The sequence below is a fragment of the Drosophila pseudoobscura genome, chromosome 2 (assembly GCF_009870125.1).
Source record: "Drosophila pseudoobscura strain MV-25-SWS-2005 chromosome 2, UCI_Dpse_MV25, whole genome shotgun sequence".
Lineage (NCBI taxonomy): Eukaryota > Metazoa > Arthropoda > Insecta > Diptera > Drosophilidae > Drosophila > Drosophila pseudoobscura.
The window spans coordinates 13,416,712-13,649,088 of NC_046679.1; the positions used below are offsets into that span (position 1 = coordinate 13,416,712).

The 232,377-nt window shown below is 45.6% G+C and overlaps 20 protein-coding genes, 1 long non-coding RNA gene and 1 other non-coding gene across 28 annotated transcripts; 9 read left to right on the plus strand and 13 right to left on the minus strand.

Moving 5' to 3' along the window:
- Positions 1-5,796: 5,796 nt before the first annotated feature.
- grn (GATA binding protein grain) lies at positions 5,797-41,710 on the plus strand. 2 transcript variants are annotated; one of them, XM_001358620.4, is made up of 9 exons: positions 5,797-6,337; positions 7,872-8,402; positions 19,875-20,161; positions 20,223-21,009; positions 27,462-27,607; positions 36,101-36,244; positions 39,498-39,684; positions 39,792-39,979; positions 40,118-41,710. In XM_001358620.4, exons 2-9 carry the CDS (start codon positions 8,066-8,068, stop codon positions 40,142-40,144), a joined length of 2,103 nt encoding a protein of 700 aa, XP_001358657.4. In that variant the 5' UTR covers positions 5,797-6,337; positions 7,872-8,065; the 3' UTR covers positions 40,145-41,710. The 2 variants fall into 2 exon arrangements, with proteins under 2 accessions (XP_001358657.4, XP_033240274.1); XM_033384383.1 differs by having other exon boundaries at positions 5,815-6,337; positions 20,223-20,373.
- Positions 41,711-49,267: 7,557 nt separating this feature from the next.
- Positions 49,268-49,341, plus strand: TRNAN-GUU (transfer RNA asparagine (anticodon GUU)). Its single transcript has one exon. It is a non-coding gene; the product is annotated as a tRNA-Asn (tRNA).
- Positions 49,342-61,984: 12,643 nt separating this feature from the next.
- Positions 61,985-63,914, minus strand: Arl8 (ADP-ribosylation factor-like protein 8). Its single transcript, XM_001358621.4, has 4 exons — positions 63,695-63,914; positions 62,597-62,751; positions 62,366-62,527; positions 61,985-62,297 (listed from the first exon to the last, which is right to left on the minus strand). Exons 1-4 carry the CDS (start codon positions 63,815-63,817, stop codon positions 62,177-62,179), a joined length of 561 nt encoding a protein of 186 aa, XP_001358658.1. The 5' UTR covers positions 63,818-63,914; the 3' UTR covers positions 61,985-62,176.
- Positions 63,915-64,236: 322 nt separating this feature from the next.
- Positions 64,237-65,369, plus strand: LOC4801590 (pre-mRNA-splicing factor ISY1 homolog). The gene is made up of 4 exons (XM_001358622.5): positions 64,237-64,322; positions 64,385-64,407; positions 64,471-64,631; positions 64,699-65,369. The coding sequence occupies exons 1-4, from the start codon at positions 64,320-64,322 to the stop codon at positions 65,334-65,336; spliced, it is 825 nt and encodes a 274-aa protein (XP_001358659.4). The 5' UTR covers positions 64,237-64,319; the 3' UTR covers positions 65,337-65,369.
- Positions 65,365-68,541, minus strand: LOC4801591 (ATP-dependent RNA helicase dbp2). Its single transcript, XM_001358623.5, has 5 exons — positions 68,419-68,541; positions 67,454-68,363; positions 66,889-67,397; positions 66,194-66,829; positions 65,365-66,137 (listed from the first exon to the last, which is right to left on the minus strand). The coding sequence occupies exons 2-5, from the start codon at positions 68,180-68,182 to the stop codon at positions 65,780-65,782; spliced, it is 2,232 nt and encodes a 743-aa protein (XP_001358660.5). The 5' UTR covers positions 68,183-68,363; positions 68,419-68,541; the 3' UTR covers positions 65,365-65,779.
- A 661-nt stretch (positions 68,542-69,202) lies between these two features.
- On the minus strand, positions 69,203-85,082 carry puc (dual specificity phosphatase puckered). Its single transcript, XM_001358624.4, has 4 exons — positions 84,296-85,082; positions 82,671-82,832; positions 80,057-80,281; positions 69,203-70,987 (listed from the first exon to the last, which is right to left on the minus strand). The coding sequence occupies exons 1-4, from the start codon at positions 84,516-84,518 to the stop codon at positions 70,128-70,130; spliced, it is 1,470 nt and encodes a 489-aa protein (XP_001358661.2). The 5' UTR covers positions 84,519-85,082; the 3' UTR covers positions 69,203-70,127.
- A 1,612-nt stretch (positions 85,083-86,694) lies between these two features.
- Positions 86,695-90,670, plus strand: Cul5 (cullin 5). The gene is made up of 8 exons (XM_001358625.4): positions 86,695-86,826; positions 86,909-88,267; positions 88,363-88,595; positions 88,672-88,792; positions 88,857-89,214; positions 89,287-89,465; positions 89,539-89,688; positions 89,773-90,670. The coding sequence occupies exons 1-8, from the start codon at positions 86,818-86,820 to the stop codon at positions 89,908-89,910; spliced, it is 2,547 nt and encodes an 848-aa protein (XP_001358662.2). The 5' UTR covers positions 86,695-86,817; the 3' UTR covers positions 89,911-90,670.
- Positions 90,671-91,204: 534 nt separating this feature from the next.
- LOC6897269 (attacin-A-like) lies at positions 91,205-92,050 on the plus strand. Its single transcript, XM_002137393.3, has 2 exons — positions 91,205-91,556; positions 91,628-92,050. Exons 1-2 carry the CDS (start codon positions 91,258-91,260, stop codon positions 92,031-92,033), a joined length of 705 nt encoding a protein of 234 aa, XP_002137429.2. The 5' UTR covers positions 91,205-91,257; the 3' UTR covers positions 92,034-92,050.
- Positions 92,051-92,400: 350 nt separating this feature from the next.
- On the minus strand, positions 92,401-95,668 carry Sirt7 (sirtuin 7). The gene is made up of 2 exons (XM_001358626.4): positions 95,245-95,668; positions 92,401-95,135 (listed from the first exon to the last, which is right to left on the minus strand). The coding sequence occupies exons 1-2, from the start codon at positions 95,368-95,370 to the stop codon at positions 92,868-92,870; spliced, it is 2,394 nt and encodes a 797-aa protein (XP_001358663.3). The 5' UTR covers positions 95,371-95,668; the 3' UTR covers positions 92,401-92,867.
- Positions 95,503-97,108, minus strand: LOC4801595 (serine protease snake). Of its 2 annotated transcripts, XM_033385987.1 has the most exons (5): positions 97,032-97,108; positions 96,886-96,972; positions 96,557-96,830; positions 96,174-96,489; positions 95,503-96,117 (listed from the first exon to the last, which is right to left on the minus strand). In XM_033385987.1, exons 2-5 carry the CDS (start codon positions 96,965-96,967, stop codon positions 95,842-95,844), a joined length of 948 nt encoding a protein of 315 aa, XP_033241878.1. In that variant the 5' UTR covers positions 96,968-96,972; positions 97,032-97,108; the 3' UTR covers positions 95,503-95,841. The 2 variants fall into 2 exon arrangements, with proteins under 2 accessions (XP_033241878.1, XP_001358664.3); XM_001358627.4 differs by lacking the exon at positions 97,032-97,108 and having other exon boundaries at positions 96,886-96,991.
- A 51-nt stretch (positions 97,109-97,159) lies between these two features.
- On the minus strand, positions 97,160-98,371 carry LOC4801597 (serine protease snake). The gene is given in 4 exon segments (XM_001358629.4): positions 97,160-97,579; positions 97,581-97,823; positions 97,886-98,156; positions 98,216-98,371. Coding segments are annotated over 4 exon segments (939 nt in total). The 5' UTR covers positions 98,316-98,371; the 3' UTR covers positions 97,160-97,254.
- A 323-nt stretch (positions 98,372-98,694) lies between these two features.
- LOC4801596 (serine protease snake) lies at positions 98,695-99,929 on the minus strand. The gene is made up of 3 exons (XM_001358628.4): positions 99,774-99,929; positions 99,447-99,717; positions 98,695-99,387 (listed from the first exon to the last, which is right to left on the minus strand). The coding sequence occupies exons 1-3, from the start codon at positions 99,865-99,867 to the stop codon at positions 98,799-98,801; spliced, it is 954 nt and encodes a 317-aa protein (XP_001358665.3). The 5' UTR covers positions 99,868-99,929; the 3' UTR covers positions 98,695-98,798.
- A 149-nt stretch (positions 99,930-100,078) lies between these two features.
- LOC4801598 (probable dimethyladenosine transferase) lies at positions 100,079-101,294 on the minus strand. The gene is made up of 3 exons (XM_001358630.4): positions 101,142-101,294; positions 100,374-101,086; positions 100,079-100,308 (listed from the first exon to the last, which is right to left on the minus strand). Exons 1-3 carry the CDS (start codon positions 101,197-101,199, stop codon positions 100,159-100,161), a joined length of 921 nt encoding a protein of 306 aa, XP_001358667.2. The 5' UTR covers positions 101,200-101,294; the 3' UTR covers positions 100,079-100,158.
- A 518-nt stretch (positions 101,295-101,812) lies between these two features.
- On the minus strand, positions 101,813-111,872 carry Pkc98E (Protein kinase C). 4 transcript variants are annotated; one of them, XM_003736504.3, is made up of 11 exons: positions 111,659-111,872; positions 109,946-110,345; positions 109,687-109,880; positions 109,572-109,629; positions 109,388-109,500; positions 109,244-109,317; positions 108,581-108,612; positions 106,928-106,998; positions 105,638-106,850; positions 105,430-105,569; positions 101,813-105,373 (listed from the first exon to the last, which is right to left on the minus strand). In XM_003736504.3, exons 2-11 carry the CDS (start codon positions 110,103-110,105, stop codon positions 105,212-105,214), a joined length of 2,217 nt encoding a protein of 738 aa, XP_003736552.3. In that variant the 5' UTR covers positions 110,106-110,345; positions 111,659-111,872; the 3' UTR covers positions 101,813-105,211. The 4 variants fall into 4 exon arrangements, with proteins under 4 accessions (XP_003736552.3, XP_033241876.1, XP_033241875.1 ...); XM_033385985.1 differs by having other exon boundaries at positions 105,638-106,847; positions 111,463-111,872; XM_033385984.1 differs by having other exon boundaries at positions 111,463-111,872.
- A 339-nt stretch (positions 111,873-112,211) lies between these two features.
- On the plus strand, positions 112,212-114,337 carry Slu7 (Pre-mRNA-splicing factor Slu7). The gene is made up of 4 exons (XM_001358632.4): positions 112,212-112,921; positions 112,983-113,211; positions 113,276-113,459; positions 113,535-114,337. Exons 1-4 carry the CDS (start codon positions 112,321-112,323, stop codon positions 114,252-114,254), a joined length of 1,734 nt encoding a protein of 577 aa, XP_001358669.3. The 5' UTR covers positions 112,212-112,320; the 3' UTR covers positions 114,255-114,337.
- Cpsf100 (cleavage and polyadenylation specificity factor subunit 2) lies at positions 114,227-116,761 on the minus strand. The gene is made up of 2 exons (XM_033385983.1): positions 116,518-116,761; positions 114,227-116,453 (listed from the first exon to the last, which is right to left on the minus strand). The coding sequence occupies exons 1-2, from the start codon at positions 116,664-116,666 to the stop codon at positions 114,329-114,331; spliced, it is 2,274 nt and encodes a 757-aa protein (XP_033241874.1). The 5' UTR covers positions 116,667-116,761; the 3' UTR covers positions 114,227-114,328.
- A 906-nt stretch (positions 116,762-117,667) lies between these two features.
- Ssl2 (Strictosidine synthase-like 2) lies at positions 117,668-121,176 on the plus strand. 2 transcript variants are annotated; one of them, XM_015181841.2, is made up of 5 exons: positions 117,668-117,686; positions 119,608-119,726; positions 119,790-120,010; positions 120,066-120,354; positions 120,417-121,176. In XM_015181841.2, exons 2-5 carry the CDS (start codon positions 119,617-119,619, stop codon positions 121,054-121,056), a joined length of 1,260 nt encoding a protein of 419 aa, XP_015037327.2. In that variant the 5' UTR covers positions 117,668-117,686; positions 119,608-119,616; the 3' UTR covers positions 121,057-121,176. The 2 variants fall into 2 exon arrangements, with proteins under 2 accessions (XP_015037327.2, XP_002137431.2); XM_002137395.3 differs by lacking the exon at positions 117,668-117,686 and having other exon boundaries at positions 119,482-119,726.
- Positions 117,876-119,340, plus strand: beta4GalNAcTB (beta1,4-N-acetylgalactosaminyltransferase B). The gene has a single exon (XM_001358633.4). The coding sequence runs from the start codon at positions 118,002-118,004 to the stop codon at positions 118,968-118,970; it is 969 nt and encodes a 322-aa protein (XP_001358670.1). The 5' UTR covers positions 117,876-118,001; the 3' UTR covers positions 118,971-119,340.
- On the minus strand, positions 121,118-124,470 carry LOC4801604 (SCY1-like protein 2). Its single transcript, XM_001358634.4, has 6 exons — positions 124,250-124,470; positions 123,568-124,167; positions 122,636-123,511; positions 122,353-122,572; positions 122,109-122,285; positions 121,118-122,047 (listed from the first exon to the last, which is right to left on the minus strand). Exons 1-6 carry the CDS (start codon positions 124,374-124,376, stop codon positions 121,492-121,494), a joined length of 2,556 nt encoding a protein of 851 aa, XP_001358671.2. The 5' UTR covers positions 124,377-124,470; the 3' UTR covers positions 121,118-121,491.
- Positions 124,471-125,558: 1,088 nt separating this feature from the next.
- Positions 125,559-126,300, minus strand: LOC4801605 (uncharacterized). Its single transcript, XM_001358635.4, has 3 exons — positions 126,201-126,300; positions 125,823-126,140; positions 125,559-125,766 (listed from the first exon to the last, which is right to left on the minus strand). Exons 1-3 carry the CDS (start codon positions 126,255-126,257, stop codon positions 125,614-125,616), a joined length of 528 nt encoding a protein of 175 aa, XP_001358672.2. The 5' UTR covers positions 126,258-126,300; the 3' UTR covers positions 125,559-125,613.
- A 2,294-nt stretch (positions 126,301-128,594) lies between these two features.
- On the minus strand, positions 128,595-130,036 carry LOC117185067 (uncharacterized). The gene is made up of 3 exons (XR_004470572.1): positions 129,198-130,036; positions 128,946-129,125; positions 128,595-128,881 (listed from the first exon to the last, which is right to left on the minus strand). It is a non-coding gene; the product is annotated as an uncharacterized lncRNA (long non-coding RNA).
- A 55-nt stretch (positions 130,037-130,091) lies between these two features.
- Positions 130,092-160,675, plus strand: wat (waterproof). Its single transcript, XM_001358636.3, has 10 exons — positions 130,092-130,646; positions 155,720-155,829; positions 158,411-158,485; positions 158,565-158,677; positions 158,741-158,989; positions 159,058-159,313; positions 159,374-159,566; positions 159,624-159,863; positions 159,923-160,180; positions 160,243-160,675. Exons 2-10 carry the CDS (start codon positions 155,748-155,750, stop codon positions 160,331-160,333), a joined length of 1,557 nt encoding a protein of 518 aa, XP_001358673.2. The 5' UTR covers positions 130,092-130,646; positions 155,720-155,747; the 3' UTR covers positions 160,334-160,675.
- Positions 160,676-232,377: the final 71,702 nt, after the last annotated feature.

A 232,377-nucleotide genomic window follows, 5' to 3' on the forward strand; every position in this document is an offset into this window, starting at 1 on the left:
TACATGCTCCTGCTCCAGGACAACTAGCATACAAATGCAGTCGGGACACACACACACACACACACAGATACACTCGTGTGCGAGTGGAGGACATTTGCATAATTGACCCATGCAGGATTCGCGCACCAACTGATTTCATTTACGATGCAAGTGCTGACCAGGCCCGGGCCCACTCCACCCCACCCCAGTCTCGCCGCCTGTTTTCCCCCCCATCCTGGCGGTATCCATGTCCTGGCCAACGTATGCTCGAGCTTTTGCCCATTTAGGCAATTTACATTTATAGCCTGGCGCATGAGGTGCTTACGAGCTGCACAGGAAGTGCCGCCATTGGCGGTGCACTGCCACAGCAGTTGCTGCTCCTGTTGCAGGGGCAAGGGACAAGGGCCACTGGTGTGGCGGAGTGGGGCAACATGAAATTTACACCCGTTGCGGTTTTGGATACAGCCAATTTTAGTTGCCGTCGCTCGAATCGCTGCGGTTCGGTTCGGGATGGAGTTCAGGCCTGGGTCTATGGCTGGGGCTGGCAGCCAAGTTTATTATGAAATTAGAACGCATGGCCAGGATTGGCTGAGGGGAGGGATAAAGATAGGGGTGAGAGAGAGAGAGACGGCTGTGGGGACCCAGGGACATGGACATGGCAGAGCAACGGGCGCTGCATTGCAGTCGAAAAACTGGCACATGACATATGAACTGTGCCCCGGCTGCAACATCGTTGCTGTTCCTGTGGCGGCAGTTGCCGTTGTGTTGTCGCTTTGTTGTTATAGTTATTAAATTATATACTCAGCCTATAACAAAATCAACAGCAACATGGAAGACCAAGGAGCAGCCATATCTGAGGGGGGAAACAGGGAGCTATGTACCCAGGAGAGGGGCAAATGTTTGCCGATTATTGCCAAGGGTGATACATAAATAGAGAATGTTGATGACAGACGCGTAGCCAGGGATTTGGAATCAGCGAAAAGACCTTTAGGGCGGAACTATCATCCAGATGGAGATGTATACAGATCTGTATATAAATCTTCAATTATGTAGCCGTCGATAATTATACTTCGATGTTAATAGATAGATACAAATGGGGAACCAATGAGGAACATATAAAGTAGTATAAAGTTGACCCAGGAAACCATTCGCCACAGTATTCAGAGCTATTTCTGTTTCCTCCGAACGATGTCATTTGGAAGCATCTGGAATCTGGAGCATGCCTTTCAATGGTTCTAGTGGTGTCTCAATTTCTGGTAGTTGCACTTTTCCTGATGGGCAACACATATCATTTGACTCAAGAGCACACAATTAACACCAATCAGCACTTTCGGATGAGCGTAATATTCAATATTCGGCTCGTACTCGAATGGGAGACGTAAAAACGAAGCCGTTTGGGTGGAAAAGAACCATAAAAACCGTGACACGAGTATCTAGACAACATATTAAGTCATGTACCGAAAAATATGGATACCAAACAGGGAAAGATCCAAATCCAAACGTTAATAGAAATATGATTACCCCGATTTATAATCTTCAATCAATCCGTACAGTCAATCATGAAAATGTTCTAGTTAATGGGAGCAGAACTCATTCGCGGTTTCATGAATTTACCGCCTCTATAATATATAGTACGTATACTAGTAAAACGGGGGGGTTTCCAATTACAAGTGGCAATTTAAATAGAATTTTTATTGTATTTATAAACTGTTGTGCCAGCCACTGATGCTGCTGTTCTATTTTACCATGTTTATGCAATATATAAGCACTCCATGCCCAACTCACAGACTCGTACATGGCATATAGGAAAAGGCAGGCGAGGAGCGAAACTTTTGGAACTAAATCAGAATTTATGCTTTGTTTAAATGCTGAAAAAATGTCGCTGATTTCTATCGCATGACAATAATTATAAAAGAGGCAAGCAGCAATAAAGTGAGCTCAGTAATAATAACTGTCTATATGCATAGAAGACCAAGGGGGCACACAGATACAGATACATCTACCATATAGTGTACTAGTGCTCGGATACAGATACACCAGATACCCACGTATAAGCACATAGATAGACAAACTGAACGCGTATTTAAACCAATTTTATGGAGCATTTAATTGTTGCTGCTTATGGACTACAGCCACAAACAAGTACACGGTGAACACCGCCGCTGAACAAATTAAAAATGGTAACAAAAGGTTAACGTAAATTGTTAAAACTAAATTATACATATAAACAAAACATTTTTATGCGATTAAAATCGAAATTACACGCAACGTGCGTCAGCTTTTTAGGGGGGATGGGGATGGGGATGGGGACGGGGTGGGGGGGGGGGCAGACACTGAAACAGACACAGACGGTGCACACATGGTCTATGGCTTGGGCATGACGATAGGCCATGTCTGGTCTCCAGCTCCACGTCACTCCTCGTGCGGTGCGTCTCTGCTTGACGGCTTTCCACTTGAGGCTTCACTTTGCCGGAAAAGCTGCGCACGTGCTGGAAAAATATGCATTCATTCGAAGTAAAAGTCACAAGAATCGTGCATATGTGTGCGTGCATGGGTGCTCCCAAGCCGAAAAGAAAGTTGGGAAATAATCCAAAATAAAGTTCTGACTTTTCGCAAAGATTTTCGCAAACTTTAAAGAATGAAATGTATAATGGAACTCTGACCTCAGAACACTGATTCATAGAGAGTTTTCACTACAAGTTTATTTCAGAAATTTAAGGAATCCATCAAACGTATTTGGTCACAAATTATACGAAATTCAATTAAAATTTCAGATATCTTTGGGTGGCACTCATTTGCCTTATCAATTCCTCATAATTTCAGATAATTCACTTGGGAAATACCAAGACCTTATTTATAGTCTTGTATTCATTCACATTTCACTGGCAGACTTGAACCATTGAGACACCCCAATATATTTGATAAACTCGTAGTAGCAAACCATATATTGTCCATTGATCTGCACTCTATAATTCTTGGGTGCACTATAGACACATATATAGTGTGGAATTCCAGTTCCATTTTGGGCTGCTATCTGTGGAAATGTATTTCGGGGCTGCTACAACTTCCTAGACCAATTGAAGATGACGAGGGGTTATCAGCCAAGTGTTTAGTGCTTGACACAGAGACGTGCCAATTCATCAATTCTGATACCTCTAAGTAGACATGACTAGGCCCAATCTTAAGGCACCCGAGCAGACGCGACTGGCCCAATCTTATCGCTGGCTTACAACCCATTGAGATTTTTATGGGTGGCAGGAGTGTTTTGCCAGATCTCCGATGATACACATACAGAGTGCAGGCGTTTATCTAATCTGTGGACAGCGATGGAACAGATGCCTTATTTCCATCCCATCGAAGATCTGCGATGGCTTACTCCCTGTGGGAATGGAATCCTTTCGTAGATCGTCTGCCAGATTGCTTCGAGCTCTTGTTTGCCTTGTTGTTCTGCCTGACACCGACACCACTCAACACTGTTTGTGGTTGTTGTTTGTTGTTTCTGGTTGTTGTTTCTGGTTGTTGTTTCTAGTTGTTGCTGTTTGTGATTCGTCGCTCGTGTTTGGTGTTCGCACCGTTTGTTGATCTGATTTTGGTTACAGGTTTTTCTTTTTCACTCTTTTTCGCTTTTGGCAGCCACTTTTTTGGTGTGTATCTTTATCTCAAAATATGTATCTGTAACTATCGGGCGCGCTATCTGCGGCTGTAAGTATTTACATATATAAACTGCTGCTGCTGCTGCTGCCTAGGTAGTCTCCCCAGAGGCTTTGACAAACGGTTCATTTTAGCCATAAAAACCCAGCCAGTTCTCGTTAGATACATATCTCTTAGCTACGAGCATATGAACTTATGAAATGCCTTCAAAAAAGAGAGCTTAAGCCCCCGAAATACATTCAAAAATATTCATGTAAAATTAAGTCAGCCTGGGAAAGTTTTCAGTTTGCAGCTGTCTTCCTGTACCTGTCGCCCAGTCGCCGTGCCCCCGCAAGAAGCCAGCATCCTTGTGCTACTTCACAGGTGCAGCGGCAGCGGCAGCACTTAGCCCTTTTTTGCCCCAAAACTTTCCTGCTTTGAAGCCAAAATCAATGCCACAAATGAGGCAACAACAAGTTTCTCACCTACACTTGAGAAAAAAAAGAGAAATATCATCATGAATTCTACAATGATGACAAATATTTCATGGTGCAGGCTATACTGATGGATAACATTATGTCATTAAAATTATATTGGAAAATGTTATACAGGCATGAAAAAAATATAATAGAAAAGGTAGATTTTATTGGCATTTTTCAAAATTTATACAGTTATGTATGTATCAAAATATATTTAAAAAAATAAGGTTCAATAAACTTTTTGTACCAAACAATTATTTTTTATTTTTGGGCTTGAAAACCAATAGAAACGCACTCAAACATTTGTTCTTAACTTGTTTTTAAACAGTTAAAATCGTATTATATTTATAAACTTAAGACATAAGAAAATATTAAATAACTATTCCTGCGGATCCGCTTCTGTTTGTATTTTATATTCGTTTCAGAGTGATTTTAAAATTATATATTAGGAAATCTAGTAATGATACTCGTAAGCAAACTTAAAGATATTGAAAATACTTTATCAATAAAAAATTAAACTACGTACACTTTCAGGGAAAAGGGTTCCCCCCAATTCAAATCAAGGACCAGTTTCGACGCTTTAGGACCGAAGCTTTCGCCTCCAAAATATGTCTGTGTATGTGTGTGTGTGTGTGTGAGAGAGCTGTTTATGTGCAGCAGATGTGGCATGTACCAGAGGCAGCCCGGAGGAGCCAACTTGCCAGCAAAATAAACGAGCTCAATATTAATAATTTGTATCTAGATACGCGGAAACTATCTTTTGAGTGTTTTGTTTTGTTTTCGCCAACCGAAAGATGCTACTCGACGGGTGGAGGTGAAGACTGTGCAGGGGGGTTGGTTGGGAGCATACAGAAATAACGCATGGGCATAATTCTGTAGTTTGCTTAATTTCCAGCTGCTAATTTATGCAAATTTTGTTTTATGTGCCAGCTATCTCACTCTACATCTCTCTCACTCTCTCTGTATGTGTGTCTCCCTCTCAAAAAGAGCGAGGGAGAGAAAGAGAGACACACACACTCACGCATGAATATAACTCAAAAATCGTCAGACAAATCTGCACACATGTTAAAGCCCATAAATAAACCACATAATCACAAACGGAACGATCGATGATTGTTGTCACTGTTTGACAGCCGGGCAAAGGCGGCAGCAGAGCAGCCGAACATCCGAATAGCAGAGGCAGCAGGCAGAAGGAGAGCAGAGGAGCCGAGGAGCAGAGCAGGAGCAGAGCGTCGAGCGTCGAGCGGCGAACAGACAACCAAAACGCAGCCGAGGCACCATGCCAAGTGCAGAGAGGCGTGCCGCAAAGAGATTATTGAACGATGCACTCGAGCATGACGAACAGCAACAACAGCAACAACAACACACGAACAACAAATACACCATGGAGCTGCACAAACAAACAAACCAACGCAACGGACAACTGCAACTGCAGCCCGAACGAACCAAACCGAACCGAACCGGTTACCTGCTGGCTGGCTGCTCTCACACACGGCCAAAAAAACACGCCCCGCTCTCCAGGCGAAAGAGTGACAAGCATATTGCCGAGTCGGACGGCTATAGCCATCCCGCTTGCACCGCACACAGCACTGCTTGACGGTGCGACCATCTTGTATGTGCCAACCGCGCACACCGCCACACGCACCGAAGGCCGGCCCTCGTCAGACGAGTTGTTTCTCCCTCAAACACCACGAACGAGCGTATCGGTGTGCCTCGGCGGGCATCTGTGTGAGTGGCTGAACGCGAACGCGCTTGTCTTTCCTGTTTCGCGCTCGTGCCTGTTCAGTTGGACGAGAACCGTTGACGTGTTCGATGCAACCCACAGCACAGCAAATATAACTGAAGCGCTATCGTGTACGCCGTTTGTTGGCTCGTTCGCCGTTCGTTCCGTTCGTATACCGTTTACCGTACCGTACCCTACCGTACCGTGCCGTGCCGTGCCGTTTTCCGTTCGCGTTGGTTTTACGTCGGCGACGGTGTTTTCCGTAAAACTAACAGAGAAACAAACGCAAAGCCCGGGAGAAAGCTCAAAACGCGTCGGCAAAATACAACCCATTTGAGCCAGGGCCAAGAAAGTGTTGCACTAGCAAAAGCCAAACAAAACAGAGATACAAATCAAAGATCCCCCCACAACAAAGATACAACTAAGAGATCCCCACAACGGAGATACAACTAAGAGAGCCCCCAAAACATAGAAACAAATCAAATCAAATCGCCCGAAAACAGTGTACTAATAAATGTGCTAAAATGTAAGATTAAACAAAAGGAAAAACCCAAAATAATTCTATCAAAAAACCAAAAATAAAACAAAACGTTTCCCCAACAAATTGATGAGATTTTAACGGTTCAGCGCAGCGCTTTATCGAGCAATCAACAGTGCCTCAAGGGACCCAAACAGCCCCGAATACTGGCTGACACAGGCATCGAAAAATCTGGCAACTGGCTTATCAATTTATTGCTATCACAAACAACAACAGCAACAGCCAGCGGCAGCAGCAACAACAATCGAATACTATATTTTTGAAGACATTTAATGAAAAGTGTTTGCTTCTTTTGCCCCGTATCGCTGGTACTGGTACTGGCACTGGTGCTGCTGTTGCTTCTACTGATAGATAGATAAATTGATTGAGAACGCTGCCACGCAGAAAGCAAATCAAAAATTGTTGGATAGGAGGAGGCGAGCTGTTTGTCTTTGTGCCTCCCCAGAGTGGCCCAGAGCGGTAACAAATTATGTTGCCTTATCATATTTCTGTAGCGCAATTGTCAATCGCGCGATAGGCATCTGGAATACCTACCTTAAAGATAGAAGAAGTCGGGTCCAAACCATGGGTTGTATTATTAATTTTTCGAAGCCAAAGCAAACAAAGAAAGCAAATAGCACGACTCCTGTTGATAGTAATCATTTTTTAAAAAAGTATTCAACGAGTGCAGTGCACACAGACACTCGTACGAGGCACTATCTATGCCTGATAAGACCCCCGAAAAATTCCCCCCAAAAATGTTGTCTCACCTCTGGGGCTACCTGTCTAAATCAATAGAACTTGTCTGTCCGATTGTCCGATTGTCTGATTGTCCGATTGTCTGATAGTCTCCGATAGTGCGGATGCCCGTACTAATTCAAGCCAGAAGATAAACCTCAGATGAAACTCTAATTGGGCCCACACACACATTCGCGCGCACACACCTGCCTCGGTCCCTGCACTCCCACGCACAGTCCCGGGCGCCGTCTTTGACATCCCACGGATACGGGTACTTGTACATCCTTTTGTGCGCCAGAGACACGATTGTCTCGGCTTTATGACAGTGTAAACATTGTGACAGGAGAGAGCGGGGAACAATCCCAGAACGTTGTGCCAGGGACATGTTTATTAGGTCGGTCCCCTGGGATGCAGGCAAGATCATCAATCAATGCGAGGGCTGCAACTGCAATTGCAACTGCCAAAAAAAATGCGCACTTCCCACCATGGCCAAGGCGGTGGCGGTTAAGGTCTGGTCTCGGATCTGTAGAGCAGCCGTAAATCAACCTGCGGTTATCCTAGCCAAACTGCCACCACAACTGTACCGTTACCGTGCCCGTAAAGTACATAGCTATAAAAACAATTGAACAAAAAGAATGTAAGGCTTGAAGTGCGTTCGGGTGCGATAAGGAGTGCAGAGTGTTGGGGCAGCTGATAAGGCCAGCTACCGCTACAGCTACCGTTAGAATCTTATCAAGCGCAGACACCTCGCAAGGAAAGCCACCAAATTTCAGCTTCTAAAGTACAAAAATTTCTGAAATTGCAGCGCGTTCTGTGTGGTTAGGCGCGTGAACAGGAAAATGTGTGGTTGCTGAGAAGCCAGCGCTACTTGCCACTGCAACGCACACACACACACACATCCACACACCCACCCATCCCCCAGCCGCAGAGAGAAGGAGCGAGAGCCGATTCACATACACCCCACGGTAACAGAGAAAAGCATTCAAGATTATACTCGAAATGGATATGACCTCAACAGCGGAGGCTGCCGCGCGCAGCTGGTACGACAGTCCGCGCTTAGGCGGCGGCGGCGGCGGCTCAGGATCCGGCAGCAATGGCGGCGGCGTCTCCCCACACACCAACGGCCTGGGCAGCGCAGGCAGCAGCCTGGCCCACAGCCACCACAGCCTGTCCAGCGGCGCCTCCTCGGCGGGCAGCAGCGTCGGAGCGGCCCTCGGCGGCGGAGCGGGCGGTGCCGGTTCCGGCCTCGGCCTGGACACCAGCGACATGAGCGCGTTCTATGCGCTCGAGAGCAATGGACACCATCGGCGGTACTATCCGAGCTATCATCAGCACAGTAAGTACCCATTGGGGGCGAGGCATGGGCAAAGGTTCCACCTAAAATGGATTTATGTTTTATTTAATAGTAATTTCTTCCATCTTTTTTTTTGTTTTTTTTTTGTTTTTGTGGTTGTTGTTTGTGCCCCGGACATTTGTTCTAATGTCATTTCTAATGCGTTTTTAATGAATGTATTTTGTGGGGGGGAGGTTGTATAGTTGGCGGTGGTGGGTCTGCCCCGCTGTGGCCGCCCAACGCCCACAAATCGATTGCTTCGCGCCTTTTTTGTGTTGCTGAGTGAACGTTTCCGGTTGGCCGCCATAAATAATGAGGGGGAGGGGCCCCACAGAAATCGCTGGGCTCTAGATACTTGCGGCCAGATTGTATCCTAGATATCCTCCAAAGCATTGAATTAAAGTTCTGCAGATAGCAGGGAAACTAGCTGGGCATTTCCTCAACCCACAATCATTTATTCTTTTTCCGTAAATTTCTGCACATAAAAACGCAAAACGAAAGTTTCCTCATCATGGTCTATGTCTCTATTACAGCCTTCTGTTTTGTAGCCCCACCTGAGAATATCATCTCGTGAAAATGGAAATTTTCCTAATTGCCTGAAATTTGTTCGTTGGGCCAAAAAGAAAATGATCTGGGCTCATTAGTGCGGCGCGCGAGGGGCCCCCAAATGGCAGACGACATTATTTTCAGAGGGGTATGTGTGGTTCACACGCCTCCAAAAAAATTTCCAGTTCCGCTAAGTTAATTTTCAATTTGAGGAGCCACCGTGCAGCGCTCTGCTGCTGCTGTGGCCGAGAGTGGCTCTGTGGCTCAGACTGTGACTCTGCTGTCAGTTTTGACAGCTGATGGCCCAAACCCAAAAAGCCCAAAGCCCCAAACCATTTTCACTTGGCACTTAGCATTGCAGGGCCCCATTGTTGTTGCAGCAGTGTCTCTGACTCTGGGGTTTGGCTTTTCGCTTTGGGGGTTTGGGGCTCGGGCTTTGGCTTTGGCTTTGGTTTGCATTTTGACAGTTCCACGTAAAACGCAACGAACACCCAAACGTGACATGCATCAATGCTCCGTCGCCCGGTCTCTTGGTCGCTGAATTTATTTCCTGCTCTTTGAGTGTGCAAAATTTTAATTTAAAATTTCTGTACACCAGGAATGTGTCGGCAGAGGCGGGAGGGGGGGAGCGATCCCTGCCAAACAGAGAGGCTGCAACTGCAAAGTGATCAATCAGCTTTGGGGGGCTCCTTAGCCTATTTCCTCTGCCTCTGCCATCTCTCTCTCTCTCTCTCTCCATCGATTCCTTTTGCATTTATGTTTAATTCATGTTATTCATATGCCGACTTTATTGATGCTTGATTTGATTCCATTCGAGCCGAGCTCTCCTCCACCTCTGTAATTCATTCATGCACTCAAAACTTCTCGGATTCAAATCCCGCGCTCTGTTCGTTCAACATTTGACTGACAGTTTGTCTGACTGTCTGCCGCACCGCAGAGCGGGGACTCTGGGGCATCGATGGCTGTGGCAGTGGCACTCGCATCCATAACGAGCTCCGCACCGGGGCACCTGTGGTGAGCGTTGATTTTAAAATTCATTAGTCTGCATATGTCACATCTCGTGAGGGCTGAGGAGGTCTGAGGAGGGCTGGGGGCTGCCCTGGTGGGGGCTTCCAGTTGTCAAAATCCCAATTTAGTTGTCAATTATGAGGGGACGACTTTAGTGGCTGTCATTAGTGGGCAAATTAAGCAACTAGGGCTCGTCCCGCCCCTCGAATTTAGACGCCCGCCGACACTCCTCCCACACACACACACACACACACATACACTGTGTACTGGTTCGGTTTTTATGTTAGCCAAAGTCATAAAAACCAACAACGAGACAGCAACAGCCGGAGACCACAGCAAATGTGAAATTTAAATTTCAAAAGCAAACATGCCGAACATTTTGGCAATAACTTTTGTCGGCCGCGTGACTCTGTGTATCTGTATCTGTATCTTTGTGTGTCCCCTGTATCTGCATCTTTTTCAGTATATACTATATTATAGTATGTGTGTGTGTGTGTTTTTTTTTTATATTTTCTAACATTTTGTTACCTCTTTTTTCCCAAACATTTTCGATGAAAAATATATACATATGCCCCACGTTTTATTTTTTTTGTTGCTGTTTGTGTTGGGGCTCAGCTGTGGCTGTTTTTGCTATTCGCCCCAGACATGAGGGGCTTTTTGGGCGGGCTTCTTAGGCAGGTTTTCGGGCACTGAATTATATAATTAAATATACAATTTTTGGCAATTTATTGACAAGGTATGGCTTTGAAATTGCATCTATGGGAAAGGAAATCAAGTCTAAGATTTAAGGAATTTTTAGTTTCGAAATAACATAATTTACTCGATTTTTATAGAGTACATTTTCATATTCCCAGAAACCTTTGAAACTCTTTTTCCCTTGCAGTTTTCTCTGAGAAAACACCTTTAAAATCCAACGATTTTTCCCACTCTGTTAACCTTTTGATCGTCCAATTAGTTAGCCTTAATCTGTTGGCCACGTCGGCAGCGCGGGGGCATAAAATACATTGTTAATTGCCAAAACATTTGAAAACCTATTCTTGGCCGAGAACGAGTGAAAGAGAGGCAGCCATTGCACTCTAACTGAAAGATAGAGATAGATATAGATATAGCCATTAATAAATTCGAATGGCAGAATGGCAGAACTGACCAGTGGCCAAGGCGGGGTCCAATATTGTGTGTCGTGCTTTTTTTGTGGCCTTATCGGCCAAGCAGAATCGGGCAAATGAAAAGTTTGTTTTTGCTGGCTAGAATGTTCCCACAATCCGGCCGAGGGGACCGAGCACTTAACGCAAATGTCACGCACAGTGGCACCGACACACAAAAGGATATCAAATGAGATGCGGGCCCATTGAAAAAGTCTCTTGGAGCTCGGAACTCGGAACTCCTTCTGCAACTCTCAGAGTCTCTAGGTCTAGATCCGAGCTGGCAATTGGTGCTCCTGGCCAGCGGTTGCCAGTTACCAGCTACCAGCTACCAGGTGTTGCACTTGAAGCGCTCGCCACTCATAAATTTTCGTGTGGCCAGGCATAAAACTGCACAAAATTTCCAAGAAATTACAACACGGCCAAAAGCGCAAAAAGCACACAGGAGGGGGGATTCCTGGTTGGTTGCTGGGTTTCTGGGTTGCTTGTGTGTGTAATAGTTGTTGTAATTTACCGACTGCAACCACGAGGCCGGGACGGTCTGGGGCTGGGTCTGGGGCTGGGCAGGAGTCATAGCGTGCCTGCTGCCTTGTGCCTGAACCTCGGGACAGAATCTCGACTGCAAATCTTAATCCCGGTGCGCAAGTTTTCAACGAATTGCGGGCATGTTGGAGAGTGTGTGTGTGCTTTTGAGTGGATGGCCTATAAAAATGAGTTATGGTATTGCAATTGAACAGCTGGGCCACCGCTGCGTATGATTGATGTGGCCTCTAAGCCCATGAAATTCCCTTGGGCTTCCCTTTTCGCTAGGCGAGCCACCTCCCCTAGTTTTTGGGTGGCTTTGGGCAGCATTCAATTCGCGTTTGATTAAAACGTCTGCCAAATCATGCCACATTAATTATGACCCAAATTCCAGGAAACATTCCTCGTACATCGTACGATGCAAAGCGGCAAAGTTGAAGCGCTGTTTTGTGTGATTGTTGAATGCATTGACAGTGGCCGGTCATTCATTCACTCGAGATGAAGATGGGGCATGGGGCATGAAGCATGGAGGCTTGCTTGCCACCGCCCGCGTTGCACATGTTCGATGCTGCTGCTGGCGCGATGTTTTAATTAGTCGTGGCAGCAAGAACTGTCTCTGCTTAATTAAATGACATAATTATAAGAATGCGATGCCAGAGCCAGAACCAAACCCTCTGCCTACGCCAAAATGCAACATGCAACACGTGATGTTGCCACTGTCGTTGACATTGCTGCGATGCTTCAATTAATTTGCACTCCAGCAACATTTCCTTCTCCGACTGACTGTTGGCTGGACTCGGCTGCAGTGTTGCTGCTGCCGTTGCAGTGTTGCACTGTTACTGCTGCTTTGCATGCCACATAGCCAAAGGTGTTGCCGGCAAACCATCAGAGGTGCAAAAGGTGCCGCCACAGCCATTGTCCGCCACTGCCAGAGTACTCGTATCTGCAGCCACACATTCCCACTGGCGACACGTTTCGCATTCTAATTTGACATTCTCCCTGGCCCAGGCCCAGGCCCAGGCCCGGACCCGGGCCCAGTCCAGTCCAGTCCAGGCTAGGTCTCGCCTAGTGTGAACAGCTGTCCTTCAATCACTATCAATGTCGCTGATGCCTGTGCCTGTGCCTGTGCCTGTGTTGCCTGTTGCTGCCTGTTGCTGCATCAATCTGGCCAAGATGGCGAATGCCACAGGCTCCTTCAAAGCTTGCCGCCTGCTTCTGGGGAAACGGGGCCGGAAGTCTTTGCGGGCTAGATGTGGTCCCGGGCGCTGTCATTTGTCAGTTTGAGATTTCCAGGAACTTGTTCACTCATAAATACATACCACTCGTATTGCACAGATCTATGTATAGTATTTGCAGTGCCCCCCGACTATGCTGTGGCATCATCAATAAGGCAGCCAGGCAGCCAGGCAGCCAGGCAGCCAGGCACCGGCTACCGTTCTCTTTTCATTATTAATTTGTTAAATCAAAATGCGACTCGAAGGCGATTTATATCGACAACAATCAAGACAAAAGCTTACGCATCTTGAGCGGCAGCAGCAGCAGCAGCACGGCAGTGGCAGCCACATGTTGCTGCTGTTGCTGCTGTTGTTGTGATTTGTCTAACACAGCGAGCGGTCGATATGCCCCATACAATGAGCCAGGCAGGACGGCTGGCCGGCAGGCTGGAGGCCAGCATTCATTAATTTTCCAGCCAGCCAGCAACAGGAGAAAAGGAGGCAAAGAAGCCGTCGCATGTTGCCAGAGAGTCTCGGGGACCACGATTTGTGCATGCAATTACAATATTGAATATTAGCGCATTGTTGGCAGCTGCCAGCTGCCCCCGCTGTCAATGGTGCAACAGCGGCAGCAGCATCCGATGGCAACGGCAGCAAACATTTGTGTGCCTCTGATAAATTGTTGCTAATACATTTGTGCAGCCGTGTTTGGCATTGTGTGGCACTGGCTGTAACTCCGACGTGCCCCCGGTAGGCATCCACAGCCTGCTGCCGAGTCCGTGGTCCCATTGCAGTGTCAAGTTTACAAATGACTTTTGCGACATTTGCCTTAACTGATCAAGCGCCCAGGAATGGCTTATTAATCAGAGGAGGAGGCCCCCGAAAGAGTCATTGTACCCCCAGTCAAATTGCTTCCTAGGAAAAGCCCCCCCCGCCCCCCGCCACATTAGCTATCAAACTAGAACAATCTTACCAGGAATTGGAATCGAAATCACAAGAAGACGAAGACCTGTGCCAGGGGCCCCTCTCTAATTAACATTTGTCAATGCCAAATTTGTTTAGATCGTTTTGGGCCAGCCAACCAGTTTTAGCCAAAATCAAAAAAAAACACTCGAAGAGTCGCCACAGAACAGAGCATAACAATGCAGCAATAATACGAAAATATGTGGACAATTCATGGGTTCTTTTGGGGCCGCGTTCGGGGCTTCGATCACTGGAAATATGTGTCGCCAGAGACGCCGCCAAAAATTTGTTGCAAGCAAGCAGGAAGGGGGGGGGGGGGGCAGGAAGGGAGGCAACGGCAGACTCACGATTTTTCGTTTGTGGCCTTTTTGGGAGGGCGCGCAGAGCAAAACTGTTTAGCATAATTTTTCGCAGCGGATCCTCTCATCGCATCTCATCTTTTGGCTGTTCGGATGTTCGGTTGTTGGCGACGGCGGCGCGTGTGTTTAATAAAATATTTTATTAATATGCGAATATGCCACAAGAGTGGACACAGCCGCCGCGGTCCGCCGGGCACCGAGAGAGGGCCCCAAAGTCGAGGTCGCATCAATTGAATTTCTCAAGCTCGCAGCCGCTTATGAATTTATGCAACGTTTTCTTTGGCCAGTTGTTGTTTTTTTTCGGAGGCAGCAGGCCAGCCTTTTGTCTTTTGGCCCTTTGTTGTGATAAATGTCAACGCGTTCTTATTTATGACATGTGAAGCAGCGCCCGCCGGTGGTCCCAACAGCAAAAACCAAACAGCAATCCGCAACAGCAACTTGTCGGTGGAGCAGATGAGTCCGCGGCTGGCTGGCTGGCTGAAACACTTTTAGCGATCACTTCAAACGTTGACCAAATTTGGTTTGTGGCATATAAAAACTTGTCAATTTTAATGATTTCGCTGACGCTTCGAACTGTCATAAGTGCGAGCGCAGGACACACTCCGGCATCCCTTTTGGGGTGTTTGCTCATTAGCCGGCCAAAGAGACCACCAGCGGGTAGGAGCACGATGGAGAGAGGGAGAGAGGGGTAGAGGGAAACGAACGCCAAACGAACTGAAAACTGTCAAAGCGTTTGACTGACTGACGGACTGACGGACTGACTGACAGCCGAGGCGGCATTTGCATAAATTTCCTCTTCTTGGCTTTCGCCATTGCGTGGCAAGGATTCCAGTTGCCCCACTCTCCCCGTGCCACCGAATGGCAACTGCAGCCGCATTATTAACATTTCTGCACTGCCGCACTCCCCACCCCTACACCCCTCCGCTGCTTCGCTGCAAAACAAATGGCCACAAAAATGGCGCACTTCAGAGCCAAAACCCAACCCAAAACCCGACTCCCCCTCACCCCGCCTTACCCCCCGTGTTGCACTGCTTGTTGTCAACATGTTTCTCCTTTTGGCTTAGTTTTTTGTGGCAGCATTGTGGCACGTATGTAGTATGCAAAAGCTGCTGGGGCCCAGGCCACGTAATTCACACGTTGGCCCAAACAACCTGGTTACGGCCATTACCCAGAGCCGATCCCAGCCGAAAACTATCTCTCCTCTTGAGAGCCGGCCACAGAGAAATTCTCCACAGAAATGCTCTTGTAATACGACAATTATAAAGCAATTAATAACCCAGAGAATTCCTCAAAAGAGATACTCGTACTGGCAGTTGTGCAACATTGCCCAGCCTGCCACAATGGCAGCAGCAGCGGCAGCGGCAGCATAACTTACAGGCTGCCGTTGCCTTTGCCTTTGCCGTTGCTGCTACTTGAGTTATTAAACGCATTATCATAAATACAATTGACAACTTATGACTAATGATAAGCTGGCATGCAACTTGAGGCAGGGCCGGGCCGGGCCGGGCCGAGGCTGTGTGCAAGGGGGAGGAGAGGGTGGGGGCTGTGCGGCATGCCGCAAATAAAGTGTTAATAATATAGATGGCAGAGGCAGCGCAGTTTGCGCTTAATAATGCAGCCTGCCTCTGACTGCCTCTGTTTCTGTCAGTCACTCATTCGGCCCCCAGCACGTCAGTCAGTCAGTCAGTCAGTCGGTCAGTCAGTCCGTCATTCCGTCAGTCGGAGTCACGCAAATGCCATAATGCCAGGCAGGGAAAAGCAAAGAAATAATTAAAACAAACAAGCGCGCAAAATGCTAAGCAGCCCCAGAGACCAACCAACCGACCAACCGATCGACCTCTCCTCTTAGCCACTATTTCAGGCTTCAGCTTCAGTTTTCTGCCTCGACTTCAGCTTCGAGTTCGGGGGTTTGAGCTCCAACTAAAACTACTATCAAGGTGTCTTTGAGGCGGCCAAAACTGACCTACCTGCTGAGCAGAGAGTACCACTGTGCCACTGGTGGTGGCTAAAACTGGAATCCGTTATAGTTTATGGCCCGCTGCGGCCGCCGCTGCTGCATGTTTAAACAATTTCCAATTTTGGAGCAGGTGTAAGTGTCTCAAGAGAGAGGCAAAGACGCAGAGCTACAGAGAGAGAGGGAGGGAGAGAGGGAGAGAGAGACACTTGACCGCATTTTGGAGCCGCCACGCGCCTACAACAGCTACAACATCTACATCGGAGCAGGTGAAAAGTCCTTGTTATATGTCTTGAGGGTAGCTCTGGCCATAAATTAAGCCACCGCCTGCAGACACACACTCACACGTGTGTGAATGTCTGTATGTGTGTACAAGGGGTCAAACCAGAGGATTCCCTGGCTCCGGCGCGAGTCCTTTGCATGATTGATTGTTGGCCAGAACAGGAAGCAGCTGAATCCACTAATCGACTCCGGAATCCCCCCGCAACAAACTGGGGCGCAGGGGAAACATCACAGAGAGAGAGAGAGTGTCCTAGAGTCTCGTTTTACTCATTTGCGGATTTGATTTGTCTCGATTGATAACGCGGAAAATCTCTCAACCCCTAATCCCATATCTGGCCCAGCTTTTGGTGTGAATTTAATTTACCAAAGAGCTGGCAATCCTTTTTTTTCCCGCCCCGTGTCCTATCAAGATGGCAGCGCTCTTTGAGCGGTACCCATCCGTGCCCTTTGTTGTCCAATTCAAATGTGTTGATGATGGTAAAAAGGGTATGGGGATGGGCATGGGGATGGGGATGAGAGGGGATGCTGTGCTGATGAGATGGCCGAAATGATAGGATCCAGCTGCTGGCTGCATTTTACTAATTGAAATTGTTGCAACAGTGCCACGCCAATCGGGCCATCACCTGTTTTCTCTCTGTCATGGTCTGTCATCTTCAAATGTCCAACACGTCCGGCTAAGTGCATCGCATACATCACACATAGACATACGTACGTACGTACATTAATTATGTCATTCACGTCGTCGTCAAGCAAAGTCGATTGCAATTAAAAGGCGCTTTCGGCGCACAAAACCAAACGGATCCATCCCCGGGCTTTGGCTTTGGCTCTCGACGCGACGCGGGCTTTCGGCCTAGATGGACAGGCGCTGAGAGCGTTGAGCGCTGTCAAACGCTTTTAAAATGCCATAGAAATGTCCGAAAAGAGAGACAGAGAGACAGGGAGAGAGAGAGCGAGAGAGTCGGCTTTTGTGGCTTTGATCTGTCACTTTGAAGAAATCAAGCGCAGGCCAAAAACTTCAAAACAAAACAAAAGTAACACAAAAAAAACTTGCTTTTGTTGTACAGGTTGTTTTTGTTGTTATTGTTGTTGTGTAGAACGTGTCAGCCGGGATTTTTTTTTGGCTTTGGGGACGACCAAGGGCAACCCCTGCCCCCGGCCACTGCCACAACACATGCGAGTCATACAACAACAACAAAAGAGCTTTCCACCAGCACGAGCTTTGCATACCGACAACAACAATCAAAAAAAAAATGTCGTTGTTTCTTGCTGTTTTCTTCCAACTTTTTGCAACTTTAATTGCTGTGTACTCCGGGTCTTGATTTATTAGCGAATTGTTTTATGCACACACACACACACACACACAAAAAGATGCCAACAGCCGCAGGTCGGTCTGAGCGAGGGCCTCAATCCGATCCGAACCGAGCTTCCATCCGAGCTTCAGCTAACAGTGAGTCACAGGGCCGGCGATTAACAGCCGGGCAGCAGTTAACAGCGCTCTGTTATCGCCAACACCATCGGCGGACTCGGCTCCAAACAAATTGAAAGTTTCCAATTAAAGAAGAGCCGGCATTGATTTGCCCGAGCCGGAGTCCAGCCCCTCTCCCCTGCCCGCAAAGCTGCACTCTATAATTTAGCATGTCCAATGTGATTATTTCCCCGAGTCTGGCCAAATTATACAAGTACAAGTCCGATGCGATGATGACGACTTCATACGAGTATCCATATGGTGCGGTGGGAGGGTGGGGGGGTGCGGGGGATATATTCATTCAAAGATGAGGTGGCACGTAGCTGGTAATCGGGTTTTGTCGTTGTCGGCGCAAAAGTGTGAAGTCTCGGGAGAAGCAGTAACAACATTTGATTGAGGCATTGGCCAGGGAAATACTATACATACATACATACATATGTATGTGTCTTCCGCGGAACTCGAAGAAACCACAACTGTCCAACTGTCCGACTGTCGGACTGTGCAACTATGTTGTGGTTGCTGGTTGCAACTGCAACTGCCTCTGCCCTGGCTAATTTCTATAATCAGACACACGTACATATAATATCGCCACTAAAGCACTGTTATTAGGATAATCAAATGGATATTATCGGAGGCATCGATCCAGCCAAACCACCAGCCCATCGGTCGATCGATCGATCGATCGAAGTGAACCCAAACCATCCATCGAACGATCATGTTCTTCTCTTTTTTGCAACCGCTGATTGCTGCCGATGAAGGAATACCCTTTATCGGGGGCTGGGGAATTATGGCTTTGTTTTGCGGCTTGTTTGGGGAACAGAATCTGGCAATGATTGGGTGCCATCAGGAGGCCCCCCCTCCTTTGTTTGTGAAAAAGTTTCCCATGATTTTCGAGGAAAGATTCAATTTGTAGAGCATTCCTGTTTCTCCATTACCCAAACCTCTGTGGTGGCTCTTGCCTGGTCTTGATTTGGCCTAATCCATCTTGGCGTGCATTGAACTGACCTACTGTTGGCCAGCCGGCTCTGAGTGTTGCTCCTGCTGGTGCTCCTGCTGCTGCTGTGGCTGCTGCATAATCAAAAATAATTTCGCATACAAACAAGCCCCAAAGGCCTGCGACTCTTTGGGGAGCTGAAGCCAGCAATATTAATGATAATAATAAGAATAAGTGCGCCTCAAACAATTGCAACATGCCTCCATGGCACCCCGACTGGCACCCGCTCCGAGGATACTCATACACTCGGAACAGACGGACCAGACATGGGGGATATAGGCCCAGCCTATGCCGATATACTGGCGATCGCTGGGGCCAACCGGCAGGCAGCACTGGCGCACATAAATCTCACTTGGTGTCTGCTAAATTATACACTGCCAGACATTTAGGCTACACTTTTAGCCGATCCCTGGCCATAGGTGAGGCGGCGGCAACGGCAACGGGGCCCCCGATCCGCAGATCCAGGCAGAGCAGAGCCGTTGATCGATCTTTTTAGCTCTGGGACAAAAGTTTAACGCGATTGTTTATGATACAAATTAAACAATTTATGACAATGCAGAAGTCCCAGCACCAGCACCAGTCGCAGTCGCAGTCGCAGTCTCTCTGTGGCGTGGCTCTCTTTGGTCTTGGCCATATGCAAAGTCGGCCCGAAGGCCGCAAGCGTTGAATCGATGGTGGATCGATCGCTTGATCTGTGGTACGGTGTGGTCAGAGGTTCTGAGGCGGCTCAGCTCTCTCTCTCTGTCTCTTTCTATCTGTGGTGTTTCATAAATTATAACACAGCTTTTCCGCCTTGGATCTGGCTGGCTGGCTTTTGCTTAGCAAATTTGCGCGGCAGCCACAGAGGAAAACACGAGCGGAGGAGAACAACCGCGTCGTTTATTATGAATTTTTATCGCTTCTGGTCGCGGCTTAGTCGGTTTATCTTCGTTATAAATTCGGGCCATAATTGATTTAATGCAGCATTTAAGTTGATTTCTTCAGCCGCAGATTTTTATTAAGCTCGCTTTTGATTTTTTGTTGCAGCATCCCGCATGCCCTCCACACATGCCACGCCTCAAGTGTGCCGGCCGCACTTCCACACCCCGCTGAGTCCCTGGCTGACCAGCGAGCACAAGTCGTTCGCCCCCGCCAGCGCCTGGAGCATGGGACAGTTCGCCTGCCCCCAGGAGCCGCAGGTGGAGCACAAGCTGGGCCAGATGGGCCAGAGCCACCAGACGACGGCCGCCGGCCAGCACTCGTTTCCATTCCCACCGACACCGCCAAAGGATTCGACGCCCGACTCAGTACAAACCGGTCCATCCGAGTACCAGGTAAGCTGCTGGCCAATCGAACATCGATCGATAACTTATCGATGACTGGTCTCATTTGCAGGCCGTTATGAACGCCTTCATGCACCAACAGGCCACGGGCTCTACCTCACTGACGGACGCCAGCTGTGCGCTGGACATCAAGCCCTCCATCCAGAATGGCAGTGCCAGCTCGAGCGGACCCGCCCCCACAGCAGCGCCCAAGCAGCGCGAAGGTACTAACAGCAATAACAATAGCTCCAACTCCAGCAGCAGCCAGCAGCAGCAGCAGCAGCAACAGCAGCAGCAGCAGCAGCAGGGCGGCAGCAGCAATCCCAACAACAGCAATGCCTCCTCCTCCGCCTCCGCCTCAGCCTCTGCGGCCACCTCCTCGAACGGGCTGTTCGACGGCACCGCGCAGGCGCACTACGCGGCCTCCAACAATGCCAGCGGCAGCGCGAACGGCGGCAGCGGGGGCAGCTACGACAGCAGCAGCTACGCGTCGTACCACCACGCCGCACAGGCGGCCCACCACCAGGCAGCGGCCGTGGCAGCGGCCAACATGTTCCAAAGTTCCTCCGTGGCGGCGGCCGCCGTGCGGCATAGTATGGGTGCAGCGGCGGCGGCGGCGGCGCACCACCATCACCACCACCACAGCGGACACCACCACCACTCCGCCTCCTCCGCGGCCAGTGCGGCCATGCACGGCATGGGCAGCAGCATGGGCGGCGGCATGGGTGGCGGCAGTGGGGCGGGCGGCAGCTCCGGATCCCTGGGCGGACACAGTGGGTCCGGGGTGGGTGGCGGCGGTGGTGGCGTCGGCGGAGGACTGGACGTGAAGCCGGTGCGGACGAAGCCGAGGACGAGTGCTGGTAAGCAAGACAAAAGTTTTTCCGACATTATGCGATCTTGGTGTGGGTGAATAATCATTGTTGCTTGTTATCGATAGTTATCGATTGTACAACAATTCAATTATGTTTACCTATGTGTTGTGTCCAATCGAGGAGCGGTTTACATTGCTGTGTTATCGAATGATGGCTCATATGTTATCGAAACATATCGATTTGTTATCGAAGCAACGATAACAAATTTATTTTTGTTAAATTTATCGATCGATAACCAATGTAAACCGTCTCCAGTTGAAACACTTAATGTTTAATTTTCATTATTTTAGTTTGTAGTTTTCATTTTGTCACCCGCCCCCGCCTTCGCCCCCTGCTGTGATTGACGAACCCTTTGGCCATTTTCTGTTTCACACGCTCACGTGGGAAGCTACCAGAACTCTTCCTCACTTAACTCCTGCACCACACAGAAATCTTTGCCCCTGCCACAGACCATGCCCAATCCAAAAAAAGAAGAAGCGACACAAACTCACACAGAAACAAGTTGCACTTGACATGTGCTCTGGAGCAGCATGCTGGCCACATTCCCGCCACTTGAGCATGTTTCCTGCTTTTGCGGGCCGCCTAAAAAATATGCAGAAAGATCCCAGCCCCAGAGCATGTCCCGCTCCCCCATTGCGTATACGCGGCGTAGCCGCTTGCCATGAAATCAGCACATTACAATGACAACAACGGCAGCAACAATAGGAGAGGAGCAGCGGCAAGTGGCAAGTGGCAAGCGGCAACTGCTGCAACTGCAACTTCAATGCTATTGTCAACGCTTTGCTTGGCTCCACTGCCTTCTCATCAATGTGGTTGTTGTTGCAGCCTGATGTGTTGTTGTTGTTGTTGTTGTTGTTGCTGTTGTGGTTGTTAATTACTTCATGTTGCTGCTGCTGCTGCCGTGGCTGATGTTTGAAAAGACCCACCACACACACACTCGTACACTCGTACGCGTACAGAAGCAGCCGCATTCATTCGCATTCGCTGCGGAAGTTGGACGCCGCTGCTGCACCTGCTTTGCCGTTGCGTTTTTGCATGGGCCCGACAACAACTCAACAACATCAGCAGCAACAACAGAAACAACGACAACGACATCTTTATAGCTGCCTGCCACTTGGGCTATGCTATGCGTGAGGGTCGGAGTCGCAGTCGGAGTCGGAGTTTGAGTGCCACGGCCTACCCCCAAAAACGAGTCGAGAGGCCAGCTGGCCCTGGCTAAGAGCAGCTCTGTTAGTTAGTTTTAGGGGTAAATTCCAGTTAGTTAGATGGACCTTATTAGCATCACCGATAGGTCACTCTGTGACCCCTGTGGAGGGCAGCACCACCACCAATGCTTCCTGCATTCACCTGCAATTGTTACTGTTACAACACCGAGCGCACCCTGCTTCCAAGCTGCACCCACAAATGCAAATAGACACGTACCACCGCATCCCCTCCCCCCGCCCATATGAGCCCCAAATACTCGTAATCATGACTGTATAACAGCGACCCCAAATGAGGAAGCGGCACCGAGCGAACACAATACTCGTACGAGGGAGAAGCTGCATCTCCGCTGACAAAATGTTTTCAGATTTCATTTTATTTCATTTTCTTAGCCAGGCGACAGTTTGCTTGCTTTAACTAACCCAGCAACAAAAGCAAAATAAAAAATAAATACAAAAAGGTAGAGAGAGATGAGAAAAAATTGTCTGCAGCCGCATTGTTGGGTTACCTTCGTTAGGCCCAGGTCCTCCAACTCCAACTCCAACTCCGACTCCATCTCCGAGTCATCCTCCTCAGAGCCAGGTCGAGCTTCGCTGCCTGTTGCCGTGGCTGTTCCCGTATTTATTTATCCTTTATCGCATCGCTTGCGATAAGTTTTTCGGGCGCAAGAACATGTGTTGCGAGTTTGTGGCTCGTTGCCACTGCCACTGGCAACAGCCACTGGGGATGCGACTGGAACTGGGGGGCTGGGGGGGGGGGACTGGGAGACTGCCACACTGCCACGAATGTGCATTGAATTGATTGGATGCCATTTGGGCTTTTGTCAGGTGAAAATAAAAAATGTTGTGAATGAGCTTTAAGTAATTGATATGGGTATGGGCACTGGGCATTCCTTCGACTTCGTTCCCTGCCTCTCACTTCACTCAATCAGGGCTCTTGGGCTTAAACAGCAGGGATGTGGATGAGGATGAGCCACGGGTATAGGGTCCATTGTTCCTTTGTCCGGGCCCTGACAGCTCTGGCCTCAAAATGAGGCGCTTGCCACTTATGTGTGGCATGCGCAGGATACTCGTACCCTCTTAGGATCCCATGCCCCTTGGTCTCTCGCAGCGTGTCAATTATTCATACTAGGCGCATACTTTTCATTTTGCCTTTTCGCTTACCGCTTACGTTTATCTCTCGTTCTCGTTCTCATTCTTGTTCTTGTGTTTTGTTTCGAGTATTTTAAGCATTTTCATTTCTGAAATTTCAACAACTTTGAAACAACTATGAAACTATTTACTCACACATCCATGTGTCTTTTGTCTTTTGTCTTGCTCACCAGTAATTGTCTCTCTATTCAAGCAAAGCAATCTAAAACCTAAGCCATCCAAAGACCCAGCCATAAATCTGTATATTAATCCAAACAACTAATTAAAACCTGTGTAGACCAGAGATACCAGAGACCAGAGACCAGACCAGAGACCAGAGAGATGTGGTTTGTGTCTCAGGATCTCTGTCTACGTCTACCCACATGCAACAAATTAACGAGAAAAAGGTACAACACATAAATTCTAGACAATTATGGCCCACTGACGCCAAATGTCAAATCAAGGCAGCAACAGTTAGTTAGACCTCTAGACCCGGGGACAACCTACAACCAACAACCAACAACTACAACAAGAAGCAGCAGCAGCCAGAGCCAGAGCGAAGATACAGCAAAGACGATGCCAAATCAGGCCCTAAAAACAGGTTCAGTTTCGGTTTCAGTTTCAGTTTTTGGGTTTTTGGTTTTCGGTTTTCAGTTTTCAGTTTTCGGTTATGGGTTTCGTTGGGACCCCAGACAATGTCACACCGTAAAACACAACAACAGAGACCCGAAAACGGAGAAGCAGATGAGGAAGAAATACATACCAAAGTGTGCACAAATTTCCAAGAAATTACAAGGCAATGATGATGATGATTGTCCCTGGACCACAGTCCACGAAGCAGATCAGAAGTGGGGGGTAGAAATAACAGTTATAAGCAGGCTACTAAATCATAGACCAACCTGCTACGTGTGTCTGGAAAACACACAAATAAATAAAAAACCAGAAAGGAAAAACTGTCATGGGGTCAGAGAGTGGAAAGAGGAGTGTATAGAGTGGGGGTGAGACAGGCCACAGGACAGGCAAATTGATACCAAAAACAAACAAGACGATTGGATAAAACAAAGGAGAAAAGTGAATAAAACAAACGAGAGGAGTGGATAAAACAAAGGCTTAATGGCCATAAAACAGAGGGAGGCCCAAAGCCAGAGCAAAGGATGCCCTACCTTGCTTAAATATACCTTGTTTTTAAAGAGAGTCCAGCGGCTCTCCGACTCCTGCATTTTTCTATGCAGACTCCGGATCCCTCCCCGCTCTCCGCTCTCCGCCACTGCAGTGGCTGCTGTGGTTTGCTCTTTTTGTGTTGTCACAGTGGGCACATGGGGTAAAAACATCATTAACACATTTGATTTATTAACTGCCGAGTGTGGATATTCATTCCAAAGGAGGATTGGACCCAAAACACATACAACTTACCGGGAACTGCGCTAGAGAAAATCCCTAACCATAGAAAGCAGAACACAAGAGTCGAGGGTAGGGAAGAACAAACAGTCAGAAGAGCAACAATAGCGGGCCACACTTTATGGCTTAATATGCTGCAAGCTAAGAGGAGGAGCAGGGGGGAGGAGGCAGATCTGTAAGAGGCCAGCCCTTTTATGCTAAATGTTAAAGACCAACAAACACTCGACGATGGCCTTCCGTTGTTCTGTTTCTGTTCTGTTTCTGTTTCTGTACGGTTCTGCTTTATGACAAACTAATAAATGCATAAAGTTTTCAATTTTCAACGGCTTCTGTTGGAGGTGCCAAGCGTGTGATGTGAGAGGCGTGCGAGAGGGAGCAGAGACAGAGACAGACATGCATATGCATGAGCCTGTAGACAGTGCCAGGCAGAGAGAGAATTATAGCTAGTCAGAAAATTGCAGTTACTTTTGCCAGGGAGAGAGAGCGAGCTTTTGTGTGCGCACAGTGGAGGGACATAAAAATGGCAGAGCAGAAATTCAATTGGAAATTTCTCAAGAAAGCACAAAACAAACACACATCTATTTTCAGACTTCAACAGTTTCGCGAAACGAAACGAAACTTTTTTTCCCTCGCATAATTTATGCAGTTTTAATTCAGGGGGTGTTGCCTGTTTGATTGGCGGCAATTTCGGCCGGGGGCCCTCTTCCTTTCCTTCGTTTGTTACGCAGTTTGCCAAACGCAAAGACAAAAGCAACAGCAGAGAGGGAATAAAAGCTTAGAAGATCGACAATTGGGATACCCTCGATTGCTGGATCAACCAGAAAGACTCCATAGCTGGACGATAGAAAATGGCAAGCGAAAAATCATTATACCCCCTCCAAGGGTAGAGCACACCCAACGGCACCCAAATGTGAGGCAATTAAAAAAGTCAAGCCGCCGCAAGTACTCAGAGAACGATAAAAGAGAGTGAAGAGAGGAAAGCAAACACAAAAAAAAACCAAAGCAGAGCAAACTTGCGATTAAATGAAAACAAATGAACTGTTTATTTAACGCGCCTCTGGCTGTGCGCACAGGAGGGAGACAGATGGACAAAGATTACTTGACCACACGCTGTGAGGGACAGGGGGGGGGGGGGGGTGTAGAGTGTGGGAGTGTGAGTGAGACACGCAGAGCGTTTAATTTAATTTCTTTGAAAGCTCAAGAACAAAATGTTTGGCATGCCAGAGGACAGGACGAACCAGGACGGACCAGGACAGTGCGGGACGGGACAGGACACGTGTGACAACAGCGGCAGCTAAATCACGTGAGGCCAAACCAAACCAAAAAATGAAAGGAATAACCGTTAAAGTTCTGTCATCAAAACGCAACTGGAATTCCCCTAATGGCATTTGGGCAGGCGACGCACTTAATGAGAGCCGAACACCCGCTCCACACTCCTCCAAGACCCACCACCCCCTTTTTGGGTGCGGCCGGCCAGTGGGCTAATATTCAATAAAAAGTTATGCTCATGTGGCCATGTAAAAAGCCCACCGTTAATTAATTACGCCCCTGGGTTAAGCTCCAAAAAGTAGCGTTAAATCTTTCAGTTTTCTCTTTAGCATAGCTAATGGTAGCTGCTGCTTGGGGGGGTGTGGAACGTGGGTTGGGGGCACCACTTTTATGACTAAATTTCAATTTCAAAGCAAACAGAACAGAGACAAAGGCAAAAAAAAAGGAAAAGCATAAGCATTAAACACAAAAACCGAAATAATGAAGCCCATTTAGTGGCGTCATTAAATGAGTTGAGCAAAAGAGTAGAGCAGTGGGGAAGAAGAGCAGACGGAAGAGCAAAGACAACTGTAATATGGAACGTTAATAACGCGTTACATTTGCAGCTTCATCTCTCTCCCACCCACACCCTTTCTGTATGTGTGTGTGTGTGTGTGTTGGAGAGACAAATCAACTTTGCTTACAAATTATGACTAAACTTATTCAAATGAGGCTGACTTACAGTTAGCCTAAAGAGAGGGAGAGCCGCCCAAGAGAGCGCGTAACTGCAGTCACTAGAACGAAACGACAGCGCTGCCGCTGCCGCTGCCACTGCCGCTGCCCAGGCCTCTGCCACAGTCGCTGCTTAATTAAAATGTGTAAAGTCAGCAAAAGGCAATGTCGAAGCCCAGTGATGGAAAGGGATAGCGAGAGAGATGGAGAGCAATGTGAAGGAACGGGACAGAGCGAGGGAGTTTAGCGGGGGAGACAGCGAGAGCGACAGAGGGAGACAGAGCCCGACCCCAGCGAATCCATCATTTCCGCTTCCATGCGTTTGCCCAGCAACCAAAAAAAAAAAAGGAAAGAAAAAAACACGAGAGAGAGAAAAAAACATAAAAATGACTGAGAAACAGCTGAAAAATGTGGCCCTTTGTTGTTGGTGTTGCTGCAACATTGGCAAACACAGTGCCACAGGAAAGTCTGACCACAGAATGTACCAGAACTACAGAACGGCAAAAAGAGCTTAGGATCATCACATAACAATGCAATATTCGTTTCCCATTCAAAATAATAATAATAAACCTTGAACTAACATTTTAAATAAATTAAGATCAACTAACATCAACTTTTTCCAGTGTATAAGAAATAGCAGATAAGAACAGCAAACTTTTCCAACCATCGCTCCATTAATTTTGATTAATTTCTCATAATCTTCATGTTTTGTGCATTAATTTTTTGCAGAGGGTCGCGAGTGCGTGAACTGTGGCGCCACATCGACGCCACTGTGGCGACGCGATGGAACGGGACACTATCTATGCAATGCCTGTGGCCTATACTACAAGATGAACGGCCAGAATCGACCCCTGATCAAGCCAAAGCGAAGACTGGTAAGTCCCTAACCTAGCCATAACTTTTGGCCAAACCGCGGGGCTCCGTCATCAAATTAACTAATAAATTCAGCAACTGCAGAGAGAGAGAGAAAGAGAGAGAGAGAGAGATTCCTGGGAAATCGCTGCACATGAGCATCCATCTTGGGGCACGTTTCTGTCGCCAAGGGTCATAAAAAGCAGCGTGAAAGTTCTCAAATGTCATAATACTCGTACGATTCCGGGAACCAGATCCAGAGACAGAGACAACCAGCGACCCTCACCATTCCACAGACGCACACTGATTGCATTTAGCATGGGAAAAATGGAAAAAATGGTTTTGATTTGGAGGCTGACTTGATAACGATCGAGGTGCATCATCATTATCACTTAGCGCACTAAAAACATAATCAGACAGCAGCCAGCCAGCCAGCCAGCCGCAGAGTCGAGTCGAGTCCCGGTCGAGTGTGTGTAAGTGTGTGGGTCTAAAGAGCAGCAGCAACAAACTATTGGAAATATACGAGCATATGGTAACCCCGTGTGTGTCGCAGGCGCCAGTCAACGAAAGACTTAGGCAACGAACGTCGAGCGGGGGAGCGACAGAGACGGGGAACGTTCAGCCGCACAAAAAATTGGTCTATTAAAGATGCGTAAAAAGGCAGGCAACAGCCTTAACAACCACAAACAACAACCTGAACAACCACATGAACAACCAAACTGTTAAACGCTGGCTTGGCGTTGATTTTTTATTGGCATTTAAATCGTATGCATTTTGATTGCATAACATTAACATAAATAAACCATTATTGCGCCCCGCTCTGCCTCCCTGCCACTCTGTTAAGCAGCTCCTCTGTGACGTGGCTCGAGAGGGAATTCCCAAGAAATTCACAGCTGGAGAGCAGCTCCATCCTCTGGTGGGGCACTGCCTCTCTCTCTCTCTCTCTCTCTCTCTTTCTCTGATCGAAAAGTGTTTGTTTGTTGATTTTTTCGTTGACAAAATATGCAACAAATTAAAATTTATGTGGCACTCAGCTGACTTATGGCTCTGGCCAAGGGGGTCTCTGCCACACAGCCAGCTCCTCACCCCACACCCCTCACCACTGCCTGCTCTTTGCCCTCTCCTTGGCTCAGTTTTGCAGCACAGGATGCGGCCCATCAACATCAAATGTCCTTTAGCTGCTTGAAATGCAATTCAATTGTTTAGCTGGGCTCCACTGTTGGCCCTTCTGCTCCCCCCCGAGGCTGGAGGCTGACCATTGATTTTGTTGGCCAAAACTCTTTGGGTGGCAATTGTATTGATTCTGTATTCGTCCGCCAGTCGCCGCAGCGATCAGAGAGGGTCAAGTTTTGTTTGAGTTTTGCATACAAAGTTGAGTGGATGCTGGCTGCACCTGCCCCTCACTGCCAGAAGGGTCCAAGGGGCTTTCGGGGGTCCAAGGATAGTCCAAGGGTAGGGGATCTCATTGTCTGCTTTGGGGCCGCCTTTAATTAACTTTCCGAATTGTATGAAAACAGTCAACAAGTCGTTACTCTTTTGCCAGCAAAATTCTTTCGGTTTGCCTCTTTGGGGATCCAGCGTGGTGGCGGCTGTTGTTGCTGAAACAGAAACAGAACAATGCAAATTTTTAATTTATGTATTTTAGCCTGCAACTCAGTTTCGGTTTCAGTTTCGGTTTCAGAGTTTCTGAGTTTCTGAGTTTCTGGGCCCCGTTCGCTTACATATGTTTTCCAGTTGTTTCGCTGTTGTTCTGCTTTTGTGTTGGCCCGGCCCGGGCCCGGGCCCAAGCCCGAGCCAAACCGAACTGGCTAAGCAGCCCGCTGGCAACGCAATTATTGCATTTAATTATAAGGCCCAAAAAAAACGCTTTTATAAGCGTTAAAGTTTCGCTTTGTTTTCGCTTTTTCTGTACTGCTGCCCCCTGGCTCTAAGGGGGAGGCGGGGAGGGGAGCCTAGCCTTTGGTTCCAGCCTTGATGGGGATTTGTCACATTTGGCAGGGCGTATGCGGGTGACCTTATAGACAGTGCAGTTCAGCACTAACAGACCTCCATTCTTCTCGATTATCTTATTGATTTGCCAACATTTGTCTTACAATCTCGAGACGCACTGTCCAGATAAACGTGTTTTGTTTTCAAGCTATGGCTAATTGCCGATCCATGTTAAATCCGCCAGTCGTCAAAGAACACAAATGTGGCTGGGGTCAGGCGAGGCAGCTGCTCATCTCAGAGATCGTGACTTATAAACCAGCACATGTGTGTGTGTGTGTGAGGGGAAAGGGGCTTGGCGCTTGCATTTTGCATAATATTTATGCCTCAGTTGCTGCTGCTGCTGCTGCCGCTGTTGCACTTAATTTATGCGAATTTTCACACAGTAAATTGAACAAAACGACGGCCACGTCAGGCAATACAACAAAAGAAGCAAAGGATGAATGTACAAAACATTTATTTGTATGCTTATTACATTGTCTTATGTCACAGGCAAATAAAAAACAAAACCACAAAAGCCGCCATATCCATTTAGAAATAGTTAAACAATAAACCCATCAACACTTGACACAATCGATTAAATATGCATTTAGCTAGAAAGAAAAACAAATCAAGCTCAGAGCTTAATTAATTATTAATCCGAAGGCGTATTTCAACGCTAACAACTCAACATCCATAAACAAATGCAAAATGATTAAATGCAGCGCAGCGGGAAAGATAAATAAAATCCGAATGAAAGTCAAAATGAAGCTCATGGAATTCCACCAAGAGTTACCAAGATATACAGGCTCTTACCATATCGTAGACTATGTTGATCAACGACCTCTTAGCGGGCTGTAAAAGGCTGACCTTTAAGAAAGAAAGCGATCAAGCTAGAAGCTCAGAAGGACAGGCAGTGGCTGTACAAATAGGTAGAGGGAGAAAACTAATTAACACATTTTTTTTGGGGCCAGCTGTGGCATCCCCTCCAACCGAACCCATTCCATACCATCCCATCCCATCCCATCCTTGTTGGCGTGGGAAAAATCGCTCTTTCTGACGCTCCCAAATCGAATGCCGAGGATCCCGGAGACGAGGACGATCGATAAACGAACGACAGCCAAATCAAAACTAAAGCAGAAAAGACAGAGAAGGGCTCGAAGTAAAAGTTCAATGCACGTGGCTGCTTCTTCATCAACTGCCCCAAAACGGGGCGTATACGCAATCGAGAGCATTAAGATTTTGTTTCTTTCTTTTTGCCTGGGCTTTTTGTTTATTGGGGCGCTAGGATCTTGTTAAGCGGGAGGCTAATGTTATTAAAATGCACTTGAAAAAACACAGAAGGCCCTGGGCTCAGAGACCTGATCAGAGGTACTGGGTCTGAGGCTGGGGCTGGGGCTGTGGCTGGGGCTGGGGCTGGGGCTGCTGCAACAGTTTGTTGCTGTTGTTGCTGTTGTGGCTGCTGTGGCAGCCTCGCAGATCAATTAAAAATTAACGATATGAAGCGCAACGCAGCAAAAACGGGGCGTGCCCATAATAATAATGAAAGAGGCTCAAACGCAGGCTCAAAGGCAGGTCCAGCGAAAGGGTTGCCAGGCACTCCGCAGATGATTAAGGCCCAAAGAGTTAGGGACCTTTTCTTCCCTTTTTTTGTTTCGCTGCCTTGTTAAGTGGGAATTCAGCCAGTGCTTTCGCTTTTTGGCCAGCGCGGTGCCCCCTTTCTGTAGGCCACCCCCTAAAGAAATTTATGGTGACTGTTTAATATGCAAATGCATAATTTTGCACAGGTTTCCCCCCACCCGAGGGACAGGGTTGAGGGTTGCCAGTGCACTTTCTAACCCTTTTTCCATTTACAGACAACGAACACGCAGTCCCAGGGGTCGCGGTCGGGGGCTGGGGCTGTGCGCGTGTCTGGGAAACATTCATTTTGGTGGGCAGTGGCCAGCGCCCAGTGGCCAGTGACTAGGCTCCACCTTGCCTCGTGGCTGGTTCCATAATTTATTTGGACTGTGCCCGGACTGTGTTCCCGGGCCCCCCATTCAATGGCCGGTGACAAATATTAATGACGATTCTTATGCCCTCCAATGGGACCAGCTAGGCGTAGTCGACAGTCTGTTGCAAGTCTAGTCTGTTACCTTTGTCAGGCACTCCACGAAATTGATGAGATTTCCATTTTTATTGCTGGAAGTGAGTGTTTGAGGTGTTTCTACGGCAATTTCCTCACATGTTCAATGGTTTTTTTCCTTGCCAATCACTCTTCCTTTCTCTCAGTGTAGCTGGACCTGCACTGGCGCCTCCTGCGAATACCAATGTGGGATTTTAGACATTTCCAAACGACAAGCTCGACTCAAAGAGCCTTCACCTTTTGGCTTTCCGCAGGTATTCCCCCCTCCGTCCCCCTGCAAGCTCGTAAAATTCATTGAGCCGCATTAATGAGCGACATTAATGGCTTGTTTCTGTTTGCTGGCCATAAACCATTTTATTGATTTTTTACCTCCACTCCGGCGGGGCAGGTGTGATTTTTAGCAACAGTTTCGTGCCGCGGCTGTGTGGCTGCGGCTGCGACTGCGTCCCGAGCATGGAAATGAGCTAAGCTGATGTTTTAATTAGTCAAATTAGCCGGATAGCAAGGAGAGACCCGAGTAGCAGAAACTTCACACAAATACCCTAACCTGAACCGAGAGACGCCTCCTTTTGGGAACCGCCTTCAAGGAACAGCTGCAGAGCCAGAGAATAGGGATAAGGAAATGAAACGGAATGTTACGAAAATACCAAATGAAACGTTAGGAATACTGTTTAAAGATGAGATCATAAAGAGATGTGGGGAATGGGCACATATTAGAGCTCTGCATGAGTCCACAGTATTCATAGAGTCACAGCTATATTCACGCTTCTTTAATGGTCAGAATCAGGCAGGTCCTTCGCTCAAATTCGATGGAAAGTGAGCGTGAAAACAAAACCGAAATTTTCGGATCTATCAGACATTTTTGTGCGACCTTCCGAATCAATTCGGTAGCCTATTCATACAAGTCCCTAAAACATATGTATAGTATACCAGAAAAAATACCAAAATATCAGTAGAATTTTAAGGAAAAAGAAATGAAGAGGCATAGTTGATAGGCCTTAAGGAAAATAATGATACGAAGAATACGAAAGAAATGTCAAAAATACTCTAGAAGGAGAAAAGCAGAAAGTGGGCAGATCTAATCGGACAGAATTATACAAAAAAATACCACACGAAAAACTCAGAGCGAAGAAGAAGAGAAGGACAGAGAGAGCTAGGATGAGGCCCACAAGGAAACATTTTCCTCTGGGCCAATAAAATTTGAATTTTTAAATTAAATTTCACAGTCAGACAAACACACACAGAAAGAGACCCGCACACACACACACACACACACAAAGCGGTACACATTTCCCGTTGTAAATGTAACTGTTATGTGCCAGACACAGGCCTCCAGCCTCCATCCTCCAGCCAGCCCCTTCCGGCCCGCATCAGCCCCATTTTGTTGGGTCCTTCTGCCCCTTTGTACAGCATCAGATATAGAAATTTTCTGCCCGCTATCTTTTTGCCATCTTCCCTGGGGAGGGGAGGCTCCAAAACAACCCCCAGAAAGGGGGCGGCCATGCGCTCTAAGCCCTGGCTGAGGGTTGCCACCAGCAGAAGCAGAAGCAGCAGCAGAAGCGACTGCGAAAAATTTAATGAATGTTTTGTTAGATAACGAAAGAAGTAGAAAAGCGAACAAAAAAAAAAATGAGTTGATAAAATGTCCCCAACAGAGATAGAGAGAGAGAGAGAGAGAGAGAGATAGCCTCACTCTCTGCCCGCAAGTGAAAGATGTTACACTGAGATAAGACTGTTACATCTACTCACTCTCTGCCTCCCTCCCACTCTATCCCGCTCTGTCCATCCCTCCTTCTCGCTCTTGGCTTGCCATCTTGACTGTGTCCCGTTGCGTATCTGAGATGGCAAAGGGCATTGCCATTGCCCTGCTCAAAAGAGAGCGCACAAAAGCTGCGCAATAAATAGAAAAGCAGAAGAAGAGACGCCAGTGGAGGCGGTGGGTGGAGTTGGAGGTGGAAATATATTTACTTTGTACATATTTACTCTGCCACCCACACACCCACTCGTAATGCTGCTGCCCTTCTGCTCTGGGGCCACTCTATGTTTTACTTACAATTAAATATTTAAATGTTTTTGTGCGAGTGTTCCTGAAAATGAAAACGAAATTTGCATAAAACAACAAAAGCTTCAGAGAAATATGAGACAGAAAAAAACAACAGCAACTGAAAAAGAGGCGACCATTTTGTGGGAATGGTCAAAAAATATAAATCAAAGTGTCCGCTGGAGTGCCCAACAACAACAGTAGCCAAGGGAGAGAACAATGACGGATTTGGATACCCTGGGAGGGGCATATAATCCATAATCCATGTGGCAGCCAAAGTGTTACTTCTGGTTCTTCAAAACAGTCAAAGATACGTTCCTTTCTGCATTTCAAAATCGTCAGACCCTCGTCAAGGGTATGAGAGCAGCAGCAGCAGCAGCAGAAACAGTGAGAGCAAAAAGTCACAGCCCCAACAATGCAAACGCATTTTGTCATGCATTGATAAATCACAATTTATGGGCAACATCTCGTGCAACAAAAGCAACTACAAGCGCACTCATACTCACGTAGGAGAGCACACACACACACACACACACACACACACACGGCACTTATGTGCCGTGCTTTTGTTATTAATCGCAAGCGCCATCTTGTTTTGTGCGATTGTTGCTTTTGTTGCTTTTGTTGTTTTGGCGCTTGCGCTTTTTGCATTTCAATTAAACCCCAAACGCCTGTCAATGTCTGACAGTTTGTCAATTTTCCCATCATCTACCGCTCCCCACCATTCTCTCGCGCTCTCGCTCTGGCTCACTCTCACTCTGTTTGCATTGACATTGATTTATGTGATTTGCTTTGTGATTCTTGTTGAGGTTATGTTGCCTTTGTGAGGTTATGTTTGCTGAAATTGAGGTTATGTTTGCTGCTCTTTAGGTTAGGGCGGACAAGCCTGATTGAATTGACACTGTTGGCCAACAGAAGTTGTCACACCCACTCCGGATCCCAGATCCCAGATCCCAGATCGAAACCAGTTGGAATGGGAATGGAATGCGAACTGGCGATCCTGTTTGTCACCCTATCTCCCGCCCTCTCGCTTTCTGTGGTGTTTTGTTGCATTGTCATGTTAACAACTTAATTTATATACGCTTAAGCATTTTGGCCATGTCCTCGCTAAAGTCTGGTCCAAGAGTCTCCACATAATTACCACAAAACTTCCAGTTTGGATCTCTGTGTGTCTCTCTGTGTCTCTCTCTGGCTATACCTCTCTTTCCCGTCTTGTAGGCGTTGAAATTAATTTTGAATTTCTCACTTTTTCGCATTTGGTTGAAAATGTTACAAGCTCGTTAACACACGACAGTGCCACCAACAAAAAAAAGAGAAGAAAAATGCAGACACCCAAAGCAAAACCAAACCAAAGCAAAGATAAAGATATAGTGGGGCAGGGCGGGGGTAGGGGTAGGGGTAGATAGAGGGGCCCTTGCCATATGACCTCTGATTTATGTTAATCGCCAAATCGAGAACAGGTGAGACACAGACCTAAACAGATCGAGATCGAGATCGGCCCAGAGCTGAAGCTGAAGCTGTAGCTGGAACTGGGGCTTGGGTTGGAGCTGAGGCAGAGGCAACAATTAAAAATCAAAGTCAAACATGATCAACGCCAGTTTAAGGCCTCGTAGCCATGTGTTGTACCAGCAGCAGCCCGAACAAGACCCACAACTGGATGGCTGGAAGGGTATACACACGTACGTACTCGCAGCACAGCAGGCTGTGGAGTTACCAGGTCCGGCCGGGGGGCAGGGTACGCTATAACGAAGACCAAAACGCAGACAAAGTTTGTGCCACAGAGTGTGCTGCTGCTGCTGCTGCTGCTGCTGCTGGGGCACTCTGGAGTGGGGGGCGATCCAAGAGGGATCTGGGTTTTTGGGCTCTTCGTTCTTCGTTCTCCTCTCGTGGGTTCTTTGGTTCTGAGTTCTTGTAGCCAATTCGTGGAAATTTAAGCGTGGCACAGATATGATCCCTCCTTGTTGCTGTTGCTGTTGTTGTTGCTGTTGTTGTTGCTGCTGTTGTTTTTGGGCAGTTTTGTAAAAATTGTCATTTTAATGAATTGATGCTGCTGTTAACCCAAGTCGAAGGCCCCAGCCTTGGGCCCAGCCTGGAGTTGGAGTTGGAGTTGGAGCCGAGGAGCCTCTGGAGTGAGGGCTTGGGCATGGGTTTGCTTTTGGTATGCCATTTAAAAAATGCTGTTGCCCGGCGTGTTGAGCAACTTTGTTTGGGACCTGGTCAGAGCCAGAGTGGTTATACGGGCACTGTATGGGCGCTGTGCGTTAGTTTTGGCGCTGTTCAATTAGCTGATCGAACTTTGGCATTAGCATAATCAATTTGGAGGAAGTAGTCTAACCAGAGGATATCCTTAAGTAACCCTTTACTTTGTTTCCTTCTATTTTGCAGACCCTGCAGTCGCTGCAGAGTGCGGCCAAGCGGGCGGGCACATCCTGCGCCAATTGCAAGACCACAACCACAACCCTTTGGCGGCGGAACGCCAGCGGCGAGCCCGTCTGCAACGCCTGCGGATTGTACTACAAGCTGCACAATGTAAGTACATTTTTAAAGATATTCCAACCCATCCATAGATCACTGGTCATCGGAAACATTAGCCATTCCCACCACCCCCCATACAACCAGTCATCGATTTACGATTTAAGCGATTTCATGCCACATTTAACCCTCCCCCCGTGTGGATCACACCATTCCATAAGTGTCGGACGGGAACACAGATTAAATGTGACAAAAATGAAGTGTCCTCCCACCCGGGGGGTGGTGGCCCTTCCGTTTAGCTTCTTCATTTGTTGCCCCAGCAGGTTGCACCCCTCGTGATGAATGGCTGATGATTATGTAAAGATGCCAGTTAGCCAGCCAGCCACCAACCACCCTCAACCACTCAATGGGCAGCACCCCGGCACCCCTGCGACGGCGATAAGCGTCTGCTCTGGTGTTTGGCTGTGAAAATGCGATAAGCTTTTCCCAGATTTCGGTTATGGCCAACGCGTGGCAGGATGCAGGGACCATCTCCCCCTTTTCGCTACGAATCAGGGTAATTTATGTAATCGAGCACCAGCTAAACTGCAGTGGATTGAATAATGTTATTTCCCCCCATTCCCCCATTCCTGCATTCTTATTAAATATTCATTAGCCACGCTTTTCAGGGGATAAGCCCAAGTTTTTCTTTCCTTTTTGGCCCTTTTTCTTTACGTCGTCCTCCATCTTCGTTTTTCTAAAACTTTGTGCTTTCCCGAGGCGAGTTTTTAATGAGTTTTGCGGCTGAACTTTTGGCACATTTACATGTCAGTGGCCCCTAAGTGATGGGCCACCTGTCCCTGTCTGGCCCCACTGTCTCTCCGATACTCGGCTGGGAAAACTAATTAAGTTGCGGCCTGCCGCCTGCCACTTGCCACATGGGGGAAAACTGCACTTCGATGGCTATCGGCAAAGGCGAAATATTTTTAATTGAGCCCGGCCATAAAAGGCAAATATCAAAGAGTGCTCCATTTTCGCTAATCTGATTTGAGACTGCGGGAAGAGAAGAAAAAACAAACTTTGCATGTATGTATGTGCACTTTGGGTGGCTTTTCTTACAGCGAAATGTATTTTTGCGAGCATTTTCCCGTCAATTGGACAGTGGCCCATCGCGATAAGATGCCAATCAGCGCACATTTTTGTAGCTATTTCCATCTCTCTCGATCTCTCGCTCGGTCTCCCCGTATCTATTGCTGCCCCTTTCTGCCTCGCAGTTCATTTCAATTCAATTCGTTTGCTATTCGGCCCGGTCGCCTGTGTGGGCCTCTCTGCGAGCCCAAGTGATTGGCACATTTTATGGAAATGTTGCCGTACAGTAAAGTCTGGCTAGGAGCACTTTCCCCTCCCCGCCCCGGATTTATTCCCCTATGGGGAGTGCGAGTGCGAGTGCTCGCTCTTCTTCGTTCGCCTTTCCGCACACTTGCTAAATCTTCTGTCCGTTATCTGCCATCTGCTGGCAGTTCCCTGGAACTGTGAGCCTCATCATGTTAATTAACAGCAAATGAGACAATTGCTGAGCATCGCCCGATACTCGTAATCTTTATCTCTGCTTATCGCGAGGAGCAAGAGAGAGATGCGATGCGATGCGATGCCCGCTGTGTACCGTCTGGGAGAGTGTGTGTCCTGGACAATAACTCATAAAGGTGACCTAACGGTGCCCGGCGGCCGGCGGCCGGGCTGCAGTCTGGCGCCGTCTCGCTCTGACCCCCTCCAACACACACGTCTCACACAATTTGCCGACAACAGGGCAGTGTCTCTGTCTCGCTTCGGGCTTGCATTCTGTGTGCAAGAGTGTGCGAGTGGACTGTGTGGTGTGGATGGTATGGATGGTGTGGATGGTGGATGTGATGTGGGTGGGCTGCTGTCACATTGCAAGTCAACTGCAGCGGCGCGTGTGTGCGCTCCACGCTCGATTTAGATTTTATGCATAAAAAAGTTAATCTGCAGATGCTGCTGCTCCCCGGGCGAGAGTGCATTTTCCTGCGAATTCCCTAATGATCAGGGCCTGTGTGCATTAACAACTTTATGCTTTGTTGCTGCATATCAATTAAAGCTTAAGCGCAGCTGCCGACTTGCTAATTGCCACAATTTGCGCTAAACGCTAGAGAGACTATCAATTACGTGGGCTGTGCCGCCGCTGCCGATCTCGCTAAGTGATCTTGATACAGTTTTTGTTCAACGTACACTCCCCTTTCCCCATCCTCATCCTCATCCGACCTTGTAAGTGATACGTTTGTTGGGACGGGACAATCATGATCAACCCTCCGAAATGCACTCAAATCTCGGCTCTTCAGAACTCCTCTCTTTCTATGTCCCAACAATTTAACAATTTCTCTGTGTTTGCTTTTGCAAGGGCAAAAAAAAAGGCACAAACAATGTCGTATAATTCACGCCCAGGTACGGGAGAGCCCAAGAGCCCTATTCTGGCTCTCTTTGTCGCTCGCTCTTTGTAATGTAACATTTCTTTCTTTCCTTTTGTCATTGCTGCTGCTGCTGCTGCGGCGGCGCCGCTCCTCCTTCTGCTCTGCTTCTGTTGCTATACCCTTGCAGGGGATATGAGGCCTATAATTTTGGTGTCCCACTGGGGTTTATATCTAAAACTGAGCCCAGAACCTTGTTTTCGCTGCACTGTAATATACAAGTAAAGCTGCCATAGGAACAATGAATCTGCTAGGGTATCTAAAGCTTCGGCTCCTGCCTCTTCCACTGGTGTTGTTGCTGGGAATAGGGTAACTCAATATTGTAATTGTAGCGCAATGAAGCGCATGCTGCCGCTTAGATGTTCGCAAGTGATAAGGCATTGCATATGAAGAGAGCCCAGCAGCAGCAGCACAAGCAGCAGCAGAAGCAGCAACAATGGCATTGGCCAAGGGAAGACTACACTACGACAACAGCAGCGCTGTAGCGAAAGAGAGAACCGAAAGGGGGAGGGCACAAAAAAGTTGCCCGGGTGCCGTTGGCAGCGCTATCAGCGCCAACTAATCGCATTCGCAAATGTCGCTTATCTGATCGTGTAGAAATGCTTGTAATACTTCATTTTCACTTCCCGGTTGCACTCTCACAGGCGCACAGACACTCACTCACATACACATGGCACCCCCAACTCCTGGTAGTTGCAACTGCAACAGACAGCGTGTGCAGCTAGCGGCATTTCCGGTCCATGAATTTGCATAAATTTGACCCATTTTAGTGGTCAGACGCCGAGTTTTTTCCTTTATTGATTTTCCCGCACAAAAGTTTTCACCTCTATTTTTTCCCCTACTTTTTGCAGGTCAATCGTCCGCTCACCATGAAGAAGGAGGGCATACAGACGCGTAACCGCAAGCTGAGCTCCAAGTCCAAGAAGAAGAAGGGTCTGGGCGGCGGCTGTCTGCCGATGGGCGGCCATCTGGGCATGGGCGATTTCAAGCCTCTGGACCCATCGAAGGGCTTCGGCGGCGGCTTCTCTGCCTCCATGGGTAAGCATCTTCTCTGCAGCTACAACTGCAGCTACAGCGCCAATTAAACGGTTGTCACTCATACTAACGCCTTCTCTCTTTATTTGTTTCTCTCTCTCTCTCTTTAGCGCAACATGGACACCTTTCGAGTGGATTGCATCCGGCGCATGCGCATATGCATGGCAGCTGGTATACCGGCGGCATGGGCGCCTTGGGGGCATCTAGTGGGCTGCAGGGAGGCTTCTCCACCGCCGGTTCTCTGGGCGGCGGTGTTGTGCCGCACTCGCAGCCCTATCACTTGGGACTCAGCTCAATGGTGAGTACTCCCACGAAGGAGCAGCTTAACACACTCAAGGCTTCGGCAAAGCTCTGCCTTGCGAGTGGATTCCATTGAGAGCTTTCTTACTAATGTTTTACTATCTCTCTGCTCTCTCTCTCGCTCACTCTCTTGTAGGGCACCTGGCGCACAGACTATACGTGATGGAGCGGTAATAACTTGAACAATAATCTGTTCAGTTAATGCCACAAATGAGAAGCAAACCAGATGCAACAAATACAACAAACACAATGCCAAACTGAGGACTCCTTGACAGCCAGCCCTGGACAGCCCGTCCGCTCTTAGCACTTGAGATCCACACATATGTGTGGATGGTATGTGCGGGTGTCCGGGTGTGCCAATGCCAATGATGCCCAGGCGCTGGTTTTTCCTAATTGTAAACATTGCGTGCAATTTTTAATTATTTAAGCTTTCGTTTTGTTGCTGTCGAACCGGACCGGACTCCGAGCCGAGCCGAGCAAAGCCGGCAATAATAACAAAAACAAAAAAAAAACACCCATTAAAATTAATTAAAGGGCTGCACATTTATTTGTATTTTATTTTCGCCTTTATGGCTTCTCTGTTTCATATTTCGCTTAATTAATTTAATTTCTCTCAGCGTATTCAATTGTCCTTTATGAACTGCCATAAAAAACAAAACGAAACAGAAACAGAAACGAGAGGGAGATGGATATGGAGAGGGAAAGAGGGAAGGAAGTTGCATAAATATTTATTGTGTATATATAAAAGTGAGAAAAATCAAGCACATAGAGAACTAAAAATTACTGCTAAAAAAAAAAGCAGACAAACACCGTTACAACGCACGTCCAAAAGAAGAGAATAGAGTTTTGTATGAAAGTTGAAAACAAAACGAAAGACGATTGTCCTAATTCGCGGAATGCAATTGAAAATTGCACGAAATACTTTATAGCGTATGCCTACTGTAAACTAGTTAAATTCTTAGACTCTAAACAAAACAGACGTGATAAACAAAAAATTAAAATCTATATATACATAAATATAAATATTCACTAGGGAGCGGCGCCCTTAGCCATTGTAAAATAAATTTAAAAAATAACTAAATCGAAAATCAGAAAATATATAAATATTTCAAAGAGCCAGGGCCGGGGCAGCACCCAACTTTTAACTAACAAGAAACACACACACACTTAAATGTTCAATGTTTAAACCTAAGTCTTAAAAATATATACACAAAACACACACATTAATGCATAGAGATAAACATAAAGTACTAAATTTAATTAAATTAAATTAAATTAAATGTTAATGGCAATTTGTAAAATACATTTGTTAGCAATTTTTGTATAATTTTAGCAAAAGCCAGAAAAAGCGAAAACCTAAAAAAAGAGAGCAAATCCTAACCATGTATACCCCTAAGTTCTGTGTATAAAGCCGGTTTAGTCGTAACCCTAATTTATGTCCCCCACTACGATATACATAACTATACATATATAGTATATAGAGCTATAAATATGTATGATAAGCGATAAATGTATTGTAATTTGGCCATATTGATAGTTGAATATACACAAAAACCAAGCAAGATAATGTTTATTTAAAATCGAAAAAGAAAACAAAACAAAAACAAACAAAAATCAAATGGAAAATTGTACTAAACTTAATGGCAATCACCAGAAAAATCCAACAAACAAAAAAAAAAATCATAAAAATAAATAAAAGTAATTTATGAAGAAACAAATATACATAAAATACGAAAAATACAAAGCAAACGATTCTAATTGAGAACGGTAACTGAAGATGATTAATTGCCGCCGGATGAGTGGACACAAAATCGAAACTCGAAACTCGAAAGTCGAAAATCGAAATTGGTTTGGTTTGGTAATAAATCCCCCTGAGCCAGAGCTGGCCCCACAATGATGTCTTCATAATGGCCATTTATGCTCATGAATCGGTCTTTAAATTTCGATGCGTCTTTCGGTACACCAGAAACGTGCTTCAATTGGGGGTTCTTCTGGGTTCGGTTCTGTTCTGTGTTGGTCATTTGTTATGCAGCATTCGTTGCCTGGCCATTGAACGCTTGAATTATGAGTTGTTTGGAGGCGTGAAATGGCATGTTCTGCCACAAGAACAGCGCCGCAGAGCACCAGAGCTACTCAGCAGCGGCCAAGTTTGTTGCCTAAGTCTTTTGTACTTGAATCTGAATGCGCAGGCTACGAAACCTCAACCGAGTTATGTTCTAGGTCTCAAAAAGCAGATCGTCACAGACTCGAGCTATGGGAACTCCACTCAGATCTCAGATTAATGATGGCCAACGCGTGTCTGCTACCCATTACAGACCCCTAACCAGCCGAGCAATATGCAATGATGACCCCATTAGGCTTTTGTCGCCCCGGCATCCGTTTCCGCTGCACCTTGCCAAAGGTTTTTTATTTGTTTGTTCGCGATTATCAATTTTCCCAATTGCAAACAATAATATAAATACGCAGCTATCGGCCGGATATATCTCATATATCTCATGGCAATGCAGTAATTGGGACAACAATTAAGTGCACGGCACGCTGCGAAGCAGAAAGGCAGCCAAGCAAGTCCGTATTGTTCAGTTATTGAGGCATATATCTCTGGCTGGACAGTGCAGGGCGTTAATGGAAGTGTTGTATGAAAAAAATAATCAAAGGAAGGGAAAGATCAGTGAAACGAATGGAATGTTTGGTGGTCGAGATACCCTTGACTCAATGTAAGTATTTTAACCATTTTTTCGTTTACAGCTAGAAAGATTTTATGATATTTCGAAGATGAATTCATTCCTAGACTGCCAAAGTTCGAAAAGTAAAGAAATTTATTAAAATTGAACGATGTGGACAGACAATTACAAAAGAATCCAATGATCTAATCGAATACATAATGCCAATAATTCAATCTTCTTTCGAGATGCATTCTCCAGACTATCTTCTATAATACAATCCCTGGAAGCGATACATCTCTTCCGCTTGGTACTTCCTCATTTCGAAATAGGCATCAAAATCAGTCCCTCAATTTCCCTACAATACTGAAACGGTGTGTTTCGTCTGTTTCGTGAGCATCACATGACCACGTCGTGCTAGGTACAGCCCTCGGATTGGCCATTAGGGCCCGACAAAGTTGCTGCCCAAAAACAAAAACTATTCGTATGTATAATTGCTATATAATTACTAAATAATTGAAACAAAATAAGTCATTCGAGTCAGAGCCATGGCAATTACCCCCCGCACACGAAAACACAGCAGACAGACAGAGAGACATATGTCACGGGCCAATTGTAACAGTTATACGTACTAACTGTAATAGTAACTCCTGCCCAGTCCATCGCTTGGCCAAGTGCGGTGATCAATGCATAGGCAATGACCAGCCATATAAATCAGTTAATCAGCATCGCAGATAAGCCCGGAACCATGCCCAGCCAATGGGAAACCATTCACACAGAAGGACAGTGGGAGAGAGAGAGGGAGGAGGGGCACACACATGGGATGATAATGGGGCACGCCATCTGAAACCAGTTGGAGAACATGCCACCAACGACATAAATAAACCACACAAAATATGAGCATAAATCAATGGGTCCGGTTCGGTGCTGGGATCGGTGGCAGGGCTTCGGGGTGGATAGATGAGTATTAGGGAAAACTCTTGTCTCTGATGGTCCCATCGATTGCTATTCAGAGCCCCATGCATTAACTAATTAGTGGGGCTGCGACAGCCACAAGAACAACAAAAATGACAGGAATGGAAAAATTATGCAGCCCTAACTCTATTTTGTTTGTCTAAATAAAGAGTTAGCCGAGTTAAATGAGTTTAACAGCTTCAGAGAGGTCTAGGGAAGACCTGGAGAAGGTTTATTTTAAGCAGAAGAAAATATATTTTAAAGAAATGAAATGCAAAACGATGAATCCTGATCGATTCTGAAAGTGCAGTCCTAAATTTCTATATTAGAAGACCAAAAAAAACCCACTTTAAGGACCCTCAAGAAGAACTAGTCATTTCTGTCAAAATTCAGATTCAATCTGCAGAGTTCCTCTCTAATCCCCGAATAATTGATGGAGAACTCATCCCGGAATGTCCTCGAATCGTCTCTGCTCCAAGAATTTCTCGAACATAAAACGATAAACAAATAAATTTGAATTAATTTAATTGAGTAAATCTATGATTGAATATTTCTATGGGGTCTAAGAGCCTAAGCCGACTTCTCTCTGCGTGGTCAAAGACCAAGACAGCAGCAAATATTTGGTCATGCATTAACTAATTAGTGGCAACAGCGATAGGGAGCCGGATTGGGGATGGGGATGGACAGAGTGGAGGAGTCCCCATACCTCGCTTTGACCATGTCCATTTCCCCATTGTATCCTGGCCCTGCTCTCTCCCTGGCCCTTTCTCTGCTTTTGTATCCGTAGTTGTGCTTCTGTTTCTGTTTCTGTTTCAGTTCGTGCGTTTTGGTCTGCGTGTTTATCAGATTGGGAAATGTGCACCCAACAATGGCGACACACACAGATACGCACGCACACACAGGGACACTTCTTTAGATGATTAGCAGCGATAGTCCCAGCCAATAGCTTTTACCATTCGGAATGTGAGTGCGAGTAGTCGATTTAAATGAATTTTAATACGAACAGGAGCGTGGGGGGAGGACGAGGGCGAGTGCCGGAGCCTCGATTGCAATTCAATTTAGATGGAAACAAACATTATAATCTGTGGGCCAATTTCCATTAGCCGTATTTATCATTGGCCGACCGAGAGCTCATCAATGCCCGGCCAACTGGCAAATGTAATTGCTTCTCCATTCAATATTTTCTACAATAGCCTGCCGCAATTTCAATTAAATTTCAGTTATCACACAGATACACCGCACGCATACAGATGCAGCGCCAGCGCTGGCCTGGAGCTTAGTCCAACGATGGTTCGGCTCTGATAGCAGCTACAACTCATTGCTCTAATTAGAATTATTCTAATGAAATTAAATTGCACAAATTGCATTTGCACTTGGACAAACAGATACTCGCCCAGAGGGGGGGGCCTGCTAATTAATTATAGAAATTGCCAGATCTCCATATGCTCCACATTTGCCACAGCAACTTTGTCATAATTTGCTCTGGGGGCCCTCCCCCCCCACCACAACACACAATCCACTGATTAACCAAATGAGCCTCTGCTGCTGCCAAACAATCTCATTCCATTAGAGTTCTCAGCTAATTTGATTAAATTAGGCATGCATCGGCCACTGCCACTGCCACTGCCACTTCCAATGGGCCTGTAACTGCATCTGCATCTGGCTCTGACTCTGGCTCTGGCTCTGGCTCTGGCCAATGCAATGTCATCACATGTCCAACTCCCAGCTCCAAACATGGCCCTGCCCGGGTCCGGTCTGGTCCTGGGCCTGGGCCTGGTCATATCAAATGCTTAATGGCAACGGCCCATGTCAATTCGTGGCATATTAAATAGGAAAATTGGCATTGGCAATTGCAACAGATATTAGTTACCTCTCGTTGGCCTGGCCGAATCATGGCGGAGGGAGCTGGAGACCTGGCCAAGAGGGAGTGTGTAGGTAGGCCTACGACCATAACATTGCCGGCCACAAAATGCAGACACAGTGGGGCTTAGAACTAAAAGGCAGGGGATTCTTGAGGGGTTTTTTATACCAGTTTGGAATATCGGAATATTTGAAAATATTATAGCTAACATTGGGAAGGCTGTTGCCCACTGTGGCCAGCCGGCGCTATCTGGGAGTGCGATCAATTTGTCGCTTGATTGTGTGCGTTTTTGCATGGCACATGCAATGAGCTTGCCTTTTAAGCCCCACTCCGGCCTCGGACCTGAAGCCGGACCTGTACTTGGTCCTGAAGATGGAGATGACTGGAGAGATGGCTGTGGCTGTGGCGGTGGCTGTGGCTGTGGCTGGGGCTCTGGCTCTGCCTCTGACTGTGCCTGTGGAAAGGTTAACTGGCCTTTGGGTTAGTTGTTGACAACCAGGCACTGGCCATATTTGTGTATTATTGTTAAAAAAAAAAAAACGAACGAAACAAAACAAAAAACAGAAAAGAAAGAAATAACACAAGCAAGAAGTGCCTGGCAAATATGACAAAGGCACATAAATTCGGTAGCCCCCGAGTGGTACGGATTCTATAAACAAGCACATGCAACATGCAGCAGGCAGCCACAAAATGTTGCCTGTCTGTCTGGCCCAGCTCACGCTGCAGAATTGTGTGTGTCGTCATCTCTTTGGCCGAAAGTGTCAAATTTCACGCAACATGAAGCGCTAAATGTTGCCAGCAACTGTGCTGAAGTCCGGGACGGTCCCGGGCCGGACAGCTTCCTTTGAATCCTCACCCTGCAGCAACTACACTGAGAAAAATCAGGAATAAAAACTTCTGCAACAATCAATGTGGTTTTTATCTTCTTGTATGATCTATTTCTCAGGACTCTACAGCCCCTTTCCGGGCGTTTCTCCCAGTGTAGCTCTGCACCACACAGTTGCATGTTTATTGTAAATATTATGAAATGTTGAGAGACCTGCGATTGCTGTTCGGATCCGATCTGTTCTGGGTTGTTCTGTTCTGTTTGCCGGGGCTTCTGCTTGGGCTGCGAGAATTTATTGATGCTGCCCGATAAATGCGCCCTGAGCATGGGTTCTCGAGGGAGCACACAGGACACTCTCCACAGAGAGAGGGAGAGAGGCATAAATTTCAGTTTCCCAGAATTGTGCCAAAACGAATTATTGTTCCCAACATCATTTCTTGTGTAATTACCAGAGTCAAGGTGATAAGCAGCCAACACTTCTGATCCCTGGCTCGGTCTGGGGCTAATTGAACATTCAATTGCGGCCCAAATCCGCATTCCAGCAGCGAAACTCTACTTTCGTCATCATCATCATCATTAGCTGGGGGATTGGACAGTAGACAGTAGACAGTGGACCAGGGACCGGGGACAGGGGACAACAACATCATCGATGGCATTTGACAGGCGATAAGTGGTTCGATCTGGTCACGGCGTTGCAGTCCCGGCCACAGGCCCGTGAGGCATGTGAAACAATGGCAGTGCATAGTTTTATACGATATAGTTTTTTTTTTTTTTTGCTTTTGGTTTTGGTTTGGACCGTGGACAACATTAACCTGTTAACCCAAACTGACGGCGACGGCGACGGCGACTGTTAAGTCCCCAAGCTCCGCTCGGGTCCGGTGTCGCCTACTTTTGGGACCTTGCCTGGAAACGCTCTGGCTTTCTGGCTCTGCCTCGATGCAGTGCATGAATAATGCGCGCCCACAGCTCAATAAATTTTCACTCTTTTCGCCACAGCCGGAGCCGGAGCCGGAGCTGGGGCTGGGGCCGTCCCTGTTTGGCCAGAAACAAAAAATTCACACATCTTGTGCCTCCTCCTCTCTTTATCTCTGTGTGGGGACTCGACTGGCCAGGACTGGGACCGGGACTGGGACTCGACGCCACAGCAGGGAGGAGGCGAGCAAGCACCTCCATGCTCAGCTGGTATGATTCATTTGCTGGCCTCCACGGTAAAAAGGCACAAAACTAAAGGAACTCGCCAGAAATTGTTGCCAAAACCATTTAAAGGAATTCTCTGGAGTTAGAAGTGCCAGAGACACGATCAGGGACCACGGGACCACGGGGCCAGGGGCTTAGGACATGGTCATGGCCAAAAAGACAAAAAAAAACGAAGAAATCGGAAAGGAAACAGAACCCAGACAGTCACAGTCAGACATTGGGTGCATTAAGAGACCTTAGCAGACTGCTTGGGGTCTGCAACCACCTACCTGTCCCGCCCGCCCCCGATGCAACTCCTTCTGATCACTCCCCGCCCCCCTCTGTGGCAGCTCCTACTGCTGCAGAAGTTGCAGTTGCATCTCGCGATTCCATTTCCTCTTCGCATGATTTCGCGCTGCGCTCTCGGTGTGCGCGCCCACAATTGTCGAGAGATTAGAGATGCTGTAATTCCATGGCCTGCGATGCCGATTGGCCTGGGTGAGGAGTCGAGGTTTAAGCCAACTGCCACAACAAGGGGGACAACAACAGCAACAGCAACAACAACAGGAACGACAACGGCAGCCACCACGACGACGACGACGACGGCGATGATGATGATGATGATGCGGTTGATTTGGGCTTATCACGTTCACGGGAGACTGCCAGACGCTCAAAATGTTTACACGGGACTGGAAGATTGTGATGTCTCAGAGAAATCCTTTCCTCGAGAGAAATCACAGAGAAAACGAGTATCGAATAGATGTCAACTCTACATGTTTATATTCCAATAAAAATCTCTAGATTTACATAATCTCGTATTTTACCTACAGAAACCTGATGTTCCATACATCACAAATAATCATACTTAATGTTTGAACGTTGAAATTCAATCTCCTGCTAGCTTTCGGTCTGCGTGGAAAATACTTCAATATAATCATCATAATGATATGCAAATATCCAAAGAAGACGAGCAAGCCACAACCAAAACATGAATCTTCCAGTTATATTTGTTGAAAAAACAAATCGATTATAACTAGTTTTGCTTTGATATTAAAATTAGAGTGAAGTTCCAGAGTTTCGATTTCTGGCAGGATCGTGACTAATACTTTTATTTTCACTTGGATTTATTTTTAAAGCTTTTTGTGAATATTACTATACAGAAATTTGCATTATTAATATGGTATTAATACACATTTGGTGACAACTATTTAAGCATTCTTTATGAGGGTTTCAAAAAATACAATATTCTAAAAGAGTTTGTTTTATATGACATAAATATGAATTGATGTATTTATTGAAATAATAGTAATAATAATAATACAAAAGAAAGAAAGGAGAAAAAAAGCGAAAAAAGTTCGTTAAGTCTAGGTTCTTGTAAATATTACATGCTATTAGCTTAAGGGATAGTTCAGGGAATAAGGGATAACAAACGGAGGTATAGTTGTGGCATATAATCCTAAAAGGTTCATGACTTATGAGGCCGAAAAGTACGGGAAGGTCTAGATGGAATCAATACATGCACATATAAAACCTAAAGAATTATTTCTATAATTTGTAATATTAATATCAATGCACTAATTAGGTAAGTTTTAATTTATTGTCATCTAAAATGTTAGCTTTCAAATGTTAGCTTTAGAGCCCTATAAAAAATGCCTAATCATGCAAATTTCCTTATCTTGATCGACAAGCACTATAAATAATATCTAGTATTTATTGCATGCTATATTTAATACTACGGGTAGTATTTATAATCTATCAAGCAAATCTTATCTGGCTTCAAATTTGTATTTAGGCAGACGCTCCATATCGGCCTCCGTGGCGCAATTGGTTAGCGCGTTCGGCTGTTAACCGAAAGGTTGGTGGTTCGAGTCCACCCGGGGGCGGCTCAAGTCTTTTGCCGAAAAATATTCTCTTTTGTGAGACTTTTCAACGTGTAAACCAGAAAATTGCTGAGGCTGCTCCATGGCGACCATCTCGGGCCGGCTGTGTGGTGTCTCTGTGTCTGCGCCTGCATCTGCGTCTGCGTCTAACAATGGCCACCATTGGCCCAGTCGAGGCTGAGCCGAGACTAAGGCTTAGTTACTTAGTTAGTGCTCCAGCTGGGGGATCTGCCGCTCTGTTCTCCTAGCCGCCGCCGCCGCCTTCTCCACGCTCCCCATCGCTGCCCCGAGATCCCCCTGGTGCATTGCATAAGAGAAATATTTGTGCAATTTGATTTCGCAGAATTGCGAATTCGTTGGAATGAATTCCCGGACCCATCCCCCCTCGCCCAGGCAGGCAGGCGGCTTATGCGCATTATGATTATGATGATACCTTTGCCGCTCTTTGTTTGTTTGTTGCAAGTTGTTGTTGCTGTTGCTGTTGCAAGTTGCAGTGTGGTGTTGTTTTCGCCTTGTTTGCTGGTTTGTTAGTCGCTCGCTCACTCGCTGCGATTATGCTTGAAATTCTATGCAGTTTCGCAGTCCGCGGGCCCCACCAGTCATGATCTGGGGGAAATTCTCTGGAAAAGCATTTTCCTTTTGCCCCAGCCAAACAGAGGAGGGGCAGCAGGGGCAGGGAGAGGCACAAAGACAGAGATCAACATGGCCAGATAGTGTTTGCAATCATTACAAACGACCACGACCACGAATGAGGATCAGTTTTGATTGGTTGTGGCCGTTTTTGGGCAATTTGTAAATGTATCTGCGGTCGAGCAGTGCCCGTGCCCCCCCTTCTCTTTGCTTTAGGCCAGGTCGAAATGGTTTTTTAATTAAAAACTTTTTGTCAAACAGACAGAAACAGCAGTTTGGAAACATTTAAAATGAAATTATTACAAATAAATTTGAATTGAAAGGACGTCAGGGGAAAAGGTCGGCAAGAGAGGGGAAGGAGGGGAGAGCGGGCCATTTTCGTACACCCTCGTAAATTTTCATGTAATTTCATTGCAAGTGTAGGACTCTCAAGGTCTTTACTTCTCTGCAGCCCACTCTTTCTCTATCTCTGTGTCTGTGCCTCCCCACATCTCACTTGAGGCGACAATTTTTTGTGTACACTGTGTTGCAACACGCCCCTGTGCCACACGAAACGGACTGAAATGAAATGAAATGGAAAACGTGGAGAGCACAAAACGAGAACTGACCAAAGCTGTCCGGGGCCCCGGGCCAGGGCGACTGCGACTGCGACTGCGACTGGCCCTGGACCTGGGCCCGAGGTGGACCCTGGACAAGCTGCTAGGAAAATGAGACGCTTATCTGAATCTTCATAGTTGGCTAAGCGCGGTGCGGCCTCTACTGCCTCTGTCCCCCTTCCGCTTGTGGTTCCCTTTCGTTCGGTTTTAATTGCAGCCGAAACGTGAGCGAAATGTAACCAAAAATGCAATTGTGCCTGGAACCGGGACAGCGACAGGGACAGGGACAGGGAACGTTCCCTCTCTATTCGGTTTCCTTTTTTTTTTTTTTTTTGTCTACTTTTTTGGTCATTCCTTTGGCTAGTTAATCGCGCGCATTCGTGCAGCATTCCTTCGGTGGCAGAGAGGCCAAAACTTCCCCCACATCGGACATTCCACTCCACTCCGCTCCGCTCACCCACTCCAGCGACAATCCCTAATGAACGCAGCAGTCAGTCCCCTCTTCCCGGGCTGGCATTTGTCATCGAAACATGTAATTATGCCACTTTGAGGCAGGTCCCGGCCAAGACTCGTTTACAAGATGCACATCTAACAGGGAGGAGAGAGTCCGCAGACCAGCCTAGGCTGATCCAACCAGGCCATTACATGTTATTGTTAATTAGAAAATATTCCGATTTTATTGTTTATTTTCTTGTAAGTGTCGGTTTAATATGCTTCAACATATGTATTTATGGATGCTCGGATGCAAGTTCTCTGAAAACTTTGTATATCTTTAGTGGTATATCAAGTGGCCACGCGACACCTTTTATGCACGGTCCCAGACAGAGACGCAGACCGAGGAGCGCTGCCGCATGTCGCGTACATGCAGGAAAGATAGATAGAAGACTAACGCTTCCTTCTGGACGTTACACACATCCACTTTCACCACGAATCGAACATACCCCAATACTCCTTTTGAGTATAGGGATGCTATAAGCTATATAGTAGTTGTAATATGGGAGAGGTAATTATAGCCCAAGAATAAGACCTCAAGAAGTCAGAAGATGAAGTTTATAATCCTACTGAATTCTGAGAGATAGTGCCTATGGCAGACAAGACTTAGGCCAAAGTTCCTTGCCTGGAAAAGACTGTACGTAAAAGTATTTAACGCATAGAAAATGTGGATAGTTTTTAAAAAATTCCTGATCTTATCTGTGTGGAAAGGAAAATGTTTTCACATTTGATTCGGAAAATGTATCCAAAATCATCAAGAGTTAGTAGAGTGTGAATTTCTCTTAGAAGCTTACTCCTAAATGAAGATCTATTTAATACAAATTGCTGTAATTTCTCTGGTTATATCTGCCACAAGAACTGAATTACATATGGTTACCAAGGCCAACCAATCTCGTGCAGTAATCCATGTTATTCGAAAGCATTTCATACCAACCTCCTCGGGTATCACGCATCCATCTTTTATGACAGGTATTAGCAAGCTGCGCTTACCTAATCACCCAACTATCTCTAATTCGTGTGATTCCCCATCTAAGACTGCCAGCTCTCAGCCAGGGCCTGGGCCTGGCAACATTCGAGGTCTTGGCAACATGTTGCCGGGTGTGTGGCATAATTGTCGCTTCACGTGCAACTGGAGCATTTCAGCACCCAAAATGCTGTCATTCGCCAAACACACACACCCTACACACACTCTGAACATGACAATTAAGTGGGAGAGTGAACCCGAACCCGAGCCCAGGCCCAGGCCCAAGCCTCGGACGGGAGACCCAGTCAGAAGTGACATGCAAGCTGCAGCAAGATCTGCCAAAGAGCCGGAATGACAATGGCCTCAATTAGGCCAGTAATAAGCCATAAAACCAGAGAGTACTAACTTGGTTACCGCTCCCCCTCTTTCTCTCTCTCTCTCTCTCTCTCTCTCTGGTCTCACGCGATGGTCATCATCAGCGGGCATTCGAAACTTTACAGTTCTGCAGCCATTGTATCGAACAGAACTCGGACTCCGCATTTCAGAGTCAATTACACAGTTGAACGATTGGCCCAGAGTCAAGTCAAATTGCCAAAAGCCCAGCACAGCATATAAATCCATAAAATAAAACAAAATCCTAAGCAGGGATAGATGGAAGCAAAGGAGTATCCAGGTTTGTGGGTGGGTGGGGGAGGTGGAGGAGGCACTGAAGTAGAGTGTCCGAGCGAGTGTCCAGCTTTCGGTTTCAGCGATAAACAAACATAAAAAGTAAACGTCACTCGCATCGCTTCTTCACAGTTCAATTCTTATTTAGACAACAGCTAGAACAGCTTCCGAGAAGATATCCGCTGATGGGCAAATCCACACCCACACCCCCTGCACCCCCCCGTGCACCCTCTACGAGCGGGATGTCCTGGCTGGGCAAAATTGTATTTTATTGCCAGGGATTAGAGGCAACCCTTTCGGGCTGGCTCTCTCTGCTGGCCGGACCGGACCACTGATAAAGAACCAATGGCCAGGTCAAGCGGAAGGGTTCCGACCCATTGGAAAGCAATTTATTTACACGTGCCCGAGCTCTGAGGATTCCCCCTCCCCACCTCCCACTCGGCTTAGCCCACTCTTTCTCAATAATTTCCACTGATTTGATGCGATTTTTTACGACTGTCCATAAAGAATCAATTTTTTGCGTAGCGTCCGTTGTTTACGGCCAGAACGGGTCTAAGCCATAATTAAGTGTGTGTTTGTGCTAGTGGCCAATGGCCAATGGCCAATGGCCAATGGGCAGTGTATGTAAGTCAAGTGTTTATCGCACGGCACCCAGCCATCTGCCCGCTTGACTAATTAATGCTCACAATTAAAAACCGATTTAGATGGCATATCGTGCTGAGTAATGGTGCAGAATTTGCATTGGAAATGCATTTGAAATTTATTGATTTAACTGTTTTTTAATCTATCTGTAGCACGCACCCCACCAACAACAACAAAATCCCATGCAACGAAACTGAAAGCGAAACGAAAGCGGATCAATTGCCCAAAAGATCAATTGGCAATTGACAAAGCAATCGCTCAGCCGACATCAGATCAGATCTGATCGGATCGGATCGCATCGGTTTCGAATGCGAGTACTACTCGAATGTGTGTGTTTATCCATTGAGGCATTAAATCTCTGGACAAATTCCCAAACCCGACAATTGCCAACAAATTTCAGTGTTGCGGTTTCCGTCACTCAAGCGCAAAACGAGAAACGCATTAATCCGCCTAGTATTGTTTTTTCTCTCTTTTTCTTTTTTTTTTGAGGGTTTGCATTTTGGGTTTGCCTTTCAGCTTAGCCCCCGGTAATTCAATTTACTGATGATGCCACACAGCTCAGTTCCCATTCCCGTTCCCACATTTGATGCCTCCTGCCTCCTGCCTCTTGCCACTCGGCTTGCACCTTGCACTTTCTGTTTCTCAGTTTTCCCTGTGTTCAGTTTTTGGCGGTTTGTGTTTCTTTTTCCTTTTTTCTCTGGAATACTTGGCACGCGCTGCATTTTTATTGCTTCATCCTGGCCGCAGGTTACCCAGGCAGGTGCGATTCCACTCCCAGACGAGTCGAATTCGATGATGACCGAAGAAATGTGTAATTCATGTTTCCGCAGGGGGATTGAGAGAAAAACCAACCAAAAGGGATACCCAAAGAAGACTCTGATGGGGTTTGAAATACTTCAAAGGTCTGTACTGGAGGGTCAACAGACTACAGAAAAAAGTTCCTTAGAACGAGTGGATAAGCAGATTGCAGATATTTCTACTGCTAGGTTATGGGCAAATCTTTTCACATTAAAAATTGAAAAGAAGCTACTTTTGAATTTAAAAAGTAAAGCAAAAATAATGCTTCAAATAAGTAAAAAATGTCTAGGACAAACTTCTTTAATTATATCTGTATTAGCTTCCATTTTGACTCCACTTTGACTCCACTTTGACCCCAACTTTAGTCCTTCTGCCCCGAATAGTTAGCCTTAGATTTAAATATTTATATTCAAATGAAAGTGTTTTCACATACACTTAAGATTTTGTTTCTATTTTTTTGTTTAAATTGGGATTGTATTTTGTATTTTTGATTATAAAATGATGTTGTTTTCTGTTACTGTTAGAGCAACTTATACAACAGTCACAGAAAAATTAAAATAATTTAAAACAATAAATAAATTAATAAAAAATTAGTGTCATTAAGGTAGAAGAATTTAGATGATTATATTATTTGGTATATATTCAAATAAAATATTTTCGTAATAAAATTCAAAATTAAATATATTTACCACAAATTGAATATAAAATATTTATTTAAAAGTGTTTCATATTTCGATTAAATATGGGCCGTATTAAATCAAAGTGAACTAAATTTAATTTCACAAAATTTATATCTAAAAAAGAAACGAATATTTTATTGAAATATGGCTGTCATGTTACTATGCAATTTTTCTCTCAGTGCAACAAAGAACTCTTCTCTCTGCTATTGCGTAATTAGTGTTTTTTAGTTTCTAGTTTGAAACATGTTCAACCTCGGCGGATATTGTGGGTATATGCCACACGCGGATGATTCGCAGCTAGCGGATGTTGTTGGCCAGCCCTAGACATGGCCAACCAGTCGCCGCTGATTGGCCCAAAGGCGGAGCCACAATCCGAAAGCGAGTCGTGCGCATAAATTATGGCATTAAGCTAGCGTCTGGGATTGGTGCAAGTGCAGCAGCCACAGCAGCCTCCACACTTGGCTCCAAAGCAGGTTTTTCCCCCCAGCCCCAGCCCCAAGTGATCCTGTCCGTCTGTATCTGTGTGTGTGTGTGTGTGTCTGAGGAAACTGTTCCCAGCTAGCGCTCAAATTAGTTGGTCCAAAGTTGGATCGAAACGGAGACTGGGATTGGGGATTGGGATTGGGGATTGGGTCTGACATGTTTATTACGAAACGCTGAGAAGACATAAATCGGAGCTGGCCAGAGCCAAAAGAGCCAAAAGAGCCTTTCGTCAGTGGAAATTCAATTAAAATTGACATTTTCCAATGAACCCAATGCAAATTGCCGGCCCATGACAAACGTCAGGCGTCAATCAGGCGACAACCAGGATATTTATGGCCAAATGCATTATTTATTTGTCTTCTACTCTCTACTCCTTGTCTAGCTGCGGTGAAATTTATTACATTATATGATATTATAATGTAACAAATGGCTCAACCGACCGACGACCGCCCGGGTTGACTCGTACCTCTGATGTGCAGACGTGAGTGCCAGCCAACGGCCAAGGAGCTGTTGCACACAGTCCTCGAGTGTGGCCAGAGAGTGGCAGTCGACTCGCAGAGTGCATTCAACTCGCTCTGCATCGAAATCGGCGATAACAAAAGCAATTTGTTAACCGCGAGCGTGTATCCCCAGCAAAGGGAAAGGAAATCCCACCAAAGTATGTGAAAATATTAACAACAATTTGAAACAAGTCAACGATATTCATACCCAAAACGAATCATTAATACCCTCTCTCTGTCGTTTTGGTAGGATTTGATATGCTGGAATTTGAATTGAAATTGAAATTATTCATTATTTAAGGAAACTTCTGGGATACTGACAGCTTTCTTGATTGCTTCACCTCTCTCTCTTCTCAATGTAATATTCTTTGTTCCATTCCACGGCAAAATCCGCCCATAGCCGGAACCAGAAGTGAGGGCATCACGAATGTAAAATGCTGAAAACATTAAAGTAGCCTAAAGCAGCTTGATTAATTTTATGAGCGATCAGCCGTTAAGTTCAGCGCACATGAAATTCGCGATATTAATCTAGCATTAAGCATACGCCCCGTTAAAGTTCAAGTCAACGTTCGTTTAACCCTACCCCAAAAACAAGAACAAAAACAAAAGCATAAAGCATCGCCCGATCCCCGAGTTATTCCCAAAAGGTAAATACTCATTAGTGAAATTTTCTTATCAAAATTCTGTTCGGTTTCGTTGGTTTTTTATCCTCCACAGGGCTTGAGGCTGGTCGGCCGGTCGGCTGTGGCCTGATCTTGATGCAATTAATAAACGGCGCGGCGTTGGCAGTGCATTTTATGGCTCTGGATATCCGGAAGCGAGTAATAAAAGGGTTCGAAATCGGGATCGCAGCAGAGATCGCGATTATGATTTTGATGGTCTCCATACTGCATACGGCATATCCCTAACCACCTACCACCCTTCCCCCTCCCCAGAGCAGAGCAGAGCAGAGTCGGGCTAAGCCGAGGGACCACACTGAAAGCTGAGGGCAATTGCCAATTGCATTCATCAACATGACAGCTACTCGTCTGTCTCTGGGTTTGTATCTGTGTCTGTTTCTGAGTCCGTGTGCCCTCTCTTCCACCAATAGCTGTCTCTGTACTCCTCTGAGTCTGGGCCTTTTGTAAATTGACAGCCGCTGCTGCTCAATTTGAATGCAAACCACAAAATTGGATAATTTCCCAGTGACAATCGAGAGGGCTATCCTCTGCAGTGGTCTGGTCTGGTCTGGTCTGGTCTTCCCTCCCTGATATATGCGAAGAGCTAAAAGTTTCCCAGGAGCAGGCAGGCACTTGCCGGTGACCCCACAGAGTGCAGAGATCCCTCCTGGACTGAAAACAAAAAAAAATAAGACAATGGCTTTTGGGGCGAATATGCAAAATAAATTTCACTTCCGAATCCGAATGCGAATCCTGGGGCTGCTCTCTGCTCTCTGCTTGTTGTTTCATGGCTTGTTTTACATATGTCCGCACCTAAGCAGAAGACACAAGACCACGACGTCGACGACGACGACGACGACGACGACGACGATGGAGATGGGCCTGGTCACCCACCATCATCAGGCTGGAAGGCAGCCCTGGGGGACACTCGACAATGGGCCAAATGGCCGGCTCGAAAAGGCAAAATGCAGGCAAGGCAACTCGTAAATCCGCTTCGATTGCTTCGCTCGAAATCCATTCGGAATTGATTGCATTTGGGGCAGGATCAGCCAGGGGTGCGGTCGAGGATTGTGGGTGCCTGCTCAAAATGTTGCAATTAATTTTTGCACAATGCTCTTTGTGCTATTTAGTTATGGAAGACTCCTTCGACTCACTTAATTGCCCCCCCGCCGAAAAAAAAACCAAAACAAAAACAAAAGCAAAAACAGAACAGAGCTGAATCCAAAACGGTAGCTCCGAACCGGGGATAAGGAAGAGCAGACTCCTCGGAAAGAGACTCCTTTTGGGGTTCCTTCTGGGTTTTGCTTCTGGGTTTTGGGCTTTTGGGGTATCTGCTTTGTGGCCTTTGATTTGCATATATTTTGGTTTTAATTAGTTAACAAGCTGCTTTCGTTTGTTGCGATTGCATGTTGAACCACGACGCGTATCGTAGATGCTGCTGCAGGTAACTCCTGCCCCATGCCACACTCCACACTCTACTCCTCTCTGGGGTTGCATGCATAAGGAGAGGACAGCAACAACAACAACAGCAACGTATAAAATCAAACACGATTTTTAGCAGTTTTCAATTCCCGGAAATCTTGTACGATATGTAGCACCATACAACTGTGGATTGTGCTGATTGTTGCTGTTGCTGCTGTTGCCGTTGCTGTTGCCGTAAGCCTCATCCCTATCCTGCTGCTGCCCAGGCTCAGGCCCAGGCCCAGGCCCAGGCACAGGCTCAGGCCCGCGCGCTCGATACGATTCCGATTCCGATTCCCCAGTATCGTGCAAATGTTTCATTATTTAACTGATTTCAGTTAGCCAAAGACGACAACAGCTGGCCCCAAGCAGGAGGAGTCTGCCGGCGGACAGGCAACAACCAGACAACTTCAGTTGCTGGAATACCAGCGAAAATTCCAAGATGTTGTCATCAATTAAGCTGTGGCCCGACCGCGGCCAAGTGGATGCCGAGTGGATGGCTGTTCACACCTGAGAGAACTTTATTAGTCCAGTGCAGGGCCAAAAAAGGTGGCAAAGATGCGTAAATTATGGTCTAGGCACTGAAAGCAAATGGCGCTGGCCAATAAAATGCCAGATAAATCAAGCCAAAGACAAAGACCCACTGCAGGACCAGGACCCAGACCCAGACCAAGACTGAGTGCAGGACGGACTGCACGCGAAGGTGAAGGTGGAAATCAGCAGTTGGAGCTGAGCAAATTCAGCAGAAATGAGCGGAGACAGAACTTATTTGCATTCGCCTTGTTGTCAGCCAAGTTGTCGTCGTCTCGGGCTCCGTCGCTGTCGCTGTCTCAGTCTCTGCCCCTGGCTCCGTCTTCGTCTTCGTCTGGGTCTTTGGTTCCTGTCTTCGTCTCCATGGCATCCTGCTACTGACAGTTGGCTCTTGAGGCTAGGGAAGGGCACGGGGATCGAGAGAGCGAGAGAGAGTGGGGTAAAAGCCAAGCATGAAAACTGTTGCCCACGAGTCTGGCGAGTACGCGGTAGAGCATTCTGCCAGACAGCCTTTTGTTTCATCTTGTTAAGGCTTGAACTTTATGCCTGCTCCAGAGCTACTAGCCCCAGTCCCCCCCCTCCCAATCCCCCGCCATACAGAGGCTTTACTGCCTGGTTATTGTTTCTGGTTGGGGTCTTTCTCTGCTCGTTCTTCTTGTTTTTGGTTTTGTTTTTATTTTTGCTACAATTCCTGGAACTTTTCAGGTGGCACAGCATGTTTGGGGGCCAGACACACTTTTGGTGGCCTCGTGCAGTCCCCATTGTGGGGGCTTTCAATTAAAATATATTTAAGCATAATTTGGTTAGAGCAGAGAGAGAGAGAGGGACAGAGAATGATGGGGTTAAAGGGGGAGTAAATGTACAAAAATATACAAAAAAGTATAGGGGTCTCTTCTATACAAATTTTCAAAAGTAAAACCTCTGTGTATCCATCAAAAAGATATAACATTTGGTAAAGATCTCAAAGGAACCCAAAGATTTCTTAGATGTAAACTTAAGAATAGCCTTTAAAAGAGTTCCTTAGTCTAATTATTTTCGCTTGGAACTCTTACGGCCTAAGATTTCCCTTTGCCGTTCAATCAATAAATTATAAGTTATCTCTTTATATATTTATGGTCAACACCCCGCCTAGTTTTTATTTATTGCTCGCTCATTCTTTTACCCTTTTTTTTGCATTTTGTGACGGCTTTTCATCAAAGGAGTCACGATGATGGCAACTGTGGCGCATACAAATGAATGGTTTTGGCTTAATGTGGTCTGCGAAAAATACAAACAAAAAGTAAAAAACTTAAATGTTGTTTGGGCATGTTTTATATGTCATTATACAATCAGCACAAGTCGCACAAATCGCTAAAAATTAAGCAGAAAGAACTAAGCTCGGATCTGGCCCCTGCGGCGGCACCAGCGGCAAGAATATCACTTTTACAGACATACACTGCGTGCCACAACTGTAAAACAAGCTGGAATAAAAAGTGAAAATAAATCTAAACCTGGGGAACAATTGTGGGGCATACAAGTTGGAGTTTCGAAAGAGATCTAAAATCTCTTTCTTCTTAAGCCTATGACACGCACTGTATATAGGTATAAACCCAAAAATAAACGACATCTAGGCTGGAGGAATGCGTAATTTTTGTATAAGTTTTCAGCTCGCTGATATCTTTGTATAACCCAAATATTTAAGCATAAAAGGGTATATTGTATTCGTGCAAATCGATTTAGAAAGGAGGGAAAGGAGGAACGATTGTTCCCCTTAGTTCTAAAAACTCCTAGAAAATTTAAAGAATAATTAAATCGATTTTGTATATATATTACTTAATGTACTTAGTGCATAAGAAATAAAACCAAGTAGCGGGTATCATATAGTCGGAATTCCGATCTAAGCACTTTTAGTTGTCTTTAATTTAGTTTTTTTTTGTTGTATACAAATTTACGAGCACGTCGTTAGTTTTTGGTTTTCTTTTGGGGGATTCGCTTCGAATGTTTGGCTTGTGGCAAATGGCCGTGCAGAGAGATGCTTATCGGGGGGGGGCAATGTTAATGTCCAGCATTTAAAAGTGTAATTAACGCAATTTGAAATATGAAGCGACGAAACAAACAAAAGACTGAGGCAACAAACTTGCAGAGGGCCCCCAGACGTCGGCCAAAAAGGAAGCAGGAAGCCCGGGACGAGGCATGAGAATATTTGATCATGACTCACAGACGGCTCGTGCTTGACACGTATTCCAGGAATGTCCCTCTGCCACACACACACACACACGCTCACACTGGTTCTATCCTCCGGTAGCTACTGTCTTGATTCTGCACACAGAATTTCTAATTAGCCAAGGGCTCACACTCGCATTCCCATTCCCTTCCTGCGCCTGTTCTCCTTACCAATATTTATGCGTTCATAGGACTGGGCGCATCTATCAATTGGTAACCTGCTACGGCTGCTCCGTTTGGGTGGCCAAGTGGCCAGCCACTTGTCTTTTGTCCTCTATAAATTATATTCGAACCGGTGCCTGGAATATTTGATTTGATTTCACTCGTTTCGTGTAATTTATGGGATTTTTCATGGGGTTTTTCTAATGTTTTTATAATTTGTCTTTATTGGTTTTCTTCTTTTTCAGTTTCTTGTTGTTGTTTCTGCCTTGCTCGCTTCCAGTGTTTTTTTTATTCAGTTTTTCAGATTTCAATTTTCCATTTGGTTATTGTACGAGTAGCTTAGAATTTGCATAACTGTTTCATATAAATTATCGTAATTAACTAGGTGAATGTTAATGAGCGTACAAAAAAGCGTGACAAGGCTGGCTTAAGGACTTCGATTCGGTTTTGGTTTCGGTTTCGGTTTGGGATTTGGATCTCGGTTTGACTGCTTCCACTAGTAAAACTCAACAATTTGTTTTTTGTTTTTTTTTTGCGTATCTTACAATGAACTTTCAAGGGGCTACAGCATTCGAATTTCTTTAACTATGACTTTTCCATACTTTAGTTGATTTCACGTACATATAGGTTTATATTTAGTTTAAAACGCTTTAATAATAATTTTAGTTTATCCTCTGTTTTACTGGTTTACTTTTTGTTTCTGTTGTAGTGTTCCATTTTTGTTTTTTCGCTAAGCAAAAATTCAATTTATAAATTATAAATAAGCGAAAAGTAAATATATTTTTATATAAAAATTATAAAAAAATAATAATATTGTTATATAATCACACCAATAAACACTAAACATAAGTCTAACTAAACGTGGACACAGACAACGGAATCGGTAGAGACGCCAGGGACTGGAGAGCGGCTCGATCAAGCCAGAATGAAGTGGTTTATGCGTGTGTTTGTTTGTGTTTGTGTGGGTTGTGTGCAGAGATTAACTACAAGTACTAACGATTTACACTGAGTGCCATAAAGCAGTTTCGAGCAACAAGCACCGGATCTCTGCCGCGACACTACACCCTAGAATTCCTACAGGAAAGAGACACAAACATAGTGTAAGGACAATTACAAAAACACAAATATGCAGACATTCACATTCGTACAGACAGATCATCAAGGCATAATTATTACTGTGTAAGTTTCGATTTCTTTTGCATCTGTTCTCAATCGATTCGCTACTCCGAATCTTTTCTCAATTTCTTCATTACTCTGCAAATCATTAAAATATAGGTTTTCGTATATATATGTAGTTTTTCTGTGTGAGATACAGTTCCTATGTTTTTGTGTGTGTGTGTGTGTGTGTGTAGAGGGGGTTTGTGTTAGTTATCTAACGACTTTGGCTTTTCGAATGTTGAATTAACCACTGCAGCGTTATGTCAATGTTGTCCTTTTCCTTACACGAAATACTGTAACAGCAGATTTCACGGTCCTGTATGCTCGATAGATTCCTAGAATGGAGTTTAGTACTTGAATTGAGGACCGTTCTAGATGATCTTGTTGCTCCCAGAACACTTACATTCGCTCAATGAGGCCAGTCTCGTCGAGCGCTCCTGGAAGATCACGTTTGTTGCCCAACACGAGCACTGGAATGCCGGCCAGCTGCGGCTTGTCCAACAGCGAATGCAGCTCGTTCCTCGAGGCCTCCAGCTTATCCAGATCAGCCGCATCCACCATATAGCTGTCAATTACATAATATTGTTATTGTTAATTTGTGTCCATTGTTCAATTATTGGGTTGATTAGCTTACACAATCGCATTGACGCCGCGACAATACCGTTCCCACATGGAACGGAAACGGGGCTGGCCGCCAATATCCCAGACCTTGATGGTTACATTGCCTCGTGTAATTTTTCGCATGTTGAAGCCTACTGTGGGTATCATATCCTCAGCAAATTGGCCGGACTGCAAGATAAAATATTAGTGATTAATACCGACACAATCTAAGAATAGTATACATCGAATTATAATAGAAGCTCGGAACGATTGTAGGAAGCCTGAAAAAGAAAATATTCTGTTTATGCTTCGGGACATCGGATTTTACTCGAATGCCTTAAAGCGTGCTACAGTTTTCGATGAGAAACGGCTCTAGCTAATGGAACGGATCTTTAATGCTCATAAATGAGCATGATAAGTAGTGGAAAACTCCCAACAAATTCCAGACCTCAGTTTATTGCATGCGGGTACATTATATACATGACTCATAGTCAGCTGGCTCGAGAGCTCCTGCTCCCCAGAGCAGACTCGACTCGGGTTTCAATGCGTTTCGAAGCTGATATTTGAATCTGGATCGCGACTTATCAGCTCGCAAAAGGAAAGAGGGAGGGGGGGCTGTACAGTAGGTGGAGAGCCGGTACAATGGGCGGGGGTCAGCTGGTGTCGGGCCGATGATAATGCGTCATGGTTTCGAACATGCGTATAACGTTTATTGATTATGAGCGAACATAAAAAGTAGCGCTAAAATAAAACAGTTAGCACAGCGTTAATATTTAATGCAATGGTGAAAAAAAGAAGAAACTGCCCGATAAGACGGCCAGCGAAGAAACAAAGGCAATCAATAACCAAATAGCGAGACCTCGGGCCAAGTTCATGGTGATTGCTCACTCGTCAGGGAGCGAGGGTCTGTGCTCTCCCTCTCTCTCTCTCTCTCTCTCTTTGCGATTCTTTTGACAGTCGCGGGGTTAATTTCGTTTGTATTATTTGATGGAATAGTCATAGTCCCCGGCTTTCTCTGCCCCTCCGGGCCACCACCTACGCCATAACGGCAGCAATCAAGCAACCCCCTCGCACACATTGGCAAAAACAGCACACTGTCACTGAACACACACACCCATATGCAAATACTCACTGCAATAACATTGACGAACGTTGTCTTCCCCGAGAACTGCAGCCCCACTAGCGTCAGTTCCATCTCCTCTTTCCAGAAGATGCTCTTGAACCAGTCCAGGATTCTGTTTATGAGTGCCAACATATTTGCACTGTTCTATGGGGCTTTTTTAAATTCCAATTTTTTATTCCAATTCTTGTAGCAAATAAATGGCGTTGGCGTTAGTGGTGTCAAAACATCGATGGCACTATCGATAGTATCGATTTTTTAAATCATTCCATTCCAAACTATCGATGGGCGCCACTATCGATGGTCTGACAGCTCTAGACTTCTTGATAAAATATACCGTCCGACCCTCAGAAATATACCAAAATATACCGTCCCATTCTAAAAATTTACCGTAAATATACTGACGAATTGCAGTTATATTATGCATATTCCTCGTTTTTGATATTCCATTAAATATTTCTAGCTTCACACTTAATGGTATGGCACAATGGCTCAATGGTACAATTTAAAACAATTCAGTAAGCTAATAAAAATAAAAGTATGATATATTATAAACACTAAAAGTATCGAATGTACAATCGAATATCTGCTGATCCGTTGTGAATGACAAAAGCGGAAGAACAAGAAAGTAAACAAAATGGTAAGTCAGGCGATTTATTTAATGAAATTATAATAAAATGTGTATAAACCGTGTACTTTTAGGCGAGAAATGCAGAGAAAGCAATGTAAGTGTGATCAATAAAATGTGTTAAATCGATTTTCAACGTTTCTTGGCCCTACTATGGCAGGACCACTTTGGCACGTTGGCGGGCCGCCAAAGAAGTGGAATCCGGCGAAAAGGAACGCCGCCCGTACCTGGCCTCGGAATGTGGCGACCTACCCAGATGCGAGAAGTTCCGCTTGGAGATAATACGTGAAATATCCAAGAAAGTGGCACAAATACAGAACGGTATTAAATTCGATTTCCTTCTTATAAAATGGCTAGTTATTCTTTTTTTGTTTGCTTCTGCTTTCAGCCGGTCTTGGCGAATTCCGCATACGTGATCTGAACGATGAGATCAACAAGCTGCTGCGCGAGAAACGTCACTGGGAGAACCAGATCTCCGCGCTCGGCGGGCCACACTACCGACGCTATGGACCGAAGATGTTTGATGCGGAGGGTCGCGAGGTGCCAGGCAATCGTGGCTACAAATACTTTGGTGCCGCCAAAGATTTGCCCGGTGTGCGCGAACTCTTCGAGCAAGACCCACCGCCGCCGCCCCGAAAATCCCGCGCCGAACTGATGAAGGACGTCGATGCCGAATACTATGGCTACCGCGATGACGAAGACGGAGTTCTCATTCCGCTAGAGGAGCGGATCGAACGCGTTGCCCTGCAGAAGGCAGTGCAGGAGTGGCGCGAGAAAATGGCTCGCGATGGACGCATAGTCGACGACGACGACGAGGAGGAGGATGAGATCTATCCACTTTCTGGACCTGCTCGCGAGGCTGCTGAGGACGCCAAGGCCAGGGCAGCAGTGGACGATCCACACGGACTCCTGGCGCCAAAATTCACCGCCCATGTGCCCGTGCCGACGCAGCAGGACGTGCAGGAAGCACTCCTTCGCAAGCGCAAGCAGGAACTGCTCGAGAAATATGCCGGAGGTGCCAATTAAGTTTCAATAAAGTGACTCATTTCTTAACTTGAACGTATTTTTGCTTAAACTTTAATATCGAATGTAACAATGATACCTCTTGGTATAAGGAATATGGGCTTAAATTTCAAAGCATTTTTCAATGTGCTGTAGTCGCTTAAATCTATACACTTTTTTGCTTTGGGAGCAAATGAATTTGCTAAGTGATCCCACACTTATGATAGATTGAATTGTTGTCTGCTACGAATTTGATAGTTGAATTGTCGATTTTGATAAAACCTCAAAGAGATTCGATTCATCTTGTCGGTCTTTGTCATCATCTTGAAAAAGGGTTGGATGATGATGTACGTCTCCATCTCATCTTCCAGCAGCTCAGTGGCCTGCTTCACAGAGTGTGTTTTGTTCTTTTGTTTAAAACTATAAATTTTGTGCTTCGCGAGCATAATGGGAATTTGTCAATTAACTCAAAAGTCAAAGCGATCGAAGCGACCACCACCGCCACCGCGGCCTCCACCGCCGCTGCGAAAACCTCCACCACCACCACCATAGCCTCCGCCTCCGCCGCCGCTGCGTCCTCCTCCGCCACCACCTTCAGCAGCGCGACGCTCCTTCATGGCTTTGAAACGTCTGGCCATGCTGTGAAGCTGCTCAGGCACTACCTGGTCAGCCTCCTCCAAAATGTTGATCAGCTCTTGGGCCATCCCCCAATCCGACCGTGTGATAAAGCTAATAGAAGTCCCGGTACGTCCAGCACGTCCCGTACGTCCCACACGGTGAACATACTCCTCGATGTTGCGAGGGAAATCATAGTTGATCACATGACTGCAAATATAGAAAGGGATTAAAAAGCTACAGCAAAACCCTAAATGCTTCCCTACCTGATGTCCTCGATATCCAGTCCACGAGAGGCCACATCTGTGGCTATCAAAATACGCACCACGCCTGACTTAATGTCGGCAATGGCCTGTTCGCGGTCGCTCTGATCGCGACTGCCATGTATACACTGGGTCATGAATCCGTCCAGGGTCAAGTCACTGGATAGATCGTCGGCGCGAGCCTTGCGGCCGCAGAAAACGATTATTTTGTCGGTCTTTGTCATATTCTTGATAAAGCTTTTGATGATGCCGTACTTCTCGGACTCATCCTCCAGCAGCTCAATGACCTGCTTCACAGAGTGTGTGGCTGCCAGATCGAGGGAACCAACGCACACCTGGATGGGATTGTTCATGTAGCTTTGGGCGAGACGGCGCACACCAGGCGGCCAGGTGGCCGACGTCATGATGGTCTGGCGATCGGGCCGAATGTCCATCAGGACCTTGCGAATCTGTGGCTCGAAGCCCATGTCCAGCATACGATCCGCTTCGTCCAAAACCAGATAGGTGATACTGCTTACGTCTATGACCTTGGCCTGAACCAAATCGTTGAGACGCCCGGGAGTACAGATGATTATCTCCGCTCCACGCTCCACATCCGAGATCTGCATCCGACGACATCCGCCTCCATAAACACAAACCCTAAAAGATTTCAGGGCAAAACGGTCACAACATCTCACTCATAAGTAGTCCAAACTTACGCTCTCATGTCGCGGAAAGAATATTTCTTTACCTCCATTTCAATCTGGAGCGCTAGCTCGCGAGTGGGCGCCAGCACAAGGACATTGGCCCCGCCACGCTGGCCTCTAGGAATGCTTTGATACTCGGTGTGTATCATGCCGGGCAGCAGAAATGCCAGCGTCTTGCCTGTGCCAGTCTGGGCAATGCCAATCATATCATGCCCCTTTAGCAGAATGGGCCACGCCTGAGACTGAATGGGCGAGGGCTTAGGGAAGCCCTGCTTCTCGATTTCGCCCAACAGATCGGGATATTCGGCAAAGCATTGCTCGAATGTCCATACCGGATTTGGTATGGGTGGGATTTCTTCGACCTCCTTCGGCTCAAACACAAGAGCAACTGTCGTATTATTGTTCTCCGCATGAATGCGTTTCACCTCCGCATCGCTTAAGTTCGCCACCTCAGGGGCCTCCTTGTAAAAGTTCTTTGTTAATTCGGGAAGCTTGGCCCAGCGCGCTGCTGCAGCTTCTTCCTGTAAATAATTGGTGCCTTTATATTTAGGTTAGAGAGGAACTATGAGTCACTTACAGAGGCTTTGTTAAGGGCTGCCCAATCTATGGTGCCAGTTAAATCCCCACCTTGATTATTATTATTAGAGTCATCCTCATAGCTGGTACCTTCGGTGCGATACCGGCCATAACCGGATCCACCTCCTCCTCCATAACTGGACCCACCTCTTGCTCCATAGCTTGATCCACCCCCTGCCCCAAAGCTGGATCCACCTCCTCCTCCATAGTTTGATCCACCTCCTCCTCCTCCTCCATAGTTGGATGCAACTGCACCGCCGCGAACATGTCCTCTGTCTCTATCGCGATTTCCAGAATCTCTTGATATTTGATTTCGTATGTACTCTACGGCATCGTTGACGTTCGTCTGGATATGGCCCAAGATCTTAACAGTTAAACCGGCTTTATCCACATGGACCCGCACATTGAAATCATTTTGGATGCGAGTCACATTAGATCCGGCGCGGCCAATAATTCTACCAACCATGTCTGCGCCGATGTTGATCACTTCGGTGAGGGCGTACTCCGCGCTTTTTGCGAACCCTCCTCCACCATCACCGCGCTCCCGATCACGGCGTCCCTGACCATAATCGTCTATGTTTCGATCTCCGTGGCCGCGCTGACCACGCGAGTTTTCTTCATGTCTCACGCTGCGGTCGTACTTATCGTTGAAATCTTTTCTATCACGCTTATACATATTCGTTGCAGGAGCTTGATCAGCATCTGGTTCATCCCAGTCTAGCTCTGACATTTCGGAAACAGTTCTTCGTTTTATTTTGAGGGAAATAGCAAAGCTAACACGTGAAAAATGCGGAGTTTGCAGAAATTATTTGCCGATGCAGCGTTAAACGGTAAAACATGTGTGTGCGAGGCAAAATGGCGGCGTTGGCGGTGGCGAAAGTGAACAAATCACTGCGGTCTGCTATCGAAAGCTGTGTTCCAGCTAATTTATAACTCAAAGCGGCTGAATAAATTTCATTTAGTTACCTCGGAATTTCTAATATGTATTTTACCGGCAACCACTAAAAAAACGGAACTCAAACAGCCCGCCCTTGCGAAACAGTGTGACAGCTGAATTATCGTTAAAATATACCGTCCGATCCTCAGAAACTTACCAAAATATACCGTAAATATACTACCGTAAATATATACTGTATGGTTAGTGGTGATACTGATTTCCGTGGAATATTACTAGCTATATAGAACATTTAGCCATGCCCACATAATTTTAAAATTAGACACATTTTCAGTTAATTAGCAACCTTTTTTTATGGAATGGTGCTCATTGTTGTCAACCGGGTAAAAGAGGTTCTCACCCGATTCAAATAAATACCGAAATATACGGTCTCATTTTCAAAATATAGCGTAAATATTCGGCTGAAGGACTTCCGATAATATTAACTGGATGCGAGTGTTGCGCGCCAAAGCGAAATTGGTTGAAAATGATAAATAATCACTATTTGTCTCTTGTTTCACGTCGTTAGATCAGATAAACCGACATTTCATTCTTCTTATCGATGCACAGACCTAGTTTTCAAAAACGATCGGTGTTTTTATGCGATAAACAGAACCTATCGGCGTTTTATTTCAAAATCAATTTTAAAGCTCACAACTATGGTTTAAATTACCATTTTTGCATGCTACTTTCGTCTTCCTTCTCCAATGTAGTCACCGTGTTGTCCAACCTCGTCTGGTTCATCAGATCTCCATTATCATAGCATGTGCAAAACTAGCGGTTGGCGGTTCGGTTTGAAGAAAATAAGCGGCAGGGTTTGGTTATGTTTATAATTTCCGTTTACTTAACACACGGCTAACACACTTTTCGGGTGTTGCTTAGCCTACAAGACTTACGACCTAATACAAATCAATCAAACTGTATTCATCTCACGCTCTTGGTTTACATAAATAACTAAAACTAGAAAACACAAACACAAACTTTCCTCACTTCCAGAATTCATTAAATATATGTGGGGTGTGTGTGTGTGTGTGTGTTGTGGCTATAGCTGTTTGATAAAACTTATAACAGTTTTGATAAGATTTTTCTCGCTTGTGGATATGGCCAAGTGGGTTGGTTTTTGGTTGTTTGGGAAGTGTACGCTTTGGGGTCTGTGTGGCAAGGTAGCAGAAATATAGTTTTCAATTCTCATTGTTCTACGTGAAGTTTTAATATAGTTTATATTGTAGGTGTGTGTGTGTGTGTAGATATAGTTAAGATTCGCTTAGTGTCTAGGTGGAGCTTTTTATTATATAAATTAAACTAATTAACATATACGAGGTTTTCATTTTTCTCTTGAACAACTGATGATAGTTTCTGCACAAGAGCAGATCCCCTGTCCATCAATTCCAGTTGGTTCTTTTGGATTACATAGTTTGTTTCTTGTTGGTTGGGGTGTTTTGAAATACATTTACAAAAGCTCTTAGCAGTATCAATCGACGTCAGATCCGGTCTTCGATCTGACGATCCAATTGGTATTCCGTCTGGCCCAGGAGCAGACATCCCTTAGGTACGGTGTATGTACAATTCAAATTCAAAAATTTACACGTTCCAGTCTCCAGGCGCCGTGACGCAGTTCTCTTGTCCGATCCACGTCCATGCTGATGTTGGTGTATAGGAATACCCAATTTGCATCACCCAAATGTATACACATAAATTTCAGTTTTTTCACAGCTGCTTGGTGGCGGCACGGCTCCGGTTCTCAGTCCCGTGACGCGGCCAAAGCCACATTATTGTTGTTGCTGCTTTTGTTCTTGGGAGCATCCTGCATGACCAGTTGCTGCTGTGGCAGTGTCTTACAGCTGGGCGTGGCTGGGGCAAAGTTAACGGATAGGCAGGATATGGATTTTGGTAAAAGCGACAGCGGGGGCGCGTAGCTGGACTCAAGATTGAGTCGGAGCTTTGCGGGGGAGTTGCGCTTGAAGAGGGCCAGCTGCCGCGTCGGCGATGCGGCGGAGGACGATGATGCGGAGCAGGCGGATGCTGTGGATAGCAGGGAGCAGATACCGCTGCTGCTGGAGGAGCAGGGAGAATCCAATTCGGCGACCGCGGCCGCGGCCGAGGTGCTAGGCGCCTCATCGTCCGGCGTAATGGGCGGTGAGGTGAGTCGCGATGAGCAGTTGCTGCCCGCGAAGCTGCCGGCGCCGCTGTCCACGTCGTCATAGTCGTACACATCCTCGTCCATGGCCTCGCTGTCGGACTTGGACTTGCGCTGTTGATGCAGCTCCTCTTCCTCCTCCCGCTCTCGCTCGGGCTGCTCTACCAGTTGACTAGAATGGGATACCGGAGATCCCGCCGGTGATCCGGCTGATGTGGGGGCGCTGTGCGGCGAGGCTGGTGCCAGCACGCCGCTCTTGCGCAGGCTCTGCTCCAGCTCAAGCAGCTGGCCCATGAAGTTGAGGTTGGGCGAGATGATGGGTCGCGCCACTTTCACCAGCTTGTAGGCCTCCAGCAGCGAGAGCGCCTTATGCCGCATGACGTAGGCAATGGCGATGGTGGCACTGCGCGAGATGCCCGCATGGCAGTGCAGCAGGACGCGGGAACCCGTTTTGCGTGCCTCTTCTGCAATGGAACAAAGAGAAAGATGGGGGATCGGTTAGTAATTGATAAAGTGCTGATGATTTGCATAAAACAATCTGGAATCGATGGAAATGATTGCTCTTGCCCTCCTTCTCCCCCTGCCAACCCCTTCCCTATTCTATCGCACACCACACAACACACACGCACACAGCGAGAGGGAGTGGGAGAGCGAGACGGTCAGAGAGAAACTTTTTGTGCCCGTTGTGTTGTTGGCTGTCAAAGCTTTGATGATGTTGCTGGCAGTTTCTCGTGCTCTCGCTCTCGCTGTTGATATTGGTGCTGGCTGTCGATAATGCCTGCACTTGTAGTGGTGTGCACACACCAATACTGCTTGCTTGGGCTCGCTCGCTCCCTCTCCCACTCTCTAGCTGCTGCTGCTGTGTGAATTTTGTTGGATGAGTCATCGCAACGCGAACAGCGTTTTCTGGCTGCTGCCGACGCTTATTGACAGAACATTTTTATACCCCGCACACACGCGCAAACACACACACACACAACACATGCACGTGGGCACATTAACTCATAATTTACGCTGTTATTTTGGGGAAAGATAAGCAGAAGCAGAGGAAGAGAAAGAGGCAGCGCGAGCGGCAGAGGAAGAAGAAAAAGAAGAATTCATGGAGCAGCATACGGCGTACTTTTTTTTCGAAGGCTCATCACAAACGGTAAAGTGAAGCCACCACCCGAAAAAAAATAATCGCAATCTAATCAGAAAGCACACGCACGCTCACAATTGTAAAGTTTTGTGTAGTATAGTATTATTTGGAGTGGGGTGGGGTTGTGTGGAGTGGAGTGAGGTATGTGGTGTGGTGTCGTGGGGAGCATTTCCTAATCGATGGTTACTCATAATGCAAACAGGCGTCCCAGCACTTGTCTGATTTCCAAACATTTACAGCCGATAACGGGGCAAAGCAGAGCCTGCCTTCCTGCTGCAGCAGTCACTCAATTAGTCACCAGGCAGGCAGGCGCCTGTCTCCTGCACACCCCCCCTCCCCATTACTTGGGTAATGAAGGTGATATCAGCGATAAAGCTGGCAACAATCGTTACAGAATTGCAATACTGTCAACCTTACCCCCGTCCCTACCAGCCACCTTGTAGGGGAGGTTGTTTTCCAACTGAAGTGGGTGGGAGATATCAATGTATTTGATTTATCAATGAATGGGTTCAAAGTAGACAGCGATAAGGCAACGGGGCAGCTGCAGCGGCAGCGGCAGCGGCAACCCCTACCACACTATTTCGATTTCACAAATTTCGAGTACTTCTTCCATTCGCCCATTCTAGCCGGAGTCGAGTGAAATCAAATCGAGTTACCTCGTATCAGAGGCGACAATGATATGGCAATTATAAAGTAACACAATGGGAAAATCCATAATAAATAAATAATGCCGATAAGCAAACCCAGGTACTGGAGTACCCGAAATTTACGTCAGATTCTCCGAAACGGGTGATTGGCTAAGAGCCCGGCCTCATGGGGAGGGGCCTTCCCTTCCCATAGAGGGGGCCTTCACATGGAGTAGACTAGCCAAAAATAACCACTCCGATCTGAGAGTGAGCTAGAGGCATAGAGATGGAGAGATGGTCATTAAGCGTACAATGGCAGACAATTGGTCACCGTCCGACGTCCGCCGTCCGTCGGTCCCCGTCGTCGGCCGAGTCGCACGGCGCTCATAAATCCTCTTAGTTAATGACCCCGTCGCGCAGACAGTTAAAATCGCGCATAAAGCGCGCCGTAAACGCGCCGACCGGCCGCACACACAATAGCCACACATGACTCATGTGGCTAGAAAAAGTCCAAGCAGTAGACGAGAGGAGGGAGGAGAAAGGAGTTCTTCTACAAGTTTTGCAATAAGAAAAAAGAGAGAGTATAGAGTAGAAGAGTATAAGTGGTAATCTTTGCTCTCTTTTGAGCTGATTTTAGTTGATCAAGAACAAGGAGGAATGGTGAAGGTAGAGGCAAAACAGAAGCTTTGAGTAGAAGTAGCACTCGAATATCTGTAGTTCCAGTTTCTCCCATTCTTTGGGAGAACTTTAAAGTTCCTAGAGGAAGAGCAGACAAAGAAGTTTAGCACTACGGCCTGGACTAATTTATTAATTGCTCTAATTATGGCTCTAACTGATTGATCTCTTGTCATGCAAAGGTGTTCTTTCCCACTCAAAAGAAACCAGCTTGTCATGCTCTCTCTCTCACTCTTAGTCACCTCTTGAGCGCTTCCAGTTAATTGATTGATCTCTCAGAGAGTGTCCGAGAGTGTTCTTCCCAAGCTCCGTCCATGTCGATTGTTTATTGTTGATTTCTCGACAGCTTCAACGGAATCGAATCCCCGCGTTTACTCATTGGGGAATTAAGGAAAATTATGGACTGTTTGTTTGTTGGTTTTTGCTTTGCATATTTCTAGGGTTTTTGTTTGTTTACTGCCAAAGCGGAACTCGAAAGCTGTGCAAAAACATTCCATGCTGGCTGGCCCATGGGCCCATGGGATTATCGGGAAACCGGGCTTAGGCAATGCTTGACTGTCATATGTTTATGGGGCCTGACTGTGCCCGTAGTGGATGGGGATTACTAATCAATAGTTACCAGGAAGGCGGGGGGCGACACTTATGAGTAAGCCCCCTGTACACCGGGCGCCGCATAGTCCGGCGATGAGTGATCCCCAGTCGTGTCTCCATATTGTACCTCTCTGACATGCCTATAATGGGGCAATGGACATTCATAGGGCTGCTGCTGCTGCTGTTGCTGCTGTCTGACGATGCGTCGTCGTGACTCCATTTCGGGGCACGCTGATGCTGATTGCCGCCGATGCGTAATGCCAACATTGGGTAGTCCCCACACCCCACTGCCTGCCTCGAAACCTATAGCGCCCGCTGATGATTAAGTGCAGCAGCAGTTCTAGAATACCCTTTGCAAAGGGTAATATGATTTCGATGGATAGAAAGGCCTACTACATATCGTATAACTTTACAACCAATCGGCAAGGGTATCAACAGTTTCGGTCCTCTTTTTCTTTGCTTTTTTGTGGGACAATTGGCGGTGGTGCGTCATGGCTGATGGCTCAGAAGTGGGCCAAGTGGCAGACAACTGTCTGACAGCCGGGATGCCTTACACACATCTCTCTCTCTCTCCCTCTCTGTCTTTCTCTGCATGTCCCGACATACAACGGAGATGATGATGATGATGATGACTACGTCTCGGTCTTGTTCTCATTCTTCCAATCCCAATGTATCATTTCACTTTTGTTCGATGATTAAGCAGCCCAGGGGTCACTCGCAGTGAGCAGTTCCTCCTCCTGCGCAACTCCTCTCTGAGTCATGGCCAGAAACGGCAACAGAATCAGAACTGAAAACAGAAACTCAAACTGAAACATGGAACATGATATGTGAGTGTGAGTAAGTGAGTGTTTGTCCAGCAACAAGTAGTTTTTGTTTATGTTGAAATATTTAATTACTTTCGGAGACTGTTTATCATTAAGAATGCCCGCTTACTCATGCCCAAGTCTGAGTTCCAGTCTCCGGTTCGGAGAACGCGTCTCCGAGTGGATTCTGAGAGCGGCAGGTGCCAGGATAACCAAATGTCGATAAGGCAGTCTCATGAATCATCATCGTACACACTCACGTACTCAAACAGAGGCAGAGATTAAGACAGGGATGGACATACATATACATATGTACATACATATGTACACTTGACCTTCAACTTGGCGAAGCTCGACTTTGACGTGTCGCCTCGCGGCGTCGAGTCATACGGAAACAACAAAAGCTCGGCTCAGATCAGCCTGGCCTGCACTTTGAAGTCGCCTTCAACTCACTCCGAATAGTGAGTGGAGTGGATTGGGGTGGACTGGAGGGGCATCTCTTGGGGTCTCGCACGTCTCGTGATTCATAAAGAGCCTGCGCAACAACAACAAAATAAATGTTTCATAAACAAATTGCGCGCAAAAAATAAACTGCGCGGGCGCAAATGTCTCAGCCAAAAGAAAGGGGGAGGCACTGCGGAAGCGTGGGAGTGGGCGTGGGCGTGGGCAGGGCCCTCTGCTGGGGCCTGTGCATACCCTGTAAAATGATTAAGTGTTTTATAATTTGTGCGCATTTCTTCTCTCCCCTGTCCTCTTGCTCTCTCTCTCTCGCCCCTCCCTAACCAGCCATCCGTGCGCCCGGCACAACACCGAAACGCAAATTTCGAATTCCTGTGCGAAGATTTTGTCGGTTTATTTTGCTCGTTTCTGCACTTTATAAATAGCCGGCTGACGAATATTGAAATTATGTGTGCTCGGGGGCCAACAAAAATGTCACCTCGAGGCCGGGGCCCGCACTGTTTCGCTTTTTGTTGTTGTAGTTGCCAACGGATTTTCGATTACTCATGTATCTTGCAGGATGGTTCGAGTGCGAGCGAGTCGGGAATACTGCTACAGTGGTCGCACGGATATAAGAACATCCACAAAACCATGCGACCACCACTAATTTTAGTGTTTGGAATCGTTTTTAAATCAAATTAAATGGTTATACATAATTTGGAAATTAAAATTAATAAGGAAAATCAAATTATTCTAATTATTGTATTGAAGGCCCACTGTGCACCCAAAGTTTTATCTAATCAACTGTCCCTCAGCTGTTATACTCCAACATGCTCATACATACATGCACACACATCTATGTATGTATGTATGTACATAGGTACATATGCACGTACATATGCTATCAACGAATGAGTCGCAGAGGGGGCTCCATTCCAAGTTTACTTAGCTGGGCCAGTGTCTACGTATAGATTAAGTTAGTTTGCCAAAGAGGCCTCTGTTGGCTGATAAGTTGATAGCCCGATAACTCGGGCGCACAAATAATAGGTACAGTCGCAGTCCATACAGACAAGGTGGCGATAGGGGCCCTACTATTGTAGATAAGAATTGTCTCGCCTGCAAGGATGTAGAATGATCGAGAAAATATATGTACTAAGGAGCTGGGGAAACAAAGCTTTGCGATAATCTTCAACAACGCAAAGTAAAGTCCTTGTAGAACAGATCTCAGTTTATACATATCGTTATCGGGAAAAGCCATTGTACAATTGTGCGTATAACAAACAGTACTGTAACTGTTCAATTTCCTGACAATTGAAGCTTTGATTACTTTCTAGGCCAAGTGGCCGCCTCTTTATCATGCATGTTAATGACACAGCATAATGACATTAGCATTAGCATTGCCCGATCGAGCCGACAAGACGACCCGACCAACGACAATACACACAGTCGTCGCGTCGGCCCTCGAACTCTGCCGTCGCCTAATGAGCCTCGGGTTTGGCTTTGGCTCTGCCCGCGTCGCTGCCAGCGTTGAGCTCATTTCAAGCTTTGCTTCACATAGCGGGCCTTCCTCTGGCCACCGTCTCCTCTCCCCGACCAACACAAACTACTTCTATACTACCATTCCCCGTCCACATAAAAGTGTGCAGCACACCAAGTGCTGTTATAATGAATGGAGGAGACGGACAATGAGAAATCATAAGTTGTACGAACAATAATAAACAGAAAGAAACGATATAAAATATAATAATAATAATAAGCATAAGGTGACGACGGCAGGCCAAAACGAGGGGGAACGTTGTGAGTTGCTGCGGACACCGCAACTCTACGGTTATACCCGATACTAAGTCAGTATGGCCCTCCTCCGGCAGACGCCGCTAATATTTAACGACACGACAAAGAGTGCGTGCGAGAGAGACAGAAAATCAGTCTGAGCGTGACGTCGGGCGCTGCGTAGCCACTGCAAATTGATTTGTTCCTTTTGGCTATAAAAATGATCTGATCTGATCCAGATTCAGCAATCTAATAGATATGGTCATTATCTATGATTCTGCGTTTTTAGTTTTCTCAAATCTGCAATATTGTGGATGCAACAGATTTTCGTCCTTTGTGGGGGCGGATGGGGGTGGGGCGAAATTCTGAGATATACGTTTTATAGTGACATCTTAAAGGAGTGTGTGCACCAAATTTGGTTACTCTAGCCTTAATAGTCTCTGAGATTTGTGGTTGCCTCAGATTTTCGTCCTTTGCGGGGGCGGAAGGGGGTGTGGCGAAATTTGAACAGGAAACGGTCAAGGTCCGATATCACAGGAGTGTGGATACCAAATTTGGTTGCTCTGGCTTTTATAGGTTCTGAGATCCTTGAACTCACATTTTACAATTGGCAAAACCGACCATGAAACCTGTGTGTTAGAGTGAGACAGAGCGAGAAAGAGTGAAATTGTTTTCGTGATTCTGGCTGTAATAATTATACGATCTGGTTCAGATTTTGCACTCTAGAAGATATAGTCATCTTCTACGATTCTGCGTTTTTAGTTTTCTCGTATCGTCGAAATTGTGGATGCCACAGATTTTCGCCCTTTGTGGGGGCGGAAGTGGGCGGGGCAAAGTTTTGAAATATTTTTGGAGCAGTGACATATCACAGAAGTCTGGATCCAAAACATCGTTGCTCTAGCTCTTATAGTCTTTGAGCATTAGGCGCTGAAGGGGACGGACAGACGGACAGACGGACAGACGGACAGACGGACAGACGGACGGACGGACAGACGGACAGACAGACATGGCTCAATCGACTCGGCTATTGATGCTGATCAAGAATATATATACTTTATGGGGTCGGAAACGATTCCTTCTGGACGTTACACACATCCACTTTTACCACAAATCTAATATACCCCAATACTCATTTTGAGTATCGGGTATAAAAACGAATGCGCAAAAGGCACCAAGCAGCAAACACGGCGCAGCAGCAGCGGCAGCGACGGTAACGGCGGCAGAGCCGAAATCATGACTCATGCACTCAGTACAGTATATATTCTCCTCTTCTTCCTCCTCTACCTCCTCCTCGCCTTCTCCACCACTGATGTTACTTCGTGCCTGAGTACTAATGTGTGTTTGGTTGGGCAGTATGAGTGAGTGTGAGAAAGAGGGAGATGGGGCATTTATAAAAATAATACTTGAGCATGTTTAACAGGGTGAGGTGAGGAGTTGAGGTGGTGTATGTGGCTAGTGGGTGGTGGGTGGATTGTGGAGATGGGGAGGATGCTAACAGCAACAACACAGAGATATTTGACTGATACAGACAGCAACAACAAACAATAGGATGATAGCAGGAGCTACACCAAAATAAGACAACAAAAGAAATGAAGAGACCGAAGTAGCCAGCAGCAGCAGCTGTTGCTGCTCACGCACCGCACCTGACATCCGCACCAGCAACGAGAGCAACAACATTCGAGGCCACGCACAAGGATAACCCAAAAGCGAAACGATGACGACGATGACTCATAAACAGGAACAGAAATGTTTATAAAAATAGAACATATGCCAAAGAGCAGAGGCCCGAGGAGAGCAGAACAACGGCGGGCAGCTGGCTGGCGGGGGTGAAGTGCCGTTTTGGCGGCGCAATAAATAGCAACAATAAGACGAAAAAAAATCGATGCGGATGGTTGAATACTCGTACTACACAAGGAGCGTGTGCCTCGAGACACTCTCTTCCTCTCTCTCTCTCTCTTACTTTTCGTATGTGTATGTGTGTGTGTGTATGTGTGTTTGTGTGGCGGCTGTTCCACATTGCATTGTGAACGAGCGACGATGAGTCATGCGATGTCGGCACAGTGGTGGCCAAAAATACGTTTACAGTTCGGCCCCGAAAACCAAAGGCAGGAGGTATCGGAAAGGACAACCCTTATCAGAAAGGACGTTTGTGGTTAGATATCCTGCTTGTTGTTGTTAGTGCTGCTGCTGCTGTTGTTGGTAATTACCATAAAATTTCCATTATCCGAGAAAATCTCTAGTCTCACATTATGCAAAGGCAAAGTAAAAGCAAAGCAAATAAGAAAATCCAAACGCAGGAGCAACGACACAACTGCGACGACAACGTTGCCGCCGCCATGCTGTCTGCCAACGCCAACACGCAATAGCAACAACAATGCGACGATGCCAACGACGAAGGAGAGCGAAGGAAAAGGAGCATGGTCGTCTCGTCGCTGTTCTGCTTCTCGTCCACACCGCCGTAATTAGGCAAGCACACACGCATTCAGATTTGTATGAGTGTGTGAGTGTAGGGGAGATTGGAACAGTGATTCGAAAGGGTTTCAGTATTATATTGCAATGGAAACTAAATAGAATATTCTTCTATTCAGAAACAACAATTCCCTCCGATAAAGAGTGGAGGTCGGTCGCTATCAATCAGTCGTAGTCGCACTGGCCGACGCCGCCCACATCTTGTTTTAAATGAAATATTTGCACTGCTTAAATCAGAGACACAATATAACATCTATAAGAACTACAAAGCTCGTGCTCGCACGTGCCGAGAAATTAGCTGGTCAAACAAAAAGAACAAAAAATACAATATAAAAATACGTTGATGAACAACTTTAGCCAGAGAAAATGGAAATGGAAAAATGCGATTGACGTCAGCAGTATATTCCATGGCTAAAGCGCTCTGCCTCTGGCTCTGCCCCTGTTCGTCTCTCTCTATATCTGTTTCTTTTCTTTCCATTTCCATCTCTTTCTAGAGACATTGTGTGTATTATTATTATTTTCATTTAAAATTAACAAAAGTATATGTATGCATGTACGGATGGAAATTTGCTGAAGGCAGCACAAAACACAAAGAAAACAACACACACACAGAAAAAAAGTCAATAACGAATTTTCCACAGGCCAAAAAGAAAGGCAAGTGGAAGCCAGACTAAGCCGTTATGCAAAAAAAAAACTACAAATAAGCCCGCCCCAACCACAACCTCTGCGAGACAGGCCCCCCCGCCTCTCTCCACCCATCGAAATGAGCCAGGCAGGCGGCCCGCAAGGCATCCAATAACAAGTCACGTTTGGCAATCGCAAATCGCCAGAGATGATGACTAAGCTAAGTAACTAGGGATTCTTAGACATTTTGGGGCAGGGATTTTTCATGGAATCGCTTGTTTAAGATAGAATACTCTTGAAAAATATTTCCCTAATCTCGAGCTAATATTTGAGCAATATCTCTAATCTGAGATGGGAATTTTTCCAGAATCTGAAATGATTTGCAACAAAAAAACTCACCAATGAAATCGTAGGCCTCCTGGAAGTATTGCTTGATATTCTGATGGGGCGTATCGCTGGCAGGTATTTGCATATACTTGAGGCCCTGCAGATGACTCTCGCTGGGACTTTGGCAGGTAACGTTCAGCACACAATTGGCGCCCACGCTGCTCGGATCATCGGCGTCGCGGCCATTGCCCAGCAATAGATGTGGGAAGACTGGCGAGGCGGGATGTGTTTCAATGTCTGAAAGAGAGATAGATAGATAGGTTGAGAGAGGGACAGAGACAGACACAGGGATCATTAGTTTTTATGAGTACATAATGGAAAAGTTCTTCAATTCGAAATTCTCGATTGTCGGTTGTGGGGGGGCCGTACAAACTTTTCATTGTTTGGTTGGGGCTAATTGTCTGTGGGGTTCTCTGGTTCGGGATGCGATAGGATAGGAATGGAAGCTCTATGCTTGCTCTATGGAAGTTTGCCAATTTGCGATGTCATGCAACAAAAGAGCCACACACAAATGATCATCAGTGATCATTGAGCTGTACATGATAATGACGATGATGATGTTGATGATAGTCTGCCCCGGCATGGCCTGGCCCTGTTTTGTTGTGTATATCTATTGTTGTGCGATTCGGTTTTGTATACAAAGTCTAAATTTTCTACAACAAATTGTTTATTTTCCTTCTCTTTCGGCGGCCGTCTGTTTCGATTTGTTTTGTTTCGTTTCGTCTGCTGTTGATGTTGCATGAGTCACCGTGCCACACAGGCACCGTCCCAATCCAAGTCCCCACCAACACCCCCACCCCCGTCCCATTTCCCATACCCCATTCCCAGGCACAGTTCAGTTCGGTTCAGTTTTATTGGCAGCTCTTTGGCTGTGGGCGAAGCACAAGGAGGGAGTTGAGAGGGAGGGTGGGTTGCCGTTTTCCGTTGCGGCAGTCGTCGTCGTCGAGTTCGTAGCACTTTCAATGAGGCGCACAATTGTTTTTATACTCTAGCTGAAGGCATTACAGCTTTTCCCAGGAGATTGCCATGCTGAGAAGGAATCATTTGCGTTCTCAGAAAACTAGTTCTTCCAGTTTTATAGAACGAAGCTCAAGCTTTAGATAGACCGATCAGGAAGTAGTAGTATATACTACAACAGGCACCAGGATAGATCACTAAAACACAGCATGTTGGTAAGAAAAAGTTTATTTTATTAAGGCAATCTCTTCTTCTCCACAGAGTATTTCAACCTTCGGTCTTGTGTTGGTTGGTCGCCTGTATCGTATCTATAATTGTGCACCGTCTAACTAATGTATCTCTAGGGCCTAGAGCCAGACCCAGGCCAGCGTACGCCCTGCGGTTTTGCCTATTATGTACTCTGCACCCTGCGGTACCTCCTCCCGAACACCACCCAGCTAATTCATAGATTATTTGTCATACGCTCGCGTGTTAATTGATAGCCGCACCGAGGAGTCATGGCAACCCATGGCCGTTTTTTTTTTCGGGTGCCTGCACTTTGTGGGTCACACGGAAATCACATGCATTAGTCATCGCCTCGAGAACACACGGGACAGGGCGGGGGAAAACTTTTGCACGTAAAGATGATTGTCATGGCATTTACGCCAGAGCCACCGCAGCGCCGCACTGATAGTCGTAGTAAAGCCATTGCGTACACAGTCCAAATGCAATTAACAGATTTCATAAATATTTTCCCAGTGACTCAATTGTGGGGATCGCGTAAACAGAAATTCCAAATGCATGGCAACAGAATCGCGAAAAGTCAAGTGGATGGCCAGCAGCAGGGTGCGATGAAGCGAGAGGGTGCTAGCTATACTTATTACAGTTGTGCGTAAGCACTGAAAGCGCTCATTCGCTCTCTCTCTTTCTTTCTTTCACTGAGCATGGAACAAGGAAACAACGGTGCGATACGATCACACGCCTGTCAGGTGAGAGAGAAGGAGAGACACTCCCCCACCCATCACCCCTGGTCAGACACACAGAGCCAGACTCGGAGCGCAGGGTAAATGAGTAATGTCCGAGAGTTTGACATTGAAATTTGCACTGCTGTTGTTGTGAATATTGTTTTGCATGTGTTTTACTGCTTGCATACTTCTCATATACTACATATGTACATATGTATGTACGGCCGATTTCATAACGTGCAAAAATAAAAGGTAACGCGAATAACAGATGCCAAGGCAGAGCAGAGTGAGAGCGAGCACGCGTTTTGTCATGTTTATCTCACAGCACGTGCCAAAACAAAAACAAAATTGTTTCGTTTTTTTTTTTAAAGTTAAGCAACGCTTAGCTAGAGCCACAGAGAGGGGACGTAGGGCGGTAAGGGGGGATGGCGGAAAGATTGTATGACAGTTTCAGACAATTTATCGCCATGTTGATAGATAGTGGCTGGAGGGGCGGGAGCAGGGGAATGGGTGACAGTGATAGGGAGAGATCGAGTCTAAGCTTCGACAGAGTAGGAAATGAAAAGCAATGAAAAGCACAAATACGCTGTTGCACTGCATGCAAATGTGCAAGTAAAGAACAACCGAGAGAGATTGCTCAATCAGTTCCGCTCTTGATAGAAAAGTGAGCCACAGCCGATTTACTGGGGGGTACGTTCACTTCGGAGACAGTTTCCGCTACTCACCATAGACCGCTGGGCTGGAGCAGCTGCGCATCAGTGGCGGCGTCCGTCCGCCGCCATTCATTGCCGTGGACGATGACGTTGTCGATGTCACTTGCTGCTGCTGCTGCTCGTCACATGCCAGATTCTCCCTGGACCGCTTGTTGGGATAGTCCTTCTGATTAGCTGCAAGGGAGAGAAAATATTGCAGATTTACAAAATTTGTATAGTCATTTGTTTCAGTAATTTGCTTAATTTTATACCAAATGATGTCAGCATTTGGGATAGCGCGAAAAACTTGTCGCGCCAAGTCCCAGTCGGAGTCGAATAAACCGCAGAGTATTTCGACTGCTTGCTCACTGCTTGCCAGCACTGACGTAAGACACTTATTTCGGCAGCGGAGTGTGCTTGCTTGATTAGCGTCGAAATGCAGAGACCACAACTTTTCCAATTTCGCTTATCGGCGTCAATGGACAGAAACAGAAACGGAATTTGAGAACGTATTGCGTATCTTCCGCTCTATTCGAGAGAGAACTGACCTTATCAGCAGTGGTGTGCTGTTGGAGCATAGACATTTTGTCTTTTTATGCTGGCTGTTGCTACAACTACTACTATTGGAGGCACAAAATTGCTGTTATCAGCCCAAGCGACCTCAAAAGCCAAAATAACTGAAAACAAAAAAACAATATTTTCACTGCGGGCAGCAGGAAATGTTGTGTTGGCTGGCACTGTAGTTGTAGTTGTTGTTTGCGGCTAGTAAAACAAGTAAAATTGCATGCCAATGCACTACACACACACGCACACGCGCAACCACTAAAACACGCGCCCAGAGGCGCCTGGTATTCAAAAGAGGGGCTTTGACTTAACAGTGACAGCATACTACCGAATACAATACATACATTTACCGAATTGAGCTACATTCCCAAAAGGAGTCTTAGAACACCCTTTAACAACACTTTTCCCTGCCGCCACTGCATACACATATGCAACTCTCCCTCTATCCCTATCTCAGTCTGACTCCCTCTCGCGCATGTCTCCACCAACTTCGTTTCGAAGTTGTTGCTGAGGCTGTTGCTGTTTCTCATTCTCCTGCTTCATTTTCCTCTTCTTCGCCTGCTGCTGCTGGTGTTGTTACTGTTGTTGCTGTTGTTGTGCCGCTGAATTCGTACTCGAAAGGTCGTTTCAAAGCGGGTTTTCTGTCGCCGCGGCCAGAGCGTTGCCAGGCCGCCGCAGAAACCTGCTTTGCTTTACATTTTTTTGTATTTGTATTTCTTTTTTTAACCAGCCCAGCCAGCCCAGAGCCAGAGTTAAAAGCCAGCGAGCGAAACGCTTCTTTTGCTTTTATTTTTGAGAGACACGCGAATTGTGAGTCACGTATGAAGTAGAAACCGACTCTCGACAGAGTCGTTTTTTTCCTTTCTGAAATGGAGAAGGCAGCACTGACGCTTGCGTGGGTCCCCTCCTCGCCTACTCCCCATCTACACCCTGTCCATCGACACAGTCAAGCGCAAAGTAAACAGCGGTAAAATGCTTAAGAGATTAGTCTCTCTGTCTCCCTCTCTCTCTCTTCTTTTTCCTATCCTTTTGAGATTGGTTCAAGTGTAATCTTAATATAAATGATATTGTACTTGTACTCGTTTTTTACTTACCACCAATGCGATTGTTGTTGTTCGTGTTTTGGATTGGCATAAATAACAGAAGACACGGCGCTTCTCGCTTTATCCGCATTTTCATTTCACTTTTATGACTCACGCTGTTGCTGTCTCCGTCGCACTCACAGCAGTTGCGTGTTGTTGACGTTGCCGTAGTGTTGTTGCTGCTGCTGGCGCTCTTGTTGTTGTTGGTGCTTTTCGTTGCTCGATTCACACACATGCAGGCACACACACAAACACACACGTAAAACTGTTTTAAATTTGATATTTATTCCAGCTCTTTGGTACTTTGCATGTATATAATCTGTTATTCTTGGTGGGGTGCGTATTGGTTTATTAGATAATCCCAGGCGGAGGCGACACTTGTTGAGTGGCTGCCACTTCCCGTTAGTTATGCTGTGTTGCAACTCGAGTTGTATTTCCACTTGTAGCGCGCTTGTCTCAGGCCTTTTCACGCGCGCACATTTGTCTCATTAACCAAAGTTGTTGTTGTTGCTGGGGCTTTGATTGGACTATTACGCGCGGGATTCTGCTTTTTGTTGTTGATTTCTCGATGATGGGATGCTCTTTCTCTAGTTAAAGAACCAGGCAATCCCAATTCTATCAACTTCTATCTGAATATTTCTCTCCCCTGACGAACGAAACACGTTCGTTCACGTTAAACTCGATTTTGAACGGTGGAATTAAGGGTCCAGACAAAAGTCAACGCGTGCTCGACGAAAATTCAAACGTGAATGAGGAGCATGTTTGGGGCGGCAAGGCCGTTTAACGCAGTGTGACAGCTCATTTATTGTTAAGATATACCGTCCGACCGGCAGAAATATACCAAAATATACCGTCTCATTTTAAAGATATACCGTAAATATACTGACTAATTAAATATCTATTTTATATATTCCTCGTTTTTGATATTCCGTTGAATATTACTAGCTATATAGAACATTTCGCAATGCGGACATAATTTTATGCGATTAATTAACATATTTTCTACTTGACTGGCTTATTCTAAATACTTCCTTTTATTGGATTTCTATATAAAGCTGAAAATTAAATTGAATAGATTGATGCATTTGACAAAATATACCATTATATACGGTTCAATTTTGACCTACAAAAATACCGAATAGTATTAAAAAATACTGTAAACGGTCATCCTGATTCAAACATGAATGTGGTGCATGTTTAGGGCGGCAAGGCCGTTTAACCACTAACATACAGTATATTAGATTATTAAGATTATTAAATGAAATGAATGAAACAATTATTTCGAATAGGCCAATCAAGTAGGAAATAGATTCACCAATCGTATAAAATTATGTGGGCATGGCTAAATCTTCCACTTAGCTGATATTCGACGGAAAATCAACATTGAGGGAATCGTCGTATTTGTTGAATCGGTTATGGTCCGGTTGACAACATTTAACTCCTTGTCGCTCATATTCAAAAAAGTTAGATTTGGCGCGCACCACTCGTAACCAGTCGATAGTATCGATAACCGAACTTGAATCGGGTAACGACCTCTTTTGCCCGATTGACAACAACAACAACAACAGTCCCATTCAATGCACACATACCCTGGGGGAAATGGCTGTTATAGAATTGTGAATATGTTTGTCATCCCAGGCAAAATCAATTTCTTTTCAATATATTTTAATATTATTTAATATTATTTTCAATATTTCAACGATATTTTTATTGTCATCTTGAACGGACCAAGAATAGGTATCAGGATCGAGATATATATACAAAACACTCATCATATACATGAATATGTCTGAAAAATGTCAATTTGAGAAAAGGTCTTTATAAGTTACGTTTTATCTTCATATCAATATATATACTTTCATATAAAATTAAAAAAAATGGGGTACACAAAGACCTATACTACGGCTTACATGCAATATAGGGACTCTTTTTTTGTTGAACTTTTTCGTTTAAACCTTTTTTTACAATAAATAAAATAAAAGCAAGGATTAAAAACTAATGAATCTTATAGAAAATGTATTCATCAATGGGATAAAACTATGTGGGAATTGCTGAGAGATTTAGTTAGTCAGCATTATTCAATGGAATATCAAAATTGAGCAAATTTCCTCTTTCGTTTGTCTTGATTGACCTATTTCCCTACTTGTTTTTTGTTTGACTTATTTCGCTAAAACCTCATTTTACGCAAATTACAATAAAAGCTAGTATTAAGAATACACCAGTTAATTAGAAAATTGATTCATCAATCGTATAAAATTATGATGGCATGGCTAAATGTTCTATATAGCTAGTAATATTCGACGGAATATCAAAAACGAGGAATATGTAAAATATAACTTGAATTCGTCAGTATATTTACGGTATATTTTGAAAATGAGGCGGTATGTTTCGGTATATTTTGAGGGTCGGACGGTATATTTTATCGATAAATCCGCGGTCACACTGCTAACAAATGTTTTAATTACAAAAAAAAATAAATATAAATGAAGTGAAGCGGACGTTCCAACAAAAACAAAGAGATTGCGACGAACAAAATGCTACGGGTAAACGAACTGAGCAATTAATAATCGATGGAGGAAAAGTACTCACCTCACCGAACGGCTTCCCGATGAATTTTTTTCGCAGGCAATCGGCAAAAAGGACAGGGACATCTTCGACGAGGTTTGGCCCGATAAGAGGAAGATTGTGCTGAAGCTGTTGCGGCAGGACACAGTTTCGCAGCGCGAATGGCAGGACCTCTTCTTTGGCGTGCACTTTGTGTGCCTGTGGGACGAGAAGGGGGCCGCCAAGATATATGACTGCCTGCAGCAGGACATCGTCGAGTTCATTGTGCACGCCCAGAGCCAGGTACAGGCGCAGCGGGGCGAACAGGCCCTGTTGGCCACCTACATTGTGGAGTGGCGAAAGTTCTTCACACAGTCCAACTATCTGCCCCTGCCCTTCCGCCAGCTGGAGCAGTCGCCGCAGGTGAAACCCGCCTCCAGCTCGTCCGCCTCGGGGGCAAGCACCAGTGCGTCCACCTCGAATGCGGCCTCCTGCAGCAATCAGGCGGCCACAAGGAGTTCCTCCGTGAATCCGGCCGCATCCTCCTCTGCTGCAAGCCCATCTGGAGCTTCCACATCAGCAGCTTCTGCCACAGCGTCCACCTCCGCAACCGCCTCAACAAGCGCCGCCGCCGCTGCGGCCGCGAGCAATACGGCCAGCTCCAGCTCGAAGAAGAATCCGACAGAGGACAGTCCCGTGCGCAAGCTGATGCTCGACTCGTGGAACAAGCACATCTTCCACGACATCAAGCACCGTCTGCAGGATTCGGCCATGAAGATCGTGCATGCCGAGCGGAATGGCGACGCCTACGATGCCCAGCTGGTGGTCGGCGTGCGTGAAAGCTACGTGAATCTCTCCTCCAACGCAGAGGACAAGCTAGAGATTTACCGCGAGAACTTCGAGATGGCCTATCTGAAGGCCACCGCCGAATTCTATCGCCTAAAGTCCACGGAACAGCAGCAGCAGAACGGAGTGCTAGCCTACATGAAGTATGCGGACGCCAAGCTTCGAGAGGAGGAGGTGCGCGCCAAGCGCTACCTGGAGCCCAGCAGCTTCAGCATACTCACCTACACCCTGGTCAAGGTGCTCATTGTGGACCACCTCAATTCGATTATCGCCGAGTGCCCGGCCCTCATTAGGGACTACGAGACGGAGCGTCTCAATCTGATGTTCCGGCTGATGGATCGCGTGCTGCACGGCGTCGGTGTGGAGGCCATGATGGGGGACCTGCAGCGGCACATTATGTCCGCGGGCCTGGCCGACATGCTCTCCGCCTCGGATATCATTACTCAGGACTCGGAGAAGTATGTGGAGCGGCTGCTGGAGCTCTTCAACAAGTTCAGCGATCTGGTGCGGAATGCCTTCAACGATGACCCACGATTTCTCACCGCCCGCGACATTGCCTTCAAGACGGTGGTCAATGACACCAGTGTGTTCAAAGTAAGAAGATCTCTGCTCTGCTCTGTTCTGCTCCGCTCCGATCTGTTTTGTATACAAAAAGTGGGATATTTATAAATTGCTTGTTTCTCTTTTAGATGGAGCTGCCCACGAGCATTGCCAATCGAGGGGTCAAATTTACGGCACCAGAGAGTAAATGCCCTGAGCTGCTGGCCAACTACTGCGACATGCTGCTCCGTCGCACGCCATTGAGCAAACGACTGACCAGCGAACAGATCGATGCCCGCCTGCGCGATGTCCTGCTCGTGCTGAAGTATGTCAATAACAAGGATGTGTTCATGCGCTATCACAAGGTCCACTTGACGCGACGGTAAGTCGACAGATCGGGCTCTGAAATTTGGCAACGTTACTAAGATATCCATCCATCTTTCTATCCATTGGCACAGCCTGATTCTGGGCACCAGTGCGGACAGCGAAAAGGAGGAGGACATTGTCGAGTGGCTGAGAGAGGTGGGAATGCCAGCGGACTATGTGAATCGTCTGGCGCGCATGTTCCAGGACATTAAGGTGAGTCGCTTGTGGCAAGGTCCTGGTCCCTTTCGACTGACATTCGTTTACTGTCGGCCTATAGGTCAGCGAGGATCTTAATACTCAATTCCGCACTTCGATAAGTCGACACGATGCTATCAATATCAAAATACTCAACGCTGGGGCCTGGGCTCGCTGCTCGGAGCGTGTGTCTGTGTCGCTGCCGATCGAACTGGAGGACTATATACCCGATGTGGAGGAGTTCTACAAGAAGAAGCATTCCGGCAGGAAGCTGCAGTGGTACCATCACATGAGCAACGGCACAATCACGTTTGTGAACAACTTTGGACGCTACGATCTGGATGTGACCACCTTCCAGATGGCCGTACTGTTTGCCTGGAATCAGCGACAGCATGACAAGATCTCCTACGAGAATCTCCGGCTGGCCACCGAGCTGCCAGGCAAGATTTGAGCCTTCTTCTTCTGTGTTACAAAAGCATTTCCTTATTCGGTTTTTTCATGTCTCCTTGCAGATCCCGAGCTGAGGCGCACTCTGTGGTCCCTGGTTGCCTTTCCGAAGATCAAAAAGCAAATACTGCTGATGGAGCCGTCGGCTATCGGTTCGCCCAAGGACTTCACAGAGAACACCTTGTTTTATATCAATCAGGAGTTTGCCATTGTCAAGAATGGCAAATCGCAACGACGTGGCAAGGTAAGAAAAGATATACCCCAGGACTCTCAGACAAGGCTAAGCAAATGCCCTCTTTTTTTGTTTGTTTTGACAGCTCAATCTGATTGGGCGGTTGCAGCTCAGCACTGAGCGATCGCAGCAGGAGGATAATCAGTCCATAGTGCAGCTACGCATCCTGCGCACCCAAGAGGCCATCATCAAGATCATGAAAGTGCGAAAACGGATGAACAATGCAGCACTGCAGGTGAGTCCACACCAAAACCGAAGGAGTCTACATATGTACATTTAATTGAAATGATATTAATGTATCGTAACGTATGTTTGACAGGGTGAGCTCATCGATATACTGAAGAATATGTTCCTGCCGTCCAAGAAGATGATCAAGGAGCAGCTGGAGTGGCTCATCGAACACAAGTACATGCGCCGCGACGACGACGACATCAACATGTTCATCTATGTGGCCTAAATCTAGTCTCAGTTCCCACCCATCTATGCAATCATTCCTCCCATTTCCATTTCCATTGCCATTGCCATTCCTCCCCCTCCCCCTCCAGCTCCAGATCGTCTCAATCGCGCCACTTTTTTAATATCAATTCTGTTGTGCTCTAAGCACGCTCTAAGGCCCACACTCTCAACGCATCTGTTGGATCACTTGGATAATTGTATTATATGGAAATGTGTGCGTCCTTACAGCATTTATACAAATTGTATTTTAAATTATGTATGTTTGTCGCTTCTTGTATCTGCTGTATTCCTGTCTACGTATGTATGTATATTGGTTCCAATGTCGGCTGCTCGGCAGCATAGATCTAGGTTTTATGTTGTCCCTAACACCCAAAAACCCTTCCCTTCCCTTTCTCCACCCACAGACACACAACAAACCGATAATATCAATCGGTATAGCGCTAATCTAATCATCTCGCTGTTTTCTATGTATTCCGTTCTGTTGTGTCTTTTTGTTGTTTCTTACGCGCTGTCTGTCGGTCCTCTGTTCGATTCTTAGTTATTTTGTAAACGTTCCAAGTGAGAAGATACACTCACACTCGCAGGGATTGAAGCCTTATCTTCAATCAGTCCAGCATGAATGCCTAATCACACACACACTGAAAACACACACACACACACAAATATGAATTGATTGCGAAACTAAAACTAAACTAGCAATACTTTAAGCCTTAAGTTAATAAGTGAATAAACTTGGTTCTACACAGATAATGAAAGCGAAACGACGGAGTTTTAAATCTTTACTGGATTTCATTTTTAATTTGTGGTTTATATCAGTGATATATATTTGTGGAAAAAAAGAGTAACAACTAAAAATATATCTGTAGAGTTTTCATAGATTTATAATACTCTAGATTTTCGTCTGTAGATTGGTTCACTTCCAAGTTCAAAGTACTTCCCAGTATTTCCCAAAGTATTTCCTCAGGGCGAATATATGTAACTCTTGTTCTGGCCCAGTATCTGAAGCACCATGAAACGCCCAATAGATATCTTCCCCTGCAGGAAGTCTTGGGGAAGCACACCAAAAAGGAGCAACAGGTTGGTGGCGCATTGCAGGGGCAGAGGTGGAGATGGGGTCAGAGCCCTTGTAAAGTATATACAAAAGTAAATCACATCACCCAAAAGAGTGCTGAGCTGAGCGGGGATTTTCTAGCTGATAAGACAGATGAAAGAATGATCGAATACGGAACGTGATGACGAGGTGATCCCCCTCGTAAAGAGCGTTCACTATAAAGGGGAAAGGCGAGCCACAGTCAGGCATCAGTTAGCGTTCCATAGCCAACACAACAGAACACAAACCAAACACAACATGCAGAAAGGAATCATTCTAATTGCGGCACTTGCTGCCCTGGGAGCCATAGCCGAGGCACTGCCTCATTACCAAACAGTGCCCTACCACCCACCGCCGACACAGCCACCTCGTTATCGCTTCCGTCGTCAGGTTTTGGGCGGCTCATTGGCGTCCAACCCGGCTGGTGGCGCCGATGCCCGTATGGATCTGACCAAGGCGATTGGCACTCCCGATCACAATGCGGTGGTTCAGGCCTTTGCGGCCGGCAACACCCAATCCGGTCCAGTCACCACTGGCGGAACTGCGGCCTACAACATGTAAGTGGATCACTAGAGACATGGGCATCTCATAGACAAGTATCTAACGAGGCTTCTCTCGTTTCCCACAGCCATGGCCATGGTGCCTCTGTGACCAGGACACACACTCCCGGCGTGAAGGACGCCTTCCAGCAGGAGATCCATGCCAATCTCTTCAACGACGGCGTACACAATCTCGATGCCAAGGCTTTCGCCTCGCAGAACAAGCTGGCCAACGGCTTCGAGTTCCAACGCAATGGCGCCGCCTTGGACTACTCCCACGTCAGGGGTCATGGTGCCAGTGTGACGCACAGCAACTTCCCCGGCATCGGTCGTCAGCTGGGCGCCGAGGCTCGTGCCAATCTCTGGTCCTCGGCCGATCGCAACACGCACATAGATCTGACCGGATCCGCCAACAAGTGGATGAGTGGCCCATTCTCCAATCAAAAGACAGACTTTGGCGCTGGTCTGGGTCTTACCCATCATTTCCGTGGATAAATCTCGCTCTTAAATGACACAATTAGTTGATTTTATTTATTGAAAGAATAAACTTTAGAAATTGTTACCAAAACTCAGGTAATTTTGAAAGCTGGGTGCCATGAAATTGTAAAGGATGCTATGAAACTGTGAAAAGCAGTCATTTATAAATCTGTTGCTTGGAAAAAGCTGACTGCTATGTAACTGTAATCTGACTATTATGAATCTGTGAGTTCTGTCTGCTCTGAAACTTTTTAAAGCTGCTATGAAACAAGAAAAGATGCTTATTTCCATGAAACGCGATAGCTCTCTGCTATGCTAAGAAAATCAAAGCTGACTGCTATGAAACTGTGACAGCTGACTGCTATGAAACACCAATAAACATCAATTAAGTAGAGCATAATGCTTTCTTGTTTATTAAACCTAAAAGTGGGCGGTAAATAAAATGGGTTTCTGTGACAAAGATCCTTAAAAATAGGATATAGTACATTGAATCGAATTTGCGACTTCCAAATAAATACAGATATATCGAACACACATCAAGGACAAAAGATCCCTACAAATGGGACACACAAATCAGCAAACAACTCATATTGAAAATACAATCATTTCAATTAAAATTACATGATAAATATTGTAAAAATTAAATAGCGAGGACCGAAGGACATGGTAGTGAATAAGTTAAGACCATCTTAAACGTGGACATGGACGTACGTAAATTATACAAATTAAAAGATACCCTACCCTAGGCTAGGTGTCACTACCATCTATGCTATAACTTATGATCCTACAGCTAAAATACTATTGAAGCGAGCATCGCATCCGTCGCCGCTGATCTGTTGATTGTGAGCAAGTCTATCTGCGCTTGCGACCCTTCTTGTAGCCCTTGCCATACCATCCCGCCTGAGTGCGTGCCAGCTTGCGGGGAAAACTGGTGGTCAACTGCTGGCGACGCTTGGCCGTCTCCGCTGCCGCAATGTGCGCCAGGGAGATGTTTTCGTCGTACTCGTCCTCATCGTCGCTAGTCGGACAGCATTCGCAGACGACAAAACGGCCACTGCGGGCGCGTTTTTTGTGCTTGCGTTGGTTGAGGTTCCACTGGCGATAGAACTGGCAGTCCAGCTCGGCATACCGATCGAAGCAGAAGCCGCAGCTGGCGGCCGACCGGTTCATGGCGAAGTTCGGTACCACCTGCGAGTTCCAGATGTTGAGATCCTCTGGCGGCGGTATGAGGATGCTGTGCAGGCCAGAGTACGCGTACTTGGCGTCGTACCAGCTGGGCAGCTGGCGGAGGAGCTCCTCGTCGTTGTGCTGACGCAGCATGTCACTTTGCGACAGTTCGTTCTCCTCGTCTTCTTCGGTGGTGGAGTCCGCCGAGCAGGTGGCTCCGTCGCTTTGGATCTGTATGTTGAGGGCCTGGAACACTGGTGGCAGAATGTGTTTGGGTTCGATGAAGGGTGTGGACAGAGGCGCCCCGATGGGCACTAGCGGCGGGAGCTGCACGGGCTCTAGAAACAGTTCCACGGGTAGTTGGCAGAGACTCGGTAGACTCGGTCTCGGACTCGCGTCCAAGTGGGTCTTCTGAATAGCGACTAGTTTTGGCAGTTCCATGCTCGACTCCACTTTTAGGTGGATCCCCGTCTTGATCCCCGTTTCCATATCGAATTCCACTTCCTCCTTGAGCGAGAGCGGCTCCAGTTTCGGCAGCAGCTCCAGCAACTGCATCTCCTGCTTCACGGTGGTGAGGAGGAGGGCGTCATCGTGATTGGGACTGATATCCAGTGCCTCCTCCAGCTTCAGTTCAGTCTCCACTTTGATTGTTGTCTCCTCCTCCTCCACCAGCAGCAGGGCAGAGCCAGGATGACAACCATTGTCCAGCTTCAGTTCTCCATTGGAGGATGGTTCTATCTTGACCGCTGCATCATTCCCGTTTATTAAGTTGGAGCATACGCTCCTCGCATACTTCTGCCGCAGGTCGAGGTTGGTCTTGATGCGTCTTCCGTTCTTAATGGGGGTCCGGATGCGGGGTCCCTTGCCTATGGGCAGATCGCTGAAGCTGCAGCTTTCCGTAGAGATGGTCGAGTCCTGCGTCTCCTCGGTGGTGGTGGTGAAGGCCTCCTCTTTGTCGGCATTCTTGAGCAGCGGCTGCGTGAGTGTGTGCAACTCCTCGGGCATAAGGAGGGTGGCGTGGGCAAAAATGGGATCCTTCTCCTTGGTGTACACCGGCACGGAGATATTCAGCAGCTGCATCAGCTGGGCCATTACGCGGTCGCACTTGCCGTTGATCTTGATGCTGGCTATGCTGTCCTTGGGCGTCCATTGAAGATTCACCACGCAGATCTTGGCCCGCTGGCGTGCCGGCTTGTCCATCTGCCACAACCAGGTGTACTTCTTTAACACCTTGAGACTAGAGCCCAGGCACAGGATCACATCCGCCCGCTCCGAGTGCTGCGTGGCCCCCGCCCAATTGAGCGGCCACTTCAGGTTGCCGCGCTCCCCGAAGTGCACTATGGTGTCGTACAGGGGCTCCGAGCAGCGGTGGCACAGCCTGTGCGTCTTGTGGCAGTAGCGTGCCGTCATCTCCGTGGTGTCGAACTGGCGCCAGTAGACGGCGTTCGGCTTGCAGTGCTTGCACACCTCCACGTACATGTTGCCGTGGATCTCGGAGAGCGAGTGGCGCGGCAGACCCGAGCGGAGATGCAGTCCGTCGCAATTCTGCGAGACAACATGGTGGAGCAGACGGCGCCGGTGCAGCTCGTACAGGGCCATGTGGGTGTATGTGGGATTCGCACTTGACAGATCATGCTCTCCGATGTCCTTTCCCTTCTGCAGCAGCGTCCAGATTCCCTTGCTACCACGGTAGTCGGGAATGAGGGCGGCCGTGCTGATGCCAGCGCCCGTGTAACAGATCAGATGTTTCGCCTGGGAGATTATGTTGGCCAGCTGCTCAACCTTGGCCTCGATCACGTGCGGGGCATCCTCCTTCTCGACCACCCGCTCCTTGTAGATCTCGATGCGTTCCTTCCGCTTCTTTGTGGCCTTCACCATGTCCGGGTGCTTCTCCAGAAACTGGCGATCGTCGACGGAGCGCAGGGAGTCGCATTTCCGCAATATTTGCGAGACCTGAAGGAAAGGAATATTTTTTGATTAACATCAAGGAAACACAGATACACACGCTCCGATACAATTGCAATCACTTGCATGTGTGTGTGGGGGTGCGCACACTAATTACCTTTCGCATAGCATCCTTTCGACGCCGCTTCTCGTTGTCCTTCTTCGCAGGATTCACTTTCGCCCGTGTTATATAAGACTGTGCCACATCCGCACTGGGCTCCGGCAGCCCCACATCCTCCTCCATGACTAGCCACCGTCCTCCGGGTCTTAGTTTCTGGTAATCTAAACTAAAAATGCTCCCAGCCAGCGAACAGGGGTTGGGGGGAAATTGGCAGCGAAATGCGTGCCGCTGCGAGCGGTGTGAACGGTTTGGCAGCGCACACTCTTACATTTTATTTACCCTGCACTCCTGCATTTATCTAGACACTACAAATTAATTGTTTTATGCTATGATCGCTTATTTTGTAAATGTTTCTTGTTAGAAAAAAGGTAAACAACTATCGATGTTACAGTGCGCGGCTATCGAGCATTTTGTTGTTATCGATGTTTCAGGGATGCAAGGAATACATTCAGTGACTTGGCGATAGTTTGTAGTAGTAACAGTCACAAGTAACCGTTTCCGGCCCCACGCATAACATATGTATAACAGCAAATTACTATAAGATCAATCAAACTAATCTAATCAGAGGTAGATTTCTACTGTATACAGCAACAGTCAATACTTGGCAATCGTATGTGTGATCCAATCCAGATAGCGATAGACGCGCGTGTAGATGCCGGGAACTCCTGGGGTCCCACAGGACAGACCCGCCGAAGTGATGCCCATCACATGATACAGGCATGGATAGTTCTGATGGTACATTAGTATAGGACCACCGGAGTCTCCGTTGCAGGTGTCCTGAGCCCTATCGGAGCCCACGCACACTTGAGTGGTGGCATCGAATCCGTGGGGATACTCCTCAAGTTTTCGTGAGAGAACTTTCTTGCAAACCTAGAGAAAACATGGGATCAGATCGGTCTCTGCAATACTATGATGGATAATCCTACCCAATCCTCGTAGCGATCCAGTTTCACCTTGAGGAGCTTCGTGGATGGTTTGACGGCAAAGGCCGTACTGCCCCAGCCCACGGCTATGAAGGAACTGAAATAGCGCTCATCGACGAACGGCAGGCAGGCAGGATGCTTGTAGAGATCGAATATGACATCCTCTGCCAGCTTGACCAGTCCGATGTCATGGTAGAGCTGTGGATCCGCATAGCTCGGATGAATTATGTAGGTAGCCACATTGTAGTCCCTTGGAGCAGCATCATCCTCAAAAGTGTCAAAGTCCAGCTCGCCCAACCGAACCACATTTACCTCGCCCCTGCAGCAGTCGGGATCATTGTGTAACTTGGTAATTGTTCTTTCAGTTAATGCACAATGTAACTTACTGTTCTGATTCTAGGCAGTGTGCAGCGGTTAGAACGAAGCGTTCACTTATCAGTGTGCCGCCGCAGAACCAATCAGTCCTCCTGCCGAGCTCTTGGCGACGTCCGAGCCGTGCCATATGTGGAAACTCCTTGGGATTGGCGGGATGCCCGCCCACAATCAACGGCGTATAGCTGCGGCAATTGTCCACAGTCCGATGCTGAATAGGTGCTCCGGGAAACAGAAAACTATAGTCTATCGTTGTCTCGAACACGGTCTTTTTAATACTCATGCAAGCTGCGAAGGAGTCCAGGGTTTAGATGAGATCATCAGGAGATAAGGCCTCACTTACAGGTTATTATATCCGAATGTTGATGTTGGAAAAAACCGCATGGCAGTAGGTAAAGCAGCAGCGACACCAGAAAGAGAATCATGTTCGCTAAAAATTTGACTGCGATTACTTTGCTCAGCCGCTAATCAAGTGAGGCTTCTACCTACCGCTTAGAACGGGTTTCAAATCAGATATTATTCATCGCAGAGCAGATTGATCAGCAGCCAGCCACCGCCAAATGGGTAAAACAAACAGAATTTCCCCTTGTTCCCGAGTTCCAAGAAAACAATTCAACTTCCATAGTTCCGATTTGTTTTGCTTACCCTCCCTTACAGATATGTGCAAATATAAACTCTATAATTAGCATGGAACGTGGCTGTGCCATACATATTACGACGTCTTGCCCATCTCCGCTTTAATCCAGTCCAAGTACTGGTGTACGCGTGTGTAGAGGCCTGGAAAGTCCGGAGTGTCGCAGAAATTGCCAGTGGAGGTGATGCCCATAACATGGTACATGCATGGAAAGTCCTTGTGATATGTCAGCACTGGGCCACCAGAGTCGCCATTGCATGTATCCTTGTGGTCCTTAGATCCGATGCATATTTGAGTGGTGCCGTTGTACCCGTTGGGCAGCTCGTCGTTCGGCTCGGACGTGGTGCTGCATCGGGTGCCGTAGTTATTGAGGCGAACCTTCCTGAGCTTCTTGGAACTTTCGCCAGCCGATGGCAATGAATGTCTGGTCGCTGGCGCCATCGTGGAAGGGTAGGCACGCCGGATGCTTATACTCGTTTAAAGTGACGGGCCGGCTCAGTCGCAGCAAGGCAATATCATTGTAAATGATTGGATGAGCGTAGCCGGGATGCACCGTGGCATTGGTCACGCCAAAGTCCTCCGGATCGGCATCGTCCTTGTCGTTGTCGAACTCCAGTTCTCCCAGCCGAACCACATTCACAGCTCCACTGCAACAGAGAATCGCTTAGAGATTGATGAGCTTCAGTCCCCATGCCCTATTGGTACTCACTTCTCGGAGAAGAGGCAGTGGGCAGCCGTGAGGACGTGTTTATTGCTGATCAAGGTGCCGCCACAGAACCAATTTATTTCGTTATCCTCATTGCGATTTCCGAGGCGGGCGGCATGAGGAAACTCCTTTGGGACGGCTGGTCCTCCACCGATAATCAGGGGCGTGTAGCTGGTGCATGTGTCTCTGGTCTTGTAGATGATCGGGGCGTTCGGATAGAGCAGACTGAATTCCGAGGTCTCCTCGAACACGCTCTTCTTGTAGGCAGCGCATGCTGTAAGTCAGTTTTCATTGATATTGAATGATTTTTCCCACCGATCGTTGAGTACTCACATCTAACTAAATCCTGATCCTGGGCTGCAATCCAGTCTACTGCCAGCACCAGCAAGGCAGCTCCCAACTGGTAAATCTTTATTGTAAACGCAGTTAGCATTTCTCACGTCTCGTGTTGTATTCGCAACGCTCTGGCAGCTACTGAATGAATCTCAATCAATAGCGGATTCCGTGTGATCTCTGCGGGGTTATCGTCCAGCGATAGATTGCATTACCATTACCAAATGATAGGGAGAAATCCGGGAATTTATTGATTATAAATCATAGACGCATGTATGATGTACCCGATCTTTATAGGTACATCTTGGCCATCTTTAAGCCGGTTTGCAAATAGGAAAATCAGCTAAACTATTCACAATCCAAGACTAAACAAATCTCTCGATGATAATAAAAATAGCTTATGAGTAATGACAGTGAGTATCAGTTTCAAACCGGTTCAGTGTTCTTCCTGGTTCACAAAAAAACATAACACAAAAAGATATAGCAATTAATAACGTGATAATATATTTGTTGCCCTTACGGACTCCTTTTGCGCGAAATCGGACATTCGCTTAAACTATAAAAGGGATAAATCTCCTTCACTTCACGAGGTCCTCGCCAGATGCTGCTTGATCCAATTCAAATAGTAATGGACCCTTGTGTAGACACTGGGAACGTCTGGCGTGTCGCAGGCAACGCCAGTGGATGTGATGCCCATCACGTGGTACATGCAGGGATAGTCCTTGTGGTAGGAGAGCACCGGGCCACCAGAGTCGCCATTGCAAGTGTCCTTGCTTTCAGGGGAGCCGATACAGAGTTGGGTGCTGGCGTTGTAGCCGTTGGGTAGCTCCTCGTTGGGCTCCACGCTGGTAAGGCAACGCTGCCCGTAGCCGCGAAGCTGGACTTTCAAGAGCTTCTTTGACTGCTTTTGGGCAAACTGTTGCGCACCCCAGCCAATGGCAACGAATGTCTCGTGCCGTTCACCATCGTCGAAGGGCAGGCAGGCGGGATGCTTGTACTGACTGAAGTTGACCGCTCGACTCAGCCGAACGATGCCAATGTCATTGTAGAGGGCTGGGTTACTGTAGTCCGGATGCATCGTGGTACTTAGCACTTCAAAGTCCTCCGGCTGGGCATCGTCCTTGTCGTTATCAAACTCTAGCTCTCCTAATCGCACAACATTCACTGCCCCACTGCAACGAGAGAGCATATTATATATTCAGTGTAAAGCTTGGACCTTCCTGATACCTACAACTCGGAGTAGAAGCAATGGGCTGCTGTGAGCACCAGTCTGTTGCTTATCAAGGTGCCGCCACAGAACCAATTCGTTTTGTTATCAGCATTGCGATTGCCGAGTCGTGCTGCGTGTGGGAATTCCTTGGCTTCGGCCGGGGATCCGCCCACTATCAGAGGTCGCGAGCCATGACAGGAGTCGACCGTTTCATAGGTGATGGGTGCATTGGCAAAAAAGAAGCTGATGGGCACTCTCTCCTCGAAAACTGTCTTCTTGAAGAGCGTGCAAGCTGAAGGAAATAAACGCTAGCGATCATATGTAAAATATCTGATATCTGATATTTACCTTGCTGAACCGCTCGATCCGGACTCTGGCTGAACACTAGGGCACCGCTCAGAGAAAGCATCAGCAGCACAGAACCAAGTAAGCGCAGCGACATGGTTATGAATCGTCGATGAACTGCATTAAAAGACGATTGGACGACGACTGATCGATTGAGCTCCCGAACTGCGCAGTGGAGAGCACCGATCTGCTAAAAACGAGCGAAGTTCAACCTTTTACATTAATCTGAGAATCAGACAATCAGCTGCTTCGATGGAGACCTGTTTTCTGTGCAAAAAAGCCTTAAATTTATCCACAACACAACACAGTTCGTTGGCTTAACATTTATATTAATGTTTGTGCTAATAAACACAGGTTAACAGTCTTAGCATCTAAGGAGAAAATAGGACTAATTAAAGTGTATTCCTTTCGAGTTGAAGGCCCGCAGGAGACGCATGAAATCATCTATGTCCATAGATCTCGCACGTAACGTAGCCATTTCCAATTCCTCTAGAATACCGATGACCTTTTCCTGCATGTTAAAATCCTCTTCAAGGGGCTGAAAAATACAAATGATATGGATGGGGATATTTCTTGGATAATATTAGAATGACTGCCACCCACCTCGTTCCTAAGCGAGCGAAACACTTTGTAATTCTTTTCGAGCATTTCAATCACTGAGCTCACTTTGAAGGTGGCAGCGAGGGTCTTGTTTTTGCGCAAGAAGGCAATGCGGGTGAGGCCATCCCATTCAGTAAAGTTTACCGGCGGTGGAGGGTTCTTGGGCTCCAGGCGCACCACACTCGACTCCACCTTTGGCGGCGGCCTGAAGTTATTCTTGCCCACCTTCATGAGCATGTCTACGCGGGCCAGTAGTTGTGTGTTGATGCTCAAGCGGCAGTACAGCTTGTCGCCCGGCTTGGCCACCAGACGCTGTGCGAACTCGCGTTGGAACATGAGCACGGCACAGCGGAAGATTGGCCTGTGCAGCAGGAGTTTGAATATCAGCGGCGAACTGATTTGGTAAGGGACGTTTGCAATGCACAGGTCGAAGAAGGGCAGCTCCGCCTTCAGGAAATCGCCGATGAGAATCTGCAGCTTGGGTTGCATCGGAGTGGCCTGCACACGCTTCTGCAACTCGGCGGCAAGGCGGGTGTCGATTTCACAGGCAATCACCTTCTTGGCCTTCTCTAGCATGCGGACGGTCATGTTTCCCGTACCGGGACCGATTTCCAGCACCACATCTGTGGGTCGCAGAGCAGCCTTCTCAAGCATAGTGGTTATCACCAAGGGGTTCTTTAAAATATGCTGCCCAAAATCCTTGTTGAATACAATTCCTGCCACGAAACACGGTTAGAACTGGAATTGTTCATCCTTTCCACTGTAACGTACCTTGCTTTTGCACTTCATTGTGGACGCGGCTCTTTTTCTCTGTCTTTACTTTTGGCATATTTTAAACTTTTCCTTTGCCTGTAAAAGGTTTAAATCGTGACTTTGTTTTGGTTTCAAAATCCACATGTGTTTGGTCGTTCATGAACGAATCAATTCTCTGAACCAGTTCACTTTAACCCACTTAACGCACCATTTAAGCCCCGTTACAGGTTTACCAGTTTAAGTAAACCGCTGAAAACAATACTGTTAGTAAATTATCTTTGTACATACAACCTTCCATTATTTTTTTTTTACAAACATAAATTATCCCATAACTTTCACCTGATCTGCGCCAAAATTCTTGAAGTTGTATCATTTTCGTGAAGATTTTTTTAATACCCACTGGTAGAAAATGGGTTAATCATTCTCTGTTCATGATCGGAAATCATTTTCTTCGATTTTGATATTCGGGATTACTTACTCTCTTTTATTCGATTGTGTCGAAAATAATAGACATGCGCGCAGCTATCCGTTAAAATAAATTATGCAGGAAAGCACGGTTTGACGCGAAAATTAAAGAAGTGGTCTGAGATGGGTTAAGTGTTCTCTGTCCATACGGTACCCATGTGGTCTTTTCCGTTGGGGCAGTGCTGTTTCAGTTCAAATGTGAAATTCAAAACATTTTTGGCGGGTACATTTTTCATAGGTGTTACCTCTTTATTTATTAATTAGTTTTCACTTAAAATTATAAATCAATTTTTGTTGTTTTCAAGTTTGGTATCTTTGGTTATCTTCGCACATCGGTACATTTGTTCTTTACCATTTATTTAGTATCTGCTTTAACACTTCCTTCCTTGGCTTACTTTTGTTTAAATTTTTTTGTTTTAATATATCTTTTTTTTTTACAACATATCAACTGTTGACTCTTGACTTTATCTTTACAGTTATTTATCTCTTTTGTTTAAACATAACTTAACTTTATTTATGCGTTCTCCCAATTGTAGTTTGGTTACTTTTTCGGTTTTGTTTGGTTTTTGTGTGTTTGTGAATACTTTTCTGTTCATGAATATTACTTTTGCAATGACTCTTCCTCTAACTAAGCCTCCTCTGCTACAACTCTTTCAGTTTTTTGCGCTCTGCTTTGTACGCCATTCAATAAATAATTCAATATATTTTCTTAGTAGTTTTTGTAGTTAACAACTTTTAGACAATGATTAGGGGCTGGGCTGCCGTTAATAATCCTCCGAGTGTATGTTTGTATGTGTTTTCTTTAAGTATCTAAGATGCGAAAGGTACATGAAAAAGTTGCACATATGTGTATATCGTTTGTGGGTGTTTGTTCTTGTCCAGAAAAGCGTTAGCTTAGCTGGATCTGATCTGTGAGTACATCTCGTACATTCAGAGTTATAGCACTGGCTGGATCGCTCTACTGGAGTCCTTCTTTGGCAAGCAATGACTTTCGACCTATAGCTTTTGTGTGTTTACGAGTGTGTCTAGCAGATTGAGAGTGGGGAAGGGGGAGCATTTGCATTAATTTGCTTTGCATATTTGAAGAGTGAGCTTATAGCTAACATTTGGTTTCACATTTCCCTATAATATTTTACTTGTTTCAGGTTCCGCGATTTGTGCTTTTCTTTTCTTTTTCCCATTTCCCTTGCCTGTTTCGGTTTCTGTTCCTGTTCCCCGCTTCGCTTCCATTCATTCTCTCTTCATTTCTTTGTATTTTGTGTGTGCTTCTTCTCGAGAACAACCAACAATATTTTCTATTCTGTTTGCTTATTCCCTGACCTGACCGTATCGTACCTGACTAACGGACTATACTCATATAAATTAATCATGTTGGCTGGATGCGTATATCTGTGAGAGTTTTTGCTCTATTTGTTGTATATTTTGTATCATTTTCTTTCTTTTTCTTTAATTGAATAGCGCTACTATTTGTCTATATTTTCAATCTTCTCAATGGCCTGGATCGTCTAGCGATTGAGCTCATTGTTTTATAAAATTATTTTTTTATCTTTGTAACATTTTTGCCTATGTTCTCCTTATTCTTCCTTTTTTTTTTGGGTATTTTCGTTTTTGTTATATGTATATATTTTTTTTTTTGGTAAAATGCGTTTTTGAGAATACTTTAGGTTAACATTTCAATTGTAAATGGGTAACTAGCGCTTGCGCAGGGCTTGCTATTTCACAAATACATATTATTAGACACTGGGCGTTCATTATTACATACAAATTTTATGCTTCATGCTTGCCTCTGACTCCTCTGCATTTTTTGTTTTACTTCTGTTTTATTTTTTTTTTAAATTTTTTTTAGTCAACAACGCTGCTTATAGTTAATAAATCTCCTGTCCTTGAAGGGTCCTTGGCTATCCATCCTTGCAATATAATTATAAGTATATATTTTGTAATGATTTATTTTAGCAGAATTCCTTTTGCTCTGTGGATAGATTGAAAACATAAACTGAAACAAATTTTACCGCATCGCATGAAATGTGTCGTCGTACATAAAATAATAGGAATAACAACATTTAAATGAAGTAATTAACAGATTTCGATGCGTTCTGCTAAAATTTGTTTAGAATAGAATTTAGCTTTGAGTCTTTGGCTTTAAAATCAACATATACATAATAATCGTTAATATTGTATCTCTCGTCTCTTCCTCCTTTTTTCATATAATTTCATATATGTATAACGTTTGTTCGGATCTCTTTCATTACGCTAAGTGTTTTGTTTGTTATATAAATATGCCTTTAGTTTCACAATTTTATATGCTTTATGTATGTATATTATATATATATATAATTTGTTTGTTTTCTTCTCCCCTCTCTCTTCGGCTTACGGACTAAACACGTTTCTTGGTTGTATTCATAATTTGTTTTTAGGTTTTTAGCATACATAAATTGATGTGAATTTTATAGACATTTGTTTGTTTTAGCTTTATTTTCTATGATTTAGTAGCTTTACTTTCTCTTTGTTTTGCTGATAAATTGTATGCGTTTGTTTTAGGATTTTTTGGCTTGATTTTTGTTTTAGTTTGGTTTTTTATAAATATTTGTGTGTATAACAATAAGGTTAAATTTTAAAATAATATCGCTTTAATACTTGAGAAGGAAGTTGTGCAAGATTTCAAATACATAAAAAAACAAATTGAAATTAAATTTGTGTGTTTTTATATGTATATGCTTTGGGGGGGTATTTGTTTTATAGACGGCACGTTGCGAAGCGGCACATATTGTGTGTGTTTTAGAGGTTCCCTTGAGATTCGCTTGGAGCAAGAGCTAAGCTTGGACGCTGTCTGGCCGTCTTTATGCCTGCCTTTAAGTGCGAAACTTGAGATTCGGCACGTTAAACAATCAAACAATCAATTAATCAATAAATAACTAATAACAAAATGCACTCTGAGCCACAATTGCAGCCCACAAGGGCATTGACTAGATGGGTTCGGGTGCGGGGCGAGGCGGTGGATTGGCTTGGCAAATAACATAACTTCAATACAATACAATAAATAAATTAAAACTCTTTTTAAGCGGCGGAGGCAGGCTCCAGCTTGAAGCTTAAAGCGGAAGCGGAATAGGAATCTGGGGAAACTTAACAATTTGGTTCTTTCTGCCTTGTGCGCACCATTCAAGTCGAAGCTAAGCAGCAGCTTTGGCACTGGTTGTTGGTTGTGGAGATGGCTATGGCTTCGGGTGACAATGAGTGATCGATCTACAGTACTTGCAATGTTTCACTTCTCTGCTTCGAACCTAGGATTTAGAACGAAATAAGGACAACGACTACAATTGGAAAACAGACAACAATGAAGCGTTTTCATCGAGAAACAATACGGATAGTTAGCTTGTGCTAGGGATATACGCTAGAGGAATACGCTAGACGCTAGATGCTAGATGGTTGATGGTTGATGCTAGATGACGGCACAGATCGATCTGTATGTCCACCCAATTTAAAACTAACTCACTGACTGATCTATACGGCCCGGCCCCTGGGGTGGGTGGAGCTCAACCTGTGGCGGGTTATTGTTATTTCGGCGGATCAGATCGGATCCGGTGCCTCCAAAAGTGAAAGGGAAAATGAACTACAATCGTTGGGCCCTAGTAGACTTTGCGCTCTGGTCCGAACTTGGGATTAACAAAGGAGAAGCCAGCGAACTCGTCCTGGTTGATGCATCGTATGACGTCGTTCCCTATGGGGGTCAGTACCGGATCCTCCTTGGTGAACTCCGCATCGAAATTGTTGGCATCGCGTGGATTTTTCTACGATCAAACGAAAGGTTAGTCAAAATGTATGGGAATGATCTCTCAAAACTTACCATTTTTGGTCGGAATGGTGGCTTTATGTTGCGCTTCTCAAGCTCCTTCCAGTCAAGCTTATTGAAAAATGGATGCTTGCGTATCTCGTTCTCATCGCCAGTGCAGCCAAGACGCTGTTCCGGATTCTTGGTGAGAAAACCTGCACAGAAAGACCGCCACTACATTAGCACAGGACACGCAATGAAAGAAAGGGGTATAGAAAATTACCCTTTAATATGGAAACGGCTTCGCGGGACAGCCAAACGGGATAGAGGACATCGTCGTGCATGATCGAGTCAAAGAGCTCGTCCTCATTATCGGCCTCGAACGGCGGCTGGCCGGCCATCATCTCGTACATGAGCACGCCCAGCGCCCACCAGTCGACGGAGGCGCCGTACTCCTGCTCCTTGAGTATCTCCGGGGCGATGTAGTCGGGTGTGCCACAGAACGTTGTGGTCAGCATGCCGTTCATGATGCCCTCCTTGCACATGCCAAAGTCGGCCAGCTTGCAGTGGCCCTCCTGATCGAGCAGAATGTTGTCCAGCTTCAGATCGCGGTAGATGACACCGTGGATGTGGAGGAATTGCAGCGCCAATGTCACCTCCGCCGCATAGAAGGCGGCACGGGCCGCCTCGAATCGACGAGCCTTCTGTATCTGGAACATCAAGTCGCCGCCATTTACGTACTCCATAACGAAGAACAGGCGGTCCGGAGTCTGAAAACAGGAATGTAACGCAGTCAGGAAGGGATGGTTGGCGGCCAACGCCAGGATGCGCTTCTCCGTCATGGTGCAGTCCACATCGTCGTCCTGGATGATGGCATCCTTCTTCAGCACCTTGATGGCATAGATCTCGTCGGTGCCCTTCTTCTCGGCGAGCATCACCTTGCCGAACGAGCCCTTGCCCAGCACTTTGATGAAGTTAAAGTCCAGCAGCGAGCACTTGCCGGGGCGTGTGTCCCCGGTGGCTCCGCCCACGGCCAGGCTCATGCAGCTGCTGCTGTTGTACCCGCTGGTCAGCGTGCTGGTGGAGGTGGCCAGGCTGTCGGCCGACAATGTGCCACTGCGGAACGAGGCACCGGGCACATTGTCCCCGTCGGCGCCCAGCGAAGCCCCGTAGTTATCCTCGCCGCCCTGCTGGTTCAAGTACTTGGAGCGGCGCGGCTGCTGGCCCTGCTTGTCCGGCGAGATGCCCAGCGAGCTGAGGATCTCGGCCATCTGCTTGGTGTTGATGCCGCACGTGTTGGCCACGTTCTTCTGGCAGCGCTTGTGCACATTCATGCAGCAGGTCTCGCACTGTAGTCCCTGCTTGATGAGTCCGTACAGCAGCGAGCCGCAGTGGTCGCAGAAGGTGAACCGCTTGTAGCTGTGCACCACAAACCGGTGGGGCACATTGACGTTGAATCTCTGGCCGGCAGGGACCACCTCCACTTTGGTCTGCTGCTAGACAAGTATGATGGGATAGGATTGGGGGGTTACCTTTGATCTGAGTGCACATGGAAGAGTAACGGGTTGCTTACCTCGTCTCGCATGCCCGGACACTTGGACACCACGGACAGATGACATTTTTTATGTACAACTAAGGTGCAGACTAGATATGATGAGGAGAGAGAGAGAGACCAAAAACAACGATATATCATTAATATCTCCACTCGGAACTGGGCAACTGAATGCTGAATGGAATGGATTTGATGCTATGCTTCGCTTTGATTCCATCATCATCTGGCAGAGCGGAGCACAGCAGAGCAGAGTGCATAGCAGATTGCAGATTGCAAGACAACTTATGGGAAAACTCTAGACTCTAGATATACGAATAAATGTTTGTTGTATATTTACAGGATATCATATATCGTTTACTCAAGCTCATTGAAACATTCAGGGTTAGACACAAAGGCTCTCGATGATGGCATTCAATGCGATTTTAACACTCTCCTCTCCATTGAATATCACCATTGAGAGGGCATAGCATATGTAATTAGTCGTAATCTCTGAGTAATTGTGCGATTTCTTTGGTGCAGAATTGATTAATCACATGTTGTGTGTGTTGGTCAGGTGAAGTTTAGTTGAGTTTTCAGTTTTGAGTGCTCTGTGCCTGTGCCTGTGCGCCTATGCCTGTGCGCCAATTAGTGTTCGTTCAGGTGTACACAAAAGTTTTTAATTACAACATTCAGATGCTTCGGGCAGATGTCGAACGAAAAATTAAACTTTTATAAGACTTTTATTTGACAGGAATAAATGAAAAAAGTAACATAAGAGAGTGGGACCTTCTTCGGCGGATCCGAAGCTTGGAGTATCCTTCGAAAATTCCCAATAAAAGTTATCTAGAACAAAAGTTTCCTAACGTTTTCTAAATATTTAAAGCATGCAATATAAGATGGGGATAAAATAGATAGACAGACGAACGTGGAACATTTTGAGGCTAATAAAAGATAATATGATAGTTGCTTCCCTTTCTGGCAAGCTGAATAGATCCCAGTATAAAAATAAATATAAAGGGTATATATGGGCCCTAAAGACTTGAAGATGGGTTACAATTAAGACAGACTTTTCCTGACAGACACACAAATTAGTATAGCAGGACGTTCAGTTCATTATCTTGTTGCTAAATGAAGGACAATGCAATGTGATGGCAACCCAATCGATTAGTAGAGGTGCAGAGCGGACAGGACTAGTGCCAGGATGCCAAACTGTCCGAAGAGAGGGAGAGATAGAGAGTGGACAGGATGTGAACGAGCAGGTGAACGATGCATCCATGGCAGAGTCCAGAATGGACAATGCTGAACGTGCATCCACATCCAATCAATAAGGGCATTTATCCCTTTTGTTTCATAAGGTAAAATAAAACAATATTGTACATAAGTAATAATGCAGCTAGACGAACAATATCCAGATGCTATTGTTCTTTCAATCGAATAGCAAAAACATCAACAACGACAACGACAACAACATGGACAACGACAACAGCAAACAACGAATAAAATGAGTAACGAACAACGAATAACGAACGTAACAAGCAAATGCAAAGTGATATGGATAATGGGGAGCGGAGCTTGTTGAAGGCTCTCCACTCCTAGAGCTCCAAGGCTCCAAAGCACCAGGGCACCCAGGGCACCCAGGGACCCAGGAGGACCCGTTGGCTCTGGTCTCCGTTTAGTTTGAAGCAAAACACATACCTTGACATTGATAGCCTTGTTTACCAATTCCCCTGCAAAAAGGCAAGAAATTCCATGGCTATTGTATGTATATATATTTTTTTTGGTAACTGAATGAAGAGTGTGTTGGTTTGTGTATGTGTGTGTTTGTGGTTTGATGTGATGGGATGTGGTGTGTGCATGAATGAAGAACCGCCAGTGGAAAACCCAAAAGAAAATCAAGCATTGGCTGTTGTTCATGAGTTCCTGACCCCAAAAGCAGCTTTTAAAATGAGACCCGAGACCCACTTGAATAGAAACCAGGGTTAATGCCAATGGAAACAATAAATAGCTAATAGAAAATCAAAAACTCTGCATAAAAGACCCAGAGGCGAGTGATGAGTGGATGATACATTAAGAACATAGAAATAAGATCAACTAAAATCGATTTAAATCAAATCATAAATAGTTTCAGAGAGATGGTGTGTGAGAGAGAGAGAGAGAGTGGAGAGATAGGTGTGTGGATAAATCAAATAATTCCCAAAACTAAATGCATGTTCATGTAGATATTAATCACTGCAAATACAACTTAGGAATTATGGTACGGTAGATGTTCAGCCCTGTACGACTGAGTACGGTGAGTACGTTACGGATATTGTACGATTATGTGTGCCGGCCAGGGCCGGAGCGGAGCGCTCCACTTACCAGATAAACTCCCGACAATGCGAACAGAAGGTGGGTTGACGCAAAAATGTTGCCATGAACTTGTGACCATTCACCTGGAATTGCAAGAGATATTCGCAAAGATCAGTATCAGAGGCCTTCCAAAGAATTCTGAGGGACACTCACCTGGTGCACACGACGTCGCATGGCTCCACGACGGCGATTGAAGCCAGCGCGCTCTTTGAACTCCTTATTGACGGCCACAGTGCGTTCCACCTCGGCCTCGGCTTTGGCTTGATCTAAAGAAAAGACAGAAAGCGTTACATCTGGGAAATGCTTAGGAATTTATAAACCACCCCCGAACACCCACCATTGCATTTCTTCAGCTCAATGATGATGTGGATCTTCCCCTGTGGTTCCAGGTTGACCTGCAAACAGTCATAAATGTTATACAGATGCATTAAATAGGTTCTGTTAAGACTCACCCATAGATCTGGAGCGCCTGTCTCGCTCTGCATAAGATCTTCGAACGATATAATGGCATTGGCCACAAAATCATCCGGCGGCAGGGCCGCATCGTGAAAGACGGTCAAGCTGATGTTCTTGGCATTGTTGACATCGTGCACGAACTGCTCATTCCAGACAGGATCGAATGTCTTTGGGCGTGTGGTGGATCGATCTAAGAATGGAGGGAGATTAGTACCGTATCGTCAATGGGGGCGTGGGGCTGGGGCTTTAGCTCACCAAAGTGACTCTCGTCGACATCTATCGAGACGTAGGGATCAATGAGCTGCTCGTCGGCTAGTTTGCCGAACGTTAGGTTGTGGCGCTTCTGGAAATCTGTCGGACGCAGGCCGCTCGCCTCGCACACCTTGATCTGCAGCTTGCCCGTAAACATAGTCATTGCCCCCGTTTTCCCTTGCTTGACTCGACCCTTGACCCTTGATCCTTTTGAAGATTCAGCTCCTCTCCCCCGTTCTGGCTTTCTGGTCTCTGGAGAGGGGGTTAATCTTAATTGCAACGATCCCGGCTAGCAGCTGACGGACTGCGTCTGGTGAGTCAGCAGCGGCGGTGGTTTGGTTCAGAGAACAGCAGGAACCACTCTGTGGTCGTGTGTGGGTGTGTGTCTGGGTCTGTGGCTGATCTGAAATTGCAAGATCAGATAAGAATTTATTAATGAAATGACCGAGTGACGTTCAGAACTTTTTCTATGGGGCAATGAATGTTAGTGTAGGTCATTGACACTCATAAATATAATGCTATACACAGTACACCCGATTTACTCCCAAGGTCGCCCTCACATTGATGGAATCCACTCTTACATACACACTACTGTATATACATACATATATTATGTAGATATATGCATTCGCTTGGGGGGCATTAGGCAATCGCTCAAACGACAACAGTCCATGAAACAGAAAATCGAAAATAGTACACGACCATCATCTGTTGTGGTAATATTTCCACCCCTGCCCACCTCACATCCACACATAAATCATTATCATTCCAAGGAGTCAGCGGATGCAGTGTTTGCACAACTTTTTCAATCTGTCGCAATTTCGCAATTTGATCGTATCGTATCGTATAATAACTGTAGAGCGTCGCTTTAATTGAGGCAAATCCACAGGAAAGGAAACGTTTCATAATAAGTACATGCTCCCGAAACGATTTAATTCTAAAGAATTTTTGGAAGGGGAACAAGTTGTTTTTCTCAAGGTGCCTCCAATTTAGCTTTGATTAGGTCTTACATCTTTTGATGGCAGTTTGTTCTCTTTTTTTATGCAAATTGTTTTTAATGCATGTACGACGGATTCGGTATGGGCACACACCACATCGAAGAAGAGAAGCTATTTTTTCAGAGATAAAACAACAAAGAAATAATAACAAGCAATCCTAATGCCTGCTGCCCCTACCCCTATCGCCACCCACTACCTACTACTACAAGACACACAAGACATCAGCAGCAGCATCACACCAACACACAAAAATTCCAGCACCAACAATACACTCACACACACACACACACACAGTCAAGATTGGAGAGGCGCACGCGATTTACAGGTCCGGATTTCACATCGCATAGAATTAGAATTAGTGTTGAATCCGGATTAATATTAGAAAACTCAATTGGAAAATTTGTAATTTTCTAATTGGGAAAAACGAAGGCGAATCTGAGTGTGCGCGTTGGTGTGGGTGAGAGAAAATAGAAGAGAGCGAGCGCGTTTACATTACGTTACATTACACCTCAATTACCTTACCTTTGCTCTCTCCGCGTTGCTGCTGGCGCGCTCTTTCTGTAGCTCTCTCCCTCCCTCTATTTTTCTCTCTCTATTGTTGGTATATTAGAGAAAAAATGTTGAGCTGTGTGCGAAAAAATTAAGGATGCCTTGACACTAGAACCCACACACACAGATACACAGACACAGATACAGATGCACGGACACGCACACGCACCCTGTTTGCACAGTTGAAATTGGTTGTATCTTAAGGAATTTTCTTTGTTTTTTCTGGCTTTTCGCGAATCCCTAAATCACGTATCCAACATTTTCCTTTCCTGACAATAGTGCATTGCTGGGGTGGGTGGGTGGAATTTCGTCGAATTAATTCGTGTCGTGCACAGTGTGACCGCGGACTTATTGATCAAGTATACGGTCTGACCCTCAGAAATATACCAAAATACGTCACAAATTTCAAAATATACCGTATATATACTGAAGAATTGTTTGTATCCAGTTCCATAATATTTTTATCCGATTGATCAATCCATTTTCTAATACACTAGCAAATTTTCATAACTCCTTTTTATTGCATTTATTGCATTATTAAAATTTTGTAGACAATTTCCACTACTCATTTCTTTACATGGTCACTACACGCTAACTACACATTCGCTACATATTAACTACATTTGATGTAATTACCAAAGCGACACCTGAAGGGGAAATCTGTACGTCTCAAATAGTTTGTGGGTATATTTACGGTATATTTGGAAATGACACCGTATATTTTGGTATATTTCTGAGGGTCAGTCACACTGATCTCGGGCCCGTGGATAAAAAAACCGAATTTTTGGCTTAAAAAACAACAACAAACAAACAACAATCACCTAATCCACGATGAGTTCGGGTCAGGTGCGTACTCCCGTCTCGCAGATAATCAACAACAAAGCTGACCAGGATGCCGAGGAGGAGCCAAAGAAAAAGTCCCGCGAGGATTGGCGCAAGGCCAAGGAGTTGGAGGAGGCGAGAAAAGCGGGTACAGCACCAGCCGCCGTCGATGAGGAGGGTCGCGACATCAATCCGCACATTCCGCAGTACATATCCAATGCTCCCTGGTACTATGGCACCCAGGGGCCCACACTGAAACATCAGCGACCACAGCACGAGGATGAGCAGGGCCAGCTGGACAAGCGGGCTCCGAAGGGCCTGGACACCACCAGAATTGTGACCAAGTTCCGGAAGGGCGCCTGCGAGAACTGCGGCGCCATGACGCACAAGAAGAAGGATTGCCTGGAGCGGCCGCGCAAGGTGCAGGCGAGGTATGCAGAGTCGATTGTGGTGCACGACGAGCACATCGTGAGCGAAGCCTCCATCAACTATGATGAGAAACGCGATCGCTGGAGCTCCTACGATCCGGCCAATCATCGGGAGATTGTCGAAGAGTACGAAAAAGTGGAGGAAGCCAAGCGGCAGCTAAAAGCTGAAAAGCTTAAAAACGGTAAGGCAATCATTTACTTACTTTTATCGATAGCTTCTAACATTCAATCCATCCTAATCAGACCCCGATGCGGAGATCTCTGACGAGGAGGGCAACGAGGACAAATACGTCGACGAAGTGGACATGCCGGGCACAAAAGTGGACTCCAAACAGCGGATTACTGTGCGAAATTTGCGTATTCGCGAGGATACAGCTAAATATCTGAGGAATTTGGATCCAAACTCCGCCTACTATGACCCCAAGACCCGCTCTATGCGTGACAATCCGAATCCTGCAACGCCTGCGGAGGAGTAAGTGCTGCAAGAACACCTGACCAGACGATCAATTAGACTCTAATATATTCTCCATTTCCAGAGCTGAGTTTGCCGGCGAGAACTTTGTGCGCTTCTCTGGCGACACGACAGCCCAAGCCACCGCTCAACTGTTCGCCTGGGAGGCCCATGGCAAGGGAGTGGATGTCCATCTGCTGGCCGAGCCCACAAAGCTGGAGCTACTCCAAAAGGAATACGAACAGAAGAAAGAACAGTTCAAGTCAAGTGTAAGTCCTGCCATTTTATATGTCTATTTATATATCTTCATCACAGCAGACGGTTTGCTCCCTCTTTGCTTGCAGACAAAAACTCATATTGTGGAGAAATATGGTGGCGAAGAGCATCTGAAAGTGCCGCCCAAGTCGCTGCTGCTTGCCCAGACCGAGGAGTACATTGAGTACTCGCGCAGTGGCAAGGTCATCAAGGGCGTAGAGAAGCCCAAGGCGCGCAGTATCTACGAGGAGGACGTGTACATCAACAATCACACCACAGTGTGGGGCAGCTTTTGGAATGCCGGCCGCTGGGGCTACAAGTGTTGCAAGTCCTTCATCAAGAACTCCTACTGCGTGGGCATGCAGGAACCGGAAGGCTATTCAGACCATCAGCAGCAGTCAAATAGCTCCGTATCAGCAGTGCCTCCGGAAACATCCGCTGATAACGAGACCAGAGTCCAAGAGGAACCCTCAGAGAAGGTCGCCTCCGAGGCGGACTCTGCGCCCAGTTCAGAATCATCCACAGAGGAGGAAGAGCCAGAGGTTCATGAGAAGAAAAAGTCGAAAAAGAAGTCCAAGAAGCGGGAAAAGAGAAGGAAGGCCAAGGAGCAGCGCAAACGCAAGGAGACGAAAGAAATGGAAGCCAAGGAGAAGGCGTTGACGACAGAGAAGAACATCCAAGAGGACCTGGACGATCGCAAGCGACCATACAACAGCATGTACGATGTGAAGGCGCCCACCGAGGACGAGATTGAGGAATGGAAAAGGAAGCGACCACGCGCTGAAGATCCCATGGCGCAATTTCTATAAACTTGTAAATAAAATAAAAGTACCATACAAATTTCAACAAAATGGAATAGATACTATTAGAATAAACTTTAATCTTAAACGATCGCATACTGCTCGTAAAGTAGTTCCCTGATCTTGTAATATTCCTCCGATAAGCAGCCCTCCATTGCCACTTTGCCGGCATCAACGCGTCGCAGCGCCAAGGTGCCATTGGTGCACCAGAGGACACCGCCTGAAAACTCCGAGTTGATGTTGTTTCGCAGGAGAATCTGCTTGAAATCCGAAAGCTTCAACTCGTTGATGAGCACTGAATTGTGGACGGGAATCTCGTCCTCCTCGAGTGTCTCCAGTGTGAGAGTTTTCCCCTCCTGCATGGCGGCATCCTGCTCGACCGTCACATCCATGGCTGTGGGGGGAGCATCGATGGCTTTCAGACGCATGCCCAGACGGCCATCGACCCAGGCCACCTCTGCATCCTTGCCCTTCTGGAACTGCAGCTGAGAGACTAGACCCTCGGTCAGACGCACTTGGTAGATGTGAATCTCTGTGGTCACATCGATGATCTCGCCCTTTTGCGGCGTGAACACGCGTGCGCCCACATTCTGCTCGCAGTGTTTGGCCACCACCTGGGTGCCCTCTTCCGTCCCATGGACAACGATGACGCGACGCGGTCGAAGTTGCGAGAGAATTTTCAGCATGGACTCCCCGTCCGAGCGGCCCTCGAAGTCGATCCTCTGGATTTGTGCATTCACTTCGATCGTTTTGCGTTGGTTAATCAGTTTAGTGGGCTTCTCCAGCAGCTGGACGTCGGTGTCCATGGCACCATTGGCCTGCTGTTCAATGCCTATGCCAGGCTCCTCTTTCTTCACATTTTCCTTGTTCTGCTCCTCGGGTGGGAATTCGGTGTTGTTCATATCCGCAATGCGATAATCATCCAGATTGATGATCTCGCCGTACTCATCGTACTTGATCTTCTCCTCGTGGTAGGGGAACATCACATGGTGACGTTTGTTCGATTTAAAGAAGCCGGAATGATGACGCCCCTCTGGACGAACGACAATATCGTGTTTGCCCGTGATGACGCTCATCTCGATGTCATCTTCGGACTCGGAGCTGCTCTCCTCCTCCGGCTCTGGCTTGGCAATCAGCGGGTTAATCTTCTCACCTTGTGTGCGCAGATACTCTTCAAGTTCGGCGCCTTCCAGTTCGACGCGCCTCCGTACGTCCAACTCGATTTGCCGGCCCGGGGCATAGTTCTCCACCAGCTCCATGGCTAAGGTGCCGGGAGATGTGCGGGTGGTCAGAATAATGCTATTGTTGGCATTGCTGGCCCACTGAATAAAGAGATCCCGTGTGAAACCGCTCTCCAGGTCCGGCGTGCTGGCCAGCACCACCTTCGGGCCGGCTGGCAGTTTGTACACGTCCGCCAGGGTGTGGCACAGTTGAATGTGCTTGAACTGGAAGGGATTGTTGCGGGCTCCCTCGAAGGCTTTGGTCAGCTTGTCGCTCATCCACTCGATCTGTGACTTGGCGAACTCCACCACGTTGTAGCTGACGTTGTTCAGCAAGGCCAGCGAGTAGGCCATCAGGCCCGACTCCTTGTTTTTCCACAGCTGATCCAACATGTGGGCCAGCTCCAGCATCCGACCCGCCGTGTCTGCCGCTATGAGCACATTGCCATTGTTTCTCACGGTCTGCAGGATGTTCGTCATTAGCTTCTCATCGCGGGCACGCCTACGCGCCTGCTGGTATTGTGCATTGTAGGCGTCGGTAATGAGCAGCGACGGTCGCTGCAGGCGGTCAAGCTCGCAGCCACTCAGATGGCGCTCCTTCTTGTGGTTGAAGTCGGTGGCATAGACAATGTCCTCCTCGCCGACCTTCACTATCTTCCAAATGGTGCCGCCAATCATATGTCCAGCATTCAGAGGCGTTATGGATATGCCATAGCCTTTTCCCTTTAACGAAACCGTTTGGTTGTACTTGAGCTGGGTGATCTTCTCGAAGGCGGTGTCCACATCATCCAGGGAGAACAGATCAAAGTCGCCCATGTTGAAGTGAGACATGTACAGATCGTACATGAACATCTGACCCATCTTGAATACTGGTATCGTGGCGTAAATGGGACAATTAAGGCCCAGCTTTCCCACCAGATACGGCAGGGCGCCCAGATGATATGCATCTGGGTGGGAGAGCAGTACAGCATCTAGTGTGTGCACTTGCCTGGAATGAATGTTCAGAATGTTTTGTTTATTTATTGTCGTCTCTCCTCCACACACGCACACACCTTTTGAGTTCCTTTATGAAATTGGCATCGAATTTCTCGTCCCATCCGCAGTCTAACAGAATTCGCACATCGTCAATCTGGAGTATGTAGCATGGCGGCGACTCATCCATTGCCCCGGATATCGTGTGCAGCTTGATAATTGAAGTCATTTTATGGAACTAAACTAATAAACAATTGTTGAATCTATTTTGGCTCGAAAAACGCATCAGCCGGTCTAGGGCTGCACAAGAAAGTCCGAGAGCGTTGCCGGAGAGCTGGAATATGAACCATCTTTTGTAGTTCACGAATAACTAGTTCTTTGTTATTATGGCCATGTGACACTAGACTTTGCCGACAGACTTAGACAGAGATAGCGTTACAGTGTGAGCGAGTGAAATATATGAAAGCCTGGCGTTTCGTCTCTTATGCTATCTCTGTCTTGCAGTGTAGATTGGACTTGGAGTAATAAAGAATACCTAAAAGAGTTTTCTGTCTACTGTCCCACTTTATGGTCAGAAGTCTAATAAATACATCCCAATGTGAATGTGTCTTATCAGTTTTAAGAACTTCAGCACCTTATCTGTTTATTGATTTTGTAATTGGCAATCGTTTTATCTCAAGTGGTATATCAAATAGTGCATCAGCTCATCGTCTGAAAGCCGGGAGGCGGCTACGACCAAAAAAAGAGCTAGTTTGGATTTCTAGCCAGACTTTTTGCAGAGCAGCCACAAAGATTATCTATTGTTATGCAATTTTAACTTGAGGCTAATAAAGAATACATAAAAGTGTTGTCGGTTTACTGTCCCACTTCATGGTCGGATGTCCAATTACTCCATCCCAATGTGAATGTATCTTATCAGTTTTAAGAAATTAAGCGCCTTATCTGTTTATTGAGTTTGGAATTGGCAATCGTTTTATCTCAAGTATTTTCACTTAACGATAAATCTGATTATGGAGACATCCTATACAACAACAAAAGCATGGTTTTATTATTTCAGTGGCTTTGCAGCCCTGGCCTTGTCTGCATAACCAGCAGTGCTGTCGATTACGCCTTTTTCCCGCAGATCTGGCTTTTTTTTTAGTAGTAGAAAAATGTGGTCGGTTCATCATTGCTTTGCTTCTCTCTCCTTTAGTTGTGTTCACTTTTTCTAAGCGACGATTGCGTGCGGATGAAAAGATAAAATAAACAAGTAAGGCAAAGTTTACGAATACGAATCAGAAGCTAGCCCCACAGAGCTGGATGAGCTAATGAAAATCATATAAAATACATATTAAATACACAAATACATATTAAATTAAAAATTGTTAACGCCATTATTTACGTTTTTTTTGTTTGTATGAAAATGTTCAGCTTTTTTTCGTTTTCTTCAAGTTACAAACAGCTTTTTTTCTGATAAAAACTTGTCAGCACTGATAACCAGCTATATATATTCGATTTCTTAAGAATTCAACGGATATGTGTTACTGTTTTGTGGGAGTTCGCGTCCAGATCCCGCTCCAACATAATGTTTGTACGGATCCCGTATCGCCTCCACATTTATGACTTGCTGAAGACCATTGGAATCGTTACGCTCATCGTGTACTTGGCGCTGCCTTTCCGCTTTGCGTCCCACTACGACTACATCGATGGCGCCCACATAGAGGGTGCGCTGCTCCCGCAGGTCACGCTAAATGTCTCCCTGCAGCAAACATTCGAATGTAGCTACACGGACATCATTGCTAACAACAGATTTGTGTACAGCAGTGCCTACTACCACGAGACCGTCCACCATGCGGAGGAGATCTGGCCAGGAGGGGAATTCAGGCCGGAGCAGTGTCAGGCTCGGTACAGCACCGCCATTATTGTGCCCTATCGCCAGCGGGAGGAGCAGCTGCGCGCCTTCCTCACCTACATGCACAACTATCTGCGCCAGCAACTGATCCATTATCGAATTTTTCTGGTCGAGCAGTACGACCAAAAGCCATTCAACCGAGCCATGCTCCTCAACATCGGGGCCAAGGTGGCGGCCGAGTACGGTTTTCCGTGCCTCATCCTGCATGACGTGGACCTCATGCCGCTCAACTCGGGGCAGATGTATGCCTGTGTGGAGACGCCTCGACACATGTGCCCGGCGTTGGACCACTGGCGCTTCCACCTGCCTTACCAAGGCCTGTTTGGCGGTGTGGTGGCCATAACTACCTTGCAGTTTAAACAGATAAATGGAATGTCCAATGTCTACCATGGCTGGGGCGGTGAAGACGACGATCTCTATGTGCGTATAATGGACGAGGGAATTGGTATCTGCCGCTTTGCTCCGGAGTACAGCGAGTACACGATGTTGAAGCACAAACCGGAGAATCCCAATGAGCATCGTCGGGCACTCCTTCAAGCCGCTAAATTGCGCCGATTCATGGATGGACTTAGCTCGCTGGTCTACAAGGAGGTGGAACGACGGATGCACAGTCTGTTTACGCACATTCTGGTAGAGACCTGAGCTACGACTCAGTATTGTTAATTAGCTTTTAGCTTTTAACTAATTGTTAGGGGACTAGGACTAGAACGAAATAGGGGATTCATGGTGGATGGATACCCACCCAAAAGGGGGCTTGTTAGTTAGTCGCACTGTTTTAGTGCCTGGCATTTAGAATTGTTTTAGATCTGGGATGCATATAGTTTAGCAAGAGATTAGCTACTTTGATCGTGATATCTCCTCTCATTAGGCTAAGTCGGAAATCAAAGCTGTTATGGAAGTAGTAGTACAAAGTGGAAATCTTTAAATAAGACTATATCGAATAATCATGATTAAGCACGCTCTGCATCTGCCAATAATACATAAATCAATAAATATGAAAGTGATTTCTTTACTTTTGGAGGATCGGATTTAATCCGACAGCTGAATTCTGGGAACAGGTGCAACACAGCTAACGAAACTTGGAAAAATGTAACTCTATATCGTATTTAGATTCGGTAGAAAAATTATTGTAATAATTCAAGTGAAATCTAACCAGGATGTATTTCCTTTTCCTTATAAGTCTCAGTAGCCCATACAAAATTCGAATTCATTCGTGTGTTTATTCCGTTGTTAATTTTTAATTTTCTACTTATGTTTATATGTACGGACCTTTTATAAGTTTGACATCATGGTGATCACATTGAGAAGGGCATTTAAGAACGTTACGATTATAGCGCTGGTCATCTTATATCTGCCCGGATTGTCGCCTAGAACGACATTCCCCTTCACGAAATTCTCGTAAGTTGTACATTTGTAAGATATAGATCGGAATTACTTCATATATGTCTTGTATATGCGAAGGATAACCAAACCAAAAAAACTGGAAGGTGCTCTAGAGCCAAACCATCGCCTGGATGGAGCTGAACGTCTCCTAGAGGGTCGCGTTTTTGGCCCCGAGTGTCTCATAGCGAAAAGTAATGAAATCTACACAGGTCTGCGGGGCGGAAATTTAGCCAGGATAATATTGGATGGAAGTAAAGATGGACAAATTGCGTATTTTGCAAAGACTGGGCGGGCCTGTGGTAGGCAAAGCAGCAATAAAAGAGATCTCCATTATAGGGATTTCCTCTCTTTCAGATGATATCTTCCAGTTTTCTCTCTGCGGACTACTTTTGGGCCTGGCTTTTGACTCACAAGGAAACAATCTGATTGTGGCTGATGGCTTCTTAGGCATATGGGAAGTGGATCTGGACACGAACAATAAGTCATTGCTGGTGTCGACACAGCAGGAGCTGCCAGGTCAGACTGTGAATCGCCCAGGCAAGCTCTTCAACGGTGTGGCAGTCAGTAGTCAAGGGAACATCTACTGGACCGACTCCATGTCGGACGACCTGCTGTATGCTGTCGTTGCCAATCCCTCGGGCCGGTGAGTGCATGTGGAAGGAAGAGCTAACTCAGTCAACAGCTATTGATGGTCTTCTCTTTCAGCCTTTTCAGATATAATCGAGCCAACAATGTAATCGAGGTTCTTTTGGATGGGCTATTTTTGGCGAATGGTGTGGCCCTGAGCCCTGATGAGGACTTTATTGTCGTGGCCGAGACAGCGGCCATGCGCCTGACCAAGTTTTACCTCAAAGGACCCAAGGCTGGTCAGAGCGAGATATTTGTGGATGGTCTGCCCGGTTTGCCGGATAACCTGACCCCCGATGCCGAGGGCATATGGGTGCCATTGGTCATTAGTGTAGACAACCGGAAGCCAAATTTATTTGCCATTTTGGCCCCTTATCCGCTGTTACGCAACTGTATAGCCCGATTGCTGGCCATGCTGCTTTTTCCCTTGCGCTTCGTTAACAGTTTATACTCCAATAAGGTTTACCCTGTGGCTTTTCGTTTCTTCATCAAGTATATTCAGATGCACAGCGCCAGACGAACAACTGTGGTGCGCGTGGACTGGAATGGCAAGATAGTGGACTCGTTACACGGCTTCGATTCGACTGCTTCTGGAATTTCTCATGTCTTGGAACTCGATGAGTACTTGTACTTGGGATCGAGCTTTAATAATTATCTGCTACGTATAAAGAATCCGTATGAGAAAAACAAAACTTTTGGTGCCAATTGGTGGTGGTAAAAATGATTGCCTAATAATTGATACTCTTTACATTAAAGGGGAAAGAAAAGTACAAATCGAATTCTGTTGAATTGATATATTATATTTTGTAAAATATAGTTAAGGAGCAATTGCACAATGCACCGGGGGGACAAGTACATGGATAGTTGGTTGGCTTTTTGTCTAGCTAACAATAATAATACGTACACTATAATTAATGCTACATGCATTCGTTTCACATTTGATATTGGTTGCGTTGCGGAATGTGTCAACGAACAGGGGACCGGACCAATAGGACCTGACCTGCGTTAAAATCTACATAATACATATAAGTTAAAACGTTCCAAACAGACACTAACACTCACACTCACACGGACCCACACATGAGACACATTCGTACAGGTAAATTGCTGTATATTAGATATATGGAATTGGTTAATTTGGCTACGACTGTGTCTAGTTCAAAAAGTTAAGTATATCCTGCTGGGAGAGTGCATTGATGTTCTGGTTATCAGTTCCCTGCATCACCGTCTGCGTCTGCGGCACGAGTGTTTGTGGTGGCGCCATGGCCTTGTTCATGCCCAGACTCTGCTGCTGTTGCTGCTGCTGAATGCTGTTCAAGCTGTAGCCCGTTGGATAGATATAGTTCACTTGTGACTGCTGCAGCGTGTACATATTGGCACCGTTCGTATTGTTTGGCTTGGGGGCACCACCGCTGCTATTGCCACTACCACTGCCACTTCCAAAGGGATCCAGGTCATCCAGCGATGAGAAGTTATTGTTGCTGGCCTGCGGTGATGCGAGCTGATGGTTCATCACCAGCGGATTGGCACTGTGCCAGCCATTGTTAGGACTGGGAGCTGGTGCCAGACTGCTCAGGTTGCTCTGCATCAGCGAGGACAGAATGTCAGGCTTAGAGGATCCTGCTGCTGTTGCTACTCCTTTGGGTGCTGTGGATGCTGCGGGCAGTGCGGGGGCCACGGCTGGTATGGTCATTGTGTTGTGCGATATTCTGGAATAGCAAAGGGGGTTCTTGAGTTTGCACTGCTTCATTCTGGTCTGCTGAATCCTACTTGAGCTGTTCTCTGGTCTTCATGGGCGCTAAGGTACTGGCAGCTGGGAGGCCTTGTGGCTGACCCACTGTAAAGCCGGAGAACATGTCATCGTTGTTCTTGTTGCCATTGCTGGCGCTAGGGGAAATTGTGCTGCTCTCGAGTTCGTTAGCCAATATCTCGGAAGCATCTTTGGGTCTGTAAATCATAATAATGAATCTCAATAAAAGCATTCGAAAGAAAGAGCTCTGGTCTCGGGTCTTACTTATTGTCTCGCTGGATGGTGGAAAGTTGCTGTAACTTTTCGCGCTGTTCTTGCTCCACACGGCCCAACATCTCCTTGATCAATGCTATTATAGTATTGAATTGAGCAATGGTGAGGCCATTCTCCACGCTGAGAGGCACTAGAAATGGCACGCACTTGTGTGCCATGACATCCTTGGTTATTCCCAGCTTCGTGTTGGTCATGGCAATTTTATAAATTCCTTAGGAAACGACGGAGAAAGTAAGTTATGGGAACATGTTTGGGGTCTTCACTGGACTCTCACCTATGATGCCCATGATAATGGCCGGCTCGCGGCTTTGTATTTGCTGCAGGAAAGGCAAAATCTCATCCAGCACCAACCACTTGTCGAGGTTCTCCAGCAGCTTTCCTATGGATATCAGACAGTTGACCTTTATCGAGACATTGCTGCTCAGCAGGCAAAGCTTCTTGATGCGCGGAAGCACCGAGTTCTTCATGGCATTGTAGTCGATCAGCGTGGAGAATGTGGGCAAGACGGCCAGACAGAGTTCCTGGATCTGCGGCATGTCGCACTCCAAAGATCGATACAGCAGCGGCAGAACACTTTGCTTCACTTCTTCTGCGGGTGTGAGTTTCAGCAGGAGATCCATTTTCTGCATGAATATCAGCAGAATCTGTATGGGATCTGTCAGCTTGAAGATGGGCTTCAGGTGCGGCAGTATGTGGTCGCAGTACTCCCGCTGGCTGCTCATCTCGGCTATCAGGAGGACATTGGGCAGCACAAACGGAATCATTGGCGAGTTGACAAATTCCTTGACCAGATATGGCAGAATTGAGTGGAGATTCACGCGGTGCGGCAGCGTCGGAATGATTTGCGGCAGACCCTTGTAGAACTTGGACTTTTGCAGATTGTCCCACTGGTAGAGCGAGTCCAGATAACTGAGCGTCTTCACGCCTACATCCTGGAAGTATACGATTTGCTTCAGCTCGTGCAGTTTGGGCCGCAAACTGGCGCTGGGATGCAGCAGCGCTTTCAGACTCTCCGTCAGCTCATTGGGAATTGTGTTCATGGCTGGATATTTGCGCTGGTTCAATTCGTTGCAGTATCTCCTGAAGCCACTGTAGTCGCTGCCGAACATTTTCAAAGGCTTGCCCGCGTAAATGGTAAAGATGAGCACGCCTGAAAGGAATCAAAGAGATTAAAGCAATGCCATAGCGATCATTCAGTGAACAAACCCAAGGAAAAGAGATCACTGTCCGGGGTGTTCACACTGTTAAGGGCCAGCTCTGGCGCCGTATACTCCAGACTCGGCTGCGCCAAAACATGCATCGATGTGGTGTACTCCCGGCAAGGCCAATGTGGTGTGCCATCCGTTGCCGGCTGATTGGCTATGCAAAAATCGAAGCCAAACAACTTCCAGCTGCGATTCTTGTTGATCACAATCGTCTCGGCGCTGATGTTGCGGTGAACAATTTTGGCGTCGTTGTGTAGGAACTGCAGGCCGTCGAAAAGCTGCAGCAGACCGTGTCTAATTTCCACATCGTACAGCTTCTTCTCGGAGCGCACGGAATCGCCGACGACATTCGACAGGGACGCGAAAACCGGCTCCGTGGCAAAAGCCAGCGAGTCGCGACTCTCCTCGAGCGGGTGCTGCACGGTCAGCACATGCGGATGTCGGATTTTGGTCAGCTGCTGCACGCCTCGTCGCAGTGTCTCCAACATAGTCTCTCTGTCGTCCTTGGACCAGCGTTCCAGGACCTTCTTCTCGAAGACAAAAACGGACACTTCCTGCTTTGTGCTCTTCTTGTAGCCATTGTAGACCTTCCACATGAGCCCTGTGTGCGTGTAGGATATGATATAAGCCACAATATGTTGACGTTACTTCCCCACACCCCATCCACATCCACATCTACTCACCCACTCCCGCCGTGCACACCTGTTCCAGGACCTCGTATTCCCTTGTTACGTTGTTGCCGGGCAGCACACCCGACAGGGTGGACACCGTGTGTACTGCTGTCGAGTAGAATTTGTTTATCATGTCCATCCTGCCTATATTATTTGCAGCAACAACGGGTCCGAAGTTATTGTTTTTGCAAAATTCTTTTTGTTAGTAATCAATAAATGTATCGGATCTATCGATTATATGCACGAACTTAGCCCACTTAATCCCCCTCTATTTAAGCAGGTAAGCAACTTGAGTTAAGCCGCAGAAAACAATACTGTTTGAAAATTTCCTCTTTACGTTAAAAAATCACACGATATCCTAACACGAGCTGCGCTAAAATTCTTTAAGATTCATTGTTTTCGTGGAGAGTGATTTAGCACCCATTTGTCAACAATGGGTTAAACTTCTCTGTACATGATCGGAAATCATGTACCTTGATTTTGATATTCCTTAAGGACTATTAACTAGCGAAAACCCGTAGCCCTAAACACAGAATTGTATCCGATAGATGAATCAATTTTAAAATCTTCTTTTTCTTGGATTGTGTCTAAAATAAGTTTTAAGCAACAAAGGTCAACAATAAAACTGATCTCGATAACTATTCTGTAAGAAGAAAATGGGCTGCAAAATAATGTTGAAATAGCTTGAAAACAGAGACTGACTAGTTTCTGCATTCATTTAGACGCTTTAATAAAGATTTCCTTAATTATACAAGACATGCTGCTCGTTTCTGGGCGTTTCTAACGTACAGTGCTTATCGACAAAGTGCCACAACTATCGATAGTTTCATTATGTCATCGATAGCTATCGAAGAAAATACCTAAATATAATCCGATAAATACTATCAAATACCGTTTCGATAAAAATACCAACAGCTTAGTGTTGTACAATGCGGAACTTTTTAAGTGCGCATTCAAATTAGCCGTTGGTTGTACAACGCCGAATCGAGGCTGTTTTTGCTTTTTTCCTCCAAACGGAACTTGAATTTTAAATCTCTGTAATTGGCAATTATTTGTCTATAGCCTGCACCTATTGATACGGCGTCTTTGTTGACAAGGTGAGCTGCTGGTGGTCGCAGATCAGGCCTCCCAGAAATTTGTTTAATAACATAATTTGTATTCCTTTCATTGTTTTTCTGTTTCCATTAAGAGGAATGTTTAGCTCCAGCAAATACTTCAGGCATGACAGAGTCTGATTTTGGTTATATGCTCTGCTCTATAAATAGTATGGTATTGAATAGTATGGTAAATTATTAGCTATAATCAAGATAAGTTAATGTGGAAAACGCGCTACTAAATTGTTTTATTAATGTCTAAAAAGGCCACGTTATATTCTTTCACAGATCCTCCACGAAGGTAAAGTACACATTTGTGGCAGCCTGCGGCTTTTTGTTGAACACCCAGTCGATGAGTAGCAGATAATCGCCCGTTGGTATAGGGGTTGGCAGCTTTTCAGACCTCAAATAGAAGTCTTTCACCCGCTGTAGGCCCTGAAAAAAGAAACTTGTACAGTTCCCTAACGAAATACAATACCTTTATGACCCACCACATAAGGACACGTATGATTGATCGTCGAGAACTCCTTGAACAGTTCCCAAACTATGCGAATCAATGCACTGTTGCGCCTTCTAATAAACTGGCAGCCATCGAAGTTGACTTTGTACAGCCAGGGCTTGTACCCGTTGGCCCGCTTCATTAGCTGGGCTTTGACAAACACATTGTGGACCGGATGGTGCAGCATGGCATCCACATTGAAGCTAACCTTGTTCCGACTAACGGCCCTCAAGCGGCAAACATTGAACTCCACCCAGGATTTGTTGTACGATTCGCAGACGGCATTCGTCATCTTGAATATAACAGCGCCCTGAAATGATTCAGATTCAAAATATTACTAATTCCTCGCTCTTCAAATTCAATTTAATACACTTTGATAATGCTCCAAGAGCAGCAGCAGGAGAAAAATAGTCAGCACTCTCTTCATGCCGGCGGAACGGTGTACTATGTGGTATGTTTAATACGGTCTCCACGCTTTTGTTTGCCCTATATCATCATTTGGATATACACATATGTATATTTATAGACTTTTATCCATTAGCGGGTGATCAATCAATTTTATTCTCGTTAGCTGACCATTCTGATACCCTTTAGTTTCAGCCGTCCAGAAAACGCTCAATGCACACATGTATACTCGTATTTATTCTAGTTTATTTTAAGCTCAACCTCGGACAATGTTAAACAATTCATTTAATCTATTAACTATTCAACACTCCTAGTAGATCACAACAATATGGCGCCATAATTTATACGTACCTTGACTAAGTATTTCCACCTGATCTTTGCGGCCGTCATCGCTTAATTATTATTTAAAAGCTTCTGCATTTTAGTCACAGTGCGTTAACTTGGCTTTTACGAGGGTGTCCGGGCAGGGGCTCGGGCAGATCTGTCTGTAATTTGGCATTGATCAGATCAGGGAAAGAGTTTTCCCTAAGCCATTACTTGCGAATCTCAGGGCTCATCTCTTGGCTAATTGTTGCGAAGTGTTCCTCCTTTGATTCTCAAAACTTATGCAATTCATAAATTATTACGCAAAGCAAAAACAAACACCATTAGGCAGCAGTCGGCAAAAGTCGGAAGTCAAGTTTTAGAGACAAAGTTCAGGGGATTTGGTGGATCTATTTGGTATATTCTCAGTTTAGTCATTGATTTTTTAAAAGTAATTAAGCAGAAATTGTGGATTCGGCACGGGGTAAGGTGGAGATATAAACCATATGTACATTCATATGTGCATGTAGGGGTTACAATATTTTGCAGTAATAATTCATGAGTAAAGTTGAATGTCATGTTGTGTAGTGACAAAGGTCAAGTGATTTGGCGGTTGTGTTTGAGCCATTTCCAGTATCAGTTAGTCAGATTGATCTCTAAACTGTCTGACTAACTGGCTAAACATTTCCATGTTTTCATTAATGGCTCGTTGCACTGTCAACACCTGTCAACAACAACAACGTCAACAGAGCGGCATGTCCGTGTCTGCGTCGGGGCCGTGTCGACGTCAGCCATTTGGCCTGCCACTGCCACTGTCGCTGCCACAGACAGAATCACAGTGAGGGGCCAGACCCAGAGCCAGAGGCGGAGCCACTTGAGATGCATTTGCTTATCCCCACAGCAAAATTAATAGATTTTATACTTTTTGCTCTGGCACACACACACGAAACCCAATCAATAAAGCACTCGGAATGCATTTAGCTGAATCGCTTTGGCGACTGGAACTGCTGGGGACTTTATCGCTATCCCGGCCAGCAGCCCGGCTCTGCCCCAACGAAATCCCAGTCCCCGTACGTACCCCTCCATGAAGATGTTGCTCTATGCAATTCGGTGAGTTGTTGTTTGCACGATTTGTTGCCGTGGCCGACCGTCTTTGAACCCGCTCTGAATTTCAATGGGCTCCGCTCCGTTCATCCATGTCGGTGTGTTTCAGCCACTCCACTCCACCGCACACACAAACACACACACACACACACACACACACACACACACACTTTCCTTTCCAACCAATGTGCTGGTAATTTTTGCGTTCTATCGTGACTGATATTTTTAAAAGGAGGGGGACTACCGGGATACCGGGAGCTCGCGTTCAGCCATAAAATAAATCAAGGAGCCTGACACACAAGAGTCAATACTAAATCACGCCAGGAACGGCAAATTACCCACAACTAGCCGGTAGTGTACATAGTCCTCTCATCGCTCCGAAATCTCCGATAATTATGCAGTGACGAGCGAATTTCGCGTCGACGCGACTTGAGTCGGTGCCCCACCCGGCTCCCTCCCAACTCACGAAATTTGCCTTGGCAATTACCTTTCGGATTTGCAGCTTCTAGACATTGACTTTGATTTCTTTTGGTTGGCACTTTTGTTACTCGTGTACTTGTTTGTTGTTGATTTGTCAGAATTGGGTGCGAATATGGTCAAAAAACCGGAATGACTTGGCAAGTTGCTTTGGCCATTATCACGATGAAGCTGGGCAATTCTGTGGTTGCAACCATTTAGATGGATTTGATATTTGCCGTTGGATTTAGTTCTTAAGCGAAGGTGGAATGACAAGGTCAACTTTCGCTGAAACTTTTTATGACACAATGTTATTGGATGCTCAAAAACTGGTTTTTGTTTATTACATTATTTATTATTATTTGCATCATGTCTTGGGAGAATGTCAATTCATTTGAATATTGAATAATTGCTTTTAATACCAAATTCAAGAAAAAGTTTCAGATCACATTCTCTTGAGTGAGGAATGCATTTAAGAATAAGCAATGCCCTGAAAGGTAATAAAGGAGTATGATTGACATCCAGAACTACCCAATTAAGATTGGAATGATCTAGAAGAAACCAATTTACATATCGAATTTCGACATATGATGACGAGAGTATTTTATTTCGTACTTTGAACTCACAAAATACTTGTTGTACGTAGTAAGAACCCCAATACTTCATTATGCCCCTCACAAAGCCAATGATAAGTGAATCATGTTGAACGAGTGTTTTGCCAAGTGGTGTCTGGAGGAGAGCTGAACAAGATCGGATCGGCTACAGAAGTGTGCACTTGAGTACCTTTTGATGGGGCCATAATTAATATGCACTGATGGACTCGCAAATATTTTTTATTTTCTCTTACTTTATATTTGTCGTTAATGGGCCTTTTGTTTCAAACATCGTTTATTACGTAGATTTCGTGTGTTTTGGCTTTTTGGCTTTTGCGTTTGGCACTGGCTTTGTTCGCTGTGAGAAGATACAATGCCAAGATATAGATGGACGGCTACAAAACACGCTGGGAATTACGTGATTGATGGCGGACCTGTGATACAAGTACAAAACAGAAACAACAACAACAACAACAACATTTAGAACCGAACAAGTGAATACCCACTGTAGAATGCTTATGCATTGATATATTATAAGCAGACGCATACGTAGATACGTATATACAAAATCAGTGAAATCTTGTCGCGTCTAAAAAGGAAAATCACACAGCAAATGCAAAATTTATGAGCGAACTACGTCGAACGACGTCTCCGGGCGAACGGTGCAGGCATACCAAGTAGGATTGGGCCTGAACGGATGTGGATTGCACTGGCGATGACTCAATTTAAGGTCCGTGTAGGTTCAGCTCCTCCTTTCCGCACAGGCCACACAGATCAAATGTGAGCAGGTCTGGGCTTGGGTTGGGGTTGAAGTTCTGAAGTTGAAGTTCAAGTTGAGCAGGATAAGCAGTTCATAAATTTTCCATAGCTAATTCTACCCTGTAATGGTGGGACAGAAGGGTGTATTTGTGAAGTAATGTGTAAGATAAAGAAATAAGTGATTCTATCCAGATCCAGTATCCATCCAAGAGTATGTCCATACAGCTATAGTATGTACAATTTGTTGGAGATTTTCTAGACATGTATATATATGTGTGTGGTAGAGTATCTTAATGCCCATACTACTTTACGATAATGAATAAAAACAATGAGTTTTTCTTTGGCAGCATCCCTTTTCCTTTCATGTAAAGAGTTTAGATAAATTTTCCTTATTTTTCTGGTATCCTTTATCAAATATTCTGGGATACTCTGTATTCCAACCCAACCCAGACCCCCAATACGACTTTTACTGCCGCTGTCGATATTTCTGCTGCTGCTGCTGCGCGCTCTCGCTGGCCGCCTACTAAAAACGCTGCGCTTGCGCTGCAGTCAACGCTGACGGCGCTGCTGCGACTGTGGAGCCACCGACTGTGGAGCGAACCGCCTAACCGCCGAACCGCCGTCATCATCGGGCGTCATCAGGTGTTGTGGTTTTTGCAAGCCGCGCTCGAGCTGAGTCTGCTTTCGTCTGCCTAGGAGCGCGGTTCTGGAACGCGTAACGTCGATCGTCGCTCGTCGCTCGTACTCTCAGTCGTACTCCTCTCGTTGTCTGGAAAATTCCTAGTTGGTTTTTCAAACTCGGGACCCCACTTGGATCGGTTCGGATCAGTGCGCGCGCGCTCACCCCTTTAGTACGACTCAAGCTCTCCAACCAGTTTTGAAAATTTTTTGGCATTGCCTGCCGCAATTTTGGAATCGCGTTTTTTCGATACTACTTAGAGATTGTGCAACATTGCGTGCGGCAAGAGCGTAAAAACCGTTTGACAAAGTTTCGAAAGTGAACAGACCCAAAATTTCCAAAACAAAAAACATTGTTTGTATCCATTACCCCCCCCGCCGCACATAAATACGGAAACCGAAACACGAGAGGAAGATTCCTAGTGGCAGATTAACGAAGCCTACAATTTGTTTAGCCTTTGTCGAAATCCATTCCGTCGGTGGGCGTGGGATCTCGACGGCAGCGAGCGAGTAAATCGGTGAGTCTTGAATTACCTGGGATTGGATTATACCAATCTGCTCTCGTACTCGTATTCGTACTCGTATGACAAATGCTATTACTATTACTATTACGTACGACAACGGCTTTCTAAAAAATACCCAAAAACGAGTTGAATTCGCTCTGGCAAGGAGAGACCAACAACACCAACGCCAACGCCAACAGCTACACACAGCACTCGTACAGCCCCAAAAATATGTGTGAAATTTCATTGAATTTCCCAAATTTTATACACAAACACCGCAATTGGGAAATACTCGAAACTCATTGTTTCGCCTATGCAACGAGAGTTTCGGCTACAAAGAATCGATAATCACACACGGTCTCGAGTATTACACTATTTTGTTTATGCGAAACGAGTTTCAATGAGCCCAACCCACAGAAACGCGATTGGGTTGGATGAAGGCACCAATTTCTGGGTCATACGAACTGCTTATTCGGATCAATATCTAAATGATCGGGTGGCGGTGTGGGTATTGGAAGAAATAAGATCAAACTACAAATTGGTGGGTTTTTCAGTGGTTTAATTGAAATTTGTCACGCTTCAGACTGTTGTTTAATATTTGTAATAATTCTTTACATTAAAAACGTTTAAAGCGAGAAATCATGGGGGTACTCCATTTTCTGGTTCAATTTTGATTTATACTTGTACAGCTTTAAATACATTTAAATGTAGAGCAAACACAGACACTGCTTTCGAATTTAAATATATAATTTACAGAGATTCAATCAATTAATTGAAAAAAGGTAAAATAAAAACGATACAAATTTACATTTATTTTAAAAAGGATCATATTACTGAGTATTGCAAGAGCTATTTTCAGGTGAAATATATACCTCCTATAGCACTTAGCACTTCAGTATGGAAAGTTTTGATAAATTCTGGAATCTGAAATGTGAAACAATCGGCAATCAACCGCTCGAACCTTCCAGCAATTAGTTTATAAATTCTAAACTTGGCACGGAAAAAAACTCACTTGTCATTCAGTGGCATTCAGACAGTACGTATACGTAGTCCCTCGCTGACAACTCTTTAATTATTGCATATGAAATCCCTGCTAAATTTCATGTCATAGCAATTCAATTAATTCGCAATTTATCAAAATATAGCACTCGCACCACACCAGCACCAGCCGTGCCAGCGCCACCCGTGCCGTGGCTGTGATTTTGGATTGTCAGTGTGGAGGCTATTCGGATATTCGGATATTCGGGCAGTCCAGCATCCAACATATTTCATTTGTCCACCACAAACAACCGAACTCGGATCTGGGGGCCGCGAGGCGTCAAGCGAAAAATAATCGATGATGTGCCTGGGCACAATGCAAACATTGAATCAAAGTCAAATAGCATTAAACTTTTTGAACTGTGGGGAGCGGAAAGAAGGAAAAAATGAAATAATAATAAAAGTTTGCTCTCTCCTTGGAAGAGGCGTGAAAAACACACACACAAAAAATGAGGGGGAGTTCCCCTCACAGGAGGATTCGTTGGGGATTGGGACATTGCAGTTTTTTGGTCCCCTTTTCTCCATTTTTTTTTTTGGTTCTTTTTAGGAATGAGCGCAACGTAGCGCAAATATTTGACAAATCCCGCGAAAAGTCTGCTTATGTTGTCACCTCGGTGGCATCCTCTCTGTGCTCTTCCAGGGATGTTGCAGGGGCACTCTGCCACCGGCACTGGCACTGGCACTGGCCCAGCGCCAGTCATACTGATTAGGATTTTCCGGAAGCTTTTGGCTGCCGGCGACAGTTGCGTTGCACCGTGGAGAACTTTAAGTGCTCGACAATGTACCGTGCCATGCGGGCCATTTGCATGCGAAAATCAAAAACTAAATTTGCATTCACATATCGAGGTGTAGTATATATTTCGCACCTTACCCTACACTCGTACCCGTATCCCTTCTGTGTCTCCTGCGCATTGCAGTTTTCATTTCGTTTGTTGTTTATGCAATTTGCGAGCTACGCGGCGAATGCCAAAGAAAACCAATGCCCAGACGCTCTGCTAACGAGTGCAGGCGCGTGTCTGTATCTTGTGGATGCGCCTCACCTGAGCACCGTCGATCCATACGAACGTAAATGCGCCAATTTGTATGCAAGCAGCATTAATCGGGTAATCCGGCAGCGATGCATTGCACTCGAGAGTCGAAGGCGGGAGACGGTAGCACAGCCAGAGCCAGGCCCAGACCCAGACCCAGCGTCAGAGAAGGAACCCACCCCAGAGCCAGGCCAGAGCCGGGCCAGAGTCGGGCCAAAAGTTACGTGAGATGTGGAATTGTATGAAATTGATTTGCAATCGATAAATGCGCGAATATTGCCATGCAGCTTCGACTTGGCCAGTGCCAAAGCAGCTCTTGGCCACTTTTCATTTGCCATTTGCCTCCTTCTTACGGGTGCACAAAACATGCTTGTATTGTATATTGTATTTGGTATGCGATGCCTCGAGACCTAAGCAATGAGCTATGCATAAATATCTCTATTTTCTTGGCCCTGAATCTGCCTGAGAACATCTTAATTCAAAAGTGGTTGGCGGCTAAAGAATTGGCTTGTGAATCGAGCTGTAATTATGCTCATAAGATTGTCTGTACATCCAAGGGAATTTATATATGATAAATACTCTGATAAAATAAACAAATTATAAGCTAACGGCTGACAAAAATGGACCAAAATTGTTAGGCAATCCCATATTTTTCATTTAATTTTTGTAATTATATTTTGGGAGAGTAATTCTGATGTGTTTCATATGACTCTTATTAAATATTCAACTGCTGCTGTGCGATATAATTTCAAAATTCCAGCTACATATTTGAGAGGCTCTTTAGACAGACGGACAGACATTTGATCTAAATTGAATTGATTTAATTATGGGTTAACAGAAACAGATAAATGTGATTCCAGTTCTAAAAAAAAGAAAAATATAAATATATGTATATGTATGTATATTGCACGTAAAGTGTTTTCCAATTTGTTTCTTCCAACTTTATTTCATTCGATGTAAATCGATGCACTTACTACACATTTTTTTTCTTTTGAATGCAATTGTGTGCAAGTATATATGTGTGTGTGTGTGTGTTCGTGCCCGCTTTGTGCTGCAAAAATTGAAAAATCAAACACAAGGAAAACCACTCGAGATTTAGCAGCAACAGCCAGAGCCACAACCAGAGCCACAACCAGAGCCAGAGCCAGCAGTAGCCATAGCCACTGACAAGGTCAGCACTTTGGCTTTTATTTGGGGTCTGGCGGTTGTCGCATTCTAAGCAAATCGCTGGATCGTTCAGAGTGCTACGGCATCGTTGAGCGAACGAACGTGAAACGTTGGCTGAATTGTCGAATCGTGGCCCGGCCGTAATATTAATCTTAGTTGGCTGAAACCTGGCTGGCTTCTTGTTAGATGTGGCGTTGTTTTTGCGGTTGCAACTTTGGCAGTAACAAGTGTTTAATTGCAATAAATGCACCTGAATGCCTTGACTGTGTGTGCCTCGTCTCTGAGCTTGAGCTTGGGCCTGGCTCCGGGTCTGGGTTTGGGTTTGGGTTTGGGCTTGGGTCTTGGGCAAGTCATTCTGGTTCTGCCACTGACTTCTGAATGAAGAGCCAGCAACAGAGCCAGAACCAGCTGGTCACTTCTTGGCCATTGCCAAGCGAAAGGTTAAAGCCATTCGACTGGCCAGACGTGGGGTAAACGGCGCACGTAATATTGCCAACGTTTTCGCTTTTCTTTGCGGCTATTTCGGTTCGCTTTTGGCCTAATGTTTGTCAACGTTTCGGCCCAATTAAGGCCGGCCTGCACACTTAGACATTAACTCGGGCCCTGTACATCCTGCAACGGCTTTTTAATTATGCATGTCGCTATGAAACCATCATTGACGGCTAAAGGTTTGCCAAGCCAAAAGGTTTGCCCTGCCATCACAGCCAACTGGGTCATTACCATGGTCTGGCCCGGCTTTGATCTCCGGCCAAGTGCTGCTGGTCCGGTAAGCCGCCAACGCCAACGCCAACGCCGACGCCGCACAGATGTGGCCGTAAAAGACTTACTTGAACAGGTTATAAAGCAAGTGAATTGTCTTGAATGTAATGTGCCATAAAGACATAAATTAGAGTTTGGCCAAGACCAAGCGCAGACGAGGTGGCCTAGACCGGGCAGATGCCCGGCTCTTGTTTAGGGGGGTTACATTATGGAGTGGCACTTAACCTTCAATCAGGCAGAAGGTCTGCACTCTGGGATATTTAAGGGGGAGACGGGGAGATTGGAACTACTTTTGACTTAAGGAAGTGTGCGAGAGAGAATCTTGAGGGATCAGCCAGAACCCGTGTTCAATTGCATTGAAAAACATATCAATTAGGAAATCTCTGGCAATACGTGTTCACTAATTTCATTAGATCTCGAAATAAATCGACTCATTGAGACCTAAGTTCTGTAGTTGCGTTTCCTCCTTAACTTTCGGCAAGTCATTTACAAGCCAAGCGGCCATGCACATGGAACAATGATTTGCATGATTTGGCAGGCAATAAACTGTAAGATGTGGCATTCAATTTCAATCGGAAGTCACGCATGCCACACAGCCACAGACACAGTACAGCAGTCGGTGCCTCAAGTTGCTTGCAACTTCCTAAAGCGATCATGCGGAACCGCCTGCCACTTGCCTACTCCTCGCCTCCCACCGAATGAGTCACTGAATGGAGAGTCGATTCGATTCGATTCGATTCGACTCGGAGTCAGAGTGCGTGAAAATGAGTAATAAAGGAAACATTGCCACAAATTGATGCACTACGCGGTGCTACCTTTAATTAAATTATTAATTATGTACCTTAATGAATGCATAATTGAATAATAAACTACGTGCACACGCCTCCGCATATCGCCCTGCCCCAGTGGGGCAACTACGTGGAATGGAGTGGGAGTGCCACAATTGTTCTACTGCTGTGGAATTATTCGGTTCTTTTTTTAAATTTTTTTTTGCTGTTAACTGTTAACCTTTTAACTTTTGTTCAGGCCGGACCGGACAGGACTGGACCAATGCGATCCCGAACCGATTCGAGCCGAAGCGAACCGATGTTTCGCGTAGTAAACATAAGTTGGGGCTCATTAAGTAATCACATGGAATATTCCCGCAGCCAATTAAACCAGAAAGCCGCAACGTTGGCAGCCAGCAGATGGATGAACAGGAAGGGCAGACAGGCACAGGGACATGGACAGGGACGGGCATGCATCCACACTGAGATGGATAGACAACATCGCTCAGTGGAGGATACAGATACTCGCACATACACATGTGCATGTGCATATTCGTAGAGATACGGTTACAGTAACAGATACAGATGCATACAGACGCCCAGATACAATTAAATTCGATTCAGGAAGCATTTATGCAGTTTGCATATGTTGTACATACATACGACTCGGTTTGCTTTTGGCCAGTGAAAGGCACTATACACACACACACAGACACACACACCACAGACACAGACACATACACACACCCCACATATCATGGAATGGAAAAAACCTATAAAACTGCAACCGAATCTTCTTTGATGGGAAATTGTTTAAATGCATCGAAAATAAATAAAAGGAATTTCTTTGAAAGTTTAACTGATGCCAGGGATTACTACTTTGACTGAACTTTGAACCTACTCAACCAGTGAGGGGATCTGCGCTGGCATTAAGCTTACACTGCGAATATTCATACATATAAATTATAAATGTATAAATGTGAACAGGCATGCAATGGTATTCCGTTCTTTATACCATTTTTTTATTGAAAGTAAAACAATTTAAGCCCTAAGTTCATTCTGCTCACGTATTAGGCTTACGATAGGGAACTTCATGATGAGATGTCCATCTAATCGGTATACTACTTGCAAAACAAATCAGATCATGTTTATTTTGTTCACTTATAACTATAGATCTAACTAGAGGAGAGGTTCTTCGGGCCAACCCCCGGCTCACTCGCTAAGCTCGGTCGCGTCGACATGACTAAAATATCGGACAGCGACCAAAAACTTTCTCTATGTTATATAGAGATACAGATAAACTTTGGGACTTTGAAATAAGACTTCTACAGATCAAACATCTGTTCTAAAATGACCTTTATAGAGCCATCTAATAGAAGATTACGTGACCTACTTGCCAACACTATTATCAACAGTATTGAATAAATTTTCTTGTGTCGAGTGTTCCCAGTAAAATATCAAGGAAATGGAATATCTAAATACCACCAAATCATACAAATATCAAATAAATGGGGCTGCTCGCTCTCCGAATATCTGTCATTAAACCCGTTTCGTCAAATATCAGTCCATTATTGTACATACAAATATCAAGTCGGAGAGAAGCCTAAATCCTTTGTTGTTGCCGTCGCCAATGCTAATGTTGTGCATTTGTAATGAGGCAGCATTAGAGCAATCAGCTGGTGTTGGTTGCGTTGGATACCTGTTCCTGTGGCCTGGTGCCTGGTGCCTAGTGCCCCACTGGGGCTGGAGCTGGAGCTGCTCCTTACACCCCCTTTCTGGTGGTTGCACCACACTAGGCAATGCTGTAAAAACAATTTACAGACAGTTTTCAGTGTTTCAATCAAACAGGTTTGACATAATTTCAGCCTCTGCAGCAGCAGCAGCCCCACGAAAATGTTGCCAATCGGACAATCACAGGGGTAGAGGCAGACGGACAGGCGCGTCATGCGGGGACGGGTTTTCCAGACGTTGATAAACTGGCCAGCCGATCCAATCCGTTCCCGTGAGCTGTCCAGAGTGCAATCCGTTCCACACGCAGTTCCAGTTGCAGTTGCACGAGTGCAATGCTGTGCGGTGGCTAGAGTCTGGCTATTTAGCCTGGCGGGCATAAGCTATTTGTATCTCACAGATACTCGTGCACAGATACACGGCTTACGAAGCATTTTACATTGCTGCCTTACTTCGTGGGGGATTTTCGGTTTGTTTGCACAACTCATACGACAGTCGCCAGTAGAGTACCCGCCTGCCACCCCCTGCCACCCCCTGCCACCCCGTGACAACCCCCATGCCATATGCTGCACGCACTGGCCACCATTGACCGCTGTCTCACATTCGTACATACATACATATCTCTTCCCAAATTCCAAACCCGGCTAAGCGCGTTTCGTGTGCGCATTTTGGCCACACTGACCAAAACACTAACTGGCCGGCAGAACAGGTAAAGGGGTAGGGGTTACTGCGGCAGCTCTTGATACTAACTATAAGCCAACAAGCCGCTACCAACTTCCCGCTCATAAACGAACCAATGGGAAGGGGACAGTGGTTAGGGTTTCATATGAAAAGGCGGTCCGAGTATGGTCGGAACCTGAATTCAAGCTCACTTCCTGTATTCAACAATGATATTGAATTTCTCTAGCAGTTGCCAGCCTTGACTTTACTTACTCTTAACCTAAAGTCAGGGTTACTTTCAATTACTTCAATTATGGAGAAGGCAACAAGTAAACACAAAAATTACTGCGTCAATGAAGGAGTTCTCTGACATCCTTTAACCTCAGTTGGAATTCAAGATATCTTTTGAGCTTAACCCTTTCCTTAACCGACAATCAACAGTGACAGCCTCAATTGGTCTTCGGTAATGAGAGCCTTTTCTTTCATTAGCCAGAGGGGACCTCTGATCCCACTTTCCATCCGATCTCTTACCACTGTGTGCCAACATCTCCTTGGCTGGTTAGCCACACACATTTGCGTGCTTCTTTTGTGCTTTGGTAATTTGCTTTAAATATTTGTTTAAAATATCATAACGCACGTACGCTGGCAAGTTGTACGTGGTATCTAACAGATAGATGTGAAAATAAAAGTTGTTTGTACTGCCACGAGGTGTGGTGGCGGTCTTGGGCCCCGGCCCCGGATTCGGCCCCCAAGAAAAGATTCTCATGGCAACAACCAAAAGTACGGAAGGGAAATACGCGTAGAGAAATTGCGCCCAGAATGGGATGCTCATGGGTTGAGGCGGGGGCGGTGGCGGTGGCGGCGACGGTTGCGTACTACCTAACGGGTTCCGCATACGTGCCACTGCCGATCGAGCCATCTATCCACCGATCAGACACTGAATATCATTCGGTATTCGAATCGATTCAAGTCGATTCACTTTGGGTGACATTGTTATGCATTACGCACCCTGTGTGCCAAGACGAGAGACGTGTGTGCGAGTTTTGTTCCTGTGCCGCGGTTACCAATTGCGACCCAGTCCCAGTTTCGAAATCTTCCAACATTTTCGACACTCTACGTGACAGCATTCGCGGGCGACCTTTCGTCGAAAATCGAATAAAACTTGATCGAAATGGAAATGGGTTTAGAAAGCCACACAGCCCCCTGCTATGGAATTAAGTGTTTAATTTTCTATATGCCCCTGCTAATTTCCTACATTTAACACTGGCTTATTGCCATTCGGTGCATGACCCTAGACACCGCTTGGTCTTGACGTAAGCCGTTCGAACCGTATACTTATTGGGGAATTCTTGACTATTGATTAGTCAACCGGTTGAGCGATTTGCTTGCAAATTAACTTTCCATTCACACAAGTCCCCCCAGCCCTTCTGTTCGTCTTAATTGATGCATGCAGCCGATTAAGCCATTACACAAGTGCCGCCGGTGGCAGGGATTTTACAGAACAATTGCTGTGTACAGCCAGGACTGGACGCGTGGAAATGCATAAGTCCCCCCAAGCCAAAGCCATAGCCATAGCCAAAGCCACAGCAAAAGCCAAAGCCATGGCCAGAGCGGATAACATGCCGATCATATCGATATGCAAAGTGCCTCGGGTCCACTGATTCCACCACGAGTAGCCGACAAAAAAGAAGACCGAATAAAATAATATAAAATGGAATAAAATAAAATCAACACAAAAACAATAAAGGAGAGCATACCACCGGGAGGACGAAGCTGCGCATACCCTTCAAGAGTGGGGGAGAACCTACTTCATGGATGGCTTATATGTAGTACGAATGCGAAACCATGATACCCCCTGCCAGTGTACTGCATGCAGTCATACTCGCACTAGATTGCGGACATGATGGAAAATCATAAAATCAAGGAGTGCAGGAAGGACCACAAAAACCAGAGACCAGAGTGTGCCACAGCAACAGCCACAGCCACAGCCAGAGCCGAAGTGAGAGCCACTATCATGGGCAGCTTGCCACAAGGCTGTTGGCTGGGATGTCGAGTGAAAGGAGGTGCCACGCCAGAAATCATCGACAGAATCGATGCTTTAATAGCAGCATTCTATAAATATATGTATTTGTATCTGCATACACAATGTTTTTGCTTCTAAATTTTGTTGTTGCCACTGCCACAGTCTTTGTTGTTCTGTTGATTTGCACAAACAAATTTTGTCAACAAGATTAATGCTAATTGAAGTTTTTGAACTCAACTCGAGGCAAGGCGAGACGAGACGGGGCGTCTCCATTCCGAAGTCTTGTTCAATGAAAGTTTCGTTTCGCCTTCTGCGGAAGTTTGGCCAAGTGCGAAAAGTTATCAACCGAAACGGCAACGACAACGACAACATGGATGATGGAGCTAAGGCTAAGCCAGAGCTGAGGCTGATGCTGATGCTGAGGCTGATGCTGATACTGCCACTGTTAATGATGATGATGATTAACTAGTTTCTGCGATTATCATCGTGACTTTTAATTGGTAAATTTCTTGTCCAAGATTCTATTAATGGCCCACCGAACCCACTAACCAACAAACTATGAAAGTAACTGCTGCATCAGGCTGGGTCTGGGTCTGGGTCTGGGTCTGGGTCTGGGTCTGGGCTGGTCTGTCCGGCAATTAACAACTCTTAAGTGCCTTAACATTGAACTTACTTATGAAATTGCTCTTGAATCGGTCTCTGCGAGTATCGTATCGGTTGGCTTCAATTAACACTTCACCAACTCTGAATCTGGTGTTTTGTGGCCGGTTTCGTTTCAAGTAGTTAATAGAGAACATTGAAAGTGATTAGAGCTGTTGAGGCCGCTCTTAAGGTTGCATCTATTTAGATAGGCAAAGCGAAAACTCGATTTCAATGCACGTTTACGAGGTGTGAGGTTTCTTATTGTGGAATATATAAGTAATATGCAACTTTTATGCATTCAAGAATCTCTTTTAAAGTAGTAGTAGTGGAAGTGCCCCGTGTCCCTCAAGGGCAGTCTGACTCAATCGATTGAGACTTCTGCAGTATCTCAATCGATATTGAGATAAAGTCGCCCAGAAACCCGTCCACTCAGCCCACATTTAGAAATAATTAATGTTGACATCGAGAAACCGGATGCTCATATAAGAATACGTAGCTAAAAAAGGAAGTTTATGTGATTCTTGTACTTGTTTTGATCGATGTTACTCGTACGCGAACTGCTATTAATCGTAGTAGAAAATTTCCACAGAACTTAACATAATAGAAAAATAAAACTAGAATCGATTAGCATTTACATTTTGTTTACATTTTATTCATTGATGTATTCAGTATTCAAGGCAAAGTAATTTGCAACCAGGTTTTACAACTAGCTGTTTATAAAGGATTTTTTCAAGCTAATAATGAGAGTGGCCGCTGCTCAAATGAGTGATGTTTACACCCACTTTCGTTGTACTTCCAAAGGATATCTGATTTAATCCGAAGCACGCTCCATCGATTGCCTTAAACGGCCAACTAACAGTTAATCATTTTTGCAGTTATGTTTTTTATCCGCTCAGCAAAGAGGCTAACATCAAGGGGCTTTAAGTGCTCTTTTTTAGCTCAAACGAATATTCGATAACACCTCACTCCCATCAGCGTTGCATAAATGCACTATCAAGGACCCTCGAGGAGCGCGAAGGGGTTTGCAATCTCTTCAAAAATGCACTCTGTGGCGCCCGCTCGCTCGCCGGTGCGTTCGTTGAAATGAATATTCGATAACTTTAAAATCAGATTTATAGCTGCCGCGCATAAACGTTGAGTGGGGGATAAAGTTAATATATCAGCTTTAATAAAAAAAGGGCCGCCAAAGGCACGCAAATTCGGACGGGCCCCCTGGGAGCGAGTCTGAGTGGGGACCTTGCCACGTCCGTGACTGTGACCGTGTCCGTGTCCGTGTCCATGGGTCCATGGCCATTTCCATTTCCATCTTCAATTGCATTTGGCTGGGGGATTCATTCAATTTCCATTCGTCATTCAATCGGGCATGCAATTCAGTTATGAAAACCGAATGCTGCGTATTTATTTTGTACATTTGTACATATACTGCCCCGCACATACTCGTCCAATAGTATATTCCCTTACTTCTATACGATTCTGCTTCCGAGTGTGCTCGTAATACATATAAATTTGTTTGCATTTATGAATATGTATCCCGTCATAGACTCATTTTTATGGCTTTCTTGCGCTCTTTTCCTTTTTTCCTGATGTCTTTATGCCTCCCTTTGATTGTTTTTTTTCCTGGCTGCAATCGATAAACAAGCGTGGCGGCGTGGCATATCTCTGGGCCCACTGCAGGCATCATGCGAATGCCAAATACCGAATACTCAGAGCGTAACGAATGTTTGGCTAACGCTAGCTCCCCATGTAATCGATTTAATCATAATCCAGCTTTTACTATTTATTGTTCTGAGTTATAGTATAAATATGTATGCGGGATGCATTAATACAAACACAAAATATTATCCCCCTAGCCTCTATACTCGATGCTGCTTCAGCTCAGGCCCTGGTCCAGGACTTGTGATACTCTGCAGAGGATAATAGGATTTTGCTTAGGGGCTTTGGGTTTTCGTATTTGGATTTTGTTTTTGTTGGACACCTATTTACTTTCTCCACATAATATAATATAAATAGGAATATCGTAAATCCTAACGTCACTAACTTGTTTCTAAGGATAATTCAACGAATTTTTGGAAAAAGTGTTCATTCCTTTATCATAAACACTCTTGAAGAAAAAACTGCACTCCTTTCCTTAGAAACGATCGATCCTTAAGGGTATCGTAATCTTCGTACCCCAAATGTTGGTCGTTCCTTCTTGTTGTTAGCTGACTTTGGCTCCATTGGAGCATATTTATGGTTATAGTATGCATAACTGGAGGCAACCATAAAGTAATAATATGAAAGCGACCAGAGCTCCTCCCTCAAGCCCTTATTCATCCTCTATGCCACCAGTGTTTCAGGACCGTAGCGTTGGTGGCCAAGGGGGGAGTGTACAATCATTGATTTTGGTTCAACTTAGTTTTTCTTATGCAAATACGCAAAAGCATTTTCCTTTCTCTCTCTCGGGTGTGTGGGTGTCGGGGGAAGAGGTACAGCCACTGGCCAGGATATTGAAATATCCGGTTTATACTTAAGTATTTATTAAAAAATAAACAAACACTCGCACAGGCACACACATTCGTAAAAGCAAGGCGGCTCTAAATTGATCCGATCTGCATCTCTGCAGGCGTTCTCCCCCCCACAGAAATTGTTTCTGATTGAAAAATCTGCTTTATTTCAGTTTCGACCAGGTCAACACCCTCCAGCATCTCCATCTCCCTCCCTCCACACTGTCTGTGTTGTGCGGTTTATTACGTTATAATGTAGATGGCCGATTGCGGAGGGTCCCAAGTGGTTGGTCATAAACAAAAGCATTGCCACTTTGCCACTTGATATGCATAATCCACATCCACACCGAATTTTCATTGCATTTACGGGCTTTAAAATTGTTGGGTTTTTATCAGAGCGTAAGGCCATTCCAAATGAATTAAATGAAGATGAAAATACTTGTAGTTCGGCGACTCAGTTCACTCCAATTTGAGAGCAGAAGTTTTGAGGGGAGCTGTTGGGGGGGAGAAGTTTCCGGGAAATATTTCACAAATCATGAGCCACTCGTTTCCAGCATTTCCCCGCTCCATTGTTCTTTTCATGAGCAAGAATTTAATAACAATATGTAACATATTCCGTCTTTCTTCTCGGAAATTCTTTTGTCTTTCATTTGGCAGCGTCCTTCCCAAATTCCAAGTGTGTATTCTAAAAGCGAAAAATGTACAGAATATTGTGGTAATTCCCATCAATATTTACTAGTTATTTAGGGCTTTAGTTGCACAGTAATACTTTTGTGTAGAGTTCCGAGTGAGAGCTTATTGTAATTCCTTTCTTTTGTTCCTGAACTGTCAGTCAGAACTTATACGACTTTACAAGTATTACAACCAATTATCCATACAATGTCTAAAATATGAATATAAATAAGTGGCTTATTACCATGAATATTAGGTATTTAGGTAACCCAAACATTGTAAATTATGACTCATTTAATAATGCATTAAGAATTTCTCGAAATGAAGAGGTATTTAAAAACTAATAAAACAAAGTTACGCGAATACCAAATTGCGGAATCATAAAAAGCAACAGTCCGTACCAGTACCCCTTTATACAAATACTCGAAAACCCCCGTGAAACCCCCATGAAAAACATACTCAATTTAAATGCAATAAACAAATGTATCTCGCAGAACCTTCACCCTCCCGGCAGGACCAGGAACTGGAGGCGGAGCAACAGATTTGGATGGGAACATTGTTTGCATTTGAAATAAAAGAAGTAATAACTTTTATGCGATGTTTAACATTTTCATGCAGTCCACAAACATTGCGGAGGAAACATTTTGCTTTATGGAGATTTTTGATTTGCAACAAGCAAAATAAATTGAATGCAATTTGTGGGCAGCATAAAAATGAGGAAAAATACATTTAGCCAGCGGCTGGCGCACGGAGCAGGAGTTGGTGATGGAGCTGGAATCCACCACAGTTGGGGTTTCGGTTTTTGGGGTCCGGCTTTCGGTTTGAGGATGGAATGGGTCAGAGCGGATCCAGCGGAATGGGGCCTGAGTGCATGTGTGGTTTCAGTATTATCCACAATACATAATTATATGTTTGGGGGAATGGCTTGTGGCCACGACCAGACACAATTTTGCAATGTTGCGTGCCTCGGGATGTTGCTGTTGTTGCCGCACCCCCAGTATGGGTCAGTTTTGGGGCAACAACGGCCACAGCAATCAGAGGAATTAACAATGGGGAAAAATCACTGCAAAAGCAATAGAAGTACAATGGATGAGACCGAAAAAAAAGGGGCAACAATTTCGCTTTCTCGCTTCGAGGGCAAAGGTCAGTCCACCCCCACACCCTACCATCCATGTCAGCCAGTTGGTCAGTTGGTGTCTGAGAGGACTACTAGTGATAAAAAGTAATGAACAAATTGTAGCAACAACGAGAGAACACTAAAACATCTTTGTGCTACTTTGTGTGCGGGTCAGTGGGTCGGTTATTGTTCATCTTCTTCTTGTGTTTCTTAGATTGGTTCGTTCTGGGCTGGATTTTGGGGGTAACTAAAGCTCGAGGCTGTACAGTGTACACCCAATGAATGAGGGCGTACACTCCCACTCAGAGACAGAGAGAGAAAGAAAAAGACATAAAGAAGTCATCGTTTAACAGAGCATAGCAAATGATTTCCTACGAAAATTTGTCACACACAAAACAATGTGCACGCACAGTGACACCCGCACCCACACCCACACACACACAGAGGGACAGAGAGACAGATCTGTCGAGCAACAGATACAGATACATTTACAGATAAACAGACACACAGCACACAGATGCTGTGTGTGAGGAGACACATTGATTCCGAAGGAAGCTCGTGAGGCAACAGTGAAGCCCTCACTAAATAACATGCACAATGCCAAGATAAAGTGGCAAATGAGCAACAAAGACAACAACAATAGCAGCTACAAACACCAACTACAGCATCATCAGTGGGTATCGAACAAAAGCTCTTGTACGTGTTAAGCACTCATTGCTGTCAGACATGCCGCATAGTTGACGAAGAAGAATGTTGCTGCCTGCTCGCGACGTGTGGGAACACAAGCTATAGCACTTGCGGCTGATGGCCAAACCAAACCGCTCTGGAGTTGAAGAGCAGCGCAGCTAAGCCAGTGATGCCAAGCAGTGGGGTGAGCCGACAGCCAGTGATGCGAACAGGTTGATCGATCAATCGGTTAATCACTAGCGACTGGGGGGATCTCTGGGAAATATCTAAACAGGAACATTGATAGACGAGTACTTAATCAGATTGATATGAATAATGGAGAAATTAGAGCCGGCCAGTGTTAGGTAGATCCATAAGTAGATCAGTCGAAGAAAGTCTTCCTTATAGAAGTGCCCAAACAGCAAGTGATATTACGACAAAGAAGGCTATCAGGGAATCAGACATCTTTCAATGGAAACCACACTTATGTACATCTGTTTCATCTGCAACTTGCCACGCGTATTGCCGCCCTGAACAAACATCAATTAAACGCCCACCTTTGTTAACAGTCCAAACAGAATATTAAACAATTACTTCAAAAGTTGGCAGGGACCAATGTGTTCAACACTAAATGGCTGGCCACACCCAGGCCATCCACCGGGACTCACATCCCCTTCCACACCCACTAGTACTGCTACTCCTACTGCCACCCATTCGACACGCATACGCCCCGTGTGACGCGACCGACACTTGAGCCGGCAATCAGGCTCAATCGCAGAGGCAACAACGAATGGAGGAGCTTGCAATCTGGTGCCGCACTCACACAGTTGCACGTACGAGTGCCGCAGCTTTGAAATGTGAGCTTTTCCAGCAGCGCCAGTGGCAGAGGCGGAGGTGGAGGCGGGCGCAAAGGCAGCTGTGGCAGCAGCACAAACAACAAATATAAATCGTTAACAATAAATAATCGTCTATAAGAGACGACATTTGTTGCTCCCCTTTGTTGTTGCAGGGTTGGGTGGTGTCCTAGGAGCTAGGGGTTGGGCTAAGGGCTAGGGGATGCCGACTTTGTCGCTGCTTTATGCATTTGTAGTCGTATTTGTAACACAATTGTTTATGCCGCTGCGGCTTGTTGTTCTTGTTCTTTTGTTGTTCTGTTTTTATAGCTTGCCAGGGCCTGCTCCACCCACTCTTCACCCACTCCCCACCCACTCTGCGCCCACTTAGCTCCGCTTATTACCCAAACCATGCCCAGAGCCGCCTCCATCCCGTCTGGAGGGCTTTGGAGCATAGTTTATTGTTATTTTATTGGGGGTGAGGCCTTCTTTTAGGCTTTCGCGTGCTTTGTAAATAATTCGTGCTCGGCGCGTTTATGACGTGATTTCTTAACTGTTTGTCCCCCCGGAACTGCCTTCCTTCCTGCCTTCCGCTGTCGGTTTTGGCCCTGGCCACGCCCCCCTCACTACGGCTCTCACTTCAGTTTCGGGCCATGTCCCATGCCTCTTCTTGACGCTCAAGTGGCTGCAATTTCAATTTGCAAAGAATTTCCATTATGATTTCTCACCCTCACAATGCCCTGGAGCTGGTGAGCGTGGAAGGGTATGCTGAATTTGTGACGAGGTGTGTAAAAAGAAAGGGTTTAGGTATAAATGTGTTCTAGAAGTGGAATTGAACAGAATAGAAGATGTGGCCGCCTGCTGAATAGCATCTTCTACCAAATTATGGAATTATTAGGGAATGCACACATCTCTGAGGAGTTCACATAACTTCACTTCTGCTAGAACCTAGTCTGCATCTGACAGTCGCCATTCGCGTGCTCCCTCCATTGATGTCTCTCATCAGAGGACTGCATTTTCATGTCAGAACGTAGTTTGCATGGCTTTTGTTTTGATTTAATTGAAAAATATCATATTCCATGGAGATATACGAGTATGTAATCGTAAGAGTACTCGTTTGATCCGCAAAAAAATTTCAAATTATATTCAATTATAAATTACACAAATCGGAGCAGAGAGGGAAAGTAATGGCAGAGAGGGGAGGAGAGGGCGAGGGAGATGGCAATTGAAAACGATTTAAATGTTTGCTTATTTATTAGCGCATAAATTTGTTTTTGCAGAAGTTTTATTTGTTGCCATTTTTGTTGTTGCTGCTGCTGTTGCCACTGCCGCTGCTGTTGCTGTTGCCACTGCCAATTGTGCATTACATGCCGGCAATTGTTGTTGCATTGATTTCTGGCGTGATTTCCACGATTATTATGGCAGCAACAAAAATGAGGGAGCGAGCCACAAAGGAAAGGAAAGCACTCTATAAGGCCGAAGGTTATGATACCCTTACAGATCGGTTGAAGCTATCCCTTCGCTGCTCTTCGCCGTAATGACAATCTCATTTTAAAAAATAAATGCATTTTAAATTATTCTGGATTTTCTGGAGAGGACAAAACATACCCATTGGAAGGGTATAAAACTGCAAGCGAAGGAAAAAAATGAACCGATTAATTAATATAAATTATAGCGGAGCGCATTTAATTTATTTGTATATAGTTTTTATGACTCCGGTTCGCTTTTCGTTTGGTTTCGTTTCGTTTCGGTTTTTTTTTTCTTTCTGTTTTACGGCGATTTTGTAATGTCGTGTTGCTGTAATTGTTGTTGTCATTGATAATGAGCGAATTATGTAATTACAATTTGTACATGCAAGGGTCCATGTGTGTGTGTGGGTGTGGGTGAATGTGTGCCTGCTTAAGTTTTTTTACAATTTTTTTTTGTTTTTGACTGGAAACTAGCCATAAATAAACAGGTGTAATAATGGGGCGACAAACAATTGAAATTGATTTAGAAATCGAAATGTTCATGGAAATTCAATAAAAATTTAATAATATTCATGTCAGGGCTTGTTGTTTGTTTTATGTAAATTTAAATTAACCGTATATATTCATTGTTAGCGGAAGCCAAAATGAAATCATATTAAAATATATCATAATGGAAATTAATTAGCATTTATTAAATAAGAATTCAATTCAGTGAACGAAACATAATAATTGGGTAAAACTAACATTGGATTAAATATTGCATGCCAGTGTCCCGGTAAACCATACTGCCTTGTAATTTTATTATTACATATACAAATATATAAAAAAATCCCTGCATTGAGGACATTAAAAATAAAGGGATTCGATTATATCCACTTATGGCCAAAGAAATGCAATAAATTGAAAGGAATTTTTTCTATTAGGTAGAGCGATATTCAATGTTCATTCAATTTCTCTTCGAAGCGCATCTGACACTTATGAGCTATTGGTAAAGTTTGTATTTTTTATAAGCTCCGGCACATACTCGCAGAGGGTTGGGTGTTGGTCCTTTATGTTAGCATACGTTATTGTTACCACAAGAGTTATTGTTGTCCCGAGTTCATTGAAAGGAAAGCCCCTGAAAAGTGAATGTCCTTATGGCAAAGTTCGCAATGATTTATAGGGACAGCTTCATCGGTCCCTCGTTGAAATGTGCTTCATTCTAAAAAGAGTGTTTTAGTTAAGACCCCCCATTCATAAGTTCTACTAAAGATAGTTACAGATGACGGCTGTTTCTCGGGAGCTTATAAGGAGGCAAATCGGTCATGGAATGAATCAAATTAAATCAATATTGATTTGATAAATATTTCCACTCTCGAAAATAACTCCCTTCTCACTCCCATTACTGGCATTGTTTTCATAATTTTTCGGTCCAGAGCGCAGTAAATGTGGGCATTTGAAATTCATATATGATAATTATGATTACATATCTCAGATGTCTGTCATCGCACATAATTTTCCAATTCAATTGAACCATAATATTCGATTAGACTTAAAGTTCTACTGAAAAGAGCCCCAAGGGTCGTCCTGTCAGTGAACTGCATTCGTAACCCGAATACGAATATTTTCCCCAAGGCGAATTACACTTGGCACCCCATCTCCGCCCCCACGCCCACCTCGCCCCCATTGAGTAGATGAGGATTGGTAATTTGCCTATTCAATTTGGCTTTGATTGCTGTTATGGCCATGTGAATATGAGGCAATTTCTTGGCAATATTCGTATTTGTCTGGCCAATACATATGCGTTATGGCCATCCGCACACGCACACACGGACACACACACACTTGGCCATAACCAAAACTATTTGGTTAAACGCTCAACTTGGCCAGCAGCTCAGGTGTGTCGAGAGTGGACTCTGGTTGGGTTTTCGGGTGGGATTAGGGAGGTAATGGTGATGTGAGTAGTAGATGGCTCTGCCACATGCCACATGCCGCATGCCACCAACGCATGCGCAGCGCTTCAGGCGGAAAGATGACAAGTGATAAGAGAGTCAAGGGTCCTCCCCTGTCAGACATCGCCACAAGATCGGAGACACGTAGTCTCCCGGCAAAAGTTTCATTAATTTAATTGCCGCAAATGTTTGTCACTTGTGTAATATTCGTACTCCTAATTGGAAATTACAAGTTCGCACACGTTCCGCTAAGAGATACGTTTAATTAGCATTTCCAAGAGAGCGGAGGGGAGGAGGGAGGATTGTAAAGAACTTGCAAGTGTGTTCCATGCAAACATTGGACGTTAGATAAAGTCGTTAAGACGCGCAGCGCGCAAACAACAATACCAGCCACATACCAGCTACCAGCTTCCCATCGAATGCAATTACTAGTAGTCGTACTACTGTTGACCCACTAAGTGGCTGTGCACACACCCTGGCCAAAGGTTGAAGGGTAGGAAGTGTTGCCAAGAAGCGCATAATGCTCCCTGCTCCCTGCTCCCTACTGCCGTCTCTCTGCTCACAAATCCCTGCATAATTGAGTCTGAAAGGAGCCTGGTCTCTTGGACTCATTAGATACTGAATAGCCCCATTCGCACACCCATCCCACAGCACCACAAAGAGATTCATTTGAGCAGCTGTTAATTGAGATTCAATATGAATAGGGGGCGCCTCATGAATGGCTTAGCTGAATGGATGTGCCATAATGGAGCTGCCATAAACTAGACGCTGTCACAGACCACTCAATTTCAATACCATTGCGGCTCATAAAATGACGCATCAATATAATCAAAATTATCATTACCACCAGCCCAGAACAGCCTCCGATGGTGGAGTCGGTACGGGGACGGGGACGGGGAGTGGGAAGGGGATGGGGATGGGGTTCTCCGATGGCAGACAGTAGCTGGAGCAGCAAACCACAACAGCAACGATGCATGAGAGACATAAAAACTATAATCAATATCCATATCCATTAGCGTTATCGTATCAACGAACTCGAATAATAATAACGTACTCCTACATACATGTGTATGTATGGCTGCTGTGGCAGTGGCAGCCACCGCAGAGGCAGACAGGGAGCCCGATACGGACACCGACAGAGAGATACGGATACGGTATGGCTTGGTGAACGAACGGACACTGGCAATGCCACTGGGGCTGCTGCTCCTGCTGCTGCTCCTGCTGCTGCTGCTGGTGCTGGTTCTGGGACTAGCACAAAGATACTCGTACACCCCGTGGTGCTGGGAGAGAGCTCTCTCCTGCTGCCCGTCCATTTGTCTTCACGTAATTATCTTTTAATAGATTTAACGAACATTTTTCGCACCGACTCTTTGCTTGTGTGTCATCCCAGTGACAACAGCAACAACAACAACAACAACACCAACTATAACAACAGCCACATCAACAAATAGCGATGAATGGAAACAGGAGAGGATCCCACAAAATTCAATGAACTTCGGATACTCTGAAAAGTGAATCTATTTCATTTTTTACTGAATGATAGATAGAAATCCTATCAATGATCGTATGTTCTTTAACTGATGCGTAGATGATTGTAGATGTCGATGACTTATCGTGCAAATACATCGATCGTTATTTCAGGAAATCGTATGATCGGAATCAAGTGATCTTTCAAGTGCCAAACAAACTTTCATTAGTTGTTAGCTAATCAAATACCGAGTATAAATGCAAACAGGTAGGACATAACGATTGAGTGACTATGCCCACTTATCGAAAAGGGTATGGCAAACAGAGGCGGGCCAGAGTCCACACAGTAGTCCACACCGGAGTACCAGTCAGAGGGTAGGGCAGAGCAGTGCAGGACGGACACAGACCCAGACCCAGACCCAGGCAAAGCCAAGCGGAAGTCGGAAGTTGTATGGCACATGCGGTGGTCGCGGCGGTTGCGATGGCGACGCCGGGTAATGGTGATGCCAATGACTGGGGGTGGAATGGCGCTGGAAGGTGGACGGACATAGGAGTGGGGTGGGGTTCGATGGTGGAATCTACGGCCATGGTGATGGCAGTGTTGGCAATGCTCGACCATTTTCATTTTATGGACTTTCAAACTGTTGCTGTTAATTATTTCTTCTTCTTTTAATGTGGCCACTGGTGTCTGGCCGCAGTTCTTACTTATTCGAACTCCCTGCATCCGCGGTGGTCCCTCTTCCTGGGGCTGGCTCCTCTTCCTGGTCATGGTCCTCCGATAATGGTGATGCTGATGATGATGATGTTGTTCTGGATATTATGCACAGCCAGCTCCTCTTCAGCTTCCTCTTGGGGCACTTCCTCTTAGCATTTCTCGCCGTTGTTTGCACTTTTTCGCCATTTTACACTTTATTACAAAGGCATTAAATAAAATTCAAAGCGAATGAGCCTCGTCAAAAGTGTTCGACGAGAGGGCTTGGCATTTTTGATTCCCATTCGGTTGCATGGTTGCACCGTGTACGGCTGCAGGATGGTTGGAGGTGGTTGGCAGAGCCGCGTGGTGCTCCATTGAAGTGGTGCAGGCATCCCAAACCCCGAGTTATTCTCATTGTTGCCGCCGCGTAGCTGTTGCTGCCGCTGCTGTTGCAATGCTGTTGCATTGCCAACAGACACTGCCCCCCGCTGTTGCCGCTGCTGGCTCTGCGGCCGCTGTTATTGTTGTGGTTCATACTTTTGTTTTTCAGTCCATTGTTCCCCCCCAAAAAGTTTCTGTTGTTGTTGCTGTTGTTGCTGTTTTTGGGGCAGCAGCAGGCCGGGTAGCCGGCGGCTTCGTGCACCGCACGCAAACAAGCGCCAAAAGTAAAAGAACTACCAGAAGTGGCAACATCGAATCGAGTCGAACAGTGGAATCAACTCTATCAGCAACTGGGATTATCGAAAGAGTTAAAAGGAAAAACTATTCGTACATTTTTGTACCATTTTTGTGCCTTCTGGAGCACAGAACTTTCATCCACGTATTGCCCTACCTTGACCCACTGTGCCGTACTGTTTCAATTAGCTGCGCTTCGATGTGCATTGACGATGGAGTTTCGGTGTCGACAACGGGCAACGCCAATGGGGTGCAGGGAGCAAAGAGGAGCAGTATCTGTGGCTGATACTTAAACAATGTATAAATTCGTCTACAAAGTCACTGCCCCTGCTCCCGCCACCACCGACGAAGGTTCATTCAGTGCGTATTTGTGGACGGAGGGGGCAGAGTGCTGTGCACCTCTTGTAGAGCACTGGCTGCCGTCATTCTGGACTGACGACTGGACTGGAATGACTGACTGACTCCGCGCTGGCGGTGGCATCGCCGGTGGCAGCTACTGTGGTCGCCAACGTGGTGCAATCAGCTGCAGTGGCTTTTTGGCCGACATTGCCAGTAGTTAGCCATATACGACGTGGGTCGGGGAAATGAGTCAGGGTGGCCGGGTGGACGGGTGGCCGGGTGGCCGGGTGTCCGGGAGCGGCGAGTCAGTCAGTCGGTTGGATGGAGCTTGGCAAGCTGCCCAACTAACTAAGTGTCTCTTTTACCGCACTGCCTTCTGCTCTGCCCTCCTCTTCCGCTCCTCTTTGCAGCCGACTCTTCGCCTTCTCCCTCTCTTTGCCAGCACCTCTCTGCCTCGCCTCCCATTTCATTGCACTGCGTTGCTTTCGTCATTCATTCGACTGAGTGAGCGCCGAGCCAGGCGCAAGCAGTGTAAAAGCTTCTCAATTGGTGTGAAATGCAACACGCTGCAATACTCGTACCGAGGGGTTAAGGGGTGGGTGCCAGGTGCCAGCTGCCAGTGCCAGAGCCAGTGCCAGTGCCACTGTGTTCGGTTTTCAATTGCAAATATGGCAAATATGGGTTAATTGTGCGAGACATTGACTTGCACAAAATTATTTAATTTCCATTTTCGCATCCAATTTACAGACACTCGTACCTGAGCTCTCTCTCTCTCTCGCTCTTTCTCTCTCTTTTGTTTGCTCTTTAGATGTCCCTTTCTTTTTGGCAGGGCTTTTCGTTGTTTTTCTTTCTCCCATTGTTCCATGGGACAGTTGTTGTTTGTTTTCGCAGCCAGTAAATGGCAAACAGTGCGACCCGCAAATATAAAGCGCTGCGTAATGAGTATTTAATTGAGTTTGTGAAAAGCTTAAAATAATGGAGTATAAAGCTATCTGGTAAAAATGTGTCCAGCGAATAAAATCATTGCTTGAACGTGTTATTGAGGTGTGTAAAAGGTTTGTTTGAGATTAGAACGAATAATCTAATAAGAGAAGTTAACTAAGTTATAGAGGCTAAAACCCATATATCGTAACAGTTGGCCACCAAGAATTTAAACGAAAATCAAGAAAAGTTTTTATTTCACAACAATTTAACAATAATTAGACTAGGCTAGAGTTTTATTATAATATATAATATAATCAAATTAACCAATATGATCCATTATTTGGTGCCCAAAGTTCACCAAATTAATCAATGGTTAGCGAATTAAGTAAATTATCACTAGAATGTTTGAGTTAATCAGCAAATAGCTAAAAGCCGTTCTAGCTCGATTATTGTCATAATTCAATTATCGCCGTGAATACATTTTCCAAATAAGGTCTTAAGCTCGAATAAAGTAATTTATCCTACATTTGAAGCACTGTATTAATAAATCAACATAAATAAAGTAATTTATTAAGCATTAAGTATACGTTTTTCATCTTTTACAAGAGTTATGAAGTTTATATTACAATAATCATGACATATCATTGGATAACGTTCATAAAAGTGATTAAATTACTTATTGCAACGATTATCACACGTTTATTTTTCGCATTACCCTGACTACTGTCTTACACTGATGAAACGCACTGCACCGCCATATGCCTTTCCTCGCTGCTTTTGTTTGCCGAGATATTTATCTCGCTGCGGAACAATGCCCGACGAGCTTTGATTACTTTGTCATTTGCGTTTGGGCCTGGAACCGTGTCTGGGTCCCGAGACGACGCGTCGTCCGTCTGAGGCTCTGGCCTGGCAATCGAGAACTTAATTCATTTAGCTTCAGTCTTTGTTGTACTGCGAATTGTTGTAATTATCACTATTAGTGTGTTCGAGTACTTTACACATTCGGTTGGCTGTGCACTTCTTTTGTACAGAATAGCGCAGCACAGAGTCATCGAACTGGCGACGATTCGGTTGAAATTAAATTGAATTGAATCGGAATTCGTGTGTAACAGGTTTCAAGCGTAGTATTGTACTTGAAAACGAAATCTCGAACAGAAAACGGGTTAATTTCGAGGCTCCATAAATTACTTTTGATGCAAATGAGCATTTATTTTTTGGTTCGTTGCTAATTTATGTCCAAGTCTCGAGTTCAAAGATTCTTAACTCATTTATAATTATCCCAACTTTTGCATAGTTTCATTCACCTTTCCATTGCGAGTCGCCGCTCAAAAATGTTAAATTTGATTATTATTAAATTTTATTTGAGTTTGACTTCCATTTCGGTTTCGGTTTCATATTTTGCTCGTTTTTCGTTCTCGTTTTCGTTTTTTGCTTTTGCTTTCGCATTTTTGGGGGCTCTGTCAACAGGTGCGTCTGGCACTTCATTAGAAATTTCAGTGGCGCTCCGAGCTGCTTTTGCCAGCTTTTTCCTGGTTTTCCCAGCTCTCTGAAAACTTTTAATTAAATTTCGAGCTTTACCGAAGCGAAATTTACTTACATATATACATATTATATTTGATTTTTGGTCGCCAAGAAACAGTCGCACGGAGACCGTTTTGGTCGCCTTCTAATTGGCTTTATGGTTTTCGCATTTCGCATTTCCCATTCAACTATTCCGAATTAGAAAAACATTTTCCTCCAAACTTCTGTCAAAAGGAAAAGGGTGTTCGGTTATTCAATTATGAGATTATCTGTGGCTCCCCAAGGCAGGTTTGCCTGGGATTATTACTATTAGATTTCTGTTGTAAGTTTTGTCTATGAAAATAGATAACTCTATTGTATTTTTAAAGTTCCTTAAGCCCTTAAGACTTTAGCTATCAATATACCTTCAAAACACTTTTGTTTCCAGATAATTGTCCAATTTGTATGCCCCCAAACTCAATACGTTCTTCTTTTGTTCTTTGCAGATCAACCTGAAATTATTATCCGTTTAAGATGGATGATCCCAAAATAATGAACATTATGAATGGCATGAAAACACTGGAAGACCACTCTCAGCTCATAAATGACGTGAAGGGTGAGTGACCAGACCGTACCCGTACCAGACCTAACGAGACCAGACAGGATCAGGTTAAAGAGCAATACCCCCTCCGAAACACACACAAATCCCCAACCGCAAAAAAGGTGTTTTATGAAATATTAAATTAGCTGGGGGTGTCGGAATGGAGAGTGGCAGGAGCAGGGGCCGGGGTGGCTAAAAACAAATTTTTTTTTGGTTTAAATTGACAAATTATGTGACAGACTTTTGTCTGAGCGCGGCAGCCCACAAAATCCAAAGAGCCAACAACAATTGTTGACAATTCACTCAAAGCGGGGATGCGCTCTTGCTGTACACTCAAAGAGGGTGATATGATTTTGAGGAGCTATTTGTGACAGACAACAAGAGCTAGATGGGAATGGAAAAGTCTTTGTATGGAAAACGCTTTTGTTTCATGAGATATTCAAACTAAACCTCAACAAGCTATAATTTGTAAGATATAATTGCATTGGCTGATGCACTAATGTCTTCCTGCTGCTCGTTTTTTAAGGGTATCAAGAGTTGCGACTCTCGAAGCAGCCTTCTCTGCTGGTTATGGGTGCCGCCGCTGCTGCTGCTGCTGTTACTGATGTTGCTGCTGTTACTGTTGGTGTTGGAGTTAGCGTTGAACAAATGCCCCAAAGCGCTCAAAAAGCTTTAAACGCCGCACTCGACTCCACTCCATGCCACACTCCAGGCCCGACTCCGAGTGGGGCCAGGCTCAATTTCGCAGCGTTCATAAACAATGATGGATGGTGGGGCATGGTGTGGCATGAAGTGCTGTCTTTGGGGGCCAGCGATGGGACTGGGGACGGGGGTCCGCACTGTTGGTGGCACATTTTCAGTTTCAGTTTCAGTTTCCAGTCGACGCGAGGCGATGCGATGCGAGGCGAGGCGATGCGAGGCGATGGCGAAGTGCGCTTGAGTTGCATTTAAGCCAATTAGCATAGGCAAACAAAACATTTGAGTGAGCGGGCCAAGTGCTTGTGGTTGAGTGCGGCCTCAGGCCAGGGCTTCGGCTGAGGCTTCGGCTTCGTCGTTGGCTTCCAGGGAATGGTGGCATGCCACCAATGCTGGTGTCAGGTCTAGGTGTCAAGTTGTATTTGTGTGAATGTGTTTGTTATGCTTGACGCTGGAGATGCTAGCTGCAGGGAGCTGCTGGGGGCAGGGGGCTTTGAAGGGCTGCCGGCATCTCCTCAACAATGTTGCATTTATTATGCAATTATCAAGTGGCAATTGTGTGTGTGAGTCGGTGTGTGTCGGTGCATCCTGCGTCCCTGTGCACTGTCTGACAGTGATTTACGCCGACGATTGGCAATTAGGCATCTCTAGACGCAGGCAAAGGCCGCGTCTAAACAGGGCATCTTCAAGATGAGATGCCATTCAATTGAGGAATGTCCTGCACGGGCCATGGTACACTGTGAGAAACCAAAAGGAGAACAGTCAAGAGATATACTGGAGCTTCATAGTTTCGACAAATAAGATTGTATGAGAATACCCAGTTATCCAGATCAAAATAAAGCTGTTATTAAACACGTAATGAAAATGATGATACCATCTGAAATGGTTGGTTCCATTACATAGTTCCACCTTGTATCGATCTGTTTATTCATTTGGTTTTGAGGGATAGTATCTTAATATTAATAAACCATTCTAATTCATAGGAACAATCAATAGTGATACATTGTGATGGTGATACGTGCTCTCAATGGCTATTAATTATCCCCTAATTTGAAGCTCCATCTCGGATTGAAAATATTTGCTCATGGGAGCACCATGATTGTTTTTCGCCCAGTGTACATATTAATACACGTGTAGCATATGTAGCAGCTGTGTGGATGTGTGCGTGCCAGAGTGTGTGTGTCGGTGTGCGGTTGTGTGCGTTTTAGACAATAGATGAATGGCTCGACGAGCTGCTAACTTGCAAATATTTATGAGTGGCCCAGCAAGTGGCAGGCAGTGGCAGGCAGCAGCAACCGATGCCGACGCCGCAAACAACGATGTGGGCATGGGTATGGATATGTGTATGGGTATGGTTATGGTGATGGGAGTGGGGATGGGGATAGGCGAGATGGATGGGTGATATATGTGGCATGTGGATGGGGATCGGGGTGCGTGTGCACCCATCGGCAGGCAACGTTGAAACGTCAAGTGTTGTTGCCATTTTGGCACTTTGGACAAAAATGCAGGCTAGAAGCTAACCTCCGGCCGCATGCCTCTCCCTCAACTATTCCGAGTGGCAGTCTCTCTGTGTGCGCCTCCGTATCTCTGTGTGAGTGTGTGTCTGTGTGTGGCGTGAATTATGCGCAATTCAAGTGGCATTTGATGCGCATTTAAATTCGTGACGGCGCTTCAAGTTGGTGGCAAACAAACCGAACGGAAACTGAACTGAATCGAACCCACACCAAACAGCCTTCAGCCCTCAGACAGGGCAGGGCCTGTGGCAGAGAATGGGGCTGGGACAGGGGCAGGATTTTGCCGAGTGGGAGGGCCCATCAATGATGCGCATTAAATTGGCTAATTGTTTAATGACTGTTTGCATTGATCTCTTCCCCCACGCAAACTTCCACTTGTGGTACAGACGAGTCGCCCATGCAAATGTTCTACAAGGACAAGGGCGTATTCCTCACTGGCGGCACAGGATTCTTCGGCAAAAGTAAGTTCCCATCCACTCCCGAGTACGTGACTGGAATTCCTTATACTTATCGCCCAGAGCCTTCCTCTCTGTCCCCCAGTTATCATCGAGAAATTGTTGCGCGTCACGGAGGTGGGACAAATATATTTGCTGATACGCACCAAAAAGGGCAAGGATGCATTCGCACGCATTGAGGATCTGTTTAATGATCCGGTAAGTGTTTGAGTGCCGAATTGTACCACCTTTTCCTCATTCGTTGCATTGATTTTCCCTTAGGTCTTTGACAAGATGAAACAGGTTAATCCCAAGTATCGCTGCCAGATCACAATCATCAACGGGGACTGCTCTCTGCCGGGAATGGGTATCAGTCCAGATGAGCGGGAGACCATTCTGGAGAATGTGAACATTGTTCTGCACAGTGCGGCCACAGTCCGGTTCGATGAGAAGCTGAAAATGGCCATTGCCATCAATGTCCACGGCACCAAGGAGATCATCAAGCTGGCCAAAGAGATTGTCAACCTTAAGGTGGGTCTTCCTCTGCTCTATCCTCTCCTATATCTGATCGTTCATACTTACTCTCTGAACCACTACAGGCCCTCGTCCATGTCTCCACTGCATTTGCGCACTGCAACATGCGCCACATCCAGGAGAAGTTCTACAGCGGCACCATGACCGGCGAGAATGCCTTCAAGCTGAGCGAATGCCTGGACGAGCACACTCTGAATACCCTGACGCCAACCATTATTCAGGGCTATCCGAACACGTATACCTTCACCAAAGTTCTGGCCGAGAATGTGGTGCAGCAGACGGCACAGAATCTGCCAGTAACGATCTTTAGGCCGGGCATAGGTTAGCAATCATTCCTCATGATTCATTCAAATACTAACGTCTGTCTGCCTTCTTCTACAGTGATCACCACATACCGTGAACCAGTCACCGGTTGGATCGACAACATGTACGGACCCTGTGGCGTCATTGTGGGCATTGGCTCAGGCGTTCTGCGCGTCTTCACCGGTGATATGGACAACAAGGCGCACATCGTGCCGGTGGACATGTGTGTGAATGCTCTGCTGGCCAGTGCCTGGGACATAGCGCGGAACAAGTGAGTGGTAATGCTAATATTTTTCCAATCAAGCATCTCACATCCTCTCCTTCTCAGATACGAGACACCGCCCATCTATAACTATGTCCCCGATGCGGAAAACATGGTGAGTTGGAGGCGTTACATGGAGGATGGCTTTGAGTATGGCTGTGATATACCGATGCGCAAGTCCATATGGTATCCGCGCTTCACCATCGTGCCACACATGTGGCAGTATCACATACTTTGCTTCTTCTACCACACATTGCCCGCCCTGATCATGGACTTCATTATGGTGATCATTGGCAAGAAACCAAGGTAAGTGCCTAAGAGGATTCTTTAGAGGGTCTCTTGACTTACGCTCTGTCTTCCCTTAGAATGATGAAGATCTATCGCAAGATCCACAAGCTGAGCAATGTCCTCAAGTACTTTAGTTCAAATGAGTTTCGCTTCGACAACGATAATGTGAGGAGTCTCTCCGCAAAGCTGGATGAGAGGGACAAGCGGCTGTTTGCCTTCGATATGCGCGACTTGGACTGGACCAATCTCTTCCGCGTCAGTCTCTATGGGCTTCGCCTTTATGTGGTGAAGGATGATCCCAGCAATATTCCCGAGTCCATCAAGCGATACGAGAGGTGGGTCTTACCATTGCTCCTTCCTGTTTGCATTCTCTAATTCTGTTTGTCTTTCCTTTCAGATTGAAGGTCCTGCACTATACCACGCTGGCTGTTTTCTATTCGTTGGTCGCCTGGGCACTGTACGGCCTCATCAAGCTCATCTTCTTATAGGATCGCTACACTTTTTCTTATGTATTAATACTGTAGGGCATGTCTTTCACTTCTCTCCTCCTCCTTGTGAATCTTTCTTTCCTTGTTCCCTAACACTTTCAATTCCGTTTCATCTTCTGCAATAGTTGTTAGTCGTAGCTGTATGTACCTATGTATGTTTGTAACATATCCTTATGCCCTTAGTCATATCTTTGAAACGCTTTATCCGACCCTTGTATAGCTTAGTTCGTACGTATGTATCTTAATGTAAATTCGTTGGAGTTGATTGTGCACTCGTAATGTGGATCTAGACGATCGATCACAATAAAAACTGCTTCACATTTTGTTTGGGATATGTAAAAACAATTTGCTTTAATATACGGGAATGGAAATGTGAAATGGAACTTCAAAAGATTTCTTTAAAGAATTATACAAACTCAATAAATTGCTCAACAGCGCGTATACTTAATATTATTGGATCGCATCTACGTTTCATTCCGCAGCTTTCTGTTAGTCGGTTCTGCATGGATTGTTGATGGGGGTCTTTTTTTGGGGATCAGGCTCTCCCCAATTGACTGAAGGTCTAATCCGTTTGGCTAAAAGGCAGCAACGAGTACTCGTGGCGCAAATTGAAAACAATAAGATTCGTTTGATTTACACACCAGCTTAATATCGGAATATTTTATTGCATATTTGCAGGCGTCTGGCAAGTGAGAAAAAAAAGACTCGTAAAAATAATGCCCAGAGGTAGCTTATCAAATTGCGAACAGCAGCAGCAGTCCGATGCAAAATCCTGTAAGGCGCTTTATCGCTTTATTCCCCCCATATACATATACATATACATACATATACATATACACACTGTGTGCGTGTTCGAGTATGCATAAATAAATCCGCACATGTATCGCATCGTATCGTATCGTATCGCTTTGGATTGCAGCCCTGGCATTCACAGTCGTATGATTTCAAAATTAAAATCACAGCATAACCCAATCACCCCCAGACCCCCATCAAGGCCCAGCCTGCTCGTCATACTCCTGCTCCTGGCTCTCATCCTGCCTTTTAATACTCCACATCCTCAGCCTCATCATGCTCCTGCTCCTGGTACTCCACATCCTTCTACTCCTGCTCACAGCTCATTCCCAATACAGCCATAAAACTCTCGCATACTCATCAAACATACACGGAATAAGTAAGAGGAGGAGGGCCATATACCAGAGCGGTGTCGGAGAGGTGACTGGAGCTGGAGCTGGAGATGGGGTTGGGGCTGGGGTCCGTGGAGGTTGGTGGTTGCCTTCTGCACATTCTGTGAAAAATGTTTGTCAAACCGCAGCGAGCGTGGCGCGCAATGATTGAAGCCACTGTGGATGCCACAGCTACTGCTGCTATGCTCTGCTCTGTGCTCTGTGCTGTGCCGTCCTGACTTTTCTCCACAGCCAAAGGTCCAATGTAGATTTTTCAAAAAAATTGCCACAGCGTAACGGAAGCGCTTCCAATTAAAGTGAGCGTGTGAGGGCATGTACATCTTTCTCTCTTTCTCAGAGTCTCTCTGAGTGTGTGCGTGTGACAATAACTCCCCAATATGTTTTGCTGCATAAATATATAAGCATGCGAACATATATGTATGCATGTGTACTTATGTATGTTTGTATGTGTTAGAATGCCTTGGATATTTTTGTTGTTGGCCCAAAATTGCAAGCGTCGCAACACGAACGACCGAGCAGAACATTGAAAGACCAAACAATCTCAATCTCTCAAATTAGATTTTCAGAAAAATGCACCTCTGGGAAATGCACAATGAAAAAGCAACTGGCCTGCACAGCCACACAGACACGCACGCACACAGCGGGGCGGCTTCTCGGCTTCGGCTCTTCCGTGGCTTCTTTTCCTTTTATTTTTGTCAGTGTGCGAACTTCGGGCCAGCACACGAAGCTCTCCAGTGAGCTTTCACTGAGAGACCGTACTCTCTTAGGCGCGCTCTCTTACTCAACTCTCTCTTCCATGTGCGCTCTCTTACGCGTAACAACGGGACGGGACATGGAGTGCATGATGCTTATTCAAGGGTTGTTCATTCGTGAAATTAATATTGCGGCAACCGTCGCAGCACGCGCGCCTCCAAAGTTTATGTTGCCGCTGCCTGCTGTTGCTGCTGTTGCTGCTGCTGCGGCTGCTGCTCCCCCTCTCTCCTGCTGCTGCTGCTGTGGCAGGGCATATTGTAACGGGCTTTATGTGCTCCCCAGGCCAGGGCTGCCTCTGCTCTGCGTTGCACTTTGTTACAGTTTCGATGGCTTGCATTATTATTGTGTTCCACTTCCATTGCGTTCCGCCCGCTCTCTCTCGTTCTCTCTCTCTCTCTCTCTCTGTCTAATGCTGTTCGTGTTTGTGCATATCTGTGCGTGTTCCGGCATGCGTTTATTTGTCTGCCTCATTGCCAGCTCCGGACCATTATCAGATTTTGTAATAGCTTTACGTTTATTACTTTCTTTCGCTTTCTCCTCTTTGTTTTCTTCATCGCTGTCGTTTTTTTTTTCAATTTCATTCTGTGTCTTTGGTATTTTTGTTGGTTTTTTTTGCCTTACTGCCTGGTCAGGGCTGCCAATCGCCCCGCCCCCCCTTACCACTTTTGGTAGCATCCCCTCGTAGCTCTTTGACTGGTGCTTGTTGATTTGCTGTTCCTGCTTGTTGTCGCGTCAATTAAAAATAAAGTCGGGTTCGGGGCTCAGGTTTTTTGTTTCCACAACGCCCACTACATACGAAAAGTGCACGGCAAGAAAAACCATAGAAAAACTGCTGAAATTCACGGTACACCAAATATGCAGAAAATCAGCTGTCAAGCTAATATTCCTTATGCAAGATCAATTCTTTTTTTTGCAGTGTAGCCGGAAGCAACATATGTACGGTTATTTAGCCTCATCTCCTCTCTCAGTCACACACTGTTTCCGTGTGTGAGTGCTTGTTTGAGTGTGTTTGTTTTCTCTCTGTTTGCAGTTCGCTTGGGCTATAATTATTTAACGTTGCCTTGTCACTGGCGGCTTGGTGTTCGTTCTCCCAACTTCAACTTCAACTCCATCTCCAGTTCTAGTTTCTCCTTTTGATGCTCCTGCTCCCACTCCTCCACCTCTATTCCTGCTCCATCCACCTCTACTCCTGCCTCCAATTCCACCTCCTTTCCGCCTCCTTTCCACCTCCTTTCCACCACCATTCCTGCTCTTGTTTCTTCTTTAGTTTAGCGCTCGCGCGCGCTCTTGTAATAATATTTTAAATTAATTACAACAAACATGCATTTGCTTCAGCGTGGGTGGAAGTGTGTGTGTGTGTGTGTGCGATAGTGTCTTTGTGTGTCTACCCTCTCTACGAACTCTCTCCGTCTCTGTCTCCATCTCTCAGTCTCTTTCTCTTTTTATTATGCATGTGTGTGTGTGTGTGCGTGTGGGGCGTGCTTTTGTGCTGCTGCTGTTTTGTATGAAAAGTGAATTAAGGCGAATTTAGCGCGCGTCGGCCACGTCCAAAGTGCATTTGTATTAGAGATGGGAGCGTGCTCTCGTGCCTGGGCACGTGATTGAGCCTCATCGAATCTGAATAATTTAGAGTGATTTAAATAACAGCGCCATCAATCAAACTGGGTATATGCATCGATATCAGGGAAATGCGAGAGTTGTCTGAAGACTTTACCAGTTCGATTTGGGATGACTAAAGAGGCCGATATACTCTATTCATGATCAATAGTATAGTATTCCATTCTGTATTCTGTATTGTTGGTGGATGTTCGCATAATTCACTTGACCATCTCTATGCCCGAGTGCATTTGTATGTCCTGGGCCATCGTCGTCGCTAACTTTATCCTTGGTTGGTTACACAAACACCCATAAACCGACACACACACACGTCCTTGGTGGGAGAGAGACACTTTCGCTGGGACAGTGTGTTAGTGTGTTTATGGTGTCCCACGTCCCCCCCGCCATTCAATTCAATGGAACGACCACGCCTACCCACGACCAAAGCAGACCAAACAGAAGGGGAGATCCCCTAGTAGTTGGTCGGAAGGGGGGGCTCAGCATTTGGCATTGTCTATTAGTATCTCGTTTGCGCTTCTCTGTGCATTCTGTTCTAGTGCTTCTTTTGAAGTTTTCGCTTGCATTCGCATTTTAATTTGAAGTGCATCATTTCTGTTCTGCCGTCTGCCGTCTGCCGTCTGCCTTCTGCCTTCTACCTTTTCCCTTCTGCCCTCTGCGTCTGCGGCCACAAACAGACAAACAGAGCCAGTCCGTTCAGACCGGCCCATTCCCCGAACACCAGAATCCAGAGCCCAGAGCCCAGAACCCAGAACCAACCACCGAAGCAACCAACAAACAAACAAACCAACAGACAAACAAAAAAGTGCTTATGCTCATTCATTCATTTCATTTCCCATTACAAGCCAGCAGAAGAGGAGCTCGGATCCTGCTCGGCACCAGGATCCCTACCTGTGTGGCAAGAGCACGCTGAAACGGTGAACGGTGAGCGCCACAGCCAAACAAAAATGGTTAAAAAGCAAGCCGAGACGGGCTCTGGGCCAGGCCAACAACAACTACCACCCAACCGCCGCCACTTGCCACTACTTTATGCCACTTCAACGCAACTCAATTGCTTTCTTTGCCTTTATGAAACCAGCCCTACGCGTGTCTCTTTCTCCCTCTCTCTCTCCGCCATGTGCGGCTGTGTGTGTGTATCTATGTATGTGGCATGCGGTTTTATTAAAATACTCGTCCTGCGTCTTGCCCCCAACTCCTATTCGAGCCGAGGCTTTCCTCCTGTTCTTGTTCTTGCAAATAATGAAAAGTGCCGCACATAAAATTTGCACAAATTATTCCACTTTTCCCGCCGCTCCGATCCCCAGCAGAAAAACACACCCCTCCCCCGCCGTCTGTATCCACTTTTTCTTGTATTTTTTTGCCCCAGCGCTTTATTTCTTTATTTACGCCAAAATGCATTGAAAAAATAAAAAATAATAAATAAAATTATAAATGAAAGCAGGACGCATCTTGTTTGGGTTCGCTTTCTTTCTATTCTTATTTTGTTATTTTATTACTGTGTATCCATTCCCCTTTGGTTTTCGCTTTCGCCGTGTCCCCCCAACAGCAAGAACTAAAGAAATACAAATACAAAATACATATAAGAGAACTGATGCACAAACTGGTCGAGAGAGTGGGAGAGGGTGCAGAGGAGAAGGAAAATCAAGTGAAAACTCGAAATGTGGATGGTGTAACGACTAAAAGATATCATCCATGCAGACTCCATGCAGAGCTGTTCCATTTTAGGTTTTTATCTGGGCCGAAAACTGTGCCTGTTGCATACACCTGCACGAGTGCAACAGACTCCACGACTACGGGGTATCGCAAGCAGGGGCAACATTTGTGCGTGTGTCGTCGGGGGGGGGCTCCCATCTCAGGGTGTTACAAATAGTGGAATAGTCCAACGTACATCGTAAATATTTCAACTGCAACAACAATAACAGCAAAGCGGCTCCAGCAACCATAACGAGCACAAATAGCAAACAAGAAGGAGGCACAAGGCAGCAGGCAGGAGGCAGGCGACAAGGCGAGAAAGAGTGACACAGGGTGGGGGGTGAGAGCATGGGGCAGCACGGCGAATCGATAGATTGCACCTGGTACACTCTACGCAGAAAGTGTCCCTAGCTGGGAGCCAGGGACATTGGCAGGGCCAGAACCACTACCAGAACCTTTAACAACCTACGACACCAACAAAACCAACAAACAACAATAATAACAGCAGTAGCAACAAGAACTGAGCGATGGCCCCGTGCCCGAAGCATTGGATACCCTTAAAGCTCCATCGTCGGATGAAGCGTTATCTTCTACATACCTTCTTACAAGAGACTACTTTTGAACTGATCTTTTAGATGGAATATACATGTACGATAGTCGGATCGAACTGAAATACGAGTAAGAAAGGGTATGTTAAGGGTAATCTTAAAAGACGGTAGTTGTGTATAGAAAAAGAGAGATGGCTACCGATCCTCATATATATAATACCCTATGGGATTCTATGTTGCAGGTTCCAGCCTTGCAGACATTAGCTCAAAATCGTAATACTCTCTAGAAGGGTATAAAAACAATAAAGAACCAAAAAGGCGAACGGTTGTAGGTGCAACTTTGCCTTTTGCCATCTCGCCTTCATCTTCTACTTCAGTTCTTCTTTGGCCTTTTCTCCTTCTCCTTATCCTCCTTCATTTCTGCTCAGTTTTGTGCTCAGCAGTTTTTGGGTTCCGTTCCCCAAACCCCAAACTCTCTGTGCCCCCAACCGCCTCTCCTCTGCCCACTCACAATCCATGCGAAAATTTGAAGCGATTTATTTACTTTTTGCCATTGCCATTTGCCGTTTCCTCGTGTCGTTGTATTTGCCCACTCCTTTTACTTGCCATTCCTTGCATTACCCCTTTCCCAGCTCTATTTCTTTCGTTCCGTTTTGCTTCCTCTGTCGTTGCTGTCGCTGCTGCCGGCCGCTGCTGGCTGCTGCCAAATGCGGTGCATGCAACAAATTGAGGCATATTGGAATAGAAGGGCACTAAAGTATTTGCCTTATTGATTTGACAGCATCGCATTCAATGTTCTGATAGGACATTAATGGAAACGGATCTTGTGGCTGGCTGGCGTGGCCCGAGTGTACAGGGATTTCGAGATCAAAGAGGGCTCCTGGAGTTGTACATTTCATTAGGTTAAGTGAAGCAGCGCAGAGCAGAGAACAATATAGCCCAAAAGTGTGGGGGAATGTCTTTCAAAAATGGATTTCAAGACAGTGATTCTCTGGAGTCTTTTTATGTAAGGGAGCTGCTGTTTGAAGACTCACGGATCGTTCATCAAAAATGTATAAAGATGCACAAGATTTTCTTTGGAGTTTCAATTACTTTGGGATTGTTTTACTTTCAAACTCTGAATCCAATGAAAAAACTGAGCATCTTCCACAGCTCCTGCATATTAAAACTGCATACAAAAATAGCCAGAATCTATACAAACTTTTGTTAATTTCATTTTCCTCTTCCAGTGTACAAGATAAACTCTTTCAACCATTTCCCCTGCAATCAATATATTCCCATTAAAATTGCAATGAAGCATCCGCCAGATCCTCCGTCGCTTGCAGGGTATCCCCTGGGTCGAGCACTTCAGTTCGAATGATACTCGGGCTGGTTGTTTTCTATTTTATTGCACCGATGGTAATGGTCTTGTTTTTCATTTTTAACATTCTCCTTCCCCCTTTTTTCCCTCCTCTCCACTATGTCTGTTTTTTTTTTGTTTGTTTGGATTACATCGTCGTCGGCAGCATCGCCGTCACGCCATCACACCGTCGATTCCAACGTTTTTTCTTTACTTTTTTGGTTTTCCATTTTCATTTTCATTTTATTTGGGCGCATTTGCAGCGTTATGACAAACAAGTGTCCATTTATTTGCCAAATTTAATGTTTCACCATTTCTCGCCCACGTCTCTCACTTTCCCTCTCTCTCCTTCTGGCTCTCTGGTGACAAATTATCCTGCTTCGATTTCTCCGAGACTCCCATCCATCCCAGAGCCGAGCAGACCAGAGCCGAAACCCACTCCAATCCCGGACCCAGCCGCACCGGACAACTGTGACTTGAATTTAATAAAAACGGGCTAATGGGAGACATTTTGTGTAGCTGCCACGCCCATTGACGCCCATCCCTTGCCTCTATTTAAGGGCCAACTGTCGCCTATTTCGAATCTCAGTCCTGGCCAGATCCGGAATCCCAGCTGCGCTCAGCGCTAAATATTTTTCAAATATTTAACAGCATTTGACGCTGAGCGGCCGCCTCTTCCGACTTTTCCGCCTTGAGCCAGGCCCCGGCCCCGGCCCCAGTCCCAGCTAATGCATAATTTATATCTGCGACAAAAAAAATTGTCATTAGGGAAAGCAGGGCTTTCGTTTACCCCTCCAGCCCTCTGCTAATTGGGCAGGTGGTGGCGCTGGGACAGGTAAAGATATTTTCGTTAATTAGCTGTGATGTCATGTTACTCGTAGATTCTTGGCCGTTTCGCGATGCTATCTGGAAGCCCTGTGTGGAACAAAGGTCGCGCAAACATTTTGTACACATTTCACTTGGTTGTAAAACATTCTCTACAATCTCTGACCCATACCCGCACTCGCAGACTCGTCCCCGCCGTCCCGTCATCTGTCCCTATCCGTAGACATGTCAGGCGGGCTAGGAGGCTAAAATTAATGAATAGATTATGATTAATGAGCGGCGACATCATTAAAATATATTTATATATTCAAATTGCGGTTTCACTGACCGACCCCGACGTCGACCCCGACCCCTAGCCGGTCCCCTCGACTGCGTCTCGACAGGACATGAATGGAGGGACAGATACTCGTGGGACGGAATGCAGAGCGGAGCAAAAGCAGAGGCGGAATCGAATGAATGCGAATGTCCCACACACACACACACACACACACACAAAGGCACACAAAATGTTAAATCATTAGTTTAAATTGCCGCAAAAAGTTTTTGGCCCAGCTATTTACAAAATATGAAAACGTGAATGAGGGAAATACAACCAAAACATAAAAAAAGAAAAGAAAAGCCGGAAAATGAAAAACGAAAGCAAAGCAAGTGGAATCAGCGGCAAAAGACCAAGAAGATAAAAGCGCACGCATCCTTGAACTTTTATTTATTTATATCTCGCTCTATGTGCGTCTCTGTCCCACTCGGGTCTGCCCCCTGTCTCCCTTTTGCTCTGCGGCCTGTGGGTGCTAGTGCTCGGTCTACTACTCCTACTCCTAGGTCCTGGCTCTGGCTCTGGTTCTCGCACTCGCACTCGTCCCGGCTCCTGGTTCCTGCTTTTGCTCCTTATTGCTTTGTTTGTTTGTTTGTTTGCTTGTTTGCCACAAGTCCGACCGCAAAAGCTGTTGGCTCGAGTGGCCAGGAGAGGGCGACTGTGGAGCAGGATGTCTAACAGGGGTGGACAGGGGACAGGGCGGCACCGGGGCAGTTGAGTTGGGTCCGCTGGCATTTTTGCATATTGCCCATACGCAGCGTTGCCGCCGCTGGTCGAAAAGTTTGCACAACGGCGTTTGCTTTATTAAAAACTACCAAAAAAAAAACAAAAATGAGAAATAAAATGAAAATAAAATTGCAAAAGGAACAAAGTTTCGCCCGGAATTATTTCAATTCTAATTTATTTTGTGTTTGCTGTAGGAAAAAGGGGAAATATTCTGGTTATTTTTGCTGTTCTTATTGTTGTACTCGTATTTGGAGTATTTTTTGTTTGTTTGATCGTTGTCGCAGTCGGATGGCTGAATGATAATGGAGGAGTACCAGGACCATCAGTGGGAGAGTCAAAGCCAGAGCCAGGGCCAGGACCAAGACCAGCAGCAGCAGCACCAATCCAAGAGCATACTCGAAAATGGAAAATGAGTTTTATGCGAGTGTAGTTAGACAATGACATGCACATAATTCAAGTTGCAACAGCAACGGCAACAAATGCACTCAGCCAGAGCTTTCTAACCCTTTCGTTTCCTCTCATTGTCTCCCTCTCTCCCTCTCTCTCTCTCTCTGACTTCTATCTTCTACAGGGAATGACAGAAATTAACTATCAGATGGAACTGGAGCTAGAGATGGAGTTAGTCCTGCTACAGAAGCATAGAGGGTTGGGAGTTGAGAGTTAAGAGCTGACTGTCACTCAACCAGACTGCTAAAGGCTACCTCCTACCCATCTAAACACACACGAGGAGTAGGATATTTTGGGGGAACAAGCTGGAAAGTTATCTTTGATTATGTGTCGCCTTAAGTGGATTTATCTATAAAGTGATGTGGCAAGTGACAAAAGTTCTCCATTCGTCCGGCTGGGCTCTAATTAAATCCCTAGTCAAGCAACCACAAGCGACCACAATCACCCACAAAAGTAGGCAATGAAAGCTGTATTGCTTTTTCGAGCCGCTCAAAAGTATGCTATAAAATGTGAAGTGATTTTTTCTCCATTACTCATTAAATCGAAGAAAGCATTTAGGTTGAGTATGCCATTGCTGAAATACGAGTATAGCCAATTTATGGCCAACGCTTGGTTGAGGCAATCAGGCGTTGTGTAATTCGAGAGCGCATTCCATAAATATTTGATAGTTCTGGCCAAGATGAGCTCCAAACTGCCAGAAAACAATGCAACCAACTCTCTTTCTCGCTCTGACAGTTATCTGCCCCTCTCTATCTCTGTCTATCTTTCTTTTGCCACAAATTTCCGCCATAATAACATTTACAGTTGTTGCATTTTATAATCAAATTTGTTACTTGAGCTACTTTTGATTTAACGTCTGCCGGATGCCCGCAACTCCTGCCTCCAATCCTTAGCGTTCTTCCTGCTCGTCAAAGTTTGAGCCAGAAGCCACAGCGAAATGAATAAGCTTCAACCTCTCCGCCGCCCACCTCCCTCCTCCGACTCGGCGCACTCCACCCCCCTGCCTTAGACGTTAAACCGACTTCAGAATTAATCAAATCCGAGTCAGATGTTTCGCGCTGCCAAAAATCTTAAGCACAACAACACCGACAGCAATTTGTTGGCAGTCGCTCCTGCTCTTGGCTCACCCCTTACCTTGCTGCCTCTGTCGTCCCTGCCGCCCCTGCCAACCCTTCGCTACTTTCTTCCACGAGCAGCACTTTTGGCCAGAAAGAGTTCGGAACTGCCATCCCTTTCTTTCATTTCATTGCCATAACGCACATTTACCAAATTATATTTGTAAACTTCGCTTACGGCCAGCCCGAGTGGCCCTTTGCAGATTCTTGGCGAAACCCCTGGCCCTTTTCCTCCACCACACCCCTCCCTCAGCGAACCCCAACCCTTACTGGCTTTAATGTACAATGAAATTGGCGCAAAACTTGGCAAGCACATCACAAATATTAGCGCATAAAGATGATGATTTCATGACGATAATGAGGATGAGTGTGAGGGCTGCTTGTGCTTGGGGTTGGCGGTGGCGTTGGCCTGCTTCTGCTTAGGGGTTGGACGGACCCCAAGTAGATTGTGGGATTGTGAGGCTTTCAGCTTGACTGCTTCATTGGGCCAACATGTTAATGACGTTGTACCGCTGATTTGATAGCCGCAGTCGGAGAAGCCAATAAGCCAGAATTCATTCAGCCGGCCCGCCAGCCTGCTCTGGCCCGTTCCGGCCGGGCCCACTAATGAACACTCAATTACAATGATGTACTCCCCGACAGAGTCTGCCCGGTTCCCGCCAACCGATGGATTCATTAACATTTGACCATGAATGGGGGCGCTGGATGCCGGACCGAAGCCTCGTTTAATGAATCTCTATCGAAACTGAGTCGCGTTTTCGATGATGCGGCTGCTTTTGATGGAGCCCTCCCCGCCGCTGAGCGAAACTTTCACCAGCGTTGACAGCGTGTTCCGCAACATTTTTCGTCATAGCTCCAGACTCGGGCATAATTAGACTTAATTCGCTGACATTCGACCATCCGAACAGAAACAGACACAGACACAGAAACAGTAAGAGCAACAGCCACAGCCGCAGTGTCAGCAGTCGACAGTCAACAGTGTCAGGTCCTGCAACTGGATGGCTTCGATTTCATTCTTATTTGGGTGGGGGAGGTGGGGCGGGGATTTCAATTAAGTTGGAGAGCAATGGTAATTGTATTCATTATCAGCTAGAATGCGATTTGCAGTGTGTTATGAACTGAATGATTTTATGGTAATGTTCTTTAATCAGCGGAATATCCATAATGGAAGTAAATATAATGATAACACGCAGATAAGTCGGAAAAATCATTTGAATACGAAATATGTACGTTTCCTCACAAGCGAGCCTATTCTATGCCAACTCTGAGCTCCGTGCCTCGAGCAGGAAGCAATTAATTAACAGAGTGCTAACATAAGCCTGCTAATTAACATGTGTCGGATGGATTAGACCAGAAAGGAGTCGTAGAAAGGGAAGTAGTGGCAATTAACAAGGCGTTAACATGATCTACATGTATGCATATACTGACTGAAAAACGACTCAAGTGCTAACATTCATAGGATGGTAGAGTATTAAAATATTATAATTAAGTGAAGCTATTCCATTAAACCAATACATTTTTCTTTTAACTATATCAATCAATCATTCTCTTTAAATATATACCTCTATATTGGTCTCTATTTTTGGTCATCTACTCCTGTCTTTGTATACATAAATCTCTCTCTATCCCATCTCTCCATTTACGCCACTAACTATCCTTCTCTCCACTCCTGCCCCCCGCTGGCCTGCCATTCGTCCATTAATTCATCCCACTCCTGTTTCCAGGATGACCACCGCAGCACCTGCATCGAGAACCCCTCATATGCATAATAGCTTCTCCATTTCACTCTCCGAATACCACCTTTTTCTGAATTTTCCCTTTGCTGAATGACTGCTAACAAATTGTTTTTGTAATTTGACGTTTAATTCGCGTAATTAGTGTTCCGACATTTTTCTGACCATTTTCCCTCCTTTTTTTCGCCCCCGCTGACCGTTCTCAACTTTTTTTTTGGTAGTTGTTGTTTTCCTTTTTGGCGATGTGGTTGTTGGCTTTAATTAAATTCATTGCCATATTTATGAAACTTTTTTCATTAAATTTTGCGTTTTCTTGAGAGCGCAACGGTGGAGAGCCCAGAAATATTTGCCCCAGTCCCTGACCCAGCCCCTGCCCGACGGCCACTGCTTTTCGTTGGAACCATTAACCCAGAGACCGGACCCAAGGATCCTGTCCATTGAGAACGGCTCTAAATATTTTTTGCGGGTTTTTACGCATTTCGTTGCCCTTTCGCTGCTGGGGCGGAAGGAGAGGGGGAGGGGGGCAGCCTGAGGAGCAATGGACATTTCCTTTTTGGCAGGGAAAATGTTATAAAAATAAAAAATAAAATTTCTGACACCTAAATTGCTGTGACATATTTGATTTATGAGGCCACCTATTTGGCCCCAGAAGTGCGCAGCGGCAGCGGCAGCGGCTGCGGCAGCATTCAACATAAAAGCGTGCACGATGGACGATGGATAACCGAAAAGGGAGAAGGCTGTGGGAAAAAATCCAGAAAGGACCCAAACCGAAACCGAAAAGGAAGCAGGAAGCAGCAGGCAAGAGGCAGGATGGGGGCCAGACAGGACAGGCAGCACATAAAAAACACGAAAGGAAGTGGCACTAAAACAATTACAAAATAAAAACGATTACACGCCACTTCCGGCGACATAAAAATGGCGCAGGGCTCCGAGGAAGACGAAGATGCTCGGCCAAAAGGGTTCTCGGGTCACACACACACACACACACGCTCAGTCACATGCACGCACACACATCCATTTCATAAAAGAGGCCACTAAAAGACGCTGGCAATACAGGACCATAATCTTGGGTTAAAGACCATTAAGAATTTTTATTTTCAATTAAACCCGATTTGCCTTAATGCCCCACAAGGCCGACAACGACGATGTCGCCAACAACAGCACAAAACAGAAGAGCAAATGTAGTTTTTGCCAACCGAAGCTGAAGATACCCTTAAGAATCAACGTTGCTATGTCATATGGACACTTTAGTCTGAAATTTGGAACAGTTTTTTGTCTACAGAAAACTACATCTTCAATCATCGTCATGCATTATCTTTAGGGGGAACAAAACGTTGAGGTCAGAGGTACTTTCTTCCTTGCGTCGCAAGCACTTGCTCAAAACCACCATACATTCTTGCAGGGTACAACAAAAGAAGGGGATTCCACAAAAACTTCAGCAACAACATGGCGTGAGGCTGGGTAGAAATTTATATGCGCCGCATAGTCTAAAAGGGTCGGTAGAGGAGTCGCTGACTTTACGCGACGCCCCAATGGACCACCCCACAATCGACTCCCTCCACCCCTGCCTCTGCTGCTGCTGAATTTCCCCCCAAGGAGTACTGCCCGGCCTAGGCAATACTCGTGGCAACAAGAAGCGAAACACGGACAACAAGAGGACGAACAAGGAGAGCGGGGACAATGGGGCGACTAAATTCAAATGCGATTTTGATGCCATTGCTGCTTTTCAATACGCCGCCTTTGGGCCACTGGCATGGGATGGAGTAATGCGAGAAGCAGGGATTTGGATTTTGGGACTGAAATGGTCAAAAGGGAAAGGGAAACGAAAAAGGAGAAGGAGAACTCCATAAATGCGTCAAAGGAGTGCGAGATGCGGCAAAGCGATGGCAGAATAGCTTTTTTCAGGCCGAAAACTTTGGACTTTTGAAGGATTCAAGGGACTGACGGGTAAAGGAGTGAAAGATTACTGAAGAAAAGATTGCCTGAATGTATTAGAAAGAGACAAAATAGAAAAAATAGATTATTTTATGGTAGTAATATGAACTATGATTAATCATCAGCAAAATCTTCAAGAGTACACCTAAGGCTTATCTTAAATGTAACCAAAGTATTCTACCAATTGTACACCCATATCTCTAGTACTCTGAATCTTTAGTGTATCAACAGAAGGACCAAAAGGAGTTCAGAAATATCAGCCGTATAAATCGTCACTAATAGAGTGAGGAAATACTCAAAGAGTCCATACTATCACCACTGCAGAGTAGAATTACGAACACCACCGGAATCACCAGCAATTTCATAGATTCTATCATTAAAATACACTAGTTACTGTCACATTGAAACATTAAACCTGTATAAATGAGGCTAAAAAAAGCTTTTGCGGAGTATTCAATAGTTTTTCAATTAAAATTAACTTTTTTAATAGCTGCAGTTTGAATTAATCAGAAACAGTATTTCCACCTAATAGAGAAAAGCTTTCAAGCTGATTTTATAATGACAATTATCCTGGCAATAGCAATTAACTATCTATCTATCTATCTATCCATTAGCGTACTATTAGCAACTCTTTGGTTGCCCCACAACCACAGAGAGAGAGATAGGGGAGAAGCAACATGAAATAGTGTCCCCGTTTCAGTGAATTGAATTTGGTTCTGTCTGTGATTGGACTCTGAATGATTATCTGGAATCTGGCTTGGTTTCTTTCCGGTAATCGATAGCGGGCAACACTGATGCGGAAGCCTATGCGGTCTGTAGGTGGGCTCCAAAGAAATCTCTGGCTCAGCCCAAAACCGAAGAGAAATAACTGAGGGACGGGTGGAGGAGGGAATGGATAAGCAGGGGGGCAGGCGGGCTGGCGGGCAGGGGGATGGCCAGGAGAACGAAGGGCCAGGGAAAACACAAACTGAAAAACTGCAAAAGAAAAACACAAACAACTCGCAGCGCAACAAAAGTTTGCCGATATAAAAAGTGTGGACTGCTCGAGTGGCCGCCCATAGATGGAGGAATAAAATAGAATATACTTCTAGCTTAGCCTGACCCGTGCCGCCCACTCCTGCTAGGATGGATCAGAGCCCATACCCATGCCCATACTCACGCCCAATCCCCCCACCCAGACCCTGCCCTGGCCCTGGGCTCCACTCTCTGGTCTGGTATGGTCTAGTCTCAGTTCTGGTTCTGCTTCTGGTTCTGGTTCTGGTTTGGTGGTGGGGCAAAGTATATTTAAGTGCTTAAAGTAAAATGATGTCGTACGAACTCGAAACTAAAAACAAGTTAGTATGGTAACTTTTGGCCTAAGGCTATACGTATATATTTATGTGTGTGTGTGTTTACGTGTACGTATATATTCAACTGTCTCTGTGTGCGTCTGAGTGTGTCTGCAATCCGCACAAAAAATCGTTGTAGCGTATCTATGCGCTCGCATCTTTGAGATAGTTTAGCGTGAAAATAAAGTAAAGTACGGTAAAATTGTTGGCAGTTGATTATTGAATCGCTTTAGGTCAGAGCTCAACGGCAGGCAGGCCCAGACCCAGACTCAGACAACAACTAGGGGGAGCTGGAAGCTGGAGCAAACAAGTCAGGAACAGCAAAAGCAACAGCAACAGCAACAGCAGCAACATGGCAGGCAGAGCAGAGATTAAAGCGTTTATTGATGCGCAGATTGCGCGCATTTTAGCCAGGAGGAACAGAGCAGAACAGGAGCTGAGGTCTGAGGCAGCGGCAGTGGCAGTGGCAGTGGCAGAGGCTGCGGCAGGATACCAGAGGATGCTTCGATATTGCTCCTTGCTCGCTTCGGATGCCTGTGTATGTACGTACGTATCTCTATCTATCTCTCGCTCCCCTGTGCTGCTCTGTGTGTGTGTCTGCAACTGAAATTGTCGGTGGCTCTGGATGTCTGTTGTCTGCTGCCTCGTACTCGTACTTCTACTCTTCTTGTTGTTGCTGCTGCTGCTGCTGCTTACGCTCAAATTGAAATAATTAAATTGATCAAATGTGGCAAAGATTAAGCGCCGCACTTTATTTGGCTTAAAGGCAGCCCCGAAAAAAGCAGCAACCTCCGACTAAGCCAACTGTGGAGTGTTGATTAAATAAATAAACCGATATCGCCCCGGGGGCTGTGCGTGTGCCATGCCTCCTCCCTCCCCACTCCTCACTCTTCATTCTCTCTCTTCTATGTGGGCTTGTATGTTTGTGTATGTGTAACAGGTAATATTATTTGTCTTTGGCATTATTTTCAAATCGCTTTTGAACTGCCATTTGTTCGGCTTTTGGCCTTCGGTGCTGACCTGGCGCCCCCGCAAACACTTTCGGGGCCAAAGTTTCAATTGTTCGAGGTAAATATTGTTTGGTATTCGGCATTCAATGCAGGCCATCGAATATATGGAAAGCAATTTCAATTATTTGCCCGATAAATTCAGTTAATCCTTTTGGCTGCCAGGCGACCCTTTGGCGGCTGCCAATTTCCGAGAGCCCTTCACAGCCGCCCTTTAAGCACATTTTAATCCATTTAATAAGTCTGAGGTGCTTGATTTAAATGCTTTGGCTTCTGCTCCTGCTCCTGCTTCTGGTTGTTGGTTGTTTGTTGCTGGTTGTTGCCGCTGCTGCTACTGTTGATGTGGCTGCTGCTCGTTTCGTTCGTTGATTTGAATAAGTGAGTGGGTAACCCTTCCATTTGTGTGTGGTGTGTGATGGGTTATGGGTGCGAAATTTGATTACACATTTGCATGCATTATGTGGCCCTGATTATGTTGTTGGCCCGCATTGCGTATGAGCTGGGAGGGGGCTGATGTTGCTGCCCAATCGAATGTCAAATATATTCCAAAATAGCTTCATACATTATCACCTGTCAAACTGTTGTACAGACAGCTTATATGCATCAGATTTACAAACTATTTCCCAATCAAATACCTAAAACCAAATATCACAGATTGGTTATAGGGAATTCTCGTGTAATAAAAGCTCGCCAAAGGGCTTGAACTATTTACCAATTTCCACAATCAACATTGCGTATACGCAGCGGGATGAGCGAGAAAAAGGGCACTGGCACTAGACTTTTTCCCGACGGACTATTGGAATACAAATTAATATCTGAAAGTGTACAAATGTATCAGGTTTCTATTTGTAAATCAACATCAAACAAACTCATTGCGTATACGCAGTGGTGTGTTATCATGGAAAAATAGTCTGAATATAATAAAAATAATTCCCCAGTTGAGTTTTTAATACATTCCACAAATTTATAACAAATTAACGCATTTGCAAGCTATGCTTGAAGACTGCTACAAACATTGCGTATACGCCACACAATCGGAGACTCGCAGACAAGAACCGAGCTTATGGTTATTTGCTTAAGCCAAACTTTCAACCGGCCGAAGAGCAATTCCAGCCATAAGCCGTAATGACCAAAATCCATCACATAATCAAGTCCCGAAGCAGACAGAACGAAACAAAAGAGAATTGAAAAAATACCATTGCCTACATTTGAGCCACCGATTGAAATACATAGTTAATCACTGCTGGGCGGGGGCGGGTGGTAGCGCAGAGTGGGCGGGGGATTTGGGATGAGACGTGTGGCTTAAATTTGTTACGCCGGCTTATCGAAATGCCAAAATCGTCATGTGTACGGGGGGCACATAAGCCATTTGATGACTTTTCACCAGGACACACACAGAGAGAGAGAGAGAGAGAGAGTGTGTGTCAGGAGAATGAGAACCAGAACGAGGCCTGGCTCGTCCTAATGGCCTTAGCCATTTCCGGCACCCTAAAACGTTGCCCGCAAATTAGTTTTGGGCCGCGCTGCCATCGACTGTGTTGGTTGTCGGCCCTTTGCCGTGCAAACAATTGAAAAGCCCAAATCGAAAATCTTTTCAGAGCCTGGCGCACATCCTTCACATCCTTCAACGGCTTCGGGCTCGGCTTTGGACCTGGACCTGGCCCTGGACCAGCCTACACATCCTGCTCACACTTTAGAATTCATTAAACGGCCGCCTCATTAATGGAAATGGCCGATAACATTTGTGCCACGCTTCGATAAGCGGCGCCGCAGCGCAACCCAAAAATCCGACGGCCTGGCATTGTTTGGACCAAAATCTAAGAGCGGTACCAGAGGGCGGCTCCATAATTCAAAAAACAAGAAGAACAAAAACACGGCCAAAGACGACGGAGCCGACAATAACTTCAAAGACCGCAAGTAAATTAATGTTAATTTTATGCTAAAGCCGGCAGCGACCGAAATGTAGCCAGGAAAATGAGGCCAGCACCGTAGTGGCCGCACCAATCAACATCATCATCATCATCGGCAGAGGTTGAGGCATCGGCCGAGCCATCATCATCGTCAGCCTCCCCCAATGCCGATTCTCGATTGGCATTTTGACACGGACGGCGACTTGAGCCGCCTTCGGATTAAGAGCATCAACATCTTGAAGCGGTAGCCGAAAGGAAAATTTTAAATTTATGCCGACTGCGGCACATAATTTAAAAATATCAATCAACTCGATAACGCAGATTGTGGCAGCAGGCAGCAGAGACAGCAGTAAGGTGGCTGTGGCAAGGAGTGAGAGTGAGGCTGACGAACAAACAAACAAACAAGCTTGAGCCGAGCACAAAAGTCGCCGAGCGAACGCCGTGGCAGAGCAAAAACTTGGTAAACAACGGCAGACGAGGCAAGGGGGCAAGAAGTGCGCTGAGCCTTCGCTGGTTGGGATGGAGGATAAGGCCAGCCAGTCAAACGTTGCAGGAGCTTTGTTGCTGTTACTGTAGATGGAGCAAGAAAGAGGTCTGAGTAAGAGGAGCAGGAGCTAACGTAGAAGCTGGAGCAGGACCAGAGCTGGAGCTGTGGCCGGAGCAGGAGCAGTAGCTGTAACTGTAGCAGCTGCAAAAGTTGAGACATCCAGTGCCGGTTCAATTCCTATTATCCTGTTGGCTCTCTGCCGTAGCAAAGTCTCAGCTTTGCGAGAGAGAGCGAAAGAACGGGAGTGCTAGAGAGATTGCCCTCAGCTAATCCTGCAGGCGAGGCTCCAGCCTCATCGCAGCTATTTAACCCTTTCTGGGCCAATGGATAATTCTGATACTTTGCCCAACTTTGATTGACCTTTTCACTTCATTTCTTTATGACAAAAAAAAGTTCGGCTGAAGTCTGGGGATCGCTTTACACTTTTGGTGGGAAGTTCAAGAGATTGGAATCGAAAAGGAGACCTCTTTCATAGGGAAATGTTAAGGAAATATGAATGTTCACTCTTTAGCTGTGCTTCTGGCATGATATTTATCCACCAAAGAATCTCGGCAGTGAAGCTTCGACGAAGTGGAATCACTTCAGCAGATCCCTTTGTGGTTGGCAATGGGTTAAGCGAATTATACTCCGTTCTCTCTCACGCTCACACACACACACTCACCCTCTTACTATCATTTTCTCTCTGTGCTCCCCTTTGTACCTGCATGCATGTATGTCTGTATGTGTGTGTGTGTGTGTGTAAGTGTGGCGTAGTACTCATATAGCCATAATGCCAGAAATACTTATTCCCTGATATGCAACAAACAAGCAGCAAACGACCAGCAACAATAGAGCAGAAAGCCAAGGCCAGAGCAAAAAGTGGTAGAGAAGTGGAAAGCAGCGAGCGCTGCCAGGTGCAGTCGCAGTTTCAGTCGCCATCAAAGAGCCAGGTCCAAAGGACAAGAGCGAAAAAAAAACACACACACTGTATGAAGCTAAACAACAAACACAGAAATAGGACTTGAAACATTTCTCTGGCATTTGCCGCGCTTAGGCTGATGGGTTCAAGGGGGGTTAAATAGGATGGGAATGGCACTAAGGATGGAGATGGGAGTGGGAATGGGAATGAGGATTCTCTTTGCGGTGTCATTTGCAATTATGTGGCCAGGCGATGCATGCCAGTTTGATGAGCTTGGAGCCGGGATCTGCGGATGCAGTCTTTAACTGGAAAACTGTGTAACGGAGAGCTAAAAGCCGTTCACCCTCTACATGGGAGTGACTCGAAGGTATCCTTGGACAGAGTGAAGACCGTGATTGGCTAATGGAGAACAGGCGAGTGCTCCATTATCCATTATCGACTGGGTTACGTTGTCTCGGAATTCATTAGCCGATTATTGGATTAAAGCTCGAATATTTATTAAAGGCCAGCCCCGAGAGTGTGACTGCAAAATATACTCAATTTCCATTTGCATTGTTGCAGTAATTGAGGGGATTTCCAGTAGCAGCAGAAAAAGGAAGGAGCAGCAGCACCAGCAGCTGAGATGTTGAACATTTTTCCATTTGGCAAATGCAAACACAAGAAAGGAAGAAATATGAGAAATATGAAAATCGAGAATGCAAACACAATCCGAATGCTTGAAGGGAATCAAGCTGAAAATTCACCAATTTCCATCCAACAAAGCTCGGATTTATGGACTATGGAATGCTAGGCGTACAGTGAATACTCCTTAGACTTGTAAATTTAATTAGAAATGGATGCGCATAAACAAAAATCCTTCCACTGGTATCGTGATTGGTCTGTTCTCCAGAAGCAGAAACGAGTGCAAATTAATTGTACGACACTTGGATTTAATTAGTTTATTGAATGGACTGTGGACCCATGGCCGGCCAACACTTCCTTTCAATTGGGATATTTTTGTGTGTCTTTGTGTGTGTCGCCTGCAGATGCAGCTGCGATAAATGTGGCAGGCAGCAGTCAACACTTCAGCTGCAACTTGAATTTGTCGAGGTTAGGAGACCCTGCCCTGGTCCTGGTCCTGCTCCTCGACCAGGTCCAGCTCGTTCCTACCCTTCTTCTGCTTCTGATTCTGGCCATTCAAACGTGCAATCTGAAATCGAAAAATCAAAACCCAAAACAAATTCAATGTCCTGAACGTGTGTCTGTCTCTGTCTCTGTCCCTGTCTGTGCCTGTCTCTCTCTCTCTCTCTCTCTTTCTCTGTCTGTCTGCTAGCCACTCAGCAGGATAACGAATGGGGCTGCACAATGGGTAGAAAAGTGCAATATGCGGTTGAAAACCGGATATTTTCTTTTCGCCATTCGAAGGGAAGGTAAATGCAGCCGCCTGACACAAACAGATACAGATATCGGAAGCAAACCAAGAACCTGGCCAGGTCCTCTGTCCTCAGTCTTAGGTCTTGGTCTCCGTCTCAGACGGAAGCTGGCTTTGACTTGGCAGTGCGGCGAGGAAATAGAGTACACGCCCTGATAGTTTCTATGCAGCATTTCGCATTAAGCAGCCAGATACTTAGGAATCGTATATATAAATACTTTATTAATTAATATTCAAGCAGCGCCATGCTGGACGTTTTCCCTCCCAGTTCCACTCCGAAAGATGTGTCCTGCCTGTAGGAGCTAATTGAATATGGAACTCTCAAAGAGGATACTTAGAGCAGTCAATGGAAGTAATAGAGATCTTTGCAATATTCTTGAAAATGTAAAATCGATATACACGTATGTATGTGAATCCTGATTGTAAAATCGAATGCAGGCTTTATTCGGGAAAAACAAGTAAAGTTACTCCCAGAGCTGCCAAAGCGGTGTCTGAGGATTATTTATATTTCTACGAAAATAAAAGCTGAAACTCGCCATATGAAAAAGGATTTTTAAACTCGATAATCCAACGATAACTTTCTCCCCCTCACATTTTTCGTGTCTAGACCTTTTTGTAAGCGTCGAAAGAAACTTTTAGAGGAGAGATTATTATAAGCAAGACTTCAGAGCTGCCAAAGATGGTTTCCTGTGAAAGTTCATTGAATATTGATCTCTGAGAGTTCAAAGGAGCAAAATGTAATTCCTGCCAAGTGGAAGGTTCTACTAATGAGAAGGGAGTAATCAGATTTGGATCCCCCTTTCTGTCATATTCGTCTACAACGTTTTTGAATCCCTACAGAAGGAGTATTCCGTATAAGAAGATTATAAAACTACCACTCTATCGTCCTATACTACTATTTCCTCCACTATTGCCTTTCCAGCTGCATTTTGCACTCTCTGTTAACTCCTTCTTTCAATAAGGAAGAGCTAACGACATAAACATCAACCAGCAGCCAATTAATGACAGCGAGCTACATGGAGTTTATCGTTTCACTTACTATCCAATACCTCTCTCCGCCGCCCTCTCCTCCAGTCCATGGGTGCATGGAGCCTGACGACAATGAAAATCAACTAAGCAATTGGCAACCAAACGAGAGACACCCACAGACACAACTCTCTAAACAGGCTCTCCAAACAGGAGTGGAATTCGAGAAGAAATCGCAGCTGGCACTGGTTCCTAATTAGTTGGCCATGACTGTGCCACATAGGAGGTACGAGGGGAAAGAGACAGCCGGAGTGGAGGTACCGAAGGGCACACATGCAATGGCTGCAAAATGAAAATGAGAAACTGAGGAAAACAGAGAAATGAAAACTGAATTATTGCCTCGGGCGGATCAGGTGGGTATTGGGTACTGGATGCTGGAATGGCTGTGGGCATGGCAATGTGCAGGGTCGGAGTGCGCTTCGCTCTAACATAAATGTAATGCTTTTATTAGTTATCGATGCCAGCACACACACACACACATACACATACTCACACTCACATTTGGGTGCGCGGTTACTTTTGTACATGTATTGCAGAAGGGGGGTCTTTCTTCATACCCGAAGCACACATCTGAGCTGATTCTTAAGGGTACGTACATATATCTATAAGCAGGAGAGAAGACATCGCTGGGTTTCCGGCGGCAAAGATTTACCAAACATCCGCTGGAAAATACTGCGCTTTCTATACCCTAGCAGAGGACATGATGATTTCGAGAAGGTGCTTGCCATACAAAGAAGGGAATTAGGGAAGGGAAGAATTAACATCAGAATCGATGTAGTCCAGCATTAATGAAGGTATACAAACAATCGCTATTAGATATAGTTTCATTGTTTTCTACAAAGTTGATGATTAAAAATTATTTTGTAGCTAAAATTCAAACGATCGATCTGCCAGGGTATCATCGGCTTCGACCTCCTAGCGGTCTTCTTTTCTTTTAACCTTTGTTGTTGTAATTGTTTTGGAATGTTGCTGCTTGTGTTGCTGATTGTTGTTGTTGATTCTGCTGTTTGTTTTCTGTTGTTGCCGCTGCTGTACGCCAAGTTTGTTGTTGGCTGACGCGATTGCAGCAAATCAGAAAATACTCGCACAAGTGCGAATGTGAATATTGATGCCATGGCGTATAAGTATTAGGAGTGTATGAGTGTTGCTTGTGTGTCTTCTTTGTGTGTGCTTATGTGTTTATCTGTGTGTGTGTGTGTATAGTTGCCATTGCAAAACACAAACACAAAAGTTCCATTCTGGTCGTGCTCCGCGACTCGACTCGCGACTCGTCTCGACTTTAGCCAGCCACTTGGCGCTACTTCGCCCCCACTTTCATGCCACTCCAACGCGGCACTCCACCCCTAGCCCTCCTCCCTTCACACACACACACACACACACTCGCAAAGAGACAGAACGCTCGCTCGCTCGCTGGCTGGCTTGCTCGCTTACTTGCTACTTCCGCTTCCGAATCCGTTTTGTGTGCTGTCGCCGCAGAAATTTAACGAAGTCACACGTCGCCAATCTCTGTCCCTCTCTCGCTCTTTCTCTCTGTAAAAGCTCTCACGCTTGGCTCTTTCAAACGGCATCCGAACGGTCCATCAGCAACTTCGGCAGCAGCATCCGAATCGGCCTTTGTCGTCGTCATCGTCATCGTCATCGTCGGGTGAATACTGGCAGCAGACGGCAGCAGCGGCAGCATCCTCGCCAGCATCCTTTTAGTCGCGTGCGAATTCAGTACCAGAACGCTCGTTCGTCCCTGCAGTTGGTGGCAGCATTGTCCTCAGGAGTCGTTCAACAATCGTTTGCCGAGTGTTCTGCCGCGTGTCCGTGCCGCAAATTTCGCGCGCGTTTCCTTTTTTGGTGCTGCTCGTTGTTTGTTGCACATTTGCGGCGGGCTGTCTGTCAGTCTGTCTGCTTGTACGTCTCCCAAAAACTCTCTCAGAACCAACTGCTGTCTGTGTGGCCAGTCTTCGGTCGTGACTCCTCTGACTCTGAAACTTTTAAACTCTGACTCTGCCTCTGCCTCAGTGACAGTGTATGTATTTGCGTCTCCTCTGTGTGTGTGGCTGCGAGTGTGCGTTTGTATCTGTGTCTGTTACTGTGGAAGCCGGCACAACCTTATTGTTGTTGCCACCGCCATTGTAATTGCAGTCACAGTCACAGTCGTCCTTCCAGCATTTGGAATACTTGACATTTTCGCCGCCAAATTGTGCGATTCCTTGTGCTTCCTGTGCCACTGCCTTGCGTTTGCCTTTGCCTTTGCCTTCTGCCGTCTGCTTCGCCTGACATTGGCGTGAACGTGAAGGGTCCTCCAAACCGCTATTCCTCAAGTTGTCCCCCTTCAAATCCCATTCCTCTATCCAACTGGCAAACAAATTTTTGCAATTCAATTTCTATTGTGCATTGCCGATGCGAAATGTGCGCATCGTTTGCTGTCAATGCCAAGTATTTCGCATAAAAATAGAAAATTGCATGCAAATTAAATAAATAGACATCCACGGGCACGGGCACAGGCACAGGCACAGATCCATCGCCTCACCAACCGCATTCAGATCCACGTTCACATTCACATTCACATCCACATTCAAACAGTTGTAAACCAGAAGAAGCAGAGCAGCGGCTGAAGAAGACACACACTCCTTATAGATAGAGGCTTCCATGCCCGCGAAAATGACAGTTTTGAGTTGTGGTCCTGGCTTGTGCTTGGCGGTAGCCGGTACAGCTTCAGCTTCCAATTCGAATGCGGGGTGCAATCACAGCAAACGTCATTAGCACTCGCGACATCGCCTTCGATTGACAGAAGGTCTCGCTCCTAGAAGGGGCAAACAGTTCCTAGAAGGGGAACAGCAACAGCAACAGCAGAAGGAGCAGGAGCAGGAGCTCCACGAAACGGTGGCCAAAGAGAACAACTTCACATTTGCATAACTTTGCTGCAGCTTCAACATTCAGATTCGCCAGGTACGAGAAAAACTCCTTACCAAAGTCGATTTCCGTTTCAGGTGCCCCTCTTTGCTTTCCCATTCCTCTGTTCCCACGTTCCCCTGTACCGCTGTTCCTCTCTCCCGTTCGCTTCACAACTTTGCTATCATTTCTATTTTCCTGTTTCTGTTTTTCATACCCGATATCTCTATCCACCCAGCCCCCACCCAGCCGCCAAGCAGCACCTTCACCCTCCAGAGAAAAGGGTGAACTCGGGGAATATTCAGTTCGTGCTCGAGCTGGGAAATCCTTTTGTGGTGCATTCAGAGATGGTCTTAATTCGCGGGGCCAATGCTTTGGGAAGCGTAATAGAAGAGACTCCTGTTGAGATTGGGAATATGGCTTTGTTTAGCTATTGATTATCTTCTATCAGGTTTGGATTTTCAGGTTAACTTCAATCAATTATTTGAAGTAAATATGCTAGCTATATGCAGCTTCTTCGATCTGTAGATCGTATTCGATAGATCAGACTCGTCATTAAAGTCTTCTTTTTACATATGTGCATTCATGATCATTAACAAAACAAACTTCATCTAGAGGGTATCTTGAGTTCCTCTACTAGAAAACTGTAGTATTTCACTGTACTGTTCTCAAAAACTAATGAGGTCTAGAGTATTCATTTGTAATGGTATCATTTGTATACTATTGATAAAAGCGTTGTAGAATCCCCTGTGGCGGTCTTGGCAAAAGATTAGAAAAAGTCATTAAATATATATCAATAATTATTACAGATATCTGGCTATTATCATGGTTTTTAGCGAGTGAGCCGGGGGTTGGCTTAGCAGCGAGGCCACTGGGCAGGGCCTTGTCCCTAGTGCTGCTATAGTAATTATCAATGTTGTATTTTATTCTCCCCGACTATTTTGAGATTGTTTCGGGCTCTAATTCATTGGGTGCTCGTTCAGGTTAATCTCCCTTGCTGTCTCTTCTTTGTGTGGTTTTATTCCGATCTCCTCTTCTTTCATTTCTGATTCGTTTCCCCTTGCTTTATTTCCGTGGTACCTACCCGTCGATCACTCAGCTTTGTACCAGTTCCGATTTGTTTTTGCAGTCCGTCCCCCGTCCGCCGCGATTTGCTCTCCGCTTTAGTATCAACTTTACGGCTGCTCCAGCTCCCGGCGCTCTTTCTGTTCCTACTCTTGCTCCACCGCCACCTCTCACTCCTGCTCCACCTCTTCCTCTTTGGTTCCATCATGGCCACGTTATCCAACTTTTAGTTATGGCTTTCGCTTTTCGCATAATGTCAGTTTTATTTGGTTTTGGTTTTCACTGAGGGTTGAGCGGGTAACGTCCCGGCTCAAATCCATGCCCATATCCGTGCCTGGCCATTCGGCACCCTTGCAAGATTTATTGTGCCACACACACACACATACACAGGCACACAGTCAGAGGCACACACTCACGTACACATAACACCTTCCAGTGCCCCTTCTCGTGTTGCCATCAACGAGGCCGCGCCTTGGGTCTGACGCCCGGCCTCAGCTCCAGCTCCAGCTTCAGCTTCAGCTCCTCGTGCCCACTACTGCCACCATCTCGGGATCCAGCTCCATCTCCATCTCGTGCTTCATACATCTGCAGTCCCATAATCTCTACTATTTGCATCGCAGACTTTGCTTTGGATTTTCCTATGGCAATGGATTTAGTTATGGTTTTTCTTACTCTTCTGCTTTCCGCTGCTGCTGCCTTCACTCTTTCCTCTGTATCCTGCTCTATCCCTTCTCTACTGCTGTCCATCCGTCTCTTCTCTGGTTGCGCTTTTTTTTACTTTTTCTAACATCCACACACATACAGCGAGAGAGAGGCACACAGTCCGTCGGACGTTTGTTTTTCCTGCCGCTTCACACTGAGCACACACTGAGCAAAAAAGGGATTTCCCTAGTTATGACTGGAGACACAAATAGAAAAGGGGAACGCTAAATAGCGAGAAAGAGAGATGCAGAAAGAGTGAGGGCTTTGTGGCTAACCGCAGCTAGCTTCTAGATGGTCGTCCACAGAGTCCCCGAGGCCGGGAATGCTGCTAATGAATAACTATCATAATCCAAGATGAAGCCGGGCCAGATATGCAAATATGCAAGAGAGATTAGCCGATTGTAAATCGTGCAAGGGAGTGTCCTGAGTGGGCTAGAAGGGTTTGTCTTAATCCCCTGGGCTTCTGGGATATCAATTTACCTTAGAGCTTAAGTCCTGTGGCAATGATGCTTTCTAATCCAAGATTTTCAATCCACTCTGACTTTTGGTAATTGAATTCCCAAAGAAATCTTTTGTATTGTTTTTACGGTAATAATTATACATCATTCAAATAATGTATTCCTTCTGCTCCTTTCACACTCGTGTCCATCCAAGATTAAGTTTGGCAAATTTATTTCTTAGTTCCGACTTCATTATTACCCAACTGCGGATGCCGAGTGTGTGTACATATAGTGTTATGTGCCCGGACAATCCATAAAATCTGATCCCTGATCCCAAACATTCGCAGCACCGCACGCATGACACTCCATTCCATTCCGTGCCATGCCATTCCGAGCCATTCCATCCTATCGCATCCCATCACCAGGAGGCGACCGCAATTCTTCTTCTCGGGTTTATTCTTTTTTTGGCGCCGTGTAGCCGTAACTCGTTCACTCAGATTTCGGGCTCCTTGAGGAAGCCGCACATGCGAGAGCACCGCCACCGCACACACACACTGGCAGAGGACTAACAGGATTTCCCATAAAACGGAAATGGCATTATCCTCGCACATATTGTTGTGCGGATTTTAGTTTTTATTACACCCAAGCAGAACGCGGCTGCTGTCCATAAGAAGCCTCACGGGTATGGGTAAGGGTAAGGGTACGGTCTCTGCTCCTACTCCTACTCCGCCTCTTACTCTTTCTCCTTGGAGGCGGCATAAATATCATTTGTGTCTGTTTGTGTGATACATCAAGGAGTGACCCATTATCCCAGCGGTAACACCATTTCCCACTGCTCCCTGCTCACCGCTCACCTGGCGGTTGCAATTTATGGACGTGCTCCTTAAAACTTCACACGCTGCAGAAGGAGCTGGAGGAGATGGAGCTGTAGGAGGAATGCCCTACGCTAATAGGTTCCCGTTCCCGGGCATGCCATTGTCTTGGCCGAGACCTGATCGCTGCCTTCATTGCTGGCAAGATTTATATTTGCCGCTGGCCAAAAACAACAAAGGCGTCAAATGGCCAAGGCAGGCAGCCGCACTCCTACTCCCACCCATTGCCTTTCATGCACCAATCCAATCGCTCCCACCATTCCACTTGAACAGCCATCCCAACCGAACCGAACCCAACCGCACCGAAAGCAAAGCAAAGCAACCTAAACAAACACTTGAGGTGTGTAAAGTTAGCCAAGGCTGCGTTTTTGCCTCACATTATGTGTGGTTTGGTGCGGTTTGGTTTGGTTTGGTTAGAGATTTTGGCTTTGGGTTTTCGGCCAAGAAAACTCTACCATCCTCTGCGCCTGTCTTTCTGTCTCTCTGCCTGTCCTTTGTATCTGGCTTACTTTGCTTTTGTGCTTAATCACAACACGCACATTTACATATTGGTTTTGGACAGAAAAACTTGAGCAATCCTTTAAGATACCCTTTTTTTCCTGACCTGCTCCTCCGCTCGCTGCTTCTGTTGCTGGTTTATACTGATTTCCTTTGTTCTACGATGTGGCTCAAGTTCAGTGGGGTTGGGGCTTGTGGGTGGGGTCAGGCTTACGGTTAAGTAAACACTCGGCAAGAAACCCACACATACACTCTCTCTCTCTATATCCCGGCGGGCGGTCGCTTCCCTGGGCAGTCATTGCCCAACCGTTTGTGGCCAGGCATTGTTTTCACTTTTTCGCCTCCGCTCCGCCACACTCTATCTGCCTCTCTCGGTGACTGTCTGTCTGTCCTTCCGTCCGTCCGTCTGACTGTCAGTCCGTCTGTCTCTCGCTCTGAATGTCTGCCTGTCTCTGTCTCTGGCTCTGTCCCGTCTGTCTGGTTGACGGGAGGTTGTCCTGGGCCTTGACTGCTTCATAAAACATACAACAAAATCTGAAATTGATGATGGGCAGTGATTGTGGAAAGTTGGCAGTCAGTTAAATTGGGTTCCTGCCTCAGTTTTCCCTTTTCCCTTTTCCCTTTATCCTTTATCCCATCCAAATCGAGGGATAGGGGTGCGTGGAGACGATTGCGTTAATTGCTTTGTGAATGGTGTCCGCCTTGGCCGGAAAGTTAACATTTAACTTTAGTCTATTCTGGACTTTAATCTATTTATAATTGAGGAATGCATAAAGCATGTTAAATACGAACTTACACAAATTCTACTTTGTTATGCGTCCTAATCGGGGACCGGCTATGGCTAAGGGTTTGGGTCTGAGTCCTGGGTCCGGGTTACGAGGTCCTGGGTTCCCGTTTTGGGGCCAGGGTCGTCTGCCATTGTTTTAAATGCGGATTTCAATGCGGGGAACGATGGGAGAGGGAGCTGAAGTGATGCTGTTGCTGGGAGCCCTGCTCCACTCTGATGCCCTGCTCTCCCGTTGAGGTGAAGGAGACTCACATAATTTGCATAACTAATTTGTGGAAACTTTGGGCATAGGAAGTTGTTGAAAGTTCCTGAAGGAGCTTCCAGCCCCAGACTGGTTTCAATGCCAGGAGCTGCAGTAATTTCTTCATCTCCTCAGCTCTGCGCTGCAGAAAAGTGCTTAATTCTTTTAAATGAATGAGAAGGAGGAGGACCAGACCAGAACAGGGACTAAGAGCAGGACCAGGACCAGCAACAGGGACAGGGACAGGGCCATTCGAAAAGCTGTCCTAATTGAATACATGAGAGCATAAGTTAGCAGTGTGGTACTTTGATATCAACTTTGATTGCTTTATGGCACTTGAGCGTACAATTTGGCTTAGTTGGCAGTTGGTAGCTGTTGTCCTTGCCTGCTCGGTGCTCCGATGTCCCGATGCTCGTTGCCTGCTCGGTGTTTGGTGCCTGGTCGGTGGTGCCTTGGCCATTTGGGCCACGCTTTTCGGGGAGGACGATGCCCCTGGTGCTTTCCTGGTGCCTGCTGTCTGCTGCCTGGTGCCTGCTTTCTACTGATGTGGCAGGAATTTTTGGCTGCAAGCTTGAATTTCAATTTCAGTTTGAATTCGAGCAGCTTGCATGGCAATAAATGATGTTGATTAATGGGTGACTTTTGGCCTGGCAAGCATGCATAATTAAGCGCTGATTAGAGCCACATCAGAAGCCAGGAGGAGCCGAGACTTGGTTGGAGTTTAAAGAGTCTTTCCTTCTCCCGCTCTCCCTTTTCATTCAGTCCCTTTCTCTCTCTCTGGTCTTCTCAAGTGGAGTTTCCAGTTTCCTCAAGTGGAGTTCGAGGAGGAAACTTTTTCCCAGTTCATTGAAAGTTGATTGAGAATCTCTTGATAAAGGTTAACCCGAGGCCGAGACCTTTTTACAACCTTTTCTTCAGACAATCCTTCTCATATATGTATTGTACTTCAACGCCATTCATCAAATTTATTCTTAATAATTTATTTGATTTCAAATTCTTTTGCGCTCATAATTCATTTGCAAATATGTGGCTGCTGAAGCATCCATGTTGCTACTCTCCCAACTAAAGCAGTTGGGGAATTAAATTTCTTCGAATGCCTTTCTTTCTGTTCATTCGCCCCAGAAGAAGGAAGGACCGGGCTTGGGCTCGGCCTTCCGACTAAGAAATGTGCCAGAAATTCTTCGTATTGGTCTCTCGATCTCGGGCTGCTTTTATTGCGAATCCAATTAGCATGGAAAATCTAGGTCTCTGGGTCCCAGTCTAATGATGCCCTGGAAAATGAAATTTACCGCAGGCACAACACCAAAAACAACAGCAGTCCGAAGCAGCAGAGGAGCAACCAGCATCCAGCAGAGGCAGCAGAGCAGCAACGTGACCAAAGTCCAGTTAAGTGGGCTGAGTAGAGGGGCATTGGGGCCGGCTCTTGTGGGCAGGTTTGGGGCAACGAAGCAGCAAAATGTTGGCACACTTTATGGGCGGACGCGCCACATGGCGTACGTAAACGTAAACGAACGTAAGCGTCAGCATCAGCATCAGCGTGGACGGTAGCCCGTAGCCCGTAGCCCGTAGCCTTAGCCGTACACTTGTACGTATCCGTATCCGTATGGGTAGCATTTTAACAAAGTGTTAAACTGAGAATTTTATCTGCTGTTCGGTAATTCACAGCTCGGGCTCTCCTGCATCAGGCTCCGAGGAATACCCCAAAACCCACAATCAGCCCACGGAAAAAACACACCGAAAAAAATACACCATAAGCTGTAATGAAAATCTGGACTAGAGGATACCCCTCTACGAAGGCATAGGCGGGATGTGTAGAAGTCACTCTGACAGGCACTCCACAGGTGGGAATATATGACACTGAGAGACACTTCTATTAGTCCTTAGGAAGAGAGCGTGGAAAGGCATTCAAGATGTCTACACATTAAGTTCTATTAGCTCTTTAGTATTGTTATATCTGGAGATCTATTTGTTCCAACAGACAGAGGAAGAGACAGATAAGGCTCGGCTGCTAATCCCGAGTTTATGGTGTCCAAAGCACTTCCTTCTGCCTTTCATGCACACAATATACCCTCATAATTTACGTTTACGGGGTAGATAAAGCCAAAAAAAGGCATCACAAGCAGAACTAGCAAAAAAAGTGTTAATTTCGGCGCTGGTCTGCGAGCTTAGTTAACATTACGTATACGTATAGATTACGGGGTGCTGGCTGCTGGCCGGGGACTCCAGGGTGTGGACTGCGGGGGCGCGTCAAGTGTAAGAAGTGCTCGACGCCGCCCGAGCCCGACTTCTGCTGCTGTCCACTGCTCACTGACCTCAGCAATTACTCCACGCCTTTATTTTAATTACACGAAAAACAAAAGCAATGAAAAGTAAAAATGGCAATGAGAAGACAGACAGCGCAAGGCCCAGGGCTGGGATTCCGAGCCAGAGCGAGAGCCGGAGGCAGACCCAGAGTCCAGAGTAAGACATCAGCAAGGACAGCACGAGATGGAGAGGAACCTGGCGAAGGGCCTGGAGCTGAAGCAACCGAACAAACCGAAGCCAAAGCAGAACAGCGCCAAAAATTAGGATATAATCCCGAGGGCATAGTTTTAATTCCCAATACAAATATCACTACACGAAAGTACAACGTGCATAAATTTCAATGACGTTGCTGGTTGCTGGCTGCCTCTGGATTGCGGGCCATGAAGGAGGCTGCTCCTGAGGATTGTTCTCTGTGGCTGAGGCTGTGACTGTGGATGAGGATGAGGCTGCTGGCTCAGCGCTCCTGGATGCTCTTTGCTCTTTGGCTGATGCCCCCAGCTCCTGCGCCTGATGCTGATTCTGCTGCTGGTTGCCCTTACAATTATACGCACAGTCACACAGCCATACACTTGGAGAAAAGGCATTCCTACAAATGAACGAGCACGATTCAAGTTATTTGAAACCTTGAGTAGACAAAAGACACACTCTACCTAATTGTACTATAGATTTCTGTAATTGAAACTAATTTTCTTATTTGAGAATATCCCAAAATCTTAAAACCTTAACGCTGTTCTCTCACTCTGTTCTTCGTTCATTCATGGAATTCTTTGAAAGTCCTGCTAAGCCTGTTTACTTACTGTTAAACCTTCACAATTGCCTACTCAATGAGGCCCCCTAATTTTGCTCTGTGTATTTACAAAGTTAGGGCCGTGGCAAAGACTGGGGCAGGGACAGAGACAGACAGACAGTCGCTGAGGGAGCGCCAGAAACCGATAACAACGCTCATTTAGTTGTATGCTCCCCTCAGTAAGGCAGTCAGTCAGTTTGTCAGTCAGTCATTCAGTCATTCAGGCATTCAGTCAGTCAGTCACTCAGTCAGTAAGTCTCAGTCAGTCAATTGAAGCTGCTGGTTGGCTGCCCAGCGCCACCACAGACATCCCCACCGACACACTCCGACTCCGCCACTGACTTACAGCCGGAGACTGACTTTGGCTGCCCCCGTAGATGCGCAGACAGACGGAGACAGGGTCAGGGACGGAGCCAGACAATGCCAGGCATTCTCGGTGGCTGCTCATTTAAATAAATAAAGAAATCTGAAGTAACTTCTTGAAATTCCAACACATTCCATATCATTACTGGAGGAACCCACAAAAATTTCCTCAATCCTTAAATGCGGCATGCCCCCACAGACAGCCAGCCACACACACACACACACACACACACTCACACAGCGAAAGCACACACCCAGCAGACTGTTAGACGGCGGGCTGCGGCATCAACATCAACGTCAGCGCCAGCGTCAGCATCAGAGCCGCAGTCGTAAAAAATTGTAACGGATGTTGCGGCCGTGTACAGACACATATATACACACATACAGAGGAGTGGCAGAGCAGAGGCAGCGTGGCAGCAACAGAGAAAGAGCATTGAAACAAGTGGAAACGAACAACTAACCAAGAGAGAAAGAGAACGAAAGAGAGCGAGAGTGCCGGAAGAGCATTCAACAAAAAGCTTTCTCTCGCAACTTTGGAAAATGCATTGTGTGGGGCCTGCCACTGCCGCGGCCGCCTGCCTCTCGTCAGGCAACAAAGCTGCTCCAGCTGCTTCTCTTCTTTTACTGCCACCGTTGTTGCGGTTCTGGTGGCTCCTTCGACTCTTCACAGACACACACACACACTTGCACTCCAGATGATGTGCAGCAGGACTCAGGACTCAGTATCCAGAACGAGAACTAGGAGCTGTACCCACAGCAGACCTGGGTTTGGACCTTGGGGCACATAGTAGAGGGCTATTTTATTAGAAAGTTTAGTTTCGTTCTGCCCCCGAAAAAGTTAGTTTTTGCGAGTGAAACAGACCAGAATTGCGGCTAGAGATTGCTGGAAGCCTAATGATGCCCCGAATGGGGGCAGGCACCGGGACAGGGATAACGTACAGTGTCTGACGCTCAGCGAAATTGCGGAAGTTTGCTGCAACTAACTGAATGATTGATTGTCATTGCTGGTTTATTCACATTTTCACATCGTTTGCATTTTCAGTTTTATTTTATTTGTTTTCCGCCCCGACACCCACCAGCCCCATCTAACACCCCCCTCCTCACTTTCACCCACTTGATGATTCCTTTCGGGTATGGAGTGGATAAGACTTGATAAGAAAACTTCCCCTAATGATCGGAGTTTACAAATTGCCGAACTTTGTTCGCGGCTTAGATATTCAATTGTGCCACGAAAACTCCAAAGAAATTGTTTTTTTTTTTTTTTTTTGAAAATTCTTGTGAACAAGTTTTGACCCTCGCTTTCACTTATTAATAGGAATTTTTCATTATGGGGATTATATTAGCTGCATCTCATCTTTTCGAATATTTCAGCAACTTTTCTATTGATCAGCATACGCTGGGCATCCTCTTATGATGAATTCCCCCTGAAAAGAACAACCTATACTCAATTCATCCATCTTCTTATGAACTCTAACAAAAAAAAACCCATCCAAATTACCATAAGGGCTCTTCGGGGCCAAGTTTCCGACATAGTAGTTTCCCTGCATGCTCTCGGGGTCCGGAGATTTCCATTACCAAGACCATCTCGTCTAGCTCTCAGAAATGAATTACCCACTCGGATTAGGGCAACTTTTTATAATCGTAATAATAATAATAATAACGCAGCCAGCGGCAATCTTCTCGTCTATCGTAAAAAAGAAGCCGAGCAGAGGAGAGCAAATCCGGACGGGCCTATCCCCGAATACCTCGATTAGCCAAACTAACCAATTCGGGGGTTAGGCCCGCCGCCACAAGGGCGTACAGTCGGGCACTCCTATATGGAAATAAGCCCCCCCGTTACCCCTCCGAATCACACATATGTGCGGGTCGTATGTGCTGCCGGAGCCAGACCATAAAGTGGGGTGGATGGAAGCGCAAAAACGCAAGAAAAATGAAATCAAAAACAATAACTTGTCTCCTGACAGCATTCCACAAGAGCCAGGACACGCCAAGCCACGCACATTTCTTTTCATACACTCCCAGAGGGTACAACAATTTGGTAAGAAGTTTCCAGGCCAGAGATCGAATGTAATTTCGAACTAAATTTATTTTGAAAGTTTTCTAAACTGCTTTGATGCAATAATATGAACGTAGTCATGGTCTTGGAGTCTAACATCTATTCGGTTCTATTCTAAAATCTAATCTATGATAGGAAATAGTGATATCATATAGCAAATCATCGAGCATGCACCAAATGCGAAGTATCTTTATTTGTTTTTGTGTTAAATATCTCTAGGTTTTATAGTGTTTTAATTAGGAATATTTCCTTGATACTTTCTCCAAGTATTATAAGTGTATTATACGTATTATACAACGAATATTCCGCCCAAATATCCCATCTCTAAGGGTATTTCCTTCTGCGGTTTCTATAGAAAACCTTTTTTCCCTGGTTTTTTTTTCTCATCTGCGAATTTTTCGCTTCTTTTTTTCGTGCCCCAGCTTCGGCGGCTCCTTCGCTTGACATCTTCGTTTGCGACGTTGTAACGGTATTTTGTTGTCCTTGCTTGAGCTGTCGCTGTGGCTGTTGCTGTTCTTGTTGCTGCCACTGCTGTTGGTGCTGCTCTGCCGCTGCTTTTCTTTAGAAAAATGTTATTACGTGCCGCTTTCGCCCGGCGCCTGGCTCTGGCGCTGGCAACTTATGCAGCGCTGCTGCCTATGCCACGACACGCTCCGAGCAACCCCGCCACTCCCACTCCCACCTCCGCCCCCGCGTTGGCAGCGCTCTCTCCTCGCTTGATTGTGTTGTTATTTCGCTTTTGTGTCGCCTCAGACTGTTGTATGTGTGCGGTGTTTGTGTGCGTGTGTATGTGAGTGGAACTACACATTTTTTCGATACTTCTTCTTAATGTTATCGTTGTGCCCGCTGCTGCTGCTGCTGTGGCAGCAGGACTGCTCCTTCAGCTGCTCCTTCGATGCCTTTGTCGCAACAATTTTATTTGAAGCTGGCACTTTCTTCTCGCTCCCTTCCTCCTCATCTCGGTGGCTGCTTCATTTTTATATACAATTCCACTTTTTATGGGGGCGTGCGTGCAGTTCTCCCTCTCTGGGTCCCACTCTTACTCGTTCTCGTCCTCATCCTCGTCCTTCATTCTGGTCTCAATGGTATTAGGGGCTAATATTTGTAGACTTTTTCAGAGTTGATTGAGTGGCACGCACTGCCACACACACATATGTCAAAGCGTGGGGAAAGTGGTTTCCAAAGGGGGAGGCTTGGGATAGGAGGTTGGTTGTGTGCACATGGCCGGAATGGAATGCCTGCGGCCAGGACCAGGACCAGGACGAGGACCAAGACCCGAGCTTGTGTCCCTTGTCCACATCGTTGTTTTCACAGCATTTGCTGTTTTTAGTTTTCGAGATTTTTGAATTGATTACGATATCAATTATGTTTGCTTTTGGCCATGGCCATGTAGCCGCCCACGCCGGACCGCGCCTCGTGCCCTGTTCCACTTGTTTGCTTTGTTTGTGCGTCAAATTCTTGGATGCTGCCCTGCTGGGGCCAGCTGCTTCTGCTCCTGCTCCCGCTCTCCAGTGCTCTGCTCCAGCTGTGATTTGTGTTTATCCTAATAGAATAGCCGCAGTAGGGGAACTCCCTGCCTCTATCCGGCCTCTCCTTCCCCCTCTCTTTCAACGGTTCTGCTGCGCTGCGTACGCCAGCGGAGGACGCTCAATTTCGGTTTCCGTTCAGAGCGCTGGTTATTTGCGCCCGAAAGTATGCTTTGTCTTATGTACGAGTATATGTGTATTGCATTGTGCTTTTGCTTCGCTCTCTCTCTATCTCTCTCTCTCTCTCTCCCTCTCTGCCTGTGTGCGTGTGTGTGATTGTTGTGCGCGTAACTCCGTTGATTTGGCTGCCACTGCCGCCACCACTCCGCTGCGTTGCATTCCGATGCCGTATTGTTTTGTAAAATCGAGCTCACTGTTGGCGGAAACCCACGAACTACGTACTCGCGCCAAGCGGAAAGGCTTTCGCTGTTATAGCCGATGTGTCGGCCACACTGCGAGAAAGATAAAGTCGGGCACCGGTAAGGATCCTCAACAATAGATCTGTATTCCGAAGAAGAAAACATGTTTAAACTCCTTCAATCAAACTTAAATAAGTTTTTGTTAGAGTTTAAAAAACAAAGGATCTTTGGTTTATTGATTTATTCTCTGGTGAAAATGGCCACAGCAAACTTTGCGCAATAAAGTTTTTATAGTTTTTGTGTACTACAGCTTTTAGACCGAGCTTTTGTCACACATTTTTTGATAGTACAATGGGAAACCATAGGAATAATTGAAGGAAAACTAAAGCTTAGTGATAGGTACACACAAAGAGAGGCTATTCTATATATCGATCGATATGAATCGATTCTACCTGTTGAAATACATCCATCCTGTACATTCTTTTGTCTTTCCACCAAACAGCATTATAATCCATAAACTGTAAACGCAATCGTTCAATGAATCAAAGATAGGTGTCCCGCTTGGAGGCCACTTGTTTTCCTCAGTGTACTTGCTGCTGATCGGGGCTAAAGCGCGGATAGGAGGCTGCTCTGGCTGTGGGGGGCGTGTCTGTGGGATAGGGGGGCAATTACGCAGCACGGCCAGGCAATATTAAAGTTGTTGTTGTTGCTTGGCTGTTGTTGCCGCCACCGCAGCGAAAATTTCAACTTTATTTTGAGCTATCTGCTGTCTGCAGTTATGCAAATATGAGAAATTGCATTTCACGCAGCCAACAGGCAGTCGGCCACGAAGGGGAGAGCGAGGTATATGGCGGATAGAGCGAGCGAGATAGAAAGCGAGAGAGAGAGAGGGAGAGCGAGAAGGAGAGACGGAAGGCAGGACAATAGAGGCAAAGAAACAAAAGTATATTGGAGTTCCAGCTCCTGGATATTTCAGTACGGTTTGGTTCCGTTCCGTTCGGTTCGGTTCGGTTCAGTTCGGTTGGAGGTTCTGTTGGGGCTGGGGTTGGGGTTGGGGGTTTTGCTTTGCTTTGCTTTGGCTTGGGGTTACCGCGGGTGGAGTCGCGACCCAACTCATCTTCCGCTGCTTCTGCTGCTGCTGCTGCTATCCTCCCCCCGTGTTCTTCTGCGGGAAAACATAGGCGGAAAAGTTTTCGCATTATTTGAAAATACAGCGCGTGCGATGCGATTTTCACTGCAAATTGCAGAAGAGTTTTCCTCATGTTTCTGCATTGGCTGTGCAACACCGAAGCCATTCCATTTCTACCCCGAATCCTGGGCCTTGGTCTTTTTGTCTGTGTGTTTTTTCTGTGTCTTTCTGGTAGTCGCCTCACCTCCCCCTCCGCCCTCCTTCTGGTGCTGCTGGCTGCAAGGGTTGCAGAGCAGGCTCCTGCGTGCTCGTTCTTGTTCATTCCTGTTCGGTCTTGTTAGGTATCATTGTGCCATGTCTGGTGGCTGCCGGCTGCCGGCTGCCACTGCCGAGCATTTGCACATATTTTTCACAATTTAAAATAAACGAGAAGTAATTTAACTGCTCGCCAGGACATCATGCAATAGTTGCAACTCCGCCCACACTCCCCTTATCTCCCTGGCCACTATCCTCTGCCACAGTCTGCCCCCCCTCCCCACTCTGTTGCCCCTTTCTGTTGGCAGAGTTGTGATGATTGCTGCAGGCAAGTTTTTGGGCAAGTTAACAAAAGAAAATGTGGTCCTGATGTGAGGACTTTGCAATTAGCCATTCTAATTTGATGCTCTATACATATGCATGTGTCTGTTCCGTTTCTGTTTCTGTGTCTGTATCTGTAGATGTGTATGTGTATGTGTGCGTATCTGTGTGGGGGTAATTGAGGGAGTAAACGGCACGAATGATAGCCATGCTTGTGGAGAGACTCTGCTTGCCGGCTGAACCCCTGAAGTCAGTTATGTGCTTTCAAATTGGTTTCTTCTTACCCAAAGACAATACGGGCTCGGTCGAGATTGGCAGGGAGCGCCATTGGAGTATCCATTGGCGCTATGCTGTTAAGTATTGCAGGATTATAGCAGCCACAACTGCTGTCCCTTAGCTTGAGAAACTTTAATTTGGGATTTCTGTTGTATGTAGTATTTTATTACGGCGTTATCTAAATGGGTGGCGTGCAACCTTTGTCCCTCCATCATAGTTTTCTCACAATAATTAGCTTTCGACATACACCTAGTCATGTGTAATTAGCTTCTGTTTTTCGACATTCTCCCACTTAATTAGCTGGTAAATAAGCTTAAAATACTCATTATTATACGTCTAGTCATGTGCAATTAGCAGCTCAAACCATTCGATATTTCTTTTTATACCCGATACTCAAAATGAGTATTGGGGTATATTAGATTTGTGGTAAAAGTGGATGTGTGTAACGTCCAGAAGGAATCGTTTCCGACCCTATAAAGTATATATATTCTTGATCAGCATCAATAGCCGAGTCGATTGAGCCATGTCTGTCTGTCCGTCTGTCCGTCTGTCCGTCCGTCCGTCTGTCCGTCTGTCCGTCCCCTTCAGCGCCTAATGCTCAAAGACTATAAGAGCTAGAGCAACGATGTTTTGGATCCAGACTTCTGTGATATGTCACTGCTCCAAAAATATTTCAAAACTTTGCCCCGCCCACTTCCGCCCCCACAAAGGGCGAAAATCTGTGGCATCCACAATTTCGACGATACGAGAAAACTAAAAACGCAGAATCGTAGAAGATGACTATATCTTCTAGAGTGCAAAATCTGAACCAGATCGTATAATTATTACAGCCAGAATCACGAAAACAATTTCACTCTTTCTCGCTCTGTCTCACTCTAACACACAGGTTTCATGTTCGGTTTTGCCAATTGCAAAATATGAGTTCAAGGATCTCAGAACCTATAAAAGCCAGAGCAACCAAATTTGGTATCCACACTCCTGTGATATCGGACCTTGACCGTTTCCTGTCCAAATTTCGCCACACCCCCTTCCGCCCCCGCAAAGGACGAAAATCTGAGGCAACCACAAATCTCAGAGACTATTAAGGCTAGAGTAACCAAATTTGGTGCACACACTCCTTTAAGATGTCACTATAAAACGTATATCTCAGAATTTCGCCCCACCCCCATCCGCCCCCACAAAGGACGAAAATCTGTTGCATCCACAATATTGCAGATTTGAGAAAACTAAAAACGCAGAATCATAGATAATGATCATATCTATCAGATTGCTGAATTTTGATCAGATCGGATAATTTTTGTAGCCGAAAAGGACAAAAACAATTTTCAGTGGCTACGCAGCGCCCGACGTCACGCTCAGACTGATTTTCTGTCTGTCTCGCACACACTCTTTGTCGTTTCGTTTAATATTAGCGCCGTCTGCCGGAAGAGAGCTATACTGACTTAGTATCGGGTATAACTGTAGAGTTGCGGTGTCCGCAGCAACTCACAACGTTCCCCCTCGTTTTTTTTAAATTCTCTCTTGTTTATTAATTTATAATTCAGCTTAAAAATACCTTCCATATTTCTATGTGGTGTAACATTTCTCTCTCCCATTATAAGGAGTAGCAGGATACAGCAAACTGCACTGACATACCTTCGAAAATTATTTTTCTGTAATAATATTACATGTAATTTAACGAAAAAACAAAAAAAGAAAACGAGAGGGAACGTTGTGAGTTGCTGCTACGGCCGCAACTCTATATTTATAACCGATACTTAGTCAGTATGGCTCTCCTCCGCCAGACGGCGCTAACATTGCACGACAAAGAGTGCGTGAGACAGAGCGAGACAGAAAATGAGTACAATAACTATCCGATCTGATCCAGATTCGGCAATCTGGTAGATATGGTCATTCCCTATGATTGAGTGAGTGCCACAGATTTTCTTTCTTTGTCGTCACTGTGACACTGTGATCACAGATGTCTGGATACAATATATCGTTGCTCTAGATCTTATAGTCTTTGAGCACTAGGCGCGCATAGGTACTGACAGACAGACAGAGCTCAATCGACTCGGCTTTTGATGCTGATCAAGAATATATATACTTTATAGGGTCGGTAACGCTTCCATCTGGAGGTTACACACATCCACTTTCACCACAAATCTAATATACCCAGTAGCAATACTCTTTTTGAGTATCGGATATAAAATACCTCCCGCTTTTATTATTTTTTGTGCAGAGCAACAAAATGCTGCTCAACAAATTGCATTATACTGTTTTTATTATAATTTATATAATGAGAAACCATTCTTTGTGACATTTTGCGGGTATTTTTCTACTTTTCCTGAAGAACCTTCTTTTGTTCAATTGAAATAATGAGGGACTCTCTGTTTGAGCGAATTCCATACTCCTTTTGTTCTTAACTTTCTCTAATTTCTGAAATGAGAAACAATGCTTTGTCAGCTAGTAGAGCTCACAATGATTCAATGATTCTGTTTTTTAAAGTTATGTTACGACTAACTCTTGATATCCATTAAGATATAAAAATAATTAGCGAGTTCTTTGTTGTACCGAATACGAGTGCCATGTTCATAGAATTCGTGTGAGTTTTTAACATGATTTATAGTAAAGTTTGCACATGCCAAAATAACAAACAAATGTTCTAATGATGTCATTAGAGGAGTTAATATATAAAAAAACTTTGCTTCTTGAACGATATCATCCTCTTATATACTGCCTTCTTTCCTTGATCAGCTGCACATCGTATTGATTATGTTATATAGTATTATTACCCCTTAATCCTACCCAATCTCGTCTTGGAATGACTAAATTTAGTTTGGAGCTCATTCCTCGATGTCGTGGGTAAGTGCATAACTAGAAAATAATTGAAAGACCTTCATTAAAGCAAACCAAAGTGGGAGAAGGAGAACGACCAGGAGCAGGAGCCGGAGGTGGAGGTGGAAAGTCTGTGGCAGAACCAGACGCAAAAGATGCCGGCAAGCATTCGTAATAAATTAGCTCTGCACGGAAGCAGTTTCTGTCATTGCCAGTCGCCATTCTCCGTTCGCCGTTCTCTGTTCTCCGGCGTAGACTCGAGCGGTTACCAGAGTTTGCCCATTCAGATTGTCATTGTACTAATCACTCCTCGGGCGCACTGCTCAGGCCATTGGGAGAAACCCAATCCCACTCCCACTCGGAATCTCGCCATCCACGAGAGTAAGAGAAACTTAATTTCTAATTACGCGTGCTATTTGTCAGCGTTTTCTTCTCTTTTTTCAGTTTTTTGTTGGTTTTTTTTTGTTTTTCGGTGGGAATGAATCTCTTTTGGTCTATGGTTGAGTGGCGGAAATCTTGTTCTGTTCGCATCAAACAGTCGGGGCATGCCTCATTTCCAATTAACAATAAATCCGTCGCAGCCTCTCAGAGGAGAATGCCGGAGGTGAAAGAGAGGAGGAGCGTTCTCTACCGCTGGCCAACTGAGCGTATGAGTAATTTAATTTTGCCGCAGCTTGGCCTTTGGTGTTACAGCTGATGGGGAATGCCATGGAGCCATAGAGACGGCGATTGCACTAGATATAGAAAGAGCAGGATAGAGACGTACAGAAAGAGTGAGCTAACGATAGACAGAGTGCGAAAGAGAGGGCACGGCACAAGGGATGACGCAGGAAACTGCACAGTTTACGCAATTAAAATTGTTGCCAGCGCGAATTTTCCAGCTTCGTTGCAGCGAACATAAGGAAAAAAGCAAGCAGGAAAAAGGCAAGAAAAAAGGGGAGGCTGAGACTGAAGCTGAGTGGAATCTTGGTGTATGGCTGTTGCCAGCGTTCGTGTCTTGGCCACAGCCACTTCCTGAGACAGGATGCGGACGTCCTCGTTGTCGTCGTCGTCGTAGTCGTCGTCTTGGCAGCCCTTTTACTTTTCATTTGCAGGTAACTTGCGTTATAATTAAAAAATAGCAAAGCGCATTAGGCAACAAAAGGATGGCAGACAGGCAGGCAGGCCAGCAGCCAGCCAGCGAAAGAGAAACATGCAGCACCTCGTAGAGGATGGGGAAAAGGATTCAGGCCCGGAGGCAGGAGCTAGGAGCCACGAGCCACCAGCCAACTCCAAGCGGGCGTGTCCCAAGTAAAAGGAGCCACATAAAATGCTTTGGCTAATAGCCATTTTTACTTACTTCACTGCTGATGCTTCCCCTGCTGCTGCTGCTGGTGCTTCTCACCTGGCCCCGAGACCTAGGACCAGCCAGGCCGATTCTCGGGGCCAAAAACTGTTGAGGCCAAAAAGCCAAGTTTGGGCGTCCGTCTGCGGCAATGAAAAAAGTTACGCTTGTCCACTCCAGGGAGCTTGGGACTAGGAGTGGGCGTGTACCAGGACCTGCAACCGAACCCAGACCCGGACCCGCACCCGTAGACGGGCGTGGCATGCGGCAGAGTGCCGGAGTGGAATTCATTCCGTGCGTGCAATTAAATGCGCCGTTACATTAACTTTTACAGGGTGTCTGCCCCAATGTCTATCCCTATTTTCTCCCATTCTCTCCAGCTTTCTCTCTTTCTCTTCTTTGTTTTTTTTTTTGTGTGCGTGTGTGTGTGTGCGTTTCGTTGATTGTTGACTTGATTTGTTTTGCTGCCTTTGACGCCGCCCCCAAAACCATACCAGCCCATACCATGCCATTGTTCCCCACAGGCCCCATCGACCCCACTCAAAACAAATTGCCGCACCGGCCAAAAGAAAGCACAAAAATCAAGCCAGTGCGGTGCAAATAAGACTGGTTCGACGAACAGAATGCCATTTAACCTATTCACAGAGAGCAAAGATGTAACAGAGCTCTAAAAGAGGTGGATGTTAAGCTAAAGATCATACAGAGAAATTAGAGATATTTTCATTTCATTTAATGGCTGGGTTCTCAATGAGAGTGCAACGCTTCATAGGGCAACGTTTTTATGACTCAGGGAAGCCAAATGAGACTTCTATGCAGCGGCTATTTATTGTATAATTTACATTTATAAAACTGGGAAACTGGGAAGTTCTCTTATATTTTGTTGATCAACTCTTAACTCGATAACCAATATAAAAATTCTCATTTTTACGAATATTTTCGTGGCCTTCACCCTTTTACCTCGAAAGCCCAACATCCAGCCTAATACGCCCCTTCATCTCATTCAAGACAAGTGTAAAAAGAACAAATTGTTTTACTTACTTTTTGTTTTGCGCCAAGTTGCTCATTTGCTCCTGCTGCTCCCATTCCATGCCACCATTCTGATTCCCTTCCGCTGCGGGGTGAACTTTTCTGGCCAATAAATGACTAAGAAACTTGTCGGCGGAGCACAGGTAGAGGCTGTCCTAGCCCCCATTGGCCTCGGATAGGTACAGGCTGCACGTCCAGTTTCTATGTCTTGGACATCCGCAATCGTCCGACCACGTAAACAAATGTTAACTTTCTCGTTTGCTTCGCTTCACTCTTGGCAGTGCTTTTTTCGGAATTTTTTGATTTAGTGACTTTAATTTACGCTCTTGCCAGGTGCGCCAACTGTTGCCCCCGGAACAACCAAGGGGAACCCCATTCCCAGCTGGGGACTGCTGCCTGCCTTCGGACGGCCAACCCCAATATACGGAATCCACTTCTGGGGCTCTCCACTCCACTCGGCACTCTCCACTCGATAGAAGCGTCAGCGTCAACTTCAGCTTCAGCCTCAGTTTCAGATTCAGCTTCAGCTTCAGCTTCAGCTTGGTTCGTTTTTCGTTTTCATTTTTAGTGGTGCGGAAAATTGATTTATTACTTGGAAAATAAAATGTGCTACGTGTCGCAGACACACACACACACACAACGACAGCGATATAGGCACATACCTACGCAGGGACCCCCCCATTCCCCCCATTCGTGCCACTACTCCTCTCTGTTGCTCTGCTCCACTGCTCGTCTCTCACTTCACTTTCGCTCCGATTCAGTTCAGTTCACTCCATCTCTGCCCCATGCTCCGTCTTTTTCGTTCCGGCGGAGACTGGCCGGAGGGGGACAGGGAATTACGCGCATACATAAACGCCGACAGGCAGACGTCGTTCTCGACCCCTGAACCCATCACACCCCTCTCGCTACACCCGCCACCTCTGCCAGTGACTGTCTTCCTGTCAGTTTGTCTGTCAAATCACAATCGCGCCGCATTCACAGACAAAAATATATACACTCGGAAAAAACTAGATCCAATTCAACTCCAGAAATGTGGACAGATTCATTTATATGGTACGAGTATAGGCAATGGATATGACGGATCGCCCAAGATTGGATTCCATCATTGGATAGGAACGATCGAGTTCAAACATATCTCTGCCCAGAATCTAGCCTGCATTTCATTAAAAACTATGCAATAGAATAAAACACATTCTTTCTCTCGGTGTACGCACAGAGTCGTGCCGCAGCTGCCTCAGACACAAACACACACACAGATGCAAACACAGTGCTACACCTTGCGGCAGCAGTACGCACACCCACACGCACGCACATTTGATAAATCAATCAATCAATTCCCTCAGTTTTTTTTCGTATCTTAGCTATGTGTTTTTTTTATTATTATATTTATTTTCTTTTTTTTATAATCTTAATTTGTCTTTCAATCGCGCCACTGGCAGCGACTCAACCGCGAATGCCATTCATTTTGTTTGTTTGCCCTTCTTTTTTTTGTTTTTGTTTCTGTGGATGGATGTTTACGCATTTCGTATTTTGCATTTGGCACCGATGTCGGCGTCCCCAGTTCCAAATCCCAATACCAATTCCTAGGACTCGCGGAGTCGATTCCGCAGCATCTGTTGCCTACATTTGGGGTCTCTAGCCCTGCCGGATGTGTTTATGATCGGACTGTATGAACAAAGTTTTGGACAGCTCAATACTCTGGTAAAAGTTTCACTTCTGCAGCCATATTCTATCTGTACCTATGAGCAGTAGATTTTCTGGTGCAAAGTTCGCTTTGGAGGCCTGTGTTTTTCGGGAAGGGGTGGGGGAAATACCCAAGTTTTTGGGATAATTGAATGTTTAACTTAGTTGGCGAAGAGTGTGGAATTTTTGAGTGCGTCAAAATAATATCTATAGGAAGAGGCTCTAAATTGTGGCTAAGTGTGAGGTTGAGACAATAACTATAGGAAAAGTTGCTGAAATTAATAATTGATTTTAATATACAAATGAGGAGTATAAGGAGGAAAGATCACCTTAAAATGCTTATGCTTAAGAAGTATGGTTCTGCCTTCGAAATATCCGCTTAATCAAAAGAGCTGTCACTGAAAATTATACCCATAGTCCTTCAAGGAATACTAACTAGATTGTATTTAATTCCATTCAATTCAATTCTTTTCCATATTATATTTCCACAAAAGGTCTAAAACGATGAAGCCTTCATTTGACTCCAGGAAAATCACTTCAGCATGGCAAATATTTATTTAATAACAATGCCCAGAGCTCTCATATTGCACTCCCCAACGCTGTTGTGTGGGCAGATGCCATATTTTTGGGGACAGACCGAACTAATTTGTTGCCTTTGGAGATTTTATTAGAAAGCCCAGTCAAATATTTCCAAAATTCCGCCAAAGCCTCGGCAATCCTATTGTAAAGTGTAAACACAAAACCGCCGAAACCGAGTTCTGTCAGTGCTGGTTACAGCCTCGGCACCACTCCCCAGTAGAGCCACCACCCACAGCAGCACCCACACCCACCACTTCTCCTACCAGAAGTACGCCCACTGTCCCCGCCTCACTGTGTTATTGTTATCGAAGCTGGCATTTGAGTTTCGGTTTGTTTTTGTGCGTTATAATATATTTGATTTGTTGCTGGCATTTTCCCACTTTTTCCTTCTTTCCCTCGAAATGAATGTTGTTTTTGTCGTTTGGGTTTGACTTTTTGCCGGTTAGGCTTCGATCACTGGCGGGGTCGGCCTTGTCGTCTCTCTTGGGGCATGTTACTGCTTCTGCTGCTGGATGGCGATGGCGATGGCAATGGCAATGGCGGTGGTGGTGGCGGTGGTGGTGGCGGTGGCGGGATGGCCCCCAACCACAGTCGCTTGCCATTGTAATTGATGCTTTGTTGTTGCTGCCGCTGACGCTGTATTGGGGCTGGCTGCTTTAGGCTGAATATTTATACCCAGTGAATGGAGAAAGAACATGACTATGATGGATTCATCTAGATGCAGGTCAAAGGCAGAAGGAAAGCCTACCCATAAGATATATTTCTCATGTTTTGGTAGACAGATGAATGGAATTATGTTCACAATTAAACAATTTGTATAACATTCACAAGTGGAACAAGTAGTTTCCCCATCAAATTGTCTCTAAAGGGTATCCCTATGTTCGCAGTATATCTCAAAGCATTCTTCCTAATTTTTTTCGGCGGATTGGAACCGTTGTTCGGTTTGGTTCGGTTATGTTTGTTGTTTGGCTTTATGTTTTGGCATTTTTGCAATTATTTCTCGCACAAAATGTGGTTTTAGCAGTTTAATTGCTTTTGCCAAAGTATGTGTCGATGTGTGTGTGTGTGTGCGTACGAGTACGAGTGTATGTCTGTAGTTATTTTAGCAAATTTTCACAGCATCAACATCAGCATCGATTTATATGCAGAGCACAATTGCGGGACCCGACCCGCCGAACAGGCCCTCCATCCGCAGCGGCAGCGGCAGTGGCAGTGGCAGCGAGAGCATCCGCAACTTTGACCGCCAAACGGCAGCAGCTGCTGTTGCTCATACACTGTGCAAAAAGATTGTTTAGAGATTTAGAGATTGAAATAACTTGAAATAGGGATAGTGTACTAAAAAGTGAGTAAAGTTTTATAGAATCTTACCCCTAACAGGGGTTAGGTTGACTTGGGACTTTACTCAAAGACACAACATGCAAGTCCGCTTGACAATTGGAAAATCAAGCTATGATACTGCGTGCTTTTCCCCATTTATTTACTATTAATTTATATCTCTCAGTGTAGAGTTGTTGTTACTATTGCTGCTGCTGGTTGCCAACACGCACTAATTGTGAGCACTGCTGTAGTCCGGGGCGCCGTCCCGTTGTCGTCGCCGATGTTGCTATTGCTGTTCCTGCTGTTGTTGCTGCTGCTGTTGCTATTGTTTGCGGCTGAGCAATAAAACCTGAGCTATGTGGCCCGTTGTTCCTGTTCCGTTCCACTCCCGCCCTGCCAACATTCCCACACACTCCCTTTTCCGTCTTCCCACAGGAAACGTATGTGTGTGTGTGCATGCGCGCCATACGCGGCGTATGCGTGACATTAATTTAATTGCAATTTCACATGGGAGTTGCCTCACTGCTTGTGTGTGTGTGTTTGAATGGTTTTGTGTGCGTGTGTGTGGTGCAAGAAAAGTTATAAAAATCAGATTTATAAAATGTTAACTTTGATTTCATTTCTTATTTACGAGCCTGTGGTTAGACGGAGGCCAATGGTTGGGGTGGATTCTTGAGGGTCTGGGCATGGGAATGGGAATTGTTTGGTGTGGTTCGGTTTAGTGGGTTCCTCCAAGTGGGTCGGATTACGTGTGGTGGCGGAGTGGAGTGGCGGAGACCTCAAACTGTGTGTGGCTGTGTGTGTTTTTGTGTGCACTTTGATGGCTGAGCTGGGCGAGCATTTAGCGAGCATCCTGCGGCTGCCGTTTCACTTTAATGAGTTAATTATAACCAAAAGGCGTCGATTATGCTCAGTTATGCGCACACAAACTGTCGCCATTTCGCATGCTTCACTGGAGCAGAATGGGAATGTCTCATTCTATCTCCCCCAAGATTCTCCCAGTCCCCGTCTCACCTCTCCTGCCCCTCCTGCTGTCTCGCTATGCTCGTGTTGAATTCCATCTCGTCCTGTGTGTGACACAGTGTCTTGAGAGAGGCTACAACGGGGTCTCCTTTTGGCATTATGATAATGACATGTTTGTTTGTCTGTGTTGCTGCTCTGCCACGCCATCTTGTCTGACAGGTGTGTGGGCGTGCGTGGGCGCATGGGCTTGTGTGTGGGTGGATTGAATGTGGTTTGAGTTTTCTTTAAGTCGAGCGCATTAACCAGGCCCAAACGATGGCGTTTATTGAGTGCTTTAAGTGGCATTGGTATCAGTGTCTCTCAAGCCTCCTGCCTCATGCCGCTCCTGTAATTGCCAACTCTTCGTTGAGCTCAATTTTTAATTGGCAATTGTCCTTGGGCCGTGGCTGGGTGTCGCTGCTGCTGCGGGGTGATGTCGTTATTGGTTTTAGCGGCCTACGTGTCGTATGCGTAATTTGTGGGCTTTCGCCGGCTTAGGCCAACTGGGGCGAGTGTCATTTGTGGCATGATTAATTGATGCCCATCAATGTGATTAAACTCGATTTTGGCTGCCATCAATCGCAGGAGACACTCTTCAGCGTGTCACTTCGCTGCACGAGCCCTTGCGGCGCCCCGCACCCTCGAAAAGCAATTTGGGTGTGCAAATTTTAATTAATTTTGTATAATCCTTTTGTAATATTCACAAATGAATACAAATTGCTATTAATTCTCAAGACATTCCAACGGAGCAGGGGGGAGTGGTGGGGCAAGCGGGAAGTGATATGAAGTTTCCTTATTCACGGTATGCGGATGCCCTTCCGTTTGTCGTTTGTCGATTGCTAGATTCTTGATACCCTATACTTGTTGAGTCTTCAAAGGTATATGCTGTTTAACAGGTGGATGAAACTGTTTCCTACTTTTGGAAACAAATGTAATTAATCTCAGGTACAATCTTTATCAATCTGCACTTAAAAAATCAAATTTTTCATCCCATTTGTATCTCTGGGATACTAAGGGAAATTAGGTTAAAGTTTTAAGTGCATCACTTCGATTAAAAAAACATGCTATTTCCCCACTTTTTTCCTCTCGCCGTAATAGAGTATTTTGCATTCCGAAAATATGAAATCCAATTAGTTGGCATGCCATAGTCGCAATATGTGTTCTCAATTGTTTCGCTGTGCATTTCGCATTCCCTCGTAATTATTGAATTATGCAAATCACGTGCATTGCGGAAAACTTTTTCGGGAAGCATTATTCACACACACACACAGCAGCAACTTTAACAACAACAAAAAAGAGAAATAAATTGAGAAACATATAAATCAATAAATCATAAATCACGATAAGTGCTTGAATAACTAATAAATCAGGGCCGTGTGTGTTTCCTTTTTGCATTAAGCCCAAGCCAATGCTAAAGCCAAAACCCCAAACCGAAGTCACTCATTTAATCAGCGGCATTTTCCAGATTTATAGTTCTCCTTCTGCTCGGCATCTTCTTCTTTCTGTATCTCTCTCTCTCTCTCTCTCTCTCTCTGTGTATCTCCATGTATCTTTATATCTGTATTTTATTTCCTATCTTTCTTTCTCCTGGTTTATTATGCACTTAATTGCTATAAATCTGTTTAGGCACCTCAATTAGTGCCGGCTCTTTTGCCCAATCCATTGGGCGAGCAAAGCGACTTTGCAGGTTTTTTAATTCATTTACGTAAAATGCATTTAATCTTCTTATAGTCGCTCAGAGCCAGAAGAGAAGTGAAGGACTGTATGACTGTAGGATTGTAAGATTGTAGTGGGTGGGGTGAGGCGGGGATTATAAGTCCAGTCAGCTTGTATAAATGTTGAGTAATGAAGGCAAAATATTCAGGCGAATTAACCAACATAAAATCAACTAATGAAAGTCATATGAAAAGATCTCCATCTCTCCCTGTCTTATCCCTGTTTCTATCTGTATCTGTTGCTCTGTGGCTGTCTCCTGTGGAATGCAAATTTAATAACCATTTGCCGTTGATTGCACACCGTTATCTACCCATGCCCGGGTGTGGGTGTGTGTCTGTATCTCAGTGTGTGCTTAGGTCCATGGATGGCTAATGCAATCCTCAATTTATGCAGGCCAACATTTTACAATTTAAGTGCAATTTACCAAAATTTATGATTGATAATGATGCTTGATTGTGTGTTAACATTCCTTCTACCATCCGAGCCATCTATCCGTCCTATTCCCCGATGCCTCTCCGCACGGGACGCGGAGAAAGAAACTCGGCCAAGGGAGATTACGAAATGCCCTAAATTAACAAAATTCCTTGGAATGATTTCAAGCTTAAATTATCCTTCAGTTCATATGCACACAATGTGCGGCTAACTACAGTGAACGAATACCAAATCGACTTTCATTAATGTGTGCTCACTCGGAATTGGGTTTATTAAGTTGTGGCTTTTTCAAGAGAGATTCAATTTGGGTTGGCGGCAGAAGGGCGACAGGGAAAATTTGCATCATAGTTAGAAATCATCATAGAAGCAGGTTTAAGCAAGCAAAAGATTTACAAAGCAAGCAGAACAGACTTTCATAATAATATGTGTTGTTGGCATGATAAAAGATAGATTAGTTAATTAATAGGTGTAAGAAGAGTTCAATAATGAGGCTGGAAAGCAAGAATAGAATACAAATTGACATAAAGAGATTGAGAGACAGGAATGGGGAGGAAATATACATAGATAGAAAAAACTTTGGTGGGAAAGAATGGTCATAGAAATAACGATAAAAACTATATTCTATATTTATGGCTCTAACTAGAAAAATAACTAGACATTTCTCGCTTAACACCATTTAATAAATTTCACAAATTATGCACCATTAATCAGTTTTAATAAGGCCAACGTGCATAGAAAATATCTATTTAACAAATGAATTATTAAATACCAAGCACAGGAGAGAGTACGAGCAATGCTTCAGCTTGTATACTTTTTATAAAATATTTGAACAAATAAATTACTGTATCTTTCGGCCGAGAATTCCCCCCAACTTAGCCATAATTCTCTGTTTCCTATCGGATAATCTCTCATAATCCGCACAGACCAAACTTTCATTCGGTTAAGCCTATCAAATTTCCCCCAATTCATTCACTTAAATTCAGTTGTCAACTTTTGGATGGACACATTCTTAAATTTCTTTAAATTCACAGTTTAAATATTCCGTAAATCTCAATTTAAGTTAAATCAAATAAAATTTATCAACAGTGGCGGTAGCCGCATTCTCGTACGAGTTTCTGTTTCAGCAGAAATTTATGTTCCAGTTTCCTGCCATAAACCTGCCTCGACAAACAGTTTCGGCCTCAGCCCGTTTGTTCTTTGCTCTGCAGTGTCCTCTGTTTTGTCTTTGGCTATCTCTGAAATCCTTCCACACACACACACACAGATACGCAAATGAATGCACACACTCACAGATATGTTGAGATACTGGGGAGACAAACAGACAGACAGACAGACAGACACATGCCCACACGCAAATGGCTCGCAACATTCTCGTAACATTATCAATGACAAATTTGATGAAATAATAATGATTTATTTGCCAAATTGCTCAAGTGTACAAATGTGTATGAATGCGCATATATATTCAGATACATTTTCATCTGAGTCTGTGCGTGTGTGTGCATATGCAAAGAATGAAGTCTGGATTTATCGCTATTGTTATTATCCTTGTTGCTGGTGTTGTTGTTACATGGCATAATTGCTGTTTGACATGACATTAATATTTGAAGGCAAGTTTTTCCAGCAGCAGCAGCAGCAGCAGCGGCAGCGGCAGCAGCAAGGGTCCATCCTCCCAGGGGATAGCCGTGGGAGAGGGGTTGATTGCTTTGGCTCATTACTAAAACATAATGCGATTCATTAATTGATTCAATTTATGCAAATACATATTCCATATGCCCCAATCCCGATTACATTTGCTCACTTTTATGCGCACTCTCATGTGGGTATCATTCTCCTCTCCACAGGTCTCTCCCCCCCCTCCCTCATACGAGTATCCATTTTCATTTCCATTTCCCCCTTTCGAAACTTAAATGAAAGTCAGTGAGTTGCAACCAAAGTTGGGGAATTTTTAATTCATGTAGCATGAGCTCATTAGAGCGTAAAGTTCATTTAACAATTGTCATGGATAATGGATAAGCACGCCAAGGCTCTACCCTGCATCTGTCTGTTTGTCTGTTTGTCTGTCTGCCTGGCTGTCGCTGTTCTGGGCTTCGGGGGGAATTAAAAACTTTAATTGGCTGCGGCGCATGCTGCGTATGCTTGATATGCGATAGCACTCGGCATATGCAAAAGGATTTGTTGCACTGCAGACCGGCCTGAATGGGCAGAAAAGGGAGTGGGATTGGGAGTGGGAGTCGGAGTAGAAGAGGCAGCTGTCGTAGCTGGCTCTTCGTAGCCAGGTCCTGCCCCAGCCCTACTAAACCGAAACCCAAACTGAAAGTGCCGCTAATGCGCTTAACTATTTGAAATATTTAACGTTCTCTCTGAGTGTGAATGTGTGTGTTGGTGGGGGGCGTGTGGCTTTGTTTGTGGCACAAACACACACACACACATACATATATAAGAGTTCTCTTTGAAATATTTTACCGTTGCCACAGCATCAGCTGTCGGGCGGCACACGCTGCGTATGAGTGACATTTTGATCACTTTATTTGACTGCTAATAAATGCGACGCTTATTAATTTCTGACGCCCTTTTGGGGTACGTCAAACTTTGTGTCACTCGGGTGGGGTGCCCCCACTATGTCACCCCCTTCTACATACATGTATACATATATACAATACATACGAGTATATTCATAAAGTGTGGCACGTGTGGCATGGCCTGAAATAATAAACTCTTATGCCCGCCAATGGTTGTGTTTATTATCGCTAAAATGCACAATTAGTTGATGTTTTTGCGGTGCTAATGCCTTAATGCCACGCCCACAAGCAGCCCCAATCTCTCACACAGAAACACACACACACCTGCACTGCAAAAGCAGCGATAAGTGACCAAACTACAAGTACACACATGCACGCATCAACGTACATATCGAAATATATAGAGCTTAGAATGTAGTCTCCCACATTTTCTGTCGCCCGCCCCCCGTGCGGTCAGCCAATGAGCGATAATTATGTAGTGTATTTATTATTTTAACCGCTAATTACATAAAATGCATATTAGTATGGAAATTATTTATAAATATGTTAGCCAAAATGACACAAGTCCATACATAGTGGCATATACTCGTACACTCTGCAGTATCCGCCGACATAATTTAAAAATAATTTTTGGAATTCATTGCCCGGTTTCCCTATCGATTTTCAGCCAGAGGCCAGAGCTCTATCCTCCTCCTACATCCTCCTCGCGATTATCATGCAAATTGTATTCCTGATGAATGTTTCAGACTCCTATTTAGATATCTAAAAATAATCATGGCATTGTTGGCGGTGACTTTGGTCTGGCTAATGCCTGTTTTTGGCATCAAAAAAAGAGGAGCGACATTAGAGCGGGCAATTAATTGTTGGGAAGGATTATTGGTTACGAGTACTAGCGGATTGTGTTGGGGTTCGTTTTTCCATTTAAGTACATTCCTTTGCACTTGGAAGCCCAATATATACAAATTCCTTAGCTTAAGGCTCTTTAGTGATGTTCAAGTTACTGCCGAATTCCCTCAAGAAGTATAACTGCATAGTGGGTTCCCCCCTTCCGTGAGTGTCCTAATTAGATTGAGAATGCAAGACAATTGTCGAATTCCTTGTACTTGTACTTGTACCCAAACCATTTCTAAACCATTTCAAACGCTTCTCTGGAGAGCCATAACAGAGCCTAATCTGCCCTTTGCGGTGCACGCCACCCCAAGGCGCTCCGACCTTTACCTTCATTGATCATGATGCCACGGCAGCAGCCGCAGGTACACAGGTCTTACCCCACCTCAAGGCAATCCAAATCCTTCAAACTTCTGAGCCGAATCCTTCGGCACACAAACACACACACATGGGAGGGTTCCCGCACACATGGAAAGGGCAGGACAGCGCAAAGGACTGGGACAGGGACAGGGAGCGAGTCAGCAGATTTTTGTTTACTCCCGGAAAACTAACGAGCAACGAAACTAAGACGCTCCCCACATTTTCTTCACAGTTTATTATGAGCTTAACTTTCCATTAAAAAATATAAATCCCCATGAAGCGGAATGCAAGCTGGGGAAGGCAGAAAGGAAAGTAGGTAGAAGGGGAACGCAAACGTAACACCCGAAGTAAGACAAAGAAAGCCGGAATACTACGAAAAGGAAGCTCAACAAATGCCGAATTTTGTGCCGAACCATTTGCTGGTAGTTTTTTAACGGCCAAGCTCAAAAAATGGGGCAAAAAGCAGAAGGAAAACTCGGAAAAAACGAAACAGAGAAAAAACCAGCTCTAAGCTAAAAAGGGAGGAAGGGGCGAGAGGGGTTATGGAAGAGCGGGAAGCAGGAGGCTAAGAAGAAAGCAAATGTGTATAAATTTCAACAAAATATCTTCCAACTTAATAAAAGTTTTGGGGTTTTTCCCTTGTTTTTCTTCTGCTCATCTGCCCTCTCTCTCTCTCTCTCTCACTCTCTCTTATTGTATGTTTGTCCATGTATGCATCCATGTGTGTGTCCATCTGTTTATGTGTCCGGGAGTGTGTGTGTGTGTGAGAGTTGTTCTTTGTTTTTTAGTTTTTGCGAAATACCTTTCAACTTTTGGCTAAATAATCTGCAAATTCATACACACCGATGCTGATGCGAATGTGCATTCAGCAGTATTATAGATACAGCTACAGCCACAGATAAAGATACGAACGTATATATATGCAAATCCCCGTTACCCCTGCCCGACCACTCCGCTCCGCTCCACCTCTTAGCACGCATCCCCTTATGAGCATGTGTACATTATCAATTCATGACGAAAGAACGGGAAAAACTTCATTTTTACCAAAAACCCAAAAGTGCCACAACCATCCCACAGCCATCCCCACCCTTTGGTGTCCTTCTTCTCGTAGGGCAACAACAATGGACCCGAGCATGATGATGACGCCTCAGTTGCCACAGTAAGCGCCAAATGGGCCACAGGATGTGCACAGCAGATAGGGACACAGCAGAGCACAGTACAGAAGAGTCAGTCGGCAGGAGCAGAAGCAAAGGCAGGGACGAGGACAGGGACAGGGACACGGATCAGCAGCAGGACACGACTGACAACTCCCCAGCTGACTGCTCCTCCTGATGGGGCTGACATCCGAACCGAACAGAACCGAACAGAACTGAACTGAACTTGCGTTGATGCCTTCCTTCACTTGAAAAACTTTACTTCAACTTTCTTTGACTCTTTGTTTTCGCCTACAGGAGCAGCAAAAGGATAATAAAAATTTGACATTAAATATGCAACAGAAGAGCAAATGAGCCTGGCCAAATGATAGGAGAACTTTCAAGGCAGGTGCACTGTGGGAAAACCCAAAGAGACACCCACCTTTGTAGCAACAAGTTTTCCAATGTTTTTTTTTTTAAAAAAACAGGTTGGTTTCTAGGTGATGGTTGGACAAATACGAGTATGATTGGAACTACGAGTACTCTGTCCCCAAATCTTGATAGAAAATTTTATTATCAAATGTCGCTATGCAAATCACTTGGAACCCTTTTGGGAGGCTTGCATTTTTTCAACAGATCGACTCATTGGCCAGAGGTCTACCCAGTACACTTATTGTGGATATTTTTCTAAAAACATCTTAAATCAACAGCCTATTCCAGAAGAAGCTCTAGCTCTTAAACCTTTCGAATTATTTTTATTATTTTTATAATACCTAATTTCTCTCAGTGTAAATTGCCCAAAGAAGGAAGTCCGCTTAGTTTGGGGTTTGGCGGGCGATTCTGCACAAAAATTTCGTTTAATCAAATATCAAATTGAATTACCAAAAGCCGCCAAACAAAATGTCAACATTGCGGCCGATTGCGACCAAATTTGCTCAAAGCAAATACTTTGCTGCATTGTTTGTTTGTTTCCTTGTTCGACTGTTCGAATGTTCGAGTGTTCGCTTGTTCGTTTGCTCGTTTGTTTGTTTTCGTCCTTCCTCATTTGTGTGTTTGTTGCCGTGCGCGGTACACCTTTTTTGTTGCTACCGAGTATTGTTTGCGAAATGCTTTGCATTGTATGACGATGTATGGCGATGATTAAAATTGAATGGCTTTATTAACAGAGAATGGCCCACGGCCATCAACGATTCAATTCAATTCGATTCCATTCGATTCGGTTCGGTTCTGTTTTGGGCTAAAGCAAATGCAAATGCCAGCAACCAAATTACAAATGAACAAACATCCAAAATGTTTGTCAAAAGCATACACAAATAATCCATATCTATACACAATATACATACGTACATGTATGTATGTGTGGGTGGAGACTTGTTAATTTCAGTGGCAAAAGTTGCCAGGACCAAAAAAATCACACAAAATACGATGATGACCTGATCCCACTCCCAGTAAGTGCCATAAAAATATGAGAAATATTAAAAGCCCCAGTCCCAGCCGTGTGGATGACCAGAGTGCCAGGTGGGGATATGTGTTCGACTTGGGGTGTAGCATGGAGTCACAATGGTATGGACCAGGACCAGGTCTCCTCCTCTCCCCTGGGATGCGGCACGTAAATCGTAAAAAAAGGTTCCCCCCAATTGGTAATGGCCAAAAAGGCACACAACTCGAGAGCCAGCATACGTGTCTATGAGATTTCCTCAAATAAGTTTCTTTCGGCTGTTGGATTGGAAATGGGCAATGGGACTGTGGGGGGTGCTGCCGGAGTTCAGGATTATGGAAATGGCCCTTAAAGCGATTGAAACGATCAAACATTGATGGCCGAAAATGATTCCAAAATGATGAATGATTCGAAAAGTTTTTATATTTTCAGCAGACAGAAAGGAAAATTAAATTGATCGGAACTTAAGGAGATTCTTTTAAATGAACCTGGCATAATGGTCAAGATTCACTTATGTGCGTCGAAGAGGGGAAGCTGAGAATATATTCAGATGGAAACAAAAGAGAAAGGTTAGAATAGTGCCTCGACTTGAGTGTCATTTTATGCAGAAGAACCTGCTTCTTCAGGGTATTTCTGGAATCTCTAAGTAGCTCCTAAGTCGAAATCCTACTCCAGAATCACTTATAATCAGATCTGGCACCTCATCAAAATGCTCAGACGTTACCAGACATGGAGGAATATCTGGGGATTATCGCATCTGAGCCATTAGAGGCATCATTTGCAGAAGGTGCCCGCCCGGGTCTGGGGTCCATCCGTCCACGGCCATAGCCATTGACTGACTCTTCAATCGCTACACGAAGGCGAATCGACAACTGAATTGATAACAATCCGCTTTCACACGATTTGGAATGCAACCAGCTCCGCATCCGCACCTGACACAGGACCCTGACCCATGAGTACGAGTAAAAGTACGGGGAGTATTTGTGTATGATGATAGACTGATGGACTGGCTGATTGGTAGATTGGCAGAGTGACACAATGACAGACTGATGGTCTGGCTGTGGCAGTGCTGCCGGTTGCTTGTTAGGATGATAGCTCAAGCTTTTTGCTAGGGCTTATGCACGTAAGTCGCTTATGGTTGCCCTTAGCTCTCCTGCATATGCATTGTTAACACTGAAACAAACTGTAACTGTAGTTGTAGTTGTAGTTGTAGTTGCAGTATCTGTGTGAGTGTCTCCCTTTGAGGATGTGTGCGGGTGTATCTGTGTGTTGTTGATATGACCATAAATTTGTTTCACTGCCTCATTGCCAACTCCTGTATCTGTGTCTCTGAATCTCTCTGTGTGTATGTGTGTGAGGGGAGTCAGTCTGTGGGTCTGTGTGTGGCTTTAGTTGTTTATTTTTGTGCAAAACTTTGAAGGGAAAACTCACAATGGCCAGATGACAGATAGGAAAAGATACATCCAGCGGATGAGTGGGCGGGGGAAAAACTCTGCACAAGTAACTCACAAAAGTATCAAGTGTTGTTTTTGACGGCTGCATATTGACTTAACTGTAAAAATACACAGCAGCAGCAAGACCAGGCCCAGAAAGCGAGTCAAGACCAGACCAGAAGCAGGACGACCACGACACAGCCAGACAGATGAGCAAGATGGAAAAGATGAGGCAGCCCCACGACAGGAGACAGCCCCAGGGGGGGTGGGGCACCCGAATGGGGCACAGAGTGAGACCATGTCCATGTCCATGTCCCTGGCGCGTGCTGCAAGTGTTTGGATTGAGTTGTTAGGCAACTGATTTGATTTACTGAATAATAAAAAAAGCAACCGAAACATCCACACACTGACTGACAGAGGCGCAGAGAGAGAGACTCACACTCCCACACACACACACACAGAGACAGACAGCGAGAGGGAAGGCAGGCTCTTGGCCAACTGACAGACTGGGCCATAAACAGTCATAGACACTTGGACATGGTCCTGGCGCACGAACGGCAAGTTTATCAACTACAATAAGAAAATGTGACAGCCAAAGGAGAGAGAAATAAAAGTTTTCCTCATTCTTTTTCTGTCTCTGTTGCCAGACAAATTTGTTGTACTCTTCGAAGGGGTGTAATTGTTTCGATCCGATGTTTCCCTATCGAAGTGGCCACTGTATCGTACTTCTTGGGAATCGCCATGACGGGATCTCTATGTGATAGAGCTCTATCTGAATAGACCCACCGAACCCAGGATAAATCATTTAGAGTATCTAAAGCTTCGGCTTTCTATTATATCTTCTCTTCCTTGTATTACTGTTGCTGTTGTATTGGCATTGCAAGTTCCATAAAAAATGCAAAATACATTTGAGCAATGAGCAAGAAAAACAACAACAACGGCAGGACGAAAGTGGCAGGAGCAGAAGCGGCAGTGAGACAGCGGAGGAGAAAGCAATAGAAAAACCAATTGCAGGCAAAAGAAAAAACGATAGAGAAAATTCTGATACAATTTGAAGCAAGAAATAAAGAAATACTGAGAAATAAATAAGAAAAATCGCTTTCTCCTTATGAGAGAAGTGGAGAAATCCGCCGCACACACACCGGTACATTCGATTTCAGTGTTCGATTGCGGCAAAAGTTAAAGCGGATATCCTTTGGCACAGCCAGGACACCATCATCATCATCATCGAGCCCCGGCTCTGGACTCATTTGTATACACTGAAAATAAATGAGACTGATTAAAACAAGCACAAGATTACGATTTAAAATGGTCTACAATATGGGTCTTTAGTTGACAGGGAAGTGATTATTTTATCCTTTTCAAAATATACAAAAATATTTCATTTTTCCTCTGTGTACGATTTGTGGACAAGTTTGCTGTTCTATTTGCAAGGCAAAGGAAAGAGAGAATGAAACAAACTTCTCCGCCGGGAACTCAATGGCAACTGAAAACGATCAGAAGTCTTAAGTGGGAAAGACAATTTGTTGCATTGAAAAATATTGAAATTTGTATGGATTAAAATTGTCTGAAATTGTGTTGAATTTTCGTGATATATCACAGACCACGTGGGCATAAATCCCAAAAGGAAAATCACAAAATCCCATCTAAAAAATCTAAATTCTCATAACTCAAAGTTCACTTGGCAGCGTAGGCCATAAAAATCGTTCGGAGCGCTACTTCAACTTCCTGATCAGCAAATTTATAATTTATTATTATTATTACTTCTCAGTTGTTAATATTTCACATTTTTCGTACAAATATTTCTTCTACCGCTCATTGATCAATTTCCGGATGCCTGACAAATCTGCGTATGCGACACTCTGAGTTTTTGTAAATTGGATGGTGGGAAAAAATGAAAGAAAAGCAGGCCAAAAACACAATGCAGAATGTACATAAATATAACGAAAAATATTACACATTGTGGTGCACCACCACTCTCCCCCCTCTCTTCTCTCTCTCACACGGAGGGAGCATAAAATATGGGCAGACATGACGTATGCGTAACATAAACCAAAGACAAATGAACAATTGGATATAAATAAGCGACATAGCAGCGTACACACAGACTACGCGGAGTGGCACGCATGCAAAGAGATGTAAAGTGACACGGATTGGGGCAGGCAGCGGCGCAAATGACAAAAATGCAACAGCAGCGTCCCGAAAAAATTAACAGCGACAGCAGCGACAACAATGCCCCGAAATGAAACAGAAAGCGGGGTAAAAAAAAGCAGAAAGAGGGTGAGAAAAAGCGGTCTAAGGGGTGAAAGAGTGAGACAGAAAAAGGGTAGCGGCCCAGCCCGCCAGAGTGTCATGTAAAAAGCCTTTCAATGCATGCTGCATACTTTTAGGCGGTGCGTGCCATGCGATGCCCGTGGTCCCAATATCTGGGTGCTGTGTGTGTCTGTATGTGTGCCTGTGTCGGTGTGAAAGTGCCTTCGTGTCTGTGTGCGTGGCTAGAAAGCGCGATAAAAGCAATGCATAAAATACGCCAGCGGAAAAAATTCACACACACACACACGCACGAAAAGGCAAGCTGGCGAGCGATGAAGATTGGTTGTCCATAGAGGGGATATAGTCGATAAATCGACAGCAGAGATACCCACTAATCAGAGCTACTAAGCAGATGATCTAATATCTATAATCATTTATGGAGAAAAGGAGATGAAATAAGATATATCGAAGATATTTCTGGGTCGGGATTGTCGTCCCTTCATTGGCTTGGTTCTCCATAATTTTAATAGACAAACACTGTTGGATTGTGTCTGCTGTGGAACTTGGAACAATAACATAACAGCATACTCTTGCACTTAACGAGTGCGGGGTATAGCAGAGAAACGGCAACTATGAAATGAGTGGCAAAAGCGGCAACACGTCCAGGCGAATGCCCAACAAAAACGTCGCATATATGTAGATGTGTGTATGTGTGTGAGTGAATATGCTTGTATAGATTTGTTGGTGTGTGTGCATGTGGGGAGCGTGCGATGGCGACGTGCATATGCTTGAATGCGCGTGTTCGCACTTGCATGCAACACAAAAAAAAATGCATATAAAATGGCAACCAAATGCACAGCAAACCAAAATACACACAAGCGGCCACATACAGAGGCATACGTACATACTCGTACGAATGCAGAAATGCAATTGGGTGTATGTGTGTGTGTGGGTGTGTGGGAAAAACGAGTGCAAGTGGAAAAATAAAACATTTTTGCAATTAATTGCGCTCAATTTAAAATGTTGCAAAATTAATTCAAGAGTCATGCCAAATACAGAGGCACAGTCATTTATGCAAACAGAGAGGGAGTCCGAACGAGGGAGAGACACACACAAGTGCCACACGGGGCGCTGCAGAAGAGATGGGGCTCTGGATTGGGGCACAGCTGAAAGGCTGCTCAAGCGACCAGACAAATGCACAGTTGGAAATGGACGAAACACACACACACACACAGGGATGCCGAGAAGGACACACTCATGTGAGCAGTGAGGATAAAGGCGAAACTGCATCAGAATGAGCAGCAGCCAGCACACAAATGTGGCGTTGATGAGCAGACGCCGGCAGGGGCTAGGTGCCGGACAAACGATTCCAAGACACAGGGCACACATACACAGCACATAGTAGGAGCCAAGTAAACAGCAAAAGGAAAACGAAAAGGAGCCAGAGATGGTTGTGGAGGAGGACCAAGAGCCGGAACAGGAGAAGGAGTGGGAGTGGGAGTGCGAGTAGGTAAAGACCAGAACGGGAGCAGGAGCTGGGAATCGGGAGCCGGGGGCCAGAGCAATAAAAATAACAAAGCGAGAGAGAGCAATAGAGGATGTGCACTCCGAGGAGAACCTACACGGGGTGCCAAAGGAAGGAAAAGCGAGCGGCACATGTATAGAAAGCTAAAACCAAATGAGCAGCACCAAATGCACTGCAAGAAATTAGTATCAATATGATTATCTATACTAGAAAAATATCAGTTAATGAAGAGTTACAGAGACTCTTATTAGACACAGATCATGTGACAGATCATTCTACAGAGAGTAGTGATACTATATTTATTTGCTCGTTAACAATTTATTTGATCTCCAAGGGTATCCAGCATTCAATATCAGCACTAAATATTTCCCCGATGACAATGCTACGCACAATCGTGTGTGTTTTAGACTTGGACTATCACTAATTGTACATAAATTAATTAGTTTCCATTGCCATGTATTCCATTTAAAATTCACACAATAAAAAGAATATTTATAAGGGATTCCACTACAATCAATTCCATTCAATTAAGTTGTTTCTTCAAGTGCACATTTGTACACACATGGAGTACCTCTGTCTCTGTCTCTGCCTCTGCCTCCGCCTGTGGGTGTGGGTGTGGGCGTAGGTGTGTTTGCTGCAACATGGCAAGCTTGTGGACTCAAATGGATTTTCTTGTTGTCCTTGTCGCTGGCGGAGCAGTTGCAGCGGTGGCCGAGGCGGAGTCTGAGACCGGGGCAGAGGAGGAGGCAGAGGCAGGAGCAACTCAAGTTGCCGTCACGGAAGTTGCCTGTTGAAATTAAGCCAACAGCAATTATGGCAACAAATGCGGCTAGCAGCGTCGATTATGCCTTCCAGTCTGCGGCATGCAGTTCTAGGAATTTTTCTAAAGACATTCCGCCTGGCTCTGAGCCGGAGCCAATTATATGATCCCCGAGGAGCTTCAAGAAGTTAAAGCATTTGTGGAAAACTCTGTTATGGAAGAAGGTTGAGAAAGCTTCGCCACATCTGAGCTGTGGCTCGGTTAGGGTTTTATTTTGAATAGTTTTAGTGGAGTTTCGGAACTCTCATCTCTCTTTTTTGCATGGGGAATGTTATTGAAATAAAAGGGTAATTGTTTGGGAACAAATTCTTATATTTCTGGAGGGAACAGCAACCACTCATTTCGGATATCCTAAAATCGCCTCCGCCCATCAAGGTCTATTCCAGAATCACTTTTCAATACACTATAGTCCGCACTTAATCTGCCCATGCATACACTCAATCCTATCCGATCTTAGCCCATCCAATGTGTCAATCCCATAGCTCAGCTTTTCAATTACAATCAAATTTGTCAAATGATTGAGCAATCACGACTATTAGATAACAGATAACAGACAGCGAAGAGCAAACACAGGAAGCAGAAGCCAAACAAAAAAAAATCACGAGAAATGGTAGAAGTGAGAGGAAAAGGAAAACAAAACCGAAAAACCCTTGGAACATGAACGAGCGTGTAGAAATCATATGCATGTGAATGTTTCCCTGAGTGTGTCCCTGAGTGTGTGTGTACTTTCATGAGTGTGTGTGTTGCCATGAGTGTGTCTACGAGTGTGTATGTTATCTTATCGCTTCCGTTGGCTGCTACCCACTCCTGGACACACGCAAAAAAAACCAGAAAGGGTTGGGCATAGGGAGCCGAGGCATTACATACCCTGGAAGTTCCACCTGGGAAAAAAATATCCTGAACCACGAATAGTTACACTTAGATTTGAATATTTATGGCATTGTATTTGGCCCGAGACTTAAAATATATAAAAATGGGAAATGTTTTCACTCACGTTTTAACATTAATATGGAAATATTTTCATATTTTAATTAAATATATTTTAAAATAAATTTTATTATACTTTAATTAAATATATTTTAAAATAAATATTTTCGTATTTAACATTAAAAATATATAGGTTTCATATTAAAATAAATATGTTTTATATTAAAATTAAATATTTTGAAATTCATGAACATACCATCATAAAATATTCGGCTGTTGATGCTCTTCAGATACAGATATACAGAAATACAGATATCTTATTGATTTTTCGATTCTTCCTGCTATGCGGGGGTGTCAATAATACCCTATCTTTAAGGGTATAAAAAGAGCTGGGGGGAAAAAAGCCAATGGACGGAAGGAGTGCGTGCTCCTGAAGGAAGAACAACACTTACCCCCAGTTCAATGGAGTTATCGCTGAGCAGAATGCGTTTTACAAACTTCCTACCCGCCCGCAAGCACTTTCCAAAAATACATATCGTATATACTTTTTTGCCGGTTTGCTTTTTTCTTAAAACGGGCAAAAATTTTGGGGGCAGAGCAAACGAAGTTTTCCCCCATTTCCCCCCCTTTGGCTGCGAGTGTCTCACTGTGGGCAAATAAATGCCAAACGCTGCGTAAACCAAATAAAGTCGAAGGCACGCACATATCCCCACCACTCACACACACACATATGCTCCTCCTACGTATACGAGTATGTGTGTGGACTCACACCCACCAACACATTTAACAGTAACAGACGTTGGCAATGAACGCTGCGACAGGAAGCAGGCAACAGCCTTTTAGTCCTTTAGTTGCTCAATTTCAGTTTCACACTTCCGTCGAGCACGAGGACACCCCAGCCACACACACATACACACACTGACAGACAGAAACAGAAAAAGCGACAGACACATATGCATATGGAGAAGACAGTGGAGTCCTCGACTCGTCTTCGTCCTGGGTCTGGACTCCATCTCCGCTGCAGGCGTAAAAACGTGCGGCGTACAATTTACACAACGAAGCGAGCAGAGGAAGAGTAGCGGAGACGGAGGAGCACTTCCAGGAGCAGCCGGAACACCATGAGCAGGCAGGATCACAGGACAGCCAGGAGGAGGACGGCTGAGCAGCGGCAGCGGCAGCAGCAAAAAGACATGCAACAACAATTAAACTTTCAAAGACGTCGCCGTTGCCGTCGTTGCCGTCGCCGCCCGACACGGGAAAAGTAAACCGAGCAAAAGTTGTTAACGGGGCATAAAAAATGAACAAGAAAAAGACGGTGGGGCAACGCAGAAAAAAATGTGCAAACAGATGGGTAGAAGAGCGGCTAAGGAGGATGGGGAGTAGAGGCAGAGCAAAGCAGATGAGAGGCCAGGCCAAGTGGCAGCCTGCAGTCGTGCAGGAAAAAGGAAAAGGCACGCGCAACTCTAAGGGAAGGAGCAGGCGCAGGAGGAGGAGGAGGAGAAGGAGGAGGAGGAGCACTAGGAGCAGGGGCAGGGGCAGGTGCAGAGCCAACAGACAGCGGCAAATTCGCATGCAAATTGTGCGCGAAAAAAAAGAGGAAGCAGAACAAGACACACAGAAGAAACGACCGACAAAAAAAGGAAAAAGAAGTCTAGCTTTAGGCGCCGACGCTTGAGATACCCTCTCAATGCGTTTTAAGTGATGTTTCCAATATAATATTACAAAGTTGTGTGGAATAATGGAAATTTAAATTGTTTTTGCCCCTGACAGTGCCTCTAAAAAAGTTTGGTATCACCTTAAAGGCAACCTTTCATCAAAAGCATCACACCCTTTCTGCAAAGGTATGAAAAGAGTCGGAGAAAAAACATGAGCAGACAAAAACCCCGAGTTAGAGTTGGAAATAACGAAAGGCCAGGCCAAAGGAAAACTTTTCCCCCAAAAGATGAGGCACACGCAGACAGACTCACATATGCGTACGAGAGGCAGAACATAAATGTAAACAATAAAATTGTAGAAAATTGTTGAATAAATAGGGTTCAGTGGGGGGGCGTGACGTGGTGCTGCAGGAAGGAGATCAGAGGCAGGAGGCAGGCAAACTGCCGGCGGAAAAGCTTTTTCTTGTCATCATTTCACGACTCACGGAGGCCCCACACCCCCACCCCACACTGGCAGGTCCTCGCGCAGCCCACCCCCAGCCCAGAGCTAGGTGCGAGACAACGGCAATTATCACAATTGTCCCCAGCACTCATTCACATTCACTCACTCAAAACTGAGATAGAGAAAGAGAGAGAGAGAGAGGCCAGAGTCAGCCTAAGCTCATTCATTCATTCATTCGTGCTGCACTGGGTAAGGGGAAGCTCCCTCTGCTTTTGCCCATTCATTCGACTTACGCATTGTTCCTGCTCTGACGCCTTGCTGGCTTTTGTTGCACGAACTGTGTTTACATTTACACTCTCCGTCAAGAGGCGGCGGCGGCGGTGGCGGCAATGGCAGGGCCAGGCCGGGCCAGGCCAAGCCAGGCTAGGGCATCATTTCCATGCCAGTTGGCAGTCAGAGAAAGACAGAGAGAGAGGGAGTGAGAGAAAGTGAGGCCATATCCCCGAGACCATAAAAAGCCGCTGCTGACTGACGCCCGGCGTTGCCTACTTTGCGGCGCATTTAGTTAAATTGTTTATTTGTCTGCTGCAAGCTTTTCAGTTTGTTCACAATCAATTAAAAGTCAAGCGGCAATGTTTAATTAAGCTAAAAGAAGCGCCGACAACTGCAGCCATTCGCCATTTTCCCCCCATTTACAGCGGTTTTAATTAGTGTCCCTGACCCCGCCTCCAACCCCATTTCCGACTGCTCTTCTTATCCTTGTCTTGGCCCAAATTGAGTTATTAGATGCTCATTATCGGCCTTTGCCGAGTCTCTCTCTCTGTCTCTCTGCGCTTTGCACTTTCCACTTTCCACACTCCACTCTGCAAAAGCCGCTGACATGGAATATAAATTTGCAATGCCCCACATCATCACACCCCCGTTGCAGGAGTCGCCAATAATTGGCTACTAATGGTGCCACATAAAAACTTTTACCGACTGCAATAAAAAATCCCATTGACAAAACTTTTACCCACCAACTACAACAAATAAAAGCTGCGAAAGAAACAACAGCAACGGCATCGGCGGCAGCCACCATCAGGCATTCAACGAAATGAAGAAGAAACAAAAAAAAGTAACTAGGAAAAAACAGAATCAATTAACATTTTCATTTTGCGATTTTCCGCTTCAACTTTCCAGCGCAAAATTATTGCATTTTGTCATCTTTGTTGTTTTTCCCCGCAGCAGTTGTTTGGAAGCCAATCTGAATGGCTTGAAAGCATATAATAGATGTTTATTTATTGAATGAACGGGAAATGCAATAATTGAGAATCCGCAGTGGATAAATGTCTACCGGATGAGAGAGATTTCCTGATATTATAGGAGTGCTCAACTAATTTGCATGGAATATATCCGTGCAAGATCCAACCAGTAATACGGCAGATAATTCATTGAAACCGATTCCATTGGAGGCCTTCTTAATCCCACTTTCTTGCTAATTATTAAGGCTGTTCCATGCCAAAAAGGCAGGCCTCCCTCCCACTCGAGTGTTATTGCTTTCGATGGCCCTTCGAAATTCGAATGCGCATCCGTTGAGGCATGCAGCGCGGGGTGGGGGGCGGCGCACCTGCATTATGCCACAGTCGACTCCACTCCAGCCACGCGCTTTATTGCAAACAATTTGCCCTGTTTGTGCCACCGGACAAATGACAAAAAGGACAAATGGCGCAAAATATTTTGCTTTCGCCCCGGTCCGGTTCGGTCTGGTCCGGTCCGGTCCGGGACTTGTCCCCGGATCCCTCTGTCCCTGGCAATCGGAAATGTTGCCAAAGTTCCTCACACACAGACACACTCATATGCCCTAAAGGCACACACATAGACAGACAAAAAGAAAGGAAGAGAGAGAGAGAGGGGGAAGGAGAGAGGGAGGCCATGCACAATGTATGCACTGAGGCAATGCTTTGGCGGCTTAGCCGCGCCCCCACTCCACTCCAATCTACTCCGCTCTGCCTCTGCGCCCCCCACCAGGCCAACACTTTACACTGTCCGCCTCTCCACTGCTATCAACTACACTCGGAGAAAAGAAGCCAACACAAAATCGCCCTAATAAAGTTTTGTATAAAATAAAAAAGGGATAAAGTGCACTTCTAAGAATCAATCAATCCTATTCATTGAAATAAGAATAGAAGTCAGAAAAAAAATCTTTTTTTTTGCTAGTGTAGTTGTTCGCGTACACTGTCCTACACTGCACTGCCTTTCTGCCTGCAGTGTTTGTTTTAATTTAAATAAATGAGCTTAAGCGCGCTCACAGCTCGTGATCCTTTAAGGCTATACTCTCCTTATTTGCTGCCTTCAGCAGTGCCTTGTCCTTGTCGCTTTCGCCGTTGCCATTGCTTCAGTCATCGCCTTTTGTTGTCCTTATTTAGCTGACGGACGGAGGACACTGGGGTTGTCGCCATTGCCAGGATATGCAAGTGCTAAGCATTTTTAAGTCAAATTGCTTTGCCGAACATTTCGCCATTTGCCTGCACGACTGACCTGACCCAGGCCGTGCTCCCTGGCGCCCCGACGTTACCCATGCCCCTCGTCCTCATCCGTTTAGCTTAGGACGCCTGCTGTCCGCCACCAGCGACGCGTTGCTGACGTTGTCGCCATCGTCGTCATCGCTCTTTTGTTATACCCAGGACTTTTCGGATGGCAAGGGAATATGGTATTGCAGGAAATGCATAAAAGTCTTGAAAGGAATCCAAAATCGAGTAGTTATAGACCTGCATTGGGGCTATAGCTTCTCGTTTTCGGAAAGCATAGAAGTTGCAGACCAAATTAGGCAGCGATGCAACAGAGGGAAATGCCAAAAGCACCCGGAAAATTTGAGAGTCTCTGGGTACCGGGTATCTTATTGTCGAGCCACTCGACTATAGCGTTTTCTCTTGTTTTTGTGCTTTGTCCTGCCCCGGCTCTTGGTCCTGCTCCTGCTGCTGCTGCTCCTAGTGCTGGTGTGTGTAGCAGGAGAACTTCAAAAGGCTTTTCCGCTGTGTTAGTTCGCTTTGCTGTCGCCTTTTGCTCCCTTCACTTGCGCCCCGCACTCCGACCTCGCTCTGCCACTTGTCGGGCTTCGCTTTCTTCCCGCCGCTCTCAGCCGCTCCGTGCTTTCTACGCTTTCTCTCTGTTAGCCAGCCTGAAGTTTACCTTTGGCTGCAACTGCGCTGATTTGCAGTTTCTTCTTTTCATTTGATGGGCGCAGCTTTTTGTCATGTTTTTAGTTTATTTTATTTTTTTTGTTTTTTTTCTGTGTGTTTTGTTTGCTCTCCTTTGCTCGCTTTGCGTTCGCTTCTGTTTACACAGCAAATTTATTTATTTTCGCACTGTGGGACGCTCTTAAATATTCCGTCTTTTGAGTGCTAATGCAAATGTTGTCTGCCAGGCGGGTGAGCGGCAATCAGGAGGGAATCGCTTCAGATAAATACAGAAAATTAACTGTATACACCCGACATAGACATTTCTCAATAGCTGATCCCCTTTATTGAGTAGCAGCCATTCAGAGAAGTCATTCAATTGGAAAATACCCAACGTTAAAAGTCACTGATTGGCCGTAAGGCGGTGCAACGCTGCAACAGAGCCGTGGAAATGCTTGTTAAATTGCTGCGAAAATTCATAAAACAAACAGGGAGAAAACAGAAACATCAACAGACGGAATGGCAGTAAGGATGCCATAAAAAATAAGTCAAGAATAAGTCAAGAATGAGTAATCCTGTTGTCCTTGAAGACAAACGAATGACTGGTGCCTGAGCGGCAGGCAAAAGAGCATTTGCTGAGTGAGTGTCCACAGGACAAAGCATAATGAGATTATCACTTGTTCTGTCTGTTTTATATCCCTACCAAGGACATCGCTTGGGACTTTGTTTTTGTTTCTTCTTGAATACGAACGCGATCAACTTTGGCCATAAGCGAATTTATCCCAAGTACTGGCTATCCTGATCCTTGATAAACATTGCTCACGAAATACGACACTGTACAGGGGAAATAATTACTTAGAGCTGCATTGAATGCTGCTTCGCTTAAGCCCCTCTCTTCCGCTAGTACTTCCTTTGAGGATAACTCTCAACTGAGAGCTTGTTGGACGAAAGTTTGTGTCGAGTGGAGCACTTCAGTGGCCCATTAGGACATTGCTATAGAATGTCATTCAAAGGAAAAAGCGCTCCCTCGGGCAGCAGCCCTAAACTACAAATATCTCCCAGGGCAAATCATTCCACTAAGAGAGATTTGCTAATCCTTGATTCCTAACATAGGAGAGATGAGATGAGATGCATTTAACAATTAATCGTTTCGACAAAGTCTTTTGTTTTTATCTGTGGCCGTAATCCATTTGAAAAACGAGACAATAAGCTCTCAAGTGAGCGGTGAAAAAGTAGTAAATTGAATAGCCATAAGCTAATCCACTTAGGTGATGCGAGGATTGTTGCCACACCTACGCGGCCCCCTTACACGGCCCAAGTCCAAGGAGCTGCTGGCCCCCGGCAAGCTGTTCCATCTACAAGTTTAAGTGCATCCCTTCGCTTCGCCCAACCCTAGTGCATTCTGCAACTCTAATTTAATAAGTAAATCACATTTCCGCCTCTTGAATGTCACCGTCTCCAGCTCCTCCAGACAATCTCCTGGCATGATGCTCCGCATCGAAGCTTGCTCCGTGGCGTTCCCGTGCTCGGGGCATCGCATTGACACCTCGTCAAAAGTTTTCCAAGACAGCGCCGGAACGGTGGAGGAGGCGAAGGAGGGGACTTGCTAACTGGTTTAGTGCAAATTTACTATTAGGAGAGCGCTCAATTTCACACTGAAATTAAATTACAGCGCGTCGAAATGTGGCAGGCAGGCGGGACGTAAAAGGGGTGCCCGGGGTGGGGTGGGGTGGGGAGATCAGAGCTTTGTGGCGGGTTTGGGGGAGCTACAAATGAGCGAACACCTCGTTAGTTTCTGCGCCTTGGAACTTTTTTAATATTTACATTCATATTTTGCACCTCTGCCTGCCGCCTTTTTAACCGCTTTTCCGTGTTCCGTGCTCCGTGTTCCGTGCTCCGTGTTCCTTGTTCCGTTCCGCTGCTGGTAGAGCGGAGGAGCGGGGCTTTTCTTTTATTGCAACTTCTGAAACGGGGGCCCTGGCCTGGATGGACGGACCAAGGATGCTGTCGAGTCATAAATTTTTGTTTGTGTTGAAAATTGCATTTGCCTTTTACTTTGTGTCGAGGTTGAGGCGGGAGAAAGCACCCAGAAAAAGGAAGAAAGAGAGACCGAACGGCAGAGAGAGAGAGAGCGAGAGCGAGAGAGATTGAGCTTACCCGGCAGCCATATTGGATGCTCCTAAAAGCAGGCAACGTAAAACGTGAAATTTGTTGCAACGCTTGATAATCAAGTTAGCGATGGGCGTGTCCACGCCCCCACACTGCCCCGGGGCAGCGGCAGTGGCCACCTCCCCGCACCCGCCCACCCTTTGGGTGCACTCAAATTGAACAGGCTTTTGTGCTCGATTTCTGTTTTTCGCCTTCACTTTATCGTTGAAATAA

What these genes read in the sequence shown, in the direction of transcription:
- grn (XM_001358620.4), top strand. Translation starts at nt 8,066, where the DNA reads ATGGATATGACCTCAACAGCGGAGGCTGCCGCGCGCAGCTGGTACGAC. An exon ending in GAAGCCGAGGACGAGTGCTG is followed by an intron (nt 21,010 to 27,461) that starts GTAAGCAAGACA and finishes AATTTTTTGCAG; the next exon opens with AGGGTCGCGAGTGCGTGAAC. An exon ending in ACTTGGGACTCAGCTCAATG is followed by an intron (nt 39,980 to 40,117) that starts GTGAGTACTCCC and finishes ACTCTCTTGTAG; the next exon opens with GGCACCTGGCGCACAGACTA.
- Arl8 (XM_001358621.4), bottom strand. Translation starts at nt 63,817, where the DNA reads ATGTTGGCACTCATAAACAGAATCCTGGACTGGTTCAAGAGCATCTTC. An exon ending in CGTTCGTCAATGTTATTGCA is followed by an intron (nt 62,752 to 63,694) that starts GTGAGTATTTGC and finishes TTTATCTTGCAG; the next exon opens with TCCGGCCAATTTGCTGAGGA. An exon ending in ACTGGCCTCATTGAGCGAAT is followed by an intron (nt 62,298 to 62,365) that starts GTAAGTGTTCTG and finishes ACTCCATTCTAG; the next exon opens with GAATCTATCGAGCATACAGG.
- LOC4801590 (XM_001358622.5), top strand. An exon ending in AGAAATGCAGAGAAAGCAAT is followed by an intron (nt 64,408 to 64,470) that starts GTAAGTGTGATC and finishes CTACTATGGCAG; the next exon opens with GACCACTTTGGCACGTTGGC. An exon ending in AGTGGCACAAATACAGAACG is followed by an intron (nt 64,632 to 64,698) that starts GTATTAAATTCG and finishes TTCTGCTTTCAG; the next exon opens with CCGGTCTTGGCGAATTCCGC.
- LOC4801591 (XM_001358623.5), bottom strand. Translation starts at nt 68,182, where the DNA reads ATGTCAGAGCTAGACTGGGATGAACCAGATGCTGATCAAGCTCCTGCA. An exon ending in CAGCCCTTAACAAAGCCTCT is followed by an intron (nt 67,398 to 67,453) that starts GTAAGTGACTCA and finishes AATTATTTACAG; the next exon opens with GAAGAAGCTGCAGCAGCGCG. An exon ending in TCTTTCCGCGACATGAGAGC is followed by an intron (nt 66,830 to 66,888) that starts GTAAGTTTGGAC and finishes GAAATCTTTTAG; the next exon opens with GGTTTGTGTTTATGGAGGCG.
- puc (XM_001358624.4), bottom strand. Translation starts at nt 84,518, where the DNA reads ATGTGTGTGAATCGAGCAACGAAAAGCACCAACAACAACAAGAGCGCC. An exon ending in CAACAACAATCGCATTGGTG is followed by an intron (nt 82,833 to 84,295) that starts GTAAGTAAAAAA and finishes TCTCCCTTGCAG; the next exon opens with CTAATCAGAAGGACTATCCC. An exon ending in GGAGGCCTACGATTTCATTG is followed by an intron (nt 70,988 to 80,056) that starts GTGAGTTTTTTT and finishes GTTCCATTGCAG; the next exon opens with AAGAGGCACGCAAAACGGGT.
- Cul5 (XM_001358625.4), top strand. An exon ending in AAGGTCCACTTGACGCGACG is followed by an intron (nt 88,596 to 88,671) that starts GTAAGTCGACAG and finishes CCATTGGCACAG; the next exon opens with CCTGATTCTGGGCACCAGTG. An exon ending in GCATGTTCCAGGACATTAAG is followed by an intron (nt 88,793 to 88,856) that starts GTGAGTCGCTTG and finishes GTCGGCCTATAG; the next exon opens with GTCAGCGAGGATCTTAATAC.
- LOC6897269 (XM_002137393.3), top strand. Translation starts at nt 91,258, where the DNA reads ATGCAGAAAGGAATCATTCTAATTGCGGCACTTGCTGCCCTGGGAGCC. An exon ending in GGAACTGCGGCCTACAACAT is followed by an intron (nt 91,557 to 91,627) that starts GTAAGTGGATCA and finishes CGTTTCCCACAG; the next exon opens with CCATGGCCATGGTGCCTCTG.
- Sirt7 (XM_001358626.4), bottom strand. Translation starts at nt 95,370, where the DNA reads ATGGAGGAGGATGTGGGGCTGCCGGAGCCCAGTGCGGATGTGGCACAG. An exon ending in GAAAGGATGCTATGCGAAAG is followed by an intron (nt 95,136 to 95,244) that starts GTAATTAGTGTG and finishes CCTTTCCTTCAG; the next exon opens with GTCTCGCAAATATTGCGGAA.
- LOC4801595 (XM_033385987.1), bottom strand. Translation starts at nt 96,967, where the DNA reads ATGATTCTCTTTCTGGTGTCGCTGCTGCTTTACCTACTGCCATGCGGT. An exon ending in ACATTCGGATATAATAACCT is followed by an intron (nt 96,831 to 96,885) that starts GTAAGTGAGGCC and finishes ACTCCTTCGCAG; the next exon opens with CTTGCATGAGTATTAAAAAG. An exon ending in CACTGCCTAGAATCAGAACA is followed by an intron (nt 96,490 to 96,556) that starts GTAAGTTACATT and finishes CGACTGCTGCAG; the next exon opens with GGGCGAGGTAAATGTGGTTC.
- LOC4801596 (XM_001358628.4), bottom strand. Translation starts at nt 99,867, where the DNA reads ATGTCGCTGCGCTTACTTGGTTCTGTGCTGCTGATGCTTTCTCTGAGC. An exon ending in GGATCGAGCGGTTCAGCAAG is followed by an intron (nt 99,718 to 99,773) that starts GTAAATATCAGA and finishes TATTTCCTTCAG; the next exon opens with CTTGCACGCTCTTCAAGAAG. An exon ending in CATTGCTTCTACTCCGAGTT is followed by an intron (nt 99,388 to 99,446) that starts GTAGGTATCAGG and finishes CTCTCGTTGCAG; the next exon opens with TGGGGCAGTGAATGTTGTGC.
- LOC4801598 (XM_001358630.4), bottom strand. Translation starts at nt 101,199, where the DNA reads ATGCCAAAAGTAAAGACAGAGAAAAAGAGCCGCGTCCACAATGAAGTG. An exon ending in CAATGAAGTGCAAAAGCAAG is followed by an intron (nt 101,087 to 101,141) that starts GTACGTTACAGT and finishes GTTTCGTGGCAG; the next exon opens with GAATTGTATTCAACAAGGAT. An exon ending in TTCGCTCGCTTAGGAACGAG is followed by an intron (nt 100,309 to 100,373) that starts GTGGGTGGCAGT and finishes TGTATTTTTCAG; the next exon opens with CCCCTTGAAGAGGATTTTAA.
- Pkc98E (XM_003736504.3), bottom strand. Translation starts at nt 110,105, where the DNA reads ATGACTATGTTTACGGGCAAGCTGCAGATCAAGGTGTGCGAGGCGAGC. An exon ending in AGCCGTTTCCATATTAAAGG is followed by an intron (nt 105,570 to 105,637) that starts GTAATTTTCTAT and finishes CTTTCTGTGCAG; the next exon opens with GTTTTCTCACCAAGAATCCG. An exon ending in CACCATTCCGACCAAAAATG is followed by an intron (nt 105,374 to 105,429) that starts GTAAGTTTTGAG and finishes GTTTGATCGTAG; the next exon opens with AAAAATCCACGCGATGCCAA.
- Slu7 (XM_001358632.4), top strand. Translation starts at nt 112,321, where the DNA reads ATGAGTTCGGGTCAGGTGCGTACTCCCGTCTCGCAGATAATCAACAAC. An exon ending in CCTGCAACGCCTGCGGAGGA is followed by an intron (nt 113,212 to 113,275) that starts GTAAGTGCTGCA and finishes CTCCATTTCCAG; the next exon opens with AGCTGAGTTTGCCGGCGAGA. An exon ending in AAGAACAGTTCAAGTCAAGT is followed by an intron (nt 113,460 to 113,534) that starts GTAAGTCCTGCC and finishes CTTTGCTTGCAG; the next exon opens with ACAAAAACTCATATTGTGGA.
- Cpsf100 (XM_033385983.1), bottom strand. Translation starts at nt 116,666, where the DNA reads ATGACTTCAATTATCAAGCTGCACACGATATCCGGGGCAATGGATGAG. An exon ending in TTCATAAAGGAACTCAAAAG is followed by an intron (nt 116,454 to 116,517) that starts GTGTGTGCGTGT and finishes CATTCATTCCAG; the next exon opens with GCAAGTGCACACACTAGATG.
- beta4GalNAcTB (XM_001358633.4), top strand. Translation starts at nt 118,002, where the DNA reads ATGTTTGTACGGATCCCGTATCGCCTCCACATTTATGACTTGCTGAAG.
- Ssl2 (XM_015181841.2), top strand. Translation starts at nt 119,617, where the DNA reads ATGGTGATCACATTGAGAAGGGCATTTAAGAACGTTACGATTATAGCG. An exon ending in TTCCCCTTCACGAAATTCTC is followed by an intron (nt 119,727 to 119,789) that starts GTAAGTTGTACA and finishes GTATATGCGAAG; the next exon opens with GATAACCAAACCAAAAAAAC. An exon ending in AAAGACTGGGCGGGCCTGTG is followed by an intron (nt 120,011 to 120,065) that starts GTAGGCAAAGCA and finishes CCTCTCTTTCAG; the next exon opens with ATGATATCTTCCAGTTTTCT.
- LOC4801604 (XM_001358634.4), bottom strand. Translation starts at nt 124,376, where the DNA reads ATGGACATGATAAACAAATTCTACTCGACAGCAGTACACACGGTGTCC. An exon ending in CATTATCATGGGCATCATAG is followed by an intron (nt 122,573 to 122,635) that starts GTGAGAGTCCAG and finishes TCGTTTCCTAAG; the next exon opens with GAATTTATAAAATTGCCATG. An exon ending in AAGACCAGAGAACAGCTCAA is followed by an intron (nt 122,048 to 122,108) that starts GTAGGATTCAGC and finishes TTGCTATTCCAG; the next exon opens with AATATCGCACAACACAATGA.
- LOC4801605 (XM_001358635.4), bottom strand. Translation starts at nt 126,257, where the DNA reads ATGAAGAGAGTGCTGACTATTTTTCTCCTGCTGCTGCTCTTGGAGCAT. An exon ending in TCTTGGAGCATTATCAAAGT is followed by an intron (nt 126,141 to 126,200) that starts GTATTAAATTGA and finishes GAATCATTTCAG; the next exon opens with GGCGCTGTTATATTCAAGAT. An exon ending in ATCATACGTGTCCTTATGTG is followed by an intron (nt 125,767 to 125,822) that starts GTGGGTCATAAA and finishes TTCTTTTTTCAG; the next exon opens with GGCCTACAGCGGGTGAAAGA.
- wat (XM_001358636.3), top strand. Translation starts at nt 155,748, where the DNA reads ATGGATGATCCCAAAATAATGAACATTATGAATGGCATGAAAACACTG. An exon ending in GCTCATAAATGACGTGAAGG is followed by an intron (nt 155,830 to 158,410) that starts GTGAGTGACCAG and finishes CTTGTGGTACAG; the next exon opens with ACGAGTCGCCCATGCAAATG. An exon ending in GATCTTTAGGCCGGGCATAG is followed by an intron (nt 159,314 to 159,373) that starts GTTAGCAATCAT and finishes CTTCTTCTACAG; the next exon opens with TGATCACCACATACCGTGAA.